Source organism: Blastomyces gilchristii (genome assembly GCF_000003855.2).
Source record: "Blastomyces gilchristii SLH14081 genomic scaffold supercont1.21, whole genome shotgun sequence".
NCBI classification, from domain to species: domain Eukaryota; kingdom Fungi; phylum Ascomycota; class Eurotiomycetes; order Onygenales; family Ajellomycetaceae; genus Blastomyces; species Blastomyces gilchristii.
Window position 1 is genome coordinate 449,120 of NW_003101662.1, and position 258,741 is coordinate 707,860.

The 258,741-nt window shown below is 44.5% G+C and overlaps 76 protein-coding genes and 1 non-coding gene across 91 annotated transcripts in view; 35 read left to right on the forward strand and 42 right to left on the reverse strand.

Annotated features, from left to right (window-relative positions):
• Positions 1-28,835: 28,835 nt before the first annotated feature.
• On the forward strand, positions 28,836-30,111 carry BDBG_07914 (lipase/esterase; the record flags this gene model as incomplete). Its single annotated transcript, XM_031723311.1, has 4 exons — positions 28,836-29,060; positions 29,125-29,359; positions 29,491-29,856; positions 30,023-30,111. The coding sequence occupies 4 exons, from the start codon at positions 28,836-28,838 to the stop codon at positions 30,109-30,111; spliced, it is 915 nt and encodes a 304-aa protein (XP_031580454.1).
• A 611-nt stretch (positions 30,112-30,722) lies between these two features.
• Positions 30,723-31,104, forward strand: BDBG_17694 (uncharacterized protein; the record flags this gene model as incomplete). Its single annotated transcript, XM_031725352.1, has 1 exon — positions 30,723-31,104. The coding sequence occupies exon 1, from the start codon at positions 30,868-30,870 to the stop codon at positions 31,102-31,104; it is 237 nt and encodes a 78-aa protein (XP_031580455.1). The 5' UTR covers positions 30,723-30,867.
• A 138-nt stretch (positions 31,105-31,242) lies between these two features.
• On the forward strand, positions 31,243-32,058 carry BDBG_07915 (uncharacterized protein; the record flags this gene model as incomplete). Its single annotated transcript, XM_002621651.2, has 3 exons — positions 31,243-31,653; positions 31,816-31,972; positions 32,048-32,058. The coding sequence occupies exons 1-3, from the start codon at positions 31,378-31,380 to the stop codon at positions 32,056-32,058; spliced, it is 444 nt and encodes a 147-aa protein (XP_002621697.2). The 5' UTR covers positions 31,243-31,377.
• Positions 31,604-33,545, reverse strand: BDBG_07916 (HAD superfamily hydrolase). Its single transcript, XM_031723312.1, has 3 exons — positions 33,396-33,545; positions 33,170-33,329; positions 31,604-33,088 (listed from the first exon to the last, which is right to left on the reverse strand). The coding sequence occupies exons 1-3, from the start codon at positions 33,413-33,415 to the stop codon at positions 32,363-32,365; spliced, it is 906 nt and encodes a 301-aa protein (XP_031580456.1). The 5' UTR covers positions 33,416-33,545; the 3' UTR covers positions 31,604-32,362.
• Positions 33,546-33,562: 17 nt separating this feature from the next.
• Positions 33,563-35,270, forward strand: BDBG_07917 (tetratricopeptide repeat protein 1). The gene is made up of 3 exons (XM_002621653.2): positions 33,563-33,793; positions 33,901-34,554; positions 34,683-35,270. The coding sequence occupies exons 1-3, from the start codon at positions 33,716-33,718 to the stop codon at positions 34,782-34,784; spliced, it is 834 nt and encodes a 277-aa protein (XP_002621699.1). The 5' UTR covers positions 33,563-33,715; the 3' UTR covers positions 34,785-35,270.
• On the reverse strand, positions 35,099-38,825 carry BDBG_07918 (uncharacterized protein). The gene is made up of 6 exons (XM_002621654.2): positions 38,654-38,825; positions 38,469-38,596; positions 37,443-38,260; positions 37,264-37,386; positions 37,131-37,211; positions 35,099-37,073 (listed from the first exon to the last, which is right to left on the reverse strand). The coding sequence occupies exons 1-6, from the start codon at positions 38,764-38,766 to the stop codon at positions 36,267-36,269; spliced, it is 2,070 nt and encodes a 689-aa protein (XP_002621700.2). The 5' UTR covers positions 38,767-38,825; the 3' UTR covers positions 35,099-36,266.
• A 290-nt stretch (positions 38,826-39,115) lies between these two features.
• On the reverse strand, positions 39,116-43,962 carry BDBG_07919 (transducin family protein/WD-40 repeat family protein). Of its 4 annotated transcripts, XM_031723314.1 has the most exons (6): positions 43,454-43,962; positions 43,317-43,379; positions 42,384-43,255; positions 40,846-42,323; positions 40,651-40,767; positions 39,164-40,592 (listed from the first exon to the last, which is right to left on the reverse strand). In XM_031723314.1, the coding sequence occupies exons 1-4, from the start codon at positions 43,600-43,602 to the stop codon at positions 42,178-42,180; spliced, it is 1,230 nt and encodes a 409-aa protein (XP_031580459.1). In that variant the 5' UTR covers positions 43,603-43,962; the 3' UTR covers positions 39,164-40,592; positions 40,651-40,767; positions 40,846-42,177. The 4 variants fall into 4 exon arrangements, with proteins under 4 accessions (XP_031580458.1, XP_031580459.1, XP_002621701.1 ...); XM_031723313.1 differs by having other exon boundaries at positions 39,116-39,768; positions 39,839-42,323; XM_002621655.2 differs by lacking the exons at positions 39,164-40,592; positions 40,651-40,767 and having other exon boundaries at positions 41,147-42,323; positions 43,454-43,626; positions 43,701-43,962.
• Positions 43,963-44,018: 56 nt separating this feature from the next.
• On the forward strand, positions 44,019-46,834 carry BDBG_07920 (nucleoporin NUP49/NSP49). Its single transcript, XM_002621656.2, has 4 exons — positions 44,019-44,260; positions 44,499-44,939; positions 45,016-46,348; positions 46,422-46,834. Exons 1-3 carry the CDS (start codon positions 44,187-44,189, stop codon positions 45,962-45,964), a joined length of 1,464 nt encoding a protein of 487 aa, XP_002621702.1. The 5' UTR covers positions 44,019-44,186; the 3' UTR covers positions 45,965-46,348; positions 46,422-46,834.
• On the reverse strand, positions 46,448-47,840 carry BDBG_07921 (cyclin B1 interacting protein 1; the record flags this gene model as incomplete). The annotated part of the gene is made up of 5 exons (XM_031723316.1): positions 46,448-46,755; positions 46,812-47,213; positions 47,279-47,400; positions 47,453-47,689; positions 47,752-47,840. 5 exons carry the CDS (start codon positions 47,838-47,840, stop codon positions 46,448-46,450), a joined length of 1,158 nt encoding a protein of 385 aa, XP_031580460.1.
• Positions 47,841-48,245: 405 nt separating this feature from the next.
• Positions 48,246-49,552, reverse strand: BDBG_07922 (XAP5 domain-containing protein; the record flags this gene model as incomplete). Its single annotated transcript, XM_002621658.2, has 3 exons — positions 48,246-48,548; positions 48,645-49,236; positions 49,308-49,552. The coding sequence occupies 3 exons, from the start codon at positions 49,550-49,552 to the stop codon at positions 48,246-48,248; spliced, it is 1,140 nt and encodes a 379-aa protein (XP_002621704.1).
• Positions 49,553-49,660: 108 nt separating this feature from the next.
• On the forward strand, positions 49,661-51,477 carry BDBG_07923 (pre-mRNA polyadenylation factor fip1). Its single transcript, XM_002621659.2, has 4 exons — positions 49,661-49,809; positions 49,875-50,145; positions 50,202-50,248; positions 50,313-51,477. Exons 2-4 carry the CDS (start codon positions 49,960-49,962, stop codon positions 51,220-51,222), a joined length of 1,143 nt encoding a protein of 380 aa, XP_002621705.1. The 5' UTR covers positions 49,661-49,809; positions 49,875-49,959; the 3' UTR covers positions 51,223-51,477.
• Positions 51,478-51,569: 92 nt separating this feature from the next.
• On the forward strand, positions 51,570-53,409 carry BDBG_07924 (hsp10-like protein). The gene is made up of 4 exons (XM_002621660.2): positions 51,570-51,743; positions 51,879-52,100; positions 52,254-52,312; positions 52,377-53,409. The coding sequence occupies exons 1-4, from the start codon at positions 51,741-51,743 to the stop codon at positions 52,402-52,404; spliced, it is 312 nt and encodes a 103-aa protein (XP_002621706.1). The 5' UTR covers positions 51,570-51,740; the 3' UTR covers positions 52,405-53,409.
• A 51-nt stretch (positions 53,410-53,460) lies between these two features.
• Positions 53,461-55,917, forward strand: BDBG_07925 (uncharacterized protein). The gene has a single exon (XM_002621661.2). The coding sequence runs from the start codon at positions 54,162-54,164 to the stop codon at positions 55,365-55,367; it is 1,206 nt and encodes a 401-aa protein (XP_002621707.1). The 5' UTR covers positions 53,461-54,161; the 3' UTR covers positions 55,368-55,917.
• On the reverse strand, positions 55,535-59,220 carry BDBG_07926 (uncharacterized protein). The gene is made up of 2 exons (XM_031723317.1): positions 58,375-59,220; positions 55,535-58,319 (listed from the first exon to the last, which is right to left on the reverse strand). The coding sequence occupies exons 1-2, from the start codon at positions 59,017-59,019 to the stop codon at positions 55,974-55,976; spliced, it is 2,991 nt and encodes a 996-aa protein (XP_031580461.1). The 5' UTR covers positions 59,020-59,220; the 3' UTR covers positions 55,535-55,973.
• Positions 59,221-59,728: 508 nt separating this feature from the next.
• BDBG_07927 (taurine dioxygenase) lies at positions 59,729-60,976 on the reverse strand (the record flags this gene model as incomplete). The annotated part of the gene is made up of 3 exons (XM_002621663.1): positions 59,729-60,295; positions 60,360-60,479; positions 60,542-60,976. 3 exons carry the CDS (start codon positions 60,974-60,976, stop codon positions 59,729-59,731), a joined length of 1,122 nt encoding a protein of 373 aa, XP_002621709.1.
• Positions 60,977-61,210: 234 nt separating this feature from the next.
• On the reverse strand, positions 61,211-65,612 carry BDBG_07928 (ubiquitin-protein ligase). The gene is made up of 2 exons (XM_031723318.1): positions 64,690-65,612; positions 61,211-64,570 (listed from the first exon to the last, which is right to left on the reverse strand). Exons 1-2 carry the CDS (start codon positions 65,209-65,211, stop codon positions 62,042-62,044), a joined length of 3,051 nt encoding a protein of 1,016 aa, XP_031580462.1. The 5' UTR covers positions 65,212-65,612; the 3' UTR covers positions 61,211-62,041.
• Positions 65,613-66,056: 444 nt separating this feature from the next.
• BDBG_07929 (amyloid beta protein binding protein 1) lies at positions 66,057-67,839 on the reverse strand (the record flags this gene model as incomplete). Its single annotated transcript, XM_002621665.2, has 2 exons — positions 66,057-67,394; positions 67,465-67,839. 2 exons carry the CDS (start codon positions 67,837-67,839, stop codon positions 66,057-66,059), a joined length of 1,713 nt encoding a protein of 570 aa, XP_002621711.1.
• Positions 67,840-68,158: 319 nt separating this feature from the next.
• BDBG_07930 lies at positions 68,159-70,465 on the forward strand. 2 transcript variants are annotated; one of them, XM_031723319.1, is made up of 3 exons: positions 68,159-68,467; positions 68,528-69,162; positions 69,348-70,465. In XM_031723319.1, exons 2-3 carry the CDS (start codon positions 68,787-68,789, stop codon positions 69,794-69,796), a joined length of 825 nt encoding a protein of 274 aa, XP_031580463.1. In that variant the 5' UTR covers positions 68,159-68,467; positions 68,528-68,786; the 3' UTR covers positions 69,797-70,465. The 2 variants fall into 2 exon arrangements, with proteins under 2 accessions (XP_031580463.1, XP_002621712.2); XM_002621666.2 differs by having other exon boundaries at positions 68,160-68,434; positions 69,348-70,106.
• BDBG_07931 (cell cycle arrest protein BUB3) lies at positions 69,805-71,870 on the reverse strand. The gene is made up of 3 exons (XM_002621667.2): positions 71,386-71,870; positions 71,073-71,328; positions 69,805-70,988 (listed from the first exon to the last, which is right to left on the reverse strand). The coding sequence occupies exons 1-3, from the start codon at positions 71,393-71,395 to the stop codon at positions 70,130-70,132; spliced, it is 1,125 nt and encodes a 374-aa protein (XP_002621713.1). The 5' UTR covers positions 71,396-71,870; the 3' UTR covers positions 69,805-70,129.
• Positions 71,526-74,390, forward strand: BDBG_07932 (ATP binding protein). Its single transcript, XM_002621668.2, has 3 exons — positions 71,526-71,951; positions 72,023-72,123; positions 72,213-74,390. Exons 1-3 carry the CDS (start codon positions 71,663-71,665, stop codon positions 72,879-72,881), a joined length of 1,059 nt encoding a protein of 352 aa, XP_002621714.1. The 5' UTR covers positions 71,526-71,662; the 3' UTR covers positions 72,882-74,390.
• BDBG_07933 (ribonuclease P/MRP protein subunit POP5) lies at positions 71,910-74,181 on the reverse strand. Its single transcript, XM_002621669.2, has 3 exons — positions 73,671-74,181; positions 72,996-73,458; positions 71,910-72,628 (listed from the first exon to the last, which is right to left on the reverse strand). Exons 1-2 carry the CDS (start codon positions 73,948-73,950, stop codon positions 73,076-73,078), a joined length of 663 nt encoding a protein of 220 aa, XP_002621715.1. The 5' UTR covers positions 73,951-74,181; the 3' UTR covers positions 71,910-72,628; positions 72,996-73,075.
• A 9-nt stretch (positions 74,391-74,399) lies between the features above and the next one.
• On the reverse strand, positions 74,400-77,969 carry BDBG_07934 (ATP-citrate synthase subunit 1). Its single transcript, XM_002621670.2, has 7 exons — positions 77,906-77,969; positions 77,480-77,792; positions 77,221-77,365; positions 77,046-77,162; positions 76,790-76,979; positions 75,620-76,715; positions 74,400-75,539 (listed from the first exon to the last, which is right to left on the reverse strand). The coding sequence occupies exons 3-7, from the start codon at positions 77,361-77,363 to the stop codon at positions 75,106-75,108; spliced, it is 1,980 nt and encodes a 659-aa protein (XP_002621716.1). The 5' UTR covers positions 77,364-77,365; positions 77,480-77,792; positions 77,906-77,969; the 3' UTR covers positions 74,400-75,105.
• A 621-nt stretch (positions 77,970-78,590) lies between these two features.
• On the forward strand, positions 78,591-80,132 carry BDBG_07935 (ATP-citrate synthase subunit 2; the record flags this gene model as incomplete). The annotated part of the gene is made up of 3 exons (XM_002621671.2): positions 78,591-79,031; positions 79,115-79,527; positions 79,571-80,132. 3 exons carry the CDS (start codon positions 78,591-78,593, stop codon positions 80,130-80,132), a joined length of 1,416 nt encoding a protein of 471 aa, XP_002621717.1.
• Positions 80,133-80,542: 410 nt separating this feature from the next.
• Positions 80,543-80,932, reverse strand: BDBG_07936 (uncharacterized protein; the record flags this gene model as incomplete). Its single annotated transcript, XM_002621672.1, has 1 exon — positions 80,543-80,932. One exon carries the CDS (start codon positions 80,930-80,932, stop codon positions 80,543-80,545), a length of 390 nt encoding a protein of 129 aa, XP_002621718.1.
• Positions 80,933-81,604: 672 nt separating this feature from the next.
• On the forward strand, positions 81,605-82,283 carry BDBG_07937 (uncharacterized protein; the record flags this gene model as incomplete). The annotated part of the gene is made up of 2 exons (XM_031723320.1): positions 81,605-81,820; positions 81,915-82,283. 2 exons carry the CDS (start codon positions 81,605-81,607, stop codon positions 82,281-82,283), a joined length of 585 nt encoding a protein of 194 aa, XP_031580464.1.
• A 1,927-nt stretch (positions 82,284-84,210) lies between these two features.
• BDBG_07938 (proline-rich antigen) lies at positions 84,211-84,918 on the reverse strand (the record flags this gene model as incomplete). The annotated part of the gene is made up of 3 exons (XM_002621674.1): positions 84,211-84,521; positions 84,620-84,758; positions 84,838-84,918. 3 exons carry the CDS (start codon positions 84,916-84,918, stop codon positions 84,211-84,213), a joined length of 531 nt encoding a protein of 176 aa, XP_002621720.1.
• Positions 84,919-86,060: 1,142 nt separating this feature from the next.
• BDBG_07939 (uncharacterized protein) lies at positions 86,061-86,357 on the reverse strand (the record flags this gene model as incomplete). Its single annotated transcript, XM_031723321.1, has 1 exon — positions 86,061-86,357. One exon carries the CDS (start codon positions 86,355-86,357, stop codon positions 86,061-86,063), a length of 297 nt encoding a protein of 98 aa, XP_031580465.1.
• A 4,297-nt stretch (positions 86,358-90,654) lies between these two features.
• BDBG_07941 (amidase) lies at positions 90,655-93,245 on the reverse strand. Its single transcript, XM_002621677.2, has 4 exons — positions 92,454-93,245; positions 91,573-92,369; positions 91,118-91,479; positions 90,655-90,992 (listed from the first exon to the last, which is right to left on the reverse strand). Exons 1-4 carry the CDS (start codon positions 92,724-92,726, stop codon positions 90,748-90,750), a joined length of 1,677 nt encoding a protein of 558 aa, XP_002621723.1. The 5' UTR covers positions 92,727-93,245; the 3' UTR covers positions 90,655-90,747.
• A 577-nt stretch (positions 93,246-93,822) lies between these two features.
• BDBG_07942 (uncharacterized protein) lies at positions 93,823-95,741 on the forward strand. The gene is made up of 2 exons (XM_002621678.2): positions 93,823-94,122; positions 94,244-95,741. The coding sequence occupies exons 1-2, from the start codon at positions 93,938-93,940 to the stop codon at positions 95,499-95,501; spliced, it is 1,443 nt and encodes a 480-aa protein (XP_002621724.1). The 5' UTR covers positions 93,823-93,937; the 3' UTR covers positions 95,502-95,741.
• BDBG_07943 (UPF0553 protein c) lies at positions 95,455-97,846 on the reverse strand. Its single transcript, XM_002621679.2, has 4 exons — positions 96,998-97,846; positions 96,737-96,891; positions 96,434-96,665; positions 95,455-96,356 (listed from the first exon to the last, which is right to left on the reverse strand). Exons 1-4 carry the CDS (start codon positions 97,416-97,418, stop codon positions 95,869-95,871), a joined length of 1,296 nt encoding a protein of 431 aa, XP_002621725.1. The 5' UTR covers positions 97,419-97,846; the 3' UTR covers positions 95,455-95,868.
• Positions 97,847-98,823: 977 nt separating this feature from the next.
• On the forward strand, positions 98,824-103,449 carry BDBG_07944 (ubiquitin-like 1-activating enzyme E1 B). The gene is made up of 10 exons (XM_002621680.2): positions 98,824-99,369; positions 99,435-99,605; positions 99,671-99,907; positions 99,962-100,086; positions 100,143-100,207; positions 100,275-100,554; positions 100,620-100,795; positions 100,858-100,970; positions 101,024-101,364; positions 101,441-103,449. Exons 1-10 carry the CDS (start codon positions 99,316-99,318, stop codon positions 101,736-101,738), a joined length of 1,860 nt encoding a protein of 619 aa, XP_002621726.1. The 5' UTR covers positions 98,824-99,315; the 3' UTR covers positions 101,739-103,449.
• Positions 102,363-104,616, reverse strand: BDBG_07945 (3-oxoacyl-acyl carrier protein reductase). The gene is made up of 4 exons (XM_002621681.2): positions 104,201-104,616; positions 103,407-104,148; positions 102,915-103,317; positions 102,363-102,815 (listed from the first exon to the last, which is right to left on the reverse strand). The coding sequence occupies exons 2-4, from the start codon at positions 104,085-104,087 to the stop codon at positions 102,658-102,660; spliced, it is 1,242 nt and encodes a 413-aa protein (XP_002621727.1). The 5' UTR covers positions 104,088-104,148; positions 104,201-104,616; the 3' UTR covers positions 102,363-102,657.
• Positions 104,531-104,627, reverse strand: BDBG_17695. Its single transcript has one exon. It is a non-coding gene; the product is annotated as a tRNA-Ala (tRNA).
• Positions 104,628-104,711: 84 nt separating this feature from the next.
• On the forward strand, positions 104,712-106,215 carry BDBG_07946 (transcription elongation factor B, polypeptide 1). The gene is made up of 4 exons (XM_002621682.2): positions 104,712-105,065; positions 105,152-105,200; positions 105,313-105,446; positions 105,510-106,215. The coding sequence occupies exons 1-4, from the start codon at positions 104,942-104,944 to the stop codon at positions 105,512-105,514; spliced, it is 312 nt and encodes a 103-aa protein (XP_002621728.2). The 5' UTR covers positions 104,712-104,941; the 3' UTR covers positions 105,515-106,215.
• Positions 106,186-108,092, reverse strand: BDBG_07947 (tRNA splicing endonuclease subunit Sen54). Its single transcript, XM_031723322.1, has 3 exons — positions 107,832-108,092; positions 106,804-107,744; positions 106,186-106,721 (listed from the first exon to the last, which is right to left on the reverse strand). Exons 1-3 carry the CDS (start codon positions 107,951-107,953, stop codon positions 106,240-106,242), a joined length of 1,545 nt encoding a protein of 514 aa, XP_031580466.1. The 5' UTR covers positions 107,954-108,092; the 3' UTR covers positions 106,186-106,239.
• A 295-nt stretch (positions 108,093-108,387) lies between these two features.
• On the forward strand, positions 108,388-108,755 carry BDBG_07948 (uncharacterized protein; the record flags this gene model as incomplete). Its single annotated transcript, XM_031723323.1, has 2 exons — positions 108,388-108,444; positions 108,537-108,755. The coding sequence occupies 2 exons, from the start codon at positions 108,388-108,390 to the stop codon at positions 108,753-108,755; spliced, it is 276 nt and encodes a 91-aa protein (XP_031580467.1).
• BDBG_07949 (arrestin domain-containing protein) lies at positions 108,532-113,547 on the reverse strand. The gene is made up of 3 exons (XM_002621685.2): positions 112,025-113,547; positions 110,990-111,871; positions 108,532-110,911 (listed from the first exon to the last, which is right to left on the reverse strand). Exons 1-3 carry the CDS (start codon positions 112,100-112,102, stop codon positions 110,669-110,671), a joined length of 1,203 nt encoding a protein of 400 aa, XP_002621731.1. The 5' UTR covers positions 112,103-113,547; the 3' UTR covers positions 108,532-110,668.
• A 1,138-nt stretch (positions 113,548-114,685) lies between these two features.
• On the forward strand, positions 114,686-117,114 carry BDBG_07950 (peptidyl-prolyl cis-trans isomerase-like 3). Its single transcript, XM_002621686.2, has 3 exons — positions 114,686-114,824; positions 114,901-114,966; positions 115,062-117,114. The coding sequence occupies exons 1-3, from the start codon at positions 114,813-114,815 to the stop codon at positions 115,611-115,613; spliced, it is 630 nt and encodes a 209-aa protein (XP_002621732.1). The 5' UTR covers positions 114,686-114,812; the 3' UTR covers positions 115,614-117,114.
• Positions 116,411-118,006, reverse strand: BDBG_07951 (zinc finger protein; the record flags this gene model as incomplete). The annotated part of the gene is made up of 2 exons (XM_002621687.2): positions 116,411-117,703; positions 117,779-118,006. The coding sequence occupies 2 exons, from the start codon at positions 118,004-118,006 to the stop codon at positions 116,411-116,413; spliced, it is 1,521 nt and encodes a 506-aa protein (XP_002621733.2).
• Positions 118,007-118,395: 389 nt separating this feature from the next.
• On the reverse strand, positions 118,396-119,010 carry BDBG_07952 (uncharacterized protein; the record flags this gene model as incomplete). Its single annotated transcript, XM_002621688.1, has 1 exon — positions 118,396-119,010. The coding sequence occupies one exon, from the start codon at positions 119,008-119,010 to the stop codon at positions 118,396-118,398; it is 615 nt and encodes a 204-aa protein (XP_002621734.1).
• Positions 119,011-120,265: 1,255 nt separating this feature from the next.
• Positions 120,266-124,040, forward strand: BDBG_07953 (phthalate transporter). The gene is made up of 6 exons (XM_002621689.2): positions 120,266-121,307; positions 121,388-121,516; positions 121,610-121,873; positions 121,983-122,200; positions 122,271-122,732; positions 122,834-124,040. Exons 1-6 carry the CDS (start codon positions 121,044-121,046, stop codon positions 122,955-122,957), a joined length of 1,461 nt encoding a protein of 486 aa, XP_002621735.1. The 5' UTR covers positions 120,266-121,043; the 3' UTR covers positions 122,958-124,040.
• Positions 124,041-125,236: 1,196 nt separating this feature from the next.
• Positions 125,237-129,558, forward strand: BDBG_07955. 2 transcript variants are annotated; one of them, XM_031723324.1, is made up of 3 exons: positions 125,240-125,473; positions 125,536-128,453; positions 128,543-129,344. In XM_031723324.1, exons 2-3 carry the CDS (start codon positions 127,143-127,145, stop codon positions 128,834-128,836), a joined length of 1,605 nt encoding a protein of 534 aa, XP_031580468.1. In that variant the 5' UTR covers positions 125,240-125,473; positions 125,536-127,142; the 3' UTR covers positions 128,837-129,344. The 2 variants fall into 2 exon arrangements, with proteins under 2 accessions (XP_002621737.1, XP_031580468.1); XM_002621691.2 differs by having other exon boundaries at positions 125,237-128,453; positions 128,543-129,558.
• Positions 129,559-131,313: 1,755 nt separating this feature from the next.
• Positions 131,314-132,188, reverse strand: BDBG_07956 (histone H2A.Z; the record flags this gene model as incomplete). The annotated part of the gene is made up of 3 exons (XM_002621692.2): positions 131,314-131,561; positions 131,710-131,779; positions 132,090-132,188. 3 exons carry the CDS (start codon positions 132,186-132,188, stop codon positions 131,314-131,316), a joined length of 417 nt encoding a protein of 138 aa, XP_002621738.1.
• A 745-nt stretch (positions 132,189-132,933) lies between these two features.
• On the reverse strand, positions 132,934-136,048 carry BDBG_07957 (uncharacterized protein). Its single transcript, XM_031723325.1, has 4 exons — positions 134,898-136,048; positions 134,643-134,830; positions 134,287-134,580; positions 132,934-134,187 (listed from the first exon to the last, which is right to left on the reverse strand). The coding sequence occupies exons 1-3, from the start codon at positions 135,125-135,127 to the stop codon at positions 134,381-134,383; spliced, it is 618 nt and encodes a 205-aa protein (XP_031580469.1). The 5' UTR covers positions 135,128-136,048; the 3' UTR covers positions 132,934-134,187; positions 134,287-134,380.
• On the forward strand, positions 135,734-138,056 carry BDBG_07958 (phosphate transporter). Its single transcript, XM_002621694.2, has 3 exons — positions 135,734-136,372; positions 136,593-136,753; positions 136,849-138,056. Exons 1-3 carry the CDS (start codon positions 136,353-136,355, stop codon positions 137,238-137,240), a joined length of 573 nt encoding a protein of 190 aa, XP_002621740.1. The 5' UTR covers positions 135,734-136,352; the 3' UTR covers positions 137,241-138,056.
• A 788-nt stretch (positions 138,057-138,844) lies between these two features.
• On the forward strand, positions 138,845-140,346 carry BDBG_07959 (glyceraldehyde-3-phosphate dehydrogenase; the record flags this gene model as incomplete). Its single annotated transcript, XM_031723326.1, has 7 exons — positions 138,845-138,856; positions 138,942-138,977; positions 139,086-139,099; positions 139,171-139,234; positions 139,307-139,991; positions 140,108-140,278; positions 140,318-140,346. The coding sequence occupies 7 exons, from the start codon at positions 138,845-138,847 to the stop codon at positions 140,344-140,346; spliced, it is 1,011 nt and encodes a 336-aa protein (XP_031580470.1).
• An 866-nt stretch (positions 140,347-141,212) lies between these two features.
• Positions 141,213-141,395, forward strand: BDBG_17696 (uncharacterized protein; the record flags this gene model as incomplete). Its single annotated transcript, XM_031725353.1, has 1 exon — positions 141,213-141,395. The coding sequence occupies one exon, from the start codon at positions 141,213-141,215 to the stop codon at positions 141,393-141,395; it is 183 nt and encodes a 60-aa protein (XP_031580471.1).
• Positions 141,396-142,244: 849 nt separating this feature from the next.
• BDBG_07960 (histone deacetylase 6/10) lies at positions 142,245-146,245 on the forward strand (the record flags this gene model as incomplete). Its single annotated transcript, XM_031723327.1, has 16 exons — positions 142,245-142,905; positions 143,070-143,378; positions 143,519-143,660; positions 143,719-143,831; positions 143,902-144,029; positions 144,119-144,290; positions 144,373-144,408; positions 144,517-144,628; positions 144,703-144,750; positions 144,836-144,899; positions 144,999-145,091; positions 145,191-145,276; positions 145,349-145,428; positions 145,524-145,633; positions 145,723-146,166; positions 146,224-146,245. 15 exons carry the CDS (start codon positions 142,245-142,247, stop codon positions 145,978-145,980), a joined length of 2,412 nt encoding a protein of 803 aa, XP_031580472.1. The 3' UTR covers positions 145,981-146,166; positions 146,224-146,245.
• Positions 146,246-146,808: 563 nt separating this feature from the next.
• BDBG_07961 (heat shock transcription factor, other eukaryote) lies at positions 146,809-150,994 on the reverse strand. Its single transcript, XM_002621697.2, has 2 exons — positions 149,849-150,994; positions 146,809-149,756 (listed from the first exon to the last, which is right to left on the reverse strand). The coding sequence occupies exons 1-2, from the start codon at positions 150,298-150,300 to the stop codon at positions 147,659-147,661; spliced, it is 2,550 nt and encodes an 849-aa protein (XP_002621743.2). The 5' UTR covers positions 150,301-150,994; the 3' UTR covers positions 146,809-147,658.
• Positions 150,995-151,116: 122 nt separating this feature from the next.
• On the reverse strand, positions 151,117-153,324 carry BDBG_07962 (aldo-keto reductase). The gene is made up of 2 exons (XM_002621698.2): positions 152,590-153,324; positions 151,117-152,426 (listed from the first exon to the last, which is right to left on the reverse strand). The coding sequence occupies exons 1-2, from the start codon at positions 152,884-152,886 to the stop codon at positions 151,746-151,748; spliced, it is 978 nt and encodes a 325-aa protein (XP_002621744.2). The 5' UTR covers positions 152,887-153,324; the 3' UTR covers positions 151,117-151,745.
• Positions 153,325-153,430: 106 nt separating this feature from the next.
• BDBG_07963 lies at positions 153,431-160,384 on the forward strand. Of its 2 annotated transcripts, none has more exons than XM_031723328.1 (5): positions 153,431-154,187; positions 154,261-154,324; positions 154,393-156,423; positions 156,494-157,054; positions 157,117-160,384. In XM_031723328.1, exons 1-5 carry the CDS (start codon positions 153,605-153,607, stop codon positions 158,477-158,479), a joined length of 4,602 nt encoding a protein of 1,533 aa, XP_031580473.1. In that variant the 5' UTR covers positions 153,431-153,604; the 3' UTR covers positions 158,480-160,384. The 2 variants fall into 2 exon arrangements, with proteins under 2 accessions (XP_031580473.1, XP_002621745.1); XM_002621699.2 differs by having other exon boundaries at positions 153,448-154,187; positions 156,497-157,054.
• Positions 158,462-162,541, reverse strand: BDBG_07964 (sodium/calcium exchanger protein). Its single transcript, XM_002621700.2, has 2 exons — positions 162,108-162,541; positions 158,462-162,028 (listed from the first exon to the last, which is right to left on the reverse strand). Exons 1-2 carry the CDS (start codon positions 162,351-162,353, stop codon positions 159,224-159,226), a joined length of 3,051 nt encoding a protein of 1,016 aa, XP_002621746.1. The 5' UTR covers positions 162,354-162,541; the 3' UTR covers positions 158,462-159,223.
• Positions 162,542-164,226: 1,685 nt separating this feature from the next.
• BDBG_07965 (condensin complex subunit 2) lies at positions 164,227-168,195 on the forward strand. Its single transcript, XM_031723329.1, has 4 exons — positions 164,227-164,508; positions 164,668-165,277; positions 165,344-167,879; positions 167,941-168,195. Exons 1-3 carry the CDS (start codon positions 164,420-164,422, stop codon positions 167,306-167,308), a joined length of 2,664 nt encoding a protein of 887 aa, XP_031580474.1. The 5' UTR covers positions 164,227-164,419; the 3' UTR covers positions 167,309-167,879; positions 167,941-168,195.
• BDBG_07966 (uncharacterized protein) lies at positions 167,782-173,704 on the reverse strand. The gene is made up of 4 exons (XM_031723330.1): positions 170,839-173,704; positions 170,007-170,726; positions 169,434-169,901; positions 167,782-169,366 (listed from the first exon to the last, which is right to left on the reverse strand). Exons 2-4 carry the CDS (start codon positions 170,508-170,510, stop codon positions 168,755-168,757), a joined length of 1,584 nt encoding a protein of 527 aa, XP_031580475.1. The 5' UTR covers positions 170,511-170,726; positions 170,839-173,704; the 3' UTR covers positions 167,782-168,754.
• Positions 171,597-171,935, forward strand: BDBG_07967 (uncharacterized protein; the record flags this gene model as incomplete). The annotated part of the gene is made up of 1 exon (XM_031723331.1): positions 171,597-171,935. The coding sequence occupies one exon, from the start codon at positions 171,597-171,599 to the stop codon at positions 171,933-171,935; it is 339 nt and encodes a 112-aa protein (XP_031580476.1).
• A 10-nt stretch (positions 173,705-173,714) lies between the features above and the next one.
• On the reverse strand, positions 173,715-178,827 carry BDBG_07969 (eukaryotic translation initiation factor 3 subunit M). The gene is made up of 2 exons (XM_002621705.2): positions 178,070-178,827; positions 173,715-177,993 (listed from the first exon to the last, which is right to left on the reverse strand). The coding sequence occupies exons 1-2, from the start codon at positions 178,329-178,331 to the stop codon at positions 176,849-176,851; spliced, it is 1,407 nt and encodes a 468-aa protein (XP_002621751.1). The 5' UTR covers positions 178,332-178,827; the 3' UTR covers positions 173,715-176,848.
• BDBG_07968 (cytidylate kinase) lies at positions 174,294-176,384 on the forward strand. The gene has a single exon (XM_002621704.2). The coding sequence runs from the start codon at positions 174,865-174,867 to the stop codon at positions 175,639-175,641; it is 777 nt and encodes a 258-aa protein (XP_002621750.1). The 5' UTR covers positions 174,294-174,864; the 3' UTR covers positions 175,642-176,384.
• BDBG_07971 lies at positions 178,788-183,220 on the forward strand. 2 transcript variants are annotated; one of them, XM_031723333.1, is made up of 3 exons: positions 178,788-178,922; positions 179,011-181,285; positions 181,479-183,220. In XM_031723333.1, exon 3 carries the CDS (start codon positions 182,098-182,100, stop codon positions 182,830-182,832), a length of 735 nt encoding a protein of 244 aa, XP_031580478.1. In that variant the 5' UTR covers positions 178,788-178,922; positions 179,011-181,285; positions 181,479-182,097; the 3' UTR covers positions 182,833-183,220. The 2 variants fall into 2 exon arrangements, with proteins under 2 accessions (XP_031580478.1, XP_031580479.1); XM_031723334.1 differs by having other exon boundaries at positions 178,914-181,285.
• On the reverse strand, positions 178,859-183,221 carry BDBG_07970 (uncharacterized protein). Its single transcript, XM_031723332.1, has 5 exons — positions 181,780-183,221; positions 180,442-181,716; positions 179,989-180,352; positions 179,816-179,892; positions 178,859-179,650 (listed from the first exon to the last, which is right to left on the reverse strand). The coding sequence occupies exons 3-5, from the start codon at positions 180,083-180,085 to the stop codon at positions 179,249-179,251; spliced, it is 576 nt and encodes a 191-aa protein (XP_031580477.1). The 5' UTR covers positions 180,086-180,352; positions 180,442-181,716; positions 181,780-183,221; the 3' UTR covers positions 178,859-179,248.
• A 109-nt stretch (positions 183,222-183,330) lies between these two features.
• Positions 183,331-184,990, forward strand: BDBG_07972 (uncharacterized protein). Its single transcript, XM_031723335.1, has 2 exons — positions 183,331-183,770; positions 183,872-184,990. Exons 1-2 carry the CDS (start codon positions 183,671-183,673, stop codon positions 184,828-184,830), a joined length of 1,059 nt encoding a protein of 352 aa, XP_031580480.1. The 5' UTR covers positions 183,331-183,670; the 3' UTR covers positions 184,831-184,990.
• On the reverse strand, positions 183,817-188,856 carry BDBG_07973 (trehalose 6-phosphate synthase). Its single transcript, XM_002621709.2, has 4 exons — positions 188,295-188,856; positions 186,870-188,226; positions 185,487-186,810; positions 183,817-185,420 (listed from the first exon to the last, which is right to left on the reverse strand). Exons 1-4 carry the CDS (start codon positions 188,315-188,317, stop codon positions 185,368-185,370), a joined length of 2,757 nt encoding a protein of 918 aa, XP_002621755.1. The 5' UTR covers positions 188,318-188,856; the 3' UTR covers positions 183,817-185,367.
• On the forward strand, positions 188,688-191,487 carry BDBG_07974 (uncharacterized protein). Its single transcript, XM_002621710.2, has 2 exons — positions 188,688-189,535; positions 189,609-191,487. Exons 1-2 carry the CDS (start codon positions 188,971-188,973, stop codon positions 190,190-190,192), a joined length of 1,149 nt encoding a protein of 382 aa, XP_002621756.1. The 5' UTR covers positions 188,688-188,970; the 3' UTR covers positions 190,193-191,487.
• On the reverse strand, positions 188,869-191,599 carry BDBG_07975. 2 transcript variants are annotated; one of them, XM_031723336.1, is made up of 4 exons: positions 191,008-191,599; positions 190,634-190,910; positions 189,597-190,548; positions 188,869-189,464 (listed from the first exon to the last, which is right to left on the reverse strand). In XM_031723336.1, exons 1-2 carry the CDS (start codon positions 191,228-191,230, stop codon positions 190,675-190,677), a joined length of 459 nt encoding a protein of 152 aa, XP_031580481.1. In that variant the 5' UTR covers positions 191,231-191,599; the 3' UTR covers positions 188,869-189,464; positions 189,597-190,548; positions 190,634-190,674. The 2 variants fall into 2 exon arrangements, with proteins under 2 accessions (XP_031580481.1, XP_002621757.1); XM_002621711.2 differs by lacking the exon at positions 188,869-189,464 and having other exon boundaries at positions 189,557-190,604; positions 190,666-190,910; positions 191,008-191,521.
• Positions 191,600-191,905: 306 nt separating this feature from the next.
• BDBG_07976 (uncharacterized protein) lies at positions 191,906-193,175 on the forward strand (the record flags this gene model as incomplete). The annotated part of the gene is made up of 4 exons (XM_031723337.1): positions 191,906-191,914; positions 191,982-192,321; positions 192,409-192,613; positions 192,698-193,175. The coding sequence occupies 4 exons, from the start codon at positions 191,906-191,908 to the stop codon at positions 193,173-193,175; spliced, it is 1,032 nt and encodes a 343-aa protein (XP_031580482.1).
• Positions 193,176-193,820: 645 nt separating this feature from the next.
• BDBG_07977 (uncharacterized protein) lies at positions 193,821-195,003 on the forward strand (the record flags this gene model as incomplete). The annotated part of the gene is made up of 3 exons (XM_002621713.2): positions 193,821-194,352; positions 194,475-194,888; positions 194,972-195,003. The coding sequence occupies 3 exons, from the start codon at positions 193,821-193,823 to the stop codon at positions 195,001-195,003; spliced, it is 978 nt and encodes a 325-aa protein (XP_002621759.2).
• A 5,767-nt stretch (positions 195,004-200,770) lies between these two features.
• Positions 200,771-207,622, reverse strand: BDBG_07979. Of its 2 annotated transcripts, XM_031723338.1 has the most exons (4): positions 207,117-207,579; positions 206,681-207,054; positions 201,757-206,613; positions 200,991-201,676 (listed from the first exon to the last, which is right to left on the reverse strand). In XM_031723338.1, exons 2-3 carry the CDS (start codon positions 207,050-207,052, stop codon positions 203,134-203,136), a joined length of 3,852 nt encoding a protein of 1,283 aa, XP_031580483.1. In that variant the 5' UTR covers positions 207,053-207,054; positions 207,117-207,579; the 3' UTR covers positions 200,991-201,676; positions 201,757-203,133. The 2 variants fall into 2 exon arrangements, with proteins under 2 accessions (XP_002621761.1, XP_031580483.1); XM_002621715.2 differs by having other exon boundaries at positions 200,771-206,613; positions 207,117-207,622.
• Positions 207,278-212,608, forward strand: BDBG_07981 (SAP domain-containing protein). Its single transcript, XM_002621717.2, has 2 exons — positions 207,278-207,996; positions 208,115-212,608. Exon 2 carries the CDS (start codon positions 208,846-208,848, stop codon positions 211,960-211,962), a length of 3,117 nt encoding a protein of 1,038 aa, XP_002621763.1. The 5' UTR covers positions 207,278-207,996; positions 208,115-208,845; the 3' UTR covers positions 211,963-212,608.
• Positions 212,609-213,382: 774 nt separating this feature from the next.
• Positions 213,383-215,379, reverse strand: BDBG_07982. Of its 3 annotated transcripts, none has more exons than XM_031723340.1 (2): positions 214,384-215,379; positions 213,383-214,285 (listed from the first exon to the last, which is right to left on the reverse strand). In XM_031723340.1, exon 1 carries the CDS (start codon positions 215,055-215,057, stop codon positions 214,548-214,550), a length of 510 nt encoding a protein of 169 aa, XP_031580486.1. In that variant the 5' UTR covers positions 215,058-215,379; the 3' UTR covers positions 213,383-214,285; positions 214,384-214,547. The 3 variants fall into 3 exon arrangements, with proteins under 3 accessions (XP_031580486.1, XP_031580485.1, XP_031580484.1); XM_031723341.1 differs by having other exon boundaries at positions 213,423-214,517; positions 214,649-215,379; XM_031723339.1 differs by having other exon boundaries at positions 213,383-215,379.
• BDBG_07983 (uncharacterized protein) lies at positions 215,232-218,924 on the forward strand. Its single transcript, XM_002621719.2, has 2 exons — positions 215,232-217,268; positions 217,331-218,924. Exons 1-2 carry the CDS (start codon positions 216,852-216,854, stop codon positions 218,348-218,350), a joined length of 1,437 nt encoding a protein of 478 aa, XP_002621765.1. The 5' UTR covers positions 215,232-216,851; the 3' UTR covers positions 218,351-218,924.
• On the reverse strand, positions 218,689-221,928 carry BDBG_07984 (alcohol dehydrogenase 2). Its single transcript, XM_002621720.2, has 4 exons — positions 220,407-221,928; positions 220,230-220,278; positions 220,007-220,163; positions 218,689-219,889 (listed from the first exon to the last, which is right to left on the reverse strand). Exons 1-4 carry the CDS (start codon positions 220,532-220,534, stop codon positions 219,117-219,119), a joined length of 1,107 nt encoding a protein of 368 aa, XP_002621766.1. The 5' UTR covers positions 220,535-221,928; the 3' UTR covers positions 218,689-219,116.
• Positions 221,929-226,119: 4,191 nt separating this feature from the next.
• On the reverse strand, positions 226,120-226,350 carry BDBG_17697 (uncharacterized protein; the record flags this gene model as incomplete). Its single annotated transcript, XM_031725354.1, has 1 exon — positions 226,120-226,350. The coding sequence occupies one exon, from the start codon at positions 226,348-226,350 to the stop codon at positions 226,120-226,122; it is 231 nt and encodes a 76-aa protein (XP_031580487.1).
• A 14,562-nt stretch (positions 226,351-240,912) lies between these two features.
• Positions 240,913-243,149, reverse strand: BDBG_07987. 2 transcript variants are annotated; one of them, XM_031723342.1, is made up of 5 exons: positions 243,017-243,040; positions 242,846-242,919; positions 242,055-242,708; positions 241,478-241,900; positions 240,919-241,377 (listed from the first exon to the last, which is right to left on the reverse strand). In XM_031723342.1, exons 1-5 carry the CDS (start codon positions 243,030-243,032, stop codon positions 241,054-241,056), a joined length of 1,491 nt encoding a protein of 496 aa, XP_031580488.1. In that variant the 5' UTR covers positions 243,033-243,040; the 3' UTR covers positions 240,919-241,053. The 2 variants fall into 2 exon arrangements, with proteins under 2 accessions (XP_002621769.1, XP_031580488.1); XM_002621723.2 differs by having other exon boundaries at positions 240,913-241,377; positions 242,846-243,149.
• A 2,046-nt stretch (positions 243,150-245,195) lies between these two features.
• Positions 245,196-248,671, reverse strand: BDBG_07988 (STE/STE20/YSK protein kinase). Its single transcript, XM_031723343.1, has 5 exons — positions 248,403-248,671; positions 247,856-248,286; positions 247,757-247,787; positions 247,354-247,670; positions 245,196-247,282 (listed from the first exon to the last, which is right to left on the reverse strand). Exons 2-5 carry the CDS (start codon positions 247,905-247,907, stop codon positions 245,292-245,294), a joined length of 2,391 nt encoding a protein of 796 aa, XP_031580489.1. The 5' UTR covers positions 247,908-248,286; positions 248,403-248,671; the 3' UTR covers positions 245,196-245,291.
• Positions 248,672-249,238: 567 nt separating this feature from the next.
• Positions 249,239-252,064, reverse strand: BDBG_07990 (UBX domain-containing protein). Its single transcript, XM_031723344.1, has 2 exons — positions 250,997-252,064; positions 249,239-250,915 (listed from the first exon to the last, which is right to left on the reverse strand). Exons 1-2 carry the CDS (start codon positions 251,592-251,594, stop codon positions 249,774-249,776), a joined length of 1,740 nt encoding a protein of 579 aa, XP_031580490.1. The 5' UTR covers positions 251,595-252,064; the 3' UTR covers positions 249,239-249,773.
• A 241-nt stretch (positions 252,065-252,305) lies between these two features.
• On the forward strand, positions 252,306-255,346 carry BDBG_07991. 2 transcript variants are annotated; one of them, XM_031723346.1, is made up of 3 exons: positions 252,306-252,689; positions 252,774-253,049; positions 253,135-255,346. In XM_031723346.1, the coding sequence occupies exons 1-3, from the start codon at positions 252,650-252,652 to the stop codon at positions 254,934-254,936; spliced, it is 2,118 nt and encodes a 705-aa protein (XP_031580492.1). In that variant the 5' UTR covers positions 252,306-252,649; the 3' UTR covers positions 254,937-255,346. The 2 variants fall into 2 exon arrangements, with proteins under 2 accessions (XP_031580492.1, XP_031580491.1); XM_031723345.1 differs by having other exon boundaries at positions 252,352-252,689; positions 252,771-253,049; positions 253,135-255,312.
• Positions 255,347-255,379: 33 nt separating this feature from the next.
• Positions 255,380-256,929, reverse strand: BDBG_07992 (benzoate 4-monooxygenase cytochrome P450; the record flags this gene model as incomplete). Its single annotated transcript, XM_031723347.1, has 6 exons — positions 256,692-256,929; positions 256,588-256,634; positions 256,309-256,435; positions 255,904-256,160; positions 255,628-255,839; positions 255,380-255,556 (listed from the first exon to the last, which is right to left on the reverse strand). Exons 1-6 carry the CDS (start codon positions 256,841-256,843, stop codon positions 255,380-255,382), a joined length of 972 nt encoding a protein of 323 aa, XP_031580493.1. The 5' UTR covers positions 256,844-256,929.
• A 1,065-nt stretch (positions 256,930-257,994) lies between these two features.
• The window catches only part of BDBG_07993, a 4,065-nt gene continuing 3,318 nt past the window's right edge, over positions 257,995-258,741 (reverse strand). For both annotated transcript variants that reach the window (XM_031723348.1, XM_002621729.2), the window contains one exon: positions 257,995-258,741. This exon is cut by the window's right edge and continues 879 nt beyond it. In XM_031723348.1, coding sequence (XP_031580494.1) covers positions 258,665-258,741 — 77 coding nt within the window. In that variant the 3' untranslated portion in view covers positions 257,995-258,664.

Sequence of the window (258,741 nt, forward strand, 5' to 3'; positions counted from 1 at the left end):
ATAAAATCTTATAAAAGAGGAAATAGTTTGAAGAAGATATGAATATTCTCTGATAGTCAAGCTGTTTTAAAAAGACTCAGAAATAGTCAGATTTATAATAATTAAATGAATCTTGAACTGATCTTAAACTCTGTTTTAAAAATTCAAAAGAGAAGAATATTAAAGCTAATAATTCATCTACACTAAGTTTCTGCTCATATGAATATTCATGACAATGAATTAACTGATTCAGCTGTAAAAAAGAGTGCAGAATTAAGCAGATCTATTCAAAAAATTATGTTCTGATCTTTTATAAAGAGAAGAATAAAAGAATCTTATTTAGATAAGTGAAATGAAAGCTGGCAGAAACAAAAGAAGAGTATACATTATTCAAGATTTGAAACAAAACCTAAGTAGAAATCTTGTTTAATTAAATGTAAAAAGAAAATATTCTCATCTATAATACAGCTGAAACTAGAACATGACTATTTCAAATCTTATATACAAAGATTTAATGATAGATTTGATTCAATAAAATGCTTATTCTACAATGCAAATGAGAATTCTGAGCATATTATAAAGCACTGTGCATTATACATAGACTGGCCGGCGGGACCATAAATTTCACATTTGATCCCATTTGGTCTGGTCTCATACATTTCTTGGCGTGAGTCCCACCAGAACCAAGCCTCAAAAAAATCTGAAAATGAACCATTTCTGAGAGAAATAGTGTGAAAAATGACCAGATTTAATTCAAGAATAGTGAAATGAGAGTAATTTCTCAGAATAAACTGTGAAAGATGATCATTCTTTCAAAATCAGAATGAGACTGAGACTGAAGATTAAAATCAGTCTCATTCAGTTTATTCAGTGATTACTTATATAATCAGAATTTGATAACAATTATTAATAATACTCATGAAACAACTAAATATATTCTTGTGTAAATTTATTCTTCACTTTCTTATGAAAACTACACTTCTCTGATATACTGTGATCAGAGGTATTAAACTGTCTGATAATTTCATGTTTTACAATCATGAGTTTCTTGATTGTTTCTCCTTGTAATTGTTCTCAGTGATAGTAATAAATATCTTAACTTGAGTTGAACTTTCACTTCATTCTCACCTCTGTCAATGAAATTGTCAGAATATCATATATCATCAGTGCAACAGTTGAATATATACTCTCAACAATTTTTCATAACTCTAGAATTGATTTAACATGTAAATTCATCAGATTATCTTGAAGATAGCAGTCAAATTCAGTTTTATAAGCATGTAGTTTTATCTGATTTTCAGTTGCAATCAATGTATATAAGTTCTGTTTCAAAGTTAATATTATAGTTCTATGAGATATGAAGTGTTATTAAAGATTGTTACTTACTAGAGAATTGTATTTCACTGTCTTCACATCTCAAACATCTGCTTATTCAAATCTCTGATAGTTGGCATTGTAGTAGTCTCAGGCTAATTTAACATATGAGTCTCATTTCTTCTCTGTTCAATCTTGAGAAGTGTAGATATTAACTTAATAGAAGAAATCTAGTAGAGCTGCTATAGCATAGTACTCTGTAAAAGATTGTTCAGTTTTGCTGTAATAATATGCCAGTTTATCTCTTACAGCAATAATAGCCTGCACTATAGCATCATCTCAGACTGAATTTCTTTTTAAGTGATTTAACTGCTTCTCAAGATAAGTAAATAAACTGTTATACACTCATCAGACTAACTGCAGCATTGATGTACAAGTAATTGAGACTGTCTTTATTATCTTATAAAACTGAAACAGTAAATCAATCACATATTTCAACTGAGTTCACTTTATATCAGAAAGTTTCAATATCTGAATCTTTTTCTGATTAGAGTGTTGCACTCAATGATTAATCATCTGACATAATTAAAGAGTCTGAACAGCTATCTCATATATTGAACTTCATCATATTCTAACATTCTGTATCATATTCAGTAATATGACTGATTTATTTATTTATTGAATATCATGAAATCATTGTTATTGTTTAGAGAAGATACAAATCACATTAACAATGTTTCAAATCTGTGATATTTAAATTATTAGTCAATCTATTCAAAATTAACAGTAGTATTATCAAAAAGTGTTATCAAAAAGCAATATTAAAAAGTGTTGTCAAAAAATATTATCTTTTATAAAGTAAATGCAAAAGTTACTTGAGTAATCACTTTCATCTCATTCTCATCTTAAGAATCAGTCATCTCATTATTCTTCATCTCAATATTAAGATTCTTTATCAGTGTTTGCATTACAAGTTAAACCACATGAGTAATGTAGAGAATATGACCTTGTTTATTATTTCAGAAATGCAAAGTCAATTTTTGCTTCAAGCTCTTTATTATAGTGTAGTTATTTGCAGTATTATCAGTTGTAATTATAAGAAGACTGAAACTAATATCTCAATAGTCATTTTTAATCACAGTCATTAATATCTCTGTTATATAATTCTCAGTATAACTACTGATCAATGATTCAAATTCAATTAATATCTCTTAATAAGTTCAGTTCTCATCAATGTAATAATATATAACTCTCATAAATGTAAGATTGTTTGTACTAGTTCATGTATTCACTGTGAGAGACACTCTTCAATGATTCTTCAACTCTGATTCTAGATATTGTATATTGACTTTGTAATATATCTCAAGATTGAACTGAAGACAGAATCAATGTGAAATATAAAGATTTAAATTAAGTATTTGAAGAAGTATTCAGAATTCAGGGTTTTCAATTAATTAAAGAGAAAGATTCAGAGATATACACATGCAAAGTAATTATTTATGAAAGTTATCAGATAAGAGTTGTAGAATCAGAGTACTGATACATGATTATTTTCACATAATTTCCTTCAAATTAGAAAGTTAGTATTACTAAAAATTATTATCTGATAGAGTAACTTATCAGCTCAGTAGTAATTTTCTGATTATTTTTCTTTTATTATCTACATTCTGATGACTTCAGATATCAGGAAATTTCTTCAGAGTCATGATCAGTTTATAATGAATATTTCTGAATAAAGTTACAGTGATTGCAGTAGAGAGATAACTCTTCAGTAATCTATAATATAATCTATTGATAATTATTTCATAGTTCATCTCAATATTTGTGTTAAGTTTTTCATAAATTTCATGACCTGAAATCAGATGTGAAGAATGAAGTAATTATCTATTATAATTGAAAGAGAGTATTCTGTATTGAATTGTAAACAATATAGACTTTGTGATTCACAGTGATTTCTTAAAGAGTTTATGAATCTTTAATAAAAGTAAAAGAAGTGAAAGAAGTGAATTCAGAAGACATGATAATAATTTGAGAAAGATAATAATTTATTTTCAATAACTGATCACTGATGTGTGTAAGAAGAATTAATATAAGAGAAAATAATCTTGTTTCTTAGCTTAGTTATAATTTTAGTACTAACTCAGATTGAATATCATTGATGTATAAAAGTAAATAAATAATCTTGATTAATCTCTGTTATATTTCTTGAAATATATTAATATTGTGAAAGAGAGTGTTATCAAATTACATTATCAGATGATATTATTAAAAATATATTAATATTATAAATATCAATATTGAAAAAATGTTGATACTTATATATTATAGTGATTTGTGAATCATGATAGTTAAATATATATATATATATATATCATTCCTGACTTGATTACAACTTGTACAATAATTTTTGAAAACTCAAAATCAATTTTAATTATTAATAATTAAAAACTTAAACTTATAACTAACTAATATAAAAAGAAAAAAATCTACTTCTTCTCTTTCTCATTCTTCTTATCATTCTTCACAATTCACTTCTCATTCTTCTTCTTCTTCTTCTTCTTCTTATCTGAGATGATAATCATCTTAAAATCTCTCTTCACTATCTTCTCAGAAAAGAGTTTCTACTGCTCTCTCTCAGCCAGGTCAATCTGTATCTCAAAATCCCACATTTTCTGGTCTGCTGTCTCAGGTTCCATCTCAGTGATAAGCAGATTGACATGCTCAGAGAGCAGAGCTGTCTTCTCAATGTTCTGAATTATGAAGTATATTCAAGATCTGAACAAGGTCTTAATTCTCTTCTTCTCTGTCAGCTTCTGCTAATCAATTAGAGAACAGAAGTATTATTAAAAATCATTATCTCTCAATAAATAAAAAACTTATCAGTTTTGACTTCTTTATCTCTCACTTTAACACTCTCTCAATCTTCTTCTGTTATTACTTATTTATAGTAATACTCTTCTTCTCTCTTTCTCTCTTCATCTTAGTCTTAAATCATTCTCAGAACTTCTTCTGATCTCATTACTACTATATGAGACTCTTCACTGTCTTCTTCTTCAATCTCTCACAGGCAGTGCTATTCACATTATTTCTATACTTAGTTCAGTCTAAATCTATCAGAAGTATTACTTAAAATCATTATCATTCTACTCTCTTATAGAGTCTCTTCAAGGCATTATAACATGCCTTGCAATCTGTCTTCTCTCACTTGAATACCTTCTTCTTCTCTTTCTTCAATCTGTGACAGTGCTCACGCGCCTTGATGATTCACAGAACCATAGAATATTTGAAGAGAGATGACATGATTAATTTCAGTAAGTATTGAAGAGAGATGAAGACAGAAGAGACAGTCAGAAATAATATAATAATAATAATGATAATAATAATGATAATGATAATAATGATGATAATAGTGATAATGATGATGATAATGATAATGATAATGATAATGAAAGAGAGAGTGTATTGAAATATATTACTGACTTATCAAATATAAAGAGACTTAAAGAAAATATTAACAGCTTTCAGCAATGTACAGAAACAGCTACAGTGTTGCATAGTAATATTATCTTCATTCAATACATGCACTGTTGATATTCTTTATATACAGTTATTATATAATCTGTATCAGAGATACATGCAGAAAACAGATCTTTGTTACTAGAACAAATAATTACAGCAATTCTCTGTTTTTATATTATAAAGATAAGTTATTCTTATTTCTTTCTTCTCTCTTTTCTCTTCTTCAATCAATCACTAATTTCAAGCTGATATGAAAACTATTAAAACACTCTCAGAAACTCTCAAATTGAAGAGTATAGACTAATTAAATTTTAAATACAGAAGAAATCAAATTATCTTCTATAGATTTAATTACTCACTTTCTCTTAAATAAAACAGCAGTCATGTTCTCTTTCTCTCTTAATCAAATGAAACATAGCTCATGAAAAGTGAGTATCACATCAGATTATAATGATCAACACAGCCTCAGCATGCAGAGCTGTATATACACAGTGCATGCTGAACTGAGAGACTATGTGAGTTGTAAATCAGCAGCAGCATTTCAGAAAGAGCTGTGTAGCATGAGAAAGTTACAACTCTCAGTCACATGTGTAGAGAGTGAATCACTGCAGTAAGTATATATATATTGAAGTAATACTTTTTGATAACACTCAGTCTCTGATATAATGAAAATAGAGTCTCTTTATGAGATCTGTTTCTATCAGAAGTCAGAGAATTTTATATTCTTCAAGATTATCTTCACATGTCTTGTTCATGAAATCAATGAGAGAAATTATCAATTTCAGTGTTCTGTTCTTGATATCATTCAAGTGACAGCAGAGTTCACCCTGATCACACTTTTTAAGTGTATATTTTCTAATTATTCACATTTATATAGATATATACTGATTATTTATTAGATAATGTTAAGACAATGACTTATCATGACTGTATTACTCTCACTGTGAGAGATACACAGTTAATAATAAATATTGTAAAGACTCTGAGAAGTGAGTATTTTAAGAGTACTGCAGCTCTGCAATCTTGATTTTTTTTTATTTTTATTTTTTGTTTTTTTCTTTTTCTTTTCTTTTTTTTTTTATTTTTCTTTCTCTTTCTGTCTCTTTTTTTCTTTCTCTTCTTTTTTTCTTTCTCTTTTTTTTTTTTTTTTTATTGTGATTTTTTCTTGTTGTTTTATTTTTTGTTTTTTTATTATTTTTTGTATTTTACATTTTTTTTTTAATTAAAATGATATTAATTATAATCTGTGTTCAGAAAAGTAATAATATTTAATAACACTCTCTGTTAAATTTTCAATAAATGAGCACTATATTATGATATTATGTAAGTGAGAAATGATTTCATAATCTTATTTAATATTATTTTCAATAATGAGATCAGAATGAAAATGTGACTAAGAATTCAAATATATTCTTTATCTGAAACTAGATTTTTATTTGAAAAGTGAATCTGAGACCTTTAATATGTAGTACAAAGGTTGCTTAAGCCAGCGTACGATTACAGGCGTACGCCGGCTTCTTATATATTGTAATATCGTACGCTAAATTAATTAGTGGCCGCTATGGCCCCCTCTTTACATTCATACACTAGTAGTTCGGAAGCGGCCGTGTTATTATCCGATGGTTGTACATTCTTCCGAACCACATCCTCTCTCACCAGATTCAGTCACGCTCACGTGACCATGTTGTACATCCTAGCCTCATGTGGATTAGCTCGCCACTAGTGTTTCACAATTATGTGACCTATTCCTGATTCAGCTAGTGTTCTGTGTATACTCTTACAAAGAAACTTTCACTATATTATATCACTTATTCACTAACTTTTCTCATTCTTCAATCATTATCTTTATCATTATCATTATTGAATGTTACTATTTTATTCAAGATTTCTACTTCTTCTTCTGTTCAATTCTTTTCATCTGTTCATCTATTATATCATACACATTTCTGGTGATAACTCTCTGTTCTTATAATAAGTGTTCTTATAGTGCTTATACTGAGCAGTTCATTAGCAGTAAGTGTAATACATTGTGAAACATGACCAGAACTTGTTTATCTTCTAACAATCATCAGAATGTACTATTATGAATAACATATCTTCTTCATCTTCTTATACATTCTTGACTGTTTTCTTCTCAGTGAGTTTCTAATTATGTTTTCTAGCACAATTTTACATAAATGCAGATGCTGATATGTTATTTTTATTCATATAAAATCTTCACATGTTGACAGATCTGCATTTACTGATGATAGTGAACTCAGTGTTGAATCATTGATTGAGAACTTAAAGAATGTGATAATAAAGAAATTATCTGTATTATATATAATCAGATCTTCTGCATTCTCTCTTATCTCTTCTATCACTTCTTTCTCTGCTGCTCTCTCTCAATCTTCTACACTTATCTCTGTGTCTGATTCTCTCACTTCTGCTATCTCTGTTCTCATGATCTCTACTCTCACTGCTTCTGGTTTTATTATCTCTGCTTTCATTACCAGCTCTTCTCATTTCAAGAAGATATTGTATAGACTTAATGAATTATCTCTCTCAGTATGTACACTTCTGCTCTTCTTACTGACTCTCAGAATGATTTATTGTACAAAGACTGTATATAATATAATTATCTGAAGCTCAGTCACAGATGCTGATTATTATATTTATTTTAAATATTTATAATAAGATAATCATTTATTTATATCAGAGAATCACTTCTCTTCTCAACAGTATTGAGATTGTAAGTCTTTTTCTTTTTCATCTTTTCTTTCTAACACTGATTTTTCTGTTCTTAGAGAAAATCATTATGAGTTTTACTATATATAAAGTCATGATATTCACAGATATCAAGAAGCTTTTTACAACTGTAAAGTTTAATATTATAGAAATATCTGCTCTGATGAATTTCTTCAGAATGATAGATTTATATCAGTCTATTCTCTGATGTCTGTCATTTAACTTTGTAATACAGGTAAAAGATATCTGTGTTTTTAGAAACAGAAACACAGATGTTATTCTCTTTTACATCTGTGAGTATGAGGCTTGTATACCTTGTCTGAGATGTTATTATAAGAATGAGCTGTTCACACACTGCATTCTACTTCCTGCATTTTTCTGCATCTCTCTCTCTCTTTCTGAGAAGTCTCATGCATGTTGTAATTATGTGTACAACTCTAAGATCAGCAGGTGTTTATTCAGTAACTGTTTCCATCTCTGATTTTGTGATTTTCATACACTAACAATAGTTCTTAGTTGCTCTGATGTCAGAGACCATTCTGATCAAAGATAATAACACTGCTGAGACTATTTCCTCTCACTCTTAAGCTTCTCTCATTGCTTTCTCTTTCTTCTCTACAGAGAAGATTGTGTGTATATCAGATTATAAGTGTTTAACTCTGAGTGACTTCTGCTGTTATTTATCTGATTCTGTGTCTTCTTCTTCTTCTATTTCTTTCATCTTCATTTTCTCTGCTCTGGCTTCTGGTTCTGTGAGTTTCATGCTCTTCTTCAATTTCTTTATATATACACATACACATTTCTATATTGGCATTTCAGTCAATCTTGTGATAAATGACATTAATGTTGTACACAGAGTGATAGAGAAATCAGAGACATATACAGTGTTATTGTAAAAGCAGCTTACAGCTCTCAAATCTCTTACAGATCTCGAGTTTTGAGATTTTCTTTGTTTTTGACATTTTTCAGATGATGTGGCTTTGAAAATAGATTAACATATGATGTATGAAAATGAATGAAGTGTGTATGATAACATTTGTCTTTGCAGCTGACTCTTACAGTTGATGATCAATTCATTATCTCTTTTCTTACACTTTTTCTTTATCTGCTAGCTACTACTCTTATACAACCTCTATATAGTACAGTATTCAGTGACTAGGTTCAGCAGCTTTCATCTTTTGTGATTCTGCTTCATGCATTATACTGTCTCTCTTCACTCACTCAGATTACTACAGTAAACAGCTTATTGAAACTAATCTCATCTGACCTCTGAGTGTTCTCAGGGGTTGAGATAGCTTGATCTTATACATCTGTGAATGTTTCAGATAGTTCATTCTCTGTGATCTCTGCAATTAAACTGATATAAACAGTTGAATTCAACTCTGAATTTCTTTTTCTTCTGTGACCTGACTTATATACAAGTCTGTCACTTTGAGACTGCTCTTTATCATGTTGCATCTGCTATCTGCAGCATGTTATTATATAATCAGCTACAGTCTTATCACTTATTGAAGTGTAATATTCATCTGATTTCTTCATTACTTCTTATTCTTTTCTTATAATTATGAAAAGATTGAAATAAGTAAGATTATCTGATTTGTAAGCATCTATGATTTCTCTTACTTCATAAGACTTTTCAATTATAAGTCTCTTCTTTTTCAATACTGATAATAGTGCTGTGAATAATTATAATTCACTCAGGTCTTGTATCTTTACTTTTATAAGTTGTGAATCATTTATTAAGTTGTATAAGATCTGTTCCTCTGGTTCTTTCAATGCATATATTTCCAGAGAATGTGATTTGAGTATTTTATATAGCTCAAACCATCTAGGTTGAAACTTCTCAGAACTCTCATTGTATATAAGAACTCACATTCTCATCTTAAGACTCAATTCTTTAACTAGTGAGTCTCATATTCTTTTTGATTAAATTTCTTAGTTCAGAAGTAACTTATTAGCTTTTGCATGTGTATGACTGATCTCTTTCAATCTTGATTTCATGTCTGTGACTGTTGTTTCCTTTCTCACCTTTTCTGAAGCATTCTCCGGGATGCGCGGATGCAATTCATACAACAGGTAGAATGGTGAATGCTTGATGACTGCATACTGCCAGATTTGTGTGACTAATAGCACCTGACTGAGATATTCATCTCATAATCTTATAGGCTTGCTCACTAGATATTTCATCAGCATATTATTCAAGATTTCATTCAAGTGTTTCATCTTTCTGTTTATCTGCAGATGATATAATGTTATTCTATAATATCTTGTCTGTAACTGACTCATAAAATGCCTCACTGCTTCTTCTATGAGATTCACACTATTATCAGTTAGAATCTCATGTGACATTTCATAGTTAACATAGATCTCATTATGTAGAAACTTCATCACTATCTTCTCTGTCACCTCTGAAACTGCTTTTGTAACTGGTCAGTCAGTAGTGTAATCAATAGCAGTGATTATTCATTGATTTTCATTTAGCATTCACAGTAATATGTCTATGAGATTCACTTCTTATTATTTAAACAGTTGTATTATACACTTCATCTGATGTTATACTTTCTCATGTTCTAACTCTTTCTTAGATTCTTTTATGACCTGATAATTCAGGCACTTGTGAGTATATGCCTGAATGTTCTCAGCCATACTTGGCCAGTATGCTCTTAGTTCAAGTACACTCATGAGTTCAGAGCTTTCTAAGTAGCTGAATTCCTTGTGTATATGAGTTATCAAGTCATATTTAAATAGAGATTCTAGATAGAAAGCTTCTGTGTATTCTAGATTATAATAAAGCATAACATTGTTTTTCAATTTTCTCAGCTTGAAGTTTGAAAGCATCTCTTCTACTACTTTTATAAGATACTTATTATCTGATACCTTGTCATTCTTTAAGCAAGAGATTATGATATTCACTCATTCTGATTTCTTGCATTCTCTCAGTGTGTTTAATACAAATATTTCTTATATCTGGTTCACAGAACTCTCACTTATAAAATTAAGTCTGCAACTGATTGCATCAGACATCACAGTGTCTAATCTCTTTCAGTATTTAATATGAAGATTATACACTTAAAACTCTGAGATTCAACATGCTAAGTGTTTGAAAGATTTTATCATTGATTATAGATAGATAAGGCATTTATAATCTGTGATCACTGTTGTTATATATCTGTTGTCAATATATCTATTTTATAATATCAGTGTGTGCTTAATTACTAGCAATTTCTTTTCATACACTGAGTAATTAAGCTCAGTGTCTGATAGTTTCCTATCATTATACATCACTGAGTGCAGCTTGTCATTCTTACTCATCTGTAGAAGAGTGTCTTTGATAGCTCATTTGAATATGTCTGTCTTAATGTAGAAAGGTTTATCACAATCTGATTAAATAAGCACTGAGAATATTATTATACATTTTCTCAGTATGAGAAAAGCCTCTTTATATACAGTATTTCAGATAATTGAATAAAACTTCTTCTTTCACAGATTTGTATCTGTTTCTCTTAAGAGATCTAAGAGTGATGCAGATATTCATATGAAATTCTTGATAAATCTGCAGTAATATGAGACTAACTTAAGAAACTATTGTATATAATGTACATTTCTCAGTCACAGTTAATTTGCTATAACATTCAATTTCTCTGAAATAAGATATATACAGTTATCACTTACTACATATTCTATGAACTTCAACTCTTTCATTTCAAACATATACTTAATTAATTTGATATAGAGCTTATACTCTGTCAGAGTTATAAGCACTTTATCAAGATACTTCAGATATTTATTATATGAGTTTGAAAAGACTAGAATGTCATTAAGATATACAAGATATGAGATTTTATTCTGTTTATAAAGAATTGTATTCATCATTATTTGAAAGATGATGAGTGTATTTATCAGACTGAATAATATTGCTAGAAATTCAAACTTTCTTCATTATATATTAAATGTGATTCACAGAACTGACAGTTTGTCTACACAGATCTGTCAGTATTCTGAGAGAAGATTAATCTTTAATAGATATCAGACATTTCTGACTGTATTCAACTGTTATTGAATTCATAGCAGTGAATATTCATTCTTAATCATAAGCTTATTAAGTGCTTGATAATTAATACACATCTATCACTCTTCATCTGTCTTTTTCATGAATAGAACTGGAAAGTCTCATATACTTGATGAGAATTGTATAAGATTACATTCTAGAAGATCTGTGATCTGACACTTCTGTTCTTTGAGATGTGTTTGTGACAGAGAGTACATATTCTGATTGACTGGTTTTGCATTTCTCATGTTAATCTCATGTACAAATTCTCATTTCAGCAGCAATTTCAGTGAAAGATCTGTTCAGAAGATCTTTCTATACTTCTTCAGAAGCTTCTTCATACACTTGTTCTCTTATATATCTTTTATCTTGGTTTTCTTCACTTCTGAGTTCTGTATGATATACAGAATGCTTTCAGATAAGATCTTGCAAATCATTCTCTTTGCTTATTAATGTATAAGCAGATTTAATTCTTCTATATCAGAGATGTGAAATGTCCTTCTCATATCAGTTGATAGAATTGTATGAACTGTTTTCTTTCTATCAGTTAACTACATATGATATATACATCATTGAATCTGTGAATTAAACCTTTGAAATCAATTAAGTCTGAGAATAAGGTCATATTTCACATTCTGCAGCTCTCACACTTAAATATAGCAAGATCATTCTCTGAAGTGCAAGAAAACTCTTACTCTTACAGATAATATTAAATATCAGTTATCAGATAATCTTATACATCAGAGATTCTTCACTCAGTGAATTTCTTTCAATCTTCAGATTATATAATTATTAATATATTATATAGAAGCTTCTGTGTCTGTTAACACTTTTACAGTCATCTCTCAATTCTTACTTAAGTATCTCTTATACATTAACATTTCAGGTCTTAAGATATTAAGATGAGTATTCACTTTCTTATCTGCATCTCAGTCAGAAGTCTGCTTTCTCTTTATATTCACAGAATTCAGAGAGTCATCTAATACAGACATCTCTTTCACTTTGAAGACTTTTTATAGAATATCAGTGAGTGTCTTCAAGCTCACTGATTCTGCTAGTTTTTTAACTCTCTTATTTCTCTTGACTGTACATGCTGAGTGTAATCTTTTATATCATGATTTTAGCATCTGCAGTTGAAGCAAGCTTAATACTCATAATATCAAGATTTTCACTCAGAGGATTTCTTTTTCAGAGAATTCAGCACTTTAGCAATAATATTCAGATCTAGATTCATTATATCTGAGTGTGTGACTTGTATTATAGAAGTCTGATTACTCATTCTTCACTGAGATATACTCAATTGCAGTATTTTCTATTGCAATTGACTTACTTGTTTCTATATAATGAGAATGTTATATACTTCTTTCACTATGTCTGATTGTGAGATTAAGCATTTTCATTTCACTCTCAACTCAGATATAAGATCATGAATGAAGATCTGTAAATAGAAAGATGTTGAAAGCTCTTTATTCAATATAAAATAGTGTAAGCTGAAGTGTGTAAAGTATAATATAAGATCACTTACTTATCTACACTCAGTGAAGTGTTTATAACACTTATCTTATATATTCACTTTCTCAAAGTTATGCAAGATTCATTTGAAACACTTATTTTATATTTATAAGAATGAATATTACTCTGAGTCTGTAAGATTTATCTTTTTATCAGTTATTCACAATAACTTTGCTTTTCTATGTAGAAATGCAGCAGATCTTAAGACTTATTGAAATTTTATTAACTGTCTGTCTGTGAGTTTATATTCAATCTGATAATATAATCACATCTGACTTAGTCAGCTGATTACAGCATTATTTTTTCAGTTACTATTAAAACTTAATAACTTCAGCAGATCTCTCAGCTTAATATATTTCATACTCAGATTCTTATTCTACACAGTAGTCTCTGATAATGTGTACACTTCTGAAGAGATTGTGAATAATTATAATGAAATCTTCAGATTCAGTATAGTCATCTGTCTGTATAAATATTCAATCTCTCACTACAGATCTAAGATCTGATTTTCTTTATTCTTATTAATAATGATGATTGCATCAGTGAAGCTCTTCATAGTGAATACTTGATTTACAGTGAATGCTAATTGTTGTTTAACTTCTGTCTCAGTCTGCTACTGTGTACACAAGGCCTTGATCTCATTTAGAATTCTCATACATGTACAGAGCTTTGATTTCAGTTCAGCAGTCTCAGCTGCTTTTCTTACTGCTTTAAGTAAACTCTCTGAGAGGTTCTGCATATCTTTCAGTTCAGATAGTAGAGAAGAGTGTTGTTTATATCAGCTAGAGAAGGTATTCATTTCAGTGATTTTCTTATTAATTATATAATATCTATTGTTATCACTGTATCATTATATCACTATATCACTGTATCATTATATCACTATATCACTGTATTATTATATGATTTCTGTTATCATTGTATAACTTCAGTGATAGTCATCTCTCTCTTTTATTCTTCTTTTGAGTAGAAAGTAAACTTCTTTAAATCTCATTCACTACTCTCATTCTCTTTCTCATATCTCATCTGTTTGCATACATGGCATTTACCTGAGTGTGAAGTTTTTCCTCAATAAGTGAAACAGTATCAATCAGATACTTTTTCACTCATCACTTTTTATATGCTATCTTTTGAGATGTTCTAGAATCACACTGATATAATATGTAAGAATAAGTGCTCGCAGGCGATTATTCGGGTGTTTGCAGCTTGGCGTGATATGTACTGTTAACTACTAGAAGTATTCACGGTAGAAAGATAAAATGTAGAGGTCAAATGTATAATAGCATTCAAGCTGAGTTATAAATAGTATTTGTGAACTCCAGTCTATATAGTTGTGTGTAGTCAAGAGCTGCTAGCCCTATTGATTACACAAGAGATAGAAATAGAGATAAAGAATTTGTAAGAAGTGAGATTTCTTACATATCTCTTCCTCTCTAAGGCTTTGTCTGCAAAGCCTTTCACTGAGTGACTTTATAGAATCAGCTCAGCACTGCAGTGATACTCACTAAAAATTCTTTGCATCTATAAAAAAACCTCAGTGAGGAAAAATCCCTTATTATTATAAAGAGAAAAGAGTCTGTCACTCAGTTTCTTATTCTATGAGATTCTTTATAATCTACAGATTCTTCTCTGACTATTATACAGATTCATCTCACATCTTTCATATAGAAGGGTTTTAGTTGACTCTCAATTATTTTCATGAGATTCTTATGTGATCATCACACAGATTTATCTCACAGATAAATCACTTTCTATGAGATTACTCTTATCAAAGAGAAACATTTATGAGTTGATCTTTCACTTATTCTTGTGAATCATTGTTCTTTAATACTGTAGAATTGTGAGAAATTTTCCATTCTTTCATTAACTCTGTAGAATTATAGAATTAAGATGTCTGCAGTCTGTAATCACTCTTTATAATTATATAGAAAGATTCAGATCTGTAATTTATAATTACTTTTATTTACTAGAGTGATCTAGCTGTTCTGTGAAATCATTCACAGTGTAAACAAATCTCTCTAGAGTAGTATAAATATCTCAGATCTGTTTATAAAATCTCATCTTCTTTTCTCTTTTTCTGTAACAGCTCTTATTCTTATAAACTGTGAGTATTCTCATTCATCTGTGAAGTATTTTCACTCAGATAACAGAGAGAAAGTATTTCTGACAATGTCTGTGTATTGATTCAAGAACTTTTCAAGAATAAAAATTTTTCAATTTCAATATCTTTGCAATAATATCTGACTGTTACTGAGCTTTTCATAAGTGTTTCTGTAACTTCTCTAATCACTTTTTATCAGCTGATGAAGCAGAGATGTCACTGCTCACAATCATGTCTTCACTTCTCTCAGCTTCATCACTACACCTGATCTTCAGATCAGTGATTAATCCCCTATCTCTCTCAGACCAGTCTCTGGTTTCAAGCAGTGCAGTCTCTCTCTTTGCTGTAAGTCTTCTTATAAGTAATTTCTTACAGATTCTAGCTGACAGTTCTTGTAAAGCTTCTGGTGTTGCCAGTGTCTCCTGCAGTTCTGTGAGCCTATGATCATCTCTTCTCTGTCTGCACAATCTCTGATCAGATATATGTGAATATGTCTAGGTTCTCTATCAATGATTCTCATACTGTGATGCATTTCTGCAATCTCATTGTCAATGAAAGATGAGTCTCTGAGTACCTGTAAAATCTGAATAATCAAGGCAATGTGAATGTCATGAATTTGTGATAGAAGTTAGTCTGAGCAGATGAGTCTTCTCTCTGTATCTCAATTATTTCCAGGCTGAATACTTCAGTATAACTGAGAGAGTGAATACAGCTTTATAAGAGATATCTGATCACATATGCAGATAATCAGTCTTCAAGACTCTGCTGCAACTGTATGTATTCTGATGTCTGACTTCTCTGAAGTCTGTGCATTTCTGACAGTCTTCATGTCAAATGTAACAATTGTCTGTACTATGAGCATGATACTCTCTGCTTCTTTGAAGAAGAAAATTGATAGTTATGAGAAGATTGAGTGTCATGAGTGTTAAGAATATAAGTGTGAGTTTTCTTTATTTTTTCTTTATTAATCTCTAAATTGTGTTTACAGCTCTGTTTGTTTTTCTTGTTTTTTAACTTTAATGAGAATATGATTTCTTCTTCTCTTATGTACACTGCAGACTGTTCATCTCAGTAGAAACTCATTATCTTATAGACTAGAGTTTATAAATGACAGTGTTAATATCTTTATCACAATCAGATTCTTAGTGAAGACTGTGTCATTCTGACTTATCAGAATTCATAGTATGAAAGTCATGTCTCAGCTTCTACAGATATCTTATCTATCTAAATAATTCTCAAGTGAACTCATTCATCTTGTCAGAATATTCTTATCACTGAACCTTGAATCAGAGCTTGTAATCTTGCTTCTCTGAGTTAATAATCTCTTTGATCTAGTATTCTCTTTCACTCTCTAGTATTTTGTGAATAGAGTGATAAGTCACAGAATTCTCTTCTGAGAATTTCTTATATTTGTGAAGTAAAGAGATATGAAAAATATTATATATCTGTAACTCAGATAACAGTTTCAATCTATAAAACTGTGAGTTAACTTTCTTTATAATTTTATAAGACTCTGTCTGTAAGAGATTCAGCTTCTTACTAAATTTTCATATAATAATGTTTTCTAGACTTAGTCAGACTCTATCATCTTTCTTAAAACTCTTTGTAATATGCTTGAAGTTATAGTATCTCTTCTGATACTCTTGAGTCTTTCTCAAGAATTCACAGACTTTCTTCTGAATATTCTGAATTCTCTCAGTCTATTCACAGACATTACTACACTCTATAGTATACTCTCACAGATTTATCAAGATTATTCACAGATAAGTCTCAGTGAGTATCTTAAAGAGGGTTTTATCTGTGCTGATATACTTTGAGTTGTTGTATGTGAACTCTGTGAGTAATAATTAATATACTCAGTTATTCTGATTGTAATTGATAAAGTATTACAGATACTGTTTTAATATACTTATCAGATGTTCTATCTGATCATCTGTCTGTTGATGAAAAGCTGTGCTTAGATCTTATAAGATCTTCAGTATAGTTATCAGATCAGATCAGAACTCTTCTGTGAAGATTAATTCTCTGTCTGAGATAATATTTACAGACAACTCATACAACTGAATTATATTATGAATAAAGATATGAGTTAAATTCTTTGACTTCAAGTTCTTACAGATGAGTATAAAGTGTGTTATCTTGATAAAGTAATTCACTATCATCAGTATACTATCAAAGCAGGCATTATATATGTTCTTGCTTTCAGAGAGGCTTATAAGAGTATTCATTTCTAGCTGTTTTCAAGATTTCTGTGAGATGAGTAGAGAAGTAAGTTCTTCATATAATCTGAACTACACTACTCACAAATCCTGATAAATAGTATAAGAATTCACTATCTTCTTCACAAGTTCTCATATCTTCAGTCAGAAGTATTTTCTTATAAGTAACTTATAAGTTCTAGTATCTGTAAAATAATCTGTTAGAGAAGAGTCATGATGCTTTTTAATAAGTTCTATATATAGAAACTCATTTATAGATATATAAATCTGACTCTCTCTTTATAAGAGATTATTTAAGTCTCTTCAATTCTTTATTTCTGCAGAATTGATTTCTGCTGTAAGCAGTTTCTGAATATACTGAGTATATTTATTCTTCAGTTATAGTTCAGACAATCTGAATAGAAGATTTTATAAAGACTTATACTCTATTTTCTCTTACATCAGGTCTTCTACAGTACTTCTCAAAACTCACAAACTCTTCAGATTATAGATACTCTCTTCAAGAATTCTTGCAGAGATTCTCAGAGTGTTAACTCTCAGTGTTATAAGAAGTAGTTGTACAGACTTTTTCTCTTTCTCTTCTCTCTTCTCTTATAGAGAATTAGAAGACTCTTCAGTCAATCTCTTCATAACACTCAGTTTAAGCATTCTGTGAAGCTTTTCTGTCTTCTCTAGTCTCTCTATATCTATTATTCTGATCTTCTTAATATAGTCTGATCTGTGAGAGAGTTCATCTGCTGAGTTCTTAGTTCTCTTGATATATTCTATCTTAAATCAGAACTCACTCAGTCTCTGAGCTTAGTAAATCTACTACTGTGAGAGTTTCTTAATTGAAATAAACTGTTATAAGCTGTTATAATCAGTTCTAACAGTAATCACTATTATAAGACTCTCAAAGTAGTAATATTAGTAATGAAAGAATTTTACTATTATAAGAAGCTTCTGATTATAAATATTATAGTTAATCTCTGTGAGTTACATCTTCTATAAGAAAAAGACTACTGAAACTCAGTTCTCATTTAACTGTAGTTATAAGACTATTTCTGAAATTGTAAAGAAGAAGACATCTGTCTTCAATCTGATTAAGAGTAAGAAATCAAAGTGAAACAGTATTACTGTGTCTGTGAATATCTGTTTTAATCTTATAAAGATCTTATAAGTTTCTGAAATAAGAAAATTCTTACAGTTCTTTCTTCTCAATAATCTTTTCATTCTCTATTTATAAAATAACTTCTTCTTATTTTCACTCTTCAGTATGTCTGTAAGAATTAAGAAGATTCTTATAAATACAAAGATAAACTGTCTATAGAAATTCACAAAGCTCAGAAAGATCTGAATCTTATAAATACTAGTTAGCTTCAGTTATAATAGAATAATCTTAATCTATGAAGATTTCATCTGAATATTATCTGCAGTGATTACATATTCTAGAAAATTAATTCAGTAGATACTGAAGTTGTACTTTATAAGCTTAATATATAGTTCTGTCTTATCTAAGACTTTCAACATACTTTGTATATGCTCAGTGTGTTCTTTCTTCTTCATGAAGTACATTATCACATTATTCAGATATATTATTATAAAGACATTCAGATATATATAAAGTATTTTATTAATGAAAGACTGAAATACTGCAGGAACATTAGTCAGATTAAAAGATATTACTAGATATTTAAATAATCTCAGTGTAGTTTTAAAGATAGTCTTTTATTCATTCTCAAACTGTATTCACAGCTATATATATATATTGATCATATTCAGTTATATGAATATAACAGCTTCTGTGAGACAGTTGATTATATTCTTAATTAGAGATAGAGAGTAGTAGCTCTTTATTATCTTAAAGTTCAGATTGTGATAATCTATATATAATCTGAAATCTTTATTCTTCTTCTTTATAAATATCACAGAGGCTTCTGCAGAGATCTGTGAAGATTAAATGAAGTCATTCTTCAGATTCTTCTTTATATAGGTCTGTAAGACCTCTGTCTCATAATAAGAGAGCTTATAGATTAATTCTCAGAAGAGTTTCTACTCTTCTATTAAATCTATTATTAGATTCTTCTTATAATGAGAAGAAAGCTTAGCTATCTTTACTGAGCTGAATATCTCTGTAAGATCTTAGTATTTCTCTGATATCTGAAGCTCAGTTTTCATGACTGCAAGATTCTCAGATACTTGTAAAGTTATTATATAGATGAGCTTGTCTTCTCTAATCAACTCTACAGCATTAACTAATTCTATCTCTGTGAGTGAGTCTGTTAACACTGATCAGAAGTATAAACCTGACTTATAAACAGCTATGTGCAGATTGTGTCTTTGAAGTTATATAAGTCTCAAGTATATGTTATCTACAATATCTATGATAATTACAGTTTCTGCAAATCTTCTTCAGATTTCAGAGAGATCTTGTAATTCAAAGATGACTCTTATAAGTCTCTCAGCTCTCAGGTCTGAGTTCTCATATTCTACTTGTTATAAGAGCAGATTTTCAGTCTTTATCTTTCAGCTCATTCACTCTGTGAGCTTTAGAGATATCACAGTGATCTGAAATTCTGAGTTTATTAATACTTTTCATACTTGTAGAGTAGTAGTATCACAGTATAATCTCTCTTTATAAGTAAGTATTTTCATCAGAGAAGTAACAGATTCAGATATCAGTTTCAAGATTCTTAAAAAGACTGTTACTGACTCTGTCTGTGACTTCTCAAATTTCTATTTTAATTTATTTAGATAGTTTATATGAAGATGTTCTGATTTAGAATAGATAAAGTAGAGTCTCTTTTTCTTAATCTCTCTATTATATACTCTGTTTATAAGAGTTTATAAAGCTCTCTCTCTCTACTCAGTAGTCAGATATGAATCTCTCTGTATCTTATTATCTTTTTCTAATAAATCTGTTCTCTGTTATTCTGACTCTTATAAGACTGATCAGTGATTCACTCTCTACAGATCTGTGACTCTCACAGTGATCTGTAAGTGATGAATGAGAGTCATCAGTTTCTTCAGAGTTAAGAGCTTAGAGTCTTACTCAATAAGCTTGTTCTATATATCTTTATTCAGTCTCTTTATAAATATCATCATTCAGATCTTGTTTCAGAGCTCTGTTTTCACAGATCTCAATTTATATTATAATTTTATAAAGTACTGTGAGTAGTCTTTATCAGATTCTTTATCTCTTTTTCTAATATTAGTAATTACAGCTCAGATATTCTCTATTCAGCTTACAGAGTCTCTCAACTTATTCTCTAGATAGATCTTAAGAATGAATTAGTGAGATTTCTTATAATCATTCTTTAAATAATTCAACCAGTTCTTGACTTCAGTGTAATAGAGATCTGTTATTATATAGATAACAGCTTCTTCATCTTTTATATCACACAGCTGAGCTTGTGAGTCAATTTCAAATACAAACTTATAAAAGCTTTTATAGATTATAATTTGATAAGTAATCTTAAGTAATTATAACTTAAGAAAGTTTCTTTTCAGTTCACAGGTGTCTCTGAAGATCATGTCTAGAGACTCAGTTTGAGAGTGTTTACAGATAGTAAGTATTTCTTATAGAAAAATAGCTTGATTCTGTAAGAGATACTCAAGAATGTTCTTCACTGAGATTGATTTATTCATGAATTCAGAGAGTTTCTCTGTCACAGATATAGAGAATAATATCTTATAAGTGATTGATAAGTTCTCTGAGACTTCTTTTATAAGAGTTATTCATGATTCAGATGACTGCTTCTGAGTGTCTGCAGTAGAGTTTATAGAGATTAAAGTATATAAGTTTCTAGTTCTTTCAGTTATAATAGATGATTACTGACTGACTGAGCTTGAAATGTAAGAATAAGTGCTTACAGATGATTATTCAGGTGTTTGCAGCTTGATATGATATATACTATTAACTACTAGAAGTATTCATGATAGAAAGATAAAATGTAGGAATTAAATGTATAATAGCATTCAAGCTGAGTTGTGAATAGTATTCATGAACTCCAGTCTATATAGTTGTGTGTAGCCAAGGGCCGCTAGCCCTATTGGTTACACGAGAGATAGGAATAGGGGTAAAGAATCCGCGAGGAGCGGAATTTCTTACATAATAACTACAAATTGCTTCATAGATGGAATTATCATGCTCTGAAGAAGTCTGCACTTCTCACTGGTTTTTTAGACATGCTATCAGATGTGATACAAAGGTTGCTTAAGCCAGTGTACAATTACAGGCGTATGCCGGCTTCTTATATATTGTAATATCATATGCTAAATTAATTAGTGGCCGCTATGGCCCCCCCTTTACATTCGTACGCTAGTAGTTCGGAAGCGGCCGCGTTATTATCCGACGGTCGTACGTTCTTCCGAACCACAAATATTTGAAATAACAGAATTTGAGATCAATGTAATGAACACAAACCATGACTAGAAGTAATACTTTTAGGCAACATGACAACTGTAAAGTTTGATCCTGGTCTCAGACACGGTCACACGGTCAGTCTAATTATACAATAGTCTCAGAGTCAGATTGAAAGAGAAGTATAATCTAAATTAATTAAATATAAGATTCTTATTCTCAACTGAGACAGAAATTAAATACTTAATAGACTTTCTATCAGAAACTTAAGCAGCTATAAGAAAATGACTAAATTCAGAAATATCTGAATATGAAAAGAAGGAAATCAATCAGATATAGTCTGTTAAAACAGCTATATACTATCTTTTAATAATTTGTTTTATTACAGTCTCTCTTTACTTTATCTTTTTCTTTCAATTTCTTTCTATCTATCTATTTAATATATCTATTTTTAAGACTGTGTTCTCTTTTCCTTTGTCATGATATTGTCAAATAATTTCAAAGTATCAGAAGATGTTAAGACACTGTAATTTATAAACAGTTTTTATATTCTGAGCTGGAATTTTCTGATTTTACATATCTGAAATTGATAAATGTATAATAGTTGACTCTATAGATATAGAAAAAACCCTGAGAACTAAAAGTTCTCAGGTAGATATCATAGTCTCTGACTACATACATCTATAATTGAAGAAGAATAATAATAATTCAAATAAAATCTCAGAATCAGGTCATGAGATTATTCAATTTGATATTGAACTGAGTAAAAAACAAAGAAGTGAAAATCCTCTTCTCTCTAATCAGTATAACTTTGAAAAAGCTGATTGAAAAGCAGTTGAAGAAAGAGTAAAACAGCTGAAATCTGAAAGACAGAGTAAGCTCTATTGAAATCAAAGTCAAGATATCTCAAATAAAATGCTTAAGAATAGAGTAAAGCTGATTACATCTAGTCTTCTAATAAGTATTGAAGAAAATATTTCAAAGAAAAAGTCTTCTGAGTATTCAAAACCTTGATGAAATGAGAATATTACTTCTAAAAGAAAGTAATTAGTCACTGCTAAGAGAGATTGAAAGAATAACTTAATATCTAATAAAGAGTTCAGAGCTATTCAAAATGAATATTTTTCAGATATTAAAAGAGTTAAAACAGATTACTGAAATAAATTTCTTGAAGAAGTATAAGAAAAAGAAGTCTTTATAGCCTTTATCTATACTAAAACAAGAAGTGTAGCAAAGCTTTTAACCTTAGAATATGAATTTCAGAATGTATTATATACAGCAAACTCTTTTGAGGAAAAATATCAAGCTTTTATAAGAATTCTCTTTCAAAACTCATCACATTTAGAAGAGAAGAATATGTCATTTCATGAATATATTGATGAAAATAACTGGGAATGATCTGAGCTTACATGTGATGAACTAGAGTTAGTAATATTCTCAAGTTCAATTAAGACTGCTGCAGAGCCTGATTCAATTAATCACTTAATTATTCAAAACACATATTTCTACTTGAAGAATGAATATTTTGAGCTCTTTTTCAATCTCTTAAAAAATGAGTATCACTCTGAATACTGAAGAGAAGCTACTGAAGTAATTCTTATAAAATCTAATAGAAAAGCTTCAATTTCTAAGTTATATAGAGTAATATCTCTGTTGAACTGTTTAAGAAAAATTCTAGAAAAGATAATAGCTACTAGATTATCTTCTATAAGCTCTATTAGTGATTCTCTTCTATTTAATGAATAAATAAGAGAGAGAAAACAATGTTCTGTAATTAACACTATTCTTTCAGTTATTCATGATATTTAAGTAGCAAAGCATGAAGGCCTGGTCTCAACTGCAGTTTTTATTGAGATAAAAGATGCATTTAATCATGTTTCAAAGTCTAAGATAATTCAAACTTTGAAGATGTTAAAACTGTCACTTTCTCTAATAAAATGAGTTAACTGTTTTATATCTAAAAGAATTATACAACTTTTCTTTGATGAAATAAAACAAGACAAGACTGAGATAAAAATAGAAGTACTGCAAGAATCTTCAATCTCACTCATTTTATTTGCAATATACACTGCATATCTATTCAAGTATAGAAATATGAGAATAGTGTGATCTCTGAGTTATATGAATAATATTGATCTAGTCTACAGCTTAAAAACTATCAAAGAGAATTTGAAAGTGATTGAAGAAGCTGCAAAGGAAATCTTTGTTAGAGCAGATATCAATCAAATTTAATTTAATATAGATAAAACTAAGTTAATTCATTTCTTTTCTAGATTCAATGAGAAAGAACTATCTCTAACTCTTTTAAATAGAGAGATTAAACCCAGTGTAAATGTCAAATGATTAGAAGTATGATTAAACTCCAAGTTGAATTTTAAATATCACATTCAATAAAGAACTGTCAAGATAGAAAGACTATTGAATAATATAATCAGACTATTAAATACAGAGAGAGATCTATTCTTTCAGACTATGAGACAGTTATATATAGCCTGTATTATCTCAGTAGCTGATTATAGAGTTCAAGTTTGATGAAATAATCAAGGGAATTTCACTGCACTCTTTCAAAGTCTGTAAAACAGAGCTTTGAGAAGAATTCTGAAAGCATTCAAATCATCTTCTATTAAAGTAATGAAAATTGAAGCTTCAATTTCTTCTTCTGCTATTAGATTTGAAAAGGTCTGTATGAACAATGCTCTGAGAGTTATAAAGATGAGCTTAAATTATATAATCAGAGAAAGAGTCTCTTCTTCATTTTCATCAATTAACTCTGAAAATCAACTGGATTAAAATAGATTTCTTGATTGAAATGAAAATAATTCTTCAAAGAAAATGCCTTCTCAACTGTACAGACTATGCTCTCTGATTAAAAATTAATTTTTTTCTTTAAATATTGAAAAAGTTGATCATGAGAAGATATCTCTCTGAAGAGAAAAGCTTGAATCTCTTATAGACTTGTAAATAAGTAAACTATTTAAGAAGAAAGAATATGAACAGCATTTGAAGAGAACTTTCACAATCAATATAGAAGACTCTATTCTGATTTATTCAGATGACTTTAAAAATGAGAATTTGAATAGATTAGACACAGACATTGCTTATACTGAAGATAATATCAATTTTATCTCAGATTTCTAAAATTTAGGCTGTGAATCTAAAGTCTTTGATGCTGAACTATTTATAATAGTGAAAGCTTTCAAACTCATTGAAATAAAATCTCATAAAAGAGAAAATATTTTAAAAGAGATATGAATATTCTCTGATAGTCAAGCTGCTTTAAAAAGACTCAGAAATAGTCAGATTTATAATGATTAAATGATTCTTGAACTGATTTTAAACTCTGTTTTGAAAATTCAAAAGAGAAGAACATTACAACTGATAATTCATCTGTATTAAGTTCCTGCTTATATAAATATTCATGATAATGAATTGACTGATTCAGCTGTAAAAAAGAGTTCAGAATTAAGCAGATCTATTCAAACAACAGTGTTCTGATTCTTCATAAAGAGAAAGATGAAAGAATCTTGTTTAAATAAGTGAAATGAAAGCTGACAGAATCAAAAGAAGAGCATACATTATTCAAGATTTGAGATAAAATCAAAGTGAAAATCTTGTTCAATTAAATATAAAAAGAAAATATTCTCATCTATAATTCAGCTGAAACTAGAACATGGTTATTTCAAATCCTATATACAAAGATTTAATGACAGATTTGATTCAACAGAGTGCTCATTCTGCTATGTGAATGAAAATTCTGAGTATATTATAATGCATTATGCATTATACAATAGTCTCAGAGTCAGATTAAAGAAGAGATATAATTTAAATCAATTAAATATGAGGTTCTTATTCTCAACTGAGACAGAAATTAAATACTTAATAGACTTTCTTTCAGAAACTCAAGCAGCTATAAGAAAATGACTGAATTCAGAAGTATCTGAATATGAAGAGGTGGAAATTGATTAGATATAGTCTGTTAAAACAGCTATACACTATCTTTTAATAATTTTATTTTGTTATAGTCTTTCTTTACTATACTTATTTCTTTCTGTTCTTTTCTATCTATCTACTTAATATGTCTATCTTTAAGACTATGTTCTCTTTTCCTTTGTCACAATATTTTCAAATGATTTCAAAGTATCAGAAGATGTTCAAATACTGCAATTTGTAAACAGTTTTTGTATTCTGAGCTGAACTTTTCTGATTTTGCATATCTGAAATTGATAAATGTATAATAGTTGACTCTATAGATATAGGACAAACTCTGAGATCTAAAGGTTCTCAGGTAGATATCATAGTCTCTGACTACATACATCTATAATTGAAGAAGAATAATAATAATAATAATAATAATAATGATACACACTTTATGTTGATATCAGTCAGTGACTTCTTTGAAAGTGATCTCAGAAACTTAGAAGCCTGTTTAAATAGTGAAGATTCTTGCTTATATATAGATATTTAAATCTACTCAGTTTATAACATCTGTATCATTGTTATTCTTTAATACAGATATATAAGTGACTGAGATGTAATGTTTTCTATCACTGCTCTGTATACTCTTGAGCTTGATAAGACAGTTATTCAATGTCTGAAGTTATGTATAGAAGTCTTTATAAGTTAAGTCTTTATTTACACTTATAAGAGTCTGTAAGAGTTTGAAAGTTAATGTCTTCTTGAGCATGTTAATCTTCATTTAATTCTCTCAAGATTGATTATCTGCTTCTAGAATCTTAGTGTCAAAGTCAGAAATGAATGTTGTGAGAGAAGTGTTTCTCTGTCAGATACTCTGTAATCAATCTAATACTTTCTATTGTATGACAGTGTCTTAGAACAGAATATCAAGATATTTGATAATATTATCAGATATTTGTAACACTGATTCACATGCTTTCAGCTATGAATAAAACTTCTGTTTTATATAATTCTTCAATTATTCATTGATATATCAATCTTGATTAATTAGTGAACTGATGATATCTTCATCTATACTTAGTTTCATAAGCATTTTTAACTTTCATGATAAGTAGAGAGTGAGATCAGATGTATTAAAATGTATGAGAGCATTTAAGTATTTCTTCAGTGTTTATATTATATTCATATTCAATTCTGTCAGTGTTGAAATTGTCTGTATAGAGGTTTCTTATTGAGATAATTATTGAATCTCTTTATATTGACATTGTTAAGTTACATGCATATCAGCTATCTATTGCTGTTATAATTTCAGCATTACTCAGAGTCACTGTAGCACTGTATCTATACTCACATTTAAGAGTTTTCTCATATTATCAGTAGACATAGCTGTATTATTCATCAGATGTGTGTAATTGTATGAATATCTCATATATCTGTATCAGAACTCTCAGGTCTTTCACTGATATTCTCTTTGTAAGATCTTATTACAGAGTCAGAATAACTGATGAGTAAGCTTCTATCTGAGAACTCAGTATCTGCTTAACTGATTATTTCTCTATTTCTTACATATTATTATGCATTCAGATATCTTCTTGATGAATAATCATTTTTAATGAGAAGATAATAAATGTTTTTCTAGTATAAGAGGTCTACACTGAATAGATTGATGTAATATATAGATCTTATATAACAAAGAGAAAAATGTTAAAGAAGAAAAAGAAAGAGAAAGTGCAAGAATCAGTAATCAAAGTGAATATTTATACACATATGTGATGATGTACACAGTGAAGCTTCAGAGCAGGAGAATTTATACATGTTCATAGTAGCTGAGAATCAGTAATTAAGAATGACTGAGAATTGAAGCTTTCAGCAGAGTCTATGAAGTGTAAATGAAATAGTCTATATAATTAATTAAGTGCAGTTCGTCACACATATTCATAAAAATTTATTATTATTAATAATATATCAGCTTCTATATCTACTCAGTGATAATAACTCACTCTGATATTATATATATAGTAAGTAAGCTAGCTATATTTATAATGAATTCATTAGAATATTACTTATCAGAGATAAATAGAATAATATTATATCTATATAATATAAAGAATCTTATTATTTAATATAATAATAATATTAATAAATCTCTATAACTAGATTTTAAATCTGATATTATTAAAGTTATCAGTGATGTTTTATTTATAAAGAATCTGAATTATCACTTTATATAAGAATATATCTTTAAACTATTTAGTAAGACTATTGATTGAAAATCTAATAGATAGATAATTATAACTATCTCTATTACTAAAGCTGAGCTTATTACTATCTCACAGACTGATAAGAAGTCTATCTGATAAGATAGATTCTTTTAACATATTTAATTTAAATCTGATTACAAGATCTGTATTCAATATAATAACTATTAAATAGTTAACATTCTTATGAAGAAAGACTTCTCTATAATTATAAAGCTCTGACATATTAATATATATAATAGCTAACTCTGAGAATATGTTTAATTCAGTGATATTACAGTTGATTAAGTGTTTACAGTCTAGATGCTAGTGAATGACCTCACTAAGACTCTGCCATGCCAGAAATATATGAAATTTATCAAGATGCTAGACCTAGTTGATATATCAGATATTATTAAGATGTAAGCAGAATAAATAATATATCTTGATATAATCTCTACAGATTCATCTACACTCTTTTTTGATTATTTCTATGCAGCTTCATTTACACTTTCTTTTGCATGTTACATTCACTGAAGAGGGTGTGTCAGAAAAAAGAGATTATACACTACTAAACATCATCAATATTGTATTACTATAATATTTCTCATCATCATCAGCTTACTATAATACTCATCTAATACTTACTTATACTAGCTCTCTTGGCTCGCACATTTATTTTACTATAAATAGCTCTATCTTTTGTATGAAATAGAGATATTAGATAGTGTATGGATAATATAACATATGTCTCCGACACGTTGTCTATCTCCGAGTAACGCCGAACCACGGCGGCCCTTCGTCAGTGTATCCAGCCCATCCACGATACTCTATTTTGCCCATGTAGTTATCGCCTCCAAGTAAGTTATCGCTGGCGTCTGCTCACTCTTGCTCCCATAAACGCCCTCGCCTACTCCTTCAAATGGCTACCTTGGGGGTATTCTCGCGCTCCTATTCAGTAGTCAAGATACTTCTCTCACGAAGTCCAGGCTGTACCAGTCGTGCTCTAATTTTCGCACCCAAAGCTCCATCTCCATCCTTACGGCCCCTTCATATCCATGTTCATGGCGGTGGCTTTATAGGTGGCATCCCGGAACTGGACAATGCGTTTTGCAAGCGCATGGCCGATGAGACGGGCGCTGTTGTCGTGTCCATCTCTTACAGCCTAGCGCCCGCGATATCCGTTTCCAACAGCTCACCTGAATGTCCAGGACGCTGCAGCTTATATTGTCGCCAACGCTGAACGGCTTTGGGGAGCCAATCCGAAACTTTTGACGCTTAGCGGGTGCTCCGTGGGCTCTAACCTGGCTCTCGCCATCTCCCGGAGTCTTTCGGATACAGACACTCCTGCCCAAAGGCACACTAATGATCGACAACTCCTGTTCGTACTCAACCCTCCTCTCCCTCTCTTTTGTCTTCACCCAGACCCCACCAAAAGTCGAGTTTGTCAGAACTAGATCAGCCCATCTCTCCTCTCACCCTCCTTCGTTTTCAAGCGCTCGACGGCATTGGCGTTAGAAGATCTAACTTGTAAATAATTCTCCTCTGTTTTTTTTTTTATCTTTCCTTCACATTAGGTCGACCTCCGTATCCCTCCATCGGAAAAACCACGACCGCCCCGCCTTTCCAAACAAAGACAGACCCTCTGGTCTTCATAGCTCCTCTCTTCAATGCCTACGCCGAATCTGCACGGTCCCAAAGATCCGAAGACTCTCTCTTAAATCCCATTTTAGCTGACATCCGCACTCTTCCGCAGAAAATGCTGTTTATTATTGCCGGCGCGGATATTCTTCTGCATGAGGTGACGACCTTTGTAGACCGTCTGAAGAATGAAGTGGTGATGTTGAATTCCCAACGGGGTAATAATAGCGCAGATACCCCATCGGGCAATTATGAGGTTGAAGGCATAGTGTTTGATAAGATGCTTCATGGCTGGTTAGATTGTAAGTTTGCTTTGCCTGTCTCCTCGCCGTTCTCTCTTTTTCCCTTTTGCACAGCATGTATTTCTTGTTATATATCATTTAGTCTCTGGCGGACCATTTTACGGAGATGGCTACTCATTACTTTTATTTCATTTGCTGCTTTTTCTTTTTTTTTTTTTTTTTCAAGTTCCATCATTCGCAATTGACGAAAATCTGAGAACGCAAGCGCTGAATGCTTCGTACGATTTTATCCGACGTTATTCACACGGAAAATGACTGGCAGATTGATAAGACCAGTTAATTGAAAGTACTTCTACAACAGCACGTGCTCCATGCGAGTGGAGCTTATAGACATGTACATATGTTAACTACTAGATAAAAGACACTCTCCACTTGTTCATATTTGTCTTTTCGGAGAAGAAATGGGTGTGCGCATACTTTTTGCGAGTGTGCTTGATTGTAAAATTATACGTACGTTGCGAGGACTCCGTGTAATGCTCATGTGGTGAATTCAATTAATGGGATGTGGGTTGCCCTTGTAAGTTGGTGGAAGAGTCAAATTCGTTGATTGAAGTAAGGGGTGGGGTGGGGAAGCCGATCATCACCTCCTCGATTCTGCAAATTTGTCGAGCACAAGTGGACCCCATGTTGAAACATTGACGGCATTCAAAGGACCATGTCCCGTCCCTAGTGGTAGATGCTCCTGTTGCCTGTCAAAAAGATCTCATCATCGGCTCGGCTTCTTCGGGCCGACCCCCAAACAATGCCGAAAAGCTTATTTCTCCACATTCCACAGCCGCAAAACCCTAATTGCTGATTTCGCCGTTTGGCTTTGCTTTTGCTCTGGTCTGATTACTTTGCTTTTCAGAAAATAAAAAAAGAGAAGAAAAGAAACTAATTACTTTGACGTCCTTTGATTCGAATCTTTGGCGCTCTCGGGGAAATTTCTCTGGTGTCTAACAGGGAGCGGAGGAGTGGCAAATCGTGGAAGGCGTGGATTGAGTACGAAACCTCAAAGCATTTGCTATTTCCATGTTCATCATGAGCAGCCTCCTGACAACTATTTACGATATTGCGCCATGTATATCGACAGCACAGGTGCTTGGGCTCGAATTACCAAGTGCAGATGCGCTATGGGAAGCACCCGATGAGAGGCAATGGCTTGACCTGCAAAATTCAACGACTGCTCAACTCCCCCGCTTGGAGTTAAAAGATGTGATAACCCCCTTTGACTTCCGGCCAGGGGACTCAGAGGATGGAACGAACTGAACAGAAAGTTGAGCTTATCCAATTTTTACATCACCACTGCTACGCACGCAGTGAATATATATGTCTGGAATCTCAGACAGTGCATAATACCCTTCTCGCCGCAGGGTTTCTCGGGGAATATTAATAATATAATCGAAGGCGAACTGCACGCTATTTGCACCCAGCAAGCGGAGACGTCAATTGCCAGATGTTGCCAGCTCTTACCAAATAGGTTGCGTGAGATGATAGAGGGGGATCACAAACGTCACCCGCTCGCTAAATTGGTCGTGTTTAATGGTTATGCGCTGCTGCGGAGCACTTTTTCTTGGGACCTTCGCTACCGACAGTACTAGGCCCATACGTGTTGCGTTGCTGACTGCATGTAAAGAGTACCCAACGCGGCCCTGGCATCGCGATCAATTCATGGATAATGCTGCTATCAAACTGTTCACGGATATGCTGACTCCATTATATGTCTGGAAGGAGGAGGGGGGGGGGGGCGCGCCGTGGGGAACTCAAGCGCGGAATGGAGTGTCTCTAGTGGATGGAGAGGTTGAGCATTCTATCTCGGTATTTGATACAGGTAGCTATTATATTGACTAAACTGTCTCTACTACTTATGGGTGTGATTTTGCATATGTTCTCTAATAAATGGATGGGAACGTTGCTAGCTCAAGCGTGAAATTATCTTCTATGGTCCTTGTCTTCACGAAGTGGTTATCCAGTCTTTAGCTACGATACCAACGTCTACCTACTGGAAAGCTAGAACAGGAGATTATTGATGATGTGGGCGAGCTGATCGGGGAGAGGGTGGATGGCAGGACGGCACTCGCGGCCAGCTTGGCTGAGGCCTTTGCATCTTTGCTGGCTGATGATAGTAGTTCAGGAGGTACGAGGACACAATGTATGAGCTCTAAACTGTGAATCTTGTGTAATGATCTAACATATACTTGCACCCGTATAGTGGCGATTTGAATGAGATGGATTCTTCTTAACCTAGCAGATACTTATGAGGAGGACTTCCAAATTGAAAAGCAACTCGGCTCGCTGAAGATGCCGATGATATATCGATCATATCATGGATCGTACCTGGTTGAGAATGCTAAAAATGCTAAAAGTGGTTATATCCATAAAGAGGCGCCCTCTCTATGATTGCGGGTATCCGTTGTGTACTTTCATGTGGCAGGCTATCAGAAATCTCTGGTCTTGGGGCTCCAGTAACCCCTAACCACAGAAAGATAAAAATCTAGTTCACAGCCAACCGATCGGTAGTTAAGCGTTAGTTCGACAAGCTCTCGCGCTGGATCTTTATTCCAAACTTCTCATACGGGAAGTCCTCCAAGCTTGCCAGCAAATGGGCCCACCCATCACCAACCTCGCCGGTCTTCCCAGATCCACGGCCTCGCCATGTATCGAGTCCCTCAAGGTCTTCCGGTATTTCATGATCCACATCAACATCCTTATGCTCTCCTGTCAAACCAGCTAAGACCAGGTCTTCCTTCCCGCGATATTCCTCAAGCAGTCCCGCATGGGGAACCCAGACTACCTGCATCCCCGCCCTCCGCCCAGCCTCGACGCCCGGAACAGAATCTTCAAACACGAGACATTCTTCTGGTTTAATTTCGGGTTCTCCGTTATTTGCCGCTCGAATTTCGGCATTGATGGTTTCGAGTGCCAGCAGGTAGATGTCCGGTAACGGCTTCCCTCTCCCCGCGCCGATACGGGGATTGTCACCTCGGATCAGTCTTGATTCCGGGAATACAGAGAAGAGACCTGCCAAATGAGCGGTTTTCAGGGCATAGTTCTTGGACGTCGATGACGTGGCCAGGGCGATATGGACTGGGGAGGAGGTCTTCGCTGTCCCAGCAAGATCCGAGAGCAGAGTAACTACGCCTGGTAATGGCTTTGTGGTCGGGAAATGGATTTTCTGGAGTGCGGCTTGTTTTTCATGGAATTGGTCCTTGGGGATGGGCAATTGGGCCCAGTCATGGAATATCTTTCCGGCCTGGATTTGGGAGGAAGATTTTGAATTAGTTTATATGCTATATAATCAGCATGGATGAAGCTATAGATAGATTATTTATACCTGTGGAGCTGGACGGCCTTGTAACTGCGCCTTAATAGACCACGGCATCGTCGGCCTGCCATACTCAGACAGAATCTTATTTATCACGAGCGAATAAATGTCCTCTGAATCGATAAGAAGGCCATCCATGTCGAATAGACAGGCCCGAATGGGAGGTGGTCTTTTGAGAAATGGGTCAGCCCAGTTGCTGCTCTACATAGTTATAAATTGAAGAACACACACATACTGTTTATGCGCAGAGGCCATGGCTGTGTCTAAATACAGGCAGTTCTTCTCTTGACAGAGTAATAGGTGGATTCAATGGCGAGATGTTGATATGTTCTGAAGTGAATCCTTGATAGATAAAGGCGGGGGACGACTTTAAAGTTAGTTAAATATTATAAATATTTAAATATTTAACTAACGACAGGGCTCGAGTTAGTAACTTAGTAACTATGGAAAAGGAAAGTTTTGCCAACAAAGAGCTTTCACCATCCTTAGCTACCGTATCTCTTTTTCAACATCTATAAACAAGGGGAAAAAACACTCTTGAATCCGCTCGAAAGAATGACTGGTTCATCTTTATCCGACAGCGACAAGGAAGAAGTATTCCACGACGCCCGCTACCCCGCTGAAGAAGAAGCAGTCTGTACCCTCCCTCACTGCAAAGGCCAAACACTGTCTTTATGAAACCTCCCAACGGGGGCTCATAGCTGTCCTAGATAAATAAGCTAATTCAGTATATGATATAGGACCTCCTAAGCCAATCCAACACCCATAAGTCCGAGGCGAACAAGCTATTCTCCTCCGCCCGCTACTCAGAAGCCATCACAACCTACGACCGCGCCCTCTCCTTTTGCCCAAACTATCTAGACTACGAAATCGCCGTCCTCCGTAGCAATATTTCCGCATGCCACTTGAAGCTGGAGGACTGGAAAGCTGCCGTCGAGGCAGCCACGGCTAGTATTGACCGCCTAGATAGAGCGTTGCCACCCCAACCACGAAAGGGAAAGGAGTCGGCGTCTGGGGAGGGCGTGGGTGATGGAGCCAGTACCAATGCTAGTGCCAGTGCGGATAGTAATGACGTGGTAGAGCTACTAGATGGTGACGGGGACGAAGAGTCGGAAGAGGCACAGTTGAAGAAACTCCAGGAGGAGGACAAAAGGAAAGAGGATATCCAGCGTATACGCGCCAAGGCACTCATGAGGCGGGCCAGGGCTAGGATGGAGTTGGGTGGGTGGGCGAATCTACAGGGTGCGGAGGAGGATTATAAGGAGCTGCTTGCAATGGGGAATTTGCCGGTGCAGGATGACCGGGTTGTGCGAAAGGCGCTGAGGGAGTTGCCTGGTTTGGTGAATGCGGCGAGAGAGAAGGAGGTTGCGGATATGATGGGGAAGCTTAAGGATGTGAGTTGTGCAACCGTTCCTTTTTATCCTTCCTGCCTTCTTCTTCTTCTTCTTCTTCTTCTTCTTCTTCTTCTTCTTGTTGTTGTTATTCCTATAGTTACCCATTACTTACGAATGTCGTACCTTAGCTCGGGAACGGGATCTTGAAGCCTTTTGGACTATCGACGGATAATTTCAAGTTCGTGAAGGACGAGAAGTCGGGCGGTTATAACATGTCATTTGAAAAATAAAGGTACGCGTGGTGTTTGTAAATGGGCGTTTGTAAATGGGGCGTTAAAGAGGAGGAGTTTTAAAATAGAAGGATTCATTTTGTCGAACATTATATATAGTCATTGAGTTCTCTGAGAATATCTACTTGCTCAAGCCATGATATTTATAGGAAAAAATCCGGGCTTGCTGCACCAACGCAGGTTTTTATCACGCAGAGCCACTTCTCATGCTTGCTGTCCTTTTGCGAAATACATCGTTGGGAAATGGAGCCTTTCGTTGATAGAATAAGATCTTCAGTTTATTTCAGAGGCGCGAGAGCTGCATTGTTTACAAGGCGAATTCCCATGACAGCTGTAGTAATATCGTACGTAGGTCCTTCTCTACATAGAAGAGCGTTACCTATCGTCCTCCGGGAGGACATGCTGGTACACACCACCGCGCTTTATCCAGGATCAACTAAATCTTCTGCTGAGGTACTATATACTCAAAGGCTAGCAAAACCAGAGAAGTTTTCTTTTTCTTTTTCTTTTTTTGACTGTATATTTCTTTCCCGCACTTCATAATTACAATCTGCCATTACAAGTGTGGATAGAATGTAACAATTTAGCCATCCTCACCATAGCATATAACTATCCCCTCGAAATGGAACAAAAAACTAAAATTAAAAGCCCAAATTCTTAACAAACGACAACGTTGCCGAGAGCGGAAGGTAAATACTAGTTTAAACCCGTAAGGAGAACTATCGTTGAGAACATGCCCAAAGAGCACGCCCAAGAACTGTAAACTAGGCGCGAAGGGAAGTTGGGAGAGAAAACAATTAGGGTGGTGACGGTTTGCAGGAGTTAACAACAACGCTAGTTAGTCAAAACACGGTGGCACGCGTTTCAGGAGCATGGCAAAGCACATAAATCTGGGTCAGTTTCTAGAAGCAAGGCCTGGCTATTAAGGGGGCATTATTCTCAAATCCAGTATTATGCCCGATGACGTCCAAGGCGATGGATGATATTGAATCCTTCCCAATAGTGGTAAAGTGACCATGGCAGAGAACAAAAAGAGAAGGACGGAAACGAGGAAGAAGTCAGTTGAGCGAAAAAAAAAACGAAAAGAAGTTGTCATGTCCCGTAGTTAGCTTCCTGAAACTGAGGTTCAGAAATACACGATGTTGGATTGGGTGTGTGAAAATTCCAACATGAGGTGAGGTGGGCTCTATACTAAATAGAATCTATGACAGAACTCTTATGAAAAGAGCGGCAGAAAGAGAAAACTGGAAAACCACTGGCATAAAATAAAACATATGCGAGTTCCGATCAATTTGGCCGCAGGGGGTATGGTTTTGAAAAAGAGCGCTGTTGGGCATGTTTGTTGCATCAACAAACAACAACACAGCTTTATCCTGGGATATCATGGGCCATTGGCTTGGGGGCTTTTAAAAAGAAGAAAGAAACCTAAAGAAATTCCATGGCACGCAGTCGCATCTTTTGCGTGGGTTTCAAGGTTCGCAATCACCGAGCCTTCTTTTGAGGAGAAAGGGCATAAGCCGTAGCATCACTTTCATCCTGGGAGCGCTTGCGACTATGTCCATAGGATGCTTCAGCAGATGGGGCATTGCGTGACTGTTGACGGGCAGGCGAGGAGGGTGTGGGACGTTGGTAGTTTGCGCAAGCATGTGGAGCAGGTCCCATCGCCCGATAGTTGGGGTTTAGAGCTGCAGGAGAACGGTACATGGCAGGGTGGAATTGAGCTGGGACGCACTGCCTGAACTGCTCTGTCATCTCTTCGCGGTTATAAGGGCCCCTGTTGTACATAGACAGGTTCTGCCCAAGGCCGTGGATGGCATTGGGCGATTGGTTGCGCCCGAAGCCAAAGACTGGTTGACAGTGTCCTGCGAATCCACTGGCAGCCATAGAGTTGGGCCCGAAAGCTCGGCCAGTAGCCGGGGTATTTATCAATTGAGGATGCGTAGCCATTGGAAACATACCATGGTGCATGGGGTGCGCCATATTCTCCTGAGTGGAATGCTCCGCAGGGCTAGAAAATCGCATTTGCTGTGTCCCATGTGAGTGAACAGGAGGGCTACTGTCCAGGGTCATGTTTCGCACAGTGTTATTGATGGTGGTAGGGGTGCTATTATCCATAGCTAGGGTCTCCTTACGCGGAGTACTGAAGGGAGTACAAAGGCCTTCACGGGCCTCAGATGTGCGCTTGGCAGGGGTTGATTTGGAGTTAGATCTGGAGTGGCCCAGGGCCTTCTTTCCAGCGTTCATAACCTCTCCTTTGCGCTTGTTGAGATTTTTATTCGCCACGACACGCTAATTTACCGTCAGTGTGGCCTTTATTGAGACAAAAAAAAAAGGCTTGATACTTACATTTCTGGCGCAGACAGGGTCGTCAACGAAAGTAAATAAGTAATACGCGTCTAATAAATGCTTGCAAATGGTTTTCTGGGTCTGTAGAAATAGTTAGTAGGAAACATATCATCGTGACTAGATGAAGTTATACCCAAAGACACTCAATGATCTTCTCCATTCGCTCTCCGAAGGTCGGGATTTGGCCGGTAGTCTTTGCCTTTCCGTCATAAATGGCAAGCAGTGGCCCATGCTCATGGCGACTAATGCAGGAATCCTGTAAAATACACGTATCAGCATCATTTGCTCAAATAATAGATGTTATTCACAAACCAGGATATTCCAGCAGACAATCTCCATCCTGATCGGGCTTTGCTTCTGTTCGCGAAATGGACGGATCATGCCCTCATTGTCTTGCGCATACTCAACACTCTTCATCGCTTTGAGCATCTCGGTGACAATCTTACGTTTCGCCTCCGGGGTTCTTGGAATCGTAGGGTCGTAGTCCACTTGCACTTCAAAGGCGCGCCACGCGTTCGCCTCTTCGGCACACGAGAATTGGAGCTCAGGATCTGGTCCGCCCTGGCTGACGGGGGATGTTGGGGATGTGGGGACAAGAGGAGCTTCACGCTTCATCGTTTCTGGTTGGTGATCAGCAGCAGGAACAGCACCCTCACTGCCAGCTGTGTTAGTCGAGAAGGGAGTGCTCCGAACTGGAGAGGGATAAGAAGGCAGATGATGGGAATAATCCCCCTTTGTTCCAAAATCAGAAAACCCCCCAGTATTGATGGGGCAAGAGCGGAAATCAGGTTCCTGGCATGTCTCGCGCTCACAAGTCTCAGCGGGAGCTTTCGGTTGAAAGAAGTCCAGATTCACAGAATCAGTTGGATCATATTGGCTTTTCTCTAGGTCGCGCGCGGTACCATTCGTGTTATTGGATGGCGCGATAGCTGCGCTTTCGCTAACGGAGAGGGGGGCGTCTGGCGACGCGGGCTGATGGTTCTCAGCAGCCTGTTTGGGTGTAGAGTTGGGCTCGTCACAATCAGCTGGCGCCATTCCTGTAGCACTATGCTGCAAGCTGGAGGTATTTGATGAGGAAGCAACGGATAGACTTTCTGTTACGGGAGGATAAGGGGCCAAGTCTGGGATACCTATTCGATTAGAGTAGAACCGTTAGAAGCTTCGTTTTCGAATGGGTAGAAAATGCATAATAGTAGAGGGATTATATTATGAGGTCCTGCATTGTTTTGTTTATATAACTGGGCAAATGGATGGTAGAAAATTGGGTGGTTGGTCAGGAAACGAAAGGGGGTAGATTATGGCTGGGGCGGGGGGGAAACGGGGTTAAGGATAGCTTACCGTCTCTTCGCAACGCATCACCTAGCTTGGGGGCCAGATTGTCAGGAAAACCCGGGTCAACAGTTTCAAGGTCACCGTTCACCAATCCAGAGCACGAGTAGTCCTCACGAAAATTGTCCATGTGGTATCTATGCATATCGTTAGTATCACAGGAACCCAAAACCAACATGAGCAACGAGTCTCACGTAGCCTCATCTACAAAGGAGAATTGCTGCGCCATGATATTGTTGAAGAAACCTTCCATCGGTACCGGCTCCACCAGTGGTTGATAATAACCGGAAGAGTCAGTTGAATCCATCCTTCGATCTCCAACAAGACTGCTTGGTCTCGGAAACTGGAAATGGTGTGGACTTTTTCGCAATGTAGCGCTAAATCCCTGATTTGCAGACACACGACCAGAAAATGCTGGAGGCGTTAGATGAGTGCTAGGTCAGGCGTCAGTCATATTCTGCCACCTGACCACAGAGAGGAAAATACACTAATCAAGAAAGGAAACAGACTATAGGGGTGCGACACATACTTGTCGAAAGGGGCCAAGTGCTGAAGGTATGAGCAGTCGGTACCGATACTCACTATTGCTCCTCTGACCTGGACGACAGTTAAACGGTCCCCAGAAACAGGTTCAGGGTGTCACGAAGACAATGAAGGTCAAGCAGCTCTCAGCAAGGGGCTCGATGGGAGCTGGGAGTAGAAACCTTTTGGGAAGAGTTGGGCTCAGCGGCAGAGAATAGGAATATATTCTGAAGCCTGTATCGCCCTTATGGGGTTCGAATATCAGATGTCCAGACGACGAGGAACTCTCATAGACTATCCGAGTGATGTAAGGTCAAGTAGATGTAAAGAGCAGGGAAGCAAAAGGTTGTGAAGATTGGTAAATTCGAAGCTATCGAGAAGATGTAAAAAGAAAGAAACGAAGAGCATGGAGGGGGCGTTGAGAAGATACGAAATAGGGAGGCTGGCATCTTATATTCACATAGATTCGACCTCGTTGGGTGTGAAATTCACTGCAGGAGTAGTGCCAGCCACCGCATCGTTGGAAATAGGAGGCTGCCAGGTTATATGGTAGCGTAGGTAGGAAACCGTACAAAAAACGGATTTCTTTTTGATATCGAACCCCTTAGCGCCTTTCGAGTCCTATTGAACGAAGCGCCATATGACAGCCTGCGGGGTAGAAGTCCATTGTGGGGGACAGCTTGAACCGAAGATGAATAGCAGGCTACCCCTTTTGAAAGTCAATTAATCGCGAAATGTTATCATTATCAATCGAGGTAAAGAACAAAAGGTGTAGAAATCTCTCGATCTGCCGGTAAATACTAGTCGTCAGAAGTATTCCATTGAGTTATTGCTGTAAAAGAGGAGGCTATACATACTGGAAGCCATCAAATCTTCCACGCTAAGCCCAAGCTTCGCCGCAGAATCGCAAGAAACACCATGTATGCCAACTAAAGACATTACACACCCAAATCCCGGGAAAACCCACTGGGCAAGTTTGTTGCGCTTACAATCGATCAAACGCATCAGGAACTTTTTCTCTCTTTCCTTTTTCCCCCTCAGGCTGGGATAGTGACAAAAACAATAAATAGTTCCTTGCATCCGCAAATCCTTCGCTAGAAACCCTGTTGTCAACGGAAAATCCGCGTATAGATGAGTATCTGGTGCTTCTGGTAAGATCCTAGGGGATTGTACTGGTAATTCTCCACGTCCTCTGTTATATTGCTTTTATATTACATGACTGCTGCTTAAGCTGACGGGCTGGGTTTGTAGAACACCGGGCAATCTGCGAATTCTCTTCGAGATGGCGTATCATGGTGGAGAGTCGCTATCACCTCTGCACTAGGGTAAAAGGGAAATATAAGTAGAGGAAAGAGAACTAGACGTAAAACTGGATTCAGCAATGTCGACAGCAAGCGCCCGTCCAGGCAGTGGTGATGAGGCATGTTGTTGAAACACACAAGAGAGGAAGTCTGTAGTAGAAAATGATGGAGAAGAGAAAAGAAACGAAAGCTGAGATCAAGGCTACAAGCCAGTCATAACTAGATAAATTGCACCCTCATGCGATCCTAAAGAAGAGCTGGGCGCATGGCTAATTGCGAAGATGTAACGTATAACGTACATCTATTTGGCCTAGCCATAGTAAGCGTGGAGGAAACGAGATGTTTGCTTCTGGGCATGTTCTTGCTACCTTAACCACGTAGAAGCACAAAGATGTCCATGGAACATGGGTATATTAATCAGGAATTCACAATTGGGAGTTCCAGGATAGATGGAGGCAGAGGTGAGTGATCTAATCGAAGATTAACTACTTGAAGATGGCATTGAGCGGGCGTCCAAGTTAGCCACGGTGCTGCGATAGAGCACTTGCAAGCAAAGTCGCTACCTCAGCTTCATGGGGGAAATCTTCATACAGCACAATATGAAGCAATTGAGAGGGACTCTAGAAGGAAATCAAAATTGAACAGGTTGTTACTGGATAGCTTACATCCATCCATTGAAGCTGACTTGGGACAGAGGGTCTTCCTTTGGCTGAGGCTGAGGATGGTCAAATTAAGCTCACCCTGCCAAGCATCACCCGCATTTGCAGCCGTAACTAGTTAACCACTCATTTTTGTTTGTCGAAACGCGACAATGAACAACAAATGATCTTCAAGAAAAAACGACCAGGAAGAATAAAGCGGTTTCACGAGAATGGGCCATTGTCATTTGTTACTTTTACTTTTATATGTTGCGCTATTGTATTTCCATAAAACATGGTTGTCAAAATTCTTCCAATCGCAAAAAACTACCTTAACACGCCTAAGTTATAAAGACTTGACATGCCGTCGGTGTTCACATTATGTTTTGCTTTTATGGGGGAATGTGACAGGCTATTAATAACATGGCTGCGGTTTGTGCCAGGCTATCTACTGCATGGTTAGGAGAAAGTCAGATATTTCCTTGTCGGTCAACCACGCGGTCCCCACGGCAGAAGAAAATAATCTTCGGGGGAAAAAATACTCGCAGATGTCGCGTCAGGTTACCCAGGGAAGACAAACGGTAATTATCAACTTTGGACTTGGTGAATTGTCCTCGAATAATATTATTTTCCATGATTCTTATGCCTCCTATCAAAGCTGACTTCTTGAGTTTTGAAGCAAGTAGCCAGGGTGTAAATATTCACACAAATGTCTAGCAGCTTATGTACTTAGAGATCTGATCTGCTGTACCAAGGTGGTCACGGCTTTTCGCAACATTGACGATTTTCTTCAGCTTGCTCATCCCTCTTCACTTCAATAGCGTGTTAGGGTTATTTCCTAAAATCCATTCATAGAGTTCGCTTTCGCCCACGAAGCCTGAATCATCGGCGATATATATTCGAGCGCCTGAAGTTCTGGCCATTTGGCCGGACGCAGCACGAATCATCGCTTCCCATAATGGGTCGCCAGGGGAGATAATGAAACGGGGTAGAGTAAGACGATCCTATAGATCATCACAAGTGCTAAGCTGCATGCCCGCGTGCCAACGAATTTAGCTCGTTGGAGCCTGGAGGAAGTTGATGTGCGATTGATATGGCACCTCTAATGGGGTGCGGTCTTCAGCCAACGGTTGAACTTGAAAAAAAAGACTACTTCCCATAGTTTATAGGCTGTGATGACACAGTGCCAGTTGGGGGTTTATATATATATAAAAGCGTCCATGCCCAAAAGATGAGCCTGCTGAACTTTCAAAGTGCTTAAAGTGCCCATATTTTTAGGCGATTGTCGCTGCTGGCGTTGATATCCATAGTTTCGTCGTCGTTGAACGATGGATACTTTTTTTGACCAGAGCAGGTGGCTAGAACACCACCCGTATGGTGGAAAACGGCACTGGTCACAGGGTCTATTGTATGCTGTCAGTCCATCGAGCTCGTTCGACTTAGTGTGAGGATGCGCCACTTACCATCATGGACTTGCTTCTCCCATTCCGGCTCTCTCCCTTCCCCAGTAACACTTGCGGGATCCAACCACATTCTTAGTGCTCCATCAGTCCCACCAGCCCAAATTTCCGTAGCGTTACGTTCCCCTCCAGGAACAATATCCGCTTTGAGTTTTTGGTTTGTCATTCCTCCCCTCCCCTCCAACCAACCCACTAATTGGCCAGTGACTCGAATATCGTACACGAGAATCCCACTACTTTTACGCTCGATGACGAATAAATATCGGCCACATGGGCTCCAGAGCACCTGCGTAATGCCCTTACCTCCAACACGTGAATCTGCTGCCGTACCTTCGACACTGAATGTGGCAATAGTATCACCGCATCCATTGGACGCGTAAAGGCCTATGTATCTCGTGAAAGTACCCGCTGCTAAAATCCCATCCCCTGATGGGTTGATTGCCATGGTGGAAACGATACCCTTCATCCCGACACCACCACCAACGATCTTCTTCCGTTTGCTTGGAATGGTCTGGAGTCTGGACACGGGTCCGTCCGTTCCAGGACGAGACACGTCGAATAGGCATATCAAACTGTCCGAACCTGTCAGAAACTGAGTCCCGCTAAGGATAGGAGGATAGAGGATGCAATGGGGCGTAATGAAGGCCTCTGTTGTGGGTGATATAAGACTATACGATGCTGAGAATCCCGGATATAAAGCTGAAGTCAATCGAATAGGGTGGTCTCTGACAGAAGAGAGCAGCAGCGTCGAAGATGCATCCTGTAGTCCGTAGAACGGGTAAATAGCCATTGCATATATTGGTTCTGCCGATGGAATTGTATGATACGGTTCCAGTTCAAGGGGTTCCTTTCTCTCTTCGATCAAATCGGCAGGTCTATACATTTGGGATCGGTTAGATGAGATCCGCATAGCGTCAAGCGGGGGAAACCACATACAGCACAAATGTTCTGATAGTGTTATCAGCAGAATTCGTAATTATACTGGTCCCATCTGGTGTCCTATCGAGAAAATATTTAGCTTCAGTCTGGCCAAGTCTTCAGGGCTAGAAAGGATTTAAAAAGTCCCCTCGTACCAGGAAGCTTCTTTGAAGTAGTTGGATATCGCCCTGTTTTCTCCCGCAACGGCATTTTTCTTGCCTAATGACTTTTCAGGCGTCGAAAAGGCATAATTCCGAGTTGAAGCTGCGCATGTTAAGGTGAACGGGGGATTAGTTTGCTTCATGGTGGCCAGAATTGCTTGCAAACGCTGGATGTTCCAGAGGAGATCAGATCCTTTCCTTGACGGGCACAGAATAGGGAATAGGGGATGGATATTCCCACTCAATCACGGATTACAGTCAGTATACTAGGGCAACAATCCTGTATAGAGACAGCATTGGGCCAGACACTGATAGGATAGGATAGTGTAGATGAAATGCAGGCCAACTCCAGGCCAAATGCAATCCCAACAGAAAATGTATCTAAACATCCCAAATACAACTTTGATTTTGTCGATCCCTGTCCGTCCCGCCATGAATTAAACAGACCTTCACCTATTTATATACGGACCTCGCATATTGTTAAGGTTGGTTGGTGCGCTTGGATCCTTGGCCCAAGCGCGCGCCTCGGGAAAACTTTCCACCTCCCGCGCCTGGGACAGCTTTTTGGCGAACACAAACAGCTTGCATCACTCGCTGTTTATGGATGCAGCAACTCTTCGGTCCTCTGCTTTGCCCTTATCACATCGCTCTTTAAGAGGGACCAGCCTCATTCCTTTTCTTCCTTTCTAGTGAGCTATTCTCCGTTTGATTTACCAGTTGGTCGGTCATGTTCTCGGCGCGAACTTCTGCACCCTCCTTGGGAGGGTTGACCGTCAATACATCTTCTGCCAACTCTTTGTTGTAAGTAAGACTTATACTATTTTTCTCCCCTTCTGTTCCTACGGATACTCTTGTTACCTATCCATACCCGTTTGTGGTGGTTAGAACTATCGCCTTAGGTGTGTTCGTGGACGAAGGTTTCTGTCCATGTCGCAGATGGTGGATCGCACCACCCAATTGGAACGAGAGGAGGCAGAAGGGGGGACAGAACTTGGTGAATTGAGAATGCTTGCAACTTACTTTCAAATTCTTTCAATAGCGGAGCAAATACGACATCGACCGCACCCGCAGCCACCACCGGCGGTAGTTTATTTGGCGCTGCTGCCACCACCACGCAACAACCACAGTCGGGAGGACTTTTTTCAGGTCTAGGCGCACAGAACCAACAGCAACAGAAACCAGCTGGAGGAAGCATATTTGGAGGAACTTCTCAGCAAACACAGCCAGCTTCTGGGAACCTCTTCGGAAGTACACAACTACAAAGTGGAGGATCGCTTTTTGGGGCTGGCACCCAGCAGCAGCAGCAACAACAACAAACTCAACAATCAGGAGGGTTGTTTGGTGCTACACAGCAAAAGCCCACAGGGGGTTCTCTCTTTGGTGCAGCTACGTCTACTTCTCAACCGCAATCCGGCGGATCGCTTTTTGGCGGACTTGGGCAAGCCACAGCCACCACCTCGACGTCTGCTGGAGGTTTATTGTGAGTAGTTTTAGCCCTTCACTCGTGCTCCTGTGTGTTTTGTATATTTACTAAAGCCTGTATATTTTTTCATAAGTGGTGCTAGTCAGCCCCAACAGCAACAGCAGCCACAACCACAGCAAGGACCATCGCTCTCGTTATTCGGAAACCGAAATACGACAACACAAGTAGAACAGAGGCCAGGAGGCTCAACAGTGCAAGGCGTCAAAATTGACGTCTCAAACCTCGTCCCTACAACCAAATTCGAAAGCTGTACAGATGAATTAAAAAAGGAAATCGAAACCATTGACACCTTCATCCTCAACCAAATCCGCATGTGCAACGAAGTTTCCGACATCCTCCCCACTATCTCTTCACAAGGCGCCCTAGTGCCTAACGATGTGGAGTTCGTCCAGGGAAAACTGGACACCCTCCAAGAAGCCCTAGAAACCGACGCCAGGGGCATTGAAAATGCCCGCAACCTCGTAACACGGGATGCCGGGGAGGCTAAGCTTGCCTTCCGCGCCCTTGACAATCTCCTCCTGCCCCTCCAATACCAACCCACAGCCGCAGACAGATGGCTAGCACCAAGCCAACAATCCCAGTCTCTACCAGGCCGCTCTATACGCTCCGGGCTCAGCGCGCGCCACATGCTCGCCCTCCCTGAGGATGCGGAAGCGGACTCCAGCCTAGGCGCCACAGGCGGCCCGACTAATCTGGTCGATTACTTCTCCCAGCGCGCCGATGACATGGATGTTGTCGTTCAAAAATACAGGAAGAGTCTGAAAGAGATCGAAGAGTACCTTCGCGGCGTCGAGGCGTCACTTGCGCAGCAGATTAATGACTTATCTTCTCGGAGCAGGGATGGTGGAGCCCCATCCCATGCGTCCGCGACCAGAGCGAGTGAGCTTGCCGCAACACTCGGGGATGTGGAGACGGCCATCCTTGGTGTTGCGGGCAGGGTGGGTGGTGTTCGAGAAGAGGTCCAGGAACTTGTTTTGGGGCCCTTGGGTATAGGTGGTCACGGGATAACGAATGGATGGTGAATAACAATAAATAATTAAATAATTATATATTTTAATGAAGTGGACCAAGATTTGCCTTTTTGAGCGCAGTATGCTTGCTATGTGGGTAATTTTCTTCCTTGCAAGCCCCATTTTGTATATTTTAGTTGTTTATGATAGGGGGATCCCCAACCTACGTTGGCAGTTCGGAAATGGCGCGATTGCGATCACTGCCTCCAAATGCTAGTGTTAAGGGGCGTTTGTTAGGCATAGAGGTTTGGAAGGTCGATTGGGAAAGCAGCTCAAATGGATATAATGAAGTATTTCCCATAAATGTTATGAAATTATCATATCTCTAGCCTCCTAGAACCATATTTTTTATGCTTCCCTTGAAACGTTAACTGCACAAAAAAAAAAGGGTGGGTGGTGAGTTCTTCCTCCTCCGATAAAGCTATGTATGCATCATACTATCAATCAAACGTACTGATGTAAGGAGAAGGTATTCATGTTTATATATTAGTTTTATCATCGGGGGTTACCATTTCCCATATGGCTTCCCACCCCAAAAAGGTTGGATGGCGGATTAGAACTAGAGGCAGCGTGATCAGATGGACGGCCAATTTTTATCCCTGCGCTTAGGCCATAGTTACTAGAGCTACTATGAGAAAATCTACTATCAACTCCTTCGGGCGCGAAACGCTGCGGGACTGGAAAAATCTGATTGTGAGTTGTATAGCCGTTCTGTTGACGCTCCGGGAATTCAGACCTCTGGGTCGAAGGTAGAGGCCCAGGGAGCCTGGTTCGATGTTGTGGTGTAACTGGTGGCAATGTGGCTAGAAGATATTAGCACAAGCTACGCCATATAAGTGGACAAAACATCTACACCTACCAGTTCGAAAAGACGGCGGTAGGCCACTAGGAGGAGGCATCGCAGAATCTACGCGATTTTTTGAACCACTTCCACTCCCACTTCTTTGATGACGGTGCAGCTGTTCGATTCCTATGTTTGTTGCTGGATATCTCACAGGACTACGTCGAGGAGATGGCGCCAGGGAGGTTACGGGGCGGAACAAGTCCTCCGTGCTCGAGTGGGATTTGGGAGCGCCACCTAAGGACTCAAGCACCTGGGTCACGGAATCTGACGCTGCTGTTTGGATCTGGGACCTCATTGCCCGGCTTTTAAGAAGGTTGTAGAGGTTCGATATTTGAGCATGCTTCTTGCATTTTTCTCGATATATCTCCACTAACTCGTGGTTCTTCTTCTGGAGCTGCTCCTGGTTCATTTGCATCTCTACATAGATCGTAGTATACATTAGCGGTTGTTCAAGAAAGACTTGGTTAAAGAGGGGGAAATACCTGATATGCGGTTTTGGAGATTTGATATTTCTGAATTCGCGTCATGAATAACCTTGTCCATCTGTTGGTTTAGTGCACCATATTTCTCGGTCAAACTTTTGCCGAGATATTCCTGATAAAAGCTGTTTTACGTCAGATCCCGCCTGCTATCAACATACAATGTGTCAGGCATACATTTCTTGGGCAGACTGATATGTCCAGAACGCCAAAGCACGCCCAGCGCACTCCATAATGGTATGGGGATCAAGTCCACTCAGCACGCTGGTTTTGTAATCTTCGCTAGGGGTGAGAACAGTGGAGACTACATCGTCAGGGTTGGCAAGACTGGCATTGCAGGCAGGGCATTGCCGCTCGGATGTTGTTGGTCGTGAGAGCCCAAGGTGGTCGGCACACTGCAGACAGAAAATATGTCTAACCAGATAAACGGTTAATTGCATACCCTTTAAATCTTATCCAAGGAAGAGGGTACGAACGAGCACGTAGTGACCACTGCCCTTTCACTTAGGGTTACTCTGCACTTTAGAGAGTTGCATCGGAGACAAAAGTCCAATGCTTGAGCCATGACAGAAACCAAACAGAACCATGAGGCTATGACACCCCCAAAGACCCGCTCAACCTATGAAAAACACTGAGCTTTGTATATCTAAAATCGATGAAGTGAAGTGGGTGTTGAAGAAACATTGAAGTCGGGAGATGGAGGTGGATTACCGGATTAGGAAACTATCATGCTTCCAAGGTTGAGCTGCGCTGAGCCGCATATATAGATTTCAGGGGCGACAGGACTCTATTAGCATGGCGAGAAAGAAATTATTCGTGCCCGAAATAGATGTGATACTTGCTGGGATGAAACGGACAATAAAAAAATATATGAATTGGAATACGCCAATCCGTTTATCAGAACCATCGAACGCCCGTGCTCATACAGATATATCCAACCGCCTGTTAAAACGCCGGGAATAGTAATAGCTTAGAAAAAGAAAGCATTTCCTTTGTTATCCCTCCTAATACTTCCCATCTTTTCCACAAATTCCTCTCCCGGCTCGTATTCTCTCCAGAGGCTAGCGGGGAAGATGTGCTTGTTTCTTTCAAACCATCTGCGGTCCACTACTTTCGTCAAGGCTGGTTCCATATCCGCACCTTCAAGGGTGGGTTCTGATTCTGGATCATCGCTCGACTGCGGCGGCGCCGTATTTGAGTAGTCGAAGAGCAGCCCTCCCGCATTGGTGAAACTTGGGACTCGGTTCGCAATAAAATAATAAAGCTCATAATGCTGGGAATAGTGAGTCAGCGAAGGCGTCGTCATGCGATTAAGTGGAAGGCACCAGATGGAAGACACAAGAAAGCAGGATGGGTATTGTGGACATACGTGTGGAATGATTACGTTCCCTCTAACGCACATCAAATCATCTACACCAACCCTTGCCCATTCCCTACGATTGTCCCTACGACCTCTTCCACTCCTCCCACCCCCGCCAGCACCGCCAATGCCCAATTCTGCGCCTACTTTCCGACACCGTTCAAGAAAGACCCATATCGGATCGCCTTTCTTCAATTTCACTGTCCCAGCAGGAATATTCGTCCCGTCGTAAAACACAAACGGGATCAATATCTCAGTCGCTTTAACCTTCTCCTGCAGAGCTAAGAATTCACGTCGGAGGGCGTCTCGGGTTTGCGCTTCGGCCTCCAGAGCAGACTTTGTGATAACTTTGGGGGGGGGAGCAGATAGGTTAGGATTGGGCGCGATGCGTCGTGCGGGGGGATTTGGGTTGTCTTCTGCGGGAGTTTTCGATGGGGAGTTCCTATCGCTACCATCCGCAGATGGAGTGCCAGAAGCCTCTAGAGCATCCTCCCCGTCATCATCGCCAAATGATAATTTGCTTTTCGAGAGATGTCCTAGCTTCTTCTTCTTCTTTTTCTTGGGTGGTTGTCGCGCAGACCCATTTTGGGGCGTCAGTGCACTGTTCTTTGCCTATTAGCTACACTAAAGATTGTAAATCGGCCTTGGCTGCACAGGGCAGTATCAACGTACCCATCCGTTGTTTCTCCACCGGAAGGTGTCGCGCTCCTAGAGTTCCCTTGAGCAAATCTCCCAAAAGATTTATCATGAGCCTCTCTTTCCTTCTGTTCGAGAACCTCAGCTCGCCTTTTCCGGAAGTCAGAGAGGTGAACCAGGCCAACAGTTTGCGACTTTAGCAGGTCTTCGGCGGAGGCGGTCTGATTCATAAACGAACGGGGAGTCGACGTTCGACTTTGAGGGTCTGAAGACGGTGGCATCTTGTACAGGAAAATGTAGACAGAACTTATCGCCAGCTAGCATCGGATTTTCGACCCTCTAATCTGAAGTTGGTTGTTGCGAACTTTGTGTTCGAAAGTGAAATATATATATCACGTGATATATATGCTATCTCCGCCAGCTCTGCTTGCGATTGGGGCTGTTGGAGATGGTGCACAAGCTTGATCGCTGCTCCACTTTATGTGTTCTGATACGTTTATATATTCCTATATTTTCAATTCGTTGAACACTTCACTTGGTAAATTAAGCTTGTCTTTTTCCATTTCGCGATTACACTAGTCTTTTGTCTGATGTCCAATTTAGCTATTTGCAGGCGAAGCTAAAATACCGACCTGAGTCGCAAGAATCGTGTCGCGGCATCTCCCTGAAGTTTCCTCTCTCCGGCCTCATGGCGACGATGATGGAGGAGGACGATGACGAACTCTACGATCCCACATATATTGCACCTTCCACTGAGGCATCCAAAGACGCTGACGCACATTCTGGCGGAGCAAAGCTAGCCGAGGCAGAGAACAAGGCACAGGAGGAAGAACAAGAGGTAGAGGAGGAGGAAGAAGAGGAGGAGGAAGATGATGTTAGTCTCAAGCAAACTGAAGTTTTCGTTGTTCGGAAACACTAACTGTGTAGTAGGATGACTTTAAAATCATAACGGAGGCCCCTCCGGACGCCGTAATTGAGTCAGTACTCAGTTCGAATTAACTGTTTAACGTTTTATGGCACGCGCTGACAATAAAAACACAGGCAACCTTCCCGACATTCTATCCTTCGAAACGAATCTCTACGACCTTCGTCGGTGGAAGCAACAAGCGCACCTAAACCTTCTACTCCATCTATCGCCCCAAAAGTTGAAACACCCACTCTCCCTCACGCCACAGCCGCGAAGCCAGTAGCCCCTCAAAAACCAGGTTCAGCTTACCCTGCTCAACATACATCAACTATAGATATCAACGCAAACCCCGTCCACCCTACTACCAACAAACCTATTCTCTCCACCGATTTAGATGCCGATTTCCCCACAGAAAATGACAAACCATGGCGCAGGCCGGGATCAGACATGACCGACTATTTCAACTATGGTTTTGACGAATTTACTTGGGCGAGTTACTGTTTGAAACAGCAGACATTACGAAAGGACATCGTTGACCAGAAAAAACAAATGGAGGAAATGCACGCATTCCTAGGTGGCGGTCTACCTGGAATACCAGGTCCAAACCCAGGCCCAGGTCCAGGGACTCCAAATATAGTGCCTGGTGGAGGTACTCCAGGCCCGGGCCCAGGACCACCGCAAGCCACCGGTCCTCCTCCCAATGCAATACCAGGAATGCCTCCTGGTATGGGTGACATGTCGCAGGAAATGATGCAAGGAATGTTTACGAGCATGATGGCGCAGGGACTGGATCCTGCCTCAATGGATCCGATGACTTTCATGCAGCATGCACAGGCAATGATGGGAGGAGGCCAGCCTGGGCCCGGTCCGGGTCCGGGCCCGGGTGGTCCTAGCGGTCCGCCGGGTGGCCAGCCAGGTTTTGGTGGACCAGGTCCCGGACAACCGTTTGGTGTACCAGGCGGAGGCCAGCCGCAGATGGGATACGGCGGATACGAGCAAAGGGGTGGTGGATTTGTTAGAGGGAAGGGTGGGCGAAGGTGGTAACAAAGGTCCACCAAGAGTTAAATTGCTTGATGCTTTTTTATTTGAAGGCTGATATTTCCTGGGTTGGATGATATTGTCCTTGCTTTATATAGGCTTTCTCCTGTTTGATTTGGGCTATCTAGGCGTTGTTTTCGTAACCAAATGGACCATACAATGAAATATAAAATGAATTTTCCCCATGGACATTGAACAATTCTTAAATGTCCATTGGCAGTTGATACCGCGGTAGAAATTCCGTGTTAAAGCACGTTAATGAAAATCCGGGGAAGTTTGCGTTGTTTGCAGGAGAGTGCGCTATACCATATTTGGCTTCGAGCTCCTGCTGCAAGTCTTGGCGTTAGTTCTGGAAATTTCTCAGCAGAAAAAAAAGTTGAACAGCGAGACTCAATTCTCTCCTTCTTTCACCTGCATTGTATATTTCTCCACGGCCCCTTGTTGATTCCCTTACCGCCTCTACGCCTCTTTAACAACTATTTCAATTCTATTCCCCTACTCCATACTATACCTCAGCCCTCAAAATGGTACGCTATCAATTCCCCGGATTCGAACCATTTCAAAATCTGGGCCACCATTTCTACTCCGAACCTACCCCCTTGTCCCCATTATCACGCGTCATAATTATTGTGCATTGCTGACGGAATCGTAATGACAACCAGGCTCTCCGCAGCGTTAAGAGCCTCGCTCCCCTCTTGGACCGTGTCCTCGTTCAAAGAATAAAGGCCGAGGCCAAAACTGCTTCTGGCATCTTCCTTCCCGAGAGCTCCGTCAAAGAACTGAACCAGGGCAAGGTTTTGGCTGTAGGACCAGGTGCTCTTGACAAGAAGGGCAACAGAATTTCAATGGGTGTGGCTGTTGGTGACAAGGTTCTGATTCCTCAGGTATGTCACACTCCCCACAAACCATCAATGTTCGGAGTAGAATAGTTGCGCGGTCTGGAATTGTGTAGATTTGGCACTTGGGATGGAAACTATAAAGGATTTACGAATCCGTGGGTGTACAATGACTAATGAATCCCTCTTCTCTCCTTATAGTATGGAGGCAGCCCCGTTAAGATCGGCGATGAAGAGTATTGCCTCTTCAGAGATTCTGAGTACGTTATACGTGCACCTATCTGCCCATCAAAATCGCTGCTAATGTGAGACACACGTCTATAGGATTCTTGCAAAAATCAACGAGTCATAATACCATGTTGAATGAACCATTCATTCTTGAGAATCTGAGCCTGTACATTATGTAATATCATGAAATTCGGGAAACAACCGATCGATTACAGGAGGGAAACTTATATATCAAGAGATATATCATGGGAGTGGAAGGGAGCCAGAAACAGATTATGCGACGAAAGGCCGGATGTTGTTGCAGCGCCCTCGAAACACCACACCATAACTGGTGCTTAAAAGCGCAGTTACTAATCACCTGCACATCGCTCTATCTGGCTTTCTTTTTGAGCTGCGCCGCACCCACCGACCCTCCCTTTCCCACTTGTGAATTATCTGTTTGAATACGTTCTAGCCCATCGTATTAGTAGTGTTTTATATGTTATTGTATTTCCTTACATCTGTTTACTAAAGCATAATTTAAACATCACGATCTCCTCTCATCCCCTCTTTTGCTACCACTTTGTCCATCATCACTTTGGAAATTAGGAAAATATATGAGAGTGCAACTCGGCCATTACTGAGGAGACAATTCATACTTGAGCCTCCTACTTTACTCCGGAAATCGGTAACGAATGGCACAACTGAGCCAGAGAAATTCATCAACAGCTTTCCGTGACTGATCCAACTTCCAAAAGTCGCTGCACATGGTCTCTATCATGCTAAGCTAACCATGCAGCCCATAGAATAGAGGCGCAGTACTCCTTTCATATGTCCAGGAAACAAAACGGGGGGGAGTACAAACGTTTTTCCAAGAAATATTCTCGAATTAATCATTTCCATAACATACTGTGTGTGCGGCGCGGAAGAACTGTTCTATGGAACATGGGATGCGTCCTGCACACAAAGGCTAGATGCCGCGGATGTATACTGTTGGATGACCTTTTTCGATACGCTCCCAAATTATCCTAGACGAATGGGTAAGTTATAACCGAAGAAATTCCCGTGATTTTTCTGGTGTCCTCGAGCTCCGCCATTTCCGTTCTATTATTACGAATGGGGGGATATGTAATGGCCAATCCACCTGGAAGTATATGCAGCTGCCATACAGATACTGGGTTTGGGCATGAAGCGCCATAAGCGCCGCCAGAGTGCCTTGCCGCCAGAAGACGCTTGCAGTTGAAATTAAGTTTCCTAGCCCTAGCTTCCTTTGGGCATGATCTGCTCGCCAGGCTCCAGGCGTCAGTTTACAGTTGAAATTGCAGCTTACGGTTTCTATCAGAATGCAGCAGAATAATATCAAAACCCTCAAAAGACCTTTGAACTTAGGGATGGCAGGTACAACAAATTTAACTGGCTGATCCGATCCCAGGGATTGGCATGTCAAACATGCTGAATGCAGTCTTTGTTCCACTCTGCTTTCTGCAGGGGATATTACTTGCATTTGTATTGTTCTTGCTAATTTGTTCACAGCAATTACTGTGCCACACTCTTAGAGCTTTGTTTATTTGCGTAATATTCTGAGATATTAATTTCACAAGCATCCTAGTATTGCATGCCGTTTATAGGTTTCACATTGAGCTTGCCTTACATCTCAAGATTTTAAGGTGAACTACGCTGAAATTGACCCATCTTCTTTGTTCCTACTGGCTCTATTGTTTCTGGGCATATCATAACATGGTGATATATATATTTTCATTTCCCCTAAACTTTCTCACCACAGATAAAATCGAACAAACGTCCCCATGTTGTTTGATTCTAATCATCCTAGAGTTCATTCCATTTCCAACAGAGCAATAAGCATCCTATTGAACTTTTAAGGTGTTATATCTCTCTTGGAAAATGATTCCTCGGACAGAACTGTTGGCTATTTTGGCCCTGACACTTCTGAGAACCGTTCAGGCCAGTCCCGGCTCTCCAATCACTTCCGATACTAGGGCTAATCAAGGAGATCTCTCACCGATCGGACCTCTTCGCTTCCGTCGAGATATCCAAGATGCTACCGCTCCCATTGTCGCCATTGCCACAGACGATTCTTCAGGAAAAGTTGAGATACCAGAAGCCATACAAGTGCAATGGCAAGATGAAGACGCAAAGGACAATGGGTATCCCATACTCATTCGTCGCAATCCACTCATGCCGCCAAAGGAACCCCCATTTGGTCAAAGCTCGGGAAAATCATGCAACTCCGGAACATTAGGCTGTCAACCGACGAAGTTTCGTATGAGAGCCCGTGATAACGACTTCGAGGAAGAAGGAGCAGACCGAACTGTGCTTGCTGCCGCCGTCCCTCCTCCACAGCTTATTCCAGCATCTCCAAGCATCAACCCATCGGCCGGCAAAGAAGAGGATTCAATACTAAAGACGCCGCTCTCTCGCCTTCAATCTGGCGAAAAGGACACGTACCCGAACCCGGATTGGTTTCCCCTAAAGCCAGAAAAACGGCCCCCTCCACCGCCTGTCCGCGCTGGACCTGTCAATGCCTTTACGGATGACCCAAATGCGAAAGACCCATCACCAGGTCCCAAGCAAGGGCAATTGATGTTCGGTCTGGGTCCTGCTGTGAATGTTCCTCCCCCGCCAGCTCCACCGGAAGAAGGGACTGTGGATAAGCTCCTCTCACGGAGTGGGCCGGTATCCAGGATTATGAGTCTCCAATATCGTGAGAAAGCAGCGGATGAGCGTAACAATAAGGCCTCGCAAATCCTAGACCTGAAGGTTACCAAATCCTCAGATTCCCCGTCGGAGGAGGTGCAGGATGCGGCGGATACAATCGGAGGCGGTATTTCTTTGACTGAACCTAGGCACCGTGAATACCCCTCTACACCGAAACTCAACCAAAGATCAGAAGCAGATGCCAATCCGCTGCCGAAACGGGACACCACGATGTTCATTCCACCAGGGCCAGCCAGCCGTCCGAAGCAGGGAAGTCCTTTAAGGGACAGTTGGGAACAGAGAATCTCTCTGTGTGGAGGTGTCGAACAATCATTTGGTAAATCAGCGACGTGTGTCAGATGGGCGGACAGAAAACCGAACAGGAGCCTATAGAAGGTTTCATCCTTGTCAGCGGATTCTGAGGTGGGCACTAAGGGGAAACAAAATCAACTGCAAATTTTATCCTATTGTCCACTCGCGCCTCGTTTGCTTTCTTCCCATTTCGATGCATTCCCGGGCGGGTTGATAGAAAACCCTTTTTGCAATTGTCACCCTTCGATGTGGTCTTGTTATTACTTTATTGCTTTTGTTTCTAAATTTTCTTCCTACTCGCTTATAATCCCTGCTTTTCCTTTCTTGTCTTAGGTTCGGGGTCCCATGTTAGGTTGACACTGCGAAACACGCAGGAAATCTCATTGTTTTCTTAGGAGCGAGTTTCTGAACACCGTGAGATTTTACCCCTATCTTCTAGTTGTGGATGCCAGCTTCACCACGAGCACTTCCGCAGCGAATTGTCACATGTAGCCTCCCGAAAAGAATTATGAGAATTGCAACAATTAAGTATGGGTATGGGATAACAATGACATAGACCCTTTTGTAAATTATTTAAAACAAACAAAATATGGAGAAAATGGCAACATAAAAGAGCTTTAACATAGTGCAGTTCTAGTAATATATATTACCGCAAGTAGGTCTGCCCAGAAGATTCTGCCCCTATATTCACCCCTCCTCAACAGCGAGTCTTCGTTCCACACGTTCGACCACACGTTTCCCTAGAATTGGAGTAAAGATACGCTGTCGGTCAAAAGGGTTCATACAAACGAAGCGGGAAAGTGCAGCTTGTGGACTTTGAGCTCCTCGGGTGGGATGACCACCGGAAGAGTGTAATACACCGTCATCATCGCCATCCTTATAATGATGTAATAGGACCATTTGTGCTGCAAAGGTATTTAAACCAGATTGCCGGAGGAAATCCTCGCTGGGTGAGGGATCTGCCGGGAAAGGAACGTTTCCCGGCCGGATAAGCTCATGGGCAACATCGGAGGTGGACCATGGAGTCATAGTGTAATGTTTATTCGCAAGACTAACTAGCCAGTTTGTTATGTTGCTCGCACCGTTCATGACGGGAAGGACGTTTATTCTTGAAAAATAGCCGAGTGATTCGCAAAAGGTCCTCAGTGATTCGATAGCTTGAACTGCTCTGTTGTCCAATTCCATATCCGCATGCGGCACTATCGAGCTACTCTTATTTGGAGTAATGATAGGGATGCAAATGAACACATATAATTCCTCGTACAGAAGACAAATATCGGAAATGCGCCGACGAACTGGATAGTTCAGTTCTTGTGCGATTCCCTGGCCGCTTGGTTGCTGGCCCGGCAGGTATTTCTGGGTTATTTCTTGAGTTGTGGTTAGGATAGCACCTGCGGTAGGGGAAAATGATATATCCGCTTCCCGTCCTTGGTTATTCTCTGGACTATTGGGAAATTTCTGAATTCGTATCAATCGCGTCTGGTGGAAACTCTCAGCCCTGGTACCAGCCGGATACAAGTTTGGTAAAGTATTGTCATCACGGAAAATCAGATTGCATGCTGGGGATAGAGATTCAAGATTATAGATTACAGCACGATGTGTCCGTAGAAGGGAGGTAGATAAAACAAATGTCAGGACACCTTGTGGCCGGGTGGTGCTGGGAGGTGCCAACAGCGGGAGTGATATGGTTGTAACATTTGACTCAGTTGCCCTCTCTGGAATTTGCGTGCTAATCTTAGGATGCCGGTCACTCTGTGCCAAAGCCGGTGGATCAGGTAGTTCTGGGCGGACGAAGTATGGATATCTATCCGAGCTAGAAGCCGTAGTCCTTTGACCACGTACCTCCATAAAGTTGGAAAGTGAGTCCAAGGGGGAAAACATGGACGACATGCCTGAGCCAACGAGTGTGGCTTCCGCAGATTTGACCTTAGCTCCAAGATTCGTAGCCTTGGGATTTGCTACTATATTTTTAATCCCTTGTTTCTTGTCTGGAGGCGAGTATCCCCAGCTAACCCCTTTCCCTTCATCCTTTCCAGCACCATGCTCACATCCCTTTCTTTGTAGTGGAGGAACCGACCCTACCTCTCCATAGACCGTTCGCGGCGAAAGTTCTTCATCGTCATCCAAACTTGAAAGGCGAAACTCATTATGACAAACTACCTGAGGAGTTTCGTGTTCAATTTTCGAACCGCTTATATGACGACCAATCTCACGGAGAAGCCCACTCGAGGAATCCTCAGGAGTCATGTTTTCACTGATCTCCAGTGTCCGTACTTCCATTTCAAATGGCTGCCATTTGAGATCATTTTTCCTGTCAGCAGCACCAATGGAATAGCGTAACCCAGCTAAGGCTTCCGTTTTAATTTCGGAAATAAAGGACCTATACAGACCTTTCAACTCAGACTCCGAGAGGCCGGCCACTCCTGGCCACGGCGGGATTATGATCGGTGGCCTAAGAAGGGGCACCTTGCATCGCGTCATTGTACTAATGCCCCTGATGCGTTCTGCATTAAGTTCGTCCTCCGCTTTTCTCTTTGCTGCATTAACGACTTCCGCCAGATCGTCTTCGACGAGGTCGACAGATTCAATTTCCATGGCATCTTGTGAAGTAATTTCAGGGACGATGCCGGTTCGGGCCATGTATTTTAGGATATTCTCGTCATCCTCAGCTGGCCGCTTCTTAGTTGATACCGGCGGGGTAATAGGAGGCTCAACTTTCAAATCTAGTATTCTCTTCTGGACATTGGGCGATGATGTCGGATCTTCAAAATTAGGTGATGGTTTGTTAGATCCACCCGCTCGTGGCTCTAGATTTCCAACGTCATCAGGGCCTGAAAGAAAATCAGTCACGATTTGGTCGCAAGTAGGTACAAGGATACCTTCAATCTTTTCTATATCCAGCTCTTCCGCCATTGGTGGCGTTTCGGGATTCGGTAATATTTCCATTTCCAGACAGGGAGACGATGGGAGAAATGGTACGGGAGTTGGATCCCTAGGCAACAAAATTGGTGTTAGGGGAGCTCTATCTTTTTTCTGGTTACCAGTTAGATGGTTTTATTCTTCTAAATTAGTACAACAGACGACTAACCTTGCCGCAGAAGATAATTCCGTCGTTCAACCAGTCATCGACATGCCCATCTGCAGAGGCCACAACCTCACTCTTGATCCCTTGCATAAGAAGCAAGCTGTCTTTCATACAGCTCAACCTCTCCCCCTGAGCCGTACGCCATAAACGCTTTCCCTGGCTCCAGAAACTACTCGGGAACTTCAAGCTTTCGTCATTCTCATCATCAAGGTATTCCAGAGCTACATCTATCTGCACGTAATCGAGTGAAATTCCCCGCCGAAACGCTCGCATGTCCCTCTCGTGATCAGTTTGTAGGACAGGGGCTTCCAGTTTCATATCCCGAATTCGACGAGAGTCTGTTGAACAGTCGATTTCCTCATAATGGTAATGATTGCCTGTTGGTCTTTCATCGATGGATAGTTTAATAATGGAGGATAGCAAAGGTGCACTGGCCCAGTTAGCATCAAGCTTTTCTCTTGTTTTGGTCTGTATTTCTCGATGGATATCTTCCAAGTCAATAGAAGGATGGTTTGATATATCGCAAAGAGACAGATCTATGTCTTCGATCTCCGGTGGGGCCAAAAGGAGGGGGTTTGGTATGCTGTTTATCGCAACATCGTGGAACCGTGCATATTCGAGAATAGATGGTTCTGGTGACGAAGACATTGCCGATAGATAATTCTAGCAATACGGACCCTTTTCCTTCCCTTGATTCATTTAAGATGGCTAGGTCAGTCTAGATTCATATCACTATTGACTTCACGGTTCAAGGTAATACCACCATCATCTTGCATGATATCACCCAAAATATCACACAGAGATGGGCTCAAATGGGGAGGTCAACATAGAGGACGTTAAAATAGGGGGCCTCACGTGACCATAAGTACGGTCCCTTTTGCTCTGGTCCCTTGCGGAGTATTGAATGAAACAATGTTTCCTCCCTTTCTCTACCCCTATGCTAATCAGAATATATTCAAGGGCTGGTGTATCCCAGGAACAAGCAAATTCCTGGGTAATATAAAGGCAGCCAGTATGTACCGTAGACGTGTGATAGACCAGAAATAACACTCGCCAGATTCAATGAAATTATATGTCATCAATTATACCAAATGTATAAAAGACACTGAGTGAAAAGCAAGGAGCACCTCTACTGAGTATAATCGAATAGACCAAGCAATAACATGGGGGAATAAATCCCACAGAGAATGAAAATGCAAAGTAGAAAAATTTCAGTTAATCGAGCCAACTAGACACCTCAGTCATTGTAGTTCGATTGGCAGGATCCATCCTTGTTGACAAGAGGAATGTTATATTTAACAGCCAATTCTTCCTCTTGAGACTTGCCTGATGGAACAAAACTTGGGCGTTCTGCATGTCATGCAACACGAACAGCATGACGACGATGGGGGGTGAAACCATACGACGCCGTGTGATTCTTTGGTTTCAAGTCAGAAAGTAGTTCGAGCAGGTCATAGATATATAGTGACACAGAGAAGCGTACCGTTGAACGATTATCCCAGAACGCAACATCATTCTTCCCCCACTGGAAACGGGCATGTAGTTCTTGCGTCGTAACAACAACGCTGCTGAGGTAATTAATGATTGCATCACTTTCTAGCTTGGGCACCCCAACAATTTTGGTAATAAACCCGGGATTGAAGAAGAGTGAGTTCCAGCCCGTTACTGGATTAGTGCGTATGAGTGGGTGTTTAGTTGTAATTGGCTCGCGGCGGACGGGACGGCCAGCAGCCCTCGATCCATCTGCCTGCATATCCGCTGAATGAAGAGCAGTCAGGCCCTTCAGGTATGTTTGCATGTGTGGTGACAGAGCGTCATATGCGGCATATTGAGAGGACCAGAGCGTATCCCCACCACCACCACGAGGAGGGCCCGTGAGAACCTTAAGGGAGGTGTATGAAGGTGGTTGAACCTCATAGGTCACCTATAAAAGGAAATTAATAATTACTTTGCTAATTATCATAATGGGTTTTCATTGCTTGGCTTACATCGGAATGCCACAAAAAGCTTGGGCTGAACAGTGCTCTTTGATCGACGGAGTAGTCTCCCGTGTAAACCACATGGACGTCCTCCAGCCCTGCCTTTTTAGGTACAGCTGTTGTAGCATGCTGTATCGCCATATAGTTGTCAGTTAATGACTACATAGCTTGAGTTGAAACGCAGTATTCACCCTATGAAGAGTCCCAAAATATCGACCTAGATCCCTTTGGGCCTCAATATCGAAATCATCCTGGGCCCGGAAAAACACCACCCCACGAATGGCTATTAGACGTGCAAGAGCATTTCGCTGATTGTCCGTGAGTTTTGCGAGATTAACACCATGAACCTCTGTTCCGATTTTCGGATTATAGTCGAAGATGTCCGTGGCAGCGTCTAGAAGGCCGCTAAACTTCTCATCCTCTAGAATTCCCTTATCATGATACGGGACCTTTCCGATAGGGTCCCAGCTTATATTTGGAAACGAAGGGAGAAGATCATCGTAAGGGTACTTCTCATGGTCTTCGACAACCGTCCAGCCTGGCTCGTAGAGCAGAGTTGGTTCCTTTGCAATAAGGGGGCCTCCCTGTGATTGCGGGTGTACGGGCTCTTCAAGAGATGGTGTCATGGTAGCAAAAGAGGAGATTAATAATTGACGGTAGTAAACCAGCAAATCGCCCAACACACAAGAAGAAATCTTAAAGACGACAAAATTTATAGATCGATGCTGGGGAGAGAGAACGAGACGACCATCTGATATACCACCCAGCCATTTCACGAAGATATAGGCGGAAGCAGGATTCCAATCAGCCAATAGTAAGTAGCCTGATTGAAAACGGACAATTGCCCCTCGAGGCATTGCGGCAAGAGTCAACACAGAGGGGACTGCATGGCATCATTGCATATGAGAATCACATAATTTGCTCAGAACAAGAGGGGCAAAGTCAGGCAAGGATGAGAGGATTCATATATCCTGAAGGAGATACTCTTGCAAAAAGTTACCTCCACAGAAGACTGAGAAGAACGGTAATAAATAAGCTGTCAAAGCAAGTCAGCTCCTGGAGTGATTACTTGGGCTATCCCAAAGTCGGGAACTGACATGTTTTCTCACTGTGATATATCTGACATGGACGCATTTGTGGTGGTTTGAAAAAATGTTGATGGTTTGGGAGCACTAAAAAGGACAAAACATCTAGCCATCTATCTATCCATGACTTTCTTCTATGACTATTTCGCCGAGGGTTTGGCACATGGCAATCGAATTAACTCCCAAAGCAATTCTCTTCGCCCAAGTAAATACTAAATGAATCAACAGAGATGCACCGATGCCACAATATGCAAAGTAAATACCAAGATAAGGGTGAGAATCAACGCACTCTCTGTATTTAACTAAGAGCGATTAACAGAGCCAGAATATACTGTACTATACGCAGAATAAAACGTCGAAACTGAAGGTTTACTGGTCGGTAGATGCAGCGGAAGGTAGTGGTACAAGGAGGAACAAGCAATATATTGGGATTCGAAAGCACTGCAACGCGATGCCGGGTAATACGTAGTATTGTTCACTAAAAACAACAATCTAATGATGAAATATGGAATATGTGCAAAGAAGTGAACAAGTAAAACTCTTTAAACCTCTAAAGGCTCATCGTATGGAGCTGGAAATAGGGGAGTAAAGCAAAAGAACTGTCCTTTAAGGAACCCATAATCTAACAAAACCAAAAACCTCCCGCCTACATGTAACGCAGTTTCCAAAGTTATTCATCGCAAGACTAACCCTGCAATCTTCACACACGCAAAGACAACGGCACGGCCAGATGATGATCGACCTAGGCGCAGCCTGGCAGATAACGCATTGCGGTCCATCCGCACCAAGACCTGACGCTCCGGTTTTCCAAGACTCCGGCTCTCGTTGTCGTTGATATTGTTGTTGCACATAGGTGCCAGACGAATAGTCGTGGCCTAGTCGGCGCGATAGTATGAGATTTTCGAGAATTTCCGCCTCTTCCTCCGGCGTGGGTCGTTTCTTCTCATTCGAACCAGGAGATGCTGATGTGAGGCCTTGTACGTGAGTCCTGTTATATCGTGATGATGTGAGAACACGCGCGCGGTCGCGTTCCGTTTGGCTTTTAAATCGGCTGCGGGTCATTATTTTGCCTTCATCAGCTGCCATCAGATGCGAGGCTAGCACTCGAGCTTCGTGCCTCGCCTCTTGATCCCTTGGGTCGAGGAGGCGGGCAAGAGAAGCCATGTCTAAAAGGGATTCGTCGGGCGGTGTGTTTGATGTTGAGCTGGAATTAGACAGGTGGCCTTGATTGTTCCCCAGCGTGTACGGGCTGCTTTGCGTTGGTGTCCGACGACCATCCGACTCATATGCCTCCCACTCCGATTCGGCATTCGTCGACATTGAAACAACGCTTGTCGTATCATCCCAATCATCCTGAGAGGGTGTATAGTCTCCACTTTCATCTCGATCGCCCCACGATCCCCCGATCTTCCACCAATTATACAGTTTCCTGTCAAATCGGCTTTCCTCCGCTTCACCCCATTGAGAAATGTTTGCCAGCTCCCGCTTCCTCATTTCTTTTTCAACATCGTATTCGTAGTCTTCTGGGAGTTTCAGCTCCCCTTGGTCAGTCAAAATCCAAAAGTCAAGTGAGTTGTGATTGTCGGTTGTTCCTCGAACAGCTCGTTTGCGGGCAGTGCCTCCCAGCTTTGTCAACCACCTGGGTCGTCTAGTAATACCCATGAGATCCAGGGATCTTACGAACCAAAACGCTGCCCAACCTACTAAAAGAAAGAAAATTCCTCGGAAAAAAGTGAAGCCATGATAGCATCTGCTTGCTCCCTGGAACGCCCCAACCCCACCAAGAGCATTTTGACTCCCCATCGAACGAGCTCCCTTTTGTTTTTCAATTTTCTTTTCCCGCGAATATCCACTTTCCCATTCAGCTTTACGCTCGGGGATATCAAAGTTAAAGGCATCATTGGCGCCAGTAGGGAACTCCACCGGTTGGGCGGTACGTCTACGAGCGTCACGGTTGCTCCTTGAGGTCTCAATTTCTGAAAGCCTATCCTCCTCCAGCCAAGTCATTGTTCTAACCATTACGCTCTTTCCTTCGTTTAGAAAAACGGCGTCACTTGCCGCTGCTAGGGAGGCATAACCTATCCTAACCAGGGCAGTGTAAAAGTCTTCCCTTGGATTGAGGCGCACATTTCGAATTTGTGACGCACCTTGCATATTGGCATGCGCAAGTGAGAATCTTTCACGCAGCGAGGTAGGAGCCGGCATAGTAGACGGTAGCGAAAATGCAGTTATAATTAAGGCCAGTCCATAAATCGCAAGGCAGGTCAAGATGCCAGCGAATATGATCAAATGGGGCACGAATCCCACAATACATACCGTGGGGAACTTGAGAATGATATCATTACTCAAGGGCATACCATCAAAAAAGCCTAGAAGTATGGAGGCCATGAAACAAAGACCCCAGAATGTTGTGTTAATGAGGCGGCCTTGGTTCTGACGGCCGAAAACGTCGAGGATATTCGAGGATAGACTGTTGCAACAGGAAATCAGTGCAATTAGCAGAAGCTCCGGGGTAACATTAAGCCTGTCTATGACTTGGCTTTTAGAAAGAAGCTGCGATGCGGACGAGGAATTCGTGCTGTTGCTTGCGGATGTCTGGCCAGTAGCTTTGGACAGGCCAAAGAGACCGAGGCCGACAGACTGGCTTATCATCGTTTCTGCTTCTGCAAATGCTAGAGAGTGTTCAAATATAGACATCCCCGCCTCCGTGGCAACCCCACGTCCTTGCAATGCACACGATAGTGTTTCAACAAACTGGTTGAGACATAAACGAAGGAAAACGGGCCACAGGAGCGAGAATGAGCCGTGAGGTATTTCTTTAGTTCCGGGCAATCGGTTCATATGGACGGCATTGCAAGAGCCTTCATCATTCTGCCAGGGTAAAAGTAACGATGAAAGAGAATACAAGAGACCACCTTCGCCTCCGTAGTCCAAGCTAGAACGTTTTCCTGATTTTCCATATCGTATTTGTGGGTATTCTGGAGACGTTTGACAGCGGATGGCTTGTAGTAATGTAATGATTTGGCCAGTGAGCAGGACGATGGGAATTATTCTCAGAGCCAATCGAACTTGCCACTTTAAAGAAAGATGGCGCCTCGTGGAGCCGTATACAGTAACGCGGTTCAAAGCAAGTGCCTGTTCAATGCAACACGCTCGTCAGTTAATCCACCTCACTAAATTTGATACCGCCGAATTCAATGTGCCCTTCCAGAAACAGAGGCCCATCCGGGTATAGTAGTCAATGTAGGACTCACCACCGCAAAGCATGCGAGGGACCATCGGCTGGTCATGTAGCTAAAGAATCCACCAAATTTCCTCGTGTTGTGGAGCAAATCGCCAAGACTGAACCCCGATGCAACCACAGCATCAGCAGCTGCTCCTGTCCCATCTGCTCCGGCAGCTGCTACCACTGCCGCCCCTGTAGCGCCCGCCGCGTCCCTCCCAACACTAGCTCCACCACCGAGAGCTCCAGCAGCGCTCTCTATCATGCTCGCCACGGCTGCTTCCAGTCCCAGGAAATGCAGAACACTGCGGGGAGCAGTGATGAATATGAAGACCTCAGCTTGGTAAATGACGCGAAGCGGATATAGTAAAAGATCTTGTGATGTAGAGGAAAGGAACGGTAGTTTGGACAGCGTGGAATTAACAGCGCTGAGGTTCACGAAAAGCGCAGAGGAAGGAGCCAGAGAGGTCGACGGTATGGCTGCCTCTGCTGCAGTTGTGATCACGGCTGCAGTAACGTCCGCCATTGAGTTTATGTCCGTTGCAAGCGCCATGGTAATCTAAGAAGACGAGAGAGGTGAGGCCCTTGATTGCTGCTCTGTCCACTGCACTGTCTGTCAATTATTTTCTTTTTTTTTGTGGGTGTGTTTCCCTTTATCCCTCCTTCCTGCTGTATACACAATGTGAACGTCTATGCGGGGAAAACGACCGTGTTTGATTCAGCAATACTGCTATGGTCGAAAATGGAATTGCCACAGCTCCATCAATGCCGAAAGGGGGGCCAAGATAAGCTGTAAATGATTGAATGCGAATCTATCAGAAATGTAAAGATTTCATTTTTGATTTCGACGCGCAGGTCACTTCAACGAAGAGCCAAGCATCACAAGTCAGCCATGACCACGAAGATCTCAAACAAGAGTGAGCTGTTGAGTATATGGATATTTCCAGGTTGCAACGATGTCTGGAAGTTACCGCGGTGTCCCTGGCGGCTCTGGGAATGGATGCGTCGGTGTTTGCCATGTTTGCAGTCACTGGAGATGGGTCACGTGTAACTGCTGGATGCTGGCTGTTGTAATCTAGCTAGCTTCTTCAAGAGGGATGGCAGTACCCGCAAGAAGTTTGTATTTAGTGATATCGTGGTGGAGTATGTTGAGTATATTATTTGAGTAGATTCTGGATGCTTTTCTTGTTTGAAAATATCTTTCATTGAATGGTTATACGTCATATCATCATATCGCTGCTTCGTCGTAGTACAACGATATGTCAACGTCAAGCAAATCCATCTTCAAAACTAGAATTCAATCCCGACCCCAACCACACATGCACACACGCACACGCACACACACATTCACACCCCCCCTCCTGCAAAACAGGATCTCAGTAACCAATCCATTGCTTCTTACAGCCTAAACATCTCCGCCCGACTCCCAATCCCATCGAAGATACATGTATTATCCAGTGGCACGTACTGTCTCGTCAACACCTTCAGCGCCTCCTGCGCCACCATACCACCCGTCAGCGAGGAAATGTTATGCAGCTCTCCCACACCCGCGCGCTGCGTCTCTTGCATAGCCTTCGCGATACGAAGCTTGACATCGTCATCAAGCGTGTAACCATCCGTCTCCAAGAGTGCGAAGAGTTTGGATTGTGCCCCAGCCCAGTTATCAGCCTGGTCAAGGAAAGGTGGTGATGAAGATGACGGGGGTTCTGGTTGCGGTTCTGAGGCTTTTTCTCTGTACTCGCTGACGAGGGTGTCGAGAATTTGCAGGGTGAGGAAAATCGGCATGAGAGAGTCCGGATGCTGGAAGGCTTGGCGGATGGCTTTGAGGGTGATTGGGTCCGTATTCGAGTCGAGGATGGGGATATCACGGCCACGGATGACCTTGACACTAGAAGCATGCTTGCAGAATGTTTCTATTTCCTTCTCTGGGATCGGAGGTTGTGGTGATTCGCCCCTGAGTTGGGCTTCAAGAGCTCGAACGCTACCGACAACTTCCTCAAGGTCCTTGAGTGCTTTTGACTTGTAGATGTTTTGTAGAGATATGTAATCAGCCGATTGGGCTTTCATATCTGGAAGTGAGCCGGGGAGTGGGAGTACGCCATGGGTAGTGTAGAAGGACTTGATGGCGGATGCGATGATCCAGAAATTGTCGGACTTTGGGTTGAGGTTGTTACACTGCTCCATGTCAAACATTTCCCTGACGTTGCTTTTCAGCGACCACGGATTTATGCTTTTTAAAACCGCAGCTACTGCTTCGTCGAAGTTCTCTTCCCCTCCCGTGGAGTTATTCGTCCGCGCCCCATCGCGAACCATCTCTCGGAACGCTGACTTGTCTTTATAACTCAGCGGTAGGTTTCCATCGTGGGTCGCCTTCCATTTCTCGAGGAAGTGCAGTAATAAGAGTAAATACGGTACATGGCCGTGGTCGTGATCATCGAGGCTATCTAAATCAGCTATCTTTGCCGTGGCTGCTACTAATTCGGGGAAAGGGTTGGTTAAACGTAGATCCTGGACGGAGTTTGGATCTGGGTGTGTTTCGACGATGGGATATACGGTTGGAAGTTGGAGTGAAAAACCAGAGTAGAAGCCAACCGAGTGGGTATAGATTAGGGGAATCACGCGTTGTCTGGCGGCAGCAGAAATGGTTTTGAGCATAGAACGTCTCATTGGCGCTGTGATTACTATGAGTGAATATTGTTTTAGAAAGTTTTCTTCCTTTAGAAGCTCTTCAATCGGCTGTCTCAAATGTCAGTTCTCGTTTTTTAGTTGGATCATCGTTAATGTACTACCACTATGATAATCGCACCTTATCCAAGGAGTCTCCCTCGACATCTGGGTTCAGCTCCAGGAGAAATTTGCATGTCTCCTTTGCCCTCGATTTCCCTAGACTCCCCTCATCTAGGAAAAAGTTTACCCCCAGGTCCGACTCAGTAACTATGGCTGGATCAACGATGGTGAAGCCCCCAACTCCAGGCAGCACGAGGTTCTTGAGCGTCTCGACGCCCACGGCTCCAGGAACAGCAGGATATTCGTTATCCAGAGGGCCGTCTGAGTTAATCAAGAGAATTTTGGAGTTTTCAAGAGCTTTCTGACCACTGGCGGCCCATAATCGCAGCTGGCGGTCGTATTTACGCTCCTTTGATGTGAGCCCCGCAAGGCTTGAAGGGAAAGATTCAGTCATCAGGGAGCGGAAATGGTCTATGTCTAGCAAGGGCAGAGATGGTATAGGTGCTAGCTATATCCACCAGTTGCTACTAGTGTCAGAGAGCTATGTCGTTGAAGGCAAAACAAGTTACCTGGATATATATTTATATAGTTATATGGGTTTGGACACTGGACGTCTTTCACCGTTGCAGCTTTGTAGCCGCCCCGTTGCTGGTTTAGTTACCGTTAACTATCTTATCGGCTTCAGCAAGCGCCGGAGGGAACAAAGTCGGCCCGGAGCCTCAATGCCCAACCGCCGCCAATGTACGGAGTTACAGTAACTACATGCGTATGTATCTATATCAATGACTGAGGAGGCAATACAACAACCAGTTGATGCCTATAATAGTATTCTACGGTGATTCTTTGATGATGTTCACACCCTGAAGAATTAGTAATGCCATTGACCACAGGAACATTCGACCGCTAACAGCATCCTCGGGGAGATGCGGCTGGCTTTGTCACGCTGCTCTGGCTCAAAATACTCCTAACCTTCCCCGCCATGACCACCAACTCACCCCTCTAGCCAGCTCTATGAAACCCATACCAATACGCAACATCTTCCGTGCCCTGTAAGCATCCCCGTCCAAATACTATGGCCACGGGTAAGAGCAAAAGTAAAAGCTACTACATATAGTACATTCTCTCTGACATCGTCTTAACAGGCATTCTCCATCCGCCTCCACTGTTCTCCACAATTCTATCCATTCAGCGCAGTTATATGGAAAAGCAGACAATCTTCAAACTTGTGCCCGAGTTTCCCCTCTAAAATACCTTATATCTACTCCAAACCCTCTCTCCCGCCATTTACTTCCGTCCCACCTCCAGACTGCCACATTCCCGCTACCCCGCCTCTTTCTGCATACTCCTCAATTGCCGCATAGACCACACCAACACGCTCTCTATACCTCACACTCCTCCAATATGTCCACAATCGAAGACGCAAAGCGGAACGCCGCTAAAGAAGCTGTAGCAAAACACTACCCGCCAAACCCTAAATTCGTCGGAATTGGCAGCGGGACCACCATTGTCTACGTGGTCGAGGCCATCAAGGCGCTGGGCGTAGATACCTCGTCCACTGGCTTTGTACCAACCGGATACCAGTCGAATCAGCTCGTTGCCAACGCTGGCTTGACGCCTGTCGCATTCGATGCGCTCCCTGAGGGTACCGTTTTAGATGTTGCGTTCGATGGAGCGGATGAGGTAGACGATGACCTCAATTGCATAAAGGGTGGTGGGGCATGTTTGTTCCAGGAGAAACTGGTTGCGCTGCAGGCGAAAGAATTTATTTGCGTAGCTGGTAAGTGGAATATTTGTAAAATTGAATCACTCCTTTTGCTTCTGCTTCTTTTTTTTTTTTTTTTTTTTTTTTTTTTTTTTTTTTTTAACCCCGCGTTCAAATCCCTCATCCCCTCCATTCCCTTGAGCAAAATTAAAGAAATTCCAACGGTAAAATATTTCACCACTAATCCTCCCCCCCGACAGACTCCCGAAAACTCCAACCCCGCCTCCTAACAAACTGGCCATCAATCCCCATCGAGGTAGCCCCCATGGCCGTCGGCCGCGTTACCTCAGAGCTCAAAAAACTGGGTAGCCCCCTCCCAAAACTCCGCACCGCACCAGTTAACGCGGGGGAACAGACCCAACCCGTAAAAACCGACCAGGACTTCTTCCTTATCGACGCACCTTTCCCCAAACTCCTCCTGTCCTCCGACGTCGTGCAGGGCCAGGATGGTTCGGGTAAGAATGGCGTCTGGGAAGTCACGGCGCTGGCGGAGAGGATCAAATTGATCCCTGGCGTGCTAGAGGTTGGTCTCTTCTGTGGGCTGACGGGCCCCCAGGCACAGGCGACTGGTGGCATTGGTGGTCAGAAACCTGTTGCCGTGTATTTCGGTATGCCTGATGGGTCAGTTTCTGTGCGCAAGGCGAGTTAGATTAAGGGCTGAAGTGTCCGGGTGGTTTTAATTGATGTGCATACTCCCCAGGGTTTTTTTCATTTGGGTGTTTGTTTATAACCGATAAGATATCGTTTGTAATTCTTTATGGATACAACTATGGTGTAGTTTATGATACAGAAGCCGCTACGCTTTGAGAGTATGGCAGGGCAGTCTGTGAAGAAAAAAATAATCTGAAAATAAATAGAGCCATATCTTCCTCATCCCGCTATCGAGTTGATCAAACCTTACACCAACTCTTCTCCTGGGACATTTGAAAATCTTTTAATCATAATAAAATCATCTACTGAATTACCTCTTTTTTCTTTAATATCATTTCTGCCCCTTCCCCTTCGCCTCGGTCTCCCCCAACTCCCTAATAAACACCTTCACCACCCCCTCCACGCCATCCTCGTTCTCCTTCTCCTTCCCTTCTTCAAACCCAGGACTAACCCCAATGGCTAAATACTTCCCATCCCCACTAAAAGCCAACGCCGCAACACTGGCCGGATACCGCTGATACTGTCGAATCCGTCTCTTCGCCACGCCATCCCACAGCGCCACAACCCCATCCCCACCACCAGACGCAAAGGTGCCATGGACCGGGTGAAACGCCAGCGCGTTAACGGGGTACACGATATCGACACCCGGCTCGTCGGGCGCCTGCTGTCTGTGGCATTTGAAAGCATACTTGCGGTCCTGTGAGGAGTCGGAGGGATCGAACCATTCGACTGCGACGCGGCCTTCAATGCTGGAGCAGGCGTAGCCGGCGTCATTGGGCATGCAGGCTACGGCGCGCGTCATGAATTTCAGGCTCGATTCGCGGCGCTGCCAGGGGTCGATTGAGAGGGTGTGGGTTTCCGGGCTGGTGTTGGTGGATTGGTCGATGAAGGTGGAGAGGGCGTGCAGGTCGTAGATGTGCAGGGTGCGCGAGGCCATGGCGACGACGAGCTTTGTCGGGGAGAGGGAGAGGGAGAAGGGCTTTGCGGGGAGAGGGATTTTGGCTGGTGTTTTTGTCGGAGGGGATTCGGGGTGGTCTGATGGTTTGGAGGGGTTAGTGGTGCGGTGGACGTGTAGAGTAGAATCCCAGGAGGCGGAGATGAGGAGGTTGTGTTCTTTGCTGTAAACGACGGATTTCACGCCGGCGGTATGTGAACTGAGAACTGTTTGGGTGGAGGTGGGTATGTCGATTCTATATAGTCATGGTGTTTTAGCTGGTATCTCTGTGACATTATCCTTGAGGATAAAAGTGCAGTTTATAGTCATCGCGACTCACCTCCGAACGTCCCAATCGAGTCCTCCCGTATATATCTCATTCTCATTCTCTCCAAAACTGACATCTAGTACGGGGGCTCGATGCTCGAACTTCTGTATGAGTTTGCCTTCGCCCACGGCTCCGTTCTCATCGCGCAGATCATATAAATATACATTCTTATCCCATGATGACACTACCAGGCGCGTGGAGCTTGGGTCCGGAGAGAATTTCACGGCGGAGATGGCGTCCGTCGGCGGGGAAGCCAGGGCGAACTGTGCTATGGACGATGTCAGCAAAATGCGCAGTGTTTAATTCCACATAGCATCGGACTTACAAGAAGCCATGGACCCGAGTGATCAAATATATCAGAACTGAAAATGAGAATCTCAATCTGCTGTTCTGTGATATCGTCTTGTTGTTTTGTTTGCTGCATTTTATTCCCATTCTTATCCTGGTTCTGAAAGTTTTCAGTCAGTTTCTGCCATTTCACACCGCCTTATCTAATTTACATCATCGCTCCCTGCATCCATCGACATGCCTACAATACACCACACCCCACACCCACCGTCAAACGCCTTAGAAACAAAAGATAGTTCTGCTACGAACGAATCATGCCCTTTGCACAACTAGTAATAGGCCCCCCCGGGTCCGGAAAATCTACATACTGCGATGGCATGCACCAATTCATGTCGGCAATCGGCCGCAAATGCTCCGTTGTCAACCTCGACCCCGCCAACGACAGGACTTCCTACACCCCTGCGCTCGACGTGCGCGAGCTAGTGACGCTGGAGGAGATCATGGCCGAAGATACTCTGGGGCCCAACGGGGGGATACTATATGCACTTGAGGAGGTAGAGGCGAACTTTGACTGGCTAAAGGAGGGCTTGGAGGGGCTAGGAGGTGTGTTTCTTGTAAGCTTTTTTTATGGATGGAGAATGCAGCTAACTTTAAGTATTTTGGATGCATCGCAGATGACTATGTTCTATTCGATTGCCCGGGCCAAGTCGAACTCTTTACACACCACTCGTCATTGCGAAATATTTTCTTCCAAATCCAAAAACTTGGGTACAGAGTCTGCACTCACCCAGTCCTCATCAAAACCTCCTCCTCCCAACTGCAAAGTCTCTTGTCCATTCATAACTAACCCCCCATCCTCAACAGCTCGTCGTAATCCATCTTATCGATTCCTATAATCTTACCCTCCCTTCAATGTACATCTCCGCCCTCCTCCTCTCCCTCCGCGCCATGCTCCAAATGGATCTACCTCACATCAACGTCCTCACCAAAATAGACAACCTCTCCAACTACCCCCCACTCCCCTTCAATCTAGACTTTTACACAGAGGTCCAAGACCTATCCTATCTCATGCCGCATTTAAAGGAGGAATCCCCTCGCCTAGCAAACTCGAAATTCGACGCACTGAATCAGGCGATCGTCGAGCTTGTGCAGGATTTCGGACTTGTGGGGTTTGAAACACTCGCGGTCGAGGATAAGAAGAGCATGATGAGCTTGTTACATGTTATTGATCGGGCAGGAGGGTATGCGTTTGGCTCCGCGGAGGGGGCGAATGATACGGTCTGGCAAGTGGCGGTTAGAGAAGGATTGGGGACAATGGATATAAAAGATGTACAGGAGAGATGGCTGGATGCGAAGGATGAGTGGGATGAGAAGGAGAGGAGGGGGTGGGAAGAGGAAGCCAAGGCGCGGGAAGAAGCGGGGAAGAATGCGCCCCGTGCTGGAGGTGGTGATAGCGATGTTGACATGGACCATATGGACGATTTCGACATGTCCATCCTTCCAAATAGCGGTATAAAGGTTGTAAGAAAGTAACGAATGTATAACGAGCCTCATGACATGAATGTATAAAACAACAAAATAACAAGGCAGGGGTATCTTCAATATCGAGAAATAAAGAAATTAATAGAAGTAAAAAGGCGTACTCACTCGTGTGAACTATTCGAGGATAGATAACTCTCGCATCCCATAGAGAATGTCGAGGCACGAAGCACACCCTCCCCACGTATTCAATCCTCCTCACTCCCATCCCCTTCTTCGTCTTCCTCGTCATCCAACCCCATTTCTACATCCACATCCGCGTCCACTTCCCCAGTCTCCCCTCCAAACCTCCCCTCGAGCACTCCACCACCAACCGCCTCCTCCCCCCTCATCCGCATCCGCACAACCTCCCTCCTCGCCCTCGCAATGGCCTCTTCCTCCGCCCTCCGCATCGTCCCCGAAACCCTCACGACACGAAACACACAATCGTTCTGCATCACTCCAGGCTTGCCGCTCTTGGATGACGCAGGTGGTATACGGGACATATATGTCAGCGCGGACCAGACAAGTCTATAACTCGCGCGGGGACAGCGGATTATGGCCGTGGATGTTGCGGGAGACAGATATTTCACTGAATATATGCACACACACGCATGGGTGATTGTTTGTTCATTAGCAAATGCTGCGATTGGATTTATCATTTCTTGTACTACCCTCTTCTTCTTCTTCTTCTTCTTCTTCTTCTTCTTCTTCTTCTTCTTCTTCTTCTTCTTCTTCTTCTTTTTGTTCTCACAAGCAACGGCCCGAGCCAGAACTAGGAGACATGAAAAGAAATATACTTACCGCTAACACCCCCCGCGCCGCTGCCGCCCAACCTGCCCATTCCCCAATCACCAAATATCTCCGCAACATGCTCGCGCACGGCACGTGCCAGCGACTGCGGTGTTAGCGTATCGGGGGTCGGGCGGTGGATGAGGAGATGAATAGTCTTTGCATTGTTGGGAATGGCCTGTGTATGTTTCGATTTGGCTGTTGTTGAAGCGGCATCGACAATTGAGTCCGGGTGCGAGGTTGGAGGGTACAAGATGTCTATCAGGAGATAGCGGTGTTTAAAGCGAACCATATCTTTTTTGATAAGGTATTTTTTCCTTTTCTTATTCTTTTCTTGTTGGCAGTGGTTAAAAAACTAAGGGGGGAATGGAAGCCATGCGCGGCCAACCAGCATTTTTTTAAAGCTCATCGTGTCGCCAAACTGTGGCTGCTGCTTCTGGCCCCAAAACAAGCAACAAGAAAAGATTGAAACATGAATTATACTGCAATTTGGCTATTTAATTATACCATTGCTAAAAAATTGTTTGGTCACAGCTGTCACAGAATGTTCTCTTCTTACTTGTGGGTTTAAGAATGCTGATTCTGATCACAATTGCTCCTCCATGTACCGTACAAGCTTCACGGACTTGTAGTATAACTTATATGTATACTCGGTATTGTCACCGTCATTTTATATATAACTAGTTAATATAGCATCCCCGAGATCCGGTTGGATGACGAGTGACATGACAACTAAATTGTCAGAGCATCAAAAAAAGAAGAAAAATTACTTGAACTATTTGCACTACTGGAGCATTCAGATTCCTAAATACTCTACTTTGATTCAGAAGATTAAAGAGTGTGTAAGAGAGTATTCAGAGAGATGATAAGATTTCTATGAGTTATCAGTGATATTGAGTATGAGATTAAGCACAAAGTAGAGTAGATTATAGAAGTTATGTGTTCATATGAGATCTGAACTTGCAATTTCAATATAGAGAGATAGACAGTTCACACAAGAAGTAATAATAGATCTGCTGAATAAAACTACTACACAGCACATTCATAGTGCCTCTTTTAACAAGATTTCTAGAGTCCTTTTATAGCAAATGACTGACTGATGAGAATGATGATGATGAAATAGATATGTATAAGAAATATGTGACTGATTATTAGTGAACACAAATGAATCCAGAGCATGAGATGTGAGATAGTCTAGATTCACACATCTGTGGTGGAAAGAAGAAAAAATAAAACAGTCAGATCCCATTTTTTCTTCCTTCCCTTTCTAATTAAAAAGCTGGGATGTAGTAGTATGTATGTATGTATGTAATTATTGCTTTACCCGTCCTTCCACCCACGAAACCCCCTTCAAACCCCTCCATAACGCGCTTCCATTAAAACCAACTGTATTAAAAACTAAAGAAAAAGGAGCATAAGAAAAAAGAAAAAAAGTGAAGTCCCCCATTTACAAGCTAACCTCAACTCGCCCCTCAGCCCCCGGAGCCCCCTTCTGCAGAGTGGGCAGCAGGTACGTGATATCATCCCATGGATGCCTGTACAGACCTGTGCGCAGTCTCTTCTGGTCCAGGAAATGCGCAATTAATCCAATACTTCTCCCCAAAACGAATAGACCATTCAGAACGCCCATCGACAGGTAGTCTTCAGCTTCCTCCGGGGAGAAAGCGCCGCAGTTTCGCAGCAGGTCGACGAAGCAGACAGCAACGCAGCCGTCGACGTTGAGGATTAGATTATCCTTCTTGGATGTGGTCACGGTCTCGACGGCGATGGCGTAATCGAGGAGTTTGTGGCTGGGGAAGTTTTTGTGGACGAATTCTTTGACGAGTTCGACGCGGAGGTCGGGGTTGGCGCGGGATTTTACTTTGTGGCCGATTCCAGGGACTAGACGTTTTTTGTAATGTTAGTGATGAGGAGAGGTTATTAGAAAATGCGGGTAAGCGGGGGAAGGAATGGATACGCACTCAGCTTATTCTCCCTGCGCATGGTATCAACGAAGTCACGGGGGCTGAGACCCTTATCGAATGCCTTCGTGAACTCCTCCGCTGCACCGTCGAGCGCACCACCGAACCGCGAGCCGATTGTCAGTAAGCCAGACACCAAAGCGCTGATAAGATCCTTGCCCGCTCTCGTAGTGATGATCGTGTTCATGGCGCCAGACACGGCAGGGCCATGATCGGCTGTCAGCATGAGAACCATCTCCAAGAACTTGCTGGCGTAAGTGGGCAGGCGGCGACGGAACCAGAGCAACGACATGACCCCACCAATGCCGATGTCTTCTCGGAAAACATCTGAGATTGGCATGCCGGCGTACAGGAGCTCCTGGCCACGGTCGTCGGAGATTGTGGAGATGAAAGCAGCGGGTTTACGGATGAGACCAAGTTCTTGGGCCCAGGCGTAGTCGATAGGGATCTTGGGTGGGATGGGCTCTGGCTGGGGTTTGATAGTGCCTTGCTTGACAAGTTTCTTGTAAACTTCCGCTAGGACCTGAGGTAGGTCCTCGAACGTGTCCGGGACGTGGATGCCGGCTTCCCGCATGCACTTGTTCTTCATGACTGCGGTTTCGAGCTCGGAGTTGGCGGAGGCACCCGCGTGGCCGAATTGGACTTCTGTCTTGAACAGGCTTGCGCATGTGCCAATGGCCCATGCGACGACTGGCTTGGTGATGGTACCGTCCCGTACGGCCTCAATGACGCGGTACTCTTCCACACCACCGACTTCACCAAGGAGAACGAGGATTTTACATTCTGGGTCTGCCTGGTATCGCAGGAGATGGTCGATAAAAGTGGTTCCTGGATATCTGTCACCTCCAATGGCGACACCCTCGTAGACTCCATCAGTGTTTTGGGAAATGATGTTGTTGAGCTCATTAGACATGCCTCCGGACTTGGAGACGTAGCCGACGGAACCCTTGCGGTAGAGTTTAGAAGCAACAATGTTGTCCATCATGCCACCAGTGTTACCAATTTTGAAGGCACCGGGCTTGATGCCTCCAACAGTCGCAGGGCCAATGATGGTTATTCCTTTTTCTTTCGCGGCGACCATGATTTCTCGGGCGCGCTACCAGCAAATTAGCCTGATATACACAGGATATTTCGACATATATAAAATGGGGGAGAAGAACTGGCGCATACTCTCTCGGGAACACCCTCAGCGATGATGGCAATAGACTTGATCTGAGGATACTGCATCAATTCCATAGTTGAGCTGTATACACTCCGGGACGAGGCGAAGTTGACAACGGTATCGACATCTGGGTGTTTGGCCATAGCCTTCTCCACTGCTTGGTAGACGGGCAACAGCGTCTCGCTCGTTCCCCAGTACCTGATATAATAATCAGTAATTGTGTTTTTTTATCAACTGCCATCAGTAGGCCAAACTAGTACATACATCTTACTAACGAATTGGCCGCCAAAAGTGTAAATAATACCAGCTACAGAGGGGGTAGAACGCTTGCAGATGAAGTCGAAGTCGAGCATTCCCTGCACAGCACGGGGTTGCATGCCACTGCGCAGGCATTAGCACCCCAAATTAACAGATGCAGCAGAGGGTTTATAGGACATACTATACGAAGCATCGTGTCTTGTTGTGGAAAAGGGTATGTTCCAGGGGTGTGAAGGGTCTGCTGGGAGCTGCGAAGCGACGGATATTGTCGTTGGCAGAGAGGTTGCCAGTGGCAGTGCTAGCGAGGGGGGCAGCAGAAGGCATGGCTAATGTTGGAGCACAGTCAGTATAGCTATTATTTAGGTCGAGTGGGATTTGTGGAGGTAGGTGGAGGAGGTCTTGCGCGCAGAGGCAGCTCCTTGTAAATAATATTTATTTACCTGTGAATTAGCAACGGTGGACAGGCCAACGCCTTGGAGGGAGTGTGGAGGGAGGGGAGTATATAGGCAGCAAACACAGGACACTTGTAAGCAATCCGACACACGAGAGAGAGGGACAGCAACAGCACACAGTGGACTGGGAGGAGGATATGGAGGAAAGAAAGCTGGAGAATATCTGGCGATGAGGTGTGTTGCAGAAGCAAATGTTGTTGTCGTTGTCGTCGGTGGTGCGGTGCTGTAAGTATCTCAAGTTGTTGAGGCTTTTGTTCTTCATGCTCAATGGATTTCCGCTTCGGGGGAGCTGGGTGACACACTAGCCGAGCCTGGTTAGCGCTGCCCCAATGGATGGGGATATTGGGCCGGGGCCATGGGAAGCCGAAGCCAGGTACAAGTACATGTACGGAGTAACTTACAGTACATACATACATTAATATTAATTACAGACATTGTAAGTATGTACCTCGCCACCCAGGTTCGGTGTCAAGATACCCGCAGCCTAGGGAGAGCTATCAGGAGGATAAATTATTACGGGTATTGTCACTATTAGTTATTATTTATATGCCATTATTCAGCTGTTGTCTTTTCCATTAATAATTGTAGTACCTAGGTAGCTATCTATCTAGCTTTTGCTATTCTTCTACTCCGTAGACGTAAAGCAACTAGAAGTAAATTCCCAACGTCTTTGTCTACAGCTCCGTAATCCCTCTGTTGCGGTGAAGCCAAAAAGAAGCACCAGGCCCGAACACGTGGAATCGAATATTACCGCTATTATTCGGCGTCCCGTACCCGTAATCGGAGGTTCCGTTGTCTGGTCTGGCTGTTTCTGGCTGTTTTCTGTTGTTCCTTGTTCCCAACAACATCCCGGTGGATTCGTGGTTGGTGGTTTGGTGGTGAGCGTCACTGGACCAGCCTTAGTCAGGCAACCTTTCAACACTCAACCATCAACGTCAACCTTCGAACCTCCATCCAATATTCTTCATATCTCCGTTTTTACCTCCTCCTCCTCCTCCTGCTCCCCCCAATTGTTTCTCTATACCTAATCCTCTAGAGCTACAGCTCCAGTTGCGTCACCTCCCCATAATTTCCCTGGGAATCTTCATAATCAGCTGCGATGTCGGCCAAGTCAATCCTCGAGGCTGATGGCAAGGCCATTCTCAACTACCACCTCACCAGAAGCAAAGTCATCAAACCCTCTCCTCTCCCACCTCCTAAAACTCACAATCCCCCTCCAAAGCTCGCCTCTCTCTACTTCCCCGAAGACTCTTCCGTCGATGCTGTCCTCGACCAGGCTGAGAGCACCTATCCCTGGCTGCTCGCAAAGGATGCCCGCCTTGTCGCAAAACCAGACCAATTGATCAAACGACGGGGAAAGAGTGGCCTTTTGGCTCTCAATAAAACCTGGCCTGAGGCAAGAGCTTGGATTGCTGAGCGTGCAGGTAAAGAGCAGAAGGTAGAGACTGTCACTGGTGTTCTCAGGCAGTTCCTCGTAGAACCATTTGTGCCCCACCCCCAAGAAACGGAATATTATATCAACATCAACTCGGTACGAGAGGTAAGCAAATATACCCTGGCTCAGAATAAATAAATACAAAAAAAAATAAAAATAAAAAAAAATCAATGGCTAACGAACTATAGGGTGACTGGATACTGTTCACGCACGAAGGCGGTGTAGACGTAGGCGACGTTGACGCAAAAGCTGAGAAACTACTCGTCCCCGTCAACCTCAAGAACTATCCCTCCAATGACGAAATCGCCGCAACCCTCCTCAGCAAAATCCCCCAGGGTCTCCACAACGTGCTGGTCGACTTCATCACACGTCTCTACGCCGTATACGTCGACTGCCAATTCACCTACCTAGAGATAAACCCCCTCGTCGTCATCCCCAACGACACAAAAACATCTGCACAAGTCCATTTCCTGGACCTGGCTGCAAAACTAGACCAAACTGCTGAATTCGAATGCGGCACCAAATGGGCCGTCGCCCGCTCCCCCGCCGCTCTCGGCACCCCAAATGCACCCAGACAGACGGAAAGTAACCATCGACGCCGGTCCGCCCATGGAATTCCCTGCCCCCTTCGGCCGCGAACTTAGCAAGGAAGAGAAATTCATCGCAGACATGGACGCCAAGACAGGTGCCTCGCTCAAGCTCACCGTCCTTAACGCCAATGGCCGCATCTGGACCCTCGTCGCGGGCGGTGGTGCCTCCGTCGTCTACGCCGACGCCATCGCCTCCGCTGGCTTCGTGGCCGACTTGGCCAACTACGGCGAATACTCCGGCGCCCCCACCGAGACCCAGACTTTCAACTACGCCCGCACGGTCCTGGACCTGATGCTGCGCGCCCCCATGCATCCACAGGGCAAAGTGCTGTTTATTGGCGGCGGTATTGCGAACTTCACCAACGTCGCGTCGACGTTTAAGGGGGTTATTCGCGCGCTGAGGGAGGTGGCATCTATCCTTCTGGAGCACAAGGTGCAGATTTGGGTGAGGCGGGCCGGGCCGAATTATCAAGAGGGACTGAAGAATATTAAAGCGGTGGGCGAGGAGTTGGGACTTGATATGCATGTTTACGGACCGGAGATGCATGTTAGTGGCATCGTGCCTTTGGCGTTGTTGGGGAAGAAGACGGACGTTAAGGAGTTTGGGACGGTGTAACGTTGTGTGTTTCTTTCTTTTTCTCTGACTTTGGTCCCCTCCAATTTTTCTTTCCCCCCCCTTTTTTTTTACTTTTGTGTCTAGGAATTTAATACTTTTCGTGTGTGCGAGCTTGATTGATAGATGCATGGATGGATGGATGGAAAAGATGTAGGATTGACTTCACTGAACATGAGACGAGATACAAAAAATTAATACGTACAAAATAAAATTTATACACACAAAACAACACATATTAGCGGCTGCATGGGGGAATAATAATGGTCAATTCTTCATCTTTGCCGTCCTTGTTATGCAAGTATACGCCAGAATTCACTGAGAGCATGATACCACTGGTCATATATACACGTCTGCATAAATGTCAATCCCATGAACACATGATTCTACCATTGGCAGAACAAGCTTCTCGTCTATCGTGATCCTCGTCCACTATTGGGTGGTTGATGTCGACCACTCTTCCACGCCATACAGAGGAGCGCGCACACACTGTCTAACCGCTGGTCTTCGCACTTCAATGCTTCCAACAAAATATAACAATCGCGGCGAGCCCTGGACCTGGAATCTGCAACTGAGGCTTGCTCATTCGCATTTTCCAAGCCTTCATGCCGAGCGCTTTTTGTTTGAATATCACACGCATCTCTCCAGTGCTGAGGCAGACGGTGGACAGATGCGCGGAGGGTTTCCTGGTGTAATCTCAAATCCTCAGTCGTCGTTTGAGATTGTCTATCCTCAACAGGAACCTTGTCTCCCAGCTTCAGTAAGTTGTCGCGGCTCCGCATTCCGACTGTGCAATTGGGCATCTTGACATTCCCTTCGGTTCTAACAGTTCATCATTACAATAACTAAATACTGACTACCTTTCCACAGATTCCTACTTGGGATGACATTCTCTATCAGAGTTCCCCATGACTGGCTGCCACGCCGGAAGTATTCATGGATGTTTTCATTCATCTGAGCTTTGACGTGCCCTCATTGCTGCGTGGTGCCTCCTCTGTCCATCTATCTAACTTAGTCTTTAGATTTGGCGCATAGAAGAAAGTCTTGCTATTAAGACTTTAACTATAGGTCCTATCAATCACGCCATCAATGTGCGATTCTTTGTGTCTGTCAGTGTGACCGGAACACATATGGGTTGAACAGCTGCAAACAGCCTAAGGACATTAAAAAAGCAGAGCTAAGGCCAAAACACACAGATTTTTTGGACCCTATGAGCTGGGCTTCAAGCAAAACCGCGGCACATCTTAACATCGCCCTATATGAGGCGGTTGTGTGACGAGAGGTCCGTGTGCTTTTTTGAGACTATCAAAATAAATCTTATATATAAAGGCCCGGTACTCCCTGGATAATCAGACTATCATCCCTCGACAGTTTTCAAATCATTCCACACAGTTTGCAGTACATTCATCTCTCCAGAGATCATCTCCTCAGGGTCTGTCTCGCTATCGCCTCCTTAGCTCTACCGATTCATCACCATGAAACCCTTCTTCGCCTTCCCAAGTTTCGTTCTTGCTCTCTTTCCGTCCTTCTCATCCGCGGGCCCTGATCAAAATTCGAACCTCGACCTCTTCCCCTTCAACCTCTGGGCCATTAGCCCTCGAGGCTTTACACCTGAAGTCCGCGGCACGCTTCAGATTGCGGGTGATGCTGTTGTCGTTGGGCCAGCAAAGGATGGCAAGGATTTTATAGCCGTAAGATGCCCCCTCCTCGCCCACCATGGTTCCTTCTATTACTACATGTGCGCAAAGCAGGTGATATTCTAACAAGAGAGGAGCAAACAAATAGTACATCCAGCCACTCCCGAACGGCGAGATGAGGATCAAGGGTGACGATGACGAGCGATTCTTCCTGGACCCGGTCAGCAATCATCCCATATCAGGTTATCAGACCCTCAAATTTGGCCGTTCGTCCACGGCGCAGAGCAGCGTCTCCCGTGACTTCTCTGCTACAAATGCCGGTTGCGGCCCACATTGTGGGGGGCCACAGGTCACACCTGGTATTAGCACAGGTGTCCAGGGGAATTGGTTTGCATGCCCTCTCGACGACGGCACCAATGGCAAGAGTGGATACTCGATTCATTGGGTTCCGGGAGATTCTTTTCCTGAGGGTCATAGCCTGATTTACTTGATGCGTGATACTCCTCCTCCACAATAGAATTGCGCCTTGGATGTTGTTTGTTTGTTTGTTTGTGGGCAACGGCCCTTGTTATAGCCTTTTTTTTTTCCTTGTTGAACGTCACTTTCTTTGTGAGACAAGACCATTTTTAAATTTCTCCTTGTTCTCTAACCCGTCGACTTTAGCTTTTTCTTTATATCAGTTTTCTCCTTTTCTTAACAACAACAATGTTGTACACATCGGGCACTATCGAATGGGACATAAGTACCATTATACATGTCTTATTTGTTGTTGTGTATCAATGCATATGGATGAGCATCTGTTCCGCCTGTTCGCCTATATCCACAATATGCAGCCATCCCATCGTATAGTTCAAAGGGCGTGGCTCCAACAATTACCCAGGGTAGAGTTATCCCTTGAGTTAATCTCGACTATGCCAGAAGGTACATGTAGAAAACATATCGGATGCGACAGTGGCCTGGCAAGCAGCTACCTATAATTTAGTGTCATTTCGGGTTGAGTGGATATGGAAAGGAGGTATGTTTGATAAAACTAGAAACGGAAATATGGACGACCAACTAGTGAATACAAAAGCTCGCCTTGGAAATGTCACCGGGGCGTTATGCTCGGTAAAAGATGTATACTTGTCATCGCAGCAACATACAACTTTGAAAGCCAACCTTTTTGGATCAGGCACCGGCTCGGACGTTGAACCTTAACTTTGGCCATCGGGCCGCAACGAAGCTTGGATGAAATCAATCTGCCAAGTTAGTTCATTGTTGTTACGCACTTAATAGTCATGCATGATTGTTTCAGTGTGTTAGAAAATTCAAAACTCAACTACAGTCTGTACATGTACAGACTGGCTGATGATGATAAAGCTATTATTAGCAATCTCTTAATAAAATATTTCCTAAATATTTCTCTTGGTCGCGTGGGGTAGTTACTTTAAGACATCCGCCACTCTAAAGGTTGTGAGTGTATCAAATTCAAATTCAAATTCAAAAAAGGAAAAAAGCAAAAAAGACTCCTGACACCGAAAGTATCAACTCTGAGCAAGTTGAAATCTTTTCCATGGCGGCGCCTTTTTGATCAGTTCAAGGGAATAATTAGGAGGATCCGCTGGTGGAACAAAATGACTCAAAGTCTGATAATTTCCTCTACAACAAACTATAGTGATGAAGAAGGATTGGATCTGCTCATATCAACTGCTACATATGGGTGGGTACAAAACCTCCAATCCCTATTCTACAGAACTGTTACATAGTATGATGATCATGATCATGATCATGAGAAGTAAATACCTACGTGACTTCAACCGTACTTTTGTGTGAATAATATGTATAAGTTACGCCATGTCTATTTCAAAATAGTTATTATATCTTTGTTTCTTACTCCCCTCGTGCACCTGCGCTATTGACACAGGATTGGCTCCGAGAGGGCAGTGGTAATAATAAGATATAAAAAAAGTAGACATGAAGGAGTGTAGAGAAATTACGACAAAGCCGCAACTGGATATCTGAGATTTGTCCACCGGACCGTTGGGAAGCGAAAGGGCATAGGAAACTTCATCTTAAGTTGCTTTGCGCCATGACGAACTTCATCCCCCTGAGCAGACGAAAAGAGAGAAGAGAGCGAACGGCGTATGAAATCCAGTATGCATTTTACCTGGATAAAACTGATGGCATATTAAGCAGAAAAAGGAGTTATGTTCCCAGAAAAAAAAACGTTTGATTGCGTAGGGCGATATACAACGAAATATCTTTATACATACTTGAAAACTGGCGGAGGGGGAGGATATTATAGTTCAAAATGTTACATATAAAAAAAGGAAACAAATAGTTAAAATTAACTGCGGCCCCATACAACGATGCTAGCAAAATCCGGCAAATAGAACAGAAATCCAAATGAACGTCCGTCCCTTTTAGTCATCGATAATGTGCCCCGGTATCACAGGTGGAATAATTTACAGGTAAGCAGCAACGGCAAGGATGGCGGCAGCAACGCCTCCAATGTTGGTGTTCAGGTTGGAGCCAGCACCTTCACCAGGTGGGACGCTGCCAGTGGGGGCGGGAATGGTGTAAGAACCAGTTCCGGAGGGAACGCCGGAGGGAGTCTGCTCTCCATCAGTTGGGGTGGGGGTGGGGGAGTCGGTAGGAGCATCGGTGGGAGCATCAGTGGGCTCAGCAGAGCTACCGGTGGGAGAACCACCAACTGGGGGAAGCTCGATGGGGACACCAGCAGCGGAGCACTGGGAGACAACGATGTTGGAGACGGCTAAAACGTAGAGGTTAGATATTTTTTTTAATTTTTTTATTACAGGCAGGACAACGCAAAACTAGGCTTCTGGATCAAGAAAAAAGAGAGTAACTTACAGCTTTGCGCGTCAGGCTCACAGGCAGCCTCAACGCAAGGGGTGATTTTGCCTGGGAGAGTGGGGACCTTGCAGTGGCATTCGAAGTCGGTCAAGCTGGAGCAACCATCGCCAGCGAGGGCTTCGACGAAGCAGTTCAGCTATTCATCCAGTCAGTTTCTCATGATCTGAGTTGAGAACGTTATGCTTGTTCATTCAGGATAGGATTTCAAAACATACCGCGCAGGGAGGGATATCAGGGAGCTGCGCATTGGCAAGGCTGGCCGCAACAAGGGCGATGAGAGCGTGGGAGAATTGCATCTTGAAAATGTATTAAAGGTCTATATAGACAAAAGCGAAGAACTTTTGTATTGTTGGGATATGCTATAAAACGACCGGATTGATTTTGAAGCAGAAAACGAGTGTTCGACGATGGGGAGGAAGGAGGGAGACGACGTGGCAGGTGAATCCGGGCCTGCCGCTTCTTATAAGCAAAACGGGGTCCAGAGCCACGAAGGCGAGTATCCAGGGGAACCTCAACTTGTCCCCAAGACACTGGGGGCATGATTTGCCTGTGGGTTTTGCCCAATCAGGAAAACCGTCTCCACAACCCCCAGGTTCATTCCGCCCAAATGTCTCCAGATGGGCTAGTTCACATGCAACGGGAGCTCGGTTATGTTGCCAACACGGCCAAAATACCAAACAGCGACGGTCATGCTAGGCACTATTAGCCCACAAGGGTGGACGGCTGAGGGGGTAGAAGACCCACAGCTAATTATAATAAAAACTGGGAAAGCGGCATGGTAGGATTCTCGACGCATCGTCAGAGAGAGCTTGACTGGAGAGGGAGCTAGCAGTGGCGAATCATTTGACGCCAGCCAGAGGTTGAGGGAACATATGAAAAGGTGTGCCCAAATGCCAAATGCCGGGGCGATATTTCCTTAAAACTTGTATTCCGTACGGAGTATATCCATACGCAACTGATTTAACATGCGTATCCCCCAATTTTTGGATATAGGAAGGTCCTATATTTTCAGGGCTGAACAGAAACAATTCCGTTTGTTCCTCTTCAAACAGCTCTGCGAGAGATAAATAATGCATTCTTGTGGTAAGTTGTAACATGTTATGTATGGCAAAGCTTTATCGGTCCAGGGCCAGCTGCCACTACAATAGCCCGGACCCGTATTCTTGCATCTGCTGTCGTAATGCTTTCCCAGTTGCGGGGTTTGACAGCAAGATAGCCTGAGATAGGAATCTGACCAGTGGCGAACTGGGCCAATAAGAAAGGAGACCCGTTAGCTCAGTGTACGAAGCCCCCCATTCCATTCAGTTGTCAAGGTCGGTCCAGCCACCCGTCGCATGTACTGGGAAAAACAAAAAACAAAAATAAAATAAAATAAAAAATAAAAATAAGCACAAGTGCCAGGACACAGAACAAAACAGAGAACAATATTGACGACTTTTCACCCAAAGTCATTTCCCTTGACGAGGCCACTCCCAACCCTTTTGTTTTGACGGTCGCATCTGCTCACATTTATTATTTTCACAAGGCTCTTCTTCCTGGGTCGAATCTTCGAGAAGAATTCATGCAGGGCAAAAATGAGCCAGGTTTTCAAGCTGAAAACGTGGCAATGTCGCTCAGCCATCCCGTGAAAAGAACGGGAATAATACAGCTTCATGTGCCATCTCGCTTGGTCGCTCTCCTGCAACTGAAGGTACAATGTCCAAGCTGCGACGGCCCTCCTGCCTCTGGCGGCCATCCATTATTATTCCTCGAGGCGCTGTTGCCCGGAGGTTGCATAAAGTGAGCAGTCGCCTCCGAAGCTAGCACGCTTTGGCCAAACGATCAACGGGACGTAGTGTAGCCTGTCTTATGCACGGAATAGTCCTTTGTGAATTGGGGGAGGGATCTTGAAGAACTTGGCGAATCAGACTGCTGTGCCCCATCGTTCAAAAGCCAATCAGTGATTGTTAGCGGATACCACCTTGCGCCTGCGGAAGAAATTGGAACCCAAACCCCTGGTGAATTGGCGCTGAAAACGCTTCGAGCCTCCCCTATTTATTTATCTTTATTTCTCCCCCCTTGTTATGAAAGAAGAATGAGCTCTCCATAAAAAGAATCTTCATCTTTTCTTGGTCCTCAAGAGGTGCGGGGAGGAAACGGTGCGAGTGGGAAAGTCTTTTCTGTTCTTTTTTTTTTAAGCCGACTTCCAGCCATCCAAATAATCTCCGTGTTCTGGAAAGCGCCACGAGAATTGCTTCTGTCTGCCCAGTCATCAAACGTCCGGGTATTCTGCATTTTGGGCGCGTGAATTTGGCGGGCTCGGTATAAGTGTATATGTGTTGCTCTGGGCTGATCAAGTTGCCATATCACTCACTGCTGCTGCTGGGTTTAGAACTGCCGGACAATTTTCACATGAAGAGATGATTATCATATTCTGTATTTAGGCACTTTTGACCATGATTCGGGAAAACATCGAGAAAAAAAAGGTACATACATCATTACAACAAGCCAAGATCAGCAAAATCCAAGATCCGTTTGTGATCGACAAGGCCATCATTTGAAGCCATCCACGCAAGCACACGGCGGCGGCTTGAACGAACATATTTGGCGCCTTGGCGGATTCTTTTTCTCTGGAGTGACATCAGGATCGCGAGGGTCTGTCTGGCATGTGTCACCCTCGTTTTCGTTTTTGCGATGACGTGCAGCATGTCTTAAACCTGTTCTCAAGTGTCATTGTTGAACAGAGAACTTCGCCCCCGCCCTGTTGTTTGTTCGCAGCGGGATCCGCGAACATGGGCAGATGAAGATGTTGACATCGGGCGATATGGGTTGGGTTGCCAACTTTAGCACTCCCTCTAAAATACACCCACACTACACTACACACACTCATATTACTAATCCAGTCTGAGTCTGACTGTCCCCACCCCCTTTCCAAATTCCAACACTCAGTTTCTTAGTGTAGAGATGTATATTAGAGGGTCAAAAACTGGAATTAGTATTAGAAAGAGCTAGAATGAGCTAGAGTCTCTAAGAAATAAAAGAAAATTCAACATATGAAGTCTCCTTGAACAGATGTAAGGATGAATGTGTGTGGCAGGTGTCTAGTGGATGTAGTTTTAATGGGGGTGTGAATTGGGCTGTTTTTCCGGCCCGAGTTGGGACCAGCGTAACCCGGCAGATACTTGTTCTCGTCCTGCTTGATGTCATCAATAATCACCATCATCATTAAATATTCCCGAGAAACGCCGCCAAACGCGTCAGGCACAAGGATCTTCAATATTAAATGTCACAGAAAGCCTGCTTCCATTCCACGCTAGGCTAAAGTGCGTTGCAGAACAGCACGGTCAACAGTTCGAAAACCCAGGTCCAGCTTTACGTTACCTCCTTGGACTGGGGAGTTTCCACGGGTAATCAATCGGGAGAAGGCACCTCGTCGACATAAGCGCGATTTTGATCCCGAAGTTGAAAATTCGATCTAACCTCTACATCTTCTAAACTCTGGAGGGCTAGATTGGAATATCAGCTTGGATCATATTGATCATTATTTTCCTCCACTCTTGAGATATTTCATTGCTCCTCCGTGAAATATGAGTTATAGCAGATCTTCTAGATTGAAGATATTTCAATTATTTTACAGCTCTATTGCTGCTGTATACGTACATGTATGTACTGTACATACAAACTCTGTTTTACATTTCTGAGCGAGAAGAGAAAAAAGAGAAAGGCAATCAAAAACTTAGAAGAAGGACCATCAACGGTAGTGAGTGAACCGTCAGCCAGAAATTGGCTCAAAGTCCTTGAAATTCCACCGAGGCAGAGCACGCGGGCAAGTGCTCTTCTTCCCAATCACAACCATCATGTCGTCTTCGATAATATGAGCTCCAGAAATCAGATTGCGCTCAGCTAGTTACCCCTGATAAGCTAAGACCTCCGCCCTATCCGCGTCAGATTTTAATTATCTTGTGATCTCACAGGAAACTGGACAACTTCCTGACAAAGGTTGTATGTACTCTGTGTACATGGCTAAGACCTCCCGGGGTGCTCATAACTATCAATCGATATCTGAAACATCATCTCTTGCCCCTGGAAAATTGAGATCAACTCTGTTTCTCGACAACATGTGGATGTGGATCTGGGGAAACAGGGATAACCCCTTTCCGCGCCGGCTTCAATTCCGTTGGTTTTCACTGTGGGGATGCAATACATATGTGGAGGAGTGTATGTATTTTTAAATCAGCAAGAAGCAGATGTTCGGGGGTGTTCTCATTTGAAATGTACATGAATATCAATCCTGCGACTCGCAAGCATCCCGCCGGAGAATCCGCTGCTCCTGGGGGCTATACAAACGTAACCAGATGCCTTGATGCTATCTATTATGGCGAGGTTGTATTTTCAGAACACATGCTCCTGCGTTCTTCATCCTATCGTCACTTGATCACGGCCTGCGTAAGCACCTTTCAGTCCAGCTTCTCAAAAAAAAAAAGTGCATATCAAGCTAGAGAGCTGCGGGCATTAGAATGTGAAAAACTCAGGGTTTGTTATAAATAGATACAACACACATACATATGTAGCATGTGAGAAAAAGACGCCATATTTCCGACCAGCCAAAATCCCGTTTCACATCAGACCCCTAAAGAAAACAGTAGGCTTCAAAGAAGAAAAAAGCGCAGGAAGCATCAAACAAAACCGAAGGGAAACGCCGGAACGGAGCAGAATTTATCAAAAAATAAAAAGAAAAAAAAAGAGCAAGAGAAAACCCTCCCCGCTGTAAGATCTAGCAGCAATCATCCAGCCACAGCGATATCATTATCACGACATCAATTCGTCAATATATGCCTTCTCATTCGCAATTCCCTTCGCTTCATCCTTTAGCAGCACGGCAAGAACCTCAATCGGTGGATTCAGGTTGAGCATATGCGCCCGCCTCCAGCGCTTTAGTCGTGCGATGCCGATACATGGCTAGTTTAATTCATCGTTAGTCGAGTTTCAATCAAGTCCAAACGTTTGACAATCTATTTCGGGGTGGTTTTGTGTATGATTATTATATCACGTACCCCGTATTGATTCGACAGGTCGAAGTGTCGTAGGATCTTCTCGTGCATCGTCAGGTGCTCTTGGTGGACTATGGTAGCACAGCAAAGCAAATTAGTTCCAACATGCATCCTTCGAGAAGGTATCCCAGCTAGGTAGATCTAGCACGCAAAAAAGAGGGAGTAAAGCCCAAAGAAGTTCCATGTCAGGTATATATATATATATATAAAAGGGCAAACTCACCCCTAGGCGCAAGCCTCCCCGCCTCCTCGTTCTCCCAATACCTTTTTATATCGCCCTCCGTCAACGCCTCCGCCCTGCTATCCTCCTCAGACTTGGGCAACCGCAATTCAACCCTCGTCTGCTCGCTGATGATATTCTCGCTCCGCAACGATGACGCGACAGGCTTCTGCTCCGGCTCGATCTCAGCGGGATGTTGAACTGTTTCTGTTGCAGTTGGTGATGTGGGTTTAAGTGCGGATTCAGGTGAGGGTATGGATGCAGGTGACGCTGAGCCCGAGGCGCTCCGCTGGCGGAGCTCTGTGACTGGGGCCGGGGCTGGAGATGGAACTGAAACTGGGGAGCTGACATCTGAGGTTTGCTTGCCCTTTGTGCCGGCGAGTGTTGTCGTTGTGGGTTTGGAGACTTTGTGTTGGGTGCCGAAGGAGAGGGTGGACTGGTGTGAGTTGCCGGAGCGGCGGCGGGTAGTTGGTGCCATTGTATCTTTTATATGTAGTCTCTCTCTCTCTCTCTATATATATATATATATATACGGATGGAGTGCTTCGATAGTAATAGGTGAAAATGAGGCACTATGGAAAATAAAGATCGTTGAATTGTGTTGGGTCACTTGGGTGTCAGATTTGGCGGTTGATGCTGGCTTCAGCCTAGCGGGCTCGTATTCATGACGTTTGGTTGCCCGCGCAACCAGCAGCTAAACTTTCGCTTTGGGGAGAGAGCGCGTGAAGTGGCTGCGATGGGAATGGATAATAATAATTGACAAAAGTAGCACGATGACGACATGTTGTTGGGTGAAAATCCCGAAAATCATGTTCTTATTACTTTGTAGATAATCTGATCATGCATCTTTGCTCTAACTATAGGAAATGTGCAGCTTAATTATATTGTGCCACTTCATACTTCAGGACATCCGCCACAACTTCAACCATCTCAACCACTTTTTCCTCCTCCAGTCTCTTCCCGACCAGTTGCAGCGAAACAGGTCCTCCATGGTAGAATTCAGGAACGTAATCCTTCTGTATCATTTCATCCTTTGGATTCAGCGGCACCCACCCGTCACCGCGGGGGATATCGATCGACTTGTCTGCATAAGTCACCGGGAACGTGCAAGCGGAATAATCTACTCGCATGCTATATTAGCAGCTCTCCTAATAACAGTATCCCTTTTTTTTCTTTTCTTTTTCTTTTTTTTTTTTTTTTTTTTTTTTTTTTTAAGGAGCAAAAGCCCCATGCTCCTTAACTTACCCAGCAAATTCGCGAACGCAGTAAATCCGACATAATCCACTGTCTCTCCCTGGCCTAGGCGGGGCGCACCCGTGGGCGCAACAGGGGCGATAATGGCGTCCATGGGCCCGTCAGTATCTGTCTTCGTTGCCATCCACCGCTCGAGGTAAGCAGCTTGGAGCTGGTTTCGTTTCACGATCATTTGCCGCAGTTTCGCCGGATCGAACTTGCTGGTCCTGTTCTTGCACGCGCTGAAAGCTCTCTCCATGGAACCAAATAAGGGTTCCTTGTATTCCTCCAATACCGGGATGATAGCGTCAGACCCCAATTCGTCAAAGGATTCGTTGAGCAGATCGACGATCTCCTTGTGGTCAATTGGTTCCCTAAGGCCGAGTGGTTAGCCTCTCTGTCTCTCTGTCTCTCTTTCTCTCCAGTAGTATCCTAGGTATGTATTTGTATTTTGTCAAGTAACTCACCAGGTAATCACATCATGTCCAGCAGCCTTTAAGGCATTGGCAACGGTCTTCAAAGCGCGCTCTACTGGCGGATGGCAGGTGATTGTCCCGTCGCTAGGTCCCAGAATGCCAAATCGCAGTTTGCGCCCTTTTGGCTGAATAACGTCCCTTCTCCATGGCATGGGTATGATCTTGGGGTCCAAGTTCCAGGGCGCAGCGGTCTTAGATAGAACGGATTCACAAAACAGCTTGACAGCGCCGATAGAAGGGCACATCGGCCCACAAATGGCATATATGAAGTCCTGGCCAGCTATACTGGGCTTCCCTCCTGCAGTTGAGAAGCGCCCAAATGATGGCTTCAGGCCGTACAGCTGGCAGAAGGCGCTTGGGATGCGGATGCTACCCGCAATATCCGTTCCAATACCCAGAGGTGATGCTTTCATGGCAACAAGAGCTCCCTCACCGCCACTGGATCCCCCCGGAGTAAGCTCCTTGTGGACTGGGTTTCTGGTCTCGCCCCAGATCCGATTTGTAGTTTCTGCCATCATCATTGCTGTAGGGATGTTGGTTTTCACATAAAGGACTGCACCTAGGTTTCTGAGCATGGATACGAGGACGGCGTCCTTCTCGGTGGGAGCGTTGGCATGCACCGCCATACCGATTGATGAAGGATGAGGGGGGGTTATAAAACTGTCCTTTAGAGACACCGGTAATCCGTGCAGTGGGCCGATGACGGATCCAGTCCGTTCTATGTATTCATCGAGATACCTGGCCCTCTCAAGGCCTTCATTGAACAGGACTTCAGTAACGCAGTTTGTCTAATGGTTAGGCTATTAGTGTATTTGTTTTTTGCAAGACACACAAAGGTAAAGCCTGTAGCTGGAATGATTTAGCATGCATACAAGCTTTTGGGCAATCACAGTCGCCTTGCAGAAAGCCTTTGTTACGTCGACTGAGGTCAGCTTTCTATCCCTTATTTTTTGAAGCAGCGTCTCGGAGTCGGTATCGATGATATCTAATTCCTCTGGCGATAGGAGCCCCGAGGTCTTTGGGTACGATCTCAGGTCCTGGGGAAGCGTCTCCTCCACAATATCAGGGATCGGGAAGAAAGCAGCGAGCAGGTCATCTCGCCGCTTCCGCGCGATCACGGAGATTTCTTTGTATGTTTGGGCCATTTCTTTATTTTTTTCAAACAGGGTTCAATACTTTGGTAGTAACTATGTAGTTAACTTTGGGATCTATAAAAGTTGGCCTATCAAGCGGGAAAACTAGGGCCTTTATATGTAAACACTGGCGAGGAGGGGCATGGAGTGGTGATTGGATTAGCTGGTGGGACAGGGCGCGGAGAGCAGAGCGTATGTAATATTAAATGATAATAGCGTATATAATCGCAAGGCATGCGCGGATGACCAACGGCAGAGCGTAGCTTCAGCAGCGCCACTCTTGGGAGTCCAGATGAGCATTGTAGGAATGGGGTATGAGCAGGAATTCCAAGCGTGTATCCAAAACCCAAAAAAGCCGAAGCCGGGTAACCGCAGTATACAAGCAACATTTGCGGGGGAAAAGGACAATCTGGGGATCAGTTCCAGTCTCCCAGTGCCGCATCAAAGTTCCGACTCGGCCCCATGACAGGGTCCGATCTTTGTTTCTTTTATTTTGATTCATTCGACCCTGAGCCGAGCCTGACGTAGCGCCAGTGCAGTAGGGAAGCTTATCCCGAGCCGGATCAGAAACGCGGGAGAGCAAAAGGTTAACTTGATGCCGTGTATGTATGTACAGTACATCACCGATGTACGGATAGCCACTGCGCTCTGGGAAATATGGTCCTTTTAACTCGTCTAACATCATGTCGAATGTTACTGGCTATCTGCTAGTTAGTTATCAAACGGCATTTCATATTTCTGTCGAACAAGTCAAGAAGTACTCTGTAATTAATACATAAATAGACTACGAAGAAAAAAGGGTGTATATAGATGGTGTTAGCCTTTCAATTGGCCAAGATTAGAAATCCATATATATTCACGGACTATTTTCTGATTGAATGAATAATATATAAGAGGAATGCTTGAGGAATTCAGACAATAATAATATAACTACTCCGTAGTTTCAAGATGGATGCGGATCGCTGTTTTCTTTATCTTATCTATCAATCTATGTATGTAATGTAATGTAATGTAACTTTACAGAGTAAGTTACTCCGTATTTACCGCCCGACTGGCCGGAAAAAGCAATTGCAATTGCATTACGCAGTATGTAACTACAGCTTCAAACAATCATCATCACCCAAAACACCAAACAAGCCCTCTGGACACCGGGATAACGCTCATGAAAGCATGAAATCTTAAATCCCATACATGCTTATTCACAGTCCCGCTCGCCCGCAGCCATGAGCAACAAATCCCTTGAGCAAGCTCTAACAAGCCTCCTCCCCACCCATGCCGAAGCTCTCCCGCCAGAGCTCGTCAAACATGCCTCAAGTCTCCTCGCTCAGTCGCGCACCTATGGCAGTAGCTTGAAACCAGAAGAAGAAATCGCTAGGTCCTACGTCTGCGCAGAAATTGCTTGCAAGCGGTGGGTTGGATCCCTCCCCCTTCCTATCCAGACGAGAAAGCCCCGAAACAAAATCCCATCCATCACTAGCTAATCAAGCGCGATTATGTACATCCATGTACATGTGAATATCTATGTGTAGATTAAGGAAACCTCTCAAACTGCCGCCTCTCTTGGGCAGGCCGCCATGTCCACCCCGCGTATACAAGAAGATATATACATATCTCGAGCAGGCCCTACTGAAATCATCCACGACGGGTTCGAGTCGAGGAGACTTCCGCACCGCGGCCGCAAGCCCTAATACCTCCGCACCAAATACACCAAGAAAACCCACAGGCGCATCCATGTCTCTGCGAACACCGTCAAAGAATAATTCCCCAGCCATTTCGACGACGGCAAATGGCTCCCCACTTAAGCGCCCTCTTCCTACAACACCATCGCGGAAGGTAACGAATAATAGTCGGTCGAAGGTATCGCTGCACGGACGGGGGACCAATGGGATTTCTAGCAAGAGTGCAATGAAAGATGCTCCGTCGTGGACAATGCCGCTTATTCGACGGGTATGTAAAGCATTGGCTACGCCTACAGCTACCTCAACGCCCCTCTCGCGCCCTGCAGTCTCGACCTCCTTACCGCCACATATCTTTGCTGGGCTCTCGTCGATTCTCTCTTACATCTCTGAAATGGCGAAGCCGGGGGATCGGAAACATACACAATTCCTCTCCCCTCTTATCACAGCGGGGACGAAAACGACTACGAAGGGGCATGGGCCTGAGGCTCAGGATGAGAAGACTTACATAGATAGAATCACCACGTTGATCGTGGCTGTGTATTTCGTTGTGCTTGCTCGTCGGCGGCGGCCCGTTGCGGCAAAGTCGTCATCCGCATCCTCGCCGTCCTCCTCAACTTCACCTCCAGCCGAGAGCTTGGACGTGGATACGTATGTGGAAATGGCTACTGCAGCGCTAGCGAGCGTTGGCTTGGAAGGGCAAACATACGTAAAGGACGTGGATGTCTGGCTCTCCATCATCATGACGCAGAAATGGACTGTGGGAACGGAGTGGTTTGACAATATACCTGGACCTGCGAAGAGGGTTAGTGACGATGTAAATGGAGATCTGGAAGCGGAATTGGCAGAAGGAGCAGGCGACCAAGACGACGACGATGACGACGATGACATTGTTAGCCCGCAAAAGAGGAGAGTGATCCGGCGAGAAAATCAGCGGCGAAGCGAAAATGGTGGTGCGACGGCAAAGGGCGGTTTGCAGCCTGGCCTGGGCACCATGATGCAGGATCGTCTCAATTGGTTGAGCGAGGATAAGAAGGAGGAGTATTTAGAGTGGAAGGAGGGGGTTATGGAAAAGATACGTGCTATTGAAAATGGGATGATTTCTGCATAAGAAGAAGCGATCTTCGTTAGTTTGTGGGAGCTAGTGTGCTTTTATAAATATGATGTATGATAGATGGAATTGATACCCCTTCTTGACTTTCTTAGACGTGTAGAATGTTCAGAACAAAAATTACATACTTATACTACATTGAACAAGAGTTGGTAACCAACCATATAACGCCGTCTTTGATCCAATTGCCATGTCTAGATAAAAGGTTTTATCTACATGATTGCGTCAAGACAAATCCGGCCATCTAAACCCCGACATCATAAGAAACGCTAATAGACTCGGAAATTAAAATAAAAAGTAAAACTGAAACGATTTCCACGCAGAAGAAGATACCAAGGCTTGTTTCCGCGCGACAGCAACAAGGAAATCAGTACCAGATACTCCTCGTCCGATGATGCGGGATAGTCTCCTTCCCTTCCCCTTCCATCTCCTTAATTGTATCATACAGGAGAAAATCAATCAAGACCGCATTCACACCCAATGGATACGCCTCATCCTCTTCTTCCTCGTCATCCTCGCCATCGCCCTTCTCCACCAGCTGCTTCTTCTCATCATCCCCCACATCCTCCTCCCCTCCAGCACCTCTCACAGAAACAGATCCAGACGCCACCGCTGACCCGGACGCCGTGATTGCTTGCGGCGTCAGTTCCGCGTATGTACCCGGCCGTGCCATTTTGGCATGCTGCTTCTCGATCTCTCGGCGGATCAGCTCTATGCACCAGATGCTTGTACCGCGCAGCTCGGTTTCCCACTTGTGTCCGCTCGGTAACACTTTGCGTTGGCGGATGTGCGTTTCTAGTGGAGGGGAGTAGAGTAGACAGCCGAGGGTATGTAGCATTTGGGGGATGCGGTAGTCTATAGCAATACCGTTAGAAACCGTCTAGAATGAAGAAAGGAAAATATATCAAGAAGAAGATATAAAACAAACGTACCTGCGAACATGGTGAGTTTATCTATGTCGTGGAATTTGCCGTAGGATTTGCCGCGGAAGCAGGCCCAGAGGTCTGCGACGAGGATCTGTGCGCGCTTGTAGAAGCGTACTTCCCTCCCCTCGAACCGCATCTTGTCGCTGAAACATGGGAAGTTATCTGCGAGCAGGTTCACGAGGACTGCAGCAGAGCCGTTAGCTTCTTCAATGCAGGTTGTGAAGCTGCAGCGGTATTTCTAGAACACGAAATTAGTTTATTATTCCAACGTCAGTATTCGCTTATATATATATACAGATGAATACTCACATCATAAAGAATCTTCCCAGCATCACGGAGACAATCGACACGTTCTTTGAACATGGGGATTTCCTCATCCGTCGCGGATCGGAAGACATGGCGCAAAACTTCGTCTGTGCATTCGTCTTCGTTCTGCCAGAAATCAGAGCTCGTGATTGGGATCTCTGATAATCTCAGCTTCATGTCTCGAAGAAATATATTACTACCTTCATTTCCTACAGCAGAAAAAAAAAAAAAAAAGAAAAAAGAAAAGAAAAGAAATTGTCATACCTTCATCAAGCGCCCTCTGCAACGCAGCCACTAGGCTCCAATACCCCTTCCACCTCTTCCCTCGATACTCTATAGCAAACTGCTTCGACTCATCCGTCTCATCCGACCAGAAGCTAAAATTCAGCAAATCCATCGTGAATATGAAATCGACTGTGCTTTCATCCTTGGTCTGCGGGTGCAGTTCATGCTCTGCCCACTTCTTCGTCGAATACCGCTTCTTCTGCATCAGCTGCCAGATGGTCTCCGCTGCGGCTTTAGTCCTGAAGGGGTCCAGTGCCACGTCGATAGAGTTGTCGAAGACATGTTGGGCGCTGGCAAGCACTTTTGTGTCTAAGGCAGGCCCTGATTTGGCTGCGCGGCCGATTCCAAGGGACTGGCGGAGCAATTCCAGCAGCTCGGGGTCTGCTTCATCGTCTGACATGTTTTCCTTCTTGGATATTGAGATCCAGGCGGTTTGTTTTATGCCTATTACGCCAGCTCTTCTAGTGGACTCAGGTAACAAGAAAGAAGTCGGAAACCGAAAACAAAAAAAGCGAAAATAGAAAATTCAGCCTATATACGCTTTTGATATCATATCATCGCGGATGCTGTATGATAACCACAGTGCTTTTTGTATGTAGTGGTCTTAAATCTGTCGGGAAGAGGCAGGGATAGACCGCTGTTTCAAAAGAGGGGCAGGCCAGTTCTTGACTGAATTACTGCTTGCACGGAAGAGGAAAATTGGAGGTTTACCAAGAAAAAATATATTAGAACAAATACAGACAAGTGAATTTGATAGTGAAACCCTTCTATCAATTCAATATCAAATTGAGAATTTAGAAATATCATGAACCTGATTAGCAACTGGCCGAAAAAGAAAAAAGGGTGCTCTGATGTCGAAACTTACGTAATGAGGGTAAAATACACCCGCCATGTCGTAGACTCGCGAATGTGGGTCAAAATAAAGTTCGCTTTCTATGGATCCCGTACGAACTTTAATTTTCTGTTTTTGAGCCGCAAATCATTCTATGAAGAGCTACAGGGAATTATGGATATTGTTGAAGTGCGCGAATCAGAAACCCCGTGGCTGATTACCTGCTTCTATGCTCTACAACACTGTCGGTACTAAAATGCCTCCTTATGCCCGGGTGTGTTACTAACTTACTACAGCCTGGCCTTGTGTGAGGGCCGTGCCGTGCACCGGTAGAGTTTCCTGCAAACATGTTCGCAGCATACATTCTTATTAGAGACGCTCACGATTCCCGCCCTTGAAAGGTCGGTGCCTCGTCTTCAGAAGCTGATGAGGCTGGTGGAATGCATATTTTGCCAGTGGAAAAGGATTAGGCATATGACAAAATGCTCTATCAAAGCTGGGATGCTGAAGTTTGGGACTTAAATTGCCAGCAGATATTTCCAGTGATGCTTCAGGAATGTGAGATTATCTTGACTAAGATTGACATTGATGCTAAATCTACTATTTATCTTTCACTCATGAAAAACAATATTGTGTTTAGAGAATTCTGGGCAATTGATGAGGTTGTTGCATTGAGATGATGAAGCAATATTGAGGTGATTGTTCATAAATGATACATGACATGCAAGCTGTTATGTCTCAGCACAAGATGAGGTTATCCAGTGAAAACCATAATGAATAAGCAATACTTGAATAATATATAGTTCATGTAGTGATTTTAGAAAATAGTATGATCATGAATTATAACTCCTTTTAGGCACAAAAATCTTTTAATTGCTAGCTGTCAGGATATCTGTAAGATTCCACCAGATTTTGATTCTTTATTCCAGCTATCATAGTAACAAATTAGAGTGTATGCAATTGCTTCAAGGAAGAAGAAAGAAGAAGAAAAATCAGAATTGTTTTTTTGGCCATTAACGCTAGCATTTGGCTGTTAATTACATGGTGACTATGTAATTGAAGGTGTTTTCAGGACAGAGATAAAAAAAGGAACTATGAGAAGCAATACCAAGGCAGGGAGAGGCAGCAAAGAAGTGAGTTTGAAGTGAATTGGTATATAGGTCTCTGTTGTGTTGCCAATATTGGTTTTCTTTCTGCTGTGATCTTCATTTTTTCTGTTCTGATGTCACTCCTGTCGCGTCGCATCCATCTTTGCCAAGACCAAGTGCCTCCTCGCCAGTTCTTGAAGCTCCTTTTTAATTAAGCTGTGAACAAACCACTTTGGACTGGACCTGTCAACCGCTCCCTACCTACTACAGCATCCTCGTCTGCTTCATTTGGACGTTCACTTTCCAGAGCATCCTGTACCGTCATCCCTCACCGCATCCTCTGCGCGCAGCGCGTATGGAAGCTCTCTAACTCAAGCATGGATAAGTTCCAACACCAGCCACTGGGCTCTCTTTTAACCAAGATAAAGAAGGTTTGTCAACAGGCAATAACCCAGAAATATATTGATCCCGGCTGACTTTTATCAATTCTATCTAGTCCCGCGTGTTTTTAGTTGGCGCAGGTGGCATTGGTTGTGAGCTGCTGAAGAACCTTGTGCTCACCGGGTTTGGGGAAATCCATATCATAGACCTCGACACAATAGATCTCAGCAATCTGAACAGACAATTCCTCTTCAGACAGGAGCATATAAAAAAGTCCAAGGCATTAGTATGTCCTATTCAACATTTATACTACATTTATCATCACTAATTTTATGATTTTTCGTCAATTAGGTCGCAAAGGAAGTCGCCAGCAAGTTTCGTCGAGATGCCTCCCTCCACGCGTATCATGCCAATATTAAAGACCCGCAATTCAATATTGAATTTTTTGAGTCATTTGATATCGTGTTCAATGCATTGGACAATCTAGATGCACGCAGGCACGTGAATCGCATGTGTCTAGCGGCAAACGTTCCTCTGATTGAAAGCGGCACGACAGGTTTCAACGGTCAAGTGCAGGTCATAAAAAAGGTGGGGATACTGGGGCCTTTTCCAATTGTAGGCATAGAGGCTTACACGAGCTAGGGACGTACCGAATGTTATGACTGCAATCCGAAGCAAGTGCCAAAGTCATTCCCGGTATGCACAATACGGAGCACTCCAAGTCAGTCCATACACTGCATCGTATGGGCAAAGAGCTACCTATTACCGTGAGACTCTTCCTATCCTTATGACAATCTTTTGAGCCCGCTGACAAGACTCTCAGAGAGCTTTTTGGGGAAAGCGAAAGCGATCCGGAGGAGTTCGACCATTCTGAAGACGCCGAAAATGGTATGCATATGGTTGGAAGCCCTATGAATTTCTTCCTCCATAAGACCACTAACACCATCTATTTTAGCGGAGGAGATTGCAAATTTACAAAAAGAGGCTCAAGCTTTACTTTCTATTCGGCAATCAATGGGGTCTGATAATTTTGCGGAAAAAGTTTTCACCAAGGTTTTCAATGAAGATGTGGACCGACTACGAAAAATGGAGGATATGTGGAAGGCAAGAAAGCCTCCGCAACCCCTATCATTCGATCCCTTACAGCAAGAAGCGACCGCGGTGGACTCAACTATATCTTCGGATGACCAGAAAGTCTGGAGTCTGGTAGAGAATTTCGCAGTTTTTAAAGACAGGTACTACTATCTCATTTCAGTGCGTGCAGCTGCTGTTTTTGAAGCGATAAACTGACATTATATAGTCTTGGCCGTCTATCACGGAGGCTGCAGGGACTCGAATCTACAGCTGCGGATGGACATAAACCTATTATAACTTTCGATAAGGATGACGAGGACGCCCTCGATTTTGTCACCGCAAGCGCGAATCTCCGATCTTATATCTTCGAAATCGAAATGAAATCGAAATTTGAGATAAAACGTGAGCACTGAAGCAAACCCCCTTGTAAATCCGTCGACTAATCGAATCAACTCTGCGAACAGAGATGGCTGGGAATATCATACCAGCAATTGCCACGACCAATGCCATGACAGCAGCAATGTGTGTTTTACAGGCGTTTAAAGTGCTAAAGGACGAATATTCTAAAGCGAAGATGGTCAGAGACCCTTCTTTATAGGTCTCAAATTACTATTTCTCACGCAGCAGCAGGTCTTCCTCGAGCGGTCAGGCGCCCGCGCTATAAATACTGCAAATACGAGCCCCCCTAATCCTCAATGCCCAGTCTGCAGCGTGGCGCAAGGAAGGATTTCAATCGACCTCCAAAAAGCAACACTGAAAGATTTGGTTTACGATGTTCTTCGTGGACAGCTTGGGTACGGTGAAGAACTCTCCATCAGTAACCAGATGGGGACCATCTACGACCCGGATCTCGATGACAACCTACCGAAGAAACTTAAAGATTTGGGAGTTTCAAATGACAGTTTTCTCACGGTTGTTGATGAGGAAGATGAGAATACTCGAGTGAACTTGGATTTGCTTGTGTTTGAACGGTAAGGACATTTATCACTGTTTATGTTCTTGGTCGAGCGTCTACCGGAAGTCTATTCACTAACAATAAAAATATAGATCATCAACCGACACAACAGCAAAACCCATCTCCCTCTCAACAGAGCTGGTCATACCCAGAAAACCAGCCCTTGACAATGCTAATGGCGGGGTAAACGTCAATGGGGCCATCTTGCCAGCCAACGGAACCGTCACGGGAAAGCGGAAACGGGAAACAGACGAAAATCTGGAAGACAAGGACGATAAATCGGCGAAGCGCCTTGCGAAAATGTCCGTAGCGGCTGGTGACGGTGATCTCCTTGAAAAGCCTATCATCCTAGAAGACGATTCCGGAACTATTCTGATTGATGATGACTGAAAATTGAGCCTCGATTTCAACACGCAAAGGAAATAAAAAAATAAAACAAGCACGATAAAAATTTGGCACTCGCTAAGCTCTAGTTTCTTGAATTGCATTCGATCGCATGCATGAGAAGTACAGCCTTCATTACTTAGCTGTACTCGAGATTCCAGCTTCCTCGATGGGAAGCTCCAGCCCTTACCACCCCGTTCTCTTCCCCCTCTCTCCTTATGTTGTACCCCTTCAAATATTGTGTAATTGCATACATTCATGTGCCCGCCATTCACAGCGCAATTTCTTTTCTACGGTGGAAAGAAAAAATAAGAAAGGGAAATAAAAAGCATGCTATGAACAGAAAATTTCGCTTCTTCCCCTTCCCCTCTTTTTTATGCCTATTTTGCTTGTGATATTACCTTTGTTTCCTTTTCTTTTTCTTTCGGGATATATGGTTGGCTGGCTAGGTAAGTAAACTCTTGGTAGGGATGGATATATTTTATTTATTTATTTATTTTTCTTCTCATTTTTGTTTTCCACATTGTCTGCATTTCTACAGAGATTTTGCATATCTGTGGAGCAGGTCGGCTGATTTCAGGTTAAGCGGGGGATGGAAAGTTGCATTTGTGTCCAGCGGCTGCATATTGTGTTTTTTCTCAGAGGATAAGAAGACGAACATAAAATCTTAGGTCGTTTTATTGTGCTAAAAGCCCTGAAATAGGAATATACACAGGTTTAGAAAGTATTATATTCTCATTGATGTCTCTGCTCTGCTTCTAGACATAATTCCACCCGATACCCTTACATACGATAAAAAAGTATATGGTACATGCCTTTGAACCAAAATAAAGCCGCTCTGAAACGTGAGAATAACGCAAGCTCCATTTCCTTTCTTTCCTTTATTTATTTATATAAGTTTCCTCCTCACCATATTAGCGCACGTCTACACCGCACTCAATCCCCCATCCAAATTCAGCACGCAGTTATTAGCATACTGGTTCGTCGCGAGGAAAACTGCGGCATCGGCAACTTCTTCCGGTGTGCCGAAACGATGCAACGGAATTGATTGTAGCGCCTGCTCGCGCACTTTGGCGTTTAGGTCTTGAGATTTTTGAAAAAAAAGAAATGGGCAAACGTTAACTATCTTCCCCGCCACTAACGTAACCAAACCAAATTGAACAAGAAGACTGGATATCATACCCTCAACCATCTTCGTCTCAATATACCCCGGCACAATGACATTGGCTCGCAACCTCGCCCATTCCCTTGCGCCTGCGCTCTCCGCTGCGATCGCGCGCGTCAGCGCTACTACGCCTGCCTTCGTGGATGCATACGTCGCGGCGCCCACGGCACCCCCCTTCATGGCGTGGAGCGAGGATATGTTAATAATGCATTTCGTGAAAGGGGTTTTATTGGTGGCGTTTTCGTCTGTGAATTTTTGGCGGGATGGGGACCGCATTGCGCGCCGTGCCATGGTTCGGCAGGCGAAGATTGTGCCTTGGAGGTTTGTGTGGAGCATGGTGGTGATGTGTTCGTCTTTAGTTAGCGGGAAGAGGGAGGTGTAGGAGATTCCAGCGGCGTTGGTGAGGATGTCGACGGTGTCCTGTGCGTGATTTTTGTGTTTGTATTAGGCCTATACAGAAAACAGAGGTTCAGTTTGTCTAAAGGTGTATGACATATAGATATATATACCATTAATTTCTTAATCTCATCACCCCAGAAAGCTGGGTTTCCGACATCCCCGACGGCGAGTGTGAAGCGTGTTCCCAAATAAGATATTTCGCAGGCCTTCGCAGCCGCAATGCTGACGTCGTGCGGTTGATCATGTATCACGTTATCGTATTCTATACTTTGGATGGGCGAGATTGCTCTTTTTGCTTCGTCACGAATATCCACTCCATCATTTTGCGGGAGGTTGTCGAATGATGATAACTCATTGTCTCCTTCTAGATCCCTAACAGCTTCCTCTAGCCTGTGTTTACTCCTCCCGACAAGAATCACCTTTTCTACACCTTCGCGTAGAAATCTGCGTGCAATTGCAAGGCCAATACCAGACGAGGCCCCCGTAACCATACACGTTAGCCCTTTGAGCGGTGGCTGGTTTGGAGGCCACTTTGAGGTCAGGCTAAACATGCTTGACGTCTTGGTCCGGTCATGGTTTGTTGAGTAGCTCCTGGAAAGCTGCAGCTGTTGTAAATGGCGAAATTCTAGCCCTACTGATAACTGGGAAGTGATCGCACGTCGGTCTCGTCTCGAGAGTGAACATGTCGCACCCCGTACCTGAGGACTTAGGGCTGCGGAGATCCAACAACCGCAGCCTACCAGTCCCTGAGACTGGAAGCGTGAAGGAAATGAAGATAGGCCGGGAGGCATAGTGAGTTTTTATGTAGTAACAACACTCAACAATGATTATTGAAGCGGTAGACGATGGTTCCTGCGTTTTCAAGTTAGTAAAGTGAAAAAGTAGTGGACGGCCCGTCACTCACCCATCCATCTGAATATACATAGATTTATGATTTATAGATATATATATATGTTACGAAATGTCTTATTGATAAAAGTATTTCACTCTACCTGATGGGAGCAATAGATGGGTAATCAAAGTGTGACGTTTCTTCAAGGAGCTCAATACAAGCTCGTTCATGATATGATATGATAAAAATTAGAATTAGTCGCACCAAAAAACAAAACATCAACATCCTCAATCGTCCATATAGCTAAAATTAATCCAAGTTCTAAATAGCGATCACAATGGTTTCGATAAAGATAGAAAGAATGAAAGAATAAAATATTTTAAAAAACATGACAAAAAAGAATGGACAATCAGGGAATCGAACCCTGGACCACCCCCACGTCGTCGGGTCAGCTGATCTCCGGTGCTAAGGGGGTATTATACCACTAAACCAATTGCCCATGGAAAGATGTCAGCGGACACACAGCCGAGGTATATAAGTTAACCAGGCAGCAGAGCCGCATCCAGACCACCTGACTTCGCGACTCGAATTTGGCGACTTCAAAAATTATATTATTAATTTTAACTACAAGTACATGTATCTTTGTTGTCTTATGAGATAGTTAACCCGACTCCGCACTGGTGTCAAGCTCTCATAGGAAGCTATGTACGCCCGATTCTACCACCCATCAGTCCAATATCAACCGGCTTTTTAAACCTTTTATCCCAGTAATTTCCAACACCATCTCTCATCCTTCGCGCTATCCCCAGAGTTATGTCTGCCAGACCCTCCCCGCCGGAGTACGTCACGCTGGCCTCCAACGATGGATTCGAATTCATAATATCCCGCAGTGCTGCCTGTGTATCTGGCACTATACGACGCATGTTGGATCCGGCAAGTGAGTAACTATCCTCTAAACTCATCAACTTTTTTTTTTTTCTTTTTGCGCACGCGACCCCATACTAAGCATGCTTCTTTAACCAGGCAACTTCTCCGAAGCCGTTACAGGCCGCTGTGTTTTTGAGAACATGAAGTTCGTTTTTGCGCCCCTCCTTCCTCCCCCATATCCAATTTCCAGCATGCAGGACGCCAACAGACGAATGCCATTGCTGACCCCCCTTGCTTCCTCTCGTGTGCTATTATAGTGGAGTCGTGCTCGAGAAAGTCTGCGAATACTTTCTTTACAACGAACGGAATAAAGGCCAGACTAACGTGCCTGACATGGAGTTTCCGCTCGAGATGTGTCTAGAGCTATTGATCGCGGCGGATTATTTGGATAGTATGTTCTTCTTCTCTGCCTATCCATACGGATGCATGGCGGAGCGCTAATAATTATCTATAGCTTAAACCGGAAATATCGTATACCTGCAATATTCGTCTTTTTATTAGAAAAACGGGAAGCGGGCGTTATCGGACGTTTTTTTTAACATGGGAAATATCGAATATAGCTCATGTACGGTACGGTGCATACGTGAGGCGTTATTAAGTCAAGACAAAGATCTCAATGAGAATTGGAACTATCAATCGCGTCATGCTTGACAATGAGAGCAGCGCTGCACTGCACGCAAAGGCAATAACAACAAGAAGTTGACAATGCACCCCATCAACGCATCACGTTCCCTCTGGCAAAAACTGCACATACAACTACTGACGTCTCTCCTCTGGCTCTACGTCAGCGTTGTTTGTGCGCCCATAGATTGAAACGTCTAATATTGCAAATGGGAAGATTGAGGTGGTTGATCTCCAGTCGATTTCGTGTCTTTATCTGCCAGGGGCGGAAGCATGAAAACTTTTGCCTCACCCAGGCCCTTGCACTGAATATTGCTCAGCAAGAGACTGACAAGTTGCTGGGTGATATTTGTTGATCATACATTATCATTTTCATTTCCATGAGCTGTTTTGTTCTCAGGTCCGTACATAACTTTTATCTATGTTACAAACTTGCTATATCAACAAAGAAATTTCAACATATCTTACAGAGTTTCTGGCTTCTCACTGACCTGTATCATAATTTTGGGAAAAAAGAAAAAAAAAAAAAAAAAAAAAAAGAAAAAGAAAAGAAAACAACCATCCTATCTCCCACGCCCACGTCCATTGCCGCCACCACGACCGTTTCCCCCTCCCCTTCTCCCCCCTTTATTCCCACTGGTCCCACTCTTCCCCTCGTAAACCCTCACCCCAATAAACCCAGCATCCGCCACCCTCAGAAAACTCACAACCCCCTGATCGACCACCGCCAAAATCACATTCCGCCACCCATGGCGCAGCCGCATATACATCAGGCGCTCCATTTTCTCCCCGCGCGGCGGATCCAGCGGCGTGCTTTCCAACAGCGCTGATAACTCGTGGAGCGTGGGAAGGGTGGGGTGGCGGCGGGAGTCGATGACGGCGAGGCGGAAGTCGGGGTTGCCTGGGGAGGATTTGCGGAAGGGGGTGGAGGGTTTGTAGACGTTGAAGGCGAGGCGGTAAGGGAGGTTTGTGTGTTTGGGCGGAGTGGGTTCCGGGTGTGTTGGGTTGTGGGTAGGGATTATGGAGAGGGCGCGGTAGATGTCGTCTAAAGCTGCAGTTAGGTTTCATGATTTTTGGGGTGGATTCTCAAGTATTTGACTTGGGGGAGGAGTTGTATTAGAACGTACGATAGTTACGGTGTATCCCTAGACCGATGACTGGGCCGTGTGTTAAGCGGCGTGTAGGTCCAGGTTCAAATATCGAGTTAAAAAATCGGGTTAGCACGCTAATTAACCTCCCACGCCGCTGCTCCGTATGTGCATGTATCCCAGCTTCATTCGTCGTAGAAGCAGCAGCGGCGATGGGAACCTGCTCGGCTGTCCCTCGGTCGTTGTCCCCGTCCCCATCCCCATCCCCTTTCCCGTCATCCCAACTTGGTGCACGAATCACAGTATACCCACCCCTCCTCAGGCCCGCATAGACAATATACCGCTCCAATGTTAACCCTCCACGTCCGAGAAAGCATGCATACGCCGCTTGTAAACTCATCGGGACTCCCCCGTCCACGTCCTCAACATTCTCTTCTTGCCCCCCTTCTATCTCCGCGCTTCCGGCTGCATATCCTCCCGCTGACGCAGGCCACCTGATATCCAAACTCCCTCTCTCCAGCAAATACAGCGCTTCTTCGGGCAACAGCCACACGCGATTCCAGTGGTCGGATCGGCCGACCGTTCTAAAGTGCTGGCCCCGCGGACTAGGGACACAGACACAGGTACCCCTTCCAATTCCATGAGGTGGAGCGGGTTTCTTTTTTGGAGCCGCTATCTGCTCCTCATCTTGACGTTCCGGCTCACGCTCCTCTACCTGCTCCTTTTCCTCCTTTTGCTCCTTTGCTACTACTTGCTGCGCACTGCTGGACCCGCCAGCATGCGCCGGCTTAAACAGGCCTGTCGGACAGTAAATGCCGACAACGCGCGTTTTCGGGTTATGTAGTCTTGGATACGCGAGCGCATTGTGCATGGCATCGCGCGACGCGGCGAGGACATCAGCCTGGCGTAGTGTTGGGTTGGGCTCGAAGTCCTTTTCACCCCGGCGCGGGAGGGAGGCTGGTTGGTTTGGGTCGGGGAGGCTAGAGGGAATTAATTCATGGGTTAGCGGAGTGGTATCTTTTTGAGTCTGTTTGGGGGAGGGGGTAGCGTAGTGTCGTGCTACAGACAAGGAGAGAGAGTTTAGGAAGCGGAAGTCTTGTGTTTCGTCGGATAGGTCTTGGTCTATGTGGGTGGATTGGTCGTAGGAGGAGGGGGGTTGGATGAGGGCGTCTTCGTCGGCGTCCGCCATTGTGTGTGGATGTATTGCGGGGGAGATATCCTGTGTAATTTACTGAGCGGAGGTAGTTTTTTGGCTTAGTGGAAGCGTCGGCGATGGCAGCGGAGTTTGAAGATCCTGTGTACGGAGTAAATATGTAGTCGGATTATTTAAATTTAGTCGGAGGTTTGTTTGGAGCTTCTTCATACATGTATAATACGCAACTATTTACCTAAGCGTCCAATACATCTCTCATGGCGATAGTGACAACATTGACAAGTGGCACCGATGCTCATAGAAAATACATGGATATATTAGAAAGGATAGGATAGAGACAGATAATAAAATAATTTATCTCTTTGATATATTATTTCGCATCTGATATCGGACTCCATCCCTAGAGCTTGCTACATCTACACCCACGACCTTGATATACACAATATATTATCATCCCATTCATCTCCCAGATGCCGCCTCCTCCAAAGACAGCTGCCAGTGCGAAATCCAACCTAATAATCTCCCAAGTAAGCCCTCAATATACTCATAATTAGATCCTACAAATCCCCGTTCTGCCAGCCCTCACCTTACAATGCTCGTCCCCCGCCCCCCCGTTTAGATATCCGCAAACCTATCCAACACCCTCTCGACTTTCGGGCCTAAGTCTGCTCAGTACGCTGCCGTGTTGGATATGTTGAGAGAGAGTATTCGTGAGCTGGAGCTAGAGACGCAGGGTATTACCGCTACAAATAGTGGTGGTGGTGGTGGTGAAAAGACGACAACAGCGGATGCTATCGAGGAGTTGAGAATGTTGTTGGAAAAGGGATTAAGTGTATAATAGAAGTGATGGAGGGGTATCTAACTTCTATGAAAACGGGCTATGATGAATGATGAATTATGAATGGCATTACTTCGGTGTTTTCTGGCTTTCTCCTCTAATAACAAACATTTATAGGAGGATTCAACGACTCTTGTTAAACGCTGATATTTACACGTGTATTCAGATGTAGAATATATACTCATGCCATGATTGTATACATGATTGACTGCTCAATGTATGTACATGTACATACATACATGTACGTACGTCATCTTCTCAATGGCTTCTATGCGATGTCCAGTGAGACAAGCAGTAGGTAGGAATCATACAGGGAAGGCGAAGAAAATTACCCACTCGCTCAAGTCTAAAATGAAACATCAACCCTGTAAATCAAGAAGGACAAGGGGAAAAAAAAAAAAAAGCGTAAGAGTAACATAAAAGTATAAAACAAGAAGAATGAAGAATAAAAACAGAAAATTCTTCACTGAATTTCCCTCCCCTCTTTTTCCCCTGTTCCGCCCGAATTCTTTAGGCTGACTCCTCTGAAAAAGATCGTGCTGTTTTCATAGATATAGATATAGGCATAGTGGCGCATATCCGGATCCACTCCCTTATAATCCGAAATAAGAGTACTTAAAACAGGGGGGAGGGGAAGGTCCCCAGAAGGGTATGAAGTAGGTAACAGAAGCAAAATGAAAACGGCGAGAGGGATAACATGGAAAATGGGGGAAAAAAATAATGAGTATAGTGTAGTTATTGAGGGAAAAGAAGAAGAAATGAAATGACAAGTCATCAATGTAGAAAAATGATAGAAAACTGGGTTTAGAATGGGGGGTGGATATGCGAGAGTAGAACAAAACAAGGCAGAAACCAGGAGAAAAGAAGAAGACAGAAAAACAGAAAACAATCAAATGCGCCTGGACCAGCTTCCATTTCATATCTCATCCCATCGCACAATAAAATAGGTGAAAGAAGAGAAATAAAGGAAAGAAAAGAAAAAGATGTAAACCCAGAAGCTAACAGATGCCAAAACTGCACAGTTCCAAATAGATCAAGTCCATAAAAAAGGCTCCAATATACTCCAATGCTTGTGCCGAATCAAGCAAAAACGAAACAAAACAAAACAAAACAGTGAGAGGTATATCCAAATAAAGTTTCCCTCCCAGTTTCCTGCCCGGGTTTCGGGGGCTCATATATCATGATATCCTGCCAGACCTGGCTTGATCTAGCAGCTTTGAATGAGAAATCCATAGGAGAAGCGACCAAGAAAAGAAACGAAACAGAAATTAAAATGGCGAGTGCGTGAATGAGGGTAAGAGGTAAAGAATCGAGGACACGCTGATGGAAACCTTGGTTATGCAGAATCCCAGCTTGCCGTAATGCAGGTTGATATGGTATGTATTTGTTCAATGATAGTCCATGGTGAGGGTATTTGCCCAGATCAAAGTGTGTATGTAGAGCGACAAAAGGGGGGGTAAGGTAGAAGAGTACAATTTAATCAAGCAAGCGAAGGGAATCCACGGAGAAGTTCGTGATTGTAGACGAATAGATTGATGGATTGGAATCAAACTGTAGAAAATATCCCTCCCGCTTCTTTCAAATAGATGGAAGCCGGCAGCTGTTTTGCGTTTTCAATTCCCCCGACACATCATCTAATATCAAACCACCGCTATTCGCTATCGGGAGGTAATTTTTTCATACTTTTTTTATCCCTTCAGAATCCTTAATTTTTTGTATGTTGAGGAGATATGCGTTGTGCGCAATGGCTAGACGAACAGTCCGCCTAGTAATGTGGTAAAAGTTATAAAAATGAGACGGACGATTGGTCTAGCGTGGACCTAAATATCAGATGCTGCCAATCGCTGGGGTGGGTGGTTATATATAAATAGGTAAAATTTCGGGTCGGCGGGTGGAGACAAGTCTAGACATCATCATTCGATTACTGGCTTCTTCACATTGCCGACTATCGCTACACCCAGGTATTTCAGAGCTTGAGGGTCGCGGACCCGGATTATCGTAGGAAGCGGTAGCATCGGGTTGTCCGGGTTAATGTTGGCTGCGGCAGCAGTTGCCGCGTTGATGGCGTCGGTTTCTTGCACGCATGCAGTGTGGTCAAACGGGCAAACCATTATGGGCTGTCGCAGGACGATATCCCGAGCTGACGTTAGGTGTGCCTAGATAGGAAAATGTTAGCGGGACATGCTAATTAAAAAGGTTTGATGGTTAATCAGGTTATATGTGCCACACCGGACCTTTACTGTTAGGTAGTAGTCGATCCTATATAGTGTCGCAACGGTACTAAAACCGTTGACAGCGTACATCGGGAACGCCGGTTTCCCTCGTGGTAAGATTCCTTCCGCATCCCTTAGATCCCTTGAGGGAAATATGAGACCTAGGTTTGTGATATATCCAGCTTCGGGTAGTTTCATATTAACGCTCTCTATTCGTTTGGTGATGGACTTGGTTTTACGTTGCGGCTCGTCGCCTTCATGGTTATAGATGATCTCCTCATCGATGGAGATGGAGATTTTGTGTATTGTTACTCGTCGAGCCTTGTTCAACCAATCCGGGTTGGGAGAAAGTTTGATAACCACACTGATTGGATCCAGGGGTCCAAACGACGTGCGCGGAACCGATATTCCCATTGTTACCAAATGATCTGAGACCTTTTCTAGTGCTCTGGGCTGCTTATACTGGCCAAAACTCGAAAGGGTATCGTATCTCGAGATTGGGACGGGAAATGCATATTTCCTTTGCTCTGATGGACCTTGCTGCACCATTACCACTAATTCATAGTACGTCTCCGCCGTTCTACTAGGTAACTGGAGACTTGCTGGCACCTGCCGTGATGCATTTTGCCCTTGTCTAACATAGGGGAAAAATAAAACAAAAGGGAGGTCCATGGCGATGATCTCTTCATGGTCGCGGCCCACTGCACATCTAAAAAGCAGCATCTCCCTTCCCACGATTTCTGTTAATTCTTTCCGGGGCGCAGCCAAATGCCTCTTCGTTACCGAATCTGCGGAAGGATGTATAGTTTCTCGTCGTTGGAGGCATATTGTGACCATTGCGATGTTGACTGGTGCTGATATACCGGCACTGGGGCGGATCTCAACCTTGCCTTCAATGCGCGGCTGTTTAATTATTTCCAAAAGTTAGCAACAGGGACAAAAACCCAAGGGTAGATCGTCACCAGCCAGCGCGACAACTTCAAATCCGACAGGTGGAACAATAGGGGTCTAGAATACAGTGGTGGCTCCTTCAGAGTGGGAGGCGAGGGGACCTACCAGCGTCCCAGCTATGCCAGGATATCCAACGATGAAATGACCGTTGGGAGGTCCTGATACACGCACGAATGCGGCCATCTTGCTCCAGAGCTTCCTCCTAATTCACCATTAGATGTAGGGAGAGGAGGCCGTGTGTTTCAGGAGTATTCTGCGGTGAGAGTTGTCGATAGCGGTGATTGCGAAAAGCTTGGAGTTGGCACATGAAGGGTCTAGTATAACATGTAAGCCTTGGGTTTCCTAGCTTCCCGCACTCGCTGGCCTGGAGTGGGTGTTCAGGCGCCTGATCGCAGGGGGGCGGGGGAGGAGGACGGGTAGTATAGATGACGAATCGCGGTGCGGGCGCTTAGGCGAGGAGAGGGATGGAATGGAACGAAGGCCAGCCCTCAGCCGAAAGGAAAGATGGAAGATGGAAGAGACACAAAAAAAAAAAAGTTGCGGTTGCCAGCACTCCAAAGGGCTCAAGCGAAGTTGATCGTGGAATCCTTTTTACGTGCGAATGAAGTCTGACCTCTAGGCTGTACCCGGAAGAGTGTGTGTGCAGTGCGTGTTGGGCTGAGAAGCGCAGCCTTGGAGGACTGGTAAACACGCCTACACGCCTATTGGTGGCTGGGCGGAAAAGCTTGCCAGGGATTGGCCGAGCTGATGGTCTGCAGTCGGATGGACAGGAGGTTTAGAGAAGTTGAGAGTGATCTAGTTGTTCAATGATTTCGATTTCTCCCCCCTCTGTGGAAGTGGTTTTGTTTGTTTGTTGGTTGGATGAAACTGGGTTCGAGGAATTTGGGATACGGATAGGGATCGAAAGGGGAGCCAGCAGAAGGAGAACAGAAACACGAGGTTGAACAATGGGATATTTATTAGTAGTCTGTAGAGTCTGCAGTCCTATAGTATAACTAGTTAGTCGGTTGGTATGAAGTCGAGGCCCCGGGGCGACCGGTGGGTGGCTTCAACGGCTGGCGCTTTGTTTAGAAGGAGATAACGCTTGCAGGAGGCGGCTTTGACGGTCGGCTTGTCATTTTCCACATAACCACCGGGAAAATGGCAACAACACAAAATTCAAAATTCAAAATTCCTGTTCCCTCTTTTTTCGCGATGTTGTTGATGTTGAGGTGACGTTGCTTCGGTGATGTTTCTCGTGTGTGGCCAAAAAGGAGACATGCCGCGTATTGTTTACGGTGTGCTCTCTCTGTACTCTGTATTGTACGGTAACTTACCCCTGGCGGAGGGGATTGAAACAACGCAGTAGGTACTTGGTACAAGCGGCCTGGCCCTGGCTGATTCCATGTACTCCGTACCGAACACCGGGATCGGCATATCTATCTATCAGTAACCCTGTATTGCCAATATAATCCGTAACTATTTGCATTTCCAGATCGGCTTTTCTCTTCCTTTATAAATAAATGCATCGAACATCTCATATCTACTTAGTACTGAACTTTTTCCTGACTGCGATAGGTGATAACCCCAGACCGTCTCTGCTGTGCCATTTTCATCTGTCATCTCCTTCCTGGACCCAGGCTGGCATTCAGACTCCGATGATCATAGCTACAACTACAAACCATCAAGGATGTCCCCATAGCATAGTCCACCACCCCTGGTATATATATTTCATATAATAATTGGACTCTGGTCGCACCAAAAACCCACTCCGCTTGTGACAGGCCCTGATGTTTCCATGGCTCTTCTCTGCCCTTTTAGCCATTCCATTTTTCGGGAAGAAGGTGAAGAAAACCTTGGAAAGGTCCCATTTCGGATGATTTGCAGAAGTTAGGTTGGCTGCTGGGACCGGTGAAAAGGGAATTCCACAACAGAGATATTCAATCAACCTTGGAAGTGACACCATACATTACATCCGTACAGGATGGCGAAGGGGGGAAAGGCTGTGCGCGGACGCGAAACTTCACATTTATCTCTCCGATTCTAGGAATTAGCGTTGCTGATGTTTTTCTCCTGACTCTTTGCGTCAACACGAGGTTGCGGCTCAACTATTCAGGGCCGCTGACTGGCCAATAGTCATCTCTACGCCCTTCTCGAGCGAGTTAGCGGCTGAGGGGCCCTGTCTAGGTAGACAGCCGGCGCCCTTCTTGGTCGTAATGGTGGTGAATGAGGATGCGAACAAGTGGATGCACGAGATTTACCGATTTGACTTGCCCGCTCAGATGCTAAAGAGAGTATGCATTGATGAACCCTACGATATAAGTTGGGCATAGGGAATGTACCAGAAGTCAGTCGATATATATCCATTTTTACTGCACACATTTTCCAGGTTCAATGTAATCTGACGCCGATAAACACTCTGACCTGTACTCCATACCGTCCTTTCCAATGAAAGACATAAGTATTTTTATGCCCGTATGTCCATGTAACTTATCTGCAGCCACAGCGTTGTTGGAGAGCACAATACTCCGTACATGATATGATATATTTCCGACCTTGAAGCTGCTACGATACAGGCATTTGTGAGCTTGTGAGATACACGGTATTTAAGAGACTTCCCATCTACGTAGTATGGCTTGTCTCCATTTCATTTCGCTTGCATTCCTCTGCTATAGGCTTGGTGGTTGTTTCAATGAACATTTTTTATACTCCGGAGTTACTGCGCCACACCCCGCTAGTTATCCATCAGATAAGATCTTACTTATCATGTGATATCGAATTAAACCCGCGCAAACAACCAGACCCCAATCCAATCCCATCATGCTCAGGCAATCCTTGAAACCCTATCAGCTCGATTCAGTGTTATCTATTGTTTTTACAGGGGGGATTCGGCTGAATAGGGGTGTTTTCCAGGATGTCCGTAACGGTAAGCTATCAGCTAACTTACCAAAACCCGAATTAGTTTCTCGCCCGAGCTGACCTGTATATTCTGCCGGGACCAGCTCCATACCACCCATGGCGACCTTAAAGTAGAAGTGTTCCATGAAGCAACACCAAAGACTGCAGAGGTACGTAAGCACTACAAAGATCAAGCGCATCCTTAGCCCCCCCCCCCCCCCCTTCCCTTCCTCACTTTTGGCTGACCAACAGCTACACACGGTAGAACTTCCTCGCCCTCTGCGCCTCGGGCGCGTACAACAGCACCCCCTTCCACCGCCTCATCCCCTCCTTCATGATCCAAGGCGGCGACATCTCCCTCTCTAAAAGCGAAACCCCCGCCTCCCTCCCCTTCGAAATCCCCAAAGGTGGCACATCCATCTACCACCCGACCCCGCTAACCCACGAAATCCACCTCCCCACCATCCGCCACAATGCCCGTGGCATCCTCAGCATGGCGAGCAAATCGTTAAAATCACAATCTGCCTCTGGCGTCATGGAGACCACGGAGGTCAATGGGAGTCAGTTCTTCATCACGTTTGCGCCGGCGCCGCATTTGGATGGGAAGAGTACGGTTTTTGGTAAAGTGTTGGCGGCGGGTGAGGGGGAGCCTGGTGGGGTCGTGCTGGAGCGGCTGGAGAAGGCGAAGGTGAAGATTGACAAGAAGGGGAGGGTTGTACAGCCGTCGTCGATGGGGGAGGCGGAGGTGAAGGAGAATGGGTGGGAGGCTGTGGGGATCGAGAGGGTGACTATTCATGCGAATCCATTTGCGGTATGATGTGTCTCCTGGCATCTCTGGGGGGAGGGTGGTGGTGGTGGTGGTGGTGGTGGTGGTGCGCAGGTGGGTATGATACCGGTTTTCGGGCCAGATTTGATACGATTCGATGTGTGTGTGCGGTTGGCTGTCGAGGTGCTGGCTTCCCATGTTTTGTGATGGAGCCTGCCAAACTACCCAGTCGTCGTGTTCACACTCTCACATGTAGCCCACACGATCAGGGCTACCTGGTGCTGCCCTCAGTTCGCGGGAATATTTTCCGTCGACAACCTTAATTGTCCCGGTGTATGAGAGGAGAATACAGGACGAAGAGGGAGGAATGCTTAACCGGTGGAATTGGTTAAATCATTTGCATAGATATAACCAAATTTACGATGAACTGATTTCCTAGATGACGAAGGGAGATAAATGATGGATGAAACAGTTTACATGGAAGGGAAATACATGTACAATAAAATACGGTCTCTTAGATGAGATGCGAAATATTGCATCGCGGGAATCATTCTATGTATTTTTTTTCTGTCTAACATCTAGAAGGAATTTATGACACAACAGCAAGGCGCTAGTGGTATGTATAAAGGACATCGGGCTGTCTCGTAACAATGGAAGTCTGCTGTGGGTACAGAAGGTTGCATGCGGAATAAAAAGGTGAGGGGTCAGGAAGATAGTGAGGGTTGTACAGAAACAGAGCGATGACATTTCTCGCTGTTCTCATGTCCCACCGCCTTGGTTTAAGGAAGGGGTAAAAGTGATTCCCAAAGCCATGCTAGAATAACACACAAACGTGAATGCAAAAATCGTTATGATTTTTGCTCCGCTTCAACAGATGGAGCGGCTTCGGTTGTGTTATCCTCTTCATAACCCTCAGTCCTCATATCCTTCAAGCCTAGCTCATCGTCCTCTTCATCCGTACGTGTGTAGTCCTCGATCTTAATCCGCGGATCGGGCTCCGGCGAATACAGATCTTGCACATAGCTATTGGCAAGCGGGTCCTCTAGCGTAACAGTAAACTTCAGTTCTCCCTTGATGGCGGAATTGAGGCGTGTAAAGAACCGATCCCAGATCGCCTTGTCTCCCGTCTGCATGGAGTCACCAGGAGCAAGGTCCTCGTCCCCCGTTTCGAAAATTTGCCCGTGAAGCTGGTCGCGGACTTGAGTGAGCAGACCCTCTACAGTAGTGAATCTCCCTCCAAGCGTGCCTGGCTGCACGGAGAGATCGAGCTCACTGCTCGTCATGGCACATGTGTCTGACTTCAAAACGTCGCGGGAGAGGTCCGAAAGCTCCGCTACTTCAAGAATGATTCTTCGCCCCTTCTCTGGAGTAGCGCCGCCTGTCTTCACTTCGTTGGTGCGATATCCGCAGTGGTCGCAAACAGTGCTCCAGATGAATACCTCCTTGAAGTGTGGAATGTTAACTTTCTGCATGTTAACGACGCAGGCCTTAGTGCAACCGGGACATTCCGATGGTAGGGTATAAACTTGGCCATCGATGATATCGAGGTCGCTGGGATCACCTGCTGACATGACCATGTTTGCACCAGCGTCGGCATTTCCTTCCCCTTCTACAGAGAGGCCAAGCTCTTCGTTTTGCGCCCGAGTTCTCGGATAGTCCTTGCGGGTATATTTTCCTCCTTCGTCGTGCGGAGCCGGTGCAATCCATGAATTTCCAGACGGGTCATCGAGAGAAATTGTGAACGGGAATGAAGACCCTTCAATCATCAGCTTCAGTTTCTGAATGATGCCATCAAGCGCTTTGTATAATTCTGGGTCAGCTTCTTTGCGAGTAGGCTGCTCAGCTTCCAACTGGGAGAGGATCTTGGTCAAGATTCCTTCAATATTGGTGAACTGCCCTGATTCCTTTGGCATTTCAATCCCCAAGGTTTCGAGTCGAAATGTTGCCGAATCGCCCTTGACAACCTGACGTTGGAAATCCTCTAGGGTCGTCACCTCGAGTGTATACTTTGTGCCCTGCTCTTGGATCTCGCCGGCGGATTTAACGGAGTTATTCTTAAAATGACAATGAGGGCACTCGAAGGACTCTAAAAGCACGTCTCGGAAAAAAGGGATTTTGATCAAAAGAAGTCTCGTCATTCCCTAGGTTGCGAGGTTCATTAGCCTGGCATGCTTCAGGCGGATAGTGCATATATCCATATCAACGGATAAACATACATTTTCCTCGCAGTTCATACACAGGCTTTCCAGTTGCATAAGTCCAGTATCATCATCCCTTTCAATTTTGTTATGGCTATCGTTCTCATTCTCATCGGCTTGCTTTTGCGCAGTTTCGGGATCCATGGTTTCCAACTGGCTGCCTAGTCCTGTTGATTTATCTGGTGCGTTTGACGTAGAAGAGGACTGTGTGGTTTGGGTTTCTTTGGTCTGGCTATTTGTTTCCATGTTCGTAAAACCGAAAGGGAGAAAGGTTGAGTGAGAGGGTTGGCGGGGACTTAATAATTCGCACTTGGGTAAGTAAGAGACAGACTTCTATGGAGTATCACTGTGGCTCAATTCTGACTCATGTAATGACTGTCGATGAGGGCCTAATTATGTGTTCCCCTGCCTACCTCTCTTAGCCGTGGCAGTTGTTCACTGACTGAATATGTAAATATCAAGATATCTCTCTCCGTTGAGTTGGACCGCTAGGCCGGCGCAAAACGCTGAGATAAAATTCCCTTGTAAAAAAAGTGGCGGTAATGACACTAGTCCGTGCTTGGTCTAGACTTGAAAAGCGATTACCCCGCGCTAATTATTTAAGGTTCGGGTCGGATAAACATGCAATCCGGGAATCAATGCTTCAAAAAGTCCAATAGGTCGAGTGATCCTGACGGCGAGGTCTGAGAGTGCGCGCGCTGCTTGCCTGCTGCTAGAGCAGCCATGAGCCCTTGCTGCTTGCGGGCTTTAGCTCTCTTCTTGCTGCTGAGATTCTCCGTAGATTTCTGCAATGTAGCAGTGGCAGTGGATTCAGTCCCCCGTATCTGGGGATCAACTTTCGCTGTTTGAGAGGATGTTTGCGTCGTCGATGCAATGGCTGTTAGATGAGGCTTCCTGGATGTTGAAGGTTTGGTATTACTCTGTGAAGTTAAGAATTTCTGGCGCTGGCACCGTAGACATCTGTATATAACGAGTGGAGAGGTCTCTGCCGGAGAGACTCTCTTCTTGCGACGTTTCAGCACACCATTATGTTTGACAACTATGGCCTTTGAGGAGTCAGAACTTCTGATGCTCCCACAGGCACCACATAATTCACGGTGTTGAGCAGCGGACAACCGCTTCGATTCATCGCGAAGGAGCTGGTTGTGAACTGACAAGAGGTGAGAGGAGGTGGATGGGCTTTGAGCAGCAAGGTAATGTGCTGAATATTTCAAATATTTTAGTTGGGTAGTAGGTACCAATGAAGACATATTAAAACCAAATATCTCAACTAGTTTGTAGTATGATATGGAAAATATATCGGGCAGGGTTCAACAACATCATTATTGTTGAAGAGTTCTGAGTGACGGAGTGAGGCTCCCCAACAAAAGTGACCAAACCCATTTAAGGCTAGGGCAGATTACTAACTTAATCGCCTCGTTTTCTTGCGTTCCCTCTTGGGCTTTATTATTTTTTTAACTTATGAGGAATAGGTTTAGCTACCGACGAGGAGCAAGCCAAACTGATGAAAAACAAAGCAGCTTGGAGAATGGAAAGTTAATTCGAAGGGTCTCCCCTCCTCAGGCACGAGGAACGAGACCAAACGTTGAATGAAGCCCGAGCAGCAGGGCAGGCAGACTAGACAGCAAGAGACTTGAGGCAGTGTCTTGCCTGAATCCTGAATCCAAAGCGGGTCTAGGGAGAGGGACAGAGAAAGAAAGGGGATGTCATTCCTATTGCTTTTCCTAACTTCGGGCTTGGTGACTGGCCTTATCGTCGTCGATTCGAGCGTGGCTCCGTAGCTTTGGCTAATAATAATCCAAGGTTCCCCGAACAATTTGGCTTTGTTGCAAGAAAAAAAAAAAAAAAAAAAAGACATAGGGCGGCAAGGAGGCGGCAAGGAGGCGACAATACGCCTCCGCATCTTGGACTTAGCCGGTTCCGATCCGAAAAGCGCTTTGCGGGGTGTTAGTGCAGCATTTCATCCTCGGTGCGTCTGCAGAGCCGGGGCCCTGGGCAATGTCAACAACCTCCAGGCGTCTACTCAACCTAAGCTATTTTATCTATCATGTTTCGCAGCATGCAATAATAAAATAGCTCTGATGCGGGCGGGCTAGCTCTCACTATTCTTGTATATGGGGTTGGAATTAGGGACAGCACAAAGTCTCTCGGAGCATACTTCCCAAAACATAGTAGTGGGTTTTATTTCTTCTCTTTTGAACCCAACAGCTGTCAGTGATCATCCATCATCATATTGGCCATGATGGCCCATGGCCCATAAGGAAATAATAACCATAAACTCTCTTCTCCACTAGTTACTCCAAACATGTTTGTCTACAGTCTACGGAGTACCACTGCCCACAAAACCCCTCAATTCTCAATAGTATCTACCATCTACCCCAGAATTGGGGACTTGTGCTTCTCAGCAAAATATGAAGTTTTCTTCCTCAACAAAAATTTCCCACGAGCTGCCAAGATGACGATGCTCAGAGCTACCTACGCTGTAGAGCTACCTAAACATATAATATTTATTCAATATTGATATATTTTTGACAGAAGATACTCAAATAGTTATCTCTTTCAAGTGGAAAATATTAATCACACACCATTGGATAGCTCTGAGCTGAGCATTGTATTTCGTTTGGCCAACTATTATTCTTAGATACAATTCTGTTCTCGCTGAGAAACATTGAAGAGCAAATAATGACAGGAGGAGGCCACTACCTTGCAGCTTGCCGAACTTCTCTGCCATGTGGCCAAGCTAACGAGGAGCCGCCCATGGACCATGGCCCATGGCAGGCATAGTTGGAGAGACGAGCGCTGGACGTCTCTTGACCATTCCTTTGGACGAATCAACAGCTAAGACCGGCTGTGTACCAACCCAATTCCGCTAGACGTCGGGAGGGGCGAAAGGGGCGAAGGGGCGAACCCATATACTCATTCCCTGTCTGGATGCCAATGGATGTTAACCTTTGTATCCACATTAATATACCATATTTTCCCTACTCAGACTCACCAGGACTCGGCCGGGATCTGGCTATTCGTCAAGATAACATTGCTTTACCCGCGGCTCCGAGTCATTTCCCCCAGGAAAGCACCTTTCGTCGGTGGGTCTCCCCAGTTGGGAGAACCATTCGATGCGGGGGATATTGTTGCTACTATATAATTCAATGTGAACCCCAGACAAGATGCAAAAGAAGGCACGTCAAGTAAAGGGCTTCATCTTCGCCCAACAAGCTGTCTTTTCTCGCTGAGCAGCCATAATATCCTCACATCTTCTCCCCATCAACTCGGCTATCATACAATGTCCGGTGACTTAGAGAAAGCCCCCGACGGGGTCTCCGTTGACCATGTCAACAAGACGACTACTCAGGAGGCTTCGGACATCGACGTGGACGATGTATATTCATACGCAGAACAGAGGAAAATCATCCACCGCGTCGACCGCCGACTCGTGTCCATTTGCGGCTTGGGATACTGCATCAGCTTGATGGACCGGACGAACTTGTCAGTTGCTGCCATCGCCGGCATGACAAAGGAGCTCGAACTGCACATTGGCTTTCGATATGTTCGTGCCCCTGGGTTTATTGAACGAGCTTCATTATTATTGTCCCTCCCTTAGCTAACCATGCGTTCTGCTCCACCTAGTCTATTGTCGCCCTTGTCTTCTTCATCACATATATTCTCTGCCAACCGCCAATGACAGCGGCTATTCGCAAACTCGGACCAAAGAACTTCATCAGTTTTATTATTTTTACTTGGGGAGTCTGTTTGATTGTAAGTATCAATAACACATCGCCATGTAATGGAATATCCTGAAGCGGTTTGTCCCTTGTAGCCTGGTTATATTAACACAACTGTCTGCACTAGGGTTTTGGTCTGTGTAAGAACTGGGAACAACTTACAGCCCTCAGAGCGCTTCTGGGAGTCTTGGAGGCGGGCTTTTTCCCAGGGACAGTGTACCTCCTGTCGACCTGGTACTCAAGATACGAGGTTCAGAAGCGTTATTCGATCTTTTACCTGATAGGATGCGTGGCGGCCGCACTTTCGGGTATCCTCGCCTTTGGCTTTAGCCAGATGTCCGGCATTCAAGGAATGCTTGGTTGGAGGTGGATTTTTATTATGCAAGGTCTCGTAAGTAACTGGGCGCTCTTCTCCTTATCATTTCTTATTTTCTTTCTTTTTGTTTTTTGAATTCCCCTGGTTCTTTGTCTTGTAACGCTGAAAAGCTAACCTCCAATAGTTAACCATTGTCGTTGCAATAGTCACCTATATTTTCCTTGTGGACTTTCCCGACAAAGCTTATAAAGCTTGGGCATTCCTAAACCAGGATGAATGCGCCTTCATTATTCGACGATTGAACAAGGACAGAGGTGACGCGGATGCTGAACCATTCACCATTAAAAGATTCCTCCGTCCGGCGCTAGACTTGAAGATCTGGGGCTTCGGCATGATATTTTTGTATGCAACCTGCGAATAATATTTTCTTTCCAGCTTGATCTCTTTGTTGCTAACTGAAATCTCACTCCAGCTGCTTGACCACGGTCACCTACGCCATCGCCTATTTCCTCCCCATCATCCTCCACGACAACATGGGCTTTAGCGTTAGCGAATCCCAATGCCTCGTCGCACCCCCGTACGTCGTGGCGGGAATTCTCATGTTCTCCTCCTCCTGGGTGGCGGACAAATATAAAATGCGGGCGCCTATCCTCGTATTCAACAGTCTCGTTACCATCGTTGGGTTACCAATCATGGGATTCGCAGAAAACAATGTAGTGCGTTACTTTGGAGTTTTCCTGACCACCGCAGGTGCCAACGCAAACATTCCGTGCTCGCTCGCGTACCAGGCCAATAACATCCGTGGTCAGTGGACGAGAGCGCTAGCCAGTACCACGCTGGTTGCGATGGGTGGGGTTGGAGGAGTTGCCGGTAGTCTGGTTTTCAGGTCGCAGGATGCGCCCGAATATATCCCGGGCATTTATGCTGCTATTGCGTAAGTTTTTCATCGTCCTGTAGAAACCGTGATTGGTGGAGAGATGGATTCTCAACAGGGGACATTATTCGGCTAACTTGAACTGCTTTCCGCAACTGTAGTTGTCAATTTCTGCTCCTTCTCATTGTTGGCTCATTGAGCCTTTACTTCTGGCGATGCAACAAGAAAGCAGACCGCGGAGAATTGGTCATCGAGGGATCACCTACTTTCCGATATACTCTATAGATAGCTTCAGACGGCAGGCCATGGCAATGATAGTCAGCCAGTACTGGCGCCTGGTTGGCGAAATTGTTTCCACATAATTCTTCTTTTCATGTTTTGGAAATTGAGAATTTTCCTGAGCGGCGACCTCTGAATTTTGGGGCCAAATAACTGTAGAGGAGGCATCTCCTATGCGCTTTTATTCCACATCAGGTTATTGTACACACAAGTGCGAGAACGCGGTTATGTTAGGCTTCTTGTGGAATTACAGCCACATTGCGGAAGGCTGTCGTCGCATTGTTTTCATATATCCCAGTGTTCAATCGATGTTTATCTTTTCAAGACATGGGAACTTAGAGTATCCTTGGCTTCCCTTGGCGCATCTTTAACCGAAGGTCGGGGTTCCGTTAACGTTCCGGGGCATAGTAGTATGTTGTTACTCCAGCGTAATACCCTTTGGATTGATTATATTTTTCTCGTATGAAAAATCTTGGTGGGGGGTAGCAGCGCCAGAGGAACGACAGCAGCGATGCGAATCGGAATCAGCACGATTGGCTGTTGGGGTAGGTAGGGTCCGCAAATCCGGACGACAATCAATCACGCGTAAAGCAGGATAGAAGTTCAGGAACAGAAATGCCAGAAGGTAGATCCCAGATCCGCGCCTATGTAAATCCGGCAGATATTAAGTTAAGTTAGGTCAGGCCAATATCGCGATGCCCCTTTTCCAGTAGTAGAATCTTGGCTCACAAGAAAAGTATTTCCGAATCCCTGACCCTTGCTAACTCTGAAATGCATCCAACAGCCCTGCAATTGACGGTTGGCAAGTGGAGGTGGAAACTGGTCCCTGACCAACTATCCGCTTAATACGCCGTGAGGAAATTAGAGGTGATATCGAACATAGACATAGTATCATTCTCTTTGCTCCGGCTTTGAGTAGTAATGTTTCCCTTACTGTCGTGTAGGTGTCGTGTAGGTATCGTGCGCTGACGAAAGTGTCGCATGCCACAGGATTACGGGTTTCACAAAAGCTGAGCGGAGTTGGATTAACGTTATAAATATTACTGTCTTATGTAACAGCGAGATTGCGAAAGAGAGCGATGAGGACCAAAAAAATAAAATAAATAAAATAAAGGTACCTCCGAGTTGACAGTAAAATATGAAACTGGTTCTACAAATGGCCCGGATCGGCACGGTCTCCATGCAGGTACCCAGCGGACGAACAATCAACTTAAATACTAACCATCGTATGGGGCGCTTTCGACCCCGGCTTGTTGGGTCGATTTATTGGCTGTCTAGGCACACACTTATTGCGCAAATTGAAACTGGGACCCTTCAGGAGTGATAACCTCCGTTGCTGGCAGAGAGAAGAGGGGGTATGATCAACCTCCAGAAATTTTTTCCGGGATATATGTCTGAATAACGACATATGCGTGAATGGATGTTCGGTCGCCGAAGCGGTATAATTGGCATGTATCGGGTTTTGCTGTAGTCGCGAGTGGAAGCAGCTCCATGCAAATTACATTTGCCTTTCAGAATGCAGGCCGAGTGTCTCGGTTTATGATGCATTTGCTTCCTCACCACCATCCTGAAGGACTTCTCAAACTTTCCATACTGAATGAGGAGCAGGGAAAGGAGATTTGTTTGTGCACAACTCCTTGGCTTCAGGGTTTATACGCTGATCATTCACGGCTAGCTCAAGGCCGGACAGTGACCCTGAGATTCGGAATTTCTGAGACCCTTTGCTCCATGGTCTCGATACGGCGAAAAGAATTGCAGACAGAACAAAGCCAGCTCATACCGGCAGCGTAGCACTAGAATTGGTATGTTGCATCCGAGGCATGGGCCCTGAACAGGTGCGCTGTTTGCACAAAAAATATGGCTAGCCCGCACAGATTACATGTAATGAGAGTTGCCAACTTCCGAGGAATCTTTCAATTTTGTTGGAAATGAAGGGAACTAAGCTGGCAGCGAAGGCGCACAGAGGCAGTTAGTTAGTGGAAGACTGGATGAGTGAATTCAAGGAGCTCACAGGGGCGATATTCCTAGTAGAAACACTTCTCAAGCTCCAAGAGTGCGATGACAATGGATTAGTAGTTCCCATTCGAAAGTCTTAATCTGGAAAATGGCCAGCTCCTGCAATATGAATCCCAGCAGAGAGTTGGAAATGTCGAGCTGTCTTGTCTGTGTCTGTCTTGTGTCTGTCTGTCTGTGTCGAGTTGTTTAAGTGTTGACGTGAGTGAGCGAGTCAGCAGCTTCAGCCTCACTTTTTCCGTTTTCAGCCATTTCCAACAAGAATCACCTCTCGAATTTCTTCCACCTCTCACCTCTCACCTCTCAATCTCTCATCTCTCATCTCTCATCTCTCATCTCTCACCGCCGAACCCTGTCCGCTCACATGCCAACCTCGTCGACATGAAGGATCCTCAGGTGGCGTTACTCCGCAGTGACATGTGTAGTTTCTCAACCTCAAGAACCGCGACCATTTTACCCCCCCAAGCTAATTCCGCCAGTTAGCAGTCCTGTTTCACTCGGGCACCCCGGTATTGTCTCCGACACCTCCTAATTTAGCGTCGGCCAACATGCTCTGCTCACAAATGGTCAGGATGTTACAGCGCGATTGATCGTCTGAAATTGCCATCTTTATGCCCGTCTAGTTCGATGATTCAGGCTAGGCATGCGCCAAGTTCAGTTTTATCAGAACATACGCAGTACGTTCGGCCGCTGGTGGCGCTCTTGAGCAACCCCCACTCCCGCTAAGCAGTAAGCACCCAGATGATTGCCGGCTTAGGGCTGAGTCAACATCAATCCATCGCCTCTGAGCATATACAACAATCACTCTGCTTTTAGCCCTGCCCTATCATTTCGAGGGAATAAAGAACTTTGGCATGTGACAATAGAATTCCAATACCTTCCTCGCTCTACAAGAAGAGGAGCACCAATATCTACGCTGCGCAGTGGTTGTGCCCTTGATCCCTGCGCGCTGGTCACTTAAAACTATGGTTGGTCATTCCCCGGTCTGTTCGGCCCGAGCTCACAGAATTGGGGTAATATCGAGCGACTTGGAATCGTAGCCAACTCAACTGTAAATAGGCTATCTACCCAGACCGGGGGAGCAAATTTATCTGGGGATGACAATTTTTCATGCCGACTTCGATCAAAGCTGTCCTGTAGACGGCATCGGTGGAGCCATCCCCAATGGTAATTTTCATCGAACCCGACCTCTTTTCTCTAATGCTATGTTCAAGGTCCATATATCCCACATATCTGTAATCAAATTGCAGTTTGTCGGCTGACCTTCTCTTGGTTGCTTTAATGGGACGCTTTGAGAAGGATTCTAGATCTGCTTGCCGCGGAGAGCTCAGTTGCCACTAACTGGAATTTTGACGGGCAAGACCCCGATGAAAATTTGACACTGGCATTGGATTTTTCACGGTTCGTGACCATTGTCGCACGTCAAGGTTGCATCATGTTCACCCACTCAAAAGTCAGGATCGGAAGAACAGAAGACTCGGGCAAAAATAAGTCAAATGAGCGAGGCTGCTTGTGCTGTTTTGGGTGCTGCTCGCGCTGACACCCCTGTGCGTTCTGTCATGGGCAATGTGCTGACCTCCCCCGCCTCCTACGAGCAGCAATTCTCGACAAGGGCATTTCCCCGCCTGTCCCCTGGACCTCATCCCGCTCTCATAGGAATGCGCTCTGAAACCCGTTATTACTACTCCGTGTTCAATTTTTCTTTCTTCCATCGCAAATACATCGTGATGGAGAATGTCAAGTGTTAATGGGTGTCAACATTACCGTCCCGTTTTAGTTCACCTAGATGAGAGAATTTACAGAAACAGCAACCACTTTTCTTTCGGCGAGATGGATCAAACTTGACCCATCCAACGGTTCTTATGCGCATGGCGCTAAAGCACCCTAATGAAGTGGCACTGACCCTTGAGTCTTCAGCCTGTGTTACCCCGTCTCATACAACACCCCTGGCCTGAGGCCTTGTCCGGGTTTTTACTCCTCTACAGAAGATATAAGAAAGATCTTATGGCCCCCGTGGCTGGTCCGTTTCCTAAATGAAGAAGCATTTAGCCTTCAAACATCGTGTTGATCCTCTTTGGCCGTATTTTCGTTTTCGTATTCCCCTTATCTTCCGATCTATTCCCACCCCACAGCCTTCAAGGGTCTTAAGGGTCGGAAGCAGCGTAAACGTCTCCAACAATGGTGGGCACCACCGATGTCTCCCGTGTGGAGGCACCTGTTACGATGAAGGCGTATCTTATGTGCGCTTTCGCTGCCTTTGGCGGCATCTTCTTCGGGTTTGATTCCGGGTACATCAACGGAGTGATGGGCATGCCGTACTTTATCGAACTGTTCACTGGGCTGAAACAATCAGACTTCCCTGACGGCTCTTCTGAATTCACCCTCCCTTCGTGGCAGAAATCGCTCATCACCTCCATTCTGTCTGCCGGAACCTTTTTTGGTGCAATCATCGCTGGAGACCTCGCGGATTTCATTGGTCGCCGCACCACTGTTGTTGCGGGCTGCGGTGTGTTCATTGTCGGAGTAATACTTCAAACAGCATCTACTGCGTTGGGGTTGCTTGTGGCTGGGCGTTTGATCGCCGGATTCGGTGTCGGCTTCGTCTCAGCTATTATTATTCTTTACATGTCAGAAATCGCGCCCAAGAAGGTTCGAGGTGCTATTGTATCCGGCTACCAGTTCTGTATCACCGTCGGCCTGCTGCTTGCTTCCTGTGTCAATTATGGGACTCAGAATCGGCAAGATACTGGTTCATATCGTATCCCGATTGCTCTCCAAATGCTCTGGGCCCTCATTCTAGGGATCGGTCTCATGTTGTTACCGGAGTCGCCACGTTACTTTGTGAAGAAAGGGAACAACAAAAGAGCGAGCGAAGTCCTTGCCCGGCTACGAGGTTATCCCGCTGACTCAGATTACATTCAAGAGGAGCTGGCTGAAATCATTGCGAACCACGAATACGAACTCCAGGTAGTTCCACAAGGCAGCTACTTCCATTCTTGGCTTAATTGCTTCCGTGGCGGTCTATCTAAACCTTCTAGTAACCTGCGCCGAACCATCCTGGGAACCTCCTTGCAGATGATGCAACAGTGGACTGGTATCAACTTTATCTTCTACTTTGGAACAACATTCTTCCAGGATCTCGGCACCATCGACGACCCATTCTTCATCGGCCTCGTTACTACTCTTGTTAATGTGCTCTCGACTCCAATCTCTTTCTGGACTATTGAGAGATTCGGTCGCCGCCCTTTGCTAATTTGGGGTGCAGTTGGCATGTTTACTTGCGAGTTCATCGTTGCGATCATGGGAGTGTCAAATGGAGACGACCCCCGGGTGGTCAAAGCTATGATTGCGTTTATCTGCATCTATATTTTCTTCTTCGCCAGCACGTGGGGCCCCGGCGCATGGGTCGTCATTGGCGAAATCTTCCCTCTGCCAATGCGTTCCCGCGGTGTTGGTCTTTCGACGGCCTCCAACTGGCTGTGGAACTGCGTGAGTCCTTTAATATCCCCATACATTCTAAAGAGTTATATAACCCCGTAGCACCCCCTTACTGACTTGAGTTGAAATAATCTAAATAGATCATCGCTGTTATCACTCCGTACCTGGTCGGAACCGACAAGGGCAACCTCGGCACCAATGTCTTCTGGCTATGGGGCTCCCTCTGCGTCTGCTGCTTCGTCTACGCCTACTTCCTCGTGCCGGAAAGCAAGGGGCTTACTCTCGAACAAGTCGACCGTATGATGGAAGAGACTAACCCACGTACCTCTGCCAAATGGAAACCGAGCACTACCTTCGCGGCCGAGATGGGCCTAACGGAAAAGAACGCTGCCTTGGAAGCAGTTCAGGTCACCGCCGATAAGGAGAACGTTTAAATTAAAGACACAAGAAAGTGAACGGAACACCTATACTTATAGCTACATAAGCCACTGCGTTTCCCCTATACCCGTTTTATTCGTTATTTTCCCGCATTCTTCTGGAAGTTTGTTCGTTTTTAAACACCATCCCCCCCCCCCCCCTGCGAAGATTCCTTCCTATGTTTTGCGACTGAGTGCGTCTATACATATTGCCCACATCTCCATAATTCGTTGGTAAGCCAACGAGGTCAGGTTCTGACATGGGGATTGGACACACCTGCTTCTAAACGAACGAGTAAGGTGGGTGATATATTATATGCATGTATATACACGTGGAGACGTTTTCGCTCCCCTTGGAAGTACACACTATCATACCCCCAATGCAATGAAATTCCCCTATGAACTGTTAAGAACACTTAAAAAAGGTTGCAAGAATCATATCTAAGTCAGACGTGAGGTCCCGGCGCGGTTCTGCTTCCAAATCTTCACGGCAGCTCGTGTACCATAGGCCGGGGGTGGTGGCTCCGATCACTTGCTGTGCTGTCCTGGTAGTGCTTTGGATCTGGGTGAGGCTCATATACAGGGCGCCGGATATCTCGTCAGCTGGGAGCTGGTGCAGCGGTCCAGGGGCCAGCTTTGCGAGGTAATATAGAAAATTAAACCAGGCGATCGCGAGATTGTCGCACCTAACTACTCCGTATGCTATTTAGAGATTGTCAAATTTCTACAGAGTAGGCTGCGTAGACACCAATACTATAAATAGCCCAGCCTGCAGCGGTAGCTTAACCTCTTTTTGTCTAGTCGCATTCCCAAGTGGTAAACGTGGCTGGTCAATGCCTACTGCGTAGTTACTGATCAGGGGGGTTGGTGTGAGCCAGAAAGCGTGTCACTAAATATGTGTTGCTTGCCCATTTTCTTAGTCTCTTTCATTTTTCATTTTTTTTTCATTTTTCTCTTACCTCTCTGCTGTTCCTTTTCGTTAGAATTTACAATGCATGTCTCATCAAGAAGGGTCTATTAGTTGTTCCAGGTTTTGGAGATGTTGCAGCTGGTTGTAAAATATAATTAATGCCCATTGATTCTTCTTCTCGTGGATGAAGGAAGGTTTTGATATTTTTCCATTTCCCCCGTCAAACACCTCGTTCACTCGCCCCGGGTGTGACTGTTTCTATGGCGAAACCATATCTAATCATGCATGGCTTGAATGAAGCATCTGTTCAAGCTGCGGTGATTTGGAACCCAAGGCCTTTCTGAGAAAACATGGTTGGTGTCGATGGTACGAAGAACTGTTCTTGTGAACTTGTTAGCATTCCAAGATGCGCTACAGCGTAAGCTTGACTAGAGATACTGAGGGAAAGGATCTCTCACACCACTCGAGATATCTACTAGGGAAAAGCGACGAGAATGACATGACACACTGATCAACTAAAAACTAAGAGATGGTCTCATAGTAATAGTTGATAAGTGATGCGCAGATAAGAAAAGGAAACTTGGAAGAAGGGTTTGGAAGGAAAGATATTCTACGGGACATGTCTCATCCCACAATATGTTCACTGCGAGCACTAAACTTAGTTGCTATGGGCACGAAAGAGCGAACGTGGAGTTGCATCTACTCTGTACATTACATGGAGAAATCCAACCCATTGAATACACCAAGGTCACTTGGAATAAAAGCACAGTTTCCCTGACTCGTTGAGGAAAAAGATTGCACCTAAGAGCTACCTATAGTTATACAGCAAGTGGCGGCGGCAATGTAACAGAAAACCTTGGAAACAAAACAGGAAGTAGAAACGCGAAAGCCACAGAATAGAAAACATGGACCAGTACAGCATAAAGGAGATAATGAAGGGGGATTAAGCAGATAATATAAGAAAAAGACAAGCAAATCGAGGGCGAGGCGGATGTTTTTGTTTTCCTTTAGTCCCATACCATACCCTGCACGATTTTTCATCCGGCCGACCCAGCCACCTTTCCCATTATAGCGCCCTAGAAAAAAAAAAAGAAGAAAAAGAGAAAAAGGACATCCAGGGGAAATAATCAATAGGATTGGAAAAGAAAAAGGAGAAAGAGGAAATCTGGACCCGGTTACCGAACACGCGAAGGCACTGGAGCTACATCCTCGTCACATTGCCGGATTAGAGCGGAGAGGAAGGGAAGAACAAATAGATTTCCAATCGTATCGTGAACACCTAAGCATATGTCCGTAAGGCGAAGCTAAGGTGGTGTATGCGCCGTCCTTTCCGAATACCAACCACTCCACTCAAACCCGGCGCGCACACGATGCAATCCGCGAGCTAAGGTCCTGGGGGAAAAAAAAGGAAAACCGGATAGATCATAGAAGACAAGTCGCAGCAAAGGATAATGGGGGGGAGAAACGCGATCAATTTCGAATGGCACGCCTTATTTGTCGGTTCAAAACATGTCCATATAAAGAAAGAGTGGTGAGAACTTGTTCGATTTCGCTTCAATTTTTTTGAAAATTTTTTAGGCTTTTTTTAATCGCCACCCTTGCTCTTCTTCTTCTGTTCCACCTTGAGGAGCAGCGCTCGGTTGATACGAGGCAAAACGCCGCCGAACGCGATTGTCGCGCGGATAAGGGTGTCTAACTCTTCATCGCCACGGATCGCAAGTTGAAGATGGCGGGGTGTGATACGCTTGACTTTTAGATCTTTGGCAGCGTTACCCGCAAGTTCGAGAACTTCAGCAATAAGATATTCGAGAACAGCGGTGACGTAAACGGCGGCTGTGGTATTCAGAGTCAGGTAAATTAATCAAATCAAGGACAATGATTCAGCAGCGCGCGTTTAGTTGAGGAGGAGCAGGGAGTTTCAAAAGGCAAATAAAAGGCATATAGGAGACAATGGTTTGACTATTAACGAGTCTCATCATACCTTTAGCACCAACGCGCATCTTATTTTGCGTGGTATTCTTTAGAAAACGCTTGACACGACCGCAAGGGAACTATAGTACAGATATTGTGTCAGCCCAAATTTGTAACTATATGTAGTGTGTAACTCAGAAGCGAAGTTGATGAAACGTGGCCATCCCGCAGACACATGGCGACAAAAAGTCAAGGCTCCGTCATCGCCGAAACGCCCGGGTGTCATATGTGGTGAAAATCAGGAGTTCCATCACAGTTTGCCGTTGCAGACGCATTGATGGATGGAGTCGCCTGTTAAGCAGCGGGATAGGCGCACAGGGTCGAGCGGGGGACCGGCAAAGAGCGGGAAGGGCAGAAAGATGCAAACTGCTTCTGATAGGGAAGACGAACATGTAATCCAGCCTTTGCGCTGTGAGATTTCTGGGTTTTCCCCGCAGCATCCTTTGGAGCGCCCTTGCCTCCAATAGACTTTCCTTTACCACCAGGCATATCGAACAATAAACAGGTATCGAGTCGCAAGAACAGGTATGTCGCGTCGGGCGATGTGCAGAATCCGTTGCGGGTGAGTGTGGACCAAGGGATGGAGAAACGGCGTGGCAAAATTCGCGTTGGTTGTTGATGGATGATGGAGACCACAAGAGCCCAGCAGCGAACTTTTGTGATCGCTTAAGAAAAAGGCAGAAATAGCGCTGAGGGACAAAAGGCGCGCTAGTCCTAATCCGGCAGTTGCCAGGAGCCGCCCCAAAACAACATATCACACGAAGTTAGTGAAGAAGATGCCCATGTTGAGATGGCAGCAACGCTCGTGCAATGGGGGTTGTCAATACAGCTGAGACAGCAGAAATGACAGGAAGAGCTTTATCTTCACGGTTGGTAAGTTTCCAGACATTCCCTTTGGTAGTACGGCCATATTACCCGGGAGGATTCGCTGTTTGCAAGTCAGCCAGTTTGTGCCTTTGAAAGGCCTAAATTGCCAGTTAGTAAAAAGGCAAAACAGAGCGGCCAAGTAGATGCAGCCTTTAAGCTATAGCCGGATAGTATCTGCAGTCAACATAAATCATAGTTTATTGGCAGATCCTGGCTAAATATCCTATCGCCGTCCAGAACTGACAGTGAGGAAGCAAGTCGAGCTTTTTGGAGATGGGCTAGAAAGCGCACAGTCCTTCGATTATGTTATTGTAGCTTCACGTGATATTCGATATTCATCGTTGTAAATAAGTGGACGGATTGTTCCTCCGCAGACTCTCAGGGCCTGAAATAATGACTGAGATTTTCAGATCTTCATCCATTGTTTGGATACTCTCAGAAGAATGAAGAAGAAGGTAGTATTTTCCTTTCTGTATCTTCCATATGTCCACCAAAGGATACCCTCTTAAGGTAACAACAACACTCTGGCTCCCATGAAGAAGGGGGCGACAAAGCAGCAATATCAACTTGAATGAAAAGATGTTTTGTCTTTCTTTTCACTCAAACATCGAACATTCTTTTAAGTTACATGTAACTAAATAGTTATATTTATATAACTTCGCAACATCCAGTCAGAAATATTATATCACCAGGTGAACGCCTCCATCCATCCAAACATAACCCGCGGACACTTGCACCCTATTCCCCCCCCCTTCTCCCCCCTTTTCAACAAAACTACTTCATCAGATTTCATCAGCTACTCGCAAATCACTTGTTCAAACACTACATACCACATATCCTCCCGTTAAAATTGAAAGCGAAGAAGGAGCAAAAAAATGTGCGAAGAAGTAACAGAAGTCTACGAATTCTGTCGGCATCATGGCAGATCCTATGTCTGTCCTTGTTTAAACGGTCCAGAGTGCGACGAGCTCGTCTCGGTCGACCTAGTCATCATGTCATTTTGTCCAGGTTGTTTCCAGATGGGGCTGAATGCGGGTGATATGTGCAAGACGGGCGGTAATGGAGATGGAAATCTGTTGTGGTCAAGGGTGGGGTTTGATGTGGTGCCTGCATCAACGTTGGCAACGACGTCTATCGCGAGGCAGACCATTTAAGACATGAACCTTATGCGGTAGTGGAGAGAGCGGCGGGCTGATTTGAAGCTCGTGATGTAACAATCAGTGAGAGGCATTTTGGGGGGGAGTGAGTTGCTCAGCCCGAAACATCAGTTAGTTCTGCGTTGACAACAGGTTTCATTTGGATATGGCTCTGACAGATGTGTGTTAAAATGTCCAGCAGAAGAGTCGCCTCTAATCTCATTTGGAACATAAGATGGCACAAGGTATATTGTATTTGGGGATATCAGGGGCGCGCATCTATATTCTAAAGGATGTAAAAACTAATTGTATCGAGCAGGCCAGAATTTTTGGACAAATTCCAACAGCTCTTACAGCCATGGTGTGGCCATGGTGTCGTTATGGTCGAAGGAATGTTCGCCAGTCTGGTATGTCAAATGCAGAGGCACTTCTGGCTTCAGCTTCCTGAGTTTCGCTGTCCATGCTTCTGTCTGTTGCCAAGGAATCTACACATTTTTGGGTCAGCGATTAATCATATTTTAGGCCGTTTCCACCACATATTCTCGCGGGGAGGGGAGGTGGGGGGAATATAATCAAGTACATACCAGCTCATCCTCCTTCAAATGATATAGCAGAATCAGGGGTAATTTTCCAACCAACTTCCAAACTGACCATCAGATCCGCAAAGCTGATTAGTCATCAGCAATGTGCCAAATAATGCTCCCCCTGCCTGCTACCGAACTTAGCTCGCGTGCAGATATTCCCCGGTTTAACCAAGGAATATGGAAACATCTCACGTGCCTTGGCAGCCTCCTCGACCCGCGTCTCAGGCATAAGACAAAGAGCACCCAGATCGAGTGCCGGGTACTGTAGAAAAAGAGCTTTGATGGGCAAGCTGGCTGGTCATGTCGAGAAGTACGGTCTGTGCGGCGTGGTATCCTCAAGCACTCTCTCTACACACGAGTAGACTGTTCAGATACAGTTCGAGGCCCGGGAGAGATTTGGAGACGAACTGTGGGCATTTGGAGCTCAACCCATTTCCAGAAAGAGCGCGTGTCCTTAAGGCCATCTACGATCTCGTGCTCAGGACGCAGCCGATAGTCAGGCGCGAGAATTGCAGCGCCGTGCTTGAGTGCCAGTTCCAGAAAGCTGGCATTGGAGCTGTGTTAGCCGTTATTTAGTTGCCGGGAACGGCAACAGGGCACGAACTGCAGACAATGGTCTCATCGAAGCCTCAGCCTCGCCTTCGCAGAAGCCGCCGCCATGAAACCTCATTAGCAGTGACCGCGGGATGGGATGGGAGTTGCTTGGGGATGATGAAAACGCCATGGATGGGTTGGGAGGCAATGTGTTTGTATGCCTGCCGTGCTGTAGACGTCGAACTGGTGGATGAAGTTTCTGGGAGTTCTCCGACTGGCATTCTGGATTGATAGAGTAGGGTTCCATAATTGGGGGATTTACTAGAGATAGATCGAAATATAACTATTCCGCAGTCTTCCGCCGAACCTGGTATTTTTTATCGACTCCTCTACGAAGGGGGGAGGTTGGGGTATAAACACCTAATCTATGGACGGGCGATAATGAGGTTAACTGCATTCTGATTAGGGAAGGAGTTCATTTATATATATTTATGTATGTACTTCCCTAGATACGATACTCAATGTAAGCTTTGATTTTAATAGATCCCATATTAATAATAATCTTAATGACACCTCCAAGGTCTTGTTAAGACGGAGATAAGCAACTGCAACAGCAACAGCAATACTGCAACCGCCAGGGTTGCTAACACAGTCTAATGACATCCCTACCTTCCAGTCTCCAACTGAATTGACACTTCCTCTCCCCCGTCCTTCAATACAGTACCAATAGCAATCATTCTGCTCAGTGGGTGAGCTGAGATCTCAAAAGGAACCCACCAATCAAGCGACAGCTCTCCATGTTATTGTTATGGTATCGGACTTGAGACATTATTCCTTAATGATGCAACGCCAGTATGGGCACTTTTCTGTGACATCTTTGCATTTCAAAGGAAATTTGAACATGTTTCCTGCGGCCGGAAGCTGCAGCCAGGAAGAAAGTGTCATCAATATTAGAGTGGGCAACATCCAGGGTCTCAGAGATATTACTGGACTTTGGGCTCGTTTGTTCGATTAAAAGGTCCTCCTCCCGTCGGTTGCCGGCAGATATCATGGCTCATCCGCAAAATTGGATAGTTGGTTTGCCCGGGACCCGATGATGAAGGTCTTGGAGAGGAGAATTATGATGGCAACGAGGATAAAGCAGATTTGGTCTTCTTGACTCACCTAGCATTTCAGGGCCTGCCACATGGGGATATGATTCAGGCTTCTTGATAATCATGCTGTGTTGGAATTTGAATTTAGATATTTGTTAGTAGGGAAGTTGAAGATATCAAACCTTGTTCTGTATAAAAATAAACGGCGGCAGCAGCACGTGACCGCTCCGCCGCCTCCAGCTTGGGGCCAGCTGTCGCTTCAGGGTTTTTGCGCCGCGCTTGACTTCTTCCCCAAAGAGGAAGAAAAAATCGCCAACCCTACTCCTGCAATCGTCCTCTTCCTCTTGGTATCCTATCCATATCCACCCCTCTCTACTCTGTTCTCTCTACCTATATTGTTCTCCTCTCCCCAGTCCCCTTGTGCCGTAACCCGCCATCATGTCTATGAGCCCGCAAATGTAAGCTAAGTCCATTCTCCTCAAACCACTGTGCGCGTCTGGTGCTTGACTCTCCAGCTTGAAAAAAAAAAGGAAAAAAAAGAAGGGGAAAAAGTAGTAGCGGCATAGGATGCCCAGTACTAGTTTTATGATGTCCTATTACTTGAGAGGAAAGCAGAAAAATAGTCGAGGCTAATAACATCTTTTTTTTTTTTTTTTTTTTTTTTTTTTTTTTAAACAGAATAAACCTGGCCATCATCCTCGTGATGATGCAGGTCTCGAAGAAAATACCCTTCGATAACCCTTCGGTGCTCCTGGGCGTGCGCGCTATGTATATCTGTTCCAACATCCTGATCCTGGGACTGTACCTCTATGTGCGATCGCAAATAAACAAGAAGAAAGGTTCGTCCGGATTTTTTTTCCCCTTCTTTTTTTCCTGTTCATTCCCTTCTCCGACACGCTATTTTCTAACAATAGAATATAAATAATATATACAGACCTCAAAACCCTCAAATACGTCGAGCCAGCCCCGATGGGCTCGCAGGAAGAACCCCGGCCCGTCATCACGACCGTGCAGGACTACGACAAGCAGCAGCTCCGCTCCCTCCTTAAGGGCCAGCTGATGGGCGTCGGCATGATGTGCGTCATGCATCTGTACTTCAAGTACACCAACCCGCTCGTCATCCAGTCCATCATCCCGCTCAAGACGGCGCTCGAGGGCAACCTGGTCAAGATCCACCTGTTCGGCAAGCCGGCCAAGGGCGAGCTGGAGCGGCCGTGGAAGGCGGCGGCTGGCATGTTCGGCATGGGCCAGGGCGAGGTGAAGAAGGATCGCGCTAGCGTGGAGTCTGCGGAGAAGACGTGGAGGGGCGGTGCGAAGGAGGAGTAGGACGAATGATTGCACTTCGTTCTGTTTATCTCCCTCTTTCTCTCTTTTTTTTCTTTTTTCTTTTTTTTTTTTTCTTTTTTTCTTTTTCTTTTTTGTTTTTATTACTCCTTTTTGCCAGGTGCCTGGGTTGTCTTTTATCTAGGCAAAATATAAGAAAGCGCCGGGAAGTTTTTATAATTTTTGCAGAATATGGAAATGCGGAATACAACTTACTTGGAGCTCTTTTTTTTTTTTTTTTAATCTTTCTCGTTCCTTTTATATATATATTTGTCGAATAGATAGATATCAACGCCGTCTACGGATGGTATGTATGCATTATTGTTGCATGAGGAATGGCGTTTCTCCCTTGTTTTAACAGTTAACAGTTGATATATTTATTTGTTTGTAACACATTTTGTTCGTGATATGTTATTTTATTGCATCTGGCGACTCTTTGCATCCAAGGTCCAGGGAGTTAAGACAAAGTATTCAAATGTTCCTCTCGATCCAAGTGCAACCGCCACCAGGAGAAGCGGGAGCGAGGTTTACTACTACCAATATACTACTTCTACACCTAGTTTTAAATGTATATTTTTTAGTCTAGTTCTTCTTGAATATATATATATTATAAATAGCGATGGGGTGTTTATACTTCATCCTCCCACCATATGTTCCAGAGGGCGAAGATATATAGAAGATATATACACAGTAGTTTAGTTATTATCATGATTGAGATGGATGATGGAAAAATGTTCAGCGATGATTGAACTATTATCCACTTCAAAGAAAGAGGTGGCGAGATGCGGCCGGCCCGTCCATAAGGTCCTTTTTTCCCCATATCATATCTTGATCTTTGTTTGTTTTGCCTTGTATATATATGTGTGTATAACTTAGTTTAGTTTAGTTATATGCAAATAATTACATAATTACAGATGAAGGACGGGGCGTTGTTTTGAAGCACAATGGGGCAAGGTTGGGAATAGATAGAGATAGAGAGCTAGCTATCTCTCTTTTCAGATGTTCGGTGACAGAGGGAGGTCTGGTGGGGGATTGTTCGATATAATAATATCATTTTATCGGCAGTATATGTATGTATAGGCAAGTAATAAATAATAATAACTAGTAGATAGATAGAGTAGTTAACTAATGGAAAAGCCACAGTCAAAGCCCAAGCAAGATCCGGGTAAGTTAACTCAATCAGAATCATTGCGTCAAACACCCAGCTCATCCGGGCGCCCTAGTTAACTATATATATTATATATATATTACTTGGCTGGAAACCTTCTTCCTCTTCCTCTTCCTCTTCCTCTTCCTCTTCCCTCTTCTTCTTCTACCAAAAACATCCCCTCCTGTATTCTATATATCACAATCCCATCTCTAGCTCTAGGTGAGTGCTTCTTTCTTCTTCTCTTCCTCCCCATTATTCTTGGTGATGCCCGCCGCGCCGTATATAACTTAACTTACCCCGCTATTCCCGCCAATTTCCCAACATTTTTATTTTTTTTCTCGTCTGACCAAGTGTAACTACCCCGCCATAGTGCTTTTTTTTTCTCTTTCTTTGTGTCAACCAACAAACACAGTTTTATATTTTAATTTCCATCCATCATCAATAATAACCAGCAACCATGGCTATCAAGGTATGCTATTCACCTGTTGTACTCTCATAGATAGATGTGTAGACCTATGACCTATGTTGTCGCTATATTAACTGTTGCCTTCCAGGTCGGAATCAACGGCTTCGGTCGCATTGGCCGCATTGTACGTCTCTCTCCCCTCCCTCTCTCTGCTCGAAATCTCGAAATATTCACTTTTCTCTGGTTTTTTTTTCTTTTTCTTTTCTTTCTGATTGCTGATTTCCTATCCTAGGTCTTGCGAAATGCGTGAGTTGCTGCCAATTCATGCCTCTGTTTGTCGTGTTGTGTTGTGCTGCTGTACTGACTTAGGCCCCCAGTATTGAGCACGATGACGTGGAGATCGTTGCCGTGAACGATCCTTTCATTGAGACTCACTATGCTGTACGTGTGGAAATCTAGCTTGAAAATTCCGAAAAACACTTAATAGCTGACAATGTTATCCCCGGATCACAGGCCTACATGCTCAAATATGATTCCACACACGGCCAGTTCAAGGGCGACATCGTCGTCGGCGACAACGGCCTGACCGTCAACGGCAAGACCGTCCACTTCTACCAAGAGAGAGACCCCGCCAACATCCCCTGGGGCAAGCACGGCGTCAATTACGTTGTCGAGTCCACCGGTGTCTTCACCACCACCGAGAAGGCTAGCGCCCACTTGAAGGGTGGCGCCAAGAAGGTCATCATCTCCGCCCCCTCCGCCGACGCCCCCATGTTCGTCATGGGAGTCAACGAGCATACGTACACCAAGGACATCAACGTCCTCTCCAACGCCTCCTGCACCACCAACTGCCTCGCCCCGCTCGCAAAGGTCATCAACGACAACTTCGGCCTGACCGAGGGCCTCATGACCACCATCCACGCATACACTGCCACCCAGAAGACCGTCGACGGCCCTTCCTCCAAGGACTGGCGTGGTGGCCGCACTGCTGCTCAGAACATCATCCCCAGCAGCACCGGTGCCGCCAAGGCCGTCGGCAAGGTCATTCCTTCCCTCAACGGCAAGCTCACCGGCATGGCCATGCGTGTGCCCACCGCCAACGTCTCCGTCGTCGACCTGACCTGCAAGACTGAGAAGCCCGTCACCTACGAGGAGATCAAGCGGGCCGTCAAGGCTGCCTCTGAGGGCGAACTCAAGGGTATTTATTATTTTTATTATATAACCCTACACCCTCAACCCCTCACCCCCTTCACCCCCTCACCCCTGAACAAAAAATTGAGCATAATCCCTAACAAATAATTAATTTCCCTGTAGGCATCCTCGGCTACTCCGAAGACGCTCTCGTGTCCACCGACTTGAACGGAGACCCCCGCTCCTCCATCTTCGACGCCTCCGCCGGCATTGCCCTCAACAGCAACTTTGTCAAGCTCATCTCCTGGTATGACAACGAGTGGGGCTACTCCCGCCGTGTCCTCGACCTCATCTGTAAGTTCCTCTCTCTCCTGCCATACTACTTCCATCCAGGGCGCGAATTTGCTCTGTGTAGGGTGTGAAGAGGAAAAAAAAAAAAAAGAAAAAAAGAAAAAAAAAGAAAAAAAAGGGGGAAAATAAGCATAGGCTAATAATACTCTTTGCGTGCACAACAGCCTACATCTCCAAGGTCGACGACGACAATTAGCAATCAGCAGCGAGCAGCAGGGAAAGAAGCGTCCTCTAATCCACAAATGAACTCTCCTCGTTCCTAGCCCTCTCCCCCTTTTTGAGCAAACCTTAGAGAAAGAAGGAAAAAAAAAAAAAAGAAAAATCAAAAAGGACAAAATTCTTTTTCTATCTTCTTCTTTTTGTAGTAATTTGTCTGTACTCTTCTTTGCCTCTACATGTGCTGCCTGCCTGCAGGTTTCTGCCATTCAAAAGGACTTTCACGGCGGTTTGCGGTTCCCCGCGCCCGGCTCTCTTTACAAAAGAAAAAGGAATGTAACGCTTTAAAATCCGTAATTAAAATTAAAGTCTTATTTTTTTATTTTTATTTTTATTTGTTTTCCTTTCTTTTTCTTCCGTTGAATGTAGGACTTAGTCTGTGTTGTTATAGCGAAGAGAGAGGTGGTTGTTTCTTGAGCTGCTTGTTTGATTTACCTAGGTATGGAACAGAATGAGTAGTTAGGTTAGTTGAAGTGTTGTGTAAAACTGTCCTGGATGTTTGTTGCTTGCTAGTTAGTTACATAGTTAACTAGTTACTAGTTTAAGTAAAGTTAGTCTTCTCTGGCCACCACCTCCACCTGGCCGCTTCAGAGGAACTTGACTGCTCTAGAAGAAGAAGGGAATGAAGCAAGAAGAGGAAGCCAGCCAACAGAGGGTCGAAATGAAACATGCTCAATATCCCACTAGTTAACTATATATATATATATATATACACATAGATATGATACATCAACAAAAACCTTATTCACAAGTTCTCATCCTCATCACGTGCCTGGATCGGAGCGGAACAACAATGGTCCGTATATCCTTCCGCAAAAAAGCTTCAAATCCATCAAAACCATCAAATCTGCACATCAAAGTCGCATTTTCTACGAAACAAAACCCCGAAATCCAACCACAATAAAATAATAATAATAATAATATCCCAGCAATACTTGAAAGGTTTGCCAGCGGGACCCATTTCTAGCGCCAACCCATTTTCCGCCTGTGTTTTATGTTTTTTTGATCCAATTGGGGGAACAAAAGACCAAAAGGGAGCGCTTGCTTTGCTTAGCTTTGCGCGCCAACTCGGCTCTGCAAGCCTCCTTTGATCATTATTTATTGCATAATAATAATAAACTCCTGCATCCATCTTTTTACTCTCTTTTTTCTCTAACCCTCTGTAACATCCATAACCCATAACCCATAACCCATAACCATAACCCACACACGACACACGACACACGACAATACGACATACGACATACATACGACCTACAGGCGGAGGGCGCACTTGGTCTGCTTGCTTGTTCCCCGCAAAACTCTCTTTATTTGCGGTTACCTGGTGGTTTTGTTTCTTTCTTTCTTTCTTTCTTTCTTTCTTGTCCTTTGATTTTGGCTTTGCAATTCTTTCTGCTCTCCGCTTACAGTGCGTGCGCGTGGATTTGTTTTTAGATCCTTTGAGTACAGGTGTACTTTTGCTGCATATTTGTATTTTTTTTGCTTCCTTTTTATATTACCTTACCTTACCTTACCTTTCTTTACCTTTACCTTTATTTTTATTTTTATTTTTATTTTTTTTGTTAAGCGTTTCGGCGCTCTTTGTTTTGTTCTCTCTCTCTCTCTCTCTTTGGTACACCACATATAGGAACCGCAAAGAGAGTGTCTCGATTATGCGCCCTTGAGACCTGTTGCCGGCCCCTCCAATCATATCATTAGACAACGGGAATACCGTACCTAGGTAGTTCCCAAGAGAACTTTCTCATTGCATACCATGTCAAAAATTGAAGACGACGAGGATGTCGTCATGTCCGACATGGCCCCTCCAACCGTTATCCCCATTGGACCTGGCCGTCCTTTGAGCGCTAGCCCAGAGAAGCTCCCCAGCCCGCTGGAATTGAACGGCACATCAGCACCAGCACACTCGGGGCAATCGGCATCGATTACAGCTCCCCGGCCCGCTCCGTCTCAAAGCCACGCCCCGTCATTAATGCAGTCCTTCCGAGAGAGATTCGCTGCGCCACCGGACCACGCCACGGCCGCGACCCCGCCAACCAAGTCGTCGCCGCCGCACACTCTCAAGTACGGTTCCGACGCAGACAGCCTTGTCGAGGAGGACTCGGACTGGCCCAACGACAACGCCGAGGACACGAGGGGCTTACCCCTGGCGTCGCTGGCGACCGGCTTATGCTATGACATCCGCATGCGGTATCACTGTGAAGTCAAGCCGACCCTGGATGTCCATCCCGAAGACCCTAGGCGCATTTATTATATCTACAAGGAGCTTTGTAAAGCCGGGCTTGTGGATGATCCAGAGTCATCGAGACCGCTGGTCTCGCTGCCGCTGCAGCGCATTGGGGCGAGAGAAGCGACTGAGGAGGAGATCTCCCTCGTGCATGATACGGAGCATTATGATTTTGTGAAGAGTACAAAGTGTGAGTTTCTACCTCTAATTCTTATGGAGGGTACTTTTCTCTTTTCTTTCTTTCTTTCTTTTTTTCTTTTCTTCTCTCTCTCTCTTTTTTTTTTTTTTTTTTTTTTTTTTTTTTTTTTTTTTTTTTTTTTTTTGGTTTAAATGTATATTAACAGCCAAGGACAGACATGTCGGAGGAGGAGTTAATTGCCCTCGAGCACACGCGGGATTCCATCTATTTCAATTCTCTCACGTTTACATCTTCCATCCTGTCATGCGGTGGCGCCATCGAAACCTGCAAGGCTGTCGTGAGTGGGCAGGTGAAGAATGCTATTGCAGTCATCCGGCCCCCGGGCCACCATGCGGAACAGAACAAGACGATGGGGTTCTGTTTGTTTAATAATGTTTGTGTTGCGGCGAGGGTGTGTCAGAGGGAGTTTGGGGAGAAGTGTCGGAAGATTTTAATTTTGGACTGGTATGTCGTTGTTTCTTACTGTAATCTCTCCCACACGTGCAACAACTGTTTCGCCCTAAAAGTAGGTTTACACGAGCTAACGTTGAATCAGGGACGTACATCATGGTAACTAGCTCTTGCTTGTGTGGATGTTCCCCTTCATCTCCATCTCACATATAAGCAGGAAACGGCGTTCAAAAGGCCTTCTATGATGATCCAAACATCCTTTATATCTCCCTCCACGTGTACAGAGACGGTTCTTTCTATCCCGGTGGCGAAGAGGGTAATTGGGACCACTGCGGAGAGGGAAATGGACTGGGAAAGTAAGTGCCTTTCGCGTTCTCCCTCGTGATATGTTGCCAACGCTCACTGCGCCCCTAGAAATATCAACATCCCCTGGCCAACGCAGGGTATGGGCGATGGCGACTACATGTATGCCTTCCAGGAAGTTGTGATGCCCATCGCGTATGAATTTGATCCGGATTTGGTTATCAGTAAGCTCCCGTCCTTTTATATATATATATTGTACATGTTATATTGTATATGCTAAATATATTGTACTAGTATCTGCTGGTTTCGATGCGGCCGCCGGTGACGAGCTGGGCGGATGCTTCGTGACTCCTCCCTGCTACGCCCATATGACCCGCATGCTTATGAATGTGGCAGGGGGTAAGGTCGCTGTTTGTCTGGAGGTAAGTTCTTTTTTTTTGTATAATAAAAAAAAAAAAAAAAAGAATTTACTCGATCACGGCCAGTCTTAACCGTAATTTTAAAAATCCAGGGAGGATATAATTTCCGATCAATATCCAAGTCCGCCCTTGCTGTGACGAGGACGCTGATGGGTGAACCGCCCGACCGCCTCCATGCGCCATCAGCTTCGCGGGCGGCAGTACACACCGTTAAACGGGTCGCGATGATCCAATCTGCATACTGGAAGTGCATGTATCCGAAAGGTATCCATCTATCTATCTATCTAAGCTAGTCTTGGCTTTCCGCATCATGGGCCTCTTTGCTAAACCTACGTTTGTTGAATAGGTCCGCCAGAATCTTTCCAGGGTAATAGGGTTCATGGTAAGGACAAGCTTTTTTTTTTTTTTTTTTTTTTTTTTTTTTTTTTTTTTTTTTTTTTGCTAGAATGGGAAGGAGTACTGATCTGGTTTATTTGCTTTTGCAATGTAGATATTATACGACAATACCAAGCAAAGCAACTATACGACAACTGCAAACTCACAAGCCTCTACATATACAGAGACACAATCTCCAAATCATTTGAGAATCAAGTACTCGCAAGGTCGGACTACAACATACATACATCCTACGAGATTGAATTTCGACCGCTCAACTAACATCACTGTCCTACTATAGTCCAAATTACGACGCGGAAAACCCGCTCCTTGTCATCTTCCACGATCCGTATGTTAACTATTTTCCTATTTTCCTATTTTCCTTCCCCACTTTCCATCATTGTATTCGCATCCCAGCTAAATTGTCCCTCCAGACCCGAACTCATGGGCATCCCACACCCGGTCACCAATACACTAGAACCGCACAACTGCTGGCTTGTAAGTTTCTCAAAAAACAACCAAAAGAATCAAGGACCTCCTCCCCCCTTGGCCCCACGCCCACGGCATGGGAATGGCTAACGGTGGAGCAAAAATAAGGCTGATAGCGTCAAGGACTACGTCGAATGGGCCATGCAGAACAATTTTGGCGTCATCGACGTTAATATTCCTAAACATATTACTTTGTCTGCGGTGAGTGAGAGAAACAGCCATGCAGGAAGTTAGATTAGTCAACAAACGCACTCCGTCTTTGGATGTGTGTCTGACTAGTGGTTGTGAATTGTGAAATAGAAATCAGCGGACTATCAGGATGACCACCGCGCACGTATGCAGATGGGCGATCAGCTAGCTACGTACCTCTGGGAGAATTATATTGAGTGCGTATCTTCCCCCCCCCAATTTTCTACGTTCGTAGTATAAACTAATTTCCTTCTGCTCATATGCAACAGACCCAACGACGCCACAAGCATCTTCTTCCTTGGAGTCGGGAACGCATATTTCGGCCTGGCTAATCTCCTTGTGAACACCGGTGCGTACATTCATACATACCATATCTATATATCTAAAATATATATATCCCAACGAGCACCAGCTGTATCTAACGTCAAGTGATATCCTGCCAAGCAGAACGTGTCCACGAACGCGTAAGTGGCGTCATCTCCTTCGTGGCCGAGAGCCCCGTCCGCGCTGTCTCGAGCAATACCACAACTTGGCTATCGAAATGGTATAAAGAGGTATGTTTCCTTGGTTCCCCCCCCCCCCCCCCCCCCCCGCAACTTTTTTGTTTTTTTTGGCCACTGACAAGCAAGCATCACCCGACCAGAACTCCCTCGTCTTCGTCTCGCACCTGCACGGCGTCTGGGCCGGGCCGGAGAACAGCCGGAAGCTCTCGAAGCGGTATGGCCGGCTGATACGATCGCCGAATCGGGGCCTCAATGAGATGCTTAATGCACACAAGGAGGATGTGTTTAAGTTTATGGAGGAGAGGGTGGAAGAGGAGGCGGAGGAGGGGGGGGAGGGGGTGAAGGAGCAAGGGGAAGGATTAGGGGAAGGACTAGGGGAAGGGGGTAAAGGAGCGTGAGTGGCTTGGTTGATTGATTGGGGGATTTATTCTTTGCTGTTTGGGGCATCTTCAGTTCTCGGTGATTTGTTTAGTTTCTCTCGGCTGTGATGCTTTGGCTCTGTTGATGCGATTGTTATTATGTGCTATGTGGCGGTGGCATTTAAGAGGTGGGACGAGGGCGGATACTCTTGAAAATAGCAGAAGGCAAGTGAGCATCTATGAAATGAATGATCGATGATACATTGTACATTGACATTTCAGATTACATCACGTTTGTTCCAGTTCAGATTTATGCGGTTATGTCTTCGCTCTCTTAACAATGTATGATATGGCGGATGGCGGAACTACACCAACTAACCACGACACGGCTCACAGCGTGAGGCCTTAGGGTTGAATGGGCAAACCAAAAAAAAAAAAAAAGGGCAGCGGAGAAGCAAGAAGGAAACAAGTGTCTGACTGTTCATGTGGCTACCTCAACACAGAGAAAGCTTCCTACGTCGGATTAAAAAAGCCGTGGTCCCCACAGGCAACCTAACAGCGGCTACCTGGAGTTATATATGGATCATCATTGAGTAGGTAAGCTTGCCCTGGGCAGAGAAGGGATGGGTGTTAAGTCTGAAGTGAATGGTTGGTTGTTGGGGAAGGGGAGAAGGCAGGCAGGCAGGCGGGTTGTAGTTGAGATGAAGATCAAGGGGATGGATGGACAAGAGAAAGAAGAAAGAGAGGAGTCAAGCTGGTGAAAAGAATAGAATGAGTCTCCTCGAAGGGTATCTTGACTTGTTGGCTGTTGCTGTTGTAGGTGTTTTGCTGTTGACGCGCAGGTTTTGTTGTTGTTATTGCGACTATGGGAGGCCAAAAGGGGGGGGGGGGGGGTATGTATCTCACTGGTGAAGCATACTTCATTGACTTTGTTTACAGATGGTAGAAGAGCAGTGCTGGAAGGATATGTCCAGTATCATCACGTCGCACCTGTATCAAGAGACACATAGCATTTAAGAAAGATTAAGATCATATAGATACCTAGGTATGTACAGACATAGATGCACACAGAGACAACGCGTGGGGAAAAACATGATACCAGTACATTGGAAATACTCCCGAACCCCTGAGTCTAAATGCCCAATAAAAAATAAATAATATGTATGACTCTTGCCCCCCAAAGTCCCCTTCGAGAAAATATCACTTAAATTCCTCCAGCCTTTCCCTTACCCACCACACACGCACACACAACACCCGTAGAAACCGGCTCAGAGCCTTCAAAGGGAGGAAGAAGTAGGAAATGAAAAACACACACAAAAGACAGTGACTCTCTCTCTCTCTTTTCTCTTTTTTTTTTTTTTTTTTTTTTTTTTTTCTTCCCGTCCAAACGCCGGTTCTGCCCTCTTTGTCTCTCCTGCCGCCCAGGGTAATAATTAGAAACCAAAATAAATAAATAAAGATAAAAATAAAATAAAAGCCAAAGGGGTAAAAAAAGTACAAAGAGATAAGTAAAAATCGGAAAAAAAGAAAAAAAAAAGGGACCTCTTAAGGCAAGACTCTGGTAGAGGTCATCGTAAAACCAAGACAAAAGAAAGAAAAAAAAAAAAAAAAAAACAACTTGGCATTGTTCGACTTTTATTTTTTTCCCCCCTTCCCTCCTGTGAATAAAACTAAATTAACATGGTCCTTTGGTGTCCCACAGACACAGTGCAGTTCGCTACTTATTCCTCTTCCGCCTCTTGTTTGAGGAGGAAATGCTTGTTCCAGCATTATTGCCATTCACCCCCTCGAATCCTTGCAAGCTCTCGTCGACACTCGTCGTCGCAGGACTGGCTGCCTCGCTGCTCGAAAATGTCTCAGTTATGCGAGCCTCATCGGATCCCCTTCTTCCGCCGCCGAAATCAGGACTGCCGGAGCCATCATCCAGTCGCGAAGTGTCAAGGTTGCCACTGCCACTCGCGTTTCCGCTGCCGCTACCGCTGCCGCCGTTTAGACAAGGATACTCGTCAAAGTACCCGGGCACTGGGTGAGTATCATCAGGCGCATTAGAAGGACGGAGTACATCTCCAGTCGTAACCGAAGGGAGTGCGTCGAAATCGAATAGATCGCTCGTATGGGTATCATTACCAGTGGTGCTATGGTTATGGCTGGTGATCTTGTTGTCAGACTCCTTTCCTTGGCCGCTTTGGAGATCGTGGTTGAACCCAGACAGGTCTCCGCTCTTATCCATGTCTGGGAAGTCAGAGAAGTAATCGCTGTTAAAAATCTGGTCTAGATCCAACGGGGGTGGCGGGACCCCGGAATTCAGGCTGTTTTCATCAAGCCCCGGGATTGACCCGTTGGGGCTCAGGGGCTGTAATAGGTTTGTGAGATTCTGAACGGAGCGGTCTTGCTCTGCTTGCATTTTCACGAGATTGTCGATTTCCGCTCGCGTGTTGGCAAGGCGGGTGGGGTAACCTGCCGGCATAGGCGGTGGAGTTGGCGTGATAAGTGCGTTGTTTTGCGATGATGTGGTGGTTGGATCGGATGCATGGTTCTGGTTGGCAATCAGGCGCAGCATATCAGCTCGTTGTGAGGCGGTAAGAGGGGAATTTCCCCCAGACGTCTCAAACGAGGAAAGCATTCTAGGGAAGTCAGATAGGTTGGACGGTAAGTTATTCCTCGCGTTAGAGTTTTGGATAACAGACATAATGTCTCTCTGGGGGAAATTCGGCGTTGATTGGTCATGATGAGCAGATTGGGACGATGCGGTCCGTTGGTGCTGTATGGGATGTTGTTGTTCCTGTCGGTGTGGAAGTTGTGCCTGGGAGATGGAATTGTGCGGACTATCGAACAACTCTTCGATATTACTAGATGATGTGCTGTTCTTGTGCTCAGATGGGTGTCTGTGACTTTGAGAGGTATCGTAATGGCTACCAGTCGAGGCCGGGCTTATTGTGTTGCCATGTAGCGATTGGACATCTCGGCTAACAACCGGAGGCGCCTTCAGCAGCAACGGCTGTTTCTTAAAAGGTCGCTGGCCAGAAAGGTCCGCATTGATACCTCCGATAAAATCGTCCATGTCGACAATATTTCTCTGCGTATTATCCTGGGGTATGGCTCCAGCAAAAGAGTTAACAATCCCCTGAACTCCTTCATGGCCCTGTAAACTTCGGTTGTACACAGTGGCGAGGAATGTGAGTATTGCATTGATAGAATTTTCGTGACGAGTATGTTGTTCCTGAAAGGTGGCTGCCTGTCCATAGAGTTGCTCGTGTTCCCGTCGCAATTTGCTGATAGTCGAGGATATTATTTGCTGCTGTTGACGAATGTTCTGGAGCTCACGATAGACATTGGCTAATTGTTCATTTGCAAGTGTACCCTCCCCGGCTCCGATAGACAGTTGGCCACGAAACTTTGCCCGCTCGTGCGGGGCACCACCTCCTTCTTCTCCAAAGTCCTCATTTTCTCCATCGTCTCCTTCACCTTCATTCTTGGCACGCTGTCCACCTTTAGACCCTCTGCCTTGACCTGACGTATTCTTGGGCTTCTGTATAAGCCAAAGGAGATCCGGATGGCCACGCTTGAAATAAGGGTTCGAATATTCGCTGGGACTCTTATTTTTACGTTCGCTAGCGCGCATAGAGTTGTCAGAGAGGCCGACCTTTTTATGAAAGCCGTACATGTTCAGTTGGCGGACGAATGAGGCGTAGTTATTGTGTTTGAAGAGCTCGGGGATTAATGTTTTGGCGAATTCATCTTCGTCCAGAACAATAAATGAATTGCCATCCTCGGACCATCGTATTAGATCGGTATTTTTCGATTCGTCAAGAAAACTGTTTTGGGGTAGGGGGAGGGGGGAAATATCATTAACCGCTTGATCGCTGACGTATATACGAACAGGAAAAAGGGGAATCGAATAGCATACCTGCTCAGCTTCTGCACAAAAGGCGGGATCTGCTTCCTCTTTGCCTGAGCATCCTTTTTTGCCAGGAGAGCACGTTGCGCCAGCTCAGCCTCCGTTTCCGTACCAGGATCTCCTCTGTCATCTGTCCTCGTTCTGGCTGGATCCATCAATGAAATTACGTTCGGGTCGTGTAAACGCGCTCTGCTGACTAGCTGGTGGTCTGGTCTCCGCGTGAGTTGGTTTGATGCATGCACAGGGTCAACGTCAGTTGGGTGCGGAACTGAGGAGGGGTATTGCGGGGAGCTGGCGAGAGAAGCGGAGGAGTCTGGGTGGGCGGTACCAGCCTGCCCCCACTGTAAGAACTGGTCGTTGGATAGTTGGGGATCTGTTGGGATTATCTGTTGACGGGGCATCGGAGAAGCACCTGGTGCGGGTCTCTTTCGAGAGACGCCTGGCGACGTCATGGCCAGCATATATTATAAGATAAAACGGAAAACACGTGCGAGGCTATGAGACAGCCAGACCGCGCGGGACGGAGGACAGGATGGAGTTAAAACGAATTGAGGCTAGGAGGGGTGAAAAATGGTATGTCGAATGCAGGCTCAAAATATCGGTTTCTGATATCAGCGTGTGCGATCCGGGAGCGGGTGCGGGCCGCAGAATATCCCAGCAGCCGAGCGATTATCGCGTCGTTCGTTACTCGAATCCTTAAGTTGTTGTCGGGTAATTGGACGAATATTTCCAATACTGTTCAAAAACCAACAAAACGATGATAGTAGGTAATGTAGTGGCAAGGCAGTTTCAATTTTATCGAACAGGTGAACCGTTGGGATGGGGGGGTTATCTTTTGATGAAGCCACCACTAAGTTAACTAGCCAGCCTAGCTCTGGATAGGATGATTAGTTAGATGATAAGTTTGCGAGAATATCTGCAAGCGCATAAGGCTACACAAGAAGGGGCCAGGGCTATTGAGATAGAGGGATGGAAAGGTGAGGTTGAAGATGAGGTTGAAGCGATGTCGGGAAGAAGAAGACGCAGGGTGTTGCTGAAGGTGGTGAAGATGGCTTTAGATATAAGTTCGTGGTCGCGGCGTTGGAGATTGAGTCGCTTTCCTTTCTGGGCCAGATATGAGAATATCTCGACCCAGGGCGGGCAAACAGGACAAACACGCCAAGACAACGCTAGGAATCGTCGCTGATGTCACCACCACCAAGTGGGTGTTCTAGTTAACTAACATTACCACAAGGTATAGAGAAGTGGAGGATGAAAGATGTAAGTTAGGTATAGAGGAAGTGAACAATCTAGTTGGACTATTGCTAGAGAAAGAAATCGAAATACACAGTATGTCTTTGCTGAGTATCTCTCTTCCTAAAGAAATAGAGAAGCTGTGAAATGATTTACAACTCTAAACTGAATAGTTAACTAGTTAGTTACATCTTGCAGCTCATAAATATATAGTTTATACATTCATTTATTTAAAACATCTCAGCAGAATTTAAATTTAAAGAAAGAAAAGCAAATCATTTGAATAAGACTGTAAGGCATCAATAGAAATAAATATGAAATAAGTCTCAATTTTTATTCTGTCTTTGCATAGATATCATCATTCATTTTAGGTAGTGATATGGGGTATAACCACAAGGCACAGTCAACATCCACCACCAGCAACAAGCTAGACAAGACCTTTTGTCTCAAGTGACTGTATCAGAATTGCATACAATTGCTTTACCAAAAAGAATGTCTAAATAGTCCTACCTCACAGCTAGCACAACAATGGTGCAATTCACACAAAGAGAATAGACAGTCGCCCATTCTTCTCGCAGCTAGCGCCTTCATCATACTTCTAGGTAGAATTTCTCTTGTATTCGTTTCTCTTGTACTCTTTCCCATTCCCCTTCCCCTTCCCCTTTTTCTTTTTTCATTCCGTCTCACCAATCTTCTTCTTAAACCTCCCCAGTATTCTATCCCACTGCTCTGGATACTTCGACGAAAACTCCTCCACGGCCTTGGGCGCAGCAAGATCGGCCAGCATCCGACCCTCATTCTTCGTTCCATTGAGCATGACCGTGTCTCCCAGGCCCAGCACCAAGCAGTACAGCGCGGCCTGCGGGCTGATGCGGGCCTGCTGGCTCAACAGACCGACCTCAGTCGACCATACCAGCTCCGGGTTTGCAGTCAGCGTCCAGAACGACTGGTATACGATGGAGTTCTGGCGGCAGAATTGGCGCAGGTCCACGTCGAACTTTGAGCCTGGGTAAAATCGGTTCTGGACGACGGCGGGCTTCACTTTGGTCGAGCTGTGGATGGCCTTGAGGACGCGGAGGTCGCAGTTTGAGATGCCGAGGTTTCGTATCTTGTGCGGGACGTATTCTTCTAACGCTGCCCAGGCTTCGAGTGTCTCGTTGATGGTTGGGAGGGGACTGTGCAGGACAAGTGCATCGAGGTAGGTGTCCGTTTCTGAGCTTGTATCTTCGCGCGAGCGGAGGTTTGCTAGCGACGATTTGACGGAGGAATGAATCTGAGCTGCAATTGGAGACGAGGGATCATAGGGGACCGAGTGGGGATCTTGACCTCCAATTGGCGTGTATTTGGTTTGTACCTGCAGCGTGCGGCCACGAGGTTAGAGAGGTTAGGTAGGCAATCGCCATATTGACATATTAATAGTTTATAAATTGGTCGATGTAGTTGACAAACTAAAAGAGAAAAAAAATAAAAAAAATGGAGAGAGATTTGAGGTCAACCCCAACCACATAGTTACATACATAGAGATCCTCCCTCTTTACTTTGCCCTCCGCCAACGCCCTTCGTAGGCCCTCGCCAACTAGATCCTCTCGATAATGCTTCGGTTGGGCGGCTGTGTCTACGCCTTTAAACCCAGCGGAGAGCGCCTGGTAGACCAAATCTGCTGTCTGCTCCTTTTTCCACGCGGTGCCATAAACAAATATCGGGATTGCTGTTGGCGCCGGCAGAGTCGCTGTCGCACTTGACAGTGCGGGGCGAAGCAATAGCTTTTCCCATCGCGATACAGATGCCATTTTGCCAGTTGAAGGTTTTAACATCTGGGGGAGATCTCAGCAGGTGATTGTTGTACTGTACTTGATGTTGTACTGAATACTGAATATTATGGAGTAAATAAATAGCATTAATCGTTAAATAATGCATGATGGCTAGGTTGCTGCTACATGATAAACGATCTGCCCCAAACCTTGGAAACCCTCTTTTCCCGTTTCCGCCGCCTGGACTCTCTTCTTCACCAGCAGAAGCTCAGATCCCGGTGCCTTGGTAAATACTGGCTTTCGGGAGCTTGATATATGGCTTTTTTTCCTCCTTGGTGCCTCGTATTTCTCACTATTTCCCTGACCACCTACGGAGTACTCAACCTTGGGCGGGGGTATGCTGGAATGACAGCTTCAGAAAGCCTTCCTAATGAAACTATCAAATATTTTGACTTTGATTTCATGCATGATCACACGGCCAGTCTAGATGTATGTAGAAGATCAAAGAGCAAAATGAGATGAATTCTTTTTGTCTTGACATACGGAAGAACCGCCAGGGTGTAGTCTAACCGTATCCAGCCTAGTCGCTCCGCCGCATCCCTCCAACTCCAACTCCAGACATAGCCTCAGCTCAACGTCAAACCTGGACTCCTTCCACTCTTCTCCCGACGACGCCCCTGAGTTGAGACTTTCTTTGACCACCCCAACTAAGCCTCTGCTTGTCTTCTATTTCCTTTTGTATTTTCCTTCTTTTTGCTAGCATCAATCATTATTTCCAGCCATGTATTCCAATACCTTTTACGGCGGTAATAGCACCCGCCCGGGCCAGCCTCCGTTTGGCCAGCAGACATCCCTACCTCCGCAGCAACAACAGCAACAACAGCAACAACCGCAACAGCAGCCTTTCCCCGTCTTCTCTCACCCTCAGCAACAAAATCTTCAACCGGGCGCGTTTATGCCCCAACCTACCAGCTTTGCCGGCAGCAACCAGATGCAGCAAACGCAGATGCCAGTGCAGCAACCGCAACCTACCGGCTTCCCATCTCAGCCTCAGTTCACTGGCTTCCCTCCTCAAAATCAACAACCTCCTAGTACGGCGACGACGACGACGACGACGACGACTCAACAGCCCCAGTTGTCAGTGCCCGCACCTTCATCCGTGGCCCCGCACCAAACGGGCATGACCTCGACGCAGATTGCGCAGTCCTTTGCGCAGTCAACATCTCCGACCGCACCGGCGCAACCACATGTGTCCACAGGCTCCAAGATCCCGACTATGCGCCTGTCTTTTATCACTGCGCAGGACCAGGCGAAGTTTGAGCAGCTTTTCAAATCTGCCGTGGGGAATAATCAGGCGTTGGATGGTGGGTATCTTATAGGATAGAGTTGCAATTTCTTTCTCTGGATCGGATGTGCATGCTGACCGAGTGTTTACAGGAGAGACGGCGAAGGATCTACTTATGCGCTCCAAGCTGTCTGGAAGCGATCTGTCGAAGATTTGGTATGTCCCTAACTCGTGTTATGATAAATGAGAGGTGGAGATCATATTTTTGCTAATTGTCAATGAAGGGTGCTTTCCGATACCACGAAATCAGGCCGCCTTCTCTTCCCCGAGTTTGCTCTAGCGATGTACCTCTGCAACCTAAAGCTAACAGGCAAGGAACTTCCATCCACTCTTCCCGAGCGCATTTCGAACGAAGTCTCCAGTATGGTCGATATCATATCCTTTGCTGTTCCAGATGATCGACCGGCTCCTCCTCAAACGACGAATGTACCCAAGTTTGCGGCCCCGCTGATGCAAAACGCATCTGCGCCGCCCCCACCACAACAGCCCCAGCCACAACAAGCCTCCAATACCCAACTTCTCTCCCAGCTGACCTCCCAACCAACCGGATTCTATAACCAGGCCACCGGCCTTCAACCTACGATTGTGCAACCGCAGCAGACTGGATTTCCAGGGCAGAATACTGGTCTCCGTCCCCAGCAAATTGGGTTTATGAGTAACCCTCAACCAACCGGTTATACTGGACCACGACCGCCCATGCCCCCTATGCCTACGGGATTTGGTTCGAACCTTTCACCCTCACAGACCGGGCTTGCTCCCCTAAATGCGCAGCCAACTGGAGCTCCTGGCCAATGGGGTTTTGTCAATGCACCCGCAACTGGATTGCCCAACATCGAAGCATTGCAGCAACGGTTGATGCCTCAACCGGGACGAGAAGGTGGGTTCACGACTCAAGGTTTGGCTGGGAACGCGACAATCCCGTGGGCTGTAACCAAGGATGAGAAGAAGATCTACGATCAGCTCTTTAAAGCATGGGATGGTTTCAATAAAGGGTTCATTGGAGGCGATGTCGCGATAGAAATCATGGGTCAGAGTGGGCTGGAACGTCAGGATCTTGAGCGCATATGGACATTGTCTGACCCGAACAATCGGGGAAGACTGAACATGGATGAATTTGCCGTGGCAATGCATTTAATATACCGAAAACTCAACGGATATCCGGTACCAAATAGACTCCCGCCAGAACTCATCCCCCCGTCAACGAGGAACTTCAACGACTCGATTGGAACTGTGAAGTCGCTGCTGTCTCAGGATGCGGAATCTCGCAAATCTTCCGGCGCATTCCTACAACCTCAACAGACTGGAGTTAGTTATTTGAAAAACCATTCTTTCCGTGGCGGATCAACCACGCCAGGCATTGGGAGGAAAGACGCAACTGTATTCAAAAACAATGATGACGCTATAGGATACAGGTCAAGCGCCCGCCGTCGTGCTGGTGGTGGGGGAACTCCATCTCCCACCCCATCCCCTACACCAGAACGTTCTTACGACGACGCCTCAGTCGAGCAATTGAAGAAGAAAATCCGGGAAGCTAAGATCATGCTGGATGCTACTGACTTCCAGGACCAGAATCGCGCGGAAGAAGAGGAGACGCTTAACCGCCGGGATCGCCGGGAGGCTGAGTCGCTCATGGAGAGGATCCGGCGCGTTCAAGATGAGATCGATACCGACCCCAAGGCTGCGTTCCGTAATACAGACTCCGGAGCTGAACGCCGTGCCCTGCGAAGACAGCTGCAGTCGTACCAGGATCAGCTTCCCGAATTAGCTTCAAATGTTCGGAAAGTTGAGCGGAGCATTTCTGATGCTAAGCTTGAGCTGTTCCGTCTCAAGGATGCAAAGGCTCATCCTAGCGCTGCCGCCGCTATTGTTGGAACTGGCCCTGGTGGCACTGTCACAGAATCCGACCGCATCAAAGCGCGAGCTCGTGCCAGAATGCAGGCCAGGGCTGCTGAGCTAGCTGGGAGGCCGCCACCGCCTACCGACGACGATGGAGCTGCCGCACGGCGACTCGAAGTGGAGGCTGCGAACATTAAGGCTGAGCGGGAACGGAATGACGCTATGACCAGGGATGTGGAAGAGAGTGTTAAAGAGTTTACGCGGAGCCTTGAGGATAGTCTTAAGGATGTTGATGAGGATTCTACGCGTGAGCATGAGAGGAGGCGGTGGGAAGAAGCCCTGGGTGTTGAGGATACGATCAGAGATTTCATATATGATCTTCAGCGGGGGAGTAGGACTGCGAAGGTTCGGAAGGAGGAGTGAGTAGTTCCTTTTATTAGCCCCTTTAGGGGCTATTGTTGATTGTGCAGCGCTAACATAATGTTACAGCAGAAATACACCTGCCCCAAGATCCCTGTCTAGTAACCGATATGATACTGCATCGCCTAACGGTGACGCACTGCCAGTCAGGCCATCTCCCCCACGATCCACTGGGTCTTCTTCCTCATTGGCTGGTCTTACTCATCAGGAACGTGTTGCTTCCGCTAAAGAGCGAGCTCAGAAACGTATTGCCGAGCGCATGGCAGCTGCTGGTCTCAAGCCAAGCTCTGATGGAGGTGCAGAAACCCTTCTTGAACGCCAGGAACGTGAAAAGCGCGAGCGAGAAGAGAGGCGGAAGCGGGCGGAGGAGGAAGATGCGAAGCGGGAGCAGGAGAGGCAACGTCGTATTGCTGAAGAACAAAATGGCCCACCTGTTAAAGCGGTTCCTACTGGCAAGAAACCTCCCCCACCTCCGTCGCGAAAGGGTAAGGCAGATGGCATTGCTCCTGCAGAAACGAAGAAATCGGTCGATGTGGACAATCTTGCTCGAGAGAAGGCTGAAAATGAGGCAAGGGAGCGGGCCCTGAGGGAGGAGCAGCAGGCTCAGGAAGCTGAGAGTCGCCGTTTAGAGTAAGTGCAATTCATATACATCTTGTAAAGTGTGTGGGATAGAATACTAATTAGATTTATAGAGCGGAGGCCAGACAACAAGAAGAGGAACTGGCAAGGGAGCGGGAAGCTGCTCAGGCCCGTCTCAAGGCATTGGAGGAGCAGGTTAGACAGGGCAAGATTAAAAAGCAAGAGGAGAAACGGCGAAAACAGCTTGCTGAAAAGGAAGCTAAGGAGAAAGAGGCACGACTTGCTGCCCAGCGCGCTGAGCTTGAGGCCGCACAAGCTCGGGAGAGAGAGCTGCAGCGTCAACTGGAGGGTCTTGATGAGGAGGAATCGTCGGATGATGAAGGACCTATCGAGATTACTCCACAAAATAGCACACCTACGCAGAGCGCTGTTCTCCCTTCAGTTACTACTACGACCGCAGCACCACCTCCGCCAGCTCCGCGACCAGCCACCCCACCAACAGCTCCGTTTGAACCAGAGCAAGCTCCTAAGGTGGCTGCACCTGCAAGCACTGCCCTTTCAAGTCCAGAATCTGTCAAACAGCGTGCCGCGACTGACAACGAGTCGAGAAATCCGTATTTCCGCAAATTGAGCCAGTCCGCAGACGTACAACCACTCCCTAGCTTCCATACACCACCGGAACAAATACCAGATCCTCTTGCTGCAGCCGCATCCGCACCCGCTCCTCCCAAGGCAGAAATCCAATCCACAAATCCATTCCACCGCCTGGCTCAGCAGCAGGAGAGCCAAAAATCTGCCTTCGCGGCTGCACCGATCCCCGGGCCTCTAGAGCGCAAATCCCGCGTCCGACCTGAAGATGACGAATGGTCGGTCGCCGAATCGGAAAACTCTTCCGATGATGATGACGACAGACCAGCGGGCGGCAGCGCTAAACACCTAGCCAGCATCCTCTTCGGCACCATGGGTCCGCCACGCCCCCTCAGCGCGATGGAGGAAAAACCGGAATCTAAACCTGCTATGGCTGTCCAGACAAGTCCCATCGCGGCCCCGCCGCCACCTCCACCGGCCCCGCCCGTAGTATCGGAGCCCCCACCACCAGCCCACCCTGACGAAGATGCGGAAGAGGACGACGAATTCGATGAGAATGACTTCCAAGACGCACCGTCAATGCCTCCACCCCCACCCCCTCCCGCTCCCTTCACAGATGCACCGCCCACCGCACCCCCTCCACCGCCACCAGTACCCAGCGCCGCCGCACCGCCTCCTCCCCCTCCACCACCCATCGGTGCTGCACCAGGAGGGCCCCCGCCACCCCCGCCTCCTGCTGTGGGTGCACCGACTATGCCAATGGCAGCTGCACCCGGGGCACCTGCTGGGCGAGGGGCGTTGTTGGCGAGTATCCAGGCTGGGAAGGGGTTGAGAAAGGTGGAGACTAAGGATCGGAGTGCGGCAGCTGTTTCGGGGAGGATTATCTAGGGTTTTTGTTTTAGGAGATCGTGAGATGGGGAAGGGTGAAATGGTTGTTTGGTAAGATATTTATTGTCGTTGATGGTAGTGCGTTTTGTGGATTTTTTCTTTGTTTTGAAGCTGGTAAGATTGTGCTAGGTATGTTCGGGATGGATGGATGTATTTGAGATTTTAGGGTAGGATATAGTAATTTTTTGATATATCTTGTTTATCGCTTGATTGATGGTGTTTTCACTTTTGTCCTTTTATACACAGCACCAACCATCCGTCCGCTTGTTGGTGTAGCACAACTCACTAAACCCCCTTGCCAAATATCAAAGCCACTACCCGACAATTCCCTAGTAGTTATGGATTAATCTACTAGCCAGGAAATCCAGCCGCTAGATGTCGATTTATATGGCTCCTGGGAGCAATTTCTACCCACTTTCAGACCTCTTGCGCCTGGGTACCACGTAGGAAAAGTAGTAGGGATTAAAGACCAGCTGGTTATCCGTGGCAGCTAGATATTCAGACAGAGAGCGGTTTTGTTTTTTAAATACGTTTACACAAGTAGAATAGGGGATGGCGGTTTATGTCCCAAAACAATCTAAATATTTTCTTACAACCAACTATCGTTGAATGAGACTGGGAAACAACAAGTAATCAATCATGGAAGTTGGAAAAAGAAGGAAAAGAAGGAAAAGGAAAACCAAACTAGAAAAATTACCCAGACTTCAACTAAAAAGGGCCAGACAAAAGGAAAACGATCCCCAGTTAATTCGTAGAAACAACCTCCATAACCACATTCGCGACCGTAGTCACAGTCCACAACGCCACCAGCCCCCAGCCAATCTTCCGATCCATCCACCACCCATTCAACGGCACGACAATCAGGAACAGCACAAGCGTCGCCAGCAACGTCGCCCCGCTTATCAACAACGTCTTGGATACTTCGATTTCATACGTGTTGGAACTGGTAGATAGCGCCTGCGCAACAACCCCACTCCCCACAGCTACCGATGACGATTTCGCCGGGTGGAGCGTCATGTACAGCCCGCCCACGCCAACGCCGAGAAGGATATTCAGCATCGGCCCGCCGAAGCAGGCGCTCAGTGCCATGACGGGGTATCCTAGGCGCGCTACCGTGATGTCGGCCACGAGGTCGCCGAGAGAGTTACCGACGGCGAAGATGGTTAGGCCTAGGAGCGAGTCGCTGATGCTGAGGATGACGCCGATGGTTTTGAGGAGGTTGACGACTTCGGAGGCTAGGGTGGAGATCCAGGCGATGGAGACGACGAAGCCGAGGAAGGCGAGGAAAGGGCGGGAGCGTTGGGGGAGTTGTTGCGTGGTGGTGCTGTCGGCGTCAGGGCCTGTGCTGAGGAAGAGGATGGTGAGGAAGATGCCAGAGATGAGGAGGGCGACAAGGGAGGGGATCAGGAGGTTTCGAAGGTGTAGGTCAGCGTCCAGTGTTGACCAGCCTGTTAGGGCTATGAAGAAAGGGGCCACCAGGAGTTGGAGGCCTAGGAGCCATCGGTTCCATTCCTTGGGGGATGAGGGTATGTTCTGGTTCGGTAGCGTTGCTGGAACAGGAGCCTCGGAGTCCTGTCGACGCCGGCCTGTAGCTGTGAGAAGCGAGGCTCTTGTGCGGCGGCCATCGTCGTCGTTGAATTCTTCTACGTCCGGAGCTACTGACATTCTCCACATATCGGACGTCTGACGGCTGAGGTGAGGAAGACCTGCGCCACTATCCTGGGCACCGATGCCATTGAATTCTGGTTCTGGAGGTGTCTCCGGCTCTGACTCCTTTGGTTCAACAACAGGAAGCGTTATCGTTAGGAGCAACACGCTGGGCGCTGCAACGACTCCAAGGAGTTTTTCCCAAATGGCTTTTCTTTTCCAGTCGTATAATGTTGGAAATAAAGCCGTAGTTATAGCGTAAGGGGATGGTAGGTATTCGTAAGGCCACCAACTAATTGGCTTGGGCTCTGTTTCAGCATCCACGAAACCCTCACGTGTAACTGTTGACGCTGCAGATAAACTTGCACGCTGCAGATGCGGACTACGGGATCGTGAACGCATAGAAAAAGTGTCTGTATACGGGGGAAAGGCAGAGGTTGGGCTCATTGATGGTGTGTTTGGTCGAGAGCTTGGGCTATCATCTTGTATCTTGGTACGTGGGGAGACCCCACTGTGTGTTTTGGATGGTTCTGAGAGATACTTAGGTGACCGGAATCCGTTTTCCGGTGGTGCTAATAGATTTGGAGAAACAGAGCGTTCGCCTACGGCTGGACTTTGAGACCTCGAGGGAAAGTCGGATGATGAAGGTGAAGCAGTGAGCCCTGGCTGCGGCACAAAATGTGCTGCTGTTGCCGCATGGCCTCCTAGTCCTTGAGGCTCTTCGTCTGAAAGCACTGCTCCTGGACTTGGTAGTCTCAAGTCAGCATTCGGTGAAATATGGCGGTTTCTATTCGCTATGCGATTTGACGGTTCATTAGCTGAAGCAGACCGTAAACGGCTAGGGATGGAATCCAGTTGTGGGTGTAATCGTTCGGATTGGACGTCAGTTGGTGGTCCTGCAAGGCCAGATTCATCTGAATATCTGCGCAGATGGATTGGCCCTGACTGTTGTCTGGATTTTTGCAGTGATGCCAAGACAGCGCGAAATTCGAGAGCGCCAACCAAGCTGGGCCGGATGGGTGTGATGGTAGGTCGTCGATGGCCTCGCGGGGGACGAGCGACTCGCATATTTCCCTGTATTTCCGCAAGATCTCGGTTGTCGGCGTCTTCATCAACATCATCCACTTTCCACGCGGGAATGTCCGCGCGCTCCAAAGCTCCGAAATCCTCGGACGAAGGTTCACGAAGGAGAGACCGGGATTGACCGGCTACGGGATCGTCGTCCTCTTCTTCTTCCTCAATCTCTAGCTCTTGATTCTCGGGTATATGAAAGTAGGCTCTTGCAGCCAAATCCCTTTCCCGCCGCCGCCTTTGCTTGGCCAAGTACCAATGCCAGGTCACGACAACGAACACGTAGAAGACGTAGAATAAAATCATAGCAAGGCATTCCCAGACATGCAGTCTTCCATCAGCTAAAAAGACCAAGCTGAAACTCGCAGCAACAATAAAAAACCCGACGTCGCGGACGAAGCTTCGTCGGGCAACCCTAAACGGTCTGACAAGTGCCATGGATCCAGCAACAACGGCGGTTATGAATCCGGCCGCGCCGATAAGTTCACCAACCGCCAAGCTGCCACTGTTGGAGCCCATCGCAGCAAACGTCGAGAATACATCGGGGCTGCCGTTTCCAAAAGCCAGAAAGGTTACACCGGTCAAGCTCTCACTCATGCCCAAAATACTCGCGATGGTGCTTAGGTTGACGCATAGAAAGTCGCTGGCGGCGATCCCGATTGTATTGAAGAGAACTGCTAGCCATATAGCTAGGATGGCAAACGCGATTGGCTTTACATGTGGGAGTTTGCAGTAGTAGAGTTGTAAGTAGGAGAAAATGCCGATTTCATGGTCGTCGCAGTATGTTCGGACGAAGGAGCATTGGTCCTCTGCTTTGTGGACCAAATGGCACTAGAAGAGAACAAGGAGACAACTCATCAGTATTCTGGTTGGTCTGACAGCTCAGTATCTATCCCTCCTTCGAACATACCTCGTCAGAGTCTTTCCCACTGGGCCCGAGAAGCCCGTCAGATCCAAGCCCGAAATCATTGCGCTTTGCAAGCTGCGATAAGCCAAGCGATACGGGCTGTTCGGGAGTTGCACTGAGCAGAATGCTTGCGCCAGCAAGAACCGAGAGAACCAGGAGAGTCAAGTAAAACGGCCTGCTTGAATAACGAGGCTTTAATCTGCGGATGGTAGGTGCCCTGGGGAGCAATGACGATGGCTCCGGTGCCATCTCGGATACATCATGGGCGTGCAGATCTTGGGTGGTTTGGTTGCGATTCTTCGCTAAGATGGAATCAGTAGATAAGAATTATTGGGAGTCTAGTAAAGCAAACAGTCAATCATTCGAAGTTCAGGCCTGCAACACAGAATATTTAGCTAGACAATCAGTGACGTCTATCTTGGAGATCGTAAGCGGAGTATCTCATGGATACGATACCTATGCCCTTGGTATCACGTGATATTTGAGCTTTCGTAGTCGTGTGGCGGTGCACAAACTCTCTGAATCGTGGCACGACTGCTTGGCTTCTTCCAATATCAAAACTCGCCTTCTGCCTTTGGTTCCAAGCTACAGCTGCATCCTTGATTCTGAGCAAGTCAGCTTCCAAGCTCTCAATTGGGCTGCTGTCATTAAAAATGCGCTCTGTCATCCATGGATTGGTCCTTCATATCGCCTCTTACCAGTTCTTTATCAGTACTGTGTGCCCTGGTTCTGTCTAAGTTGGCATCAGATATCTGACGAGCAACCCGATGTATACATGAAGGCAAAGGCTTTACGCCCTCGTTAAATCACATACCTTTTAAACCGTCTTCTTACATGACGTGACTTGTGGTGAGCAGTGGAATTTACGCGAGATCATTCAGGGATCCTGCTTTGAATAGCGCGGTGCCAAAGAGCAGTCGAAAGTAACTGTAGGGAAAAGCGACTAAAGATACATAGCCTTCAATACTAAGCTAGGAGAACGTACATGTATGTACATGTACATTAATTTCTATTAAATGACGGTGTATTAACGAATATGCTTGCAGAGAATGGTTAAAAATATTAAATTTCAACCAGGCTCACACGACAAGGTGGGAACGACTCTTTCTCCTTACTCTATATATAAGTTTCCGCCAACGGCCAAGGTGCTTATGGCTAATATTTGGCCGCCATCGGATGGCGAGTTCTATGTGAAGGGTTTTTAGAAAGGGGGATATCTTTGCTAAGTCGAGCATGGAAGCAGCCAAATCTCTTTCGGCCAGTGGGCGATTGTCCTGAGGAGAAGCCTGGTCACTGCCGGGGCGCTCTCATGTTGGACAAACTCCAACCACAAAAGGTTGCTGCGTACGTAGCAATTAACTCGCCCATAACTGCGAAATGCTGTGCTGCAATTCGTCAAGCTTAGATTTTTGTATACGATACCGTGTGCTATGTAAGAGGTTCGGATCTTGGTGAATACTCCGCGCCTGGTATATAAGAGGTTTTGGCATACATTCACACATGAGTGCATAGATCAGTTTCCCTAGTCATCTATCCACTCCCAAAAAATTTGCCCAGTATGAGATTCCGTTTGCCTTCCTTCCACGTTGACCAGCCTAAGTCCACATTTTCTGAAAGGAACCCGAGATGGAGCGGATACTGCGCCAGTTACACAAATGGAGGGTAACAAGCTTGATTATGTACTGGATATTTAATTCGACTAACGTTTCCAGCTGGCATATAAGAGATGAGATGAACACATGAATGATGTGCCTCTGGAGGGATTGTTGACGGTTATCAGAGTGCCAACAAGAAGCGAAAGACAGGGCTCAGAAAGATTGTTCTCTCCTCCATCGATTGGATTCTCTGAGTTAATTAGAAACAATGGATTTTCTCATGGATGATTTCGACATTTTAACTAGATGATATTTTATCCGTATACACTCATATTGACCTCATATTTCGTATAGTAAATTCGAAACACTGCTTCGCTATATTGAAGATAGTAGGTTCCCATTCAAATTTAGGTAGGGCTTTATTATCACATGATTACTCACGTGAATGATGACATCAGCAGAATCGCACATCTGGTCCGTCCCGCAGCCCGAATGTTTATGTTGACAACCCAAACTCAAAGCTCCGCGTTTGTTGCGAACCAAAACAGACGACATAGCCTTGGAACTCCTATCGATATCCCGCCTGTACGTTCAGATAGCTTAGCGAATATACCATATCTTGATTCGGCATGACATTACAGTTTAGCTTCTGCCAATACTGATTGTATTTTTTCCCGGTTTATCTTCACTTCCCTACGTGCCACCCCCGTCTCAGCAACCATGCCTCGAGTCGTCAACCCCCCGCAAAAGAATAATCGGCGCGGGTCTTCCAAACAGGCCACAACGCCGCACAAGAATTCTCCGATGAAGTAAGCAATAGATTCTTTTTATAATGAGGGAAAGAGCAGTGTAGAATAATGCAATGAAAGGGGGAAAGGTGCCCAAGGCAAGGAAGGAGCGGAGTGTTGAGCCGATAAATCAATCCTCTTTACAACGCCTGATGCTTACTTCTACTACAACAACCACAGGATTCCACTAAATGACGATGCGGGCGAGAAAGTTGCGCGCTTTCAATCCCGACAGGCCCTCCATGATCTCCAAATGAATCAGATCAAAGCGGCGGTCAAGACGCCCATGCCACCCATGCGCAAGATCAACAACTACGACCGAGCATCGAGTAGCAGCCCGCGAACGCCTCGCGGCTCCAGCGTAAGAGGGGGAGGGAGGGAAACTGATTCAGGTGGACGGCAAATCGTCAATGGCAGAGCAGTAACGCCTATGAAACGAGTACCTATCTTAGCGAATTTCGAAGAGTGGATGAAGATGGCCACGGATAATAAAATTAACGCGGCGAATTCGTGGAACTTTGCGCTCATTGACTACTTCCATGACATGTCACTACTAAAGGAAGGCGACGGGGTTAATTTCCAGAAGGCCAGTTGCACGCTTGATGGATGTGTGAAAATCTACACTAGTCGAGTTGACAGTGTTGCGACTGAAACCGGCAAGTTGCTCAGCGGGTTGGCGGATAGCAATAATAAGAAAAGACAGCAAGATGAGGGCGAAAGCGGTGAGGGTGATGAAGATGATGAGGAGGAGACTGGGGAGGATGGAGTGACACGAAAGAAGCAGAAGAAGGTAAGAGTCACAATATCCTTGTGGAGATTTCTTTCTACTTCCAGAAACTTACATGTTCTATTCTAGACACGATCACACGAAAATACCTTGGCACCTTCGTTTTCTTCCCTCCAATTGAAGAAGTTTGAATTGGAGTTTTCTGTGGATCCTTTATTCAAGAAAGCTTCGGCCGATTTCGACGAAGGTGGAGCAAAGGGACTTCTTCTGAACCACCTTTCAATCGATGGCACTGGTAGGATTGTATTCGACAGCAGCGACGATGCCGGAGATGCCACAGCAGATGGTGATTGGAACTCTGGAAAGGATGACCGAGAAGGAACGGCAGAGACGGATGCACTTCCGTCGCCGTCACCCGCACCACAAAATAATGATTGGGACGACGAAAATGTTGAAATTGACCTTGGACCGCTAGCGAACAAATTCTTTTCAAGCCTTGATATCCTTGATGAGCAAGATATCTGCCCCTCTCTGAAAGATTTTGATCTTGGGGACCCAAGTGGCTCACTCGATATTCCTTTCCTACGTGCGCCTGATGATTGGCGACAGGACAAATCGCAGCTCGAACCAGGGGTTGGTGAAGCATCTGGGATTATGCTAGATGATGATATCGCTGTCGGATTTGATGATGACGATGCAACCATTACAGGTTTTGATCTTGGAGGTGACACTGGCTTCGGTGAAGGTGGTGAGGCGTGGGCTAGGGACGCTGCTCTCGAGCCTATGCTGAAAGTCCACCGCATCGATGATGGTGATGAGGGCATGGATTCTGATTCTAATGATCCGTATACTATTTCTCTTTCACATCAACCGGCTGCTAAAGAGCATGACAACATTCTCAGCTATTTTGACAATGCTTTACAGAAAAATTGGGCCGGACCCGAGCACTGGAAAATCAGACGCATCAAGGAAGCAACTAGCACAACTAATGCCGCTCCTCGGATACGCAAAGAAAAGGAACCCTTTGAAATCGATTTTGCTTCGCCCCTTGACCCTACTCTGGCAGAAATGATCTATACCCAATCATCTTCTAACTCCGCTATCTCCCTGCCCAAAACACAATGGAAGACCAAGGGTAGAAACCTTCTTCCTGACGACAAACATTTTAATTCACGAGAACTACTTCGATTATTCCTGAAACCAAAGGCCAGAATGGGCTTCAAATCTCTTGCGAGAGGTCGACAAATTAGAAACCAGCAAAATCTCTCAAACAACAGCGAGATGAATGAGGCATTCTGGGCTGCACACAAACCTGGCGCTGAGCAAACCAGCATAGATGATAGTGCTGCTCCTACGGGTGCTTATGACGCCAACTTCTTTGCAGATGATGAGGGTCTAGCCTTCCCACATGGGCTTCCCGTGGGGCCTGATGATGATGACGATAACATGCCGTTCGCCGATGCAAGAGAAGCATTCTCGCCTACTATGGACCCTAATGCTCGCCCAAGCACGTCTGCAGGTGAATCAGGCGGTCTCTCCGGACTCACTGCTTTATTACATGCTGCTGCAACCCCAGGAGGAGCGCTTGCTGGTGGTTTCGGTTCTCAACTTGTTACTCAAGGCGGTCGAAGAGTGCGGCCCGATTACGTTGCTTACGCTAGAGTGGCGAAGAAAGTTGACGTACGCCGGTTAAAGGAAGAAATGTGGAAAGGCATGGGTGATCGATTAATCGATTCATCAGCGTTCAGCTCTTCATCGCCTTCGGCAGCGGTAACGTCGTTAGACTTGCCGAAAGATGCGGAAGCTCCACCACCCTCATCTACAGAAACGCCGGATCCGACGGAAGATGATGTAGGCGCGGATGGCAATAGCCTTCGATTCACATCCGTGATGCAGGGCCTCAAAACAGCATATCCCGAACAAGCGTTACGCGACATTAGTACATCATATTGTTTCATCTGCTTACTTCACCTAGCTAATGAAAAGGGCCTTGTGCTGGAAAATAAAGGTGGCATTGATGGATGGCAGGGTAACGGACTAGAGGAAATTTACGTGACCAAGGACCCAGGCGCTGTTATTGAAGGAGAGGCCTAGAGTGTCCTGACATCCAATACCCAATCCTCGCGCGTCACCCAAATGGGGAGGCGTGGGTGTGCCTTGTTTTTCATTCTTTCGCGCTTCATGGCACAATTCTTATGGTAGACTGGTTGACTTTTTGGTGCTGTGGTTGGTTTGGTATTAATAGCGCATGGGGATTGGTGCCTTCTTAGGTGGATTGAGGTCTTATAATACTATTATTTTCTATTATTCCTTTGAGATGTTTGGTTTGTTACGGTTTTCCTTGGCTTGACTTTTGAACTCTTTTATTTTGGCTTGTTTTTGGTGTTGCTGGCGCTGAATAGCTTTGTGTTGCTGCACTTCTGTGATTTTCCCAAGTATAGCTGCTATTTTTTACCCATGTTTTCTACCACATTTACTCAAACTGACCGTGAGTTTCTGAACGTATTTCGAGAAATAAGTAGTTAAAAGGGCTGCATACACGAATCGTGTGAGCAACCACTTCACTTGATGTAGTTCCTCGCGTACCCCCCCGGATATCATACGGGGAAATTAATTCGATCATTTTTTGGGTGTTCCAATTTTAGCTTGGAGGTGAGCTGCAAGAGTGAGTCTTGATTTAGATCCTCTTATCTTTGGTTGATTGAGCATAACTAACTGATAGTTAGATAAACATGAACGAAGTGTACAGTAGTTGGATGTTTGTAGAGCGCCACGACAAGGACTCATAGAAATGAGGCAGAGACGTATTTACTGCTGGTTGAGTGTGATAGGAGAGATAGTTAGAAAAATATGATAAATAAAAGTAGCTCAGCTAAACTGAAAATAAAAAGATCTCGGAAGGAAAGAGGTAGATAGCATAGTCAGGGTAACTTAGTAGTGGTTCAAGTTCCCATCAATCCATCCATCCATCATTTTAACCGTCTCACTCAATCCACCAGAACAAAAGCAGCCGAAAAGCAAGCGGGAGAAATCTGTGACCAGTTCACACCACCAATAGACAACACGACAAACCACTGACAAAAATTCGTGTTTTGCAGTCACACGCTCCAACACGATAAACAAAAGGAAAAATATCTGACGTATTAACTATAGGGATATATGTATGTGTATTAGCAAAGCGAAACAGATCAAAAACCGAATAACGCCAATATGCCCCTCGCTACACCGGAATTCTTGCTCGACGTCGTCCCATAAATCATACCGGCAAGGGTGGGCGGTTTGTGTCACAAGAAAACTTGATTGTTTCCAGGAATCAAATGTCCCCTGCTTGTTTCGTAAAACAAGGGCATCCGAGAATGTTTTACTCTCCGTCGAACCAGAAACCAATGGCCTCTTTGCCTAGTATATGTAATTTGTAATAAGAAAATATCGTACAGTTTTATAGTTCTCTTTCAGCTAGACGCCAAATGTCGTACAGAGCTGACTATACAGAGAAACGCTCGCAACAAAAGAGCCCGGTCGGCGTTTTTTGTGGCTCGTTTACGAGTTGCGAGACGGTACGATACGTTCTGTTGTTGTCACTGCCATTCCGGGGATGACGTCGCTGCCTCGTGTTTCAGGAGCGAATGTGGGACTTGTAAGAGATGTCGTGTAAGCACCAGGAATCGGTACGCTTTCGTACTTCTGTTCGCCGGGTGCGGCATCGACATGTTCGTTCCTGCGCTCGCGATTAGCTGGCGACATTGGCATGTTGAAGCCCTCTTGTGAGATTTTAGGGGTGGCATCTTGGACACGGATTGGTGGCGGGCGGAGCTGGAAAGGTCGTGACGTGCCCATGTGGGTGGCTTCGGGGGTTTTGGGAGTTGCATATTGCGTTGAGTAACCCTCCTCAGCGGCAGCATAGTAGTCTCCTTTCATGGGGGAAGGGCTCATCGGCGGCGATGCTGGCCCATGTCTTGGGAACCCTGGGGTATTGGGTGCGGATTGGCTTCGCAAATGGGCGAGGTAAAGATCGGAGCGAGCTTTGTCGCGGACGTCCATGGATTTGCGTAGCTTGCGCTTGGAGTAGAAGCGGTAGAAGACCACAGCGTAAATGCTGATGACAAGCACCTCAATAACAATCTCAATGACGCAGCATACAAGTGCCCAATCCTGAAAAAAAAATTAGTCCTTCGTTTCGTGTTTTTATTCGTTGTACCATGATTGGGCGAATTATTACCTGCATACGGCAAACAAGCTCATAGTCAACTTGCTCCTTGTAGAGCTCCCTTCGGGTACCTGGGTTGCAGGCCCAGCCCCACATATCTTTGTTCGAGGTAGAGTTTATGCTATTTTGCAATACAGCTGCACCGACAACCCACATAACCAGTACGACGATGAAAAACAACACGGAGAAAACGGTGTAGTAAACGGCCACCTTTTCTGCTCGCTTATGTCCGCCACGGCAGTATCCGTAGAAAACTCCAATACAAAACAGGAGGGACACACAGGCGATACTAAGGACTAGGATTTGAGGCCACAGCGGAGTATTGGGCGCCCAAGGACTGAAGGAGTTTTTTTGTGCCAACCCGCGGGTGGCATTGAAGATGGCAAAACTTGCTGCAACTAAGGCGAGGATGATCAGACTGCAGCTAAAGCTCACACCACGCAGCATAACCTTTGCTAATCGTACACGGGCTTTGATTTTCTGTACCGTTGTCAGTAACTTGTGGTTTAAGATGTCAAAATGTAAAAAGAGAGATAAGACGATGATTTATCCACTTGCGAGAAACAAAAACTAGGGGAAACTTACAATATCTTTGGCATTGGCTTTCTCTGTGGCCTTCTCATGGTGCTCAAGTATTTGCTCTTCACGAAAAGTAGGACTGAGCATAACCGAACGTCCAGGGGCACCAGGAGACTTGAGTGCGCTCTTCAGTGGAGAATTTGGTGGGTTTCGGCCTGCCGCCGTCTGCGATTGTTCTGAGGCCTGGCTGGGTTGGTTGTCTGCCATATACCCGAACCCTAGGTCAGAGACCTCGGTTTGTTTGTTTGTTTGTGACATGGAGGGCGGATCCGCGAAGGGGGATTGCCCAGGTGGGTCGATAGGAGAGTGGAAAGTTGTGGCTTCTGCGAATCGAGTGGTTCGAGGAGATTTCAGGCCGAGAGCAGCTGGATGGTATGGTTGTTCGCTTGGTTCTTTTTGAACAGATATCGAAAGGCCCGCAGACTTTGAGTGGGTCGAGTGAACAATATCTAGAGGGGAAACTGGCTCATACTGGTCGGCACGGTCGCCACTAGAATTCGAATTGGTCATAGCAGAATCTCAGGTCACTCGGAGGAGGTTATTTGGCGCCGACCCTCTTGAACAAACTGTCAAGTCGAATGTGGGTCGACTATTGCAGATTCACGACAAGGAAAGTAGACGTCGAAGAGACCAGCTCCAGAGGAAGAATTAGAAGGTGAGAGGTAAAAAAAACCAGAAGAATGCGAATTGAGTGCACTTGTTCTGGGTTGTGTAACCACGAGGTTCCTAGGTAGAAGGAATGTTAGAAATCTCTCTCTGTGCCAGAAAAGAAGAATTGGGGTCAATTGGGTGCCACGTCGTAGCCGGAAGAGGGGGAACCAAGGTGGTTCCAACGAACCTTTTGACTCAGGACAATACAGGAATTATGACAGCATCTGAATGTTTTCAGCGAGCCAGCGAGTATTGCGCTTTGCACTTGTCCGCAGTGTGAATATCTGCCAACGTCAAGGCTGTTTCTTCCAACGGTATATTAGGTATATATCTCAACTGAGATGAGTTCTAGACAGAAGCCAGTTGAGTATAATCGCGAAGCCAGCCGCAGCGAAAGGAATGTAAGTAGAATAAAGATGGCTAGTGAGTAGGGGAAAGAAAAGAAATTGAGAGTTGTCAAATGGATAAGTCAAGACGTGAGAAGAGGAGGCAAGATGAAGAGGAGGCGGAGGAGCCAGAGAAGAGGAAAAAGAGAAATGCGACGAGAGACATTCACCAAGTTGCACGCAATCCAATAGCTGATCAATCAGGCTCAAGTAGTGGTTAAGCGCCCAGATGGGTTCAGCAGACGGCCGACTAGTAGTCGCCCAGATAGTGAGTTATTAACTCGCACAATATCCAGATAGACCAGAATAGAAAGGTCAGAGAAGGATTGAGTTGAACGAGGAGAGAAAAGAGACGTGGAGGGGAACATCTGAGGATTAAGCCGGGCTGGCTATATCTCCTCTCCCTCCAAATGCAAGAAAAGGCCATGCACTACCTTTTGCTCGCAGTGACCATGGCACCCATGGTTGTGTCTGCCCTTGTCGGCGGTTACATTTCACCAATAAGTGCCACACCCATTCCACCCCGTCCTCCTCTCACCTCGTTGGCTGGGAAGAAACAATGTCCTTGGTCCCTTCAGCCCCTCAGTTCGCAGCGGGGATTGGGCCGGCCAGATGCTCATTTGCATTCCTCGGCGCATCCTTGTTGACATGGTGGGCCAATCTTAGCCTGACCACCTTTAGTGCGGCGGCAGCGGATACACGGATGCTCCAATCACACCTCATAAAGTCGCCCAAAGGATCGACTGATGTAGAAAACACCTTCATCACACATGATGCTTGGCTGGGTGCCGAGCAACCACACCAATGCCGCTACTCCCAGCCACCAATAGTGGTGCGAGGGTGGGCACTTCGTCTTGGCTCTCGAGATGGGGGAACGCGAATCAAATTGACTAGTTGAGCGAGTAAAATGTGATGGGATGGGAGCTTGGGTGAAATCATGTTGCATCTTGCATGAGAGCGGCTAAATATGTACGCTGTACTCCGTTACTCCGTATGTGCATTCGATTATTGAAGAAACAAAGGAAGCCGCACATCGAGCCGATTTTGTCCTGCTTTGCCAAAATTCCATCCTTGCTCTGGATACTATTCTTCTTTAATACTAACATACTGGCTCTGCTGATGGGTGTTTTCGCCCTGGGCTGAATGCTGCTTGCTATTATTACCCCGGCTAGCCTAGCGACGAGCTAGCCGGTTGGTTGGTGACGAATGCACGTCCCTTGCCTATCCCATTGCCAAGAAGAGACCTTGAAGTTGGTTTAGGCCCGTCAATTGTGAACGAGCACAATTTGCCAGAGATTGTCAACAATTCCCCTCACAAACAAAGAGAAATAACCAGGATTTTGGCAGTCCGTTTGCTAGGTCCTAAGGAGGCTATGAACTTGAGACTGAAAATCGCTCTTTTTGATCCAACCCTGGAAGCCTCGAAAGATCGTGCCAGCACGGCTGTTGTACGAAAAGCACACTCTGTTCTGGGCTATAACTGTTCCACCTTGCACCTATAGTTGGCGAAAATGTTGAACCATTTCTGGTGATATGTATCGGGTGACAATTATTATTCGAACTCATAAATAGTACTCCGTGATAATGGACACGGGGGCTGAGATATTGGCATAAATTGGCCACGATGACAATGTACCTAGTATCTTGGTGTTGGTGTTGATGTTTAACTGACGATTTAAGGTTGCGGGTCCTCAAATAAACTTAAATCTTGGTTCCAGAAAACACAGCCCGAGTCTATCAAGACTACCATCCAAGCAACAATCATAACAAGCCTATTTTTCTGGCATTGTCAGTTTCGCGCTCCATGGCTTGAAGTATTCCTGCATTCTGACAACTAGGATAGACATATAGGAGTGAACGACACGTTGTTGGCATGATACTATTTTATATCAATCGCTGGAGGGAATAACGCACCCCACCCACAACTCTCTATCCATTATAGAGGCAGAGAATGGAAGTCAACAAGTACAAATTCCTATTCCACCAGATGGGATTTCTAGATCGGACACTTCACATCAGCGAAGGAGATTCGAACGACCTTACCAGCACCGGCATTTAGAGGCTGAAGGCTACCCTTGCAATGTTTAGCAAATTTCTTGATTTGCGAGCCCCTTCTAGATCAAAACTTTTGAGTAGTAATGGGAATTTATATTTCCTGATCTCTGGAGACACTCAAGGGGACTTCAGATCAACAATATAGAGTAAATCTGCCTCGGCTTTCAAGCACATGACATATGTCATTGATGCCTCTTCTTTTTCATGGGCACAAGAATTGGAGCCTGAGCCTCAATGATGCGGAAATTTCAACCTTTCATCAATATTTCCCGCTCAATTTATGTGCGATTGATAATGGGATTTTGAGAAGTACTGTCGAGTGCCTCGTGTTATCAATATCTCCACTTTACCTCAGGCAGCAGCATGTCGAGTCGGCAATAGGTGATATTTTCTATCATCCTAACTTCAGAATATTCTGATTGTTGAGCTTCCACTTGCAGTCAACTGGGAATGTGCGCGATATATACCGAGCATATGTCTACTAGTATGCATGACTCAAGCCAATTTTATCATGTTTCAGGCTTTGCCGTTCGTGAATCTTATACCGACCATTACATGAATAACGGCTGCAGTCCATTTAGGGATACCTAACTCATGGAAAGGCCACGTTCAGTATAATGTCCGGCTCAATAACGATCAACCCCGTTCGGAAGCCAAAACAAAATTGGATAGGGGAGTCCTCGCATCCCACAGAAACGTCATCGAAGTCGTATATTCATCGAGAAAACGGCTACACGCAGCGGAAGGTCGTATCCGCAAGAGCAACAAAGGGTGAAAAAGTCGTCGCTAACGAGTCTAGGAAGCCATCCCTTTTGAGTACGTATCCTACACGTATGGGGGAAGGTAGAGGTCGGCATGGAGAGCCGAAGGACCATATATGTACTTATGTGTACGGAGTACTGGCGCCATACGAGGAGCTAGCTAACTATAGCTTGGCTGTGGTTAGTGCTTTGTAAAGGTCGAGCTGATCCTCCATAATAATAATGCCCCCTCGTTTGTTTACATGATTGGAGGGGTCATTTCAGTCAAATACATCTATTTCTCACGTCTGGTCCTTTGTGGGCTGTTGGGCCAGATGCAAGAAGTCCCTTTGCATTATTGACCCTAACAACCTACGGAGGAAATAGTCTCTAGCGACGAAAAATGTAATCAACCTCGTCTATTGGTAAACAAGAACGCTCTTTAGAGATTGGTTCGTCATTTGTTGTAAGCTTCATCTTGCTTGTTTGGGTGTAACCTCTTGGGGTACGGATTAAATACAAAGCCCTGTTCGGCGCAGTGTTTTTCCAGTCCAAGCAAACCGCCGACCAAAAAAAAAAAAATTTCTCCAAACGTTATTCAGGAAATTCCGCCAAATAACTCCCACTACTCCGTAGATAGCTTAGATATAACCAGCCAATTCAACCTTCCTTTCTATAACTTCCATTCACTTGACACCCAGGCGCAAGGAATGCCGCTCTCTCTCCCTCGTCTGTTCACCAGTGCGCCCCGTCTTGCCTCTGTACGACTCAATCCCTCCCCATCCACCGCTCGGGCTGCCCGCGTGCACATATTCCCGCACCAACAGCGACCACCCCGCCACTACCAACAACAGACCGCCTCCTTTTCCTCCCGCTCTCAACTCTCTTCCCCCACCTCCTCCAGCACCACTCCAAACAGACCCCCGCCCCGAAAACCCTCCTCTTCAGAGTTCAAAATCCTCCCCTGCATCATAATCATCCTGATCGGCAGCGGCTCCTACGCCCTCCTCGTCCAATCGCGCGCTCCGAAAAATGTCGTCCCAGCAGAAGACAGCGACAGCTGAAGCCACAGCAGACTCAATCTCAATCCCCGCTGAACTCACCCCGCCTCTCTCCTCCACCAATACCACCCCGAAATTCTCCCCGGACGCCGTCACCGTAATCTTCGTCCTCGGCGGCCCGGGTTCAGGCAAGGGCACCCAATCCGCCAACCTCGTCCGCGATTACGGCTTCACGCACCTGTCTGCAGGCGACCTGCTGCGTGCCGAACAACAACGCGCCGGCTCGCAATATGGCGACCTGATCCGCCATCATATTCGCGAGGGCATAATCGTGCCTATGGAGATTACCGTGGCGCTGCTGTCAAACGCTATGTCTGAGACCCTCGAACGGGCAAGAGCGGAGAGGGCCCAACTAGAACAAGACCAACAAAAGAACTCCCCATCCAGTCTACCCGCACGTTTCCTCATCGACGGCTTCCCGCGCAAGATGGACCAGGCAACCTTCTTCGAGGAGACGGTATGTCCCTCCGCGGCCACACTATTCCTCCGCTGCCCCGAGGACGTCATGCTGGACCGGCTGTTGAAGCGCGGCGAGACGAGCGGGCGTGACGATGATAACATTGAGTCTATCCGCAAGCGGTTCCGCGTCTTTGAGGAGACGAGTATGCCGGTTATACACCACTATGAGAAGGAGAGGAAGGTGGTTAGTGTGGAAGCGGTGGGGACTATGGAGGAGGTTTATGCGCGGATTAGGGAGGGTGTGGAGAAGAGGGGGATTACGCGGGTAAAGGGGTCTGGGGAGAATTGATTGTGATGGGAAGGGAGAGATATGAATATGGTGACCCTCCCTTTTACGGGGCGATGGGTGGACCGGTTGAAGAACGTGTGCAAGGGAGTGCGCACGGCTTGATGTTATTATTTATACTGCGGATCTTAAATTCCTTTTTGCGAAGCATGGCGGGTTGAGATGGATATTGATTTTTCTCGCACATAGATAGACGGATTTCCCCCCTCAATAATACTCCTACCTTTCGAATTTATTAAAGACATTTCGATCATAGGGGCTCTCTTGGAAACAGCGAGCTCTGAATGAACGTATGGTGACATTTGCGTAGGGCATTGTCCACGCATGCAACTGATCCTCCACCGTCTTCCGAGTCTCCCAAGAGAAGCTCTGGCGTCGGTTTCTTAATATCGTGTAGGAACGAACGTTCGAACCCCTTCCCGCAACATAAACGACATTTAATATCTTGTATCCGCTCTGGTTAGGTCCTGCCATTGTCTTGTCTTCCTACTTCGAAAACCGCAGTCCTTCCTGTCCTAGTCCATCTCCCTCTTGCGGTATTGATATTATTGTATGTAGCTGCATGTGTAAATTACGGTGGGTGCAGTAAAGATTAGACATGGATATAACTTTTCAAACAGGCCGAAGCAGGGAAAGAAGGGGCATAAGGAGGTAATTTAGACGAACGTCCTAATTTTGCACTTTTCCCGGTTTGAACCCTTCATGTATAATATTTTATCAATAATCAGATCTATTTTCGTTTTTTCTTTTTGGCCTCGTTTCGTCAATTGCCTTCATAAACGGAATGTAATACCCACTCCACTCACCCCACGCACTCCGGGAAGTAGATGAACAATAAAAACGAGCAAAAAACAAGACAGCCAGGGTAGTAGGAATCTTTTTTAAACATAGTTACAAGGGAAACGCGGGGGGGGGGAGGTTTTAAAGAATCTTGATCTCATGTGGCGTAGAAACTTACGGAAAGCGGAGGGGAAAAAGGACCATTTCTTGAATAACAGCATTGAAGGAAAACAGGGAGCATTTCATCCGTAATAACAAGCCCAAAGAAAGGGAAGAAAAAGATAAAAAAAAAAAAAAAAGAAAACGGAAATGGAATTAGAAAGGAAAGGCAATTAGACGGGAATGCAAGTACCGTACAACAAAGGAAAACCGTCGAGTCAGATAAAAGGAGGAAAATGGAAAATGGAAAAAAAATAGAGGAAATCAAAGCCTAATCCCCCCCACCAACTAGCTCAACCTCCCTCGGCTGCTCCTGCTGGTGCTGTCTCTGATGATGTCCACCGCCTCCCCTTCTCCTCTCCCCACCTCTCTGCGCGCCACTCTCCGCAGCCGCAGCCGCCGCACTCGCCGCAGCCATCTCCTCCCGCACAAACTTTTCCTTCTCGGTCCTAACCACGTCCAGGACGTTCTCCAGACTGCGTCTCCAGACCATCAACCGCCCCTGAACCTCCGCCCACTGCTTCTCGCCAAATACCCGGTAGGTCGCGCGGTGCACGAGGAACTCACCCTTCAGCTGGCTGAGTTTGCCCTCCACAAGCCCTGCGCGGATGGTATCAATGACCCATTTTTCCACATCCTCACGGGGGATGCGCAGAGCGTTGACAATTGAGTCGTATGGTAATGAGCGGGATGGGGTGGAGGCTGCGAGGCTGGCAAGAGTAAGGAGGCGCATTTTCGTTTGAAGGATCTCAGCGGATGTAGAGAGGTTATGAATGGTAGATAGAGGTGTGGTTTTTATGCTATCCTCATACGCATCTAGGGTGTCTGCAGCGAAGATTTCAAGGAGCTCAAAGAGGTGAGGTTCACTTGTTCGTAAGGATTGTATGGCGTCGGAGGCAGTAAGGGGGGTGAAATCAAAGACTGAGGGGGAGGTGAGGGCTGAGAGCAACGCCCGGAGAGCAAGGTCATGTGCTTCTGTGGAGGAAGCTTCTGAAGGCGGGATCGCCCGTAGAGCAGAGACCAGGTGAGAGTGTGCAAGTTCTTGGTCACCAGCATCCTTGGCTGCATCAGAAATAGCAATATGGAGGCGTTGGAGATCCTCCTCATCAAGATCCCAGGATTCCAGCCATGTGGGGAGCTGGGTTTTTAGCTGTGATTTCAGGGCAGAAAATGCAAATAATGAGGGTGCCTGGCGGATGACTGCAAGGATAGCCAGGAAGACATGATAGCGGCCTGTATCCTGTGGCGCGAGGGTGTTGAAAATTGTAGAAAGGATTGAGATAGCCAGGCTTGAGCCATGCTGTGGGGAGGATGTAAGCGGTTTGGCGAGATATCCACAGATGCGTGGGAGGAACATGTTGACGGACGAAGATTGGCGGATGAGATGGATGAGAAGATTATAAGCAGCGGTGATTTCTGCATTTGAATTCCACCTGGTCAGCCCTTATATCCCTAGGTATAAATAAATTAATATAAAAGTCGTTCATCTTACCTTTCTCAGGAGCCGCATTCAAAGCAGGCGCAGCCACAACAATTTTCTTCAGGACCTCATCTCTCTTTGCCAGAATCTGCTGGCTCTGCGCAGCACTGGGTTCCTCTGTCTGCTCCATCTCCCGCAGGGCATCAAGCGCCGGTGTGATCTCTGCATTGACGCCCTTTTCAACTTTGCGGATCGCGTCGATGTACTGTGCCAGCTCGTCTGCTAGCTCGGTAAACGTGCCCTCGATAAGGAGGGTGTTGGGTGCGGGAGCCATCTTGTTGGTATACGGAGATGTAAATGGCTTGATCTGATCTAGGACGAGGGGTAGGGTGGAGGGAGATGAGGTTAGCGGTTGGCGGTTGGCGGTTGAAGGTTGAAGAGTTGATAAAAAGATTTCGTTGGGCGGTTGGCGGTTGGCGGTTGAAGGTTGAAGAGTTGATAAAGATTTCGTTGGGTGATAAGTTTTTCGGTGGAGAGCGAGAATTTCACTGTTGTGGGCGGCGGTCTTGGCGAGGATAGTGTATCCTTTTGGCGGCAAAAGCGGGTTGATGGACACACAATACGGCTGGAAGAAAATCAGGAAAAATTCGATAAAATATAGAAATCTCCAGAGTAGGCTCCAGCAGTCTTGGAGTTTTTATGTGAATGCTCAGTGATATTCTCAATTTTTGGCGAAGTATTTTTTTTTTCCTGCTGGAGCTTCACTTCCTTGTTGCTGGCGTCATAGCAGGGATGATCAGCAACTAAACTACCAGCGAAATCTTTTGACATCTTATTTAGTTTCAAAAATATGAAGAGAGAGCGAGTAAAAAGAATTATACCGTGGAAGTGCTTAACTTTATCGCTACCATTGCTACAGCGGTTGGTATGTTACATCTGGTCATAAACATGACTACAAAAAAATATCACACAGGGAAAAAGGAGTGCTCACAGTGTTTTGGTGGGGGATTAAGGACTACAGACTTGAGAAGCAAAGAGAACAAAACAAAAACTTCCTACGGACTACACGCGTTCGTGCCGAGACCCATCTTCTTCTTTCTCTCGTTCTTTCTTTCATTTCGTTCTTGTCGCTCATATCATCACCGGCAAATAATGAAAGGGCATGATCGACATTTAAAACTCGAATGACACTGTCAATCTGACAGTCACTCAAAACATGACATCGCCGGCAGTTACGGTCAGACGGGGTGTCTATGCGAACAAGCTGGATGCTGCGATGAACACAGCAATCAGCATGCCCACAGAGGAATCACCTGCCACGCGAAGCGTTGATGCTGGGTTGCTGGTGACTGCCGGCTCGTTCGTCTTAGTGGGTGTGGTGGTGGTGGGAGTTGCGGTGGATTTAGAAGCGTCCACCTTTTTCCGACTCGCGGTTGGCACAGGGTCTTTATTCGGAGACTTAAAAGGGTCCAGGGTTCCCATGCATTTCGTTTGCTCCTCCTTGCAGGCTCTTTGGCCACTCAAGTCATCGGGGTGGTTTTCGATGCATTGCGCATAGGTCTCCGTGCAGAGGAAGAACGGGATCGTGTTTTTGTACTTGGTAAGGTCTGGAGTTGATCCATCGCCGCAGGTGCAGGTATAGGTCAAATCACTCTACTCGCGAATCAGCTTGATTGCAAAGATCGATAAACATATGGAAAGCAGCACGAATGAAATTGTTGCGTCAAAATTATAAAAAAAAAAAAAAAAAATAAAAAAAAAAAAAAATAAAAAAAAGAAAAAAAAAAGAGAGAGAGAGAGAGAGAGGGATACACGTACCACGCTGCACCTGTTGACTGAGGCAAAGCTCTTGCAAACAGAAGGGCAAGCAGCTGTTTGGGCATCACACCAAGCAACTAGACATTACTTTGTTAGCCGCACACGCCAACAGCGCGCAAAATTGTTTCTGAGTGTCACTGGTTTTCTGAAAGCAAATGATGTGCTGTACTTACGTTTCTGTTCTTTGGAAACAGAATCAGGGTTGAAGCTTTGGGCGCGGATGCCCGTCACCAGCAGGGAGAGCGAGAAGACAACAGTGGAGAGCAACATTGTCACAGTGTGTGAGCGGCCTCAGCTAACTACAGATAGGAACGAAGCGCAACAGAATTTGAAGATGGGTTTCGGCAGAGTCGCGATTGAAGTCGGTCGACTAGAGCAGTATACAGCTAAGGAATATTTTTTTGCCAATGCGACTAACTGGCTGGGTTTTGCTTGGTTGAGGTTGAGAGCGCGAACTATCTTCAGAACTCTGCGTTCGTTGTTATTGTTGCCCTTGTTGTTGTGGTGGTGGTGGTAGTTGCTGTGGTGCTCGTTGCCCTGCCGTTGAGCGTGAAGCTGTCAGTTGATGGATCTGCGTGAGGATCTCCATGGGGTTGGGGAGAGCAGCGGTGATCAGCTTAACTTACATCCAATATCTCAGAGAATAATATGTGCAGTGAATGTACTGTACTGTACCACTATGTAATTGAATGCTGCGCGGAATGGATACACAGTGACCGTTGGAGATAAAAGAATCGGAGGAAGAATCAGCGCAATTGCCTGAGGAAGAGCCTTGGAAAGTGCGCAAAAGCCCAAACAGGCAAAAATGAAGGTGCGGAAGGAACGGCGCATAAATAACAGCCAACAATTTCCACTGCAGGCGGGCTCCTTCCTACCCAATGGGGATATTTGCAAACTAGCGATGCTGTTCCCGGTTGGACAGTGACTTGTGCTACCATACAATTTTGTATGGGGCGGGGTGTATCTGCCAATAATATGGATCACGAAGGATATTATTCTGGTTGGCACAGTTACACCGCCGGGGCATTCCAAGCTTTTTTTCTCCTCTTTTCATCTTGCCTCAAAGGGACGCTAACAACTAACAACAAAAAACAGGGACGACGAAGTAATCCTGTTGGAAATGCTCATTTTTTTTTTGGCTGAATACTCTGTACTGTCCCCACCGGTCATCTAACACATTACCCACAGGGTTTCTTTCTTTCTTCAATTCAACGAAAACCAACCAATTGCACTCATCAGTAGTATTCCTCCCTCTCCCTCCCTGTCTCGTTGTCCCTTGAGGAAATTGAGCGCGCCAACTTGTCATATGTCATTAGCATGGCTAGCTAGCGTATCCCGGTTAGTTAAGCCATGGTTTCCCCATGCTGGGAAGGACTCACCTTTTCAGCCAATTGGGCTGCTCGTGGCTTGCTCACCTCATCGTTGGCATATGAGAACGGAGGTGTTATCAGCAATCATGAAACCTCCACGGTTTGTATCATGCCAGCATCCGCCATGCCTTCATATCCGCTGTTAATGAAACAGGGGAAAAGAGGCGTTTCCTCCCCCTCGATGTTCGCACATACAGCAGGCTTTTTTTTTTTTTTTTTTTCACTCCTTTGCCTCTTCAATGGGTCCCTTCAGGCAAATGAAGGCCAGCTAACTTTTATGGCGGGTCCGATAGAGTTATTCTTTAGCGTCCGGTCCGTCCCGCCTATCACTGCTATCAGCTTCGATCCAGCGATCTTCTCTCAATTTTGCGCTCTGTGCATTCTGCAGCTCTGCATAAACTCTATTCCAACAACGAAACACGCGGGATACTTGCGGAAGCGGTCAGCAATGTCTTCTTGCCATAGTACTCCATATTGTGTGTCCGACATGGAAGCTGGCGATCAGTTTTCCCCGCAGAGAAGCAAAGGCAACTGAGAGAAAAATGTCAATCCATCAGGAATGCTGCCAGCTGGAATGACTAATATATTACTAACAGCCCTAACTCCCGAGCCGAGGTCCAACTGGGCTCTGACAACTCTGATAACGGTATCTGGCTTGGCGGAATAGAAAAAGGAGAAGATACAAGAAAACAATAACAGGAAGTAGATGAAAAGCATTCCTGGCTATGATGCGGTTGATATTCGTTTCCTTCATACGTCTATCTCCAGAAGCGTTCCCAATCTGCCAATTGATCAACAGCTCTCGGCAGCTCCGCTAGGGAATCCGCGCCTCATTCAGAGGAATCATCCTTCTACCAGGAAAAGGGATAAAGAAATAGATAAATTGAAAAATTGAAAATAAAAACCGCAGCCATGTCTTCCTCACCTACACCCATGGACCATCCGGCCTACGAGGTCCCCGCGGAAACCCTCAACCACTTCCAATCGGACCCCTGGACCTCCAGCTTCCTTAACCTCTCCACCCACACCGCCGTAGAAACATACTCCAGATCCTCCGACCTTTCAACCGGCGAAGACGCCTTCTTTGCCCACACAATCGGCTCGCCAACCACAATCCCCTACTGCCTGACCCTGCGCAAGAAGCACCCAGACACACCCCCGACAAAACCGCCATATACGACTTTCCCCCCCCCGGCCACAGGCCCCAACGCACCCAAGACAACCCCAATCCATTCAAGCAAAGTCGACCTCTTCGCGCTCTTCGCGCTCGGCTCGCCGGGCATAAGCGGCCACCCAAGCACAGCACACGGCGGCGTCGTCGCCACCTTACTTGACGAAATCATGTCCCTAGCCGTCTCGCTACATATCCCGGGCTACCACGAGAACGAGGGCGTGGAGCGCGCGCGGCTATACACGGCGCAGCTGGATATTAGGTACCGGAAACCCGTGCGGGTTCCCGGCATGGCTGTTGTGAAGGCGTGGTGTGTGGCGAGGGAGGGGCGGAAGGTTTTCATGCGCGGACAGCTTGTGCAGGAGGAAGGGGAGGCTAAGGGGAGGGGGAAGGGCCAGCTTGAATGGGTTAAGAGGAAGATTGTTTGTGCGGAGGCGTATGGGGTTTGGGTGCAGGCAAGGGCGGGGAAGTTATGATTCTTACGGTTTTTCTTTTTGGATTTCACTGCATATATATTTATAGAATTATTCTTGTAGGTACTCTTGTAGAACTGGTCTCGAGGGATTTGAGGGACGATGAACAAGTTTGTACAGGGGCATAGATAATACGTTACCCTCGCCCTATCCATAGAGGTTACTTGGCGCATTTTATTGGATATTTTCTTTCTGATCAGATCACGGAGCGAATGCATGCGCCCTGCACTCTTATTACAGCACATAACCTCCTCGAATTCGGCTTCGCAAAAAGACGCAATGAATCAATTAGTCCGAACTTTCTTTTACAATTTTTACTCTCCTGTTTATACTGTTATCATTACTTCAGGATAGTCTTATGGTCAGGCAAGACAATAATAGCAAGGGCGCATAATTACCCGCCGTTGTTCCTGACAGTTTTAAGTTCGTTATCTCGCCCGGTTGACAGTTATTCGGTTGCGGGATGCCGAGGTACTCGGCCAGTCGTTCGCCAATCAAAAAGCTACGGGGAGAATAATGAGGTAATTGGTTTTTCCCCGTCCTTTTTATATCCCTCCTTGCATATCCATTCATTATTCAAGAGTTCAGATTGTCTTTTTTTTGAGCAATAGATTTCCGGTTCGGTATTTTATTTTGCATTGAGTTTGGCACATACAGCCAATCACTAACCCACATGTTGAGGAAAGAATAGGTGGGAGGTATACATACATACACGCTGCACAGTTTGATTTTGTACTGCATTTTCGTGAGAGAGAGAGAGAGAGAGAGAGTCTGGGATAGGTTTTAATCGTCTCAAGAAACCAAATTGAATTCAGAGATATTAAATTAAATAAACGCAACAATGGCGGCAGCGCAGAGCTTTGGAGAGGCCATTGCCATCTCCCCAGTATCATCACATACCTACGCCGCATATCTACGACCGGAATGGTGTATCGGAACAGGCATGTAATAAATATTCCCTTTTCCTTCTCTACTTTTAGCGGCCCGGAAAAAAAAAAAAAAAAAAAAAGGCTTCCGTTGACATCATAACGACCCCTCACAGTGCCCCATGGCGGTTACATAGCCTCTCTCTTCCATAATGTGGCCGTCATCCATCTCAAACACACCCACCCAACCCTCCACTCCGGCACGCCGCACCCAATAGCCCTCCACCTCACCTTCCTGCGCCGCACCGATGCTGGCCCAGCCGCCTTCGTCGTCCAAGATACAAAACTCGGCTCGCGCACGTCCACCCTCCACGTAACCCTCAGCCAACATGACCCGGACGGTGCTGTCCGCCACGAGGTCGCCGGCTACATTACCGTGTCTAACTTCGACACGGAGGAGGGCCCCACCATGCAGACCGGGTACGAGCTGTATCCCAAGCCGGCACCGGGTTCCCGACCAGACCAGGCAGTCGATCTTGTGAAATTAGCCCGTGACGGCCGCGACGGCAACTGGGAGCGGTTCCATATTGCCTTCTCGTCCATGCGCAAGGCGTCGAATCATGTGGAATTCTACACGCCCCGGTACACGAAGGAGGCGGGCGGGCGGACAAAGGGCCCGTCGGGCTTTGTGGAGCAGTGGGTGCGGTTTAAGCCGTATGGAAAAGTAGGGCGCTGGACCGATAGCACGCTGGGGTATCTGGTTGATATGTTCCCGATGATGTTGGAGAGGTTTGATTCGAAGCCGTGGCAGGGCGATAGTGCGGCTGACAAACTTGAGATGGCGCGGTACTGGTATCCGACTGTCTTGTTGAATATGGAGTTTAAGAAGAAGTTGCCGGCGGAAGGGGTGGAGTGGCTGTATTCCCGTGTGCAGACTAAGGTGTTAAAGGATGGGAGGATGGATTTGGATCTCGTTGTTTTGGATGAGAAGGGTGAGGTTGTGGTGGTGAGTAACCATGTGTCTTTGATTGTGAGTGCGCAGAGGAATATTGAGCCTAGGAAGGGTAAAGGCAAGGGGAACGGGAACGGGAACGGGAACGGGAATGGGAATGGGAATGGAGGGAGTAAGCTATAGCCTTTCTCCCTGTTCACTCCTAGTTAGAAAGGCATTGCGCTAGAGTGTATATAGTTATAGATATATATAGACGCATAAGTGTATATAACCAATTTTAGATTTCCAGATTTCCAAGAGTCCATTTCTCCATAACTGGTGGGGTGGGGTAGAAAGCCCCTTTTCGAGGAATGAATCGTGGATCAGCCAATATATGTATATTAATTCGGGATCTCACGACTTTCTATTTCGGGAGAAAGTGAGTAAATAGATATACGCATATCCTCTTTTTAGGACTAATGATAGTGATATATCCTAATATTAATACAGTTGCGAAATACCTTTTCGGCGCGCTATGTAGAAGGAGACAGGCATTAAAAAATATAATTCAGGGGTAAGAAAGCATGGAGGTGATTTTACTACATAACGCACTATAATAATACGTAAAAGAGCTGCGATACCACCCGTTAAGAAGACTTGATGCTGGTGCGTATGAAATACTGCCTGCCTTGCGGGGTTAAAACTGGAATTGAGTATTCTTGTCGAGCAAAACGGCACTCATCACTGCCTTGACTGTGAAATGGCCGCCAGTTTCTGAAGACAAGAAAGTACACCTATATCACAAAATGTTAGCAACAACCACTCCATTTCTTATCGAATGGTTTTCAAGTAAAGCTTACCAGTCACCCCTTGCGTTAACGTTGCCGCTGCCTCCGTATTCTTCGAACCTAATGTCACCGTGAGAACGTTCCTGACCGTCTTTTGCCGACCAACTTCATTCGCCCAGCGGAAGATCACCTCATCTTCCCGACCATCACCAACTACGAAAAGGAAGTCCGGCCCCTGACCATTAGAGGCCCGCGCAGACTTCTGGATAGCGTCTAGTACCACACGTGCAGCTGTTGCCTTGTTCGGGGTAGTGGGCTCGACAATCAGAGCATCCTGATCCACGACGGCGTGGACTTGATGATTCGCGCAGGTGTCGTTAATGTGGTTGGCGCATTCAGAGGCATGTCTTTCGGCTGTTTGAGGGTTCTCAGCGTGTGCGAAATGGAACACTAGAGAAGAGTGCATGTGCTCGACCCAGCTGCCTTCAGTACGTTCCTGGAAATAACGAATCATATCCGCCACCCCATCCTTCCACGCAATAGTTTGCTCGTCGCTCACAAGTTTAATCCAATCTTCCGCATTCGCTTCGCGGACGTACCTTCCGTTTTCCGCGATTAGTCCTAAACCCGCAACACGCCGGAACAGTCGTTCCATTTCCTCAGGCATTCTGGAACTCATCACGTAGACTATATTTTTGGGATCCTCTATTAGGTCATTTAATGTATCAATGGCACGTTTCGGTGTCGTTAACACGATACTGGTTGGTGATCCCCAAGATGCAAGCGTGCCCTCATAGTCGAGGATGAACAGTCGACTGGAAGACTCCTTGTATTTAGTTGAAAGATCACTGACTGACAGTCGAGGTATGGACACATTATCATGTAGAGACTGTTCATTCCAAGCCTTCGAGAGGGCGTCAGTAAATTCTTTGAACCAATTTGCAGTCGTATGCTTCATGATTATGTTATTTAGCTTTGTCCAATTGCGCTCCTTTTGTTCGGGAGCCAACTTTAGAGCAGTATCCAAAGCCTCTGCGCATTGTTTGTAGTTCCAGGGATTGACAAGCAATGGGTGCCCCTCAAAGAGGGACGCACTCCCCGTGAATTCGCTAAGGATTAGAGAGCCGTGCTTTTTGTCCGAATATTTGCCATCTTGGCAGTGAATAAATTCATGACTTGTAAGATTCATACCTTCGCGAAGGCTAGTGACCATCAGCACGTCGGCCATTGTGATCAAAGCAAGATATTGAGAGAAGCTAATATCTTGCTTCAAAAAGACTAGAGGTTGATGTGCTAAACTGAAGTTTGCAGAGTTCACTCGCGTCACTACATCGGACACAGTTGCATCAAGCTCGGATTGGTCCGTACTGGGTAAAGCAACTTGGATTAAAACGACCTAGATCGGCGGAATTAGCGATAGTTCGTAATTCACGGAAGACTAAGCTAATTCCATACCTTGTCTTGCCACTGCGGGTATTTTCGCAAGAAAAGTTCGTACGTGAGCAGTTTCTGCCTTACACCCCGAATATTGTCCAGCTTATCGCGGGCTACAACCAGATACTTTCCATTATATTTTTCCTTAATGATTCGCATCCATTGTGCAACGTCTTCTCCTTCACGTCTCCGGTCCAAAGCTGTCACATCAATCCCAATTGGGAATGTCCCAACATTAACGAAGCGATCCTCTAGTTGAACACCTTCATTCGTGGCTTCGACAGTGAGTATGCGGCTGCAGGTTTGCAGGAAATGGTGGCAATATTCTTGCGCTTGGAAGCCTATAAGGTTGGCTCCCAGCATGCCTTTTAATAGCTCTTCCCGAACAGCCAGACAGCGAAACACCTCAGATGACGGAAACGCGATATGGAGGAAGAATCCGATCTTAGCATCAGGAATTTGCTTTCGTACCATCGCGGGTACCAATAACAAGTGGTAATCGTGAATCCATATCACATCGTCACGCTTCCAATTGCGAACGATGCGGTCTGCAAACGCTTGATTGGTCCTGACGTAGTACACCCAGGAGTGATCTTCATAAGCCTTACTCTTCGGGTTATCAGGGATCTGGTAATGGAAAACTGGCCAAAGTATTGTTTTGCAAAAATGTAGATAATGACCATCAAGATCACTGTCACCCACGAAGACAGTCAACGAGTCGAAGTCCACCTCCAGCTTTTCAGCGATCGTATCTTTGCTATGGTCATCTAATACATCGGTGGGCATGCCGAGAGTTCCAACCCATAGCTTTTCCTTTAGAAGGCCAGTGTCCACAGCAGAGCGGATTGCGTTGCGAAGCCCGCCATTCCCTTGCTCCGACGCTTCTATGGTCCAGTCTGCTTCCGAAAACAGTTGGGTTTCATTGATAGGCTGAGTTGAGCCCAACGGTTTATCAATATCCCCCGCCTTCTGAGTAGTATCAACAACGCCAACACCGTGAGCTAGAACGGATGGTGCGGGAGAACGAAGAGGTTGCGCTTTTGGTTGGTTGAAGACTCCCTTGGTTCCCCAAGTAGGTGAGTGGGGATCGCTCGGAGCAAGCGGCTGAAGGTCTGCGTGAGATGGAAACGGATATCCGGATTGATTTGCCTTTGGCTTAGATTTGTCGGATGAGAAGGCAGATAATTGGGCCTGCTCTTTCAAAAACGTTGGCCTCGACGAGGAGGAAGTAGATTTCCTGTGAGGACCGAATAGGCTGTTGAATTGTTTCCTGTGAAGCTCTGAAGGCCCTTCCCACATATGCCGACGTCTAGGACTCGACGGTCGCCTACCTAACGAACCTTCGGGAAGGTGGAAGTTGACGGTATATGGGAGAAACCTATAGCGAAAAGGTCAGAAAAGCCACGAGATCAATCGGATTTTTCCCGAGGATAAAGACGAACGTACAAAGAGACGACAAAAACAGTCATTGTGACTGAAGATTAGCTACGCCAAAAACAACAATATGAACTTTCTGAAGGGGGAGAGAGAGAAAGAGAGAAAACTTCAGTTTTGAGTCTCAAAGTTGAGAATTTGAAGTTGAGAATAGAAGAAAAGAAAGGAAAGTGGCACCCGCTGCATCAAATTCCGGCTTCTTTCTTAATAAAAATGTGCTACTTATCAAGAGCAACATTTATATATATATATATATATATATGAATGATTCTAGAATTCCAAGGAAATCATAACAAGCTAGATTATGCTTTTCCACATTAGCGAAAGGCGGGATAGTTTGGTCACAAATACGTCATCCCTTGACCCTCATGATGGATGGATAACGAAAATGCCGGATGCTTGCTTGGCCTTTATTCGCAGGCCATCTCAGCAAGAAGATACCTCAAGGAGCCTTGCTGTGAGACAAAAGGGAAGTTCAATTTACTCATTCTACCGGGCCGGGTTGAACGTCTTCAATTCAGGTTTTTGATATCTTTTCGGCACGATTAGATAACCAGACCACGTGATATCACGATGTTGGACCAAGGCTTCCAGAATCCAGTAATTAAATTGCCCCGTTTCATTCTTCAATGGAATTTGCATCGTCTTTATCCATATACCTGGCTCCGTGTGTGGGACACTGTGCGTGATGTCCCTTCATTTTACAGCTGCCCAGTCTTCGCGAATCAAGAAATCATCAAGTGCCCATCCGTCCAAGCGTCAGTCGCCATTCGCACGCCACCCACGCGCGAAACCTTTCCGCAGTCCAAATGCTACTATCGTTTCAAATGCCGTTGGCAAGACGGCGTTAGACAGCAGCAATGATAGTATCCTCCCTGATATTGGCCCATCCCAATATATATCCGAAACAACGGTAGTAAACAGTGTAATCCAGGCCGTCCAGTATATCCGCAATACTATGTTCAGTGACCTCCCGGAAAGAGCAGGGATGAACAGCACCCGGATCGCGGAGGTTTTAAATTTTCGCCGTGCTCTCCCACCTATTGTTTCCGTTGCGCATGTCCATATGTTACTGGATGCGCCAACTAAAGTCGAGAGAGAGATCGTTGATCTCGTTGATTCTGCTCAGGTTCGAAGGCTTTTCATTCCCGGGCGCGGATTAAATTCTGCTGGGCTGGGTGACTGTTTGATCTTAGTTCAAGATTGGGAGGAAACAGTTAGAGGCAGTTCATCCATAGAGGATGAACTAAAAGGTAAGGAAGCAAGAAGAAGGGGGGAAATACTGATATTAGTTTCTAGTAACGAGTCACTAACTTCTGAGGGTAGAAAAATTCCTTGAAATTTTGTGCAAAAATACCAAGACATCTGCCGTTGCAGCTGGTACCTTCACGCCAGAGGAGACCTCAGCTTTAGTCCGAGCCGGTTTTCTCGTGTCCCCCTCGTCTTTAGGTAAACATCCATCTTTTGACACCTCTCTTGCCTCCATCTCATCCCCGGCAAGAAGCCATGCTTCTAGCGCAGGGTCGCCGGGGCAAGAAACAGCAGCATCCAGACAAGGGAAATTTGGAAATACCACTATGTTTCTTTCCATACCCAACCTGGGTCCTTACCTCCGTCTGCTAGGAGCGGCTCGAACACAAATAATGGCTCTCCTCAAGAGGTCTAGCTCCGGCGAAGCGCCTTTAACTCTTCTTAAGGACCGCTGGGATGGTGCTGTTGAGTCTGATGTATATCACAACGCCGCCAAACGAGCACGAGGCGAATCTGCTGGTGTTTTACCTGGGAAAACAAAGAAATGGAAAGAGCTCTATGGGATGAACTTCCGATGGGCTTTGGAAGAGACCTTAGGTTGTGGCCTTATTGAGCTTTTTGATACTGGCAGCGTCGGGCCTGGTGTTCGGCGCGTTTGAAGACTTTATGCATGCATTATAGACACCACTTTCCTGATGCTTAGTTGTAACGAGAACATTGCATAACAAGAACAGGATTTTTTTTTTGGCATGAAACGGTATATTGTAACCGCTTGGCTATATTGAAATCAGAAATTCACATCTCGCAAATAAACCTACATCCAGAAAATCATTCAGTCGAACAAATACACTAATGGTCGTTAATCCACATTCTCTATCAACCCACTCACGAAAACAACAAGCCCCCTTCTCCAGGCCATCTTACAAAATTTTACCTTGTTTCCGATCGTATGTTATCCTATTTGCTAGTAGCAACTTGGGCACTTGCAGTCCAAGTGCGGAGTTCGCCATCGGCACTAGCGCACGACGGTTAGACTCTTCGTTCGGCTGACAGATGGGATAGAAGTGAACCCTTAATAAGTGTCAATATGGGCAACTAACCTTAATAAATCATCCAGAGGGCTTTTTATTACAGAATCATTTTATTTCTCAGGCCAAGAGAGACCCAAGGCCTTGATCACTCCCTGGAAAACGGAGGTGTTTTGCTCGCAGTCGATATAAACAGCTCCTAGGACGGCTTGGACAGTCGTAGCCATGATTTTCTGAGAGACAACGACCCCCTCGGTTCGATACACGCATTTTTCCAAGCATTTTTCGAATCCCTGCCTAGCGAGATGGATATTTGATGCCCTGACTCTTAACGCGTCATTGATCTGTTCTGGGAGTTTTTTTTTAACTCAACGCTCAGCCCGCGGACCTCCTAGTGTAATTTCATTTCCTAGGGGAACAGATGTATATAGACAGTTCATACATACCCCTTGATGCTCCCTTCTCGTAGCCAACCATGACCAGAACTAGCCTCAGAGCAGCGTCTCCAACTTGGGCCAAGCCTTTGTGTCCTCCTCCTGGGGTATACCCCGCTGTCCGGAGGGCGTCTAGACACAGCTCAGGGTTGGTGAAAATATACCCCGTTGCTTCCTCAGTGTTGCTTAGTCTATCTTCACGGGAAAGACCGTTGTTATTCATTGTTGGTGGCATTTCGCGGCTCTAAAGCATGAATTGCGGGCAGCAGGGCGGCTACAGCAACAATGATAAAGAACGCCGTGCTAGAATTTCGATTGGCTCCTTTCATATGCTGACTTTTTGCTGGTGCATTCTCGAATTCTTGGATGTAACTACAGTAGAGTAGCTCCACATGATAAATCGAATAAGTGCGGTGACTGCTTATTTAATTATTATTTAATCTGTCTGTTGTGTGCAAAGTCGGCTACCGTGTTATTCGTAAATCTAGATTCAACACAAGCTTGCAAATTATGCTCTAGAACTCCCAGCAATGACTCTACGCATGCATGCGACAGATAACATACAGAGGTCATTATGAAGTTTCCAAAATAAGGCGCAACCTGGCTTGCAATGGATAATGGGCCTTAACCAATAAGGGGTCGACCATGAATTGAGTTAAAAAGAACAATGCATTTGTTTCGCCCCGCAAACTCAGCGCGGTCTACTAATCATCGCCACCGCTCCTCTCATTAGAGTTATGCCCTTCCCCGCTACTCTGCACGCAGTAAAGGCTACACTGGAGAATTCATGAATCCGTCGTCTGCAATCTGTGCGCAATCCTATAACTATTTATTACAGCTGAATCGACCATGATTCCCCCCATCATTCCAAATCCCAGCCATTTCTGATGTCGCTCAAAGCTCCAAAAATATGGCAAGCGTGATAATTACACTTTCTAGTTCCCCTGCGGAGCTACTACTAGAAAACTACTAACGGACACTCACAGGACCCTGATGAAGCTGTTCTGCACGCGGTGACAGCCATCGAGCTTAGCGATGACGAAAACGAGGCAAGTGACGATGGATATGCCTCGGATATTGAGCCAACCATCTCGTCGTCACTCGTTTCAAGTGTTTGCGACTACGTTTTTGAACATGGGCGCAGGTTCCATAAGTTTCACGAGGGCGCGTATCTCTTTCCAAACGACGAGTTGGAGCAGGAGCGGGAAGACATGAAGCATTCTATGATTGTCAACCTGTGCGGGGGAAAGTTGCATTACGCGCCTCTTGAGAGTCCACATAGGATTATTGACATAGGAACCGGGACAGGCGTGTGGGCGATTGATAGTATGATCTTATTCTTCATTTTATTTTTTAATTTATATGCTCTATATGTCAAATTTCCGAATGCTAATTTCCCATATTTGACGGCAGTGGGTGATCAATACCCCGGCGCCAGTGTCCTGGGCATCGATTTAAGCCCCATACAACCAGTCTGGGTTCCTCCAAATGTGAGATTTATGGTCGATGATGCGGAATGCCCGTGGCTCCAGCCAGATAATCACTTCGATTTCATCCATATTCGGCATCTTGCCGCAGCAATCAAGAATTTTCCAAAACTCATTAGAACTGCATATAGGTATGTCATTTCCCTATCGCCATTATGCAAGAGTGAATAGTCAAACCAGTTCCCCAATCCTAATGAGATTTGGTCAACCTACAGTAAACTGCGACCAGGAGGGTGGATTGAAATTCAAGAACTTTATTATCAAGCCCAATGCGACGATGACACCATTCCAGACGACTACGCATTTGCCCACTGGCTTCGTCTCATGAGAGAAGGACTTGCCAAATTCAACGTTGATCTCCTCTCCCCGAGAAAACACTCAAATTACATCCGTGACGCCGGCTTTACGAATATCAACGAGCAAACGTTCAAAGTGCCCATCGGCACTTGGCCGAAAAGCAAACCGCTAAAGAGAATCGGCTTCTATCATCGCTGTCTGATCAGTGATGGGTTGCAAGGCGATAGCATGAAGCCCTTCACAAAAGCACTTGGCTGGACATTGGAGGAGGTGGAAGTCTTCAATGTCGAAGTAAGGAAGTCGGTGGAGGATTCCTCGATCCATTCGTATCTTCCGTTCCATGTGGTGTTTGCGCGGAAACCTCCTCCTCCTCTATTGACGGATTCAGCGGGTTGATTATCAGCTGTTGCGGTTAGGGGGACCGGGTGCAGTGTCTAACGACTCGTGTAGGGGTGTATAAGAGAATATTTCACACGTGCTCGCACTTATTTCGGTTGGCATGATAACAATTAAAGCGCTAACGTTGCTGGAACGAGCCGTCTCCTTTTCGCATTGGAGATTTTTATAGCCATATGGATTGGTTGCTTGGGCCTCAATAAGCTTTGTTAGGCCTAGTATCTAGAAAAATCAGCATCAGATTCATTTTCCATAGCGGCCTTGCTCTGAAAGTTATGGAACGGCTTGAATATGTCCGGCAGCTATACTCAGGGGAGGATGAACAGCCATGACTTCTGTTTAAGGGTCGGATGGGAAAAAAGGAGGCTCCCACAGGCACTGGTTTCCACTTTTCCGCCTTAAGCGCAACTTGCCACGCGCGGAACTGGGCTAGACGCCCCGCCTAGCACTACGTAGTTAATAGTTAACTTAGGTTCCTAAACTCCGAACCCAGTCGGAGATATGGCTAACGGCCGCAACAAACCTCCTGAAATTATTGTGTACAGATCTAGCAACAAACATGTCGAGAGATAGCAATACTGTATGTATTCCATATCTTTGATAACAACTTGAAATAAACCACAATTGCTCGGTTACTACGCAGTCATGTCTCCCTCCCCAATCCCCTTTTTACTTCATCTTACATCTCTTCCGCCGTCGGAAATCCCCGCTCATGAATCTATCCCCTATCCCTTCCCGCCTTCAGAAGATGGCGGAAATCCTGACTCCCGCCCTCCACTCCCACTATTCCTACAAGCTGCGCTCACGCAGGCTCTTGAGTTCCTAACTACCACAGTCCCAGGAAAATCATTCACCACGAACCCCAAGCTTCGCGCCTCACCCCCTTCGAGCGCGCAAGTGCAAGTATCTTCCGGTTCCATCAACTATACACCGTTGACTAGCAAGAGCCTAGCAGCGGCCGATAAGGAAGATAAATGGTTCGCTCGTCGAACTGTTCTTGACAACTGCGCTGCGAAGGGAACTGCATCGTTCCAAGAATTTGTCCAGGGCTTGAAAGATGATCACTTGCTGAATGAGATGGAGTACGAGCCGAACATCACTGCTTTAGAAGACATTGCGAAATGGGACTGTAGTGGAGTGGAGGTTGAGGGTGGCTGGAGTGGAGTGGAAGCTAGCCGTGAGCATACTCCACGCAATAATTTCATCCATCCATCCTACTTGACAATCCTAGAACCCCTCCCGCCCCTACCCACCAAGCCCCCATATTCTATCAGTTCAGGCTACCTAACAAACGCACAGTCAGCCTCGTAACCCACACTTTCCAGCCGGCAAATCTCATCTCCCCGCGCGTTTTCCTCGCCATGGTAATAACCGCCTTCACCCCGCCGGAATCCTCAGACTCCGCCTCAACAACCCAACCATCCGGTTTCATAAACATTCAACTCCCCATACACTTCTCTGCTATTCCGCCCTCCCTCTCTCTGCCCAAAGATGCCGTTCGAGGAAAATACGTCTCAGTCGAGCTGGTCCGGATTCTCCCAGATACGAAAGACAGTGCCGCGCCGGGTAAGATCGAGTGGGTAATGGCTACGTCCTCCAAGGCTAGAGGGTGGATTCCTGAGTTTTTGCAGCACAGTGCAATTCCAGATGCCATCGCGAGGGACGTGGGGCTGTTTTTGAAGTGGGCTGATGAGAAAAGAGCTAAGAAGGTGGGTACGTAGGATGGGGTTGAGCGGCGGAGTTGGCTCCGTGAGGGTATGACGGGGGTATGGTATGGTTATCTTAAATTTTCTTAGTGCTAGGGGTTGAAGTTTACAATGTTGCTTAATTATGCCGTAGATAAATTTGAATATTTCCTCCAATCTTCGTTGAAGCCTTGATATTTTCTTCACCTGTTCCTCCTTCTCGTCAATAACGTTGGACAATGTTTAGTGCCATAAAATATTGACAAAACTAGTCATTCAAATATCCCTTCAACATATGCTCCCATCACCGGTCTGGCTTACCTGTCCTTGCGCATACCATGCGAAGGATGTCAAACCACGCCTACATTGTGGGTTTTGTACCAATCAATATACCCGTTCCCATAAACATAAAGTATGCCTCGATTATGCATAGCCCGGGGTTAGTAGTCCGTTAACTGCCATCTGCCCTCTCAAGTTTATATACTACGGGCTTATTGATAGATAACTAGTCTAATTCACACTTTAGAAACGGGGTTAAGCAATAAGAAAAATATATCAAAAAATAAAAATAAAATAAAATAAAATAATAGATAAATAAATAGATAGATAGACAGATAAAATAATAGATAAATAAATTAAATAAATAAATAAAAGAAAGGCCATACATACACTGAGAGAATGGGTAGCTGTCAATCTCCCCCTGAAAATCGTTGACGGTGAAATAAGACAAGGATTGCATTTATACATAACACTAAACAACTCATGCTAGAACGAGAAAAGAAGACGGCCACCCAATTGAGATGAGAGAAGATTTGTAGAGAGGATAAAGAAAAGAAAATAATAGCTTCGAAGAAAATGAAGAAGAGAATGGCAAAATGAGAGAAGAGATACGAAAGGGTATAGTGTGAGTGGTATATAAAAAGTAAATGTAAATAGGGAAAAAGATACAAAAGGGGGAGGAAAGAGAGACAAGGGGTAAAAATAGTTGTAGTCGAATTTTTGTAGAAGTATCGCAAAGGAGAGAAAAAGGGTGTTACAGGGTATAAGGGTCGTGCATATTGATACCCAATTACATGTAAATAAGTTTGGAGAAGAGGTGATAATGAGGTGGAGGGAATGAAGAAGAGGACAAAATAGAAAGAGAAAAGAGAGGAACAGCTCCCCCAGTCGAGCCTCCATGCTATCAAAACAAGCCAACAAGCATCAAGAAAAGGGTGAGAGAAATAAATAAATGGCAGCGAAGAACAGATGAAAGAAGCAAAGGGAGTGGAAGCATAGAATTGAGGGTGCTCAGTGGGTGGGTGACGAGGAGGACAGGACGATGATAATGAGAAAGAAACGAGGGGGAAAAGTATATGAAAGTTATAAAAAAAAGATACGCTAATACAAAATCAAACTAAAAGAAAAATTGAAAATGAAAATGAAGAACGCATATCGGCTTGCCGCCTCTTAACCAACCAGCTACCACAGCGCTTGTATCAAAGAAAAGGCAAAGAGAAGAGAGGGAGGGAAAGGGGAGGAGGATCAAAAGAAGTTTTGTACTCTTTCACACATGTCCAAAAAAAGGGAATGAAGAAAATAAAACACAGAGAAAAAGTGAAGTCGTAGTTTTCAATAAACAAGATAGATAAGTAGATTGATGAATAAACAGAATGTATGAGGGAAAAAAATGAAAAAGAAAAAGAACATCCCGCAGACGAACAGGGCAGACATGATAATAATACGAATAATATGTGACAGGTAGCTCATTAAACCTTTCCCTCTACCCCTACCCCAATTTCCACCTCATCCAAAAAATCTAATCATGTAGTCCATATCCTACGCACCATTCGCAACATTCCCAGCACCAACACCAGTATTACCGCTGCTAGGTGCAACAAGCTGCTCCCGCAACCGTACGAGTTCTTCTTCTAGGCCACTCAAGCGGTCTTCCAGCGAACGTACGTACGACCATACCCTATCTGGAGGAGGTGCAGAACCGCCGCCGGCGTTGGAGTGGTGCGATGATGATGATAACTGTCGTTGTCGGGAGAAGAGGTTGTTATTATTATTAGCGTTATTATCGAGGGTGCTTAGATTCGGGCTTGCATTGATGCTGTTGTTGTGACTGTGGCTGTGGCTATGGTGGTGGTGATGGGATGGCAAGTGAAGGCTCTGTTGTGACTGTGATTGCGATTGACTGGGGTTGGGACTGTGCAGCGGGAACCGCGTGTCTGGGTTATTAAGGCTGTGCGGCAGTGGGAGTTGCGGTGCACCGGGTTGCGGTGCGGGGAGAATCTGTGCTGGCCCGCTGCTTGTCCCGGGGGCACCGTTTCGGCCAAATTGCTGCTGTTGTTGCTGTTGTTGTTGCGGCTGGTATTGGGGTTTCAAACTCGGCGAAAGGCCTCCACCACGCGAATGCTGTTGCCCACTATGATCCGACCCATGGCTTAGTTGACGTGTGGGCATGACGTTTGGTGATAGCGGCTTGGGGCTTTCCGAGATATTGTTATGTGCGAAAACAGAGCTTGAGTGGCCTTGCGGTTGTGGTTGTTGGGTATTAAAAGCTAATGAAGAGCTATTGGAGCCTCCGGGAGGGAAGGAGACGTTCCCGGATTGTGAGATAGGGGAAGGGGATGAGCTGGAGCCGGGGTGGCTAGTAACGGGTGGGAAGAGGCTACCTTGAGAGGGTCTCCCGGCTGCTAATGGCGGGTAAGTGCTAGATTGGTGAGATTGGAAAGTTACGTGCCCACCACCTGTGCTTGATGTCCGTTGCATAGAATCTGGAGGATTGTGTTTTTTAATACTGGGCATGTTCATGCGCTTCTCCTCCTCTTCATCCATGCGGTCTGGCTCGGTGTACATAAGGCCTTCCATTCCATCTTCTCCAACAGGGCCGCCTCCATCGCCGTATTCCTCATCCCCAAGGAAACTACCTAGACTAGAACGTCTCCCTGCGCAACCGCCTTGGCCCTTGTTATGCCGCGCTAATGCATCACCTCGAGCAAATCGGCGTCCACACTTCGGGCAGATATGTGGGCGCTCTCCAGTGTGAAGTTTTGTATGGCGCTTCAGGTCGTGTAATCGCCGGAACCGAGATTGACACGTCTGGCAAACATATGGTTTCTCCTGACTATGGGTGAGTAGGTGGCTCTTCAAATTATGGTGGCGAGTAAATTCCGTTGCGCAGTGGTGACATCTATGTTTCTTCGCGGATGGAGAACGTGGACTTCCTTTGTTAAAGCCAGCATGTGGCAAGCTCATTCCCCGTCGGGAATCGTTAATGCTTGATGCGGGCATCGGGACTGGGTAGGAGAAAGCTTTGTTCCCCTCTTCCATCATGATATCTTCCTCTCTGCGGCGCGACCGCTCGTTTTCCATGAGATTGGGTTCCTCAATAGGGCCAGGACTGGCAACAGTTCTGCTGTTCATCAAAGTGGTGGTCGTGCCCATACTTTCTCCGCCATCATAAGTGTCCGACACACCGGCTGGGCTTGCCCGTCGTATATGACTATCCGTCCTTGGGTCGTTCGCAGATATATGAACCGATTTCTGAGCAACGACCACGGGCTCCGTTGATGCCGAGGTCGCCGAATCATGGGCGTTGTCTCTGATTTCGGTTGGCGCATTTGCGTTGGAGCTTCCGGCATCTCTGGGATTCTGTTGGCTAGTCTGTTGGACAGAAGCGCGCTCTCGCGATCCGTCACGACGATTCATGTCACTGGCTGTCGCTGGTTGCGGCGAGAGCCGTGAGGTCGTGGCCATGATTGGGGAGGGTGAAGTGCGCAGTCCCGCGCTGGCAATCGAGCTTAGACTAGATGAAACCTTTGGTTCCGCAGATTTTAGGAACGATATGGGGCCTTGTTTGGCCACGGTGGAAGATGAAGACGATACGACAGGATTTTTTGATGTGGATGTTCGAGAGAGAGGGTTGTGGAAGGTGATTGGGTCCGAACTTGGATGAACAGGACCATCCATGAATATGTGGCTTTGAGCGCGAGAACCGTGCAAGACGGGATGTCGATGAGAATTCACGCTCTCGAGGGCGACAACACGAGCGGCTAATGCAGAGGTCATGTCAGCTTCAAGTGAGTGATGATGATTAGAATAGGTGTGCACGCGAGTGTTCTGGCGTAAGGAAGTGGTGAAGCGAACGAGGCGGGCTTGGAGCGGATTGGGAATCCCAAACAGTAATATAAAAAAAAGGAGGCCGGGAGGTAAACAGGAGAAGAAGGCAGAGGATGACCACCTGTCCTCCAAATGGGGTAAAGCTACCAAGAGGCGTAGGCCGAATTGGCAAGCAGGATATAAAAATAGTAAATGAAGGGAAGGCAAAGGGCTAGCATGGATGTATTCAAATGCGAAGAGGGAGGCAGGGCCAAAAATGTGGAGTTAAGAAAGTACAAAAGGAAAACAAGCAAACTGGCACGGAACAGGGAAAACAACAGGTAGATAAAACCAAAGACGAAGAGACGAGGCTGATCAATCGGCGCGCAAGGATTAAAAAAAGAACAAACAACATACGAAATCAAGAGCACAGGAACTCTTCAACTAGACTGGATTTTGGGACGGTGGGTGGGTTGATAGGGTGGGTGGGTGGAAGCGCATGAAACCAGCGGTGGCAGTGTGGCGCAAGCTGAGGGAATTCCGGGACTTTTTTTTCTGGTTTTCGCCCTCGTCTATGGGTTGGGCTAGGCGGTGGTGGGAGGATTAACCAGCCAGGATAGGTGGAAGCGGCTGAAGGCTGGAAGAAGTAAGAGGGATGTGTCCATAGATAATATTAATTAGACGAAGGAGGAAAAAGAAGACGAAAAGGAGAGAAGAGCAGGAAGAACAAGAGACCCGAGGAGAAAGAAGAAAGGCAAAAAGGTGTATGCAAGTGTGAAGAAGTTAGGGCGATCTGGGGATAGCGCCGCTTGTTGTCTGGTCGGGTCGGCGAGGAGAACTTGACAGGAGAACGGCGGGCGGCGGCGGCGGAGGAGGAGGAGGAGGAGGAGGAGAAGGAGGAACCTTGAGGCTGTTGGGCGGTCACGGGGACTGGCAGACAGAGAGACGTGGGAAGAAAGGCATCCAGGGGGGTCGGTCCAGTCGGGTGGGATGGCAGAGCCCAGAGTTCAGTAGTTCCGCTGATGAGAGGTATATAGTTGGAGAGCAATGGGACGCAGCACCATCTCCAGAGGGAGAGATATGGGAGGGAGAGCAAGGAAGACCAGCCAGCAGAGGGTGGCACAGAGGGGGGAGATGAAACGAGGGCGAGAGCGAGGGCAGAGCAGAGTAGTTAGCGCACAAAGGGGCTGGCTGTGGTGCACTCAGCGCCAGTAGTAGGGGGACGAAGCAAACCACGAATTGGTTGGGAGATTGTATGGAAGAAAGACACAATACAGGCACGGCACAGGCGCGGGGGAATTGGGATAGCGATGCTGGGCATGGGATGTTTGGAGGTTGTGGTGGATGTTGTGGATGTTGTGGATGTTGTGGATGTTGTTTGTGGGTGTGGTTGGTGTGGTTGGTGATACTGGCAGGACGGAGACGGACAACGGAGGCCGCGTACTGGTTCTGTACGGTATATACATGTATTGAAATATATTACACCACCCACAAAAATTGAGGCTCAGCTGCATCACCGCCATCGCCGCACTTGGGGACCACCGAGCGCAACTGGGCACAGCTGGGAGCTAGCTGCAAGCCGCAACCGGCCTAGGCGCTGCGGGGCACGGCACATGGCTGGCAGCCAGTGGCAGATGGCGGGCGGAGAAAAGTTGGATGTTCTAACGCGTACTGGTAACGGCTATGACGGGTAACTTACACATCGCTTCTGAGGCTCTGCGACGATTAACTTTCATTTATGCCGATTATCAATCCATCTGATATGATATGTGTATAGTAAGTACTCCGTATCGTATCTACATACATACTCGGTATCTGATATCTTGACATATAAAAAAAAGCTGACGAAACGTCGTCGATTGCGATGCTATGTATTCCCATTCCTCCCAATCCCGCGTTCGTTATTGCCCGCTCATGGCCTAACTCACTAGCCCTCAGCCAGCCGCCCCAAGCCTCCCGATTGGACTCCAACCCACCAAATACGAAGGGAGCACAACCCCAACGAGGCTTGTGCTTGGGGGCTTCGGCTTCGCCAACTTCCTCAACGGCCCGGCATGCATGAATCAGAGAGAGAACCGTCTTAAACTTTAGTACGGAGTAAATATGTTCCCCGATCGATTTTGGGGAGAGTGTAAAGCCACACTGAAATTATCCTAGCTCATGTGATCGTTAACTAGTTACGAATAGTTATTGCTACGCCTGAAGGAAACATCTGCAAAGAACTAGGCGAAGTTGAAAAAGGCTACGCGACTTTGTCGTGGATTCCTCGCTGGCTTGTGTCCGTGCTGCTGAATATAAACTTAAAAAAAAAAAAAAAAAGAAAAAAAAAAAGAGTCTACTTGATGGAAAAGGTCGGCCTCGTTTGGGCTCAAGGGATGATCTGCATCGCTGACGCCTGCGAGGCATATCTTCCATTGTCGCCGCACCGCCATTGCATAAAAAGCCAATGACATTCGCATGGCGGCAAGCAGAATGCTTGTAGCTTCAGAATCACCAGCATTTCGACTTCATCTCGCTCAAGGCAACCAAGAAGACATTATTACAAGGCCAGGGCGGGCGGATGCGGTGTGGTTTCGCGCTATTTCCAAGAAGGGGGTCCGGAATCGGCGAGAGTTGCTTTCGTCGTTTGGGGGAAGATGGCGGGTAGCTGCGTATGGCTTATAAAATTCTTTTTCTCAGGCCCACATTCCATTATCTGGCACCGAGCCTCAAGATCTCATGCTATTTATCCTATCAATCAAGGCTGTCTGTCAGCGGCAATTTTTCCGACTGGCTTTGAAGCCCTTTGGTTTATCTAGATTCAGCTTAACTCTTTCCATTTTCTTCTTATCCCCAGTTGTCTTGTTTTCTTCTTATCCCCAACACAAAACAGAACCTCCAACTCCTCAAGTGGATAGCATTTATCTTACCACCTCCCGTGCAGAAATCGCGAGTTAGCCGCCTGCCAAGGCTGGATGTTTTCTCTCTTAAGGAATAATAAAAAAAAATGAAATACTACGTCATGGAAGCAAAGTTTTATTTGAAGCTTTTCCAAGCGTCTCGGAACTTGGAATGCTTGGAATGCTGAATATAGAAACAGTCTGTAGATACGAGGGCATGCAGCCACCTGAAGAACCCAAAAATAACAAATGAAAAAATGAAAAAATGAAACACAATAAAAATGAAACACATACACACAAAGGCTTCCCTCTCAATTTTGCTTGGAACTCCCCCGCAAGGTTGACTTCCCCTGGGCTGTGCTGAGGAGTATTTCGTTTCGAGGAATGCAATCCAAGAACAAGAACAAGAACCCCACACGACACGGCCCCCCTGCGCCCCCGCCCCTCGTAAAAGCTCCTTGTTTCACGTTTTTTGCGTGCGGTGCGAGCTGCCGACTGATCGACGGCGCAGGAACGTCGGAAAGCTTATTATTATGGTTATTTTTTTAATAACTGAAGTGAAGTGAAGAAAGGGAATAGCAGCTTATGACTCGGCATTTCTAACTATCCTTATTCTATAGAAGCATAGAGTGTAGTACCCATAGACAGATGGGGGTCGCTGGGAATAACAGAATTACTTGTGAACAATGAATAGTAGCTATCCAGTCGCAAAACTGTTCAGCTAATTTTAGAATACGAAGGGAATCCAAGAAGCGGGTAAGTTATGCACAGAACAACAACAATAAATTGCATCAACATGCCATCTCACCTCGACTAGAGGATATCAACACAAGGTAGAAAACGCAGCTGCAGGCAGTGGTGGCCAAATTACAAAAGGCAAATGGTATAAAAGGAGGTGTACGTACTATAAGAGATAAAGAACATTAATAATAAAGAATAAGGCATAAATACACCAGGTCATGTCGTATAAATCATGAGCTCTAGATGTCGCTCACAAAATGCAAGGCAAGAAAGAAAGGAAAACATCGCTGAAAGGGTCAAAAGGCATGTCGGGGGGGTATTTACTGCGCCAAGTAAAAAATAAAACAAAATAAAATAGACACAAAAAAAATAAATATAACTGAGAACGAATAGAAGGTATAGTAGAATAGTAGAAAAACCCTCAAATGTCAAATTTGAGAAACGTGACAAAAATAAGCAAGTAACTAACAATCAACGCTCCAACGGCCTGGTGAACGAGATTAGAAAGCTTTCAAAACCAAATTGACATAAATGGGATGAAACGAGATCCAAAAAATGAGGACGTCCTCATCGAATAATCCCCTTCGCTGCATTTCTCTTTTTGGCATCTTCCAACGCCTTCCGATGTCGTTGTTGCTGCTCATCCTCCACTGCCCCAGGGCTATGTACAGGTGGGGTCTTTGGAGGGACGGGAGGGGGTCCTTCGGCGATTGGAGGCATAGAAGGGACCGGGGGAGGTGGGGACGATGATGATGCTCGCGGCAGGCCCTTCCGAACATCCCCACTAGAATTCGGCGCGGACAGGCTAGACCCTACTCTCCGGATGATATTTAGTGCTTCGCGAAGGTTGGCCATTAGCGCCTCGTGGCCCATGCGCACGCTATCGAGGCGCGTCTGGAGGTCTTCGTGGATCTTGACGTCTTCTTTCTTTTTCTCCTCTTCGAGACGGTGGAAGATGTCTGGGTCGGCGTTGGAGCCGCGCGCTTCTGAGACGGAGAGCTCGTAGTCTGCCTCGTTCAGCGCGCGGTCCGCTGCGCCGAAGCTCTGCAGGATGGATTCGGAGTCTGTGCCGAGGTATTTGACGACGGCTAGGGCGGAGGCCATTATCTCTTCGATGTCAGAGGGCAATTTGCCCAGGATATTGATGTATTGTGCATTGATCCTTTTCGCCTTGCCGGCGATGTCGTCGAGTAGGCCCTGGTTCTCGCCCAATCCACGCATGCTGGCATCGTCAAAGGCGTCCATGAGGGTATTTGCGCGGCTGTCCTTTTCCTTCGCAGCGTTCAGGATGTTGTTTGTTTCCATGGCATCAAAATCTTCATCCAGCTGCTTGAGGGCCGACGTCTCCCCGAGGAAAACGTAGTATCTGCGCTCGGCTTGTTTACGCCGCCTTTCTCGTTCTAGGACCGCTTCCGCTTGCTTGGCGTATCGAACCTCAAGCTTCTGGAATAGTTCTACGGCGATCTGCATTATGTGTGAAAGCTCATACTTTGTCGTCTTTGGCGAACCTGGTAGAAGGTCACTTGTTGCGGTATCCGCATTGAGCATGTCGATAGCTCGATCATACTGGGCTTGGAGCCTGGAAATATCGTCCTTCAGCCGGCTCTCTATCGGATTAAAAATATTTTCGAGGTAGTTTTCAAATTCCTTCCTTTCTTCAGTCAGTTGTCGTTGCGCTTCAGTCTCCCTAAACTCATCCTCTAAGACATTGATATCCGAATAACCGATCTCCTTATCATTAAAAAGGCCATCGATATGGTGCTCGGATTCCTCCTGTCTCACTCGACGCTGGCGGTCCAGTTCAGGCCGTCTGGCACGTGCCTGTTCATCCCATGCATTGATGGATTCTTGTATGAAGTCGAAATCATCCTGAACAGCTTCTAGTTCTTTGCGGAGTTCAATGACATCGGGGTTCGCAGCTGGGTTCGGGAGCGTTATAGGAACCATTTCTCGCAGAGCGTCAAAGATTGTTCTCTTGTTTCCTACCAACGATGCCTCCCCTGACAATTTTGAATGAGGGTCAGAGCTCTTATGTCGCCCTCTATAAGCGACGCTCTTCTCCCTAATAAGCCCGATAAACGTTTCACCGTGTTCCCCTTTCCCAATGGATGGGCGCTCTGTGGAGCCTGGACTAAAGGAATTGGCAGCTGGGTGGGAGAGTGTTCGGCCACTGGAGACGGATGCTTGTCTCAAAGCAGAATATGCCTGAAATGCGGGTCGATCGAAAGTCAGTGGTCCCGAGCCCCCTTGCGGCCCTTCAGCGTAACGGAATGGCGTGTAGACTGGTCTCGTCGGTTGGCTCAAGAGTGGGGCCAGACTCTGATTACGTGCAACGGCCGTGCTAGCTTCAGGGGGAACAGATATTGATCGGGGGAAATTCGCTATGGGGTTTCGACGAGAAGTTGCGCCGATACCATCCCTCGAAGCAAAGCTACTCTGCCGGATTCGAGTTTGTAAGGGTGGAGTTGGGTGAGATGCTGATCGATGAAGGCCGTCTCCTACGGTTGTCCCTCCCACTGGTTTCCCTCCTACCTGTCCATGCGCAGACAGCGCGGAAGCAAGTATCGGTCGGCCACCTGGACTGTAGGTTATTACGTCATCTCCCTCTTCCAATGGGACGCTAAGTTTGGAGGTGTTTAATTCCGGTATGGTTAAGGATTGCCTTCTGACAGAAAGATTCCTCGATGGTCTGGTATTTAGAGTGCTCGCTGCGTCTTCAATGCCATATAGGATTTCACGTAACTTAGCTTCCTTATTGAGAAAATGGGTAAAAATTTTGAACCTCTCTTGGTCTGATTCGGCAGCCATTTCCTTCCGCAGCATTGTAACATATCGGCTCAAAGAAGACTTATACCAAGGATCAAGGTCTTCATACAGATCGACAACCTTTATTATAGTTTTTGGAGCTGCCTGGTCCGCCTTGGGAGTTGTTGATTGGGGACTCTCATGCCTGGGAGTATGAGGGCGGGGGGTAAGAGGAGATGGAATGTGAAGTTGTTCAGAGGTATGAGATGAAGACGATAGAGTCCTTTCTTTAGCCGCCGTTGTGTCAAGTGGAAGTATTTTCGGTGGCACTGGATTGGACCACGCTTGGATTACTCCATCTATTATCGTAGAATCGTCTGTCGAAATTACGGACGAAGTTACACTATCAACTCGGTTGAGTGGTAGGGGCTTATCAGGACCATCTCTTGGGTAGGTGGCTGGGCTAACTGGTGGACTAGGAGAAGGCCTTCTGATGGATTCGGCCGTTGTATGGCTCTGTGGGCTTTCTGCGGGATGTGTTTGAGCCCGCTTGTTCCCTCCACTCGAGGGATGTGGAGACGTTTCCGAAGGCAGCTCAAAAGTATTAGCCTTTTTGGGAGGCACGTCACACTTGAAATTGAAGGCAGCTGTGTCATCGATTTCATCATGCCGGGCAGAAAAATGCTCCCAGTCAGATGGGCCGCCCGAACCTAATACCGATGCACTGGACACCACAGGAGGGGAGAGAGGAGTAACAGGAGCAGCTGATGTTGGAGTTAATGGAGGCGCATAGATGTTCGCATGATTTGTTGGAGGTGATAAAGCGGCTGTAAAGCCTGCAGGAGGAGTAGTCTGAGGCTGATCATGAACTCCATTTCCTGCAGGGGCATATTGACCTAACACAGACGGCCCAGAGGTTGTGGTTTGCGGGTGCTGTTGTTGTTGCGGGGGGTCGTAGTGATGGATTGGGGGCTTGTCAGAATATGATGGCTGTGACGCCCAGCCCTGGGAGAGTTGTTGCTGCTCTACTTGATAGGCTGGCGGCACAGGTGGTGGGGGAGGTGGAATTGGTTGATTACTCTGGAAGTTGGGATCTTGGAACGTCTGCCAAGGACCTTGCTGGTGCGGATAGTAAGATTGAGGTTCGGATACATTCATCGACAGGGTCTGTGGGTAAAATTGTTGGTTTGATAGGGGCGGAGAAGTAGACGCGGGCACGGGTGCGGACCATGGAGTGGACTGTGCAGGCGATTGCGATTGCGATGGCGACTGCAATTGATCAAGCGCGCTTGAGGGGCGGGGCTAAAGGTTTCTAAGGTCAGCTTTTAAAATGACCAAAATATTCTTCTTTAAAACGAATTAGACATACCGGTAGCGGCGGACCTGTGGGCTGATGTCCATGGAGGCTGGACTGATGCCGCTGGTGCTGCTGCTGCTGGTTATACCTGACACCCCATGCGGAAGTGTCACCACCACGAGAGAATCCTGAGTGGATATTCTGGTCTAACGATGGAGAGTTTCCCGCCCCTGGCATCGGACCATAAGTCCCCGGATTATAGGAGGCGCCTGATTGCGACGCGCGAGGAGGAAGTTGGGGAGGGGGCGGGGGCGGGGGATGGTCCGCGGGCTGCCAGGGCGGACCAAGCGCCTGATTTGGCGGCGGCGGCTGCTGCTGCCATTCAGGTTGCGGCGTAGCGGGAGAATAGAAGGGTGGAATTTGGGGCGGTTGAGACCCAAACATATCTGGTTGCATGAGAGTTTTAGTAAATGGCAACTTCTGGCCGGGAGAAGAGAAAAAAGCTTACTGCTCTGCTAAGTTAGGGGGCTCCTTGGATCCTGGGAGCAAGGAACTTTCGAGGGATGGCCCATGGATAGAAGCTGGGGTAGCCGAGCGGGTTCCTAAATATCCTGTTTCTCCCAGCCGCTTCCGTCGTGCGCGCGGAAGCGGAAACAGACCACGGCGACTCTCAGAGCTTTTATGGCGGAGGCGCGGTGGTGGTTGAACTCAGGAGACGAAGCCACAAGCGGTCGTTCGTATAACTAACTAACTACTCCGTAACTTAGTTTTTTAAGATCGGCTGGCGGCTGCAAGAAGCAGAACAGGTGACCTCAACTGCCGAGTCGGTCAGGTCGCAATCCCAATCCCAATCCCAATCCAACCCGCGCCCAACATCCAATTCTATTCTTCAACAACACGAGAGAGGGACAGTCGACACTCTTACTTAACAACCCCCTGTCGCCGCTGTCGCCGCTGTCGGCAGCATCAAGCATGCGATGCCCCTCATGCAAATTTGCACTTGGCTGGGTCGTTTGGGCAGTGGAAAAACCTTGGAAGGGAGCTCTGTCGTCAGAAATAGAGCAGCCTAACTAGTAACTAACTAGTTAACGATGCAAGCTCCATAACGTACGTTACCTCCGGCGTTGATGGCGGTGCTCAGCCATCGCGCCATGTTTGAGCTAGTGCAGGGAACATTCATTTGAACGAGGGGGTGAGACATGAGGATCATGTTTGATTCCTCTTAGTCTCTGCAAAAGACAGACGCTGCTGCCGTCAGACGGTATGGTATGTTGATCTGCCCTCAAGCGCTTGAGGTATAATAGCTATTTGATCCTTCTATGGAGTATCATACTAGACGGATGAGCTGATTGCCCTCTTGTGAGAAGTCCATATCCTTGAATCTCTGCGTACGTAGGCCTCCCTCCCGTCCTTGAGATTATTATTGGCCTTTTCATTGGCCTTTTTCGGGCCACCAGACCGCTCAGTTAGTTAAACGGTTGGAGTTATAGCTGACAGGCTAAGCAGGTTTAAATGACCTTCGTTCAATTTCGACTTTTGTTTCACCTCACAAACCAGACATCCAGGGGGATCAGTCCTAAAAATAATAATCATACATGGGCTTGGAAAATGATCTTTAGCCCCTATTATTTGACTCTCTCCCTCTTTGACCCCAACTAAGGATCGACACAATGATAAACTGGCTACTTTTTGTTTGGATTGATATTCAAAACACTTGACAGGGGCAATTCTTCATTGTTTTTCGTTTCTATATCCGTTGGTACAAAAATATTTCTTTGTAGCAAGCAATCTCTTGTCTACACGTTTTTTGTCTTGTTACTTGCTTGAGTCAAGTAACTGTCACTGATCCGTTTCGGGAGACCATTATCCCCTCACTTGTTGAAAATGACGGTTCTTTATGTTGCGAGTATCTCTCCTGCTTCAAATACCGCAGGATGTCCTGGCTTCCCTCATTCCACTCTTGTGACAGTTCCAATCCTTCACACAACTGTATAGCGGAAGCTACGCCGCGTTTCGATTTTTTTGGGCTCAGTTCTGCTGTTTCATGCATTGAGATTGCCAATGAAAACCCAGAGGAACCCTCCCTAACTAGCACATCATTAATCATCACATTTATTATCGACTCCTAGTAGAATCCCAAGTGGGTCCGAACAACCGTTATCACCAACGCCAGTACTGTCATTTCTCCAGACATTTTACAGTCTAGCCTAGAAACTAGCCTGCCCATTGAGGATCCTATGGCTGCCGAAAGCTCCAGGGCGGAGCAGCAGCAGGCAGCTGGGTCAACCGTTAACGAAGGTGCTGACCATGAATTACCGCCTCCGTACTTCCCTGGCCGGCCTGACCTATTTAATGAGGTCGAATGGGGAAATATCCCGACCCAAGCGGACGCTCAGAAAGCATATACGCTTTGGTCAGCCCAGGACTCTTGCCTCAGGAATGAAAATGACAGACTTCGTAGCCGTCCGGAGGCAGAAGATGCAGAACACTTACATACCACGGACACCATTCTTGTACGAAACGTCTACGAAAATATTTTTCATTGGAAGTTACTTCCCGACCGCACAACCGATGAATATGCGCAATATAGATATAATCCTCAAACGGACGGGCGTGAACCGTGGCAATATTCGCAGATATTTCATCAAAACGACGCTGATCGCGAGGATTCGCCCGATAGGCCTCCATCACGTACACTGATAGATGGTTACGATGTTCTCACCAATCGATTCTGGACCAAGGTGAGACTCCAAGCGCAGCTACGATCTCGAAACTTAAATCCAAATGGCCTTGTTGCAGATTTACGCCGGCGATTGCATGACTATGAACAGGAGATGTTTTGGAATAGAAAAAGTCTTTTGCCTCGGGAAGACCTATCGCACTGGGGAATTAGTCGCAGAAATGACTTCATGATCAGAGTTTCTGCCGAATCGGAGCTAAAACCTTTGGATATATATACCTGGGCTATAATTCTCAGCCCTTACAACCCTGCTTACTGGATCAGCCGCGCATATCTTCATTATGAGATGGGATATTTTGACCTTGCTGTCGGAGATGCACACCGTGCTCAGATGCTTTGTGAAGTGTTGGCGGAAACACGCTTACGGAGCCGACAGCCAGGGTTATACGTTCGAATTTGGGATGCAGTCGAAAATCATGTATTGCAGATACCCGCAACGGATGTTAACAGATCCCGCACAATCAAATCTCTACGGAGCCCGGAGGGAGTCAATTTCTTCATTCCGGCCATTCGCACAGTCGCACACCACATTATCAGCCTAAGTTTATTTCGTCTGCATTGTTGGTGGGATTACGAAGCTGTGGAGAAGCAATTCCTAGCACAACTATCAAGGGAGGATCGAGTTGCGCAGGAGATTATGGGGAGATGGGATAGATTGCAGCCCTCCGTGGAGGCTGGCAAGCAAGAGGAGGGGACTAGTGCTGATGAGTATTTTTTCGAAAGCAATTACGGCCATGTTGCAATACGAGACTACCCATATAGTGCCCGAGATATCGACAGGACGGCTGCGGCTTTCAAGCAGAGGATAACTCAAGATTTCATTGGCAAGTCACAGGTGGACAACCCCGTCCCAAAAATCGCTGTTGACAAAGATAAGGAGGGCAATCTTGGCGTTTTTGCAACCCGGGATATCCACGAGAGAGAAATTGTGTACGTCGATGAACCATCTATAAGAGGTCATCTTCATACTGTTAGCCCGCCGTGGAAGGCCGAGCATCGCTGCGAGAATTGCACGAGACAAATCAAGCCAGAGGTGATAGAATTAGTCAGGCAGCCTTCTGCAGCAGGCCAGCAAGAGATCAGTAGAGACATCTGTGACTGCTCTAGACTTTCCTCGGAACCGTTATATTGGTGTCCTCCACCAAGAGACGACGCTAGGACAAGCCACGATGCCGGAACAAGCCACGATGTCGGAACGAACGACGATGCCGCGACAAATGAGAATGCCGGGACAAATGACGATGCCAGAACAGATGACGATGCCAGGGCAAACGATGAACCCGGGCCTTCATCCTCCGCTCCGGCTATGATGGCGACCCGTTCACAGACTACACGCCTCCGAGATCATGAAGTAGGCAGTGGAACCGGGCTAGGGCAGAAAACATCAAGAAAGAGACAGAGATCACGCACAGACCTTCCAGACTCCGAGCTCGCCGCGCCGCCAGCTAAGAAGCCACGGTCATGTTTAGAGATAGCCCGTTCTCTCTATCATTACCGCGCTTGTGGGAAAGATTGGACATGGCTGCATGACTCAATGAGAAACCCGGAGCGCTCATTGTATACAAACGAACGCCATGGAACACTCCTTAGTCTGCTACTTCGAGAAGTTTTTGACATTACACTTCATCGTCGAAAGACAGACAATAGGCCAGCTCTCCTCGCGCATGAAATTGACGAGCTGTTGCCGCTGTTTGCGGGAGAAGAGCATGCTTGTTTCCCCTTTTCCTACTCGGCAAATATTCGTGTCCCCTTCGATATCCTGATGTGCCTGGGAGTGGATATTTTCCGAGACCTTACTTTTGACACTTGGGTGATCCAGTCCGTGCTCAGAAAGCTTGTCCCCAATGTTATTCCATGGGATCATCATCGACGGGGTTGGCCTGACGCCGCAGAGGGGCAAGCAATCAAACAGGCCCGCAGTCGTATGGAAGGCACTCTAGAACAGCTGAACCCGACGTTCAGAACTCTATATCTATTCCCTGGCGTGGCAATGTTCAACCACTTCTGCCGCGACGCACACAACGTGGCGTGGGATTGGGACCCGGTCATCCCGAATCGCATCATCCTCTGGGCACGCAAAGCTATCGAAGCAGACGTCGAGCTCGTCCTGCCATACACCAATCGTGAGCTCTCGCAGCAACACGCCATGCGCCTGTTCCAATCCGCATGCAATTGCCAGAAGTGCCATAATGCGAACAGGGATGATATCTACGGACACCCCGATGATGACGATGACGATGACGATGACGATGACGATGACGATGACCCTAGTAGTCCACATACTCTAGGAGATTCGGCTTCGGCCCACAGTGAAGGGGGAAACGATCCTCCTCCTGGTCATGATCCCGATAACGATTCCACCGACGAGAAACCCAGGAGTGGCAAGGAAGCCGTGGACCGGCCGGAGAACCCGATGCGCCAGATCAAAGCAGATGAGAACTATGATGAGTCTACGAGCTTGGACTCTACGGAGGCCCCTGGCAAATCCGCTCCCTTGTCTCCGATGCAGCTTAGATCGCGTATGAAAATGGCTGGGCAAGAAGTCTCACCAAGGATGTATAAGAGGATTAGGGGAGAACGGGTCAGGGGCGGGGGTGGGAACGACAGCTGCTAGAGCAACAATTGCGGAGCGATTTGTCCTAAATCAGGCTATCGCTCGCCAGCCCCAAAACCTGTTGCTCTTTATCGGGGTGTGTTTTATGTTGTTATGCATCTTTCTGTTTCTTGCTGAATGGATATCGAGGCACTCACGAATCTGCTAACCAATTCCCCTCGTCTGTTTGCTAGGTTTAGTTGCCATATTTGCACAGGTTGGGATATAAGGTCTCTCTTTTGTTTGTTTTGTTTTGTTTTGTTTTGTTTTGTTTTGTTTTGTTTTGTTTTCGTTTCGTTTCCTAACATTTCCTAATTTTGCCATTATTATTAATGTCTGCCTCGCTTCGTTTTTGCGTTTTTATGATTTTGGTTGACGTGCTCCCTCCCTGATTTTTTTGGATCAAATTGCAGTGAACAAGAGTGGCTAGTTAGTTATATTATAGAAAGGGATAGGCGTTCGCTGCTCAAAGAAATGCGAAATAGTTTAAGGCGTTCTTTAAACGTATATTTATACACATTGAAAACCCCTTGACGGAAACCGTGGATATTGAGAACGACGCTCTGAATTGTGAAAAATATCATATGCATTTAAGCTTAAATAAACGCCAATTGGTGCTGATTTGTAACTACCCCGATTAATAAAGAATTGAGCTGGTAACTTTGTGCGCTCTGCAGGATAGGGCGTAAACTGGTGGGTTTAAAAACCATTAAAGAGAAAATATCCAGATTTAAATTAGTTATGCTTTCCCTTGAATTTCTCCTTAGCACTGCCTTAGCACTGCCTTAGCACCAGTAACTTATGTAGTTAATGTATGTAAGTTACGATGTAACGGACGCAGTAAGCTCCACATCGCCTAGATGTCTTGATCAATTTCGATCCAGTCCGTGCTAGCGAGCGGGAACAGTTCCGGCATGCAGAACATGCCGGCGATGCAGCGAACTGCGGGGGAAAAGGGTCAACTTACTTAGTTACTACTTGTACTGATCGATGCTGGGTGGAACTTCCGCCAACCGGTTCTTGTGGCGTAACTTAACTCATTCTCCTCGGACGATTCAAACATCAAATACGAAAGGGGCATAAGATGGATGACGGGTGGGTGGGGTGGGGGAGATTTGCTTTTTTCTGGTGATAGATCTGATAATTATTGGTTGGCAGTAAGCACGCTTCCCGGTTAAAAAATAACTCCATTTTGTGTCTGAGGGGTAACAGATGTCTTTCCTTCTTTCTCTTTTTTTAGCAGATGGTTGGTTATCTTAGGTGGGTATATATATGGTGATTGGTCCAGCACGGGTGCGAGGTAGCTTTTAAGTCTTGGTGCTCGCCCGCTCCCATATCACCCGCATGAAGTGGTAGTCAAGTGATAAAAAACGGCTGTTTGTTGGTTGATGGACATGGCCTCTCATTCGGCCTGCCCATGAGGCCTCCCTAGTCTTGGAAGTTGCGCTCGTACTAACAGTGTCGAAGTTCTATTTCAAACATGAGGACTCAATTTAAAATTTAGACCTAGCTCCTAGTGCGGAAGTACATGTACATACATATATGTAGAAAGGGTCCGATTTGCGTGGCCCTACACATGGGAGACAGAGCGAACGGGTTTCTAATCACAGCTAAGAAATACATACATGTTACAGTAGTGGCTGGTCCGGATGTATGTGCTTTGCTACCGGCCTACCTACCGCTCGTGGCTTTTGCATGAAATCTCCACGTAGCTGTCGGATTTTTCTGCAGAGATAAGCTCGAACGTCGACTAAATGACAGTCAGCAGTTTGCCTGAGGGAGCAAGAAATAAATTACTGCAGAAGTCCCATCTGGATAGGTGGGGGGCTTCGTTGGTCCGCGCATGTCTACGGTTGCGGTTCCATGTGGAGGCATTTCATAGGTCATCCAAATGTAGTTTTCAATCTAGAAGCGATACTTGTTCGGCACCGAACTCTTAATAGTCTTGTTGTTCCCCTGGCAAGTTGTGGTCGTGTGCAATCTGCGGATCTGCTGATTGTAATCACGACGAGCCTTTTCCGGGATTTAACGGCGAAATGAAATGGTCCGCTCGCTCAGGAGCTCGGAGCGCAGCAAAATGATAAGCCCCCTTTGGGCCCCTTTTTGAAATCCTGTTTGTCAAAATATGCCCTCATCACAAATGCATGGTAACAAATAAGGACAGTGGGTAGATGATTCATTGAAGTAGAAAGACACCCTGTGATAGTCGCCACCTGGTGTGGGGTGGGCTGATTCCAACCTTTGCCCCAGGCCGTGCCTGATCACGAACAACCATGAAATTTTGCGTAGTAGCAGTAGTAGTCTAATTGCACCGCAAATGTGACGGAAGGGAGTCATACTTTGGCTAGAAGATGGAGCGTGGGATGACATATTTTCTTTTTAGCCTCAAGGTGGATAGCAGACGGTCATTGGAGGGCCCTGCAAATTTGACATCTATCATACCTTTGGTAATCCACAGAATTCCATGTAGAATCGATATCAAGCGGTTCATGGGAATCCCGTTATTGGACGGTATTGGCTATCCAGGCGCGGCTATGAAACAGGCTGATATAGTTCCTACCCAGGGCATCGTGTGGCTGTGATAAGTGAATGGAACAAACGCATTGTCAGTAAAACGGGTCTCCGGTGGAGCATAGCATGGTCCCAAAAATCTGGACCGGAATGACTGATATAACTAATAAAGGATGGTAGAGCAGAGGCTTGGTACGTTGCAGAACGGCTCTTCCGAGACCCCCGATGGACCTATCATGGCACGAAGAAGCAGTCCGGCGAGGACAAAGGAGTCGATCTTCCGGCGCCGGAAAATTCAGATGACCAGAATTAGATGCAGCCAGTCCGCCGGCTAATTGACGCCGCAGCAGGTGGGGGAGCAATAAGATGACCCTCTCGAAGATGGTTGTTTGGGGATTGCTGGTTATAAATCTGCGGCACAGCCGTGCTGAGATGAATCCCCTGTGTTCCTCCCATGCACCTGCCAACAAATCGTCACTCAAAGGGCGGAGATTCCTGTTCAACGTCGGCGGGCCATGGTCAAGATCCCAAAAAATAAAAAAAAAAAGGTGGTAGAGAATCATGATCCGGCAGTGTCTGTGGAGCGGCGCTGTGGATGCCAGCATGCCATGTCGAATTTGTAAGGCAAGGCGTACCTGTACCTGCGCACACTGTTAACAGAAAAACAGGGCAAGACAAGACAAGACGAGACAGTGTCACTGTGCCGCATTCCAAGAACCAACTTAGCCGCCCGGGGGGGATGAGCAGGGAACATAACAACTCGGGATGCTCTCTGTCCCTGTTGTCATATTGATGTTGTCATATCTTGTTCCTCCCAACCTCGCCCGGGTTTGGGGCTCACAGCCGCAAGCAGCGAAATAAGGGGGCGCCCGTTCGTTCCAGGGCAACTCTTGGAGCTGGCTTGCGAGGGCGGGGATTGGATTGGTTCTTGGACTCACCGATCGGGCATTTAAACCAAGTTGACTTTGACTTGCGGGCTCTGTACGGAGTACGGAGTAGTTGCAGACTAGTTAATAATGCCTGGCTAACTAAGTTAACTAAATAACTAACTTATAGTTAACTCCTAACTAACTAGCTGCTCGCTCGTCCGCCTCGTTCGTTCGTTCGCTGGATTCGATATTCGACTGGGGGACGTGCGTTGGGGCTAATCGCTAGACGCGCCGTTTTTGCCTACTTCTACTGCAACATCTGGCTGTTGTGCTGTGTCACTCTCATCATTATTATTATTATTATATTGTATCAGGGCAAATCGTGACTCCGAACAGGTCCAGGGGCCAGTTCTGCTGCCCTGGTTTCTTCTAACTACTTGGCCAACCTCTATTTCGATGCTCTGTAGGCGGAGGGTTAAACGCCGATGCCTTTTTCATACGTCCCCCTTTCCATCGGATCCAGATGTGTGACGAACAGCTATCTCGTCCCGTTTTCCCTCCTCCAACTCGGTCCCACATACCATACCATACCTGCCCACCGTCTCGCAGTAGAGTAGTTAGCTCAGTGGGCACTTGGGCAGTGGGCAGGATGCTAGACCAAATGTTTATTGGCATTCGCTGCAAATTTGGTCGCAGCTTTAACTGCCTAGGTACATGTACATACATACATGTACAGTACATACATGGCGACTGCTTTTGCATTCTCGATGGGCTTTGGCTTTTTCTTTTTCTTTTTTTTTCTTTTTTTTATTTCTTGGGCTCCTCCATAACACCCCCCCCCCCGGCCCCCCCCCCTCTGACTGTCAGCAGCTGTCGCTGTGCCGCAGATGGAATATCTCTCCTGGGCCCCCTTCAAACTACGAATTCGAACTCTACGATCATATTCGGGGAGTGTTATCATATTCGGAGTATTAGTTCTCAGCGCCGTTGCCGTGGTTTAGCTTTCCATTGGTTGCGCATTTCTGCCCCTCCGGCTCTGCCACTGAGTATGGCGGGACCCCGGAGGCACCAGCCTGGCTTCCTGATTGATATATCTCCCCTGGCTGGCCTTTAGCGGCCGTTGCTTCGATTCTTTTTTGATCTACACGCCGCCTAGGGTAGAACCGCGCTGTCCACTGATACGCGACCACTTGACTATTCATCTACACACCTTATCCGCTTCCTTGTTGAGTTGAGTGTCGGATACGACAGCTATTTGTCTTCTCGTTAAGTTGTACGCCCCTTTGATCAACTCTCTTTTTTACGGCAAAGCAAATTCCAGAGGTGGATTTTTGTCTTGTGGGTGGAATCAGAAAAAGTACAAAAGGAGCGCCAGAGCAGCATTGAGATGCAGTTATTCTTTTGTTTCCCAAGCTCTCTTTCATTAGCATTTCAGTCATTCTTTAAAGCCTCCATAATCTTTTCGATCTCCAGCCACTGCGCATTTATACCCTTTAATAGCGACTTCTCGCTCCATAAACCCGTGTTCTCATGTCCGCCCCAACGAAGCAACTCGGGAAGCTATCTATCGGCGGAAGGATGTCATCCGCTCGTGGACAACCAGAGAGACTTGGCCGAGCAGATGACGAGGAAGAGCATTCTGCTGATACTTCCTCTGAGGAAGAGGTTTCCGAAGGCGAAGGGGAGGGTACTGCGTCCGGGTCAGCAAAATCCCTAGTCAAAGGAAATTCAGCTATCCTGTACAACGTTGCCGGGCTTTCAGGAGATGTAAGAGCTAGGGCAATGTCTGGCATTTTGGGAAAATTTGTCGTCGAGAAATGTCATGCGTCAGAAGACGGATATGCCTTCCAAGTCCTTGACCATGGGTTGGTTCACCTGGGGCATGGCCCAATGACATGCTCCTGCTCGGAGTATGGGGATGGTACCAAAGCGTGTCGACATATATTTGTAAGTGTCCGCTAGATGATGAGAAAATTGACACTGAAGGGAACTGACACTCGCTCTCTTAGTGGCTCGTCGACCAACTGCATAGGTTGACACTCCCAGAATGGCCAGGAACAGGAATCCCCCTCTCTCGCACTGGTGAATCCCCGAATATCCGTCCGCTGTACCAGTTAATCGGCGATCGTATGGAAGATATCTCAAGGAAAGCCCGCTGGCACTTTAGCGATGATCCTGGTTCCCCTGGCGTTTCCGAGCAAGAATACGGCGGATCCATGAGTCGCCCGGAAAAAGTTAGAGACATACTCTCCGCTTTCAGTGAATCCACGATGCCTGATGATTTCCGGCCTGATCAGGTAGAGACAATTAACCAGTCGAGGACCCCCGCACAGTGTGTTGTCCAGGGTGACTTTGAAGCAACGATGTTCCGCCTGGCTGTGCACGATGATAATGTCTACCACAGCCTCCGTAAAGCAATGCCCCCTCCTGCCCGAGCTGCTATATTCTTCGATAAAGTCCAGAAAAAGACTCGGGCCCTGCTTCTTGATTTCGACCGATATCGCCAGTATGGGACCCCTTTGCGTGACAGGACTACCTTGGAAATTCCTGTTGTTATCGAGCAGCTGTACGAGCTTGTCGCCTTGCTTGAAAGTAACATCGCTCCCCGCGCGCCTGACAGCCACACGAATGCGGCAGACGCCCTGATTGGGATACTCCGGGATGTCGTCACGTACGACTACAATGCATTCGATGGAAATGCCTGGGGCCGTGTTCCAGCCGCAGGAGAAACGGAAGACGATTGCAACTTATTTGCCCAAGTAATCGGCCAGCCAGAAGTGTCGGGTCAATTTTTCATCCTCGATGTTCTGGAAAGCCTCCCACGAGCGATTCTTAGGGAACGGGAACCCCAGCTGGAGACCATAATGAGCAAGATCCCAATGTCCAACCAGTCGATGGTGACATATTTGCAGCGGTTCCAGGCTTTTCTGAATAGGGAATTTCCAGGCTCGGGATTCGCGGCGGCTACATATGGGCAGAAAAGACCTGCGGGAGAAGCGTCTGGCAGTGGCCGAAAGCGACCCAAATAAAGCCCCATCAGTCAGGTTCTAGTTCCGCCCATCACGCGCTCACAATGTTATCGATATTCCTTCTCGGGGAATCGACGAAATGATAGGACAATCATTAGCAAAACACTACACGCAGAACTCCGCCATGCGCTTGATAGAGTGAGGGTGAGGAGATGACTGGACAAAAAGAATTTTTGCTTATTTTTTCTTTCATTCTCTTTTCCTTTTTCTTGCTTTTTCATATTTCCCTTTATTATTTTAGGTTAATGTACAGAGCCAGTGGAGCGGGCTTCGCTTGGCTCTGAAATGTATTTTCATTCTTCATTGTCTTCATTTATTACCCCCCCGCATTACCCCACCACCCCCATCTCCCCTCATAATATTCCTAATATTGAATAAAGAATGGTCTAATGTCGCGATAAACTGCTTTCCAAGTTTTGATTGTCCGGTTACTTTCTATTTACAGAGGCTATTTCCTCGGTATCCCCTAGCTAATAATTAATCCATAAAGAATTCCTCCTAATTTTGGTCCGTCTTGTACAGTACATTTGGTGAAGCTCTCCTACCTACCTTAATACGGAATCTATATTAAGCACTTTATATACCTACCGTGGCCTTCCCTATGATTTTTTTTTCTCTCTCCCTTCTTGGGCACGGATTAAACGGGAATCAAATCGATAACTCTGGAATCTTGTATACTGGAAAACTATTTAGCAACATATAAAATAAGTTCCGTGCGCACACCAGGTCCCCCAAATATAAGGATTGGAGAGTTTCAATATCCCAGCTAAGACAAATCAAGCACCACCCTTCCCTTAAGCTCCCCCCTTTCCATCTCCTTGAACACATCCGTTAGCGCATCCATTTTCTCCGTTCGGAAATGCACCTTGATAATCCCCCGCGCCCCAAAGTCCATAGTCTCAATTGACTCCCGTTTAGTTCCCACTGCAGACCCAACAACGGACAGCTGCTTCCCGATAAGTAATGCAGGGAACGATGACCCGATTGGAAGGGGCTCGTTCTCTGGTATCCCAACACAGACTAGCACGCCGTTCATGCGAAGCAGATACATCCCCTGCGCATACGCAGCGTTCGAGGAGGTACAGACCAGAATGGCGTGGGCGCCAAGGCCGCCGGTGAGGGATCGGACGTGTTCCGCCAACTTGCCACCTTTGGGCTCGTTATCCGTGAACTTGGTGATGTCGATGAAATGTTCCGCGCCAGATTCGAGCACGATGTCTTGCTTGCTGCCATGGTCGATGCCGATAATCCGGAGTCCTAGACCCCGGCTGCCGAGCTGACAGGCAATATGGCCGAGGCCACCTCCTGCGCCTGAAATAATGACCCAATCGCCCGGTTTGGCACGACTGCGCTTAAAGCCTGAATAGACGGTTACTCCGGCGCAGAGGAGGGGGGCGGCCAAGTCGGAGGGGAGAGAGTCTGGAATCGGAGTGACATAGCTTGCGGGTGACGTGATGTATTGCTGGAATGTGCCTGGAGCATAGTATCCAGACACTTTCGACTTCACGCAGCAGGCATCAACACCAGCGGCGCAAGGTTCTGTATGGGTGTCAATTGGAATTAGTATCTCAAGGTCGTGATAAGTGATTATGACGCGTGTGTAATTTATACACGATCAGTGGTGTGAGTGAGGTTTTGTAGAAGAAATATTATTACCACAGCTGCCGCAAGCATATTGTAACCACTTGACACCCACGCGATCTCCAAGCTTTACTCCTGAGCCCTCTGTGCCTGAACCAAGTTTGACAACCTTTCCAACGCCCTCATGACCACCTACTTGGCCGGCTGGTGTTGGGTACGGGAGATTTTTCCACTGAGTGAATGTTAATACAAAGTGGGCAGGTGATCATGCAGGTGTTTTTTTTTTTAAGGGACATACGCTATTGGTCATGATTCCATAATCCGAGTGGCAGACTCCAGAGTGAGTCCTGATTTTTTAAAAATCACAAGTCAACATATTGTCCTATTGGGTATATGAGTCCAATAATGGAGAACAACAGAACAAATGTACAGTGCGACCCAATGAGAAATTCGACAAGTGGGAGCTTGAACATACAGATTAATCAGGACTTCTCCTGGACCAGGCTCAGGCACATCAACCGTCACGACTTTCGTTGAAACGGTTCCTGGGTTATCATAGACAGCGGCCTTGGCCTGTGTGGGAATGGCAACTATTTCACCCATGGTTGATAGTTCAGGCACTATCTATTCTTATCTGTTTTATCTTGAGGTTGACTTTGGGGTTCAAAGGATGTGTATGTGAAACTCTGTAGCAAAGTTTGACTTAATTCCAGACCGTGGATATGGTGTATACGTTCTCATCACAGCTTTATACCATCGCTCGAGTCCCGAGTTACCGAAGAGAAGAGCGAGGAGATCCATATGCTGCCGCGGCAGAAAGAACCTAGGCTGGTTGGGCTTTGAGCAGTATCCTTTGTTTTCGAGCGCCACCTTCCCGCCTCAATAGTGAGGGGGATCTGCTGCCGGACCCTTTGATGCAGTAGTAAAACCACATTGAAGTTGATAAAGCCCAGTGATAACGATGGCTGACGAGACCATCTCCATCTTGAGAATCCAGTGACCGACACTACGGCCGAGGATTTGATTGCGACCGTATTCACAAAATCGTAGATGTAAGTAAATACCCCACACCAAACAACTGCGTGCCGAAAGTCAGTTTCTCGATTTTGCCAGATGGCTCGGCACGGAACTTACTTGCTCCACTGGCCTGAGAATGCGGGGAAATGGATACGAGAAGTAGGCATCAACATAAGGCCCTGAACAGGATGCTCGGCTGCACACAGTTGCCGGATGGTTTCATTCAATAATGACTGTTGATTTATCCTCAGCAGCAGATGGGCAATTAACTAGTCACATGATCGTGGCTGCCCTAATTAGTTATATTTCCCCTGAGTTTGTTTGTCCCTGACTTCACCAGGTCAACGTACGCACATAACAAACAGCATCCACACAAATACCCATTGGGAAATATTGATATCGAACCATTTTCCACGCAGTGTGTTCTATCCGCATTAACCGGGGATGCTTTGCAATTGACTAATTTTAGGGCTATCGAAAGATCCGACCAAGAATGTCCCACCAAGAAGGGTGCTGGAAATCATCAAACACCTGGATCGAGAGCTGTCTTCGTTAGCCCTTTGTTGAATGCGGATCGTATTCATAGCCTCACTTTGTCGTTCGACGATGCTCTTTCACTTGCCATGGACTCCTTGCAACCTGCCTGACCATTGTTTGCTCCCATGATGAATTTCTCCCATGCGAGATAGAAACGATCCAAAACAACCCAAACAACCCAAACAACGATCGCGTGGACTATTTTCAACCCTTCTTGGTGATTGACTACTACGTCAACTGTTTCTCTGCATCCTGCATTCCATTTCTGACGTTGAGTACCGCCAGGCGGCCGCTAACCCCATGGCCACTGCTTCACTCTACACCGCTCCCTTCCGGTGAGCTTATCTGGTTTCTTCGCCTGGGTCAGAGTACGTGCTCGAAGTATCTTCCTTACGTGCAGTAAATCAAGCAAGCTTATACATCATGGAGGTTTACATTGTTGGTGATTACTACACCTACCCTAGTCACGTGCCACCCCAACCTATTTAGTGTAACTCGCGTAGTTAGATTACAACATAACAACGTTATCCTCCAAGAGGTTATGAAGCCCTTCGCAAGCAATGAATAACCGCAATAACATGCCAACTACGTCTCCATGTATCGTTACACGTGCCTAGATGTTTTTTATTGATTAATTGAACCCATGGTGAACCTGAGATCGGGTGGAAAGCCTGACTTAATGAAGGATTACATGCCAACACGTAGGAGAAGAAATCCACAAATGCCTGAAGCATAAGAAGAATTGAGTGTGGGTTTATCAACACCTGCAACAAACTGAAAAGTGACTGTCTCAGAGGCATTTGAGCCAGATAAAATCATCACAGAAGAACAGTCTGATGAGTTCAATGTATACAAAGATCTGATTGAAGGTATCAGTGAGATGTCAGACAATACAGAGAGCTCAAATAACTGAAATGACAATAGCTCAGCAAGTGAGGAGACTTATATAAGGCTTGAAATTGCAAGACTTCAGTATGAGGTTGAGTGAATGAAGACCAGTAGAGGTGACTCTGCAGATAATGAGATGAGAGCAGATCTAACAGAATATCTTCAATAAAAAGAGAAGATATCTGTTATAATGAAAGTTCTTGAAGAATTCAGAAGCTAAGTAAGACTTATCAAAAGATTAATAGTTCTCACTGAATTCATTAACTACTCAATGTGAAGAGAGAAAATTCTTTTAACTGCAGAACAGTCTGAAACTGATAATATTCTTGAAGATAATAATCTTGATAAGAATGTTATCATGAATATACAACATTTCTGAAAAGAACACAATCTTTAATTATACAATTATATATGATCTGCAATTGTCTCACAGATCAAGACTCATTTCACTATACTTAAGAAATTCAAGTTATCTGCTTATACTCTATGAACTAGACTGGCCGGTGAGACTATGAATTTCACATTTAGTCTCATTTGATCTGGTCTCATACATTTCTTAGCATGAGTCTCATCAGAATCAAGTCTTAAAAAAATCTGAAAATGAATCATTTCTGAGAGAAATGATGTGAAAAATAATCAGATTTAATTCAAGAACAGTGAAATAAGAGTAATTTCTCAGAATAAACTGTGAAAAATAATCATTCTTTCAAAATCAGAATGAGACTGAGACTGAAGATTAAAATCAGTCTTATTCAGTTCATTCAGTGATTACTTATATAATCAGAATTTGATAATAATTATTGATAATACTTATAAAATAATTAAATATATTCTTGTATAAGTTTATTCTTTACTTTCTTATGAAAACTACACTTCTCTGATATACTGTAATCAGAGATATTAAACTATCTGATAATTTTATATTTTATAATCATGAGTTTCTTGATTGTTTCTTCTTATAATTATCTCTAATAATAGTGATAAATATCTTGACTTGAGTTGAACTTTCACTTCATTCTCATCTCTGTTAATGAAATTATCAGAATATCATATATTATCAGTATAACAGTTGAATATATACTCTCAATAATTTTTCATAACTCTAGAATTAATTTAATATGTAAATTCATCAGATTATTTTAAAGATAGTAATTAAATTCAGTTTTATAAGTATATAGTTTTATCTGATTTTCAGTTATAATTAATGTATATAAGTTCTATTTCAAAGTTAGTATTATAGTTCTATATAATATGAAGTATTATCAAAAATTATTACTTACTAGAGAATTATATTTCACTGTCTTTACATCTTAAACATCTACTTATTCAAATCTCTGATAGTTGATATTATAGTAGTCTCAGACTAATTTAATATATAAGTCTTATTTCTTCTCTATTCAATCTTGAGAAGTGTAAATATTAACTTAATAAGAGAAATCTAGTAGAGCTGCTACAGTATAGTACTCTGTAAAAGATTGTTTAATTTTACTATAGTAATATATCAGTTTATCTCTTACAGTAATAATAGCCTGTACTATAGTATTATCTCAGACTGAATTTCTTTTTAAATGATTCAACTACTTCTCAAGATAAGTAAATAAACTATTATATACTTATCAGACTGACTGTAGTATTAATGTATAAGTAATTGAGACTGTCTTTATTATTTTATAAAACTGAAATAGTAAATCAATCATATATTTCAACTGAGTTCACTTTATATTAGAAAGTTTTAATATCTGAATCTTTTTCTAATCAGAGTATTGTACTCAATAATCAATTATCTGATATAATTAAAGAGTCTGAATAGTTATCTTATATATTGAACTTTATTATATTCTAATATTCTGTATTATATTCAGTGATGTGACTGATTTGTTTATTTATTAAATATTATAAAATTATTATTATTATTTAGAGAAGATATAAATTGTATTAGTAATGTTTTAAATCTGTGATATTTAAATTATTAGTCAATCTATTTAAAATTAACAGTAGTATTATTAAAAAGTATTATCAAAAAGTAATATTAAAAAGTGTTATCAAAAAATATTATCTTTTATAAAGTGAATATAAAAGTTACTTAAGTAATTACTTTCATCTCATTCTTATCTTAAGAATCAGTCATCTTATTATTCTTCATCTCAATGTTAAGATTCTTTATCAGTGTTTATATCACAAGTTAAATTATATGAGTAATACAGAAAATATGATCTTATTTATTATTTTAGAAATACAAAGTCAATTTTTGCTTCAAGCTCTTTATCATAGTGTAGTTATTCACAGTATTATCAGTTATAATTATAAGAAGACTGAGACTAATATCTCAATAGTTATTTTTAATTACAGTTATTAATATCTCTATTATATAATTCTCAGTATGACTACTAATCAATGATTTAAATTCAATTAATGTCTCTTAATAAGTTCAGTTCTTATCAATGTAATAATATATAACTCTTATAAATGTAAGATTATTTATACTAGTTCATACATTCACTGTAAGAGATACTTTTCAATGATTCTTCAACTCTGATTCTAGATATTATATATTAACTTTATAGTATATCTTGAGATTGAACTGAAGACAGAATCAATGTGAAATATGAAGATTTAAATTAAGTATTTGAAGAAGTGTTCAGAATTCAGGATTTTCAATTAATTAAAGAGAAAGATTCAGAGATATATATATATAAAATAATTATTCACAGAAGTTATCAGATGAGAGTTATGAAATCAGAGTACTGATATATAGTCATTTTCACATGATTTTCTTTAAATTAGAAAGTTAGTATTATTAAAAATTATTATCTGATAGAGTAACTTATCAGCTCAGTAGTAATTTTCTAATTATTTTTCTTTTATTATCTGCATTCTGATGACTTCAGATGTTAAAAAATTTCTTTAGAGTTATGACTAGTTTATAATGAATATTTCTGAATGAAGTTACAGTGATTATAGTAGAGAGATAACTCTTCAGTAATCTATAATATAATCTATTGATAATTATTTCATAGTTCATCTCAGTATTTATATTGAGTTTTTCATAAATTTTATAATCTGAAATCAGATGTGAAGAATGAAGTGATTATTTATTATAATTGAAAGAGAGTATTCTGTGTTGAATTATAAATAATATAGACTTTGTGATTCACAGTGATTTCTTGAAGAGTTTATAAATCTTCAATAGAAGTAAAAGAAGTGAAAGAAGTGAATTCAGAAGATATAATAATAATTTAAGAAAGATAATAATTTATTTTCAATAACTGATCACTGATGTGTGTAAGAAGAATTAATATAAGAGAAAATAATCTTATTTCTTAGCTTAGTTATAATTTTAGTACTAACTCAGATTAGATATTATTAATATATAAAAATAAATAAACAATCTTAATTAATCTCTATCATATTTCTTGAAATATATTAATATTGTGAAAGAGAGTGTTACTAAATTACATTATCAGATAATATTATTAAAAATATATTAATATTATAAATATCAATGTTGAAAAAATGTTGATACTTATATATTATAGTAATTTGTGAATCATGATAGTTAAATATATATATATATATATATATTATTTCTGACTTGATTACAACTTGTACAATAATTTTTAAAAACTTAAAATTAATTTCAATTATTAATAATTATGAACTTATAACTAACTAATATAAAAAGAAAAAAACTTTTTCTACTCATCATCTTTCTGCTCTTTCTCATTCTTCTTATCATTCTTTATAATTTACTTCTTATTCTTCTTCTTCTTCTTCTCCTTCTCATCTGAGATGATAATCATCTCAAAATCTCTCTTCACTATCTTCTCAGAAGAGGGTTTCTGCTGCTCTCTCTCAGCCAGATTAATCTGTATCTCAAAATCCTGCATTTTCTGATCTACTGCCTCAGGTTCCATCTCAGTAGTAAGTAGATTGACATGCTCAGAGAGCAGAACTGTCTTCTCAATATTCTGAATCATGAAGTACATTTAAGATCTGAACAAGGTCTTATTTCTCTTCTTCTCTATCAGCTTCTGCTAATCAATTAGAGAACAGAAGTATTATCAAAAATTGTTATCTCTTAATAAATAAAAAACTTATCAGTTTTAACTTCTTTATCTTCTACTTTAACACTCTCTCAATCTTCTTCTACTGCTGCTTATTTATAGTAATACTCTTCTTATCTCTCTCTCTCTTTATCTTGATCTTAAATTATTCTCAGAACTTCTTCTGATCTTATTACTACTGTATAAGACTCTTCACTATCTTCTTCTTTAATCTCTCACAGATGATGTTATCTGTATTATTTCTATACTTAGTTCAGTCTAAATCTATCAGAAGCATTACTTAAAATTATTATTATTCTACTCTCTTATAGAGTCTCTTCAAGACATTATAATATGTCTTATAATCTGTCTTCTCTCACTTAAACATCTTCTTCTTCTCTTTCTTCAATCTGTGATAATGCTCATGTGCCTGAATAGTTCACAGAATCACAGAATATTTGAAGAAGAATGACATAATTGATTTCAGTGAGTGTTAAAGAGAAGTGAAGATAGAAGAGACAGTCAGAAATGATATAATAATGATAATAATAATGATAATGATAATAATAATAATGATAGTAATAGTGATGATAATGATAATAATAATGATAATAATAATGATGATGAAAGAGAGAGTGCATTGAAATATATTACTGACTTATTAAATATAAAGAGACTCAAAGAAAATATTAACAGCTTTCAGTAATGTACAGAAACAGTTACAGTGTTGTATAGTAATATCATCTTCATTCAATACATGCACTGTTGATATTCTTTGTATACAGTTATTATATAATCTATATCAGAGATATATACAGAAAACAGATCTTTGTTACTAGAATAAATGATTACAGTAATTCTCTGTTTTCATATTATAAAGATAAGTTATTCTTATTTCTTTCTTCTCTCTTTTCTCTTCTTCAATCAATCACTAATTTCAAGCTGGTATGAAAACTATTAAAACACTCTCAGAAACTCTCAAATTGAAGAGTATAGACTAATCAAATTTCAAATACAGAAGAAATTAAATTATCTTCTACAGATTCAATTATTCATCTTCTCTTAAATAAAACAGCAGTTGTGTTCTCTTCTCCTCTCAATCAAATGAAACATGATCTGTGAAAAGTGAGTATCACATCAGATTATAATAATTAACACAGTCTCAGTACACAGAACTGTATATACACAGCACATACTGAACTGAGAGACTGTGTGAATTACAAATCAGCAGCAGCATTTCAGAAAGAGTTATACAGTATGAGAAAGTTACAACTCTCAGTTACATGCACAGAGAGTGAATCACTGCAGTAAGTGTATATACATTAAAGTAATACTTTTTAATAACACTCAGTCTCTGATATAATGAAAATAGAGTCTCTTCATGAGATCTGTTTTTATCAGAAGTCAGAGAATCTTATATTTCTCAAGATCATCTTTGTATACCTTGTTCATAAAATCAATGAGAGAAATCATTAATTTCAGTATTCTGTTCTTAATATTATTCAAATGACAGCAGAGTTCACTCTGACCACACTTTTTAAATGTATGTTTTCTAATTATTCACATTTATATAGATATATACTGATTATTTATTAGATAATATTAAGATAATGACTTATCACAGCTGTATTATTCTCACTGTGAGAGATATATAATTAATGATAAACATTGTAAAGACTCTGAGAAGTAAGTATTTTAAAGATACTGTAGCTCTGTAATCTTGATTTTTTTTTATTTTTATTTTTTATTTTTTTCTTTTTCTTTTATTTTTTTTTTTTGTTGTGATTTTTTCTTATTATTTTATTTTTTATTTTTTTATTATTTTTTATATTTTATATTTTTTTTTTAATTAAAATGATATTAATTATGATCTGTGTTCAGAAAAGTAATAATATTTGATAACACTCTCTATTGAATTTTCAACAAATAAGCACTATGTTATGATATTATGTAAGTGAGAAATGATTTCATAGTCTCATTTAATGCTATTTTCAATAATGAAATCAGAATGAAAATGTGACTAAGAATTCAAACATATTCTTTATCTGAGACTAGATTTTTATTTGAAAAGTGAATCTGAGACCTTTAATATCTGAAATAATGTGATTTGAGATCAATGTAATGAATACAAATCATGATCAGAAGTAATGCTTTTAGACAATGTAATAACTGTAAAGTTTGATTCTGGTCTCAGACATGGTCACACGGTCAGTCTACTATAAACTATCATAGAGAATAACTTTTCTAAGAGGCCTGCTGTTCACAGAACCTGTCTGTTTGAGAAACTGATTAGCATGACTGCTAAGTCAAGAGACTCAGATCATGCTTTCATTGAATATCTGATTACTATAAGAACTGATTATATCTGTCTAGAATATAAGATTCTGAATGTCATGTTTTTCAACAGACTGCTTACAGAAGTCAACAGAGATTAAGTCTCATTCATAAGAAATCAAATGAATCAAATTGACAAAGATAATACTCAACTCTTAGAGAATGATTTTATAAGCCTGTGCTGTGATATTCTTTTATGACTCTTTGCTGTGAATGAAGCAAATACTGATATGTCTAGAAATCCTATCAATAACATGCAAGATAAGAATAAGAAAGACAAGAATAAAGAGAAAGACAATGACAAGAACAAGAACACTGAATTCAAACCTGAATGTAGAGGTAATGACATGAGAACCTGCTATCATTGTCAAAAGATTGATCATATTCAGACTGACTATTGAAAGAAATACTCTGAGAAACATTCTTCAAACTTCAATACAAATAGAAATAAGAATAAAGACAAGAATGCAGAGAATACAGATACTGCTTCTATTCACAATATCATGAAGCAAGTATTTTACATCAAAGAAAAGGCCTATGTGAGTGATCAGACAGAAAAAGATATCTGAATTCTAGACTCTGAATTGAGCACTCATATCACATCTCACAGAGATCTTGTTGTGACAAAACCTCAGAAGATGAAAGTAATGTTGAAAATAGCAGACAGAACAGTAGTCCTCACTGCAGCTACAGAAGATATAAAGATTTCAGTGAAAGAGATGAATATACTGTTAAATGATATTCACTATGTTCTGAAGTTAGAAGTGAACCTCATGAGTATGAATAAGCTTGTATGTCAGAGTTATATCTATAAGCAGTTGACATATGAGAATAATTATACTATATTGATTATGTCTCCTGACCGCATGTTCTCATTTACAGCAAGATTAAATGAGAATGATATCTATGAGATAGAAAGGCCAGTTATATACAGAGACTTGATTCAGTTTGCTATACTCAATGATGATTTTGAACCTGTAAACATATTACAGATGAAAGATGACACAATATTAACACTATCTGAAAGAAATGATACAAAGATTATAGAACTTACAATGATACAATGACATTAAAAGCTAGAATATCTGAATCTCACAGATATCACAAAAATAGTAGCAGATTCATGACTAGAAATGAGAATAAAAAGTGACAGAGCTTTGTCATTCTGTAAGACCTGTGTACAGATAAAAATGACATGTTCAATCTTCATATCTATAACATAAGCTATCAAGCTGGCAATGAGATTCTTCATCAATCTGACAGAAAGTGAAAAAACACTTTTCAACAGAAATAACACTCTCACTAGAGAGAGTGCAAGCTACTGATTAAGTATAATGAATAATATAACTCATTATAGATGAGTAATTCTTATGATGAGAAAGAAAGAATCTACTGCAAGATTAATGAATTTCATCACAGATATTGAGATAACTACACAATGTCAAGTTGAAACTCTACACTGAAATGATGAAGAAGAGTTCAAAAGTCAAGAACTTAAGATCTACTGTCAGAGCAAAGAAATAGCATATGAAATGACTACATCTGACACATCACAATTGAATGACTCAGCAGAACATGTGAATCAAATAGTTACAGAAAAGACATGAAGTCTACTATTTAATAGTGAATTAGAAAGAGAACTTTGAAGTGAAGCAATACAAGTCATGATTATAATGATTAACACATTCTCAATATTAACAAAGATATTTGAATGTAAGAAAGAAACATCACTTACATCTTTTAAAGCTTGAACTGAAGTGCAATCTTCTGTTCATTGAATACAGAGATAAGAGTGTAAGGTCTATAAGAAGAATTTGAAAGTGTCAAATAAGCTCACAGATAGAATTGACAGCAAGGAATAACAGCTGGTTGAATATCAAGAATTACATCAATATCATGTGTGAAATTCTGTTGCACATCATCTTGAGATTGCATGAGATGTTATATTTGATGAAGCTCTTGACATGAGTGCAAACACATCTGTAAATACAGTGAGAGAATTCAATGAATTGCCTAATAAATTAAATATTCTGAATGCTAGAGAGGGATGATAACACTGCCTTCTAAGAAGACTTATAAAGAAAAAGCCAGATGTTTTGAAGATGATTGTTAATAAGAACTTAGAGAGTGTAATTGATTCAATCTATCTTCTAGATGATAAGACACAGCTTGTCATGAATAAAGAGTCTGAAGACTCTGTTAATGAGAATAATTCTGTTCTAAGTGTTCTGACAGATTGATCAACTACACTGACAGAAGTCAAGAGAAGCTCAGACTGAGACTATTAACATGAGGCAATGAAAAAGAAGATTAAGATATTTGAACAGAAGAAGATATATATTATTGTTGAGAAGGCTCTGAAAATGAATATTCTTACAGATAAGTGAGTATATGATCAGAAATTCAATAATAAGAGAGAAATCATTCACTTTAAAGCTCACTGAGTGATTAGAGAGTTCTTGTAACAGCAGAGTATTCATTATACAAGATTGTATACTGCAGTGGTATCAGGGCCTACATCACACAGTCTATTCACTATATCAACTGTTAAAGAATGAAAGGTCAAATTGATTGACTATGTATTCACATTTTTGAATGACATACTACCACAGAATGAGATGATCTATATGCAACTGCTTACAGGTGTTAAGCATGACAGAGAGAGCTTGATGAGATTACTTCATCAGAGTCTATATGAAATGAAGCAAGTCACAAGAGTATGATATTTCCTCACAACAGAGCATCTGACTACATTGAAATTCAAGATATTATCTTATGACAGTGGATTTCTATATCACTCTGTTCACAAGATCTATCTAACATTGCATGTCAATGATTGTCAGGTGATGAGACCTCAAGAACAGCAATTAGACTGAGTATTAAGAGAGATCACAAAGAGATTTGAGACAAAGAATGTCAAAGAGATCAAGTCATATCTTGAAATGAAGGTCAAATGCCAGAGAAATAGCAATCTAGCAGTTACACAGAGTCATTATATTGAGGAGATTCTTGAAGATTTCAGCATGAATAAGGTGAATCCTGCAGGGACCTCAATAGTGGCGGGCATACAACTGAAGTTTTCACCTGATAAGGATGGTGAATTGAATGACAACTTTACAGCTACAAGATATCATCAAGAATTGAGATCATTGCAGTATTTAGTCTCAAGCAGCCGGTCAGACCTGGCATTCACAGTCAACTATCTCTCGCATTTTAACTCACATTCACACAAAGCATGTTGAGCAGTGTTGAAGCATGTCCTACATTATGTCAAGAAGATGAAAAACCATGGCATATTATACAGAAAGAAGATCAGTGATATGAGTCTAGACTGACTGTGTGACTGTGTCTAGAATCAGAATCAAACTTTACAGTTATCACATTGTCTAAAAGCATTACTTCTGATCATGATTTGTGTTCATTATATTGATCTCAAATCACATTATTTCAGATATTAAAGGTCTCAGATTCACTTTTCAAATAAAAATCTAGTCTCAGATAAAGAATATGTTTGAATTCTTAGTCACATTTTCATTCTGATCTCATTATTGAAAATAATATTAAATGAGATTATGAAATCATTTCTCACTTACATAATATCATAACATAGTGCTCATTTGTTGAAAATTTAACAGAGAGTGTTATCAAATATCATTACTTTTCTAAACACAGATTATAATTAATATCATTTTAATTAAAAAAAAAATATAAAATATAAAAAATAATAAAAAAATAAAAAATAAAACAACAAGAAAAAATCACAATAAAAAAAAAAAAAGAAAAGAAAAAGAAAAAAATAAAAAATAAAAATAAAAAAAAATCAAGATTACAGAGCTGCAGTATTCTTAAAATACTCACTTCTCAGAGTCTTTGTAATATTCATTATCAACTGTGTATCTCTCACAGTGAGAGTAACACAGCTGCAATGAGTTATTATCTTAATATCATCTAATAAATAATCAGTATATATCTATATAAATGTGAATAATTAGAAAACATACACTTAAAAAGTGTGATCAGAGTGAACTCTGCTGTCACTTGAATAGCATTAAGAATAGAATGCTGAAATCAATGATTTCTCTCATTAATTTCACAGACAAGATGTACAAAGATAATCTTGAGAAATATAAGATTCTCTAACTTCTGATAAAAACAGATCTCACAGAGAGACTCTATTTTCATTATATCAGAGACTGAGTATTATTAAAAAGTATTACTTCAATGCACATGCACTTACTACAGCAATTCATTCTCTGCACATGTGACTGAGAGTTGCAGCTTTCTCACATCACACAGCTCTCTCTGAGATGCTGCTGTCAGTTTGCAATTCACACAGTCTCTCAGTTCAGTACATGCTGTATATATACAGTTCTACATGCTGAGGCTGTGTTGATTATTATAGTCTGATATAATACTTGCTTTTCACAGGTCATATTTTGTTTGATTGAGAGAAAGAGAGAATGTGACTGCTGTTTTATTTAAGAGAAAGTGAATAATTAAATCTATAGAAGATAATTTAATTTCTTCTACATTTAAAATTTGATTAGTCTATACTCTTCAATTTGAGAGTTTCTGAGAGTGTTTTAATAGTTTTCATATCAGCTTGAAATTAGTGATTGATTGAAGAAGAGAAAAGAGAGAAGAAAGAAATAAGAATAACTTATCTTTATAATATGAAAATAGAGAATTGCTGCAATCATTTATTCTAGTAACAAAGATCTGTTTTCTGCATATATCTCTGATATAGATTATATAATAACTGCATACAAAGAATATCAACAGTGCATGTATTAAATAAAGATGATATTACTATACAATACTATAGCTGTTTCTGTACATTACTGAAAACTGTTAATATTTTCTTTAAGTCTTTTTATATTTGATAAGTCAGTAATATATTTCAATGCACTCTCTCTTTCATTATTATTATTATTATCATTATTATCATTATTATTATCACTATCACTATCATCATTATTATCATCATCATTATTATTATTATTATTATTATATTATTTCTGACTATCTCTTCTATCTTCATCTCTCTTCAACACTCACTGAAATCAATTATGTTATTTCTCTTCAAATATTCTGCAGTTCTGCAGATCATCAAGGCACATGAGCACTGTCACAGATTGAAGAGAGAGAAGAAGAAGATGTTTAAATAAGAAGAGATAGATTATAAGACATATTATAATATCTTAAAGAGACTTTATAAGAGAGTAGAATAATAATAATTTTAAGTAACACTTCTGATAGATTTAGACTGAACTAAGTATAGAAATAATGCAGATGACACTGTCTGTGAGAGATTGAAAAAGAAGATAGTGAAGAGTCTTATACAGTAGTAATAAGATCAGAAGAAGTTCTGAGAATGATTTAAGACTAAGATGAAGAGAGAGAGAGATAAGAAGAGTATTACTGTAAATAAACAGTAGTAGAAGAAGATTAAGAGAGTGTTAAAGTGAAAGATAAAGAAGTTAAAACTGATAAGTTTTTTATTTATTGAGAGATAATAATTTTTGATAACACTTCTATTCTTTAATTGATTAGCAGAAGCTGACAGAGAAGAAGAGAATTAAGACCTTGTTCAGATCTTGAATACACTTCATGATTCAGAATATTGAGAAGACAGTCCTGCTCTCTGAGCATGTCAATCTGCTTACTACTGAGATGAAACCTGAGACAGCAGACCAGAAAATGCAGGATTTTGAGATACAGGTTGATCTGGCTGAGAAGAAGCAGTGAGAACTCTTCTCTGAGAAGGCAGCAGAGAGAGATTTTAAGATGATTATTATCTCAGATAAGAAGAAGAAGAAGAAGAAGAAGAATAAGAAGTGAATTATAAAGAATGATAAGAAGAATGAGAAAGAGCAGAAAGATAATAAGTAGAAAAAGTTTTTTTCTTTTTATATTAGTTAGTTATAAGTTTATAATTATTAATAATTAAAATTAATTTTAAGTTTTTAAAAATTATTGTACAAGTTGTAATCAAGTCAGGAATAATATATATATATATATATATATTTAACTATCATGATTCATAAATCACTATAATGTATAAGTATCAACATTTTTTCAACATTGATATTCACAATATTAATATATTTTTAATAATATTATCTGATAATGTAATTTGATAACACTCTCTTTCATAATATTAATATATTTCAAGAAATATAATAGAGATTAATCAAGATTATTTATTTACTTTTATACATTGATGATATCTAATCTGAGTTAGTACTAAAATTATAACTAAGCTAAGAAATAAGATTATTTTCTCTTATATTAATTCTTCTTACACACATCAGTGATCAGTTATTGAAAATAAATTATTATCTTTCTTAAATTATTATCATATCTTCTGAATTCACTTCTTTCACTTCTTTTACTTCTATTGAAAATTCACAAACTCTTCAAGAAATCACTATAAATCACAAAGTCTATATTATTTATAATTCAACACAGAATACTCTCTTTCAATTATAATAAATAATCACTTCATTCTTCACATCTGATTTCAGGTCATGAAATTTATGAAAAACTCAATATAAATACTGAGATGAACTATGAAATAATTATCAACAGATTATATTATAGATTACTGAAGAGTTATCTCTCTACTATAATTACTATAACTTTATTCAGAAACATTCATCATGAACTAATTATAACTCTGAAGAAATTTTCTAACATCTGAAGTTATCAGAATGCAGATAATAAAAGAAAAATAATCAGAAAATTACTACTAAGCTGATAAATTACTCTATCAGATAATGATTTTTAATAATACTAACTTTCTAATTTGAAGAAAATTATATGAAAATAATTATATATCAGTACTCTGATTTCATAACTCTTATCTAATAACTTCTGTGAATAATTACTTTATATATATATATCTCTGAATCTTTCTCTTCAATTAATTGAAAACTCTGAATTCTGAACACTTCTTTAAATACTTAATTCAAATCTTTATATTTCACATTAATTCTGTCTTCAGTTCAATCTTGAAATATATTATAAAGTTAATATATAATATCTAGAATCAGAGTTGAAGAATTATTGAAGAGTATCTCTCACAGTGAATGCATGAACTAGTACAAATAATCTTACATTTATAAGAGTTATATGTTATTATATTAATGAGAACTGAACTTATTAAGAGACATTAATTAAATTTGAATCATTGATCAGTAGTCATACTGAGAATTATATAATAGAGATATTAATAACTGTAATTAAAAATAACTATTAAGATATTAGTCTCAGTCTTCTTATAATTATAACTGATAATACTGTGAATAACTATACTATAATAAAGAGCTTGAAGTAAAAATTAACTTTGTATTTTTAAAATAATAAACAAGATCATATTCTCTGTATTACTTATATGATTCAACTTGTAATATAAACACTGATAAAGAATCTTAATATTAAGATAAAGAATAATGAGATGACTGATTCTTGAAATGAGAATGAGATGAAAGTAATTACTTAAGTAACTTTTATATTCACTTTATAAAAGATAATATTTTTTAATAATACTTTTTAATATTACTTTTTAATAATGCTTTTTAATAACACTACTGTTAATTTTGAATAGATTAACTAATAATTTAAATATCACAGATTTGAAATATTATTAATATGATTTATATCTTCTCTAAATAATAATAATAATTTCATAATATTTAATAAATAAATAAATCAGTCATATCACTGAATATGATACAGAATATTAGAATATGATAAAGTTCAATATATAAGATAACTATTCAGACTCTTTAATTATGTCAGATAATTAATTATTGAGTGTAATACTCTGATTAGAAAAAGATTCAGATATTGAAACTTTCTAATATAAAGTGAACTCAGTTAAAATATGTAATTAATTTACTGTTTCAGTTTTATAAGATAATAAAGATAGTCTTAATCACTTATACATCAATACTGCAGTCAGTCTGATAAGTATATAACAGTTTATTTACTTATCTTGAAAAGCAGTTGAATCACTTAAAAAGAAATTCAGTCTGAGATAATACTATAGTGCAGGTTATTATTACTGTAAGAAATAAACTGATATATTATTATAGTAAAACTGAATAATCTTTTATAGAGTACTATACTATAGCAGCTCTACTAGATCTCTTTTATTAAGTTAATATCTATACTTCTCAAGATTGAATAGAGAAGAAATGAGACTTATATATTAAATTAATCTAAGACTACTATAATATTAACTATCAGAGATTTAAATAAGCAGATATTTAAGATATAAAAATAGTGAAATATAATTCTCTAATAAGTAACAATCTTTGATAACACTTTATATTATATAGAATTATAATACTAACTTTGAAACAGAACTTATATATATTAATTATAACTGAAAATCAGATAAAACTATATACTTATAAAACTGAATTTAATCACTATCTTCAAGATAATCTGATAAATTTACATGCTAAATCAATTCTAGAGTTATAAAAAATTATTGAGAGTATATATTCAACTGTTGCACTGATAATATGTAATATTCTGATAATTTCATTAATAGAGATGAGAATGAAGTGAAAGTTCAACTCAAGTCAAGATATTTATTACTATTATCAGAGACAATTATAAGAAGAAATAATCAAGAAACTTATGATTATAAAATATAGAATTATCAGACAGTTTAATATCTCTGATCACAGTATATCAGAGAAGTGTAGTTTTCATGAGAAAGTGAAGAATAAACTTACATAAAAATGTATTTAGTTATTTCATGAGTGTTATCAATAATTATTATCAAATTCTGATTATATAAGTAATCACTGAATAAACTGAATGAGACTGATTTTGATCTTCAGTCTCAGTCTTATTCTGATTTTGAAAGAATGATTATCTTTCACAGTTTATTCTGAGAAATTACTCTCATTTCACTGTTCTTGAATTAAATCTGATCATTTTTCACACCATTTCTCTCAGAAATGGTCCATTTTCAGATTTTTTTGAGGCTTGGTCCTGGTGGGACTCACACCAAGAAATGTATGGAACCAGACCAAATGGGACCAAATGTGAAATTCATGGTCCCGCCGGCCAGTCTATGTGAGCCTGAGTCCTGTGGCATACTGCAATTCAGACTGGGCAGAGGTGGATTCTCAATACAAATCAACTACTGGCTATGTTATATTGATTAATGAGTCACCGATCTCATGGCATTCACAGAGACAGACATCTATTGCCAAATCAACCACAGAAGCCGAATATATTGCAGCTAGCAAGACAGCTTGTGAGGTAATCTGGTTGAATGATATGTTATATGATGCCGGGTTGATGAATGATGGAAAAGTGAAAATATGCTCACACCTACAAGTTGACAATAAGGGAGCAATTGATCTAGCAAAGGGAGAATCCTTAACACAAAGGTCGCGCCATATTGAGATTAGATATCATATTCTCCGCGATTTGGTTGAAAAAGGGGAAATCATGATGAAACATGTTGATTCTACAGTGAACATAGCTGACAGCCTCACCAAGCCACTGGCGAAGCCTGCATTTGAAGATTTTGTCAAAAGGGTTGGCATTCAGGAAATTGAGAAGAAGGAATGATTGAATGGTAATGATGATACGGCGGATCAATGGATTTTGCATGTATTTCTTGATTTTTATGGTTATTGCCGTACGGACGCCTTTCCTAATGAGGAAATCAGGGTCTGATTGATGTAATTAATTATTATTGCATTTTTGAAAGATTTGAGGATGGGGGAGGCCCCGGGTGGCGGCTTATAGACCACGGTGTAGCAAGGGGGGGTGTTGGTGATTACTACACCTACCCTAGTCACGTGCCACCCCAACCTATTTAGTGTAACTCGCGTAGTTAGATTACAACATAACAACGTTATCCTCCAAGATACATCAGTGGGAAAGAAATATTTGTCCTGGTATACTTACGTTTCAGGGTGGTCCTACTCCGATGGAAACCTAAGCATCTGCAGGGAGGAGATACATAAATACAAACTTTGCTCGAAGATGAACCAATTGGGACGTTTGTAGACGTGACGGATTTTTGCGGAGGAGAGGAAAAGGTAAAAAGAGTGGGTGGTAACTAGGACCTCAAATTCCGCCCAGCTACCGCTTTCCGTTTATTGACCCTGGCGACAGCGTTAAATCAGTTCATTTAACCTACAGTCGAATCATCATCAAACCCACAAAAATAAACACATCTGACACTCATTTCCGTAAAACCAGATGATCTAGATTTTTTACACGCCAAAGCGCCGCCCGGAACATATATATATTACCCATGCCTATCCTATCATGTGGGAGGGCCACCCCAGGCACTTCGCGTACGGGGGATTTTTAAATTTCCTGAGGCACACTCAACAACAGCATTGGCTGGAATAATCGGAACTTCTATTTGTCACGGTCATGTCGCCCCTGTCCTGGATTGATGTTGTGGTTGTTCTCGTTAGGCCTTTAACCCTCCCCGGAGTTATTTGGCTAGCGATTGGCGCACGTAGAACATATGACAGCGGCAACGAGAGGCAGGGTCGGGAAGGAAGTTGGAATCTTATTGGACCAGAATGGGTAGGAAGGCGAGGCTGTGGGATGTGATTCCCGCGAACATTACATTGTGCATTATTTGATAGAGCGGGGTGCCAGGAAACCCGGGGTTCATGCCAACGTCGTTGAAACTCTGCCCAACCTTTGCTTTCAATTTCCTTTGGCCATGTCTGGGAATTTGAGAATCTTCCAGCTTCCTCTGAATATTATGTCTCGCCGGGTGGTGCAATAGTTTGCAGTCGATTTCGTACGAACGACCGTAAACATCTTCGTTTTCCGATGAAAGGGCATTTTGCTTGCATGACAAGACTGAGAACCTGACACCAGAGTTGCCGGCAGAGGTTGCAAGGAGAAGTAACAACCTCTTCAGTTCCTCTATCTAAACGTGGAGGGTGCTACGAGAAGTTTTGCCTCAGGTAAAAAAAATGTATTTTAGTATCTAGAGCACATCGATCGATGCTGATATTTTGGTACCAGGAAGTCTTTATTGATCAAGGCAAGACCTACATCGGAAAATACGATCCCGTAGAGCTCCTAGCCAACAAAATGAGCCAAGACCATTCTGGTTTTGACATCGTGGATAGTTCCAAGTTGACACGACACCACTACACAGGGTAGCCGGTTATGGCAATGCTTCTACAGTATCCTATCTTCCGAAGAAGGGAGCCGATGCACTCGCTCAAACGCCGGGTGGCAAAACTGCGTTGGAGATAGCCCTTTGGCAGGACCATCTTTTGGTAGTACAACGTAAGAGAGTTGCTCAAGGTGAGCTGGCCGAGTTTTGACGCCACGGGCCGAATTTCGCTAGATAAGATCGTTGATCAACTGAGTAATGAGTAATCGTGAGTGGATTGAAAAGTGGATGCTGGATCATGATCTTCCGCCAAAATTTTGGATGGAGATTTTCACCAGCCTTCGGTGCGCTCATCGAATCCGGGAAAGCGCGAGTAATCTGAAGTCTTCTCCAGGGGATCAAGGATTTGAGACACCATTTAGCCGTCCAGCGGATTCTGACTTTTGCGGGGCATACTACGAAACTGGATGGCTTAGAACTGGAGGTGCTTTGTGTAACTTAGGCAGTTTTCATAAATTATTAATAAACATTCTACGGAGTAACTATAGTAGTAATAATGTCTAGTTACGGGCGGCTTCTATCCTCCTTGAGAATTCGAACTAGCTCTACGGAGTATAGGCAACCTCTAATAAGGGACATACAATACATACATCTTCAACTCCCGCACGCACCGACTGACTGTGTCATCTTATCTCCACTTAGCGTGTGTCTGCGTACGAGGTTCAATTGGTTGACGTTCGCGTAACTAAGTTAACTAGTTAGTTACAGGGAAACTTCTCTCAAGAAGAAATTAGTGTTGGAATTCTTACACTGCTTTCTGATTCGTCAATAAATTGTAGTTCTACCTTGCTAGTTATATATAAGTTGACTAGTTACCAAACTACCCAACCATTATTACTAAATAAAGCATCATTTATAACTAAGTTACCGCCGAATCCTCACCGATGAATTATGCAGCATCCACAGGCTTTGCTGGTACAACAATTAAAGAAAAAGAATATGGATCAAAAAAAAAAAAAAAAAAAAAAAAAAAACTAGGTACGCTATGTAATTATGCATTATGCATCGCAAAAACGAACTCCCTTTGCCCCCAAAAGCTTAACCAAGCCCGAAACGCATGTCCGCTTCCCTGCCGCGCCCCTTCTGTTCCGCTTCTTCGCATTCCCCATGTTATTTTATACCGGGGTGAACCGGAGAAGGCATTTTTCTTTTTTGGGGATAAGAAGAAAATGATCTGTGATATCCATGGCATCGTCCGCCATGGTATCGTCGATGCTAATATTAAATCTCCTCACCAACGTTGCAATCAATATCCTCATTTCGAACAACCCCATTGTCCGCCCCATGCAATTCCGGGGACCCTTGGAAAATGGCATCCAGAACTTCTTCATTCCGTCAGACACGTTGCCTTCAAGCCAGCGAGACGGGTCAACCTTATCCGGGTTCGGGAAATGTTCGGGGTTACGGTGGGTTGTCCATGTATGTGTTGAAGCTACAGTCTGCAGTTCGGCGGCGATGCAGGAGCCGTTAGCAAAGGCTCGGCTCCAATGGGCTGTGGATTGAGATCGAAGGGGAAATTTGGTTTCTTTTATTACTCACCCCTTGAGGCACATAGATGCCGTTTATCATGCATCCACCAATGGGTGCCTCCCTTAGGAGCCCAGCTGGGATAGGTGGATAGGCTCGCAATCCTTCTGAGATAAGAGCGTCTAGAAATGGGAGATTTGATACGCTGTGATGCTGGACGACGACCCCATCTACTAGCGGAAGGTCGGCGAGCTCGGAACGAAGTCGCTCCACCAGATCTGGATTGCGGGCGAGCTCCCAGAACAGATAAAGCAGAGCTGTCCCGGTGGTATCGGTCGCTGCGAAACCAAGATTGCTGATTTCCACTGCGATATCGGAATCGGCGAGCGCATCTGGGTCATTCTCTTTGCAGCCAATCATCTTGGTAAGAAGATCTCTGCGCTTGGAGACACGTCCATATTTCTGGATATACTCATTAAACCGATCAATCCCGTACTGGAAAATCGGGAGTTATTGATTGGTCAGCAGCAAATCATCTGGGGCTCTGCAAGGGCTCTGCAAGGGGACAAGCGCTTCGCCCAGCCGAAGAAAAAGAGCTGGAAAAGCTCCGGGATGGGATGGGATGTGTGCAAAAAGCTTCCTCACTCACCTGGTAGATGCGCTCTTCCGCACCGAAGGCGACCTTGATCTTGGGATGTGGTATTCTCTGCACGAACCAAGCCAGGAAGGGAAAGGTACTCTTAATTGCCCACGTTATTAAAAATAAATCAAAATCTTTCACATATTGCGGCATCTCGTCGGAGTCCAGACCGCCAAAGGACGCCCCAAGGAAAGCTTCTCCCGCATTATCCAGCGTATACATCTTGAACCAATGTCTCATGTCCAAAGCCTTGCCGCGCGCCCGATCCATTCTGGCTACGATCTTCCTCACCGATTTGTGAAAAACCGGCTCCATCTCGTCCAGATGCTGCTTCGCGAACGCGTGATTCAATAGTCGGCGCCTCTCCCTGTGCGCAGCCGGGTCCGATAGGTGCAAGACACCAGGGCGGCCCATTGTCATATACATAGGTGCCTTGCGGAATCGAGTCCCAGTCCCATAGATGATATCGATGCTCTCCGCGGTGGAGAAGCTGAGTTCGTTCGGCCCCAGCTGTACTACGGGGCCGTACTTTGCATGGAGTTCATGGATTTTTAGGACACGCCGTCCGGCAAGGTCCACGCACAGCATCCATGCTCCTGTGATCTTTGCGAGAAGCGGTCCTGGAACCTTACGGAATGGAGAGAAGAAGAGCCTTTGCACAACCTATACACGCAAGCGAATTTGATCATTAGTGTAAAACTCCGATCCTCTGCTTGGATTTAATGCCGTGAAGGGAGGATATATATATATATATATTTTTTTCTTGAACAGGAAATAAAATATGTAGTAAAGAAGCTCACTTTCACAGTGTTGACGATAAGCCACAGGCCAAGTGCGGCAAGGCATGCAGCAATCGCTGCGTTTGGAGGACCAGCTAACAGCGGGAGAAGAAGACCTTGTTAAACGGTGAACCCGTGAAAAGACACAAGCTGGATATGATTATGATTATGATGCTGGAATGAGTAACTAACAAGGTAGGATCATCATTTTTCCACTTCATGAAAGTGAAGGCAGTAGATAGAGAGGAAAGACACTGACTGGCAAACAAGAGACAGAGGGCAGCAGACTCGAACCTGTTTTCATCACGGTTTCCCCCCCCCCGCGCAAGAGTCTCTTTGTATGTATATACAAGTACGGAGTACAATTATATCAACCCTATTTACTCCTACAAAGATTTTTGTGGGAACCGATCGATAGAGACTCATTTATAAGTTTCACGTTCACGGCATAGATTATTATAATATTTCTCCATTCAGCGGGTGCGAGAGCATCTGATAACAATGTACGGAGTAATAATGTAGTACTAACTGCATAAGGTATATAATAAAGGGCTAATGGCTAATGAGCATAGAACTTCTATTCAGGGAGAGTGGAGCTATGTTATACGCAGTATATAGTATGGTGTATGCATCTCATCCGGGGGTTGGGTTGGTTGGTGGCAGACTGGACTGGACTGGACTGGACTGGACTGGCAGCGACTGCATTTGCGTCGTTGGATACGTTTCACAGACAGAGGCTCCAATCCACGATGATGATGGCCCGCTAACTATAGGATCGACCAACAACTTCGTCTATGATCTGTAACTACAAAGAAGAAAAAGAAAAAAAAGAAAAGAAGAAAACAAACCAATCTACAGTAGTTGATCTAGTTGCATGCAACAAACATACATCACAACGCGCGCCCTGCATCGCGCGAATCAGCAATCCTAGATTGATTGACCCTTTCAGTCCCACGAGCGAATTCGCCCATCTTGACACACCACGACGCTTCTTAAACGATGTCTACATGCGCGATTGGCGCTCGTTCCCAACCTATCCTATCTCCATATTCATCTTATAACCAACTCCCCCCCTTCACCTCCACCCCGCTAGCCACGTCAAATGATGGCATTTTCTTATTGAGAGGAGACCCGGGGGTTTGGGAATAAGGGATTTTTTTTTCTTTTCTCATTCTGAAGAGACCTAGCGAGCGAGCTTGTTATGTATTGAATTCACAGGTTATTACTAGCTCTTCGGATTTCGCGGCAGTTTTCTTAAACAGCCCAGGTTTTTGTATGTGTTTTCTTTTTTTTCTTTTTTTTTTTTTTTCTTTTTAATCTGAGTGCATGTTGCCCACGCGGAGCAGGGACTCGGGAGGGACAAAATGTATACGAACAATTAATAGTAGTAGTTAACTATCGATGCGCTGCATATTTAATGTAGCGCAGAGAGAGGCCTGATGGATGCGGGCCGCTGTCCAACCATTCCAATCCCCCAAAAACAGGGCCATCCCATCCCGCGAAGAGAAGAAATAAATACACCGTAGCTGCAACCAACCCTTCCCTTCCAGTAGTAGTAACTAGTAACTAGTAGAGTAGTGCAGTGGTAAGTTCCACAACCAACTAGTTCAACCTTTAGCCCCCTCTCCCTCCTCCCTCCCTATTGAGTAGTCAAGCAGACTCTCAGAATGGCGGTCCTCGTGCAAGATGAGCATGCTTGCTGTTGTTGTACGGAAAGGCGATAGACAACCCGTGCATAATAAGGTCCCGCCGCACAGGATCGAATTGGGCATTGGGCCCCGACGAAGTTACAGTACAGTACGGAGTAGTGAATGTGAATTGGTGGATTTCTCTCTCTCTCTTCCCGTCCGATAAGTGCTGGCAAGCGGTTTTAGGTCTCCGCCTAGGCTGAGGTAGGTATGGTATGGAGTACTACGTACTTTTCCCGACTCTCTCTTTATCCGAACCTGTGGGCGGACCCGCAAAGTGATTCACACCATTCAAGCGTTTTTAAACATCTCATCAGCACAAGGTCCGTTGCGAAGAGAGAGGGGAGGATAAAGCTTCTCCAGGAACAGATGCGGGAAGCTAAAATAAAAATCCCAAACTCCAATTCATCTACACCTACACCGGTGACGTAATGAAATGTATGAAATCATTGACTCCCAGCCGAAGGGCCCAAGCCAAACCAAGCCAGACCAAGGGTCAGGCAGCAACCCAATAAACTCGCCAACAGCCACGAACAAGAGGTTTCGGAGGTAACAAACCGTAAAAGTCATCAGAGCTTCCGCAGAAGGCAGAGACGGTCGTGGGGAGAAAAGACATGGGAGAGAAAAAAGGGATATGAAGTGAACAGAATCAACTGCCAGATAAAATCTCAAAACACACACACACAAAAAAAAAAAAAAAAAAAAAAAAAGTTGGGTAATCGGAATGAGAAAATATCCCCCCGCATTATTCACCCTCCTTCCCCAAGTCACCAAGTGACCTACCTCTTCCTAGTCGTCGCCCCATCCCCACCCTCGCTAGTACTGACCCTGACCGGAGAAACACCTACACCGGTTTCCTCCTCCGGCTCAACTCTAACAAGCACCTCCTCCAAAAACCCCTCAAGAAACGCACTGGCCTCCCCGCCCATCCCTACAGGCGCCTCATCGTCCCATTTTTCGATATCTTTAAATATTCCCGCAGCCTTGATAACCAACCTCCTCAACTTCTCATGCGCGTATTGACGCCGTTGGAGAAGTTCTAAAGCGGTGTGGTTGCCACCACTGCTAGTACTACTATTGCTGCTTTTTCTAGGTGCGCCTATCCCTGAATTGCGGGTCATCGTGTTAAGAATGTAGGCGCGCCGGCGGAGGGCGGCTTCAAGGGCGGGGAGGATGACGCCGTTAAGAGCCGTTATTTCGTTCGCCTGAGAGTGTGGTGCTGGGGAGAAGGCGACGGAGGATGACTGGCTAGAGTCGCTGGACTTGCGTTGGTGCTGCTGCTGCTGCTGGTGACGTTGTAGTTCTTGTTGTAGTTGCTGTTGGTGTTGTTGTTGTTGTTGTTGTTGTTGTTGTTGTTGTTGTTGTTGTTGTTGCTGCTGCTGCTGTTGCTGCTGCTGTTGCTGGCGCTGTGGTGGTTTGTTTGGCATATCCCCTTGCTGCGGGGTTGGCAGTTGTGGAAGCCGCTGTTGGTGGATGGGTGGTAGCGGTTGTTGGCGCTGGACAGGATTTAGGGGGTGGGGTGCGAGGGGAGGTAGTGGGTGTTGTCTTGAGGGCTTTTGTTGGCGTGTGGGCTGTGCCGTTGGGTTGGGAGTTTGATTGGACGTATCTCTGAGTGGATTTGCTTGGTGTCCCTTGAATGGTGGTATTTCCGGTATGTGCATCGCAACTGGCTTCCTTGCGATCTGCTCTTGAGACGCGGGTGCTGGAGCGGGTGTAGGTGTGGTGGGTGTGGATGTAGGAGAGTGTTCTTGCATTTGTTGTGAGGCATTCGAGTCGTCGCTCGGGGACTCTCCAAGTCGAAGAAACCCGATATCCTGCGCTAATGACTTTTGGAGCTCTCGATCATAATCGCTTGTGCTGGGGCTTTCCTTCTGGGGAGGCGGCGGTGGGGGCTTTGCAAAATGCGACGGTGTCTTGGGTACTGGTTCCTGGAAAAGCTTTTGTTTCTGGGCGGAGGGCTGGAGTGGAACTCTTGCAGCAGCCGCAGCTACAGGGGAAGCTGGGACTGCTGTGGGGATGTTGCGCTTTTGGGGAGATTTTGGAGGTGAAGGTGGACCTTTCATAATTTCCTTCGAGGATTTGTTCTGGATATGCAAGTCGGCCGGTCCCTTCCGCGGCTCGATTGGAGATCTATTTGTGTCTTCATGTGCCTGTGTTCTCGCATTTGCCGCCGCATCGTTCATTGTTCGTAGTCCACCTGCTCTCCCGCCAGCGGGTCTGACAGTACCGAAATCCCACAAGTCCTCTTCCTCAGGAGTAGGTTTGTGCGGGGCTTGGCGATAGTCTTGCTCGTCATCGTCATCCGCAGATCGATTTCCATGAACTGCCTGCCATCGCTCTGATCGCTCGATCAACTCTGTGAGATACGTAGTTTTCTTTGCTCGCTTGATAAAAGGATGTTTCAGCAACTCTTTGGCAGAAGGTCGCTCTCTAGGGTCTCTCTTTAAACACAACTCAACGAAGTCCTTAAAAGCTTTGCTGAAGTTTCCCTGTAGAACTGGGGGTGGATTCTTGGGAATCAGGAAGAGAACTTTCATCGGATGGATGTCCGAGTATGGCGGCTCGCCTTGCGCCAATTCAATGGCTGTAATTCCCAATGACCATATGTCTGCTTTGTGGTCATAACCAGATTGTTTGATAACTTCCGGTGCCATCCAGAAAGGGGTACCGACAAAGGTGTTTTTCTTGGTCATGGTTGCAGAAAGTTGCCCAGAGACACCAAAATCTGCCAGCTTGACTTGACCATTCGCTCCAAGAAGTATGTTCGCAGCTAAGTTAAAAGGTTCTGTCAGCTCCAACAACTATGAAAAGACAATTTAAAAGCAATGGGGGTCTGGCCACCTTTGATATCTCTATGTAGCTTTTTGTCGCTGTGGAGATAGTCCAATCCTAGTAGTAGTTCTCGGAGAATTATCATCACGTATTCCTCAGTAATAAGGCCCGCACGCATCAAGTCACAGCAACTTCCACCCGAACAAAACTCCATTATGATCCATAGGTCTGATCCCTTCAGAAACGAACCGTGGTATTTGGTGACATATGGCGAATTGAGCTCGGACAGGATTGAGATTTCTTGAATGATATCTTCGACTTCATCGTCTGCGTTTTCGACGTCGATGATTTTAATCGCAACAGCTTGACCTGTTCGTTTGTCTACTCTACAATTAGAATTAGCTAGTGCTCACGGCGCACGGCGCACGGGGGTTAGTACGGTAGTTAGAGAAACACGCTTTTCAACACATACCCTTTGTACACTTTCCCAAAGCTCCCACCTCCTGTTAAAAAGAAGTTAGCCAAAGAGAATGCCAACTGTATTTTCATCATGGTCGCACTCTAGACGTACCGATACAGTTCTGTTTGGTGTAGTAGGTTTCGGGGTCAACGGCGCCCTCCATTTTTCGTAGGAACGCAGTAGCAATTCAATCACTTTGTGGAAATATCCAAGACAAGACGAGGCGATGTGATAGCCGATAATGTAGCCCTTCCTTCGATGTAATTGATATCCTGTGCTAAACTGCAGTTGTATTGGAGAATTTTGTATGGGAGAAGATGTGAGTCTGTCTGTTGCTCTCGGAACGATTGTAAAAATCGGGAAGAGGGGGGGGGGGGAGTGAGAATGAATTTATATGGTTATGTCAAGTGAGGCGGATTTTAGGGTACGAGTAATTTCTTTCGTCTTCTAATAACTATCGTCGTGCAGTTAAAAGAGATTTGGCTTCGAGGATCCCTTGCTCATTGCGGGCGTCTGTACTATTATTGTTTACTTCGTGGGAACTGTTTATTTACAGCGCTCGAGGGTGTCAGTCATTCAGTCAGTCAGTCAGTCAGTCCACAACCCTAACCATTTCCGGTGCGAAAGATGCGGCTTTTTGACAGCGGAGACGACGTACCGTTCCAGTCATAAGTCGTCGAGTACAATATTTTAGCTTGATGCTCTGGGGCACTATCTGGTCATGTCATGTCATGGCGACCCGAAGTGTATTTGATGTCCGGTGGAGTGGACATGAAGAAGCTAGCTAAATATTTAGCTGACTGTTGAATATTTATTTAGCGGGGAAAGTGTGGGTGGGTGAGAACTTAAGTAAGTTATATTAGAAGATACAGACGGAGGATTGTCTCACGTCAACAACAAGAACAACAAGAACAACAACAAGAACAAGAACAACAACAACAACAGTTTTCAGTGAGGGAGACGCATTCAATTGATGATGTCTCACAAGCATTTCTTAGGATCTACGTTACACCTACAATCTTTGTTTCTACGATCTGTAAAACAAAAACAGCGATTGCCGCCAATTTCCCATGCTGGATCAGGCCAGGCACCAGAAGCTAATAAATGCGCAGTTATTGGGGGGGGGGGTTTTAGAACAGCTCAGACAGACTCTGATGACTCTCTGAGGTAGGGTAGAGTAGAGCTAGATGATTGGGCCAGCAGTTCCGCCGAATGATGAATCCTGGTAACTCGGGGGGACATTATTTGGGCTATGCTGTAAAAGTTATGTTATGTATGATGTTTGAAGCTAACTTAATTAACTAAATATTTTAGTTGGTTAACTACTGCGTAACTAACTAGTTAACTATTTATTTATTAGTGTTCTGGTTTCTTTGGTTGATCTCCACCAATCGCTGTTGATGACTTCACTATTTTGAAACAAGTGAGAATACTATTAATATTATATATATATAACTACGCATTTTTATACAAAATTAAAAGTTTGTATTCTCACATTTATTTTATAATCTCAAAAGAACTTGGTTAGTTCTTACAAATGATGGACTACAGTCACATGCCTTTCAATCTATTATGTGTCCCCATCTGTGCAGTAGAGTAGGTTAGGCTACGGAATGCGGATTATAGAAATAATAAACAACAATTGCCATCCATTCATAGCAACTTAGGCCCAAAAATTATAGTTACGCATTATTTTATACATAGCATGCTGACTTCTGCATTAATTCCTTTTTGAAGCATTTCATTTTTGGTTCTAGAGAGACCACTTCAACAAGAATGCCATATCCCGAAAAGACAAAGTCACTCATCAGAAGATGAATGATTCATTTGGTCTATGAATGCTCATCACTACCAATTTCAATAAAGCCAGCGCCAATTCCAGTTCCAGTTCCTATTCCTGTTCCTGTTGCAACATGGGTGCCAATTCCAGTTTGCCGGTATCATTGTCATCTCCATTTCCATTACCACAATCCCATCCCTATCCTCACTCCCTAAAAGCTACCTGCTTCCACACATCTGCACATAGAAATCAATCCTCGACAAACCCAACCATAACCGTCCCATTCTTCAATCCCGCATCCGAAATCGAGACATCCAACAGCCCAATCAAATTCTGGCCCATCGAGACTAGCTCAAACTCCACCCCAGCCTTATCCTCCGACAACGGTGACGCCTTCAGCCACTCGTAGATGCGCCGGACGGGGTCGGATAGGTTGAAGCGCCGGATCACGCGGCCGGTTGGGTGGCGGAATTGGATTCGGGTTACAGTTGCTGGGTCTGGGCTGGGCTCTGTGTGGGGGTTATTAGATGGGATGGAGGCGAAGGTCGGGTTTTGGCGGGACTCGTCCGCTTCCTCTTCTTCTTCTTCTTCTTCTTGTTGCTGTCGACCGTTTGGTGCTGCGTCGACGTCCATATCCTCGTCTAGGTTTGATACCTTCCCCTTTCCTTTGATATCGCCAATGCTCCTCGTCAGATCGTCGGGATCCTCATATCTGCTCTTCGCGTCTTTCTGGCTCTGGCCTTCCAGACTATTCTTCAGGGCCATTTCCAACATCTCCTCCTCAGTCATGGTTTCGAGCTGGCGCTCCTGCTTCACTTCTGGTTTCCGCCTGGCAACGGGGTTCCGCACAGTATGGTCTAAACTGTAGCGATCCAGGAATTCGTGGACTTGCATTAGGAAATCCGACGGCTTTATGACTGGGCGTCCAGTCCATGCTTTTACTTGCTCGCCCGTTCGTGGGTCAACAATCGCGATATGTGGATAGTTACCTTGCACGTCGAAGCCGGGGAAGTAATATTGAATATACTGCGAGCCGCGCGGGTCGTCCTTGGAGTATTGCAGGAATATGAAATGCTCTTTTACTGTCTCCATAACGCCCGGGTTTTTCCAGAGATCTCTATTTAGAACTTGGCAATCGAAAACAGATGCGTCCTGGATGTTGACTAGCAACCATTTCATCTTTTCCCGACCTTCATCCCGGGCCAGGTCCCAGGGGAGTTTCGACATGATCTCAAAGGGTGGACGGTACATTTCAGCAAGCATACTAGATTTGATAGAGGCGTTGGAAGCTCCACCCGTAGCCTCTGCTAAGGATGCCCGATGTGACGCCGAATCATCCTGATTCCAGATCGACGATGAGACGGGTCTTTGGTTGAAAATGCCCGGTCTACCTATGTTTCGCAAAATATCAGCCCACGAACATACAGAATGTTACAGGAAATAAAATAAAAAGCAGTAGACAAGCTACATACTTCCTCTAGCTTGCTGCCTAGCCCGCAACTGACGCATCACGGCATCATCCAGACCATCTTCGGCATCAAACCCCATACCAGGCCCGACCAGGGTCTCCGTTGTTCGGGCCAAGGGAGCGCGTACACCGCCCCCGCCTGCGGGACCAAAACTCTCAGCACCAGCATAAAATTCTTCTTGTAAACGGCGCGCCATGGCTTCGTCATCGTCAAATGTAGAATACCCTGCGGGTTGTGGTGGTGGCTGACCGGCAGAGGAAGCTGACTGGCGTGATGTCCGTACGGGGATATTCGTGCCTCCTCCATGTATATCGTTATAATCGTCATCAGAGTCCAAATGGACAACGCCGTGTTCGTCTTCGTAGCCTGGTGGTGGGCGTGAGGGTCGTGATGAGGGTGGAGGAACAGGCGGAGGAGAATGAGAAGTAGGAATTTGGTGTTGTGAAGGGGTGGGTTCCTGTTGGATATCAGCGCCTCCATTCTCGAAGTACAGCTGCATAGCGGTTTCGAGGTTGCCGTCGGTCAACTGCAGGTACCGGGCGGCGACCTCTGGGGAGGAACCCGTGATCTCAGTGAACCCTGCCACCGCGTCGTCCGCCATGGCAAAGGAGGGTGTTTGTGTTGTCTTCTTTGCTTTTTAGGGAGATGGATGTATTTAAGAAGACTTTCGGGTAGGTGTACGACAAATGAAGGAGGATATATGAGAAGTAGGAAGTTAAACTAATCAGAAAGCAGGCTGTCCTTTTGTGTCGTGGAGGAGGGGCATCAAAGGGAGGGAGGAACTAAGGAACACGGCAATAGCCGATGCAGTAAAGTTCAGTTGAAAAGGACAACAAAAAGATGAACATGCAGAATCAAGGGGATCGCCGTCTAAATGAGATGCTTCTAGAGTCTAAGATGGTTGGCAAAGAAACAGGAGGCGGATTGGGAGTTGACGTGAAGAGGTGACGGTCTGGAAATGATTATTTTGCCCGGCTCAAGGCCGCTGGAGAAGTGACGATATCTGGATGAGTCAGCATGTGGAGAGGGGGGGATCAGGAGTATAGTTATTCCGAACTCCAGGAGCTTAAGCGTGAAAATAGCATGGATACGGGAGGGAACAGAGACAGACTGCGCTATTATTTATGCACAGCTGACTCATCCAATTATCCATGGCTGCTAAAGTGGTTCGGATGGTCTCCCGTAGTTATAGGTTTGACTACGCGACCGACCCCGTTGGTTTGTTCATTGTGTGCTAGTAGCTAATAAGGAGTGTATGTAGTGAATAAAGAATAGTGGAGTAACTGTAATGCAAAAGAATTCATTTCTTTATTTAACATATATCATCCCTTACTTATTTAATCAGTATCATGTCTGTCCTCGAGTTAGTTATCAAGGGGTGCAAAATCGCCAGCCTGCAATATCCAGGCCACAACTTACAAGATGGAATGGACCAAGTGATTTAGCGTCAGACGCGTCGTGGCGTGGGGGTTCGCGTCTGGCAATCGTATGGCCACGCGTGTGCCTACTTAACGCGACCACTCACCCAATGTACCTTTTAAGCCCGCAGGTGGTAAGGGTACTTCATTCCTCGGCCTCAACTTCTCGCTGCTTCAACCGCCGCCAGGTATCTCCCCCCTCTCCACTTCCCTCTAAACCAGCGAGTGTTATCCTGCAATGGCTTCCTCCGTCGTGCTGGGCAAGAGACTGCGCAATGGTAAGTGCTTTCCGTGATTGATTAATTTCCTGTCAATTGCCCAATTTGCTGCAAGATTCTTACTCCTCGGGTATTACCTAGCAGATAATGCCTCCGTTGCTATATCGTTGCGCTCCAGCAAACGACAGGCCCAAGTCCTTCCTCAACCTCAAATTCACGAGGAGGAAGAGTCCAATGACGAGAATGACGAGCTCTCTATACCGCACTCAACCGGCTGCAGATCTAGACAGCGGCGTCGAGGCGTCACGACCACCACCAAACGAAGAACCCTCCCCGTTCGTAATGTGCGCTCGAAACATACCGTTCCTGACAAAACCATCGACGAGTCTATATCCCCTTCAAATACCGCTATTATACCGGGTAAGTTCTGATCTGGGTCCTCTCAATCTGATTTTCCCTCCGAGTTCGCCCACAGAGAAAGAAAAATGCTAACACAGTCCTTAAGATGAAAATACGCGCCCCTATGAATTCACCACTCCCAAGACACCATCCCGCTACAGAGATGCGCTCTCTCATAATAACGATAATACCAAAATTAAACCCGTCCCCGTTACTCCCAGACACCGCGTGCAAGTTTTCTCTTCGGGAAGACCCTTGACCCCGCGAACTCCACGCATGATCGCTTCCCCAGCGCCTGTTCAGACTGTCTACACACCGGCCCGTCAACTGTTTGCAAGGAGTGCTACCCCAGGTCGACTCGTGGGCCGGGACAGTGAGCGACAAGAATTGTCCTCATTCATTCAAAATGCGGTGCAATCGCGTCAGGGTGGTTGTATGTATGTCAGCGGACCGCCTGGAACGGGCAAGTCGGCCATGGTGGACGAACTATGTCAGGATCTCAGTGTGGATGTGGATCTGAAGAAGGAAACTATTAAGATCGCCCGTATCAACTGTGCGAGCATGACAAACTCGAAAGATATTTACGCGAAGCTTGCAGATGAGTTGTGTGAGGATCCGCAGCTGTTCAAGCAGAGTCGGACTGAATTGCTGGCTGGAATGTTCGTGCAGAAGAAACGCACGAGTTCTTCTGCTACGCCCTCCGCGCTCTTCCTCGTGGCGCTCGATGAGATCGACCACCTTCTTACCACTGACGTCGAAACCCTCTATACTCTCTTCGAATGGTCCCTACAGCCCCACTCGCGCCTTGTGTTAATCGGTATCGCCAACGCTCTCGATCTGACTGACAGATTCCTACCCCGTCTAAAATCCAAGAACATGAAACCACTGCTCTTGCCATTCTTACCCTACACCGCGTCGCAGATCGCCGGCATCATTTCTACCCGACTCCGCTCCCTGCTACCCACTTCTAATAACGCTAAAACTACTGCAACAATTGTTCCGGAAGATTTCACTCCCTTCCTCCACCCCGCTGCAATCCAACTCTGCGCGCGAAAAGTGGCATCTCAAACAGGTGACCTGCGCAAGGCGTTCGACATCGTCCGCCGCACCATCGACCTTGTCGAGCAGCAAACGCGGCAGACACAGAAGCCTAGCTCTTCCTACCAGTCGCCTTCGAAAATACCCTTAGTTGAGAATGCGAATCTAGCCTCCTCCTTGATTTCACCACCCGATACGCCATCATCATCATCATCTTCTTCTTCTTCGATGACTCCAGCTACGGCTACAGTGTATACACCCGTCACAGCACCCAGGGCAACGGTCGCACACGTCGCGCGTGTCACGGCCAGCGCTTTTGGTCAGGGAACTGTGCAGCGGCTGCAAGGGTTGAATTTACAGCAAAAGGCGGCGCTTTGCGTGCTTATTGCGCTTGGTCGGAGGAAGGTCGATAACAGAGACAGCGGTATACTAGATACGCCATCGTTATCTAAATCCCCACGATCAACGAAATCTTCTGTAGCTGCGGGAGTTGTTGCGGCACCAACAGTCAACGAGTTATTCGTCACGTACTCGGGGCTGTGTCGCCGGGATAAGATTCTGCAACCCCTCGCAGCAACCGAGTTTAGGGATGTTATTGGCAGTCTGGAAACGTTGGGGTTGGTTGGGGAGGCGCAGGCACAGGGCCGAGGACGCGGGTCTACATCCGCTACTGGTGGTGTTGGTGGTGGACCTGCTGGGTTACGGACACCCTCGAAACCGAAGACACCTACACGGATGGCTGGTCGCGTGACTGGGGCTGGAGCGGATGAGAGAATGCTTGTTTGCTTTGTGGGTGAGGGGGAGGTCGAGAAGCTTATTTGTGGGGAGGGAGAGGGCATTCTTAGGGGGTTGTTCCGAGCGGAGGTCTAGAGCTGTTAGTGTATTTGGTGGTGCATTGATATGTGTTTGTTTGCATTCATTTGCTTTGATATAGCATTTGCTTTGCTATGGCATTTGCATGGCGTTTTTGCGATGTATGGGTATACTTGTATTCTTTTCCTGGATGCAGATTCGATCCGGTTTGTATGACTGGGCTGGAGTTGTGTTTTTATATTGTTTTATTTTTCCCAATTGTTATTGTTATTTCTATCATTACCGAGTTGGAGTTCTGTTGGTGGTATTATTTCTGGTTTACCACTGGGCGTTCGTTTGTATGAATAAAATATAGTATGGGTATTGATGATAAGTTAATAGTCATAGGCACAATATAGAGTACACTCCGTATATTTTACATTCTACTCTCTTTCCCAGCATGCTGAAGTTTTGTATGCGGTCTTGAGCAATATTCTTATCACATTCAACTTCACAGTCAGTTATATAGATATAAATATATGACCCCCCAAACCACAACCCCCAAGGGACTCAGCTGAGGAACAAACATCCGCCGTGATATCTTCATATACAAATTTTTTCTGCATGGACACGCCATAGTTGAACGTATCCATCGGATGCGCGGGGTTGAGGATGGCGAAGTCGAAGCGGCGGAGTAGCTTGATATATCAACTCTTGTCAGCAATATCCAAAAAATAATAAAAGATTACAAGATAAATCCCACACACACCTCAACAAGCACCTTGTTAATCTCCAGCAGCGAGATTGGCTTTCCCAAACACCCCCATTTCCCCTGCCCAAACACCAGCTCCACCGTCCTCTCCATCCGATTCACGTTCACCCTCTCCGCCTCCCTTTCCCCATTACTCTCATCCTGAGAGAACTCCCTCCTCTCCAGCCACCGGCCAGGCGAAAACACCTCCGCGTCCCCACCAAACACTTCTTTATCCCTCAACACGGCCCTCGCACTCCATCCCACATTCGTACCCCCCCGGCACCTTCACACCGCACACCATGGCCTCTCGCGGACAGATGCGCGGCATGATGCCTGTGATCGGGGGCCAGAAACGGAAGCACTCCTTAATGCATGCTTGCAGGTACGGAAGGGCACGGGCTTCGGCGTCAGTGACTGGGGAGGAGATGCGAGATTGGGAGATGGCTCTGTCGATTTCGGAGGCGAGGGTTGTGTAGGTTTTGGGGGAGGTTGTGAGGAGGAGGAGGGCGATGCGGAGGGTTGTGGCGGTTGTGTCGGAGCCGGCGACGCTGGAGTGGGCGTGTTAACTATGTATATATGTGGATGGCTTCTATCTTGTTCAATTTTTTCTTGATTACTCCGCTCATGCACTTTGCGGTGAGGGAATATCTTGCATGCATCGTTTATATAGACAGACAGAGGGAGGAAGATGCTTACATCTGGACCAGGGATTCTGCTTCCGCATCCCTCTGGCTAAGGCCGTGGGCAACAAACGAGCCCAGCATGTCCGGCTTGGTGATTTTATTTTGGTCCATATCGCTCTGCGACGACTTCTTTGGCGATGCTGCAAGATTTGTTTTTTTCATGTTAACTCACTCATTCATCAAAAGTAATAGGTCAGAGGAACAGACCCCATAACCCTCCCTAAATAAGCCAACAACATCCCGTATGTGACGGTAGAAATGCCTTGAACAGGCGCGACTGCAACACATTCACCAACCCGGGCAGCAGAGCAATCATCTGCATGAGCGGCAGCGACTCCTCTGTCGTTTTGATGTAATCAAAGAGGTCGCCATGCTTGTCCAGGAACCCGAACGTACGCCCCGAACGCAATGGTCGAAATCACGTCAAGGGTCAGATACTGGACTTTGCGCGCAATATCGACTGGCCGCAGCTCCGTGTCAGTGCACAGGTACTTGCTCTCGATGAGCCGGATGAATTTGGCGACTTGCGTGTCTACTAGGTAGGGCATTGTTCAGCAATCTAAAAAATTTTGAGGTCCAAAGTGGCAGGGCGGAGGTATGTAAATCTTACGCCCGGAGCCAGCTTGGATCTCAGAACAGTGTGCAGCGTGTTATCACGCATGGACAGCGTGCAGTCTCTCGGGAGGATCGAGCTGGAAGAAGCCCTTGTACCAGGGCGAGCGATCCCATTCAGACCGAACTCCCCACATCCGTCGCACTTCGGCGGGATTGCCGCAGATAATATAATTAGGCGGCGACTCGCACAAGCGGCCCTGCGATCGCATGTCAGCTTGTTGAGAGAACTTGTTGCAATAATGGCAGCATAAATTTGGCTCGGGACAAATACAGATGGATAAAAAAGACGACCCTCTAGGAGACCGATGCGAGCCTCAGAATTGAGTGAGGCGCCCACTGTTGGCTAAATATAATATCCCAAAAACCCACGGGCACTCATTTCATAAATAAATAATTAATTAATTAAAAATTAAAAAAAAATAGCTATTGTTGTTATTGCGTGTATGTTTGAATCGATAGGATGGCCTCGGATGCTGGACATATAAATAATGCGCCAGTCGCCTCTTCTGGTATTTAAGTTATTTAAATAGGTTAAAATATCTTGCTTGGCTTCTAAATAAAAGTCAACAGAGCGATATTTATTTATTTATAATACTGGATTCTGTGGTGGTAAGTATGATATATTTAACTACCCTACCGTGCGATAGAGAAGAATAATAATAATCGTGATTCCAGTCCCTACTAATCTCCACGCTCATTCAGAATGACGACCTATTTACTTAACTACTATAAATATCTGTTGCATCATTGACATCAAGCGTCCGTGGCGTTGTAGTCGAGAATGGACGGACATACCATTCCATTCCCTCAGTAACTAGTGGGAGTAAATAAGTTGTTCCCTTTTTGCCTTGTTAACTAACTAAATATGTCACCATATTCATGTAGAGACTGAGAGACTAGACAGGGGGAATATGGCACAAAGGGTTCATCGTATTTATAGCTAGTAAAACCATCTTGAATAGCTTCCTACCTTGAGTAATCACCGTATCTAAATATGCAGCAGGATACGCACGGTGCATAGCCGACAAACTCACGTTCACTCAGGTTCAATCGGGGACTTGAAATGTTGTTGGTTCGGTTTATAATATATACCGTACTTTGGACAAATCTCTCACTCATACAGTACACGGACAAGTAGAACAAAAGATATATGTACTGAGGAACTAGAAACTCCTAAATTTTTGACGAAAAGGCAGTTGGGTATAGATTCGACGGGGGGGGGGACTCTTGGCATTCATACAAAGGAAATAAAGATCTTGAATGACTTAACACTGAAAGCGGGAAGGGGCTTATTGAGGGAAAATTTCGAACATGATTGTGATGGTAAAACGGCAGAAAGAAAATCAAAGAAGCTCGCAAGGACAAAAAAGGAGAGGGACAACTCAGAGCAAAAACAGATAATGACAAAAGGGGAAAAGAGAGTACACACACATTCCTTGTGAAAAGGAAATCATCATCGGGATCCACTTCGAAACGAAGTACGTGGTATTAGCAGAGCAAACTCGAGTTTAATATCACCCATCAACCACTAAGAAATAAGAGCAAGAAGAACAGAAACCCGCACTCGCTCGCCGGCACTCATGCATCCATCCACTCATGGCCAGACTTCTCCCCCAAATTTATCCCTCCGATGGACGCACCGTCAAAAAGAAGGATAGAAACCCCCTGGTCATTTCAATTCGTTAACTACCCCCTATACAACACACACATACCCACACTCACGCACCGCCCCACACGCTCAATGTCTCAAAACGTTAATCATCCATCGGCGCATCCTGCAATGTCACACCAGCTGGTTTCGGAGCCTCGGATGCATCCTTGTCGCTCTCTG

Excerpts from the sequence above, each read along its gene's own strand:
- BDBG_07916 (XM_031723312.1), bottom strand. The coding sequence starts at position 33,415 with ATGGCCTCTGCGCATAAACA. Across the intron at positions 33,330-33,395 it reads ATGGCCTCTGCGCATAAACA|ACCACCTCCCATTCGGGCCT; the intron begins GTATGTGTGTGT and ends ATTTCTCAAAAG. Across the intron at positions 33,089-33,169 it reads AAGGCCGTCCAGCTCCACAG|GCCGGAAAGATATTCCATGA; the intron begins GTATAAATAATC and ends TCCCAAATCCAG.
- BDBG_07917 (XM_002621653.2), top strand. The coding sequence starts at position 33,716 with ATGACTGGTTCATCTTTATCCGACAGCGACAAGGAAGAAGTATTCCAC. Across the intron at positions 33,794-33,900 it reads ACCCCGCTGAAGAAGAAGCA|GACCTCCTAAGCCAATCCAA; the intron begins GTCTGTACCCTC and ends TATATGATATAG. Across the intron at positions 34,555-34,682 it reads TGATGGGGAAGCTTAAGGAT|CTCGGGAACGGGATCTTGAA; the intron begins GTGAGTTGTGCA and ends GTCGTACCTTAG.
- BDBG_07918 (XM_002621654.2), bottom strand. The coding sequence starts at position 38,766 with ATGGATTCAACTGACTCTTCCGGTTATTATCAACCACTGGTGGAGCCG. Across the intron at positions 38,597-38,653 it reads TCCTTTGTAGATGAGGCTAC|ATACCACATGGACAATTTTC; the intron begins GTGAGACTCGTT and ends CGATATGCATAG. Across the intron at positions 37,387-37,442 it reads TTGTCTGCTGGAATATCCTG|GATTCCTGCATTAGTCGCCA; the intron begins GTTTGTGAATAA and ends TGTATTTTACAG.
- BDBG_07919 (XM_031723313.1), bottom strand. The coding sequence starts at position 43,602 with ATGAAGCAAACTAATCCCCCGTTCACCTTAACATGCGCAGCTTCAACT. Across the intron at positions 43,256-43,316 it reads ACTATCAGAACATTTGTGCT|ACCTGCCGATTTGATCGAAG; the intron begins GTATGTGGTTTC and ends CCAAATGTATAG. Across the intron at positions 42,324-42,383 it reads GGAGAAGCAAGTCCATGATG|ACCCTGTGACCAGTGCCGTT; the intron begins GTAAGTGGCGCA and ends AGCATACAATAG.
- BDBG_07920 (XM_002621656.2), top strand. The coding sequence starts at position 44,187 with ATGTTCTCGGCGCGAACTTCTGCACCCTCCTTGGGAGGGTTGACCGTC. Across the intron at positions 44,261-44,498 it reads TCTTCTGCCAACTCTTTGTT|CGGAGCAAATACGACATCGA; the intron begins GTAAGTAAGACT and ends TTCTTTCAATAG. Across the intron at positions 44,940-45,015 it reads ACGTCTGCTGGAGGTTTATT|TGGTGCTAGTCAGCCCCAAC; the intron begins GTGAGTAGTTTT and ends TTTTTTCATAAG.
- BDBG_07923 (XM_002621659.2), top strand. The coding sequence starts at position 49,960 with ATGGCGACGATGATGGAGGAGGACGATGACGAACTCTACGATCCCACA. Across the intron at positions 50,146-50,201 it reads AAGAGGAGGAGGAAGATGAT|GATGACTTTAAAATCATAAC; the intron begins GTTAGTCTCAAG and ends ACTGTGTAGTAG. Across the intron at positions 50,249-50,312 it reads CCTCCGGACGCCGTAATTGA|GCAACCTTCCCGACATTCTA; the intron begins GTCAGTACTCAG and ends ATAAAAACACAG.
- BDBG_07924 (XM_002621660.2), top strand. Across the intron at positions 52,101-52,253 it reads ACAAGGTTCTGATTCCTCAG|TATGGAGGCAGCCCCGTTAA; the intron begins GTATGTCACACT and ends CTCTCCTTATAG. Across the intron at positions 52,313-52,376 it reads TGCCTCTTCAGAGATTCTGA|GATTCTTGCAAAAATCAACG; the intron begins GTACGTTATACG and ends ACACGTCTATAG.
- BDBG_07925 (XM_002621661.2), top strand. The coding sequence starts at position 54,162 with ATGATTCCTCGGACAGAACTGTTGGCTATTTTGGCCCTGACACTTCTG.
- BDBG_07926 (XM_031723317.1), bottom strand. The coding sequence starts at position 59,019 with ATGTCTTCGTCACCAGAACCATCTATTCTCGAATATGCACGGTTCCAC. Across the intron at positions 58,320-58,374 it reads GAATTATCTTCTGCGGCAAG|AAAAAAGATAGAGCTCCCCT; the intron begins GTTAGTCGTCTG and ends ACTGGTAACCAG.
- BDBG_07928 (XM_031723318.1), bottom strand. The coding sequence starts at position 65,211 with ATGGCGCTTGCAACGGACATAAACTCAATGGCGGACGTTACTGCAGCC. Across the intron at positions 64,571-64,689 it reads CCCTCGCATGCTTTGCGGTG|GCACTTGCTTTGAACCGCGT; the intron begins GTGAGTCCTACA and ends TGCATTGAACAG.
- BDBG_07930 (XM_002621666.2), top strand. The coding sequence starts at position 68,397 with ATGAAACCCATACCAATACGCAACATCTTCCGTGCCCT. Across the intron at positions 68,435-68,527 it reads CGCAACATCTTCCGTGCCCT|GCATTCTCCATCCGCCTCCA; the intron begins GTAAGCATCCCC and ends TCGTCTTAACAG. Across the intron at positions 69,163-69,347 it reads AGAATTTATTTGCGTAGCTG|ACTCCCGAAAACTCCAACCC; the intron begins GTAAGTGGAATA and ends CCCCCCCGACAG.
- BDBG_07931 (XM_002621667.2), bottom strand. Across the intron at positions 70,989-71,072 it reads CTCGATTGGGACGTTCGGAG|AATCGACATACCCACCTCCA; the intron begins GTGAGTCGCGAT and ends ATGACTATATAG.
- BDBG_07932 (XM_002621668.2), top strand. The coding sequence starts at position 71,663 with ATGCCCTTTGCACAACTAGTAATAGGCCCCCCCGGGTCCGGAAAATCT. Across the intron at positions 71,952-72,022 it reads GGGCTTGGAGGGGCTAGGAG|ATGACTATGTTCTATTCGAT; the intron begins GTGTGTTTCTTG and ends GATGCATCGCAG. Across the intron at positions 72,124-72,212 it reads TCCAAAAACTTGGGTACAGA|CTCGTCGTAATCCATCTTAT; the intron begins GTCTGCACTCAC and ends CATCCTCAACAG.
- BDBG_07933 (XM_002621669.2), bottom strand. The coding sequence starts at position 73,950 with ATGGTTCGCTTTAAACACCGCTATCTCCTGATAGACATCTTGTACCCT. Across the intron at positions 73,459-73,670 it reads CGGCGCGGGGGGTGTTAGCG|TGAAATATCTGTCTCCCGCA; the intron begins GTAAGTATATTT and ends GCATATATTCAG.
- BDBG_07934 (XM_002621670.2), bottom strand. The coding sequence starts at position 77,363 with ATGCCTTCTGCTGCCCCCCTCGCTAGCACTGCCACTGGCAACCTCTCT. Across the intron at positions 77,163-77,220 it reads AAGACACGATGCTTCGTATA|TGGCATGCAACCCCGTGCTG; the intron begins GTATGTCCTATA and ends ATGCCTGCGCAG. Across the intron at positions 75,540-75,619 it reads GCGCAGGGAGAATAAGCTGA|TCCCTGGAATCGGCCACAAA; the intron begins GTGCGTATCCAT and ends AAAAACGTCTAG.
- BDBG_07941 (XM_002621677.2), bottom strand. The coding sequence starts at position 92,726 with ATGGCCCAAACATACAAAGAAATCTCCGTGATCGCGCGGAAGCGGCGA. Across the intron at positions 92,370-92,453 it reads CTGTGATTGCCCAAAAGCTT|ACAAACTGCGTTACTGAAGT; the intron begins GTATGCATGCTA and ends CCTAACCATTAG. Across the intron at positions 91,480-91,572 it reads GGACATGATGTGATTACCTG|GGAACCAATTGACCACAAGG; the intron begins GTGAGTTACTTG and ends ACTCGGCCTTAG.
- BDBG_07942 (XM_002621678.2), top strand. The coding sequence starts at position 93,938 with ATGAGCAACAAATCCCTTGAGCAAGCTCTAACAAGCCTCCTCCCCACC. Across the intron at positions 94,123-94,243 it reads GCAGAAATTGCTTGCAAGCG|ATTAAGGAAACCTCTCAAAC; the intron begins GTGGGTTGGATC and ends ATCTATGTGTAG.
- BDBG_07943 (XM_002621679.2), bottom strand. The coding sequence starts at position 97,418 with ATGTCAGACGATGAAGCAGACCCCGAGCTGCTGGAATTGCTCCGCCAG. Across the intron at positions 96,666-96,736 it reads CTGGGAAGATTCTTTATGAT|AAATACCGCTGCAGCTTCAC; the intron begins GTGAGTATTCAT and ends TTCGTGTTCTAG. Across the intron at positions 96,357-96,433 it reads TAAACTCACCATGTTCGCAG|ACTACCGCATCCCCCAAATG; the intron begins GTACGTTTGTTT and ends GTATTGCTATAG.
- BDBG_07944 (XM_002621680.2), top strand. The coding sequence starts at position 99,316 with ATGGATAAGTTCCAACACCAGCCACTGGGCTCTCTTTTAACCAAGATA. Across the intron at positions 99,606-99,670 it reads TAAAAAAGTCCAAGGCATTA|GTCGCAAAGGAAGTCGCCAG; the intron begins GTATGTCCTATT and ends TTCGTCAATTAG. Across the intron at positions 99,908-99,961 it reads AAGTGCAGGTCATAAAAAAG|GGACGTACCGAATGTTATGA; the intron begins GTGGGGATACTG and ends TACACGAGCTAG.
- BDBG_07945 (XM_002621681.2), bottom strand. The coding sequence starts at position 104,087 with ATGCCTCCCGGCCTATCTTCATTTCCTTCACGCTTCCAGTCTCAGGGA. Across the intron at positions 103,318-103,406 it reads ATGAGATTAAGAAATTAATG|GACACCGTCGACATCCTCAC; the intron begins GTATATATATCT and ends AATCACGCACAG. Across the intron at positions 102,816-102,914 it reads TGAGACGAAGATGGTTGAGG|ACCTAAACGCCAAAGTGCGC; the intron begins GTATGATATCCA and ends AAAAATCTCAAG.
- BDBG_07946 (XM_002621682.2), top strand. The coding sequence starts at position 104,942 with ATGTCTGCCAGACCCTCCCCGCCGGAGTACGTCACGCTGGCCTCCAAC. Across the intron at positions 105,066-105,151 it reads ACGCATGTTGGATCCGGCAA|GCAACTTCTCCGAAGCCGTT; the intron begins GTGAGTAACTAT and ends TTCTTTAACCAG. Across the intron at positions 105,201-105,312 it reads TGTGTTTTTGAGAACATGAA|TGGAGTCGTGCTCGAGAAAG; the intron begins GTTCGTTTTTGC and ends GTGCTATTATAG.
- BDBG_07947 (XM_031723322.1), bottom strand. The coding sequence starts at position 107,953 with ATGGCGGACGCCGACGAAGACGCCCTCATCCAACCCCCCTCCTCCTAC. Across the intron at positions 107,745-107,831 it reads TTCCTAAACTCTCTCTCCTT|CCTCCCCGACCCAAACCAAC; the intron begins GTCTGTAGCACG and ends AATTCCCTCTAG. Across the intron at positions 106,722-106,803 it reads AGGGATACACCGTAACTATC|ACGACATCTACCGCGCCCTC; the intron begins GTACGTTCTAAT and ends CTGCAGCTTTAG.
- BDBG_07949 (XM_002621685.2), bottom strand. The coding sequence starts at position 112,102 with ATGGCCGCATTCGTGCGTGTATCAGGACCTCCCAACGGTCATTTCATC. Across the intron at positions 111,872-112,024 it reads CTGGCATAGCTGGGACGCTG|CCGCGCATTGAAGGCAAGGT; the intron begins GTAGGTCCCCTC and ends ATAATTAAACAG. Across the intron at positions 110,912-110,989 it reads ACTACTACCTAACAGTAAAG|GCACACCTAACGTCAGCTCG; the intron begins GTCCGGTGTGGC and ends TTTCCTATCTAG.
- BDBG_07950 (XM_002621686.2), top strand. Across the intron at positions 114,967-115,061 it reads CAACACCAAAGACTGCAGAG|AACTTCCTCGCCCTCTGCGC; the intron begins GTACGTAAGCAC and ends TACACACGGTAG.
- BDBG_07953 (XM_002621689.2), top strand. The coding sequence starts at position 121,044 with ATGTCCGGTGACTTAGAGAAAGCCCCCGACGGGGTCTCCGTTGACCAT. Across the intron at positions 121,517-121,609 it reads CTTGGGGAGTCTGTTTGATT|GGTTTTGGTCTGTGTAAGAA; the intron begins GTAAGTATCAAT and ends TGTCTGCACTAG. Across the intron at positions 121,874-121,982 it reads TTTTTATTATGCAAGGTCTC|TTAACCATTGTCGTTGCAAT; the intron begins GTAAGTAACTGG and ends AACCTCCAATAG.
- BDBG_07955 (XM_002621691.2), top strand. The coding sequence starts at position 127,143 with ATGGTGGGCACCACCGATGTCTCCCGTGTGGAGGCACCTGTTACGATG. Across the intron at positions 128,454-128,542 it reads CCAACTGGCTGTGGAACTGC|ATCATCGCTGTTATCACTCC; the intron begins GTGAGTCCTTTA and ends TAATCTAAATAG.
- BDBG_07957 (XM_031723325.1), bottom strand. The coding sequence starts at position 135,127 with ATGGAACCCTACTCTATCAATCCAGAATGCCAGTCGGAGAACTCCCAG. Across the intron at positions 134,831-134,897 it reads GAGGCTTCGATGAGACCATT|CTTTCTGGAACTGGCACTCA; the intron begins GTCTGCAGTTCG and ends CTCCAATGCCAG. Across the intron at positions 134,581-134,642 it reads TGTATCTGAACAGTCTACTC|CCAGCTTGCCCATCAAAGCT; the intron begins GTGTGTAGAGAG and ends CGACATGACCAG.
- BDBG_07958 (XM_002621694.2), top strand. The coding sequence starts at position 136,353 with ATGTCTATGAGCCCGCAAAT. Across the intron at positions 136,373-136,592 it reads ATGTCTATGAGCCCGCAAAT|AATAAACCTGGCCATCATCC; the intron begins GTAAGCTAAGTC and ends TTTTTTAAACAG. Across the intron at positions 136,754-136,848 it reads GCAAATAAACAAGAAGAAAG|ACCTCAAAACCCTCAAATAC; the intron begins GTTCGTCCGGAT and ends TAATATATACAG.
- BDBG_07961 (XM_002621697.2), bottom strand. The coding sequence starts at position 150,300 with ATGCTGGCCATGACGTCGCCAGGCGTCTCTCGAAAGAGACCCGCACCA. Across the intron at positions 149,757-149,848 it reads TTTGTGCAGAAGCTGAGCAG|TTTTCTTGACGAATCGAAAA; the intron begins GTATGCTATTCG and ends ACCCCAAAACAG.
- BDBG_07962 (XM_002621698.2), bottom strand. The coding sequence starts at position 152,886 with ATGTTAAAACCTTCAACTGGCAAAATGGCATCTGTATCGCGATGGGAA. Across the intron at positions 152,427-152,589 it reads TAAAGAGGGAGGATCTCTAT|GTACAAACCAAATACACGCC; the intron begins GTATGTAACTAT and ends CGCACGCTGCAG.
- BDBG_07963 (XM_031723328.1), top strand. The coding sequence starts at position 153,605 with ATGTATTCCAATACCTTTTACGGCGGTAATAGCACCCGCCCGGGCCAG. Across the intron at positions 154,188-154,260 it reads GAATAATCAGGCGTTGGATG|GAGAGACGGCGAAGGATCTA; the intron begins GTGGGTATCTTA and ends GAGTGTTTACAG. Across the intron at positions 157,055-157,116 it reads GCTGAGAGTCGCCGTTTAGA|AGCGGAGGCCAGACAACAAG; the intron begins GTAAGTGCAATT and ends TTAGATTTATAG.
- BDBG_07964 (XM_002621700.2), bottom strand. The coding sequence starts at position 162,353 with ATGGCACCGGAGCCATCGTCATTGCTCCCCAGGGCACCTACCATCCGC. Across the intron at positions 162,029-162,107 it reads GTGGGAAAGACTCTGACGAG|TGCCATTTGGTCCACAAAGC; the intron begins GTATGTTCGAAG and ends GTTCTCTTCTAG.
- BDBG_07965 (XM_031723329.1), top strand. The coding sequence starts at position 164,420 with ATGCCTCGAGTCGTCAACCCCCCGCAAAAGAATAATCGGCGCGGGTCT. Across the intron at positions 164,509-164,667 it reads CACAAGAATTCTCCGATGAA|GATTCCACTAAATGACGATG; the intron begins GTAAGCAATAGA and ends CAACAACCACAG. Across the intron at positions 165,278-165,343 it reads CACGAAAGAAGCAGAAGAAG|ACACGATCACACGAAAATAC; the intron begins GTAAGAGTCACA and ends GTTCTATTCTAG.
- BDBG_07966 (XM_031723330.1), bottom strand. The coding sequence starts at position 170,510 with ATGACCAATTCGAATTCTAGTGGCGACCGTGCCGACCAGTATGAGCCA. Across the intron at positions 169,902-170,006 it reads AAGCCAATGCCAAAGATATT|AAAATCAAAGCCCGTGTACG; the intron begins GTAAGTTTCCCC and ends ACAACGGTACAG. Across the intron at positions 169,367-169,433 it reads AGCTTGTTTGCCGTATGCAG|GATTGGGCACTTGTATGCTG; the intron begins GTAATAATTCGC and ends TTTTTTTTTCAG.
- BDBG_07968 (XM_002621704.2), top strand. The coding sequence starts at position 174,865 with ATGTCGTCCCAGCAGAAGACAGCGACAGCTGAAGCCACAGCAGACTCA.
- BDBG_07969 (XM_002621705.2), bottom strand. The coding sequence starts at position 178,331 with ATGGCTCCCGCACCCAACACCCTCCTTATCGAGGGCACGTTTACCGAG. Across the intron at positions 177,994-178,069 it reads GAATGCGGCTCCTGAGAAAG|AAATCACCGCTGCTTATAAT; the intron begins GTAAGATGAACG and ends ATTCAAATGCAG.
- BDBG_07970 (XM_031723332.1), bottom strand. The coding sequence starts at position 180,085 with ATGTTGCTCTCCACTGTTGTCTTCTCGCTCTCCCTGCTGGTGACGGGC. Across the intron at positions 179,893-179,988 it reads TGTTTCCAAAGAACAGAAAC|TTGCTTGGTGTGATGCCCAA; the intron begins GTAAGTACAGCA and ends AGTAATGTCTAG. Across the intron at positions 179,651-179,815 it reads CAGTCAACAGGTGCAGCGTG|AGTGATTTGACCTATACCTG; the intron begins GTACGTGTATCC and ends ATTCGCGAGTAG.
- BDBG_07971 (XM_031723333.1), top strand. The coding sequence starts at position 182,098 with ATGTCTTCCTCACCTACACCCATGGACCATCCGGCCTACGAGGTCCCC.
- BDBG_07972 (XM_031723335.1), top strand. The coding sequence starts at position 183,671 with ATGGCGGCAGCGCAGAGCTTTGGAGAGGCCATTGCCATCTCCCCAGTA. Across the intron at positions 183,771-183,871 it reads GGAATGGTGTATCGGAACAG|TGCCCCATGGCGGTTACATA; the intron begins GCATGTAATAAA and ends GACCCCTCACAG.
- BDBG_07973 (XM_002621709.2), bottom strand. The coding sequence starts at position 188,317 with ATGACTGTTTTTGTCGTCTCTTT. Across the intron at positions 186,811-186,869 it reads ACCCGCAGTGGCAAGACAAG|GTCGTTTTAATCCAAGTTGC; the intron begins GTATGGAATTAG and ends CCGCCGATCTAG. Across the intron at positions 185,421-185,486 it reads GTTAACGCAAGGGGTGACTG|GTGTACTTTCTTGTCTTCAG; the intron begins GTAAGCTTTACT and ends TTTGTGATATAG.
- BDBG_07974 (XM_002621710.2), top strand. The coding sequence starts at position 188,971 with ATGTCCCTTCATTTTACAGCTGCCCAGTCTTCGCGAATCAAGAAATCA. Across the intron at positions 189,536-189,608 it reads CATAGAGGATGAACTAAAAG|AAAAATTCCTTGAAATTTTG; the intron begins GTAAGGAAGCAA and ends TTCTGAGGGTAG.
- BDBG_07975 (XM_031723336.1), bottom strand. The coding sequence starts at position 191,230 with ATGCCACCAACAATGAATAACAACGGTCTTTCCCGTGAAGATAGACTA. Across the intron at positions 190,911-191,007 it reads CGAGAAGGGAGCATCAAGGG|AACAGATCAATGACGCGTTA; the intron begins GTATGTATGAAC and ends AAAAACTCCCAG.
- BDBG_07979 (XM_002621715.2), bottom strand. The coding sequence starts at position 207,052 with ATGTTTGGGTCTCAACCGCCCCAAATTCCACCCTTCTATTCTCCCGCT. Across the intron at positions 206,614-206,680 it reads CCACAGGTCCGCCGCTACCG|CCCCGCCCCTCAAGCGCGCT; the intron begins GTATGTCTAATT and ends AGAAACCTTTAG.
- BDBG_07981 (XM_002621717.2), top strand. The coding sequence starts at position 208,846 with ATGGCTGCCGAAAGCTCCAGGGCGGAGCAGCAGCAGGCAGCTGGGTCA.
- BDBG_07982 (XM_031723340.1), bottom strand. The coding sequence starts at position 215,057 with ATGCTGGCATCCACAGCGCCGCTCCACAGACACTGCCGGATCATGATT.
- BDBG_07983 (XM_002621719.2), top strand. The coding sequence starts at position 216,852 with ATGTCCGCCCCAACGAAGCAACTCGGGAAGCTATCTATCGGCGGAAGG. Across the intron at positions 217,269-217,330 it reads AAGCGTGTCGACATATATTT|TGGCTCGTCGACCAACTGCA; the intron begins GTAAGTGTCCGC and ends TCGCTCTCTTAG.
- BDBG_07984 (XM_002621720.2), bottom strand. The coding sequence starts at position 220,534 with ATGGGTGAAATAGTTGCCATTCCCACACAGGCCAAGGCCGCTGTCTAT. Across the intron at positions 220,279-220,406 it reads GGAGAAGTCCTGATTAATCT|GACTCACTCTGGAGTCTGCC; the intron begins GTATGTTCAAGC and ends TTAAAAAATCAG. Across the intron at positions 219,890-220,006 it reads ATATGCTTGCGGCAGCTGTG|AACCTTGCGCCGCTGGTGTT; the intron begins GTAATAATATTT and ends ACACCCATACAG.
- BDBG_07987 (XM_031723342.1), bottom strand. Across the intron at positions 242,709-242,845 it reads TTATCGTCAACACTGTGAAA|GTTGTGCAAAGGCTCTTCTT; the intron begins GTGAGCTTCTTT and ends TTGCGTGTATAG. Across the intron at positions 241,378-241,477 it reads GCATCTATGTGCCTCAAGGG|ACTGTAGCTTCAACACATAC; the intron begins GTGAGTAATAAA and ends GCCGAACTGCAG.
- BDBG_07988 (XM_031723343.1), bottom strand. The coding sequence starts at position 247,907 with ATGGAGGGCGCCGTTGACCCCGAAACCTACTACACCAAACAGAACTGT. Across the intron at positions 247,671-247,756 it reads TTTGGGAAAGTGTACAAAGG|AGTAGACAAACGAACAGGTC; the intron begins GTATGTGTTGAA and ends TTCTAATTGTAG. Across the intron at positions 247,283-247,353 it reads GCTACATAGAGATATCAAAG|CTGCGAACATACTTCTTGGA; the intron begins GTGGCCAGACCC and ends CTTTTAACTTAG.
- BDBG_07990 (XM_031723344.1), bottom strand. The coding sequence starts at position 251,594 with ATGGCGGACGACGCGGTGGCAGGGTTCACTGAGATCACGGGTTCCTCC. Across the intron at positions 250,916-250,996 it reads TAGGCAGCAAGCTAGAGGAA|GTAGACCGGGCATTTTCAAC; the intron begins GTATGTAGCTTG and ends TGCGAAACATAG.
- BDBG_07991 (XM_031723345.1), top strand. The coding sequence starts at position 252,650 with ATGGCTTCCTCCGTCGTGCTGGGCAAGAGACTGCGCAATG. Across the intron at positions 252,690-252,770 it reads GGGCAAGAGACTGCGCAATG|CAGATAATGCCTCCGTTGCT; the intron begins GTAAGTGCTTTC and ends GGTATTACCTAG. Across the intron at positions 253,050-253,134 it reads AAATACCGCTATTATACCGG|ATGAAAATACGCGCCCCTAT; the intron begins GTAAGTTCTGAT and ends ACAGTCCTTAAG.